We start from the raw sequence: 287,301 nt of genomic DNA, 5'->3' as shown, positions 1-287,301 counted from the left end.
ATTAATCCAATTGTATGAAAGAGTTAAAAAAAACACACACACACATTATTAAAAAGTATTTTAATGAAAGAAACAAACAGGTTGTTTTAATAATTTATTGCTCTCTCAATCCATCAGGAACACCCTCGCTTGGCAAAATAAGAAACACACAATATACGTACCTTCTGATGTCCAATCACGTCCCACGAGGTAATCCATCTGAAGGGGTTAACTAATATTACAGGCAGGAGCTGCGATAAACCAATCGCTGGTGCCTGTAATCCCCGGGTGCTGAAAGGAAAGCAGAGTGATCTGTACTTACATTGAGTCGTGGTGATGCGCCCCTGGTGGATGTTCTCATGAACTGCAGCCTTGGAACTTTTTCCCACGCTCCAGGTCATATGAGGACATCCAGTAGAGGGCGCATCACCGCAAATGAAGGTAACTATAGGTCATTGACCTACATTTCCTTCATTCGCCGGGGAATACAGACACGAGCGCACAGCTGCATTAGCAGGGCGCCTGCCTGTAATATTAGTTAACCCCTTCAGATGGATTACCTCGTGGGATGTGATCGGACATCAGAAGGTATGTATATTGTGTGTTTCTTATTTTGCCAAGCGAGGGTGTTCCTGATGGATTGAGAGAGCAACAAATTATTAAAACAACCTGTTTGTTTCTTTCATTAAAATACTTTTTAATAATGTGTGTGTGTTTTTTAACCCTTTCAGACAATTGGATTAATAATGGATAGGTGTCATAATTGACGCCTCTCCATTATTAACCTGGCTTAATGTCACCTTACAATTGCAAGGTGGCATTAACCCTTCATTACCCCATATCCCACCGCTACACGGGAGTGGGAAGAGAGTGGCCAAGTGCCAGAATAGGCGCATCTTCCAGATGTGCCTTTTCTGGGGTGGCTGGGGGCAGATGTTTTTAGCCACGGGGGGGCCAATAACCATGGACCCTCTCCTGGCTATTAATATCTGCCCTGAGTCACTGGCTTTACCGCTCTGGCGGAGAAAATTGTGCGGGAGCCCACGCCAATTTTTTCCGCGATTTAACCCTTTATTTTAGCAGCTACAGCACTGAAATTTTGCACATACACACTACTAACATTAGTAGTGTGGAATATGCAAAAAAAAAGGGGATATGAGATGGTTTACTGTATGTAAACCATGTTTCATATCCTGTCGGGTTTACGCAGGAGAAATGAAAAGCCGGCAATTGAATTACCGACTTTTCACTAACACTGCTGCGTATTTCTCGCAAGTCACACTGCTGGTCCGTGTGGAATCCGTATTTTTCTCGCCCCCATAGACTTTCATTGGCGATTTTTTTGCGCAATACGCACAAACGCAGCATGCTGTGATTTTCTACGGCCGTAGAAAGCTGTATATTACGGATCCGTAATATACGGCTGATAGGACTAGACCCATTGAGAATAATTGTGCCGTATGTTATGCGAGTTTTACGGACGTAGTTTCTGCGCTCTTACGTCCGTAAAACTCGCATGTGTGACGCCGGCCTTATAGGTACGCCCTTGCCCTTGAGTGCCTTTACATTACAATTAAAAAAAAGAAATAAATGAAGAGAAAAAAAAACAGTGTCCAATAAGTTGATATATGGTAATATTTATTAAACAATGTGCAACAACGTAAGGTAGAGTGGGAAACAAAATACCAAAAGAAGGGACACAGGACCAGGGGACGACACAAATTGCAAAATAATGTGGTAATATATATAAACAAGGGATAGATGACAAGATTAATATAGCCACAACAATCACAAACAGCATGTATGAAAACCACAAATAAGAAGAAAATTATAGTTGACAAATCTGTCCACATAAAGAGGTAAATAAGTAGCAGATATACCTTAGTAAAGTGCGAGGGCAAAAATATAAATAGCCAAAGCAGACTCATAACAGTTAAAAAAGAGCTAGATAAAGTATGTGCTGCTGACTTGAATAAGTCCCAGATCTAGCCAGCTGGTATTTACCTGTTTGCGAATGTAGGAGACGTCTCCTGGATGTGCCCTGCCCCGACGCGCGTTTCGGCGTCTGCCTTCATTACGGGTACTTTGTTTCCCCACTCTACCTCACGTAGTTGAACATTGTTTAATAAATATTACTATATATCAACTTATTGGACACCGTTTCGTTTTTTTTTCTTCGTTTATTACTTTAATCTACGAGTTGTCCATTGCATTGTCCATTTGGTGTAAATATCTCGGTGATGGTAAAAAAAAAAATTCTTTTGATTTTTATGTATACCTTGCCTTGAGGTTTTTGTCTTGGGAAAAAAAAAGAAGTCTCCTGCTCATCTAATTCTGATTCTCCGTCCACCGCAGGCTCAGTGTCCTCCTCGGAGTAGTATAAATAGTGGGTGGTGCATTGCAGTCATGTTGTTGCGCCACTTATGCCGGGACACTGAATCCTTGTAAGCTGCTGACGTACAATAGTCTGCGTCCTGCAAGATGAGGAATGATAGGGAATCAGGCTTGTGGCTCCTCGCTCTACCACGTGATAAAACCACGTCGTTGTCATGTTGACACTAACACAATTCCATGTTGCGCTCGCTGGAGATCCGATGCACCGGTCATGAATTTCAGCACCGGAGCACCAGGTCTTTGACGGTAGCTATGCCTTTGTAGTTGGACCTTACTTATCGTAAAGGGGTTTTGCGATCTTACAAAGTGATGGTATTTTTCTGGGACGCACAATCACTTTATGATCCCACCCACTGTTTGACGATCAGGGGGACACACCAGGTATACTGTCTATTTCCTTACAAACCAAGGGTGACATCGTCTTTTTTCAGATTTAACAGTTTATTAGAAGAATCATAAGACATTTATTATCATTTCCTGATCATATGTTACCTGGACTCTGGTCTCTTATTTCCAATGCATTTGCTCCGTGCTCCATGTTGCCGCACATGATGGCCTTGTCGAGATGGCTTACCCCTGGTCTTTATCAGCAGAGTGACATAGAACAGATGGCGGATAGATCAAATCAGATCTCATGGAAGCGCTTGCAAATGGACTCAAATAGAAAACATAATTGGACTGGATTGTGCACTGTCCCAGAATGTCTGGATGGTTGGAAAAACGGCACGGAATATTCTTTATTTGCCTTCCTTCTTATAGACCATAAATACAAGCATAACGTAAGATTTAGAACAAATCTAATACATTAGTTGCTAAAATAAACTACAGCTATTAAAGGGATTTTTCACTATAAGAAAAGTGTCCCCCAAATATATTAATACTAGGAGACACACCAGGTGCTCACCATCCTTGGGTCCAGCAGTTCGGCGCTGCTCCATCATATACAGGTTTGTTGGAAAAGATTCAATATATCTTGTATTTTATTCATTGAAATCCATGGGGAGTCCAGTGAGCTGTCAATCACTGGTGGGACCGCCATCTCTGCATCCACAATAGATGGAAGACTGTCAATCACGGAATAGGACCGCCCACTGGACTCATATGGAAACAAACACTGGTGATTTCAATAAATAAAATGCAAGTTTTACTGAAACTTTAGAAGCAAAAATGTATATCCGTGTGATCAGCTCCTCCTGCTCTATAACATCCTGCCTGCAGAGCAACAGTATTGGGTCCCTTTAAGAAGACTGAGTACATACACGCTCAGGGCTGGCTCCAGGTCTTGTTTATGTGGGTCCTTGATTGATAATCGGGGTCCCAATCTGTCTCATCTTCTTTCATCCTCCCCATATGCAGTGGGTTCCAGTAGGTATTAATCAGGTTGTTTTTTTGGGTGGGTGTTTCCAATCCAGTCTCATGAGCAAGCTTTTATTTGACCCAGACAACCCCTTTAAAGGGAATCTGTCACCAGGTTTTTGCTCCCCTATCTGAGTGGACCTTGATGTAGATGCAGAGATCCTGATTCCGGTGGTGTCACTTACTAGGCTGCTTGCTGTCATTTTGATAAAATCCTGGTTTATTTGCTGCAGATCTAGCAGTTCTCTGAATGCTGAGCTCTGTATAACCCCGCCCACACTACTGATTGGCAGCTTGCACAGTGTACACAGAAAGCTACCAATCAGTGGAGGGGTGTGGTTGAACTACTTGGCAGCAGGTTTACTAGTCCTCTAGTGATAATCTCCTGCAGATAAAATGAGGATTTTATCAAAACTACGGCAAGCAGCCCAATAAGTGACACATCGCTGGAATCAGGGTCTCTGCCCCTATATTATTATGATCTTTGCCCCTATATTATGATGATCTCAGATTAAAATCTGGCGACAGATTCATTTTAATGCTCAAATATGATTACTTGGATATTTCCTTCCTACTTTTTTGCATGAATTAGGAAGGTGTAATATCTTTAAAAAAATGGGAATTACAGTAATTTCTCAGTGATTAGTGTTTTCTGAGTTCCTTCTTTGCCAACCCCTGTAATTTATATGCAAGAAGAATAAAAACACAGCTGCCGCAGCCATACATGGGATGTAATCTGGGGCTAGACGATGCCTGTACGGTAGATACACGGAATGGCAGAATTTATAGTGTTGTCATATGCGGCCAATTATAATCGCCACTCAGCGCCATTGTCTTATTGGAGCGCCCCCACACCGCCGCAGGGCCGGGGGGTACCCGGAGCCGGGCCTCTGAGTCTCAGTCCTGGGGTTGTCACGGTGGCTAGGCCCGGTCCGTGGCCCTGTCTGTCAGTGGGGGACGTCCGGTGCAAATAAGTGATGTTATAACGGTGGTGTAGCGGTGCAGTTGTGGGGTGCAGGTCGCGGTAAATAACGAGGACACCAGGTTGCAGTCTCTTTACCTCTTTACTGGAGATCTCTCGGTCCTCAGTCCAGAATCCGGTTCACCAGGCTGCGCAAGTCCGGCCGGTCCAATGGCACTTCCAGAGTTCTCCTCACAGGTGGAAATCAGTGCCCTCCTTCTAGCGCTGTGTGTTGTAGTCCTTCCCTGCTGTGCTCACGGAAAGTACCCCACAACGGTTGTGTCTGTTTCTTAAGTTCCCTCACAACTCGATTAAATGATGTTCTTCTCGTATTCCATCCCTCCCTGTTATTCAGGTTGGAACGGCACCCGTTTGTCAGGTAGGCCTGGAGTTCTTCCGGGACCCTAGAGACGCCCCTCTCCCGCAATTGCCCCCCAAGACTTCATAGGTGATATGTGTTAGGCAGCCCGCCTTAAACTGACTGCCCTGCCGCTGTTTGGAGTATGGCTTGAAGCTGTATGCTATTCCACTCCCTCGGCGTTCCGGCCACCGGTAATGCGCCTCAGTAGGATGTTGCTCCGGTCTTACAGCATGACCCCTACTGGTATTCTCCTTTCGCTTGATCTCGTTTCTCACTCAGCACAATCTATCTCGCTTCTAGTCCTTTCTTGGGGCACCGCCGCTATGCTGAGCAGGCACGGTCCCGTTACGTTCTTTCCAATGCCAAGCCTCTGTCAGGATCCCACCCCTGACAGAGACCCTACTGTCTCTTCCTCCACAACACCCTCTGCCACAAGGTGTTGCTTCGTTCAATCCAGTCAGCTTTCTTCTCTAACTTCCTGCCTGACCCCCAGTTTTACCCACTATGGTGGGGAGTGGCCTAATGAATAGCACCCTTAGCTCCCCCCGGAGGCCCAGCTGTGAAACATATTGGTGTCTGTGATACCTGATCAGAGAAACTCCTTCAGTGCCATCGAACGCACCATGGCTCCCCATAGTGGCGGATCCACAGTACTGCAACGACCAGGACTCTGGGGCGCTGCACTCCCCCCTGGTTAAACACAGTACTCCGGGACTGGGAAGAAAACAACAATACAGGTTAGCAAAAAGACATACAATTTTGTTGAGTGCAAAACAATAAGTATACTTGAACAGGCTTCCCTTTATGGGAGGTGAGGACACTTTAACGTTACAAACATAATTAAATATCATAGCAACAGGCTCCAATTAACTCTCATTACCCAACCGGGTATTCTACTGTTCTGTCCTCACTAAATGAGGCAGGCTCATGTAGCTATCCAGTCAGCTAAACCGCTATACCGGGTCCAATAAGGAGACTGTGGTTGAGTCTGTGCTTTATTAAACGTATTGGTATATTGATGCGGTGAAACTGTGAACAATGATATACATGGAATCAGTACATGGTATAGAACGATACATACTACACATGATAAACATTATGCATTACATTTAGAAGGCTATTAACTGAACTAGGAGTGCAACTGGTTAAGCTAGGCTAATATAGAGCAGAAATATCTAGAGAAAAAACATAAAGACATACCGGCAATGCAATCGCAAGGGGAATGAAGTGTAAGCGTCTTCCCTGGAAGGCAAACTAGAGGAAGTGAATGAAAACTGGAGGGAAATGTGGGCTGAGCTACCATAATGCATTGCAAAGGAGGATCAGACATAAAAAATACATAGCAGAAAAATAGAACAGTCAACATATCTCTGACCGCTAGAGGGAGCCAAAGCACTACAGATGAATAAAGGCATGAATATATCAATACTGTATACTGAGAAACTGCGATTATGCAAACAAATAATTGGAGGCAACAAATTAGATGGCGGAGACAGAACACTCCCCGTCTGACATCAACGGATGTCACTACTCCTTTCTTCCGAAGGCAACAATAGGACCAGTTCAGATACCGGTCTGGAAAATGTCTTAGGTTCATTCCCTTTGGTCATCCTTAGTTCAACTTTGCGGACGTTGCCGTCCTTGCTCGGGAATGTTGCGGTAACTAGACCAAGTGGCCACTGGTTCCGGTGAATTTGACAGTCCTTCACAAGAACAAGGTCACCTACGTTCAGATTAGGTTTAGTAGATTGCCACTTCGTACGTGGCTGCAGAGTAGACAAATATTGTTTGCGCCACCTGTCCCAGAAAGTATTTGCAAGACTTTGTACCTGTCTCCATTGGCGCTTGTAGAGGTCCTTAGCGTCGAATCCTCCTGGAGGGGCACTGGACAGTCCCGTTTTCTGGGTAAGTAGAGTAGCTGGAGTCAATAACAAGGGCTCTTCAGGGTCGTTAGGAACTGGAACCAGGGGTCTTGCGTTAATTATAGCTGCAGCTTCTGCCATGAAGGTGATGAGGCTTTCATGGGTGAGCCTCGCTGCCCCTTCTTGAAGAAGAGTGGAGTCAAGAATTCTCCGTACTAGACCAATCATTCGCTCCCAAGATCCTCCCATATGTGAAGAATGAGGTGGGTTGAATGACCATGTGCAACTTTGGTCACTGAGGAACCTCTCAAGAGTCTTATAGTCTAGATTTGAAGGTATTCCCAATTCCTTTGCTGCACCGACGAAGTTGGTACCTCTGTCTGAGCGTATGTGCTTGATAGGACCACGGATGGCAATAAAGCGTCTTAAGGCATTGATGAAGCTTGACGTGTCGAGGGACTCAATGACCTCTATGTGGACGGCTCCGATTGACATGCAAGTGAACATGACTGCCCAACGTTTACTATTGGCTTGGCCGCCTCTAGTACGACGTGTAACAACTGACCAAGGCCCGAACACATCGAGACCAACGCTGGTAAAGGGAGGGTCTGGGCTGAGTCTATCTGCTGGTAGGTCAGCCATCTTTTGAGTTTGAGTCGAACCACGAAGCTTACGGCAGGTAATACATTTGTAGATGACACTACTGATGAGTCTCTTTGCACCAACGATCCACACACCGGCAGACCTGATGGCTCCTTCAGTAAATAGTCTTCCTTGGTGCTTGACCAGATTGTGGTAATGTTGTACGATTAGGTAGGCAACATGACATTTTCCGGGAAGTATAAGAGGGAATTTCTCCACAAACCCCATCTCAGCTTCTTTGAGTCGGCCTCCTACTCTCAGTAGGCCACTGTTGTCGATGAATGGGTCGAGTTTTCTCAATACGCTGCTCACTGGTATTGGAGCTTTGTTGATAAGACATTGGATTTCTGCAAAGTAGGATTCTCTTTGAACAGTGAGGATGATGTGATTTCTAGAGAACTCTAAGTCGGAGGTAACATAGGTATTTTTACAAAGATGCCAACCTTTACATTTTTCTGTGCCACAAGTTCTGGTGGTCTTGAATGAGCGAGCTATATGAGTCAGGCAGGTAATAGCTCGAGTAAGTGACTTCCAACTTGAGAATCTGTCGAACCTGCAAGATCCAAGCTGGATGACAGAGGTCATTGTATGAAGTGTAGACACCTGAGGGCGGATTTCAACATCTGAGTCCTCTCCTACTAGTTCAAAGGTGTCTGGAAAACATTCCTCAATGTGCAATCATTTTGGTCCTGACAGCCACGTTGTGCTTCCTAGTCACCTTGCGTCAACTGCTCTAGTTGCATGATCTGCAGGATTCTGGTCTGTGGGTATGTAATGCCACTGCTTTGGATGAACTGATCTCCTGATTCGTAGCACTCTGTTATTGACATAAACGTAGAATCGCCTGGTTTCGTTGTGGATATATCCCAGGACTACTTTGCTGTCCGAGTAGAACTTGGCCTGTGTCAGGTCGATATCCATTTCGGATGTGATGAACTCTGCTAACTCAATGGCTAGGACTGCGGCACAAAGCTCTAACCTGGGTATAGTGTGCTCTGGTTGTGGTGCGAGTTTGGCCTTTCCCATAATGAAACCAATGTGGCACTGACATTTGGAATCTACAGTTCTCAGGTAGGCAACAGCGGCAATCGCTTTGACAGAAGCATCTGCAAATACGTACAGTCTTTGGCTTTGTATTTCAGTAGATGGCACAGGGGCGTATGGTCTTGGCACATTCAGGTTGGAGAGTGCCGCTAACGAGTTCTTCCACTCTTCCCACTGGATCCTCTTATCAGGTGGCAGAGGTGCATCCCAGTCAGATGTTTCCCTAGTTAAGTCTCTTAGTAGGGCCTTGCCTTGTATAGTAACAGGAGCTGCGAAACCCAAGGGATCGTACAGACTGTTGATGGTAGACAGGACGCCTCTACGTGTGAAAGGCCTTTCTTCCTGGTTGACCTGAAAGGTGAAAGTGTCTGACTGTAGATTCCAGAGAAGCCCAAGGCTGCGTTGCATTGGTGCGGGGTCTGACCCCAGGTCCAGGTCTCTGAGACCATTACATAGGTCCTGAGAAGGGAACGCTTCCATGAGTTCTTGGCTGTTTGAGGCTATTTTATGAAGCCTAAGGTTCGAGCAGGCAAGCATGTCCTGGGCTCTCCTGAGAAGACTGATGGCAGTCTCAATTGAAGGCATTGCTTTGAGACAGTCGTCGACATAAAAGTCCTTTTCTATGAATCTTCTGACATCTTCTCCGTATTCTGCTTCTCCTTCCTGAGCTGACCTTTTGAGTCCGTAAATGGCGACGGCAGGGGAAGGACTATTGCCGAAGATGTGCACTCTCATGCGGTACTCTGTGACTTCTTTAGTAGGATCATTGTCTCTGTACCAGAAGAATCTTAGGAAGTTCCTGTCTCTCTCTCTCACAAGGAAACAATGGAACATTTGCTGGATGTCAGCGATGAAGGCAATGGAATCCTTACGGAAGCGCATAAGTACTCCCAGCAGTTTGTTATTGAGGTCTGGTCCTGTTAGTAGAACGTCATTTAGGGAGACATCATTAAATTTGGCACTGGAATCGAACACGACTCTAATCTGGCCTGGTTTCTTAGGGTGGTATACTCCGAACATGGGTAGGAACCAGCATTCTTCAGAGTCTTTGAGAGTGGGAGCTAGTTCTGCGTGACAGTTTTCAAAAATCTTTGACATGAAGGAGAAAAAGTGATCTTTCATCTCTGGTTTCTTTTGCAGATTACGTTTGAGAGAGGAGAAACGTTGTAATGCCTGATTTTTGTTGTTCGGTAGACGTGGTCTGTGGGTTTTGAAGGGAAGAGGTGCGACCCAGCTGTTGGTCTCATCTTTAACGAGTCCCTTGTCCATTACCTCTAAGAACAACTTGTCCTCTACCGACATTGCCACTTGGTTGTCCTGTTTAGTTCTCTGGAAGACTGTGCACCCTAACTGATCCTCATAGCTTCCCGACACTATACTGCTGTCGTGAGTAAAGTCTATTAAATGATTGGGCAGTTGGATGCTGTGTGGCAGTTCCCTGACATGGAACTCATTGTTACAAGGTTGAAACAGAGATGGTCGTCCTTTCTCCAATGTATTTGTCAGCATGCTTGTCACAGAAGATGGGGCGTGCATGTGTCCCAAGCATACGTTGCCAATTATGACCCATCCTAGGTCTAGCTTTTGGGCATAGGGAGCATTGTGGAGTCCATTGATATGACGTCTCACTTTATGAACCTGCAGGATATCTCTCCCCAACAGCAGAATTATCTGGGCCTGATGGTCGAGTTCTGGTATAAGGTGTGCTATTTGCTTTAAGTGAGCGTGATGGATTGCTACATCTGGCGTAGGGATTTCAGATCTGTTGTCTGGGATCTGGTTACATTCGATGATCGTAGGTAGTGGTAGGCAGAATTGTCCGTCTAATGACTCGATTTGGTAGTCTGTAGCTTTCCTGCCCGCTGTTGTCACAGTACCTGCACATGTCTTTAATGAGTAGGGAGTGCTTGGCCCTTTGATGTTGAATAGGTCAAAGAAAGTTGATCTAGCCAAGGATCGATTACTTTGATCATCCAAGATAGCATACAGTCTTACAGCCTGGTCTCTATGGCCTTTTGGGTATACTCTGACAAGGCATATTTTTGAACAGGACCTACTGTCTATTGTCCCTTTGCAGACCTCGGTACATTGTGAAGTGATCTCTGGCGTAGCTGTATCAGTGTTCCTTTCCTCCCCGCCATGCTCACTGTCAGCTGGCGTGTTTTGTGCACTCCATGGAGCTGGGCCTGGGTGTAGAGCAGTGTTATGGTCTGTGGTGCCACATTCTGTGCATTTTACACTGACCTTGCAGTCCTTGGCGAGATGAGTTGTGGACGAGCAGCACTTGTAGCAGATACCGTTCTCTTTCAGGAAGCTTCTGCGGTCTGGCATAGATTTTCCTCTGAAGGCTCTGCATTTCAGGAGAGGATGAGGCTTCTGATGAAGTGGGCACTGCTTGTCAGGGTCCTGCACCTTTGTCTCTGATTGGGAGCAGCCAGCAGACCTGTAATTAGAACCTGGAGAAGAAACATAAGTCTTGTGTACTGCCACAGATGTTCTGCGTGGATTTGCAGGTGGTGACGGTGTGGCATATGGCATTGCAAAGTCAAAGCTGGGATCGTTTCTAATTCTTGCTTGTTGGTGTATAAAGTCTACAAAAACGGAGAAGGGGGGAAATGGAACACTGTGTTTGTATTTGTACGTGGAACCATGTGTGAGCCACCTCTCCTGTAGATTGTAGGGCAACTTCTGGACTATAGGGTTAACACCTCTGGCTGTGTCGAGAAATGCAAGTCCCTGTAGGTCGTCCTCGTATTTGGCAACTTGGACTTCCTTTAGTAGGTCGCTTAGCTCTCTAAGTTTCTGGAGACCTTTGTTAGAAATTTTAGGAAAGTCATCGATTCTTTTGAACAAGGCTCTTTCTATTACTTCTGCTGAGCCGTAACACTCATCCAGCCTCTTCCAGATCTCTTTGAGGCCGGTCTCAGGGCGGTTTATATTAATGTCTCTGATCCTTACTGCGTGTTTGACTGACTCTCCTCCCAGGTATTTGACTAACAGGTCTATCTCTTCCCTGTGTTGTAGCCCCAAGTCTCTAATGACATTTTGGAAGGAAGCTTTCCAAGCTCTGTAACCTTCAGCTTGGTCAGTGAATTTCATGAGTCCCTTGGCAACCAGTTCACGTCGTGTGAAGAACTTGGCAAATTCTGTTGTGAACCGGTTGTCGGTGGAGTACACTGGTGATGGATCGCCCTGATAGTGATGTGAGGTGCGTTCATACCTGTTAGTGTCCTCAGGGTGGCACCAGCCGGTGTCGTATTGCTTCGGTCTGACGTACGGTGTGTCAGCAGGGTGATCCACGTTGGTTACCTGGTGAGGGGCAAGGTAGTCATTAGCAGAGTCGTTTTGTCTCACGTTTTCGAGTTTGTTTCTGTCCTGGAGCTGAGCCTCGTGGTGACTCTCGCTCACTTCGCTGGAGACGTCGTATTCTCGTTCTGGTGCTGGTTCAGGGTTATAGTTTGGATCAGGAAGTTCATTAACATACTGAGATGTGCGTTGTGGTGTGTCTTGTAGTGGAAACTCCAGACTTGACGTACTGCTTTGGCTATGCAGCTTGGGGCTTTGCGCGGCTTCTAGCGATTCCGCTTCAGCGAGGGCTGCGGCAGCTTCCCTTTTTGCTGCTAGGCTTTCTAAGGCGGCATCCACACGTGCCTTTTCTAACTGCATCCTTCTCTCTTGATCGGCTCTCTCATGATCTATGCGTGCTCTCTCTAAGCGTGACCTTCTCTCTTCATCATCTAGGCGTGCTTTTTCTAATTTAAGTTGCATCTCTTGGTCAGCAAAGCTCGCTCGTATTTTGGCGGCTTCAGCATTTGCGCGGGCAATGGCAACCGCGCTGGTGATGGATGTTGCCTTTGAGGAAACGGAAGTAACAGATCTTGTTCTATGCGATTTGTGAGACATGGTGTCTTGGGAAAGTGCTTGGCTGTGCAGAGATTGTTGTAGCTGTATTTAGTCTCTGAGTAGCCGGTGACTTGAATCCCACTAGTTGGATGGCTGCCGTTTCACTGTTCTGTCCTCACTAAATGAGGCAGGCTCATGTAGCTATCCAGTCAGCTAAACCGCTATACCGGGTCCAATAAGGAGACTGTGGTTGAGTCTGTGCTTTATTAAACGTATTGGTATATTGATGCGGTGAAACTGTGAACAATGATATACATGGAATCAGTACATGGTATAGAACGATACATACTACACATGATAAACATTATGCATTACATTTAGAAGGCTATTAACTGAACTAGGAGTGCAACTGGTTAAGCTAGGCTAATATAGAGCAGAAATATCTAGAGAAAAAAACATAAAGACATACCGGCAATGCAATCGCAAGGGGAATGAAGTGTAAGCGTCTTCCCTGGAAGGCAAACTAGAGGAAGTGAATGAAAACTGGAGGGAAATGTGGGCTGAGCTACCATAATGCATTGCAAAGGAGGATCAGACATAAAAAATACATAGCAGAAAAATAGAACAGTCAACATATCTCTGACCGCTAGAGGGAGCCAAAGCACTACAGATGAATAAAGGCATGAATATATCAATACTGTATACTGAGAAACTGCGATTATGCAAACAAATAATTGGAGGCAACAAATTAGATGGCGGAGACAGAACATCTACTAAGTGCAAATTTTGTGAACAATAATTTAACATTGCCTTTAAGGATTCACACTCTAAATCCACTAAAGACCTTCCTATAATCACATTATAAGGTATTCTAACTTTTCATTCGCCTTCTTTGGAATCTGCAGGACCGCCTGTCCTAACGGCACCAGACCTACTGCCTCTCCTTTCTATTACAGGACCGCCCCGTTCAGCCAGGGCCTACTGCCTTTTCAACTACTATACATAGTATAGAACATAACTGTACTTTCATTTTGAGAACACTGAGCCGACTCTACTTGGCTCCTATAAGGACTCGCTCCCTAACCCCTACGGGTTCACTCTCTGTCCTTAGTAACGAACTAACTTTCTATGGGGACTCAGGGTTTACCTTCTATCCTCACCTTCATTATTACTCCCTTTCTTTCAACTATGCAGGACTCTAATTCTTCCCCTACGGGCTCTCTGCATCTTTCCTTTTAAAGAACATTATCTAGGTTTCACATTTCAAACAGATTAAACACACATAACTTTTCTTTATGCAAAACAGTTACATTTCTTCCAGAGTATCATCATATTACTGTTCTAAAACAGTATCACTTTCAAGTTCAGGTCAAACATCCCCCTTAAGAGGGGATCAAGTCTTTCTGAGGTAGCTCGTCTTCTCAGCCTACCAGTCCATGCTCAGCAAAGGTTCCAGAACGGTATCTTCGCAAAGAGTCTTTAAGTAAAACCAGTAGGAAGCGCCTTTAAGAAGGTGCAACTATTTACAAGAAAGTTTGGATCATGCACTGTTCATGATTTCTCAGTTTGTAAAACTTGTGCAAAAACTGGTAGGAAAAGCAAACAATAGGGATCCCGGGTCAACTAAGGGATCCATAAAGAGTTTTACCCTGGACGGGTTTAGCAGCAAACAGTACACAAACAGTTAACTGGAAAACTATTTACATTTTTGAAGCATTCAATTTCAGAATCCCCCACGAGGCGCCACCTGGCGGGTGAACCCCTGCAATACGGGCAGTTCGGATTCCAGGTTCACTCCCGCGGCCAGGTACACCCCGTGGGTACGGGTCTGTTGCACAACCAGATCGTGTGCGGTGATGAGGGTCTGCGTTCCCACTTCTCTCTGCGCTGGTACATCAGGGACATCGGCCACTCGAAGGGGCACCTCCTTGGCCACTACGGTGGTTGCGGTGGTCGGGCGGCGGATCGCAGGTTCTGTGATCAGACCGGTGGGAGCGACCAGGGCGGTTACAGATCAGTCACACGGTGGCACTTTGGCTACAGGGGCTGGTTTCTCTTTCTTGTAGACGTTCAGAGCGAACCACCCCTTTTCCCCAAAATGCCGGGTGTAAGTAACGCTGTCCCCCGGGTAGAGGTCTCGATCGGGGTGGCCCTCTCTGAGGTGCGACTCGACATCCCGTCGGTTAACAAAGACCTCCGCGTATAGCCCCGGTTCTTTAATAAAGCCCCAGCCTCCTCGGAGTTTAAAGGTGGTGACGATGCCCTGCCTGCGCGGGGCCTGGTGAGTGGTGGGGTCCTTACGGGCCCGGTCCTTGACCGCCAAATCCTTTTGATGGTGGGCCTCCCGCCCAGCCTGATGTATTTTCTCTTCCTCTCGCCACCGTTGTTCTAGCTGGATCCGGTATTCCTCCCAGCTTAGGGCCTGTACCCTCTCCCCCTTCTGGGTCTCCACCCCGGGGAACCCCATAAGATTGGATCCGGGGTTCACCCAGCGGCACACCGTGCGCTCCGCGTGGACCTCACACAGCAAGGGAGTAGGGGTAATTGGGGCTCGCATACGGTGTTCCATGCCCGTGGCTTCCTCCCATGGTAGCAGGCGCTGGAGTTTATGGGTTCCCGGGAGAGGTGGTGCCGCTACGGGACCCACTAACACACCCTCGGCTGGCGGGGCAGGGTCGGCAGACTCACCAACTGGTACGAGCCCACTTTCCGCAACAGGTCCCACTGGTTCTTCCGGTGAGAACTCCGATGTCCGGGAACCCTCTGCCGGCACCACCAGGTGCGGAGCCTGGACTCTCACATTCAATTGGAGGAGCTGGTTATATAAGTCCTCCATCTCGGCTCTCAGGAATCTGGTGTTATCCACGGAGGACGGGCTGCTGGGCTCATCCGGGTAGTCGGGGGAGACTTCCACTTCAACCCCACTGTCGGGTTCGGAGCTGCTGGCCATAGCGTCCTCCACGTGGGTCACTTCCTGGTCTTTTTCCCGCTCTCTCCTTCGTGAGCGGTTTCGTTTTCTCTGCCTCCGCCCCCCATTAAGGATTAGGAGGCGGATCTCTGCTGCTGACGGACACGTCCTCACCGTGCAGAAATATTTAGACTGGGCGGCCATTGCTGTTCGCGCTCTCCAGCTTGCCTACGCCCACTTCACGCCCCTCTTCTCTCCCTGCGCTCTCCTCAGCGCTGCAATGGCGGCGGATTTTGGCTGCAACTGGCGCAGCACAGTCTTTTCAATAAAGTACAGTTCAAGCACAACAAATCACAGTTCCAAGGCACACATGACCTGATTCTTCAGGCTTAAGTAGATCCTGTTCGTGACGCCAAGTTTGGAGAGCCCCCACACCGCCGCAGGGCCGGGGGGTACCCGGAGCCGGGCCTCTGAGTCTCAGTCCTGGGGTTGTCACGGTGGCTAGGCCCGGTCCGTGGCCCTGTCTGTCAGTGGGGGACGTCCGGTGCAAATAAGTGATGTTATAACGGTGGTGTAGCGGTGCAGTTGTGGGGTGCAGGTCGCGGTAAATAACGAGGACACCAGGTTGCAGTCTCTTTACCTCTTTACTGGAGATCTCTCGGTCCTCAGTCCAGAATCCGGTTCACCAGGCTGCGCAAGTCCGGCCGGTCCAATGGCACTTCCAGAGTTCTCCTCACAGGTGGAAATCAGTGCCCTCCTTCTAGCGCTGTGTGTTGTAGTCCTTCCCTGCTGTGCTCACGGAAAGTACCCCACAACGGTTGTGTCTGTTTCTTAAGTTCCCTCACAACTCGATTAAATGATGTTCTTCTCGTATTCCATCCCTCCCTGTTATTCAGGTTGGAACGGCACCCGTTTGTCAGGTAGGCCTGGAGTTCTTCCGGGACCCTAGAGACGCCCCTCTCCCGCAATTGCCCCCCAAGACTTCATAGGTGATATGTGTTAGGCAGCCCGCCTTAAACTGACTGCCCTGCCGCTGTTTGGAGTATGGCTTGAAGCTGTATGCTATTCCACTCCCTCGGCGTTCCGGCCACCGGTAATGCGCCTCAGTAGGATGTTGCTCCGGTCTTACAGCATGACCCCTACTGGTATTCTCCTTTCGCTTGATCTCGTTTCTCACTCAGCACAATCTATCTCGCTTCTAGTCCTTTCTTGGGGCACCGCCGCTATGCTGAGCAGGCACGGTCCCGTTACGTTCTTTCCAATGCCAAGCCTCTGTCAGGATCCCACCCCTGACAGAGACCCTACTGTCTCTTCCTCCACAACACCCTCTGCCACAAGGTGTTGCTTCGTTCAATCCAGTCAGCTTTCTTCTCTAACTTCCTGCCTGACCCCCAGTTTTACCCACTATGGTGGGGAGTGGCCTAATGAATAGCACCCTTAGCTCCCCCCGGAGGCCCAGCTGTGAAACATATTGGTGTCTGTGATACCTGATCAGAGAAACTCCTTCAGTGCCATCGAACGCACCATGGCTCCCCATAGTGGCGGATCCACAGTACTGCAACGACCAGGACTCTGGGGCGCTGCATTATTATAGTGGGTGTCCCTAAAGTAGTTTAATGGACCTGCAGATGAAAATGGCCAAGTACGCTGCTCGATTAATAAATGTCAAAGCTGAGATTCACACGGCTCCGACTCTGCTTCTAAGGAGCTGCAAATTACACAACGTCAGAGCGCGGGACAGCGATGGGATCTGTTTCCACCATCACGGCTTTATGACTTCATCTAATATATTGTTGGACGCCTCAGTAAATGCATGCGAGAGACGGAATGGGGTCTATGGAATAGGCTCAATTCAAATTCAAATTCCAGGAATGATCGACAACCGATGGTCGGGAAAGTGATGGCGAGATGACGCAATGACAGCTCTGACGCTGCTGCACTGCTCAATGATCGGGATCTGTGGAAGCGCATGTAGCGCGAAACAGCTGTCATCCCTGCACACCATGATCTCCCTGTCCGTGTCCATGTCCTAATAAAGACTTTTTATAGCATCGGGAATGGTGAGTGCTGATCACTTTTTTCTCTTGCTTTTATAATATTACCTCTTTTTGATTGAGCACCCCATATGCCCATGCACTGAGTAGGGGGTATAGGAGCTGGTACAGCGTATTGTAGCTGTTGTGAATTTGGATTCTGGGCTCCCCCGGTGGCTACTGGTGGAATTGAACTTGTGACATCATCTTCCCTGTTCACCTGTTCTGATTAGATCTGGGTGTCGCTATATAACCTGGCTTCTCTGTTAGATGCTTGCCGGTCAACAATGTTATCAGAAGCCTCTCTGTGCTTGTTCCTGCTCCCAGACATCTACTAGATAAGTTGGACATTCGTCCATGTTTTGTTTTTGTATTTTGGTTCCAGTTCACAGCTGCAGTTTCGTTACTGTGTCTGGAAAGCTCTTGTTGATCAGGAATTGCCACTCTGGTATTATGAGTTAATGCCAGAGTCCTAAAGTAATTTCTGGATGTGTTTTGTTAGGGTTTTCTACTGACCATGAAAGTATGCTTTCTGTCTTCTGCTATCTAGAAAGCGGACCTCAAATTTGCTAAAACTATTTTCCTGCTGCGTTTGTTATTTCTTCTAAAATCACCGCCAATATATGTGGGGGGCCTCTGTCTCCTTTTTTTGGGCATTTCTCTAGAGGTGAGTCAGGTCTTATATTTCCCTCTGCTAGCATTATTTAGTTCTCCGGCCGGCGCTGGGCATATAGGGATAAAAAGTAGGACATGCTACCTGGCTACTTCTAGATGATGCGGTAGGTTTAGTTCATGGTCAGTATAGTTACATCTTCCAAGAGCTTGTCCCTATAGAGGCTTATGCTAGTTCTCTGGCCATGGAGATCATGACAGTTTGACCGGACACTAAAGGGTTAAAATCCTTGGCTGAGAAAGGAGAGAAATAAGAAGTCTGCTGAGAGTTTTTTTTTTTTTTTTCTCTGTGCTCTTAATTGGATCACTTGCCAGTCTGTCTATGCTGCAGTCTTTCTTTTTTTTCTCTCTCCTTATAATCTTTGAATGGCTTTGTGTTCATCTGTTAATAATGGATCTTCAGAGTGTAACTGCAGGTTTGAATAATCTCACCACGAAAGTACAAAATTTGCAAGATTTTATTATTCATGCTCCGGTATCTGAGCCGAGAATTCCTTTGCCGGAATTCTTCTCAGGGAATAGATCTAGCTTTCAGAATTTTAGAAATAATTGTAAGCTATTTTTGTCCCTGAAATCTCGTTCTGCTGGAGACCCTGCACAGCAGGTTGGGATTGTGATTTCCTTGCTCCGGGGCGACCCTCAAGACTGGGCTTTTGCATTGGCACCAGGGGATCCTGCGTTGCGCAATGTGGATGCGTTTTTTTTGGCCTTGGGCTTGCTGTATGAGGAACCTCATTTGGAACTTCAGGCAGAAAAAACTTTGATGTCCCTATCGCAGGGGCAAGATGAAGCTGAAATTTACTGCCAAAGATTCCGTAAATGGTCTGTGCTTACTCAGTGGAATGAGTGTGCCTTGGCGGCTACTTTCAGAGAGGGTCTCTCTGATGCCATTAAGGATGTTATGGTGGGGTTCCCTGTGCCTGCGGGTCTGAATGAGTCCATGACAATGGCCATTCAGATCGATAGGCGTCTGCGGGAGCGCAAACCAGTGCACCATCTGGCGGTGTCCACTGAGAAGACGCCAGAAAGCATGCAGTGTGATAGAATTCTGTCCAGAAGCGAGCGGCAGAATTTTAGACGGAAAAATGGGTTGTGTTTCTATTGTGGGGATTCTACTCATGTTATATCAGCATGCTCTAAGCGTACTAAAAAGCTTGATAAATCCGTTTCCATTGGCACTTTACAGTCTAAATTTATTTTGTCTGTGACCCTGATTTGCTCTTTGTCATCTATTACTACTGACGCCTATATCGACTCTGGCGCCGCTTTGAGTCTTATGGATTGGTCCTTTGCCAATCGTTGTGGGTATGATTTAGAGCCTTTGGAAACTCTTATTCCTCTGAAGGGGATTGACTCCACCCCATTGGCTAATAATAAACCACAATACTGGACACAAGTGACTATGTGTATTAATCCGGATCACCAGGAGACTATTCGTTTTCTGGTGCTGTATAATCTACATGATGATTTGGTGCTGGGATTGCCATGGCTGCAGTCTCACAACCCAGTCCTTGACTGGAGAGCTATGTCTGTGTTGAGCTGGGGATGTAAGGGGACTCATGGGGACGTACCTTTGGTGTCCATTTCATCATCTATTCCCTCTGAAATCCCTGAGTTCCTGTCTGATTATCGTGACGTCTTTGAAGAACCCAAGCTGGGTTCACTACCTCCGCACCGTGAGTGCGATTGTGCTATAGATTTAATTCCGGGTAGTAAATACCCAAAGGGTCGTTTATTTAATCTGTCTGTGCCTGAACATACTGCTATGCGAGAATATATAAAGGAGTCCTTGGAAAAGGGACATATTCGTCCATCGTCATCTCCCTTAGGAGCCGGTTTTTTCTTTGTGTCAAAAAAAGACGGCTCTTTGAGACCATGTATTGATTATCGGCTTTTGAATAAAATCACGGTTAAATATCAATACCCATTGCCGTTGCTGACTGATTTGTTTGCTCGCATAAAGGGGGCCAAGTGGTTCTCTAAGATTGATCTCCGTGGGGCGTATAATTTGGTGCGGATCAGGCAGGGGGATGAGTGGAAAACCGCATTTAATACGCCCGAGGGCCACTTTGAGTATTTGGTGATGCCTTTCATAGGGCCCATCCTGATCGCCCTGGTGGTTCTGGTGAGGGTTCGGTGCCCCCTCCTTGAGGGGGGGGGTACTGTTGTGAATTTGGATTCTGGGCTCCCCCGGTGGCTACTGGTGGAATTGAACTTGTGACATCATCTTCCCTGTTCACCTGTTCTGATTAGATCTGGGTGTCGCTATATAACCTGGCTTCTCTGTTAGATGCTTGCCGGTCAACAATGTTATCAGAAGCCTCTCTGTGCTTGTTCCTGCTCCCAGACATCTACTAGATAAGTTGGACATTCGTCCATGTTTTGTTTTTGTATTTTGGTTCCAGTTCACAGCTGCAGTTTCGTTACTGTGTCTGGAAAGCTCTTGTTGATCAGGAATTGCCACTCTGGTATTATGAGTTAATGCCAGAGTCCTAAAGTAATTTCTGGATGTGTTTTGTTAGGGTTTTCTACTGACCATGAAAGTATGCTTTCTGTCTTCTGCTATCTAGAAAGCGGACCTCAAATTTGCTAAAACTATTTTCCTGCTGCGTTTGTTATTTCTTCTAAAATCACCGCCAATATATGTGGGGGGCCTCTGTCTCCTTTTTTTGGGCATTTCTCTAGAGGTGAGTCAGGTCTTATATTTCCCTCTGCTAGCATTATTTAGTTCTCCGGCCGGCGCTGGGCATATAGGGATAAAAAGTAGGACATGCTACCTGGCTACTTCTAGATGATGCGGTAGGTTTAGTTCATGGTCAGTATAGTTACATCTTCCAAGAGCTTGTCCCTATAGAGGCTTATGCTAGTTCTCTGGCCATGGAGATCATGACATGTAGCACGCTAATAGGTGATCGCATGGGACAGCAGTGCGAGTATATTACCTTTTGCTTGGACTGCACTGCTCAATGTGTTTGCTCCATCCCATCAAGACACATGAAAAAATAAACTCAAATTGGTGTCCTTATTGCTGAAGCAAACGGACAGTGCGGCTCTGGGATGGATTGAAAAGCTTTAAAGGGGAACTCTACAATCAGGAACTACAATGGCAGTGATCCAAGAGCGCTCAACATAAAACCATCTTTATTTACAAAAACTCACAAAGTATGGTAAACTTTGTCCTCCGGATCATCGAAACCGTCGATATCAAAAGCAGTTGCCATGGGTGACTGCACCGCCGTATCCCTCTTGGGTGCCACAGAAGCTTTGTTCGCCTTGGCTCTGTGTTAACCTCACGCAGTCTTGTTCTACACATAGAGCCTCCTGCTTTGCAGCTTGCAAACAAAACACTGACACACGCGAAGCTCAGCACAAAGTATAAATGTGAATTGTGGACATGGGCTACTCCCAAAGCCTGGAGTGGAGGGAGAGATTCGCCCCACTACCATACCTGCAAATGTCCCCAAAAATAAAAGCCCATGCCAGATTTTCCTAAAATAGTTTGACCAAATCCATTTGCTCTTTCATTCTGCCTTGTAACCACAGTTGTGGCTGTGATTACAATGCATTCCATTGTGTTCAATATACTTCCATGTGCATCCTAGGGGATACATAACGGTCCTCGTATATGACTCCCCTCACTGTGTCACTATATATACACCGGGATATATAGTCACCGGGAATGGTTTTCACTTCACAGTTGTTTAATAAATGGTCCAGGTCAACGCCACACAGAGTTCTAGCAGCAGACACATCTCTACAACAACTGTTAAGAGTAGACTTTGTGCAGCATGCCTTCATGGTAAAATAGCTGCTAGTAAACCACTGCTAAGGACAGCCAACAAGCAGAAGAGACTTGTTTGGGCTAAAGAACACAAGGAATGGACATTAGCCCAGTGGAAATCTGTGCTTTGGTCTGATGAGTCCAAATTTGAGATCTTTGGTTCCAACCATCGTGTCTTTGTGCGACGCACAAAAGGTGAACGGATGGACTCTACATGCCTGGTTCCCACCGTGAAGCATGGAGGAGGTGTGATGGTGTGGGGGTGCTTTGCTGGTGACACTGTTGGGGATTTATTCAAAATTGAAGGCATACTGAACCAGCATGGCCACAACAGCATCTTGCAGCAGCATGCTATTCCATCCGGTTTGCGTTTAGTTGGACCATCATTTATTTTTCAACAGGACAATGACCCCAAACACACCTCCAGGCTGTGTAAGGGCTATTTGACCAAGAAGGAGAGTGATGGGGTGCTACGCCAGATGACCTGTCCTCCACAGTCACCAGATCTGAACCCAATCAAGATGGTTTGGGGTGAGCTGGACCGCAGAGTGAAGGCAAAAGGGCCAAGTTCTAAGCATCTCTGGGAACTCCTTCAAGATTGTTGGAAGACCATTCCCAGCGACTACCTCTTGAAGCTCATCAAGAGAATGCCAAGAGTGTGCAAAGCAGTCATCAAAGCAAAAGGTGGCTACTTTGAAGAACCTAGAATATAAGACATAATTTCAGTTATTTCACACTTTTTTGTTAAGTATATAATTCCACATGTGTTAATTCATAGTTTTGATGCCTCCAGTGTGAATGTACAATTTTCATAGTCATGAAAATACAGAAAAATCTTCAAATGAGAAGGTGTGTCCAAACTTTTGGTCTGTACTGTGTATATATATATATATATATATATATATATATATATATATATATATATATATATATATATATATATATATATACATATAGCACAAGAGAACGGAGTAGAAAAATCCCAAAGATCATGTTCATAAGATAATATAAATTTTATTGTAACCAATACTGACAAGTTATATAACAATACAATCAAGGCACATAGCCCAAATGAAGTGTAGATGAAACTAATGGTAAGCTTAAGGAATGAAAGGGAAAAGAAGCATTACATCCCAGGTTATGACTTATGGTCTATCAACAATGTTGAAGACTTGTAGAAACAACTCCATAATACTATATAACTCCATAACAATATAAGGTGCCACAGTACAAGTAAACATAATCACTAAGTCATCAGGCAGCTTACCCATACGTATGGATGATTCCCCCAATTCCACAAGCGGCCCCCTGACGCACGTTTCGCGGTCAGCTTTCTCAAAAGGGGTTTGTCTGTTGATCGCTCTTCATATGTTTAACCCCTTCATGACCGTGGGATTTTTCGTTTTTCCGTGTTCGTTTTTCACTCCCCTCCTTCCCAGAGCCATAACTTTTTTATTTTTCCGTCAATTTGGCCATGTGAGGGCTTATTTTTTGAGGGACAAGTTGTACTTTTGAAAGACATCATTGGTTTTACCATGTCGTGTACTAGAAAACGGGAAAAAAATTCCAAGTGCGGTGAAATTGCAAAAAAAGTGCAATCCCACACTTGTTTTTTGCTTGGCTTTTTTGCTAGGTTCACTAAATGCTAAAACTGACCTGCTATTATGATTCATTACGAGTTCATAGACACCTAACATGACTAGGTTATTTTTTACCTAAGTGGTGAAAAAAAATTCCAAACTTTGCTAAAAAAAAAAAAAAAGCGCCATTTTCCGATACTCGTAAGCGTCTCCATTTTTCGTGATCTGAGGTCAGGTGAGGGCTTATTTTTTGCGTTCCGAGCTGGCGTTTTTAATGATTCCAATTCGGTGCAGATACGTTCTTTTGATCGCCCGTTATTGCATTTTAATGCAATGTCGCGGCGACCAAAAAAAGTAATTCTGGCGTTTCAATTTTTTTTCTCGTTACGCCGTTTAGCGATCAGGTTAATGCTTTTTTTTTATTGTTAGATCGGGCGATTCTGAACGTGGCGATACCAAATATGTGTAGATTTGATTTTTTTTTATTGACTTATCTTGATTGGGGCGAAAGGGGGGTGATTTAAACTTTCATATTTTTTTTATTTTTTTCACATTTTTTTTAACTTTTTTTTTTTTTACTTTTGTCATGCTTCAAATAGCCTCCATGGGAGGCTAGAAGCAGGCACAGCACAATCGCCTCTGCTACATAGCAGCGATCTGCTGTTCGCTGCTATGTAGCAGAAAATCAGGTGTGCTGTGAGCGCCGACCACAGGGTGGCGCTCACAGCTACCGGCGATCAGTAACCATAGAGGTCTCAAGGACCTCTATGGTTACAATACTGAAGCATCGCCGACCTCCGATCATGTGACGGGGGTCGGCGATGCCGTCATTTCCGGCCGCCCGGCCCGATGCGGTAGTTAAATGCTGCTGTCTGCGTTTGACAGCGGCATTTAACTAGTTAATAGCGGCGGGTGAATCGCGATTTCACCCGCCGCTATTGCGGGCACATGTCAGCTGTTCAAAACAGCTGACATGTCCCAGCTTTGATGCGGGCTCACCGCGGAGCCCTGCATCAAAGCAGGGGAGCTGACATCGGACGTACTATTAGCAAGGGGTTAAATAGGGTACATACCGGAAATAAAAATAGCTACATTGGCGCACGCGTCTCTGGAATCCCGCTCACACCTCCCGGGCAGCCGTCATAGCAGCGCGCGCATAAGGCGGAAATCCGCCGATTGACGTCACATAATATGCGCGCAGCTGTACTTGATAGCCCCACAAGAGAGCAGAGGTAGGGATCCGCGACGTCATCTAAGGTCTTTCAAGCGCTTGAAAGACCTTAGATGACGTTGCGGCTTGTGATTGGCTCACGCGACCAATCACAAGCCGCTACTTCATCTAAGGTCTTTCAAGCGCTCATTCTTAGGAACGGAAGCTGCCGGTTACATCGGTAAGGTCCAGGCTGCGTCGGAAAGGTGAGTATATCAATATTTTTTATTTTTATTCTTTATTTTACACATTAATATCGATCCCGATACTGATTCCCGATATCACAAAAGTATCGGATCTCGGTATCGGAATTCCGATACCGCAAATATCGGCCTATACTCGATACTTGCGGTATCGGAATGCTCAACACTAGTTAGGACACGTGACACAGGAGCCACAGGGAAAACAACCTAATCTCGGGTGGGCCTTAGCCAGAAAAGTACCGTGCTTGGCCACATAATGACTCGCGACCAAGCTATCTCTAAGGTTCCTTCCCCTACGTTGTACCATACATGGAGATGGAGACAAATGTTTCGCCAAGGCACCATCTGTCAGCAAAACCGACCAATGTTTGGTCAAGATGTCACGGATCTGATCCCAGCGGCAGTTGGCGGTGGAAATGAATCTCGTCTCCAGATCTCTTGACGTGCTAATTTTTTTAGATGACAACAATAAGTCCTCTCTACGGGTTTGTTTAGCTCGTTTATACCCACCCCTAATGCACCGATTACTGTACCCCCTGGCCTTAAACCTATTAGAAAGGGTCGTGGATTGCATCTCGAAACAATGACCCCAAACACACCTCCAGGCTGTGTAAGTGCTATTTGACTAAGAAGGAGAGTGATGGGGTGCTATGCCAGATGACCTGGCCTTCACAGTCACCAGACCTGAACCCAATCGAGATGGTTTGGGGTGAGCTGGACCGCAGAGTGAAGGCAAAAGGGCCAACAAGTGCTAAGCATCTCTAGGAACTCCTTCAAGATTGTTGGAAGACCATTCCCAGCGACTACCTCTTGAAGCTCATCAAGAGAATGCCAAGAGTGTGCAAAGCAGTCATCAAAGCAAAAGGTGGCTACTTTGAAGAACCTAGAATATAAGACATAATTTCAGTTATTCCACACTTTTTTGTTAAGTATATAATTCCACATGTGTTAATTCATAGTTTTGATGCCTCCAGTGTGAATGTACAATTTTCATAGTCATGAAAATACAGAATAATCTTCAAATGAGAAGGAAGGTGTGTCCAAACTTTTGGTCTGTACTGTATATATATACACTCACCGGCCACTTTATTAGGTACACCATGCTAGTAACGGGTTGGACCCCTTTTGCCTTCAGAACTGCCTCAATTCTTCGTGGCATAGATTCAACAAGGTGCTGGAAGCATTCCTCAGAGATTTTGGTCCATATTGACATGATGGCATCACACAGTTGCCGCAGATTTGTCGGCTGCACATCCCAAAGATGCTCCATACAAGGCAGGATGGATCCATGCTTTCATGTTGTTTACGCCAAATTCTGACCCTACCATCCGAATGTCGCAGCAGAAATCGAGACTCATCAGACCAAGCAACGTTTTTCCAATCTTCTACTGTCCAATTTCGATGAGCTTGTACAAATTGTAGCCTCAGTTTCCTGTTCTTAGCTGAAAGGAGTGGTACCCGGTGTGGTCTTCTGCTGCTGTAGCCCATCTGCCTCAAAGTTCGACGCACTGTGCGTTCAGAGATGCTCTTAGGCCTACCTTGGTTGTAACGGGTGGCGATTTGAGTCACTGTTGCCTTTCTATCAGCTCGAACCAGTCTGCCCATTCTCCTCTGACCTCTGGCATCAACAAGGCATTTCCGCCCACAGAACTGCCGCTCACTGGATTTTTTTTCTTTTTCGGACCATTCTCTGTAAACCCTAGAGATGGTTGTGCGTGAAAATGGCAGTAGATCAGCAGTTTCTGAAATACTCAGACCAGCCCTTCTGGCACCAACAACTATGCCACGTTCAAAGGCACTCAAATCACCTTTCTTCCCCATACTGATGCTCGGTTTGAACTGCAGGAGATTGTCTTGACCATGTCTACATGCCTAAATGCACTGAGTTGCCGCCATGTGATTGGCTGATTAGAAATTAAGTGTTAACAAGAAGTTGGACAGGTGTACCTAATAAAGTGGCCAGTGAGTGTATATATATATATATATATATATATATATATATATACATATATATATATATATATATAAATATATATATATATATATATATATATATACATACACACACATATATATATACATACACATACACTCATATACACACATATATACACACACACACACAGTGTGGCTGCATAGAAATACATGCACACCCCGGTCCCGAGTGCCGACAGCAGTGCGGGAACTTGATGCGAGAGACTCTTGCAAGTTTCTCACATTGAACTCGCAAGTATGACCCCGGCCTTACACATATAGTTATCCAGCAGATATATAATTGTACAGCCGTACAACATAATATACAATTATATTTTATATACAGTATATATATATATATATATATATATATATAAAATTGTCTAAGGGTCACTTCCGTCTGTCTGTCTGTCTTTCTGTCTGTCTGTCACGGATATTCATTGGTCGCAGCCTCTGTCTGTCATGGAAATCCAAGTCGCTGATTGGTCGCGGCAGAACAGCTACGACCAATCAGCGACGCGCACAGTCCGGAAGAAAATGGCTGCTCCTTCCTCCCTGCAGTCAGTGCCCGGCGCCCGCATACTCCCTTCCAGTCACCGCTCACACAGGGTTAATGCCGGCGGTAACGGACCGCGTTATGCCGTGGGTAACGCACTCCGTTACCTCTGCTATTAACCCTGTGTGTCCCCAACTTTTTACTATTGACGCTGCCTATGCGGCATCAATAGTAAAAAATTTAATGTTAAAAATAGTAAAAAAACAAAAAACCTGCTATACTCACCCTCAGTACTCCGCCGAGCCGCTTGCGCCGGCCACTATCTTCCGTTCCCGGCGATGCATTGCGAAATTACATTGTAATTTCGCAATGCATCCTGGGAACGGAAGATGGCGGCAGCCGCGCGCGCATCGGCACAGCGCCGTTGGATCCCAGGAGGTGAGTATGTAACTATTTTTTATTTTAATTCTTTTTTTAACAGGGATATGGTGCCCACACTGCTAAATACTGCGTGGGCTGCGTTATATACCACGTGGCTGCTGTATACTACGTGGGCAGTACTATATACTACATGGTTGCTATATACTACGTGGGCAGTACTATATACTACATGGCTGCTATATACTACGTGGGCAGTACTATATACTACATGGTTGCTATATACTACGTGGGCAGTACTATATACTACATGGCTGCTATATACTACGTTGCCAATACTATATACTACATGGCTGCTATATACTACGTGGGCAGTACTATATACTACATGGCTGCTATATACTACGTGGGCAGTACTATATACTACATGGCTGCTATATACTACGTGAACAGTACTATATACTACATGGCTGCTATATACTACGTGGACAGTACTATATACTAAGAAAAAAAATAATGAAAACCAGCTCACCTGCTAGGCATGTGTTGTGGGGAAGCCTGGATAACGTGCAGTCAACACGTGGAGCAATAGGGCAAAACAGGAGAAAAATCCAGCTTCCAAAGATAATCAAATTTATTGAAGATAAAATGCAAAGTCCAAAAACATGGTTCACAGGAGAATGTGTAGCAGCAGGCTACGCGTTTCGAACAGTATGTTCTTTTTCAAAGCTATTATATAGTACATGGCTGCTATATACTACGTGGACAGTACTATATACTGCATGGCTGCTATATACTACGTGGGCAGTACAATATACTACATGGCTGCTATATAATACGTGGACAGTGCTATATACATACATATTCTAGAATACCTGATGCGTTAGAATCGGGCCACCATCTAGTATATATATATATATATATTATTTATATATGTACACACACACACATATATACACCAAGTGAGTACAGAAAGTATTCAGACCCCTTTAAATTTTTCACTATTTATTTCATTGCAGCCATTTTCTCATTAATGTACACTCTGCACCCCATCTTGACTGAAAAAAAAACAGAAATGTAGAATTTTTTGCAAACTTAATAAAAAGAGAAAAACTGACATATCACATGGTCATAAGTATTCAGACCCTTTGCTCAGACACTCATATTTAAGTCACATGCTGTCCATTTCCTTGTGATCCTCCTTGAGATAGTTCTACTCCTTCGTTGGAGTCCAGCTGTGTGTAATTAAACTGATAGGACTTGATTTGGAAAGGCACACACCTGTCTATATAAGACCTCACAGCTCACAGTGCATGTCAGACCAAATGAGAATCATGAGGTCAAAGGAACTGGCCAAGGAGCTCAGAGACAGAATTGTGGCAAGGCACAGATCTCGGCAAGGTTACGACAGAATTTCTGCAGTACTCAAGGTTCCTAAGAGCACAGTGACCTCCATAGTCCTTAAATGGAAGAAGTTTGAGACCACCAGAAGTCTTCCCAGACCTGGCCGTCCAGCCAAACTGAGCAATGGTGTGAGAAGAGCCTTGGTGAGAGAGGTAAAGAAGGTGTTTAAGAAGGTTGATGAGGCAGCGGTACCTGCATGCTGGGGCAGGAACTAGAGAGGTTGCATCCACTGTTCCCGGGGATGAGCCTGAGTGGGGCGGACAATCCCCTGCTGACTGGAGGAAGCCTGGGCAAGACGGAGCTTCCTGCAGTCCCAGGAGGGAGGGGAGAGCTAAAGAAGTGCGTGCAGCCAAGGAGTAAGGCTACGTTCACATTTGCATTGTGCGCCGCAGCGTCGGCGACGCAACGCACAACGCAGGAACAACGCATGCACAACGCATGCACAACGCTGCGTTTTGCGACGCATGCGTCCTTTTTTGGCTTGATTTTGGACGCACCAAAAATGCAACTTGCTGCGTCCTCTGCGCCATGACGCGTGCGCCGCAGTGACGCATGCGTCGCAAAACGCAAGTGCAACGCATGTCCATGTGCCCCCATGTTAAATATAGGGGCGCATGACGCATGCGGCGATGCTGCGGCGCCCGACGCTGCGGCGCAGAACGCTAATGTGAACGTTACCTAAGAGAGGAGGAAAGCACGCAAAGCAGAGCAGTCTGGTGCTGGCGGAGAGCAGCGCAGAATGTGAGTGGCGCACTCTGCTTTCCCTACTTTAGAGGACTGAGATGGGCCATACAGAAGGAGCCTCCGTTGCCTGTGGAGAGAGCCGTGCAGAGCAGAGTCGTGTAGAGCAGATTCTTGCAGAGACGTGCCCACAGAGCGGAGCCAAATGGTGCTGCAGCAGCCAAAAGAGAGGAGTGCTCCGTCCAGGGAGCACCAGCGCCACACAGACCAGCGGCCACTGACGCCTGCCGTAGACAGCGAGGACCAAGGACAGAGTGATGGGCAGTGTGTGCCAGTGACCTGTCGCTCCAGGATAGTGAGTACCGCGCGCGTGCTGCTTGACAGAGACCGGAGCATGACTGTCAGCTACCCCGACTGTTCTAGTTAATATCGGCCCAGACACTTGTGATCTAACCTTGCCGAGTATGTTAGTAGAGCCACGCTGGGCTTGTACAGTACTGTGGCCCTCACCGTTAGTTGGCCACTACAGTATATGGACTAGGGGCAGAAGAAGGTACCGGAGACCGACCACTGTCACCGAAAGACGGGGTATTTTTGTGTGCTGAACCCCATTAGTAAGGACACCGTGCCCCCCGTTGCCGGCGCTATTGAGTATGCAGCAGGAGCCGCAGTGGAGTGCCCACCAGGGCTGTGGGGATACTCGGTACCGGGCCCGTTCTTAAAGGAGAAGTGGTCACGGCAGCAGTGACCCGGCCCGGGCCCTGGGAGTCCAATAAAAGAGAGATGATGAAAGGGGGAATAAAGCTTATGGGAAAAGGGGAATTGTTTGTGATGCCACCTGTGGTACTCGGCCAAGGATGGCTGACGCTGCTTAACCCCTTCGTGCCATGCGCCGTACTAGTACGGCGCTGCCGGCACTGCATTAGTGCCAGCAGCAGTACTAGTACGGCGCATCGATCACCGCGGTCTCGCGCTGAGCGCCGCGGTGATCGGGTGCGGGTGTCAGCTGTATATGACAGCTGACACCCCGCAGCAATGCCCACGATCGGCGCTATCGCCGATCGCGGGCATTTAACCCCTCTGATGCCGCTGTCAATAGTGACAGCGGCATAGAGGGGGATCGCGCAGGGACGGGGGATCCCTGCGCTCTCCCACCGGAGCAACGCGATGAGATCGCGCTGCTCCGGTGACCTGGAAGGAGTCCCTGGATCCAAGATGGCCGCGGGACTCCTTCCGGGTCATTTACTGACCTGGCTTGCCGGCACCTGCAAGAGCTGCTGAGAGCAGGAGCCGGCAAGCCTCTGCTCTTGTGTGTGAGATCAGTGATCTGACAGAGTGCTGTGCACACTGTCAGATCACCGATCTGTGATGTCCCCCCCTGGGACAAAGTAAAAAAAAAAAATGTCCACGTGTAAAAAAAAATAAAAAAAAAATTCCTAAATAAAGAAAAAATATATATATATATTCCCATAAATACATTTCTTTATCTAAATAAAAAAAAAATCACACAATAAAAGTACACATATTTAGTATCGCCGCGTCCGTAACGACCCCACCTATAAAAATATATCACTAGTTAACCCCTTCAGTGAACACCGTAAAAAAAAAAAAAAAAAAAACGAGGCAAAAAACGCTTTATTCTCATACTGCCAAACAAAAAGTGGAATAACACGCAATCAAAAAGACGGATATAAATAACCATGGTGCCGCTGAAAACGTCATCTTGTCCTGCAAAAAAAAAGCCGCCATACAGCATCATCAGCAGAAAAATAAAAAAGTTATAGCTCTCAGAATAAAGCGATGCAAAAACAATTATTTTTTTATATAAAATAGTTTTTATTGTGTAAAAGCGCCAAAACATAAAAAAATTACATAAATGAGGTATCGCTGTAATCGTACTGACCTGAAGAATAATACTGCTTTATCAATTTTACCCCACGTGGAATGGTATAAACGCCCCCCTAAAAGAATTTCAGGAATTGCTGGTTTTTGTTCATTCTGCCTCCCAAAAATCGGAATAAAAAGCGATCAAAAAATGTCATGTGCCCGAAAATGGTACCAATAAAAACGTCAACTCGTCCCGCAAAAAACAAGATCTCACATGACTCTGTGGGCCAAAATATGGATAAATTATAGCTCTCAAAATGTGGTGATGCAAAAACTATTTTTTGCAATAAAAAGCGTCTTTTAGTGTGTGATGGCTGCCAACCATAAAAATCTGCCAAAAAAACGCTATAAAAGTAAATCAAACCCCCCTTCATCACCCCCTTAGTTAGGAAAAAATAATAACATTTTAACAAATATATTTATTTCCATTTTCCCGTTAGGCTACTTTCACACTAGAGTCGGTACGTGGCCATCGCATTGCGTCGGCCCGACGTACCGACGCATACTGTGCAAGCGCCGCACAACGGGGGCAGCGGATGCTGTTTTTCCACGCATCCACTGCCCCATTGTGAGGTGCGGGGAGGTGGGGGCAGAGTTCCAGCCGTGCATGCCCGGTCGGAAATGGTGGACCGTCGGCACAAAAAAAGTTACATGTAACGTTTTTTGCTGCCGGCGGTACGCCACAACACGACGCAACCGTCGCACGACAGTTGCGACGTGTGTCAATACGTCGCAATGCGTCGCTAATGTTAGTCTATGGGGAAAAAACGCATCCTGCAGATGACTTTGCAGGATGCGTTTTTTCGCCAAAACGACGCATTGCGACGTATGCAAAAAAATGCTAGTGTGAAAGTAGCGCTAGGGTTAGGACTAGGGTTAGGGCTAGGGTTAGGGTTGGGGTTAGGGTTAGGGCTGGGGTTAGGGTTGGGGTTAGGGTTTCAGTTAGAATTGGGGAGTTTTCACTGTTTAGGCACATCAGGGGCTCTCCAAACGCGACATGGCATCCGATCTCAATTCCAGCCAATTCTGCTTTGAAAAACTAAAACAGTGCTCCTTCCCTTCCGAGTTCTCCTGTGCGCCCAAACAGTGGTTCCCCCCCAACATACGGGGTATCAGCGTTCTCAGGACAAGTTGGACAACAACTTTTGGTGTCCAATTTGTCCTGTTACCCTTGGGAAAATAAAAACGTGGGGGCTAAAATATCAGTTTCATGGAAAAAAAATTTTTTTTTATTTTCACGGCTCTGCGCGATAAACTGTAGTGAAACACTTGTTGGTTCAAAGTTCTCACAACACATCTAGATAAGTTCCCTGGGGGGTCTAGTTTCCAATATGGGGTCACTTGTGGGGGGTTTCTGCTGTTTAGGTACATCAGGGGCTCTGCAAATGCAACATGACACCTGCAGACCAATCCATCTAAGTCTGCAATTCAAATGGCGCTCCTTCCCTTCCGAGCTCTGCCGTGCGCCCAAACAGTGGTTCCCCCCCATATATGGGGTATCAGCGTACTCAGGACAAATTGGACAATAATTTTTGTGGTCCAATTTCTCCTGTTACCCTTGGGAAAATAAAAACGTGGGGGCTAAAATATCATTTTTGTGGAAAAAAATATATTTTTAATTTTTGCGGCTCTGCGTTAAAAACTGTAGTGAAACACTTGTTGGTTCAAAGTTCTCACAACACATCTAGATAAGTTCCGTGGGGGGTCTAGTTTCCAATATGGGGTCACTTGTGGGGGTTTCTACTGTTTAGGTACATCAGGGGCTCTGCAAATGCAACATGACACCTGCAGACCAATCCATCTACGTCTGCATTTCAAACGGCGCTCCTTCCCTTCCGAGCTCTGCCGTGCACCCAAACAGTGGTTCCCCCCAATGTATGGGGTATCAGCGTACTCAGGACAAATTGGACAATAACTTTTGTGGTCCAATTTCTCCTGTTACCCTTGGGAAAAAAAAAATTGCGGGCTAAAACATCATTTTGTGGAAAGAAAAAATGATTGTTTAATTTTCACAGTGCTACATTCTTAACTTTAGTGAAACAATTGGGGGTTAAAAGTGCTCACCACACATCTAGATAAGTTCCTTAGGGGGTCTTCTTTCCAAAATGGTGTCACTTGTGAGGGTTTCCACTGTTTAGGCACGTCAGGGGCTCTCCAAACACGACATGGGTTCCGATCTCAATTCCAGCCAATTTTGCATTGAAAAGTCAAATGGCGCTCCTTCCCTTCCGCGCTCTGCCATGCGCTCAAACAGTGGTTTATCCCCATATATGGAGTATCAGCGTACTCAGGACAAATTGCACAACAACTTTTGGGGTCCAATTTATCCTGTTACCCTTGGGAAAATAAAAAATTTTGGGCAAAAAGATCATTTTTTGTGAAAATTAATATGAATTTTTTTTTACGGCTCTACATTATAAACTTCTGTGAAGCACTTGGAGGTTCAAAGTGCTCATCACACATCTAGATTAGTTCCTTAGAGGGTCTACTTTCCAAAATGGTGTCACTTGTGGGGGTTTCCACTGTTTAGGCACATCGGGCTCTCCATTCGCAACATGGGTTCCGATCTCAATTCCAGCAAATCTTGCATTGAAAAGTCAAATGGTGCTCCTTCCCTTCCGAGCTCTGCCATGTGCCCAATCAATGGTTTACCCCAACATGTGGGGTATCGGCGTACTCAGGACAAATTGTACAACAACTTTTTTGGTCCAATTTCTCCTGTTACCCTTGGTAAAATAAAACAAATTGGATCTGAAGTAAAAATTTTGTGAAAAAAAAGTTAAATGTTCAATTTTTTTTAAACATTCCAAAAATTCCTGTGAAGCACCTGAAGGGTTAATAAACTTTTTGAATGTGGTTTTGAGTACCTTGAGGGGCGCAGTTTTTAGAATGGTGTCACTTTTGGGCATTTTCTGTCATATAGACCCCTCAAAGTCACTTCAAGTGTGAGGTGGTCCGTAAAAAAAATGGTTTTGCAAATTTTGTTGCAAAAATGAGAAATCGCTGGTCAACTTTTAACCCTTATAACTCCCTAACAAAAAAAAATTATGTTTCCAAAATTGTGCTGATGTAAAGCAGACATGTGGAAAATGTTGTTTATTAACTATATTATGAGATGTAACTCTCTAATTTAAGGGCATAAAAACTAAAAGTTTGAAAATTGCTAAATTTTCATAATTTTCGACAAATTTTTGTTTTTTTCACAAATAAATGAAAGTCATATCGAAGAAGTTTTACCACTATCATGAAGTACAATATGTCACGAGAAAACAATGTCAGAATCACCAGGATCCGTTGAAGCGTTTTGGAGTTATGACCTCATAAAGTGACAGTGGTCAGAATTCTAAAAATTGGCCCTGTCACTTAGGTGAAAACAGGCTTCGGGGTGAAGGGGTTAAAGGGATCTGCTGGGGCTGATGGTGATGCAGCTTAGATGGTTTTGCTCCCCACAGGTGGAGCGGAGGCCCCAGGGCTACCAGGACAGTCTCTGAGGGGTTGTGCATGTTGGGGGGGAATAATCGGAAAACTACCAGGTGGATTTGGAGGCCTTCCTTACTGCGCTGTTTTCAAGGTTGCCTGGACCTCCAACACCACCTGCCACCAGTGCCCCGGTATTGAGCTGAAATTTTGAGACATTTTCAAGCTAGTTTCTCCAAGTTCTGCCAAAATGAGTGAAACTGGGGCATGGCATCATCTAATCCATGATGAGCTGTAGAGTTCCTGATGTCAGAAATCTTACTCCAAGTATCAAAAAATAGTAGTAGGGCCGCACCCTAAAGTAACAACGTCTCTATGGACAACAGGGCGCACGTCCACACCAGGGGATCCATCCCAGTATACAAATCCAGATGCAAATAAAGAGAGGGACAGCACCACAGCAAATGTGAAGAAACAGCTTACGTGTTTATTCTGCCTTCTGCAACGTTTCGGTCCGAAGACCTTTATCAAGCATATTGAAAAAACAATCCAACCACCATTATATACCATTAGACCCAACCCACTAATTTACTAGCAACCAATGGGGTAGTTCTATTAAATTAGAAAAAATACATCATAGTACAACATACATGCAGCGCCCCAGAGTCCTGGTCGTTGCAGTACTGTGGCTCCGCCACTATGGGGAGCTATGGTACGTCTGATGGCACTGAAGGAGTTCATCTGACCAGGTATCACAGACACCAATACATTTCACAGCCGGGCCTCCGGGGGGAGCTAAGGGTTCTATTCACTAGGCCACTCCCCACCATAGTGGGTAAACTGGGGGTCAGGCAGGAAGTTAGATTAGAAGCTGACTGGGTTGGAACCAGGCAACACCTTGTGGCAGAGGGTGTTGTGGGGGAAGATACAGTAGGGTCTCTGTCAGGGGTGGGATCCTGACAGAGGCTTGGCAACTTGAACGAACGTAACGGGACCGTGCCTGCTCAGGATAGCGGCGGTGCCCAAGGAGGGACTAGAAGCGAGATAGATTGTGCTGAGTGAGAAACGGGATCACGCAAAGGAGAAATACCAGTAGGAGTCGTGCTGTAAGACCGAAGCAACGTCCTACTGAGGCGCACAACCGGTGGCCGGAACGCCGAGGGAGTAGAATAACATTCAGCTTCAAGCAATACTCCAAACAGCGGCAGGACAGTCAGTCTCAGGCGGGCTGTCTAACTCAAATCACCTATGAAGTCTTGGGGGGCAACTTGTGGAGAGGGGCGTCTCTAGGGTCCCGGAAGAGCTCCGAGCCTACCCGTCAAACGGGTGCCGTTCCTACCCGAACCTCAGGGAGGGACGGAGGATTAGCAGAACATCATCTAATCGAGTTGTGAGGGAACTTAAGAAACAGACACAACAGTTGTGGGGACTTTCCGTAAGCACAGCAGGGAAGGACCACAACACATAGCGCAAGCAGGAAGGCACAGATTTCCACCTGTGAAGAGAACTCTGGAGGTGCCATTGGTCCGGCCGGACTTGCGCAGCCTGGTGAACCGTATTCTGGACTGAGGACCCAGAGATCTTCAGTAAAGAGGTAAAGAGACTGCAACCTGGTGTCCTCGTTATTTATCGCGACCTGCACCCCACAACTGCACCATTAACACCACTTATTGCACCGGACGTCCCCCACTGACAGATAGGGCCACGGACCGGGTCTAGCCACCGTGACAACCCTAGAACTGAACAGAGACTCTCAGAGGCCCGGCTCCGGGTACCCCTCGGCCCTGCGGCGGTGTGGGGGCGCTCCAACTTGGCGTCACGAACAGGATCTACTTAAGCCTGAAGAATCAGGTCATGTGTGCCTTGGAACTGTGATTTATCGTGCTTGGACTGTGCTTTATTACAAGGACTGTGTGTTGCCACTTGCCGCCAGAAGTTCCCGCCAAAACCGCCGCCATTACAGCGCTAAGGAGAGCGCAGGAGAAGAAGAAGGGCGTGGAAGTGGGCGTGAACAAGCTGAAGAGCGCGAAAGACAATGGCCGCCCAGTCTAAATATCTCGGCCCCTTGAGGACGTGTCCGTCAGCAGCCGAGATCCGCCTCCTGATCCTTAATGGTGGGCAGAGACAACGAAAACGAAACCGCCCACGAAGAAGAGAGCAGGAAAAGGACCAGGAAGAAGAAGCGAGCAACATGGAGGACGCCATGGCCAGCCGCCCGGAGCCGGAGCGTGGGGTCGGAGCCGAGGACTCCCCCAGCTACCCGGAGAGGCACCGCAGCCAGACCTCCACAGTTGACGCTGACCTCCTGCAGACCGGAGCGGACGAGCTGATCCACCAACCCCGGCGGATGCAGCTGAGCACTGAGGCCGGGTGGAAGAAGACCATCATCGGGAGCCTCGCCAGACGTCTGTCGGCAGCCTCGTCTGGTTCGGAGCAAGAAAGAAGTTCCAGCGCTCCGAAGCCAGAAAGCAAGGCCCTGCCGGAAAGCGAGGTGCTGCAAGCAGAGATGACAACGTCGCAGCACAGGGCCCTGCAACTAGCGTTCCAGACCCCAGCGCAGACAGAGCAGACCGGCACCGGAGGGACCGCATCTGAAGCAGGTATGAAGGACGACCCTGCCCTGATGACTGACATCACTCCCGCGACTGCTGGTGCCACAGCTGCTGACTCCGTTCCAGTGACTGATCTTGCAGCATCCGCTGCCTCTGCTGCCGCAAATGCCCCTACTCAAGCTGCGCAGACCTCCATCGCTGTGCATGACCTAACCGTACATGAGAGACGGATTAATGGCGTTTGTCCAGCACTGGGTGCAACCCTGGACTTCACCCTTCCCGGGCCAAGAGGGGTTAAGTGCCAGGTGCAGACCCGGAAGCCGTCCAACTAAGCCTCGGAAACCTGAAACTGTAAATAGTTAACTGTTTATTTCCTTGCTATTTTGCTGCTAAAACCCGTCCTGGGTTAACTCTTAAAGGGATCCCTTTGTTTACCCGGGATCCCTATTGCTTTTTATTTTTGCTTTCACTTTCATTTTTGCTTTTTTGTTCCACAATGTTATAAAAACTGCTGAATCATGAACAATGCATGATACAAACTTCTTGTAAATAGTTTGCACCTTCTTAAAGGTGCTATCTACTGGTTCTATATGAAGAAAGGACACTTTGCGAAGATATTGTTTTTTGAAAACATCACTGGAGTCCTTATTGCAAACAGACTTGCAGCTTGAGGAGTGGCTTATTTCGGAGGAGGGACCTTGCGCTGGACGCGACTTCCGGTCCCTCACTCTGAACCCGGACCTGGTTGGGGCTGCCGGTGAGATGGACCCGCTCCAGGAAGCGGTGAGGGAAAAAATCTCCAGGGAGGGTAGCGGTTGGCTAGCGGCCTTACTGGCCGGGAGCGGCTCCCTCCCTGCGGTGGAGCGAGCGGGGACGCCGAGCGGTCGGCGCTCGGGCAGAGCCACCCGACCGCCGGCTCGCCTGAGCCCGCCATTTAATTTGAAAAGGGGTGCGCGCGGTTCTAGGGGGCGTGCTTCTCCTCACGCGGGTGCGAGACGGCGGGAAACTGCACCTATACAGGCTCAGGAAGGGGTAGCAGCGGCGCATAGCAGCGCTTTATACGCAGCTAGCTCGGCACCCGGGGGAAGGAATTTGCAGCCCCAACGCCCAATTACAGGATCAGTGTCCGGACTGATTCCTGCCACAATTATGGGGGGAGTGCAAGGATCATCCTCTTCTTCGTCTCAGGGTGCTGGGGGGACTGAGAATGGGGCAAGAGAGTCGCAGGACATTATCCCACCGACCCCACAGGCTAGGAGGGATATCAGCAATAATGCAGGGGGAGGATGGGATGTATTATTACCATCGCAACAGCAGCAGGTACTTCATCATTACTTGGGGCACAAGCCAGGGCTGAGCAAGCAGGGGTTAGGGGGAAATCTCCTTTCCCCTCTTCTCCTATGATTTTCACAGCACCCCCTTCACAAATTCCTGGGGGACAAATTACTTCTTCGCAAATGTCTTTAGGGGAACATTTGAACGCCCCAGCGGTTCCTCCGCTGGTGGCAACCAGTGTTGGAACTCCTTTACAGGGTGCTGGCACCTCGGCTCTGGTCAGCGGACAGAGTGCGAGTTTCCGTCCCGCGCGCAGCTCCTCCTCTTCGTCCTCATCTGGACGCAGTCGCCGCCGCCGGAAGAGGCACAGGCGACATTACAATAGTAAGGGGCGTTCCCACAGGTCCAGGTCCAGCCGTCGCAGCAGACGGTCTAGGTCATCAAGATGGCATTCTCCATCTACATCGGATAGCTCATCAGGCAGGTCTCATCGGCGTTTGTCATCCCGTCACAGGTCCAGGTCCCGTACGGAAAAACGGAGTGCCGTTAATCATGATACCCAAGAACAGAGCCGTCCGGACCCCAACGTGCTAACCGGTGAGTACCCCTTCACGGGGGCCTGGGGAGGGGACGGGGGTAATAGTGTTAATCTGTCAAACACAGCAATTCCATCTAACATGACCGGCGGCAGGATTTTCGTGAATCCAAGGCTATTGCAACCGGTTATATCATCCAAACCCTCCCCACCTCCCCGCCCAGACATATACAAGGACGGACTTTTTTGCGGTGTCCCTCCTTTAGGGTCACACTTGGACATTAGCGTTAAAGAACAAATTTGGGCGAACGAGTTCATTGACATTTGGTCGCTCGTGTCGACCGAGCAGCACTCGGTCGACAAGGAGAGACGTGTGGGTGAAAAGGTATACGACAGGAAGCCCAAGGTAGCCAAAACTATTAACAATTGGCTTCAGGCTTTCGCTGTGCTTGGTTGCGTCATGGGCGAAAAACACCCGGAGCGATGCTCCGAGCTATTCATTTACTTGGACAGCATATACAGCTCATACAAGGCTCACGGCGGGTCCGCCTGGTGGAAATACAATGAGGATTTCCGCCGCCGGCTAGCCGTCAACCCGCATTTAGGGTGGGGGGTGAAGGCCACTGATTCATGGCTGCGTTTAATGATGGCGCAAAAAACCCTGCAGCCCTTTCCCGGTTCATCCGCCGGCTCGAACACCAGTGCCGGGTCGGCGGTTGTGCGAAGACCGGGCACATGTTGGCTTTTCAATGAGGGCCACTGCAAGTTCTACGGCTTGTGCAAATATAAGCATGAATGCTCGTCTTGCGGCGGCAACCATTCGGCAGCTAAGTGCACCCGGTCCTCCCAAAAATCAAACAACAGCAAGGCCCCCTCAGGGGGTGAGCCACATGACACCGGTGAGCGTAAGAAACATGGAACCGTGGCTGGGCAGGTACCCCAATAAGCATGCTGCAGCACAACTCCGCTTCGGCTTTTCTTTTGGCTTTTTCATTCCGTTCGTTTTTTCGGGCAAACCTCAGTCGGCCCCCAATTTAAAATCTGCTAGGGACTACCCTGATATATTATCTGACAAGTTGAGCAAGGAAATACAGGCAGGACGTTTCCGAGGTCCTTTCGATACCCTCCCCTTCTATAACCTACGCGTTTCCCCGCTGGGCATTGTTCCCAAAAAAGAGATTGGAAAATACCGGCTAATTCACCATTTGTCTTATCCCAAGGGCAGTTCGGTGAATGACGGCATTCCGAGTGACGACACCGCAGTGACATACATTCCCTTTGACAGAGCTATCGAGATGGTAAGAGCAAACGGGCCAGGGGCCCTCATGGCAAAATCGGATATTGAATCCGCTTTTCGCCTCCTTCCTGTGCACCCGGACTGTTACCATTTGTTAGGCGCCATGGTCGAGGACCGATATTACTACGACACATGCCTTCCAATGGGTTGCTCGATTTCCTGCCATTATTTCGAGATGTTCAGCACATTCCTGGAATGGGTTGCCCGAGAGGTCACACGTTTGTCATCAATTACGCACTACCTTGACGATTTCCTGCTAGTGGGCCCAGCTAATTCGGAATCGTGTTCTCAGGCTTTGAATAAATTTATGGAGGTCATGTCCTTCCTTGGTGTTCCCTTGTCACCGGAGAAAACGATCGGCCCGGTTTCGGTTATCACTTTCCTGGGAATCGAAATCGATTCGGTTTCCATGGAATTCAGGTTGCCTCACAATAAGATCGTGAAGCTGTTGGAATTAATTGCAGGCTGCTTAGCGGTGGGTAAGGTCTCCTTAATTCAGATGCAATCCCTCCTCGGCTGTTTGAACTTCGCTTGCAAGATAATGCCGATGGGCAGAATTTTTTCCCGGAGGTTGATTCTTGCCACGAGAGGAGTGAAGCAGCCTCACCACAGAATCAGGATTTCTTCACAGTTACGTAGTGACTTGATGGTATGGCAGCGTTTTCTCCTCTCCTACAATGGAACTACATGTTTTCAGGAAGAGTTCTGCGACAGCGATAGCTTGGACCTTTGGTTTGAGTCGGCGGGTATCGACGGTTTCAGCGTGCGTTTCAGAGACCAAAAATGCGTTTGCACGTGGCCCGAGTCTTGGTGCACCAGGACTTGGGACCGAGATTCAACTTTAACCGAGTTGTTTTCCCTGGCGGTGTCTATGGAGCTCTGGGGTCGATGTCTACTAAACAAGCGCATTCGTTTGCGATTTCACACGGACAGTTCTGCGCATGCGATAAATTACCTTTCATCTTCCTCGCCACCGGTCATAAAGATTATCAGATTCATTGTTTTAAAATGTTTAGAGCTCAATGTTTGGGTTAAAGCGTCAGTTGGATATGGTAATAACGTAGCGGTAACGGATTTTACTAATGTGTCTCCTTTGCAGGATCAATTTGGCCAGCTCCGGAAGGAGCAAACGCAAATCCTGGCATGCCCTCCCTCGGTCTGGGATGTCCTGGAGAACTAATTCCTTTGATACGGTCATCCATTGCTCCTTCTACATGGAGAGCGTACGGTAAGGCGTGGGATGAGTGGTGCATAGTGGCAGAGGATAAACCGGTAGGATCTTCAGATTCCCTGAGAGTTCAGGTCACGTTGGCTTTTTTGGCGCGCTTGCAGACCGCTGGGGTATCTGGCATGGTTGCGCGTAACCGCATTTCGGGTTTAGCATTTCATTTTAAGTTGCGCGGTTGGGCGGAGTCAACTAAACATTTTTTGATCAGCCAAGTTTTAAAAGGCTGGCAACGGACGAGCATACGGAGCGACATTAGGAGACCCATCTCTTTTTCTCTCCTGACTAACTTAATCGGAGCTTCCAGCAGCGTTTGCGATTCTACATACGAGGCCGTTTTGATCTCTGCGGCTTTTGGCCTAGCATTTTTCGGGGCCATGCGAGTTAGCGAGATTCTCCCCTCGTCCCGCCGCAAGTCAGGTGGCTTGCAGCTGGACGACGTAGTGATCTGCGACACTGGTCTAAGGATCAGGGTTCGCAGATCCAAAACCGACCAGGAGGGGAGGGGCACATGGTTCCCTCTTTTTGCCATAAAAGATACGTCCAGTCCTTTGGTTTTAGTCAACAGTTACATGCAAGTCAGGAGCCCTGGTGTCCAATTTTTCGTACACGAGAACGGCTCTCCCTTACTTGCGGACCAGTTTTTATCGATCCTGAGGCTTGCGCTTTCGTTTTTAGGCCTTCCTGCGGCAGAATTCGGCACGCATTCCTTTAGAATCGGCGCGGCTACGGAAGCCTCCAGGGCTGGTTTGTTTGAATCAGATATCCAGAGAGTGGGTAGATGGAAGTCCCGTTGTTTCGCTAGGTATATCAGGCCTGAATTAGTTTTGTAATACGTACCATACGGACGCTCTGTTTTGATGTTACTGTTTTTCCTTCTAACGCTCATATCCCTCTGTTTTTGCTTAATGACTGTTATCTGTTTCAGATGGTGTACATCCCAGCGTATGGCTGCTGGGGCACTCCTACATTTATTGGGCAGCTCGGCGTGCTGAATTGTGCCCTGGAGGGCGATCGCTCGGTTTCTCCGATGTTGATATCATCTGGCGAGGCTCGAGGGGGCTCACCTGGTCTCAAGTCCTTCCGGAAGTTGTGCGGATCGCGAGAGTTGAGTCTTCTCCGACGGTGGTGGTGATCCATGCTGGAGGAAACGATCTGGCCTCTTTTCCCCTCGCTGAATTACTGACTCTTATGAGAGCCGATCTCGATAAATTTCCAGGTTTCTTTACGGACATGCGTCTGGTCTGGTCAGAGCTGATTCCAAGACGGGTCTGGTGGGGTGCCAGGGAGTTGAGTGCCATGGAGAGGTCTAGGCGCACTCTAAACCAGAGAATATCTCGTTTTGTTAGATTTAAGAACGGTGTGGTGGTAAGACACCACCGTTTGGAAGGTGACAATGTGGGTTTTCTCCTTCCAGATGGGGTTCATCTTAACGATGCCGGTTTGGATATATTTTTGGACGGTCTTCGTGAAGGAGTGATTCAGGCTCTCCATTCTGTGGGTGGGTCGTAGCTTGGTTCCCGGGCTACTCCGTGGCGGAATGGGTGGAGTTTATAATAGGTGATGATACCTGCACCGGGTTACCGGAAGGCAGACAATCTCCCTGCACCCTTTTGGTTGGCAAATTGTTGCCTGTGATAAGCTGCGACCATAATTTAAGCCAAAAGAGAAAAGATAAATCTTTGGAATGAGACTATTCTTAAATAAAAGTTATATTTGTTTAAGCATGTGTGGCATCACTTTGTGGGAGAAAGTTTTTCGGGTCCTGGCAGTCTGAGGGACACTGCGGCAATCCCGCTGTCCCCTGACTGCCGGGCCCCCTGCATGGCTAGCCCCGGTCTCCCACGGAGTGACATCTTTTGGGGGCTGGGACCGGCCGCACGAGGTGGGCGTGGCTTATTTCGGAGGAGGGACCTTGCGCTGGACGCGACTTCCGGTCCCTCACTCTGAACCCGGACCTGGTTCCCGCCCTCCCTTCCCTGTTATGGTTTGGTTGTTTTTCAGTTGCAGCTGCGGAATGGGTGGAGTTTATAATAGGTGATGATACCTGCACCGGGTTACCGGAAGGCAGACAATCTCCCTGCACCCTTTTGGTTGGCAAATTGTTGCCTGTGATAAGCTGCGACCATAATTTAAGCCAAAAGAGAAAAGATAAATCTTTGGAATGAGACTATTCTTAAATAAAAGTTATATTTGTTTAAGCATGTGTGGCGTCACTTTGTGGGAGAAAGTTTTTCGGGTCCTGGCAGTCAATAACATTCAGCTTCAAGCAATACTCCAAACAGCGGCAGGACAGTCAGTCTCAGGCGGGCTGTCTAACTCAAATCACCTATGAAGTCTTGGGGGGCAACTTGTGGAGAGGGGCGTCTCTAGGGTCCCGGAAGAGCTCCGAGCCTACCCGTCAAACGGGTGCCGTTCCTACCCGAACCTCAGGGAGGGACGGAGGATTAGCAGAACATCATCTAATCGAGTTGTGAGGGAACTTAAGAAACAGACACAACAGTTGTGGGGACTTTCCGTAAGCACAGCAGGGAAGGACCACAACACATAGCGCAAGCAGGAAGGCACAGATTTCCACCTGTGAAGAGAACTCTGGAGGTGCCATTGGTCTGGCCGGACTTGCGCAGCCTGGTGAACCGTATTCTGGACTGAGGACCCAGAGATCTTCAGTAAAGAGGTAAAGAGACTGCAACCTGGTGTCCTCGTTATTTATCGCGACCTGCACCCCACAACTGCACCATTAACACCACTTATTGCACCGGACGTCCCCCACTGACAGACAGGGCCACAGACCGGGTCTAGCCACCGTGACAACCCCAGAACTGAACAGAGACTCTCAGAGGCCCGGCTCCGGGTACCCCTCGGCCCTGCGGCGGTGTGGGGGCGCTCCATACATATACACAAATAAAAACAATCCCACATAACCAGCCCTCCATATATACTGACCGCTAACATAGTTCAGCTATCTCTGATCGCTCCCCACTACTAAATTATACCCACAAATCCACAGGAAATCCCCGATGTCCACGTTATAAACAACACCGATCGCACCAATCTAAACGAGGCATCAGCAGTTGTGGATTTGTGGGTATAATTTAGTCCCTCTCTTTATTTGCATCTGGATTTGTATACTGGGATGGATCCCCTGGTGAGGACGTGTGCCCTGTTGTCCATAGAGACGTTGTTACTTTAGGGTGCGGCCCTACTACTATTTTTTGATACTTGCATTGTTGGGGTCCTGTTTGGCCTGCATCCTTTTTGTATTTTTAATATGGATACATGTGCTGGTACGAGCAATGGTGAACCAGCGTCTGCCTGTTTTTATTATACCGATGAGGATGCTGCAAGGATCATATCAGACGCTGAAGTTGGTAACTCATATCTGAAACAGCCATCCATTGAAATGCTAAAAACGAGATGGGAGGCAGAAAGGAAAATAATTATTTCATTGGAGTTACATGCTGGAACACTGGTGGAGTACTTTAAGGCCAAGAGAATCCCTAGGGGATTAAGGCCTAATTTAAGACCTACCCTGATGCCAAGCAATGTGCAATTTTGTGCTAAATTTGAAGCAATTGGCAATAAGTACGCTTTTGACATTATGCTATTAAACATAGAGTTCCTGAGGAAGGAGATTGAGACTCTGAAAATTAAACAGGATGAGACGAAAAATGCCATTCTGTCCATCACTTCAGCTGATGACCTTGGTCATATTAATTCTAAGTTGGAAGAAAATCTGTCTAAATTTAAAGCTGGACTGGAGGATACCAAAAGATCTAAATGGTTCAGGGATCTGGACGACTACAGTAATGGCAGAATATATGGTTGGCAATTTAGGAATTCTATGCCAAATAGACTAACATCAGGGCCTGGACGCCCTAGAGGTGCTCCTAAAAGAACAAGGAGACCTCGGAGAGGGACAAATGCGCAAGCGGCTTTTGGCTTTACAGGTGGTGAGTCTGATTCCACAGACGAAGGTGGTGTGATGAATACGACTCGTTTTTTAGCCAAGGAGACGGTGATATCCCAAGGAGACGAAGGTGCCACAGGGGTGGCAGGAAACATAGGAAGAGAGAACCAGGGCTCGGTGACGAGGTCCAAAGGGAAGAAGAAATGAATGAAAGACCCTCTTTGGTGGTAAATATCTCCTCATTAACCCTTTCAGATTTGCAAATCAAGGTGCTCTCCAAAGGGCTTTCCTTTTGCCCTACGAGTAGGGCGAATTGGTTCAGTATTGACAATGATCTGTATTTGTTTTTTAACCTGAACTGGAAAAAAAAGAAAGAATGGACTACAAAGTGGCTCGCACAACCATATATATTATGAAAATACAAAAAATGTTTATTCAAAACACCACAACACAACAAATAAAAACATTAAAAACACAGTATCTAGTATAAATCACCCACATATAATTATATAAATCAAATAGGAAAAAAGACCCCAAATAACTGTATGTATGGGGTGTCTGCTTATCACCCGATTTCTCTGTATCCACATGCCGGACATCTGACTTGGACTCTCATGTAGGACCTCTTGGTTGGTTGAGGTTTGGGTGACGGCTCAGCTCCTTTGCTATTTAGCCATATAGATTGACTATTTGGCATTATGTCACCCTTTAGGTCTGTATAGGTTTATACCTTATTATTGTTCATTTGTTCATCCAGACTCTAATTTAGGGGTGTCTTCTCTATTATGTATGATTACATTTATGGGGGTTCTTTGATTTAGCCGCCATGACATTCTGAGATACTATACCTGGTGTTTAATTGAGTCCGTGACATGATATGATACAGTTATTTGGGGTCTTTTTTCCTATTTGATTTATATAATTATATGTGGGTGATTTATACTAGATACTGTGTTTTTAATGTTTTTATTTGTTGTGTTGTGGTGTTTTGAATAAACATTTTTTGTATTTTCATAATATATATGGTTGTGCGAGCCGCTTTGTAGTCCATTCTTTCTTTTTTTCCAGTTCAGGTTACATATCATTGGACTTGGCTCTGCAAGCCTTAAACTAATTCTCATATACGGCTTGAGTGCACCCTGTTTCTCATAATACTGTATTTGTTTTTTAGGCGGCTAAAATTGGCTGTACTTTTTTCAGATAAAGAGGGCTGTGACCTTGGATCCCCAGACACATCTCTCCCTTGATATGTTTGGTCTCTACAATAAAAGTGATTTTGTGCCTCCGGTTCAGGATCCTGTTGTGGAGACCTTTTGCAAATTGGTAAAGGCTGATGTAGCCAGATTGAAGCATGGGGGGAGGAGATTAAGTCATTCAAATCTAACGCATGCAGAACATAAAGAGATTGGGATTTTGAAAAATAACGAATCCATCACCATCAAGACAGCCGATAAAGGCGGAACCTTGGTGGTGATGGATACTGCCCAGTATATGGGGGAGATAAGGTCACAGCTTTCAGACACAGAGGTCTATGAGAGACTACAGGTGAACCCAACCCAGAGGTTCAAATTAGAACTGGATACAATAATTGAGGAAGCACTGAATAGTGGTCTAATTGATGACAAATTGGCCAAATATCTTAAAGTTGAACATCCAGTGGTCCCCGTCCTGTACACCCTCCCAAAGATTCACAAGGACCTGCAGAGACCCCCTGGCTGCCCGATTGTGTCGGGCAGGGGGTCTCTTTGTAATAAGGTAGCTATTTTTCTAGATCATTTATTGAGGAAATTTGCGGTTGCCGCACCATCCTATGTAAAGGATACGAGTGATTTTATTAGGTCCTTGGAGGGTGTGCAGGTCGAGGAATCCACATGGCTGGTGTCTTTTGATGTTACATCATTGTACACATCCATTGAGCATGTCAGGGGGTTGTCTGCAGTTGGTGTGGCGCTGGCCGGCTCCGACATGGCTCCCGATTGTGCACGGTTCGCCCTGGCGCTGCTGGAGTTCATCCTGGGGAGGAACTTTTTCCTCTTTGGTGATGATTACTTCTTGCAGCGCCGCGGGACAGCCATGGGGTCCAATGTGGCCCCTACGTATGCTAACATCTATATGGCTGTCCTGGAGGGCGAGCACGTGTACAAGTCACAGTTTTGGTGCCATGTTAGGGGCTGGCGGCGCTACATCAATGACATCTTCCTGATTTGGGATGGTGACCACAATGAGCTTGTGCATTTCCATTTGTTTTTGAATAATATCTACCCTGGGTTGGGGTTCACTATGGAGTGCTCTCAGACCAAGATGCAATTTCTGGATACATGTGTCTATAAGAGTGATGGGTTTTTACACACTGATTTCTTTGTCAAGCAGACAGACAGAAATAATATTTTACATTTTTCCAGTGAACATCCACGGAGAATGGTAGAATCCCTTCCATGGAGCCAACTTTTGAGAGTCAGGAGGATTGTCTCTAGTGATTCTCTTATAGATACGAGGCTTAATGAGATGTGTCAAAAGTTTCTTGCGAGAGGATACCCTGAGAGGGATTTGTATAAATTTAAGACAAAAGTATTGACCAAAGGAAGAGACGAGCTCCTGACTCCCAGATTGGCCATGGAATCAAAAAAGAGGGTAGCATTCGTGACAGCATTCAATGGTTTGAGTGGCCAGATTTCAGATATAATTCGGAGACATTGGTCACTGTTGAGTAGGGGACATGTTAATGTGAGCGAGTTCCAATCGCCCCCGTTGTTCTCATATAGGAGGAATAGAAGTTTGAAGGATGAGCTGGTGGTATCTGATGTGGGCAGCTTAAGGAGGGACCTACAAACTACTTTGAGCCGTCCGAGCCTGGGTAATTTCCCCTGTCTCGGATGTGCGTGCTGTAACAACCTAGTCAAAGGGGCGTTGTTCTATCATCCCCATACCGGGAAAGAGTAAACGATACGGAAACGTTATACATGTAAAAGTAGTTTTGTGGTCTACGTCCTTAGCTGCCTCTGTGGGCTCTACTATGTAGGGGAGACCACGATGGAGGTCAAAGCGAGGATCTCGAAGCATAAAAGTACTATCAGAACAAAGCTTATTGATCTTCCAGTACCCAGGCACTTTCATGAGTTAGGACATTCGGTTAATCAACTTAGATATCGTGTCATAGATGATGTACCTATGTTAAGACGGGGTGGTGATCGTGTCTCTCTTCTTAAGAAAAAAAGAGTTAAAATGGATATATGAGCTTGATACCCTTTTTCCAAGGGGTTTAAATATTGATTATCCACAGAGCTGTCTCTTATAGTGTTTTGTAGATCCATTGTAGTCTCTCATCGGTATATTTTTGTTTTTAACCTTGTTATATACTATCTTGAATTGTTATTTCAATAAGGGTGGTAATAATAACAGTCTTCCTAATATGTAATTTGTCTTGTATATACATATTTAAAAATCTTTTGATGTTTTTGATATGGGGCTCTTGTGACTTGATCGTCCTGATTTATTGAAAGTATGGCAGCTAGTATGAACATGCTGTTTGCTTATATCCATCCATTGGTGTTAGGAGGGAGATGTGGTCTTTTTTTGTATTATGAGATATTGTTATGTTTTGTTTGCTTTGATGTGTTTATCCCTCTCTATAGAGATATGCATTTTGCTTATGAATATATAAACTATTATTGCTAAAACAATGATGTGTTTGATATGTATATATCTCTATGGATTGGGTGCATTATATCAGGATGGTTGTTCCCCTTGTATATGTTATTTCTCATTGCAGGTCCATATAGAAAGGCCTAGATATGGCAGGTAAAAAAGTGGCTGTCCAAATCTTACTCCAGTCATTGACAGGAGTCATATTTCTGACGAGGAGCACACAACTCATCAGACGCTCCTGATTCAGGAGAAGGCAATTAATGAATCAAGAACGTCCGACACCATCACTCCTCCTCATCAAAACAAAAATGGAAATTGCCAGTCTTGTTTTGCCTGTATTGTGACTTTAAGGGTAAAAAGTGGTATAAATGAGAAATAAAAAAACAGCAATATATAAAATGATGAATGTTTCCAGATCTGTGCTGTTATGTACTGGATTCATATGTTTCCAACAAAAATAAAGTTATTCTAGACCAAGAATTAAACAGTAGATCTTTAGGGATCCTTAAAGATCTACCTTTTCATTGCCTTTTAGACTCTATTTACACCATTTTTTTGCTAAAGTGAAATGCAATATTTGCAATATAACATGGAGGAATAGAACAGGGAAGAATGGATAAGATATCTTATACAATTTCATTACAGTAATATAATTTTTATACTTATGTGATTAAATAAACCCTTTCCATATGTTTTCTTGGAGTATATGCACATAATTGAGGTGGTTCTCTGCTCAAGACCCTCCAATATAAGCCAGAGAAAGGAGCCAACTAGAAACAATGGTCCTCACTCTCACGAACCCACCCACTGAAATGACCGGCCTCTCTGCATATACAGTATTTAGCATATACACAATACAAATATATTGATGGTTTCGTTCCTGATGTTTTTTTTAAACTCTTTTCTGGAATACTCAGCAGATTAATGGGTTGGCTTCAACTTAGAAAAGGGGGGTCTCTATGAACAAATCATTCATATGTTATAGCATACGAGGAATCAATTTTTCCCAATTTTCTGAGTTTGAAAAACACATTTTTTTCTAGAGTCTAGATGTCTACAAATCATTTATTTCTATGGGGACATAGTGCACACAGTGAAGATCTGTATGCTGGTCCTGGACATTCAGGATGGGGCAGCACCGTAGGAGAGAAGCTAAGAAGACCCGAAACCTGCAAGTGCTCTGATATGCCCCCCCCCAGAGCACTTGCAAAGCTAATTTGCATGTGAATTAACGTCAAATTTCGTTACAACATAGAATTGGAGGGAGATGAAATAGGTATCATTGCAAAGGTTTAACCCTACCCCATCCTGTGCTACCTCTGGTGTCTTAGGTTTCACCCTACCCCATCCTGTGCTACCTCTGGTTTCTTATGTTTTACCCTACTCCATCCTGTGCTACCACTGGTGTCTTAGGTTTCATCCTACCTCATCCTGTGCTACCTCTGGTGTCTTATGTTCCACCCTAGCCATCCTGTGCTACCTCTGGTGTCTTAGGTTTCATCCTACCCCATCCTGTGCTACCTCTGGTGTCCTATGTTCCACCCTACTCCATCCTGTGCTACCACTGGTGTCTTATGTTTAACCCTACCCCATCTTATGATACCTCTGGTATCTTATGTTTTACCCTACCCCATCCTGTGCTACCTCTGGTGTCTTATGTTCCACCATACCCCATCCTGTGCTACCTCTGGTGTCTTAGGTTTCATCCTACCCCATCCTGTGCTACCTCTGGTGTCCTATGTTTCACCCTACCCCATCCTGTGCTACCTCTGGTGTCTTAGGTTTCATCCTACCCCATCCTGTGCTACCTCTGGTGTCTTATGTTCCACCCTAGCCATCCTGTGCTACCTCTGGTGTTTTAGGTTTCATCCTACCCCATCCTGTGCTACCTCTGGTGTCCTATGTTCCACCCTACTCCATCCTGTGCTACCACTGGTGTCTTATGTTTAACCCTACCCCATCTTATGATACCTCTGGTGTCTTATGTTTTACCCTACCCCATCCTGTGCTACCTCTGGTGTCTTATGTTCCACCATACCCCATCCTGTGCTACCTCTGGTGTCTTAGGTTTCATCCTACCCCATCCTGTGCTACCTCTGGTGTCCTATGTTTCACCCTAGCCATCCTGTGCTACCTCTGGTGTCTTAGGTTTCATCCTACTCCATCCTGTGCTACCTCTGGTGTCTTATGTTCCACCCTAGCCATCCTGTGCTACCTCTGGTGTCTTAGGTTTCATCCTACCCCATCCTGTGCTACCTCTGGTGTCCTATGTTTCACCCTACTCCATCCTGTGCTATGTCTGGTGTCGTAGTAAGAGTCATACTGACCAATTCTGTTTTAGCAACCTTCCTATAGGCGGACTCCTCCTTCCTGGAGGATATAAGAATAAGGGACCTTTCACACAATAATGACACAAGTATTCCTTAGAGCAGAAAAAGGAATGACAATGTAATGCACTTTTCTTTTTTTTTATTTTTACAATCATTTCTGCATTTATACAAGTCATTGATTTCTTCATTTTTTATACTATTATGTGTTGTATATTACAGTCTAAATCTTTAATGGAAATAGTTCATCAATATCAGATTGGGAGGGACACCTCCATCTCACCTGATCGTTGCCCGGAGCTGGACCAGCACTGCTCCGCCACATTGTGTAGTGGCCACTGCCGGGTACGGCGGATCATCATCTATTCCTTTCTATAGGAACAGGACTGCAGGTCTCTGCAACGGACACTACACTATAAACTAAGCTGTGCTGTTCCACCCCGGTTACATCCAGGTGGCACCGAAGCTAATCAGGGTGCGGGAGTCCGGACCCCTCAGCAATCAGATATTGATAGCTTATGTATAGGTCATCAACATCATAAGATTGACAGTGGATCCATGTTCCCCGATCCACGGACAGCATGTACCAGACATATGGCTGTCTGATCTCAGCCATATATGTTTGATTCTGAATGATGCAGTGTTTCAGGTTAAAAACATACTTTAAAATCTGACTGGGAATGAGCCATTTGCAAGACTAGTCGTCAGACCAGTCCTGTGTGCCTTCTCCCCGCCCACTGTCAGTGACTGACAGGTCTCTCCCTATACACGCACATAGGGAGAGTCTCGAGGGGAGTGGGCGATGAGAAGCCACCCGTAACCCACTTTTTCGACTAGTCTCCCATTCGTCTCTTTGACTCTTAAAGTATATTTTTCAAACATACGTGGCTGAAATCATAGTGGATCCGGGCAGAATATATCCGTTGTCAAGTGTACTGTAATGCAGAGGTGTCAAACTGCATTCCTCGAGAGCCGCAAACAGGTCATGTTTTCAGGATTTCCTTGTATTGCACAGGTGATAATTTAGTCACCTGCACAGAATGATTCCAGCACCTTGTGGAATGCTAAGGAAATCCTGAAAACATGACCTGTTGGCGGCCCTCGAGGAATGCAGTTTGACACCTCTGCTGTAAAGGGAACCAATCAGCATATTTTTTTTATAGTGTGGCTGTCTAGCTGTGTTTCCGGAAATCAGGTATAGATGCCATATGCAAATCAGGCTGTGAGTGCACTGGGGGCGTGGCCAATATCCCTGGACTGCATCTCCCAGTGCATTGGTATTCCCCCAGTGCACTTCCACTCTGATTTACCTATGGCTTCAATGCTAGATTTCTCATGAGTGCCATGTCGGACCTCTACATTTCTTATTGGGGGGCACACATCTATATAGCCACACCATTACTTCCATATGTAATTGTACTGAACGGTTCCATTTAATATATGCATATATATGGGATGTAGTATAAAATCCATAAAATAAAATCAGTAAAAAAAAAAAAGAAGTAAAGCTGCGCTAGGAACTAGGGAAATTGTAGGCATATTATTTCTTCAGTACATTATACAAAAATACATTCTTCATATTTATTATATATTACTTTACAGCATTTCTTAAAATCAGCTCTCCAAAAATGAGCTTTAATGTCATCGAATCAAGAACAAAAGTAGTTAAAAGACGAGATCTATAAAAGTGCAAAATTATTACGGAACTGCTGACGGATTCGTTGCTTCTGGAGAATTACACCCATACATTTTGATCTTTTACATTTTGATCTTAAACAAAACGGTTCAAAGCTAAATATATATTTAAGGTCAATGTTATAGTAACTTGGTCCTTCAGACTGTACGCTCGGAACAAAAGGATTGTGGAGTTCACACTTTGTGAAAAGGAAGCTTTAAAAAAAAGTGAATTTTTTTTCCTTCTCCTTATTTTTAAAAAAAATAATTTAATAAAAATGAATAAAAGATTGTGCCGTTTACTTCATATACTCCTTCTTTTCTCAGTTCGCAAAGTTTTGTGGAAGTGATCATTCTTTATGGCACAATTTTCGGTACCAGATAACGTCAGGAATCTTATGCAATATTGTCAGTGTGCAGCAAAAATCACATTTTAGATGGTTGTGTCAACGTAGTCCGGCGGCCATATAATGAGATCACCTGAGAACAGACTTAATACACAAAGGACATAAAATAGGAAAAGGAGAAGAAGTGAATGTCCTTATACGCGACCCTGGGGAGTTTGCCCGTTCCAGTAGTTGCCTATCCTCGGCTAAGCATTTTCTTTTTGGTGATTTCGAATGGCAGAGAAATTCTCATATACAAGTTCATTTCCAGTGTGATTCTCATATATGGGTTCATCCCCAGGTTGATCAATAAAGTCCAAAATACATTTGTTGAGGAACACATATTGTGCCTAGAAAGGAAATAAAATAAGATAATGGTTTGGGTTAAAGGGTAATAAAAGGTACATTAAGACGTTCCATGAGCACACAGCGATATAACTGGGGGCTATCAGAATACATGGGAAACCCTTTTTTGCCATAAGACTTGTGCAGGAAAGTTGCAAAAATACACCAAAAATTTGCATATTTTTAGCTTTTTTGTGTCAGTTCAGCCAACTTTTTTTTTTCCAGCATGGAATAGCTTAGGGGAAAAATTGTGACCTTGCTCAGCCGGACAAATGCTTTATAATTAAAGGGGTTATTTTTTACTATTTTATTTGTTTCTCATGGGGCTAAGAACTGACAGTAAGGTAGTTGCCAACTACCTGCCACTTGTCCCTGATCATGGATCTCTCCGGCCGGTAATTCTCCTGCTTCAATTAACCTCATGGCAACAGAGCAGCTCTTCCTCTGCCAGGCTGTTTTGTTGACGATGCATCACTGCAGACTTCACACTGACTGACAGCTGGCTCCCCGTAGGTAGGCAGCGGGGAGCAGGCTGTTAATAAGCATGACATCAGCAGTGACACACCATCAACAGAGCAGCCCAGAAGAAAAGCAGCTGCTCTGTCAACGTCATGTCACTGGAAGATACAGAATCACTGGGAGGAGCAGTCTGTGACCGATCTGAGCCAGCAAAGATCGGCACCAGGCACAACAGGCAGATAATTAGAAACTACCTGCCTGAAAGTTCTTAGACCCATAGTAAAAAAGTAAAATAGCCTTGGATAACCCCTCTTAAAAAGTGGAGTAAATGATAGCAGAAATGCTGTTGCTGCTCATACTAGGCTACCGGGGGGAAGTGGAGCGGGATGGCTTTTCAGCTTCACTGAACATTTTCCAATTGTCCATAGAAGTATATGGAGAAAAGAGGAGTGGAAAACTAGCCCCTATAAATGTCTCCTATAAGTGGAGAAAGGGGCATTTTTGTCTTATAAGATATATTACAAAGCTTGAAAGTTGGTAATAAAACTTGGGTACCCAAAATATTCTTTCCCAGGAAAAAATAGAAATGTTGGATTATTCTCATTTATCAAGGGGCAAGAAGGAAATGAAAACTCAATAATAGTCACTAAAACGGACAACTGGAAACATATTACATAGGTCCTATCACTTTCCATAAATACGTTGTTTATCTATCTGATGTAAATGCTGCAGTTCTCCTGTATCTGACATTGTGTTTCTTTTGACCCTGCACCTCTCCGTTCCTGAGATATGGCCTCATCTACTCTTTATATGAATCTAGTCTTTGCATCAAGTGGGTGTAGTGCTCAACTTTTTTCGGAAAAAGCAAAGCCGGATTCAGGAGAACAGAGGCATTTACAATAAAAAAATGCTAATTAGCGACATGGTCTCAATCAATGCCATCCGAATGCTAAATACCATATCTAATATTGGGTCTATTAACATAGGTGATATTTTATAGGTAGAAACGCACCATCTATAACATAGTGGATTCACTCACCTCTGTCTGAACCATTAAGTTACGATTCTCTCGCATCTTTTCTACAAAACCATAAACTCCTACGCGCTGCTCCTTCTCAATCTGCTGGATTAGGTAATCTATAGCAATAAGAGTTCCAGTTCGACCCACTCCCGCGCTGTAGAAGACATGCAAAAAGGTTCAGACAAAACTGTACGTCATTAGAGAATGCTTACACAAAAAAGAAAACAACGGCAACTCTTTAACCCCTTCAGGACCTTAGAGTATCCATACATCCTGGCTGGAAAGGGGTTCTGACCTAGGAAGTATGGATACATCATGGTGATCCTGCGGGCACAGGAACTGGGCGCGCTCCATCGCTGTTGAGTGTTAAACTGACATGAAAGTGAACATCCGGCTGCTCTCGATCTCTATAGTACCATTTAGAAAGAAGGGAAAGGGCTCCCTCACACCTCCGATGTCATCACGAGGGCCCAATTGTTGCCATCTGGGTCACCAAGTTTCAGAAAGCCTGTTAGACCATGCTCAGAGCATGGTCTAAGATCCTTGAGCCAGTGCGTCACTGAAAAGTATAAAGCATTGCAATACACATGCATTGCAGTGCTTTATTACAGTGATCAAAGCCTTGAAAGTAAAAGTCCCATAGAGAGACGAAGTAAAAAAGTTGAAGAAATAAGTTAAGAAAAATTGTAAAAATATCTACTATATATTTGTCTAAGGGTCACTTCTGTCTGTCCTTCTGTCTGTCTGTCTCGGATATTCATTGGTCGAGGCCTCTGTCTGTCATGGAAATCCAAGTCGCTGATTGGTCTTGGCAAAACGCCCACGACCATTGCCACGAGTCACGACCAATCAGCGACAGCCATAGTCTGGCAGCGAAATCGCCGCTGCTTTACGGCCCTGCAGTCAGTGCAACACAGCATCAATAGTAAAAAGTTGGTCACACAGGGTTAATGCCAGCGTTAACGGACCGCGGTGTAACGCACTCCCTTAACGCAGCTATTAACCCTGTGTGACCAACTTTTTACTATTGATGCTGCGTATGCAGCATCAATAGTAAAATGATCTAATGTTACAAATAATAATAATAAAAAAAATGTTATTCTCACCATCCGACGTTGCGCGCTGTCGTCGGCAGTGCAAGCGGCAGGTTCCGGTGCCAAGGATGCTATGCGAAAAGGACCTGCCATGACGTCACGGTCATGTGACCGCGACATCATCATAGGTCCTGCGCTCATACCAACCCTGGGACCGGAAGCTGCCGCGTGCACCGCACACTGGCGCCAGGACTTCAAGGGGCCTTCGGAAGGTGAGTATATGTTTATTTTTTATTTTAAGTCTTTTTTAACCACGCATATAGTTCCCACATTGCTATATACTACGTGGGCTGTGTTACATACTGCGTGGGCTCTGTTATATACTACATCTCTGTGCTATATACTTTGTAGCTGTGCAATATACTATGTGGCTGTGTCGGTTTTGTTATATACTACGTCGACTGCAATATACTACGTGGCTCTGTTATATACTACGTGGCTGTGCAATATAGTACACAGCTAAGAAATATACTACGTGCCTCTACAATATACTACGTGGCTATGTTATATACTACGTGGCTCTGCTATATACTACGTGGCTGTGTTATATACTACGTGCCTGTGCAATACACTATGTGGCTATGTTATATACTACGTAGCTATGTTATATATTACGTCGGTTGTGTTATATACTACGTCACTGTGCAATATAGTACGTAGCCTGTGCTATATACTACCTACATATTCTAGAATATCCGATACGCTAGAATCAGGCCACCATCTAGTATTGTATATCATCCATAGATACATATTTTTATGTAAAAAAAGCAATAAAAAGATATACATTTGGTATCGCCACGTCCAGAACAACCCGAACTATAAAACTGTCACACTAGTTAGCCCCTTCTATAAACACCGTAAAAAACAAGGCATAAAACTATGCTTTTTAAACATATTGCTGAACAAAAAGTGGAATAAAACGTGATCAAAAAGACAAATGAAAAAAAAATGGTATAGCTGAAAATTTCATCTTGTCCCGCAAAAACAAGCCACCATACAGCTCTATCATCGGAAAAATCAAAAAGTTACAGCTCTCAGAATAAAGCGATTTAAAGGTACCGTAATTATTTTTTCTATATAATAGCTTTTATTGCGTTAAAGTGCCAAAACACACAAAAAACTATATAAATGTGGTATCGCTGTAATCGTACTGACCCAAAGAATAAAGCTGTCTTATCAATTTTACCATATGCAGTTTTTGTTCATTCTGCCTCCCAAACATCGGAATAGAAGGTGATTAAAACACGTCATGTCAAGTGGCCAAAAATGGTGCAAAAAAAAACGTAAACTCGTCCCGCAAAAAACAAGCCCTCACAAGACTCAGTCAGCAGAAATCTGGAAAAGTTAGAGCTCTCAAATAGGGTGATACAAAAACTTTTTTTTTGCAAAACAAAAGCATCTTTTAGTATGTGACAGCAGCCAAACATAAAATTATAAATCTGGTATTGCTGTAATTGCACCGACCCGAAGAATAAAGTCGCCTAATCACTTATACCACACGAGGAATGGCGTAAAAAATAAATAAAACCAGTTCGTCTCCTGCTATTGATTTGTTCACTCTGCCTCCCAAAGATTGCAGTAAGGCTCGGCTCACATTTATCCTGTGGATCTACGCTGAGCGCTTACATCGGGGTTTCCATGTAAATCGTTGAAACACATGATTCGGGTGGAACCCCGGGTGGAAGTTTCCCTATAATGAGAAAGATGGAGGCACTGTGCATGTTGTCTGTTCTCAATAAAAGCTTCAAATCGATCCACAAAAAAAATCAAGTCCATATTCAAGTCCGTCATCTGGTAGTAGAAATATAGGGGGGCTCCTATGTAGCACAAAGGCTCTGGAAAGTAAAATGGCTTCCCCCAAAAAAAAAATTCAGCAAATTCTGTGTTCCCAAATCCAAATGCCCCCCTCACCCCGACGTGCGTTTCATCACCAGCTTCTTCATAACGGCCAAGTTTTTTTTATTGGTCTTGGGCGAGATTTTTTTTATAACCTCCCTTTTTTTCAGACAATGCTTTTTCTATCTCCGTTTTCTTCCCCATAAGTGTGTCTCGACGCAAGGACTCAGTCTAAAAGTTTATTTACACCTGCCAACCATAGCCAGTAAAAGTCATCTATTGGCTACATACAAGCCGACTGGCAGTCATTTAATTTGGGCCAAATGTTTAGGAAATGGGGTGCTCACTACGTTAGTTTGGTGCTAAGGAGAAAAAATAGAACATCAAAAAATAGACTCCAGCACACAATATTAGTGAAGAAAGTTCAGTCATGAATTTATTAGAAATTCCAATAACGTATCAATGACGTTTTCCGTCTATAGACACCGCATACGTAGAAGAAAAAATTACACGGACCACGTGCAGCTGGATTCCCGTCACTGATACATGTACAGGTTTACTTGAAAAAGGCTAATTAGCCGAAACGTTGAAATGATTACCTGTGAAGTGATGATTATTATTGAAAGAATATTGTAATTTTTTCTTCTACGTATGCGGTGTCTATAGACGGAAAACGTCATTGATACGTTATTGGAATTTCTAATAAATTCATGACTGAACTTTCTTCACTAATATTGTGTGCTGGAGTCTATTTTTTTATTTAATTTGGACCGTCCAGAATTTTGGTGCAATGTAAAATCTGGGGTTAATATAAATTTTTGTGTGGTAAAAATATAATTATTTTTTCTTCGCTGCCCAATGGTATAAAATTCTGTAACGCACCCGTGGTGTCATTATGATCACTGCATCCCTAGATGAATTTGTTGAGAGGTGTAGTTTGTTAAATGGGGTCACTTATATGGGTTCTGCTGTTCTGACACCTCAGGAGCTCTCTCAGTGGGTCATGACATCCGAAAACCTTAACAGTAAAGTCTGCACTCTAATATGGTGCTCATCTCCTTCTGAGCTTTCCATTGTGCCTGAAACGTAGTACCCAATTACATATAAGGTAATGGCGCACTTAGCAGAAATTGCACAACAGACTGCGAGATCCATTTTTTCCTATTAGCCCTTATAAAAATTAAAAACTTGGGGCTAAAAAACATTTTAATGGTAGAAATGTAATTATTCTTTCTTCACTGCCCAATGGTATAAAATTATGTAAGGCACATGTGATGCCAACATGCTCATTGCACCCCTAGATGAATTCATTAGGGGGTTTAATTTGTAAAATGAGTTAGGGGGTTTCTGGTATTCTGCCCGGCATGTCAAGTAATAAAAAAAAGAAAAGACACTACATAATAATATAACTTGCAATATACTTTCATCTTACCTGCAATGTACAACTGTTGGCCCAATGCTCCTGTGCTGGTCCGTGTGCTCTCGCACAAGATTACGGAACTGGATGATGGATGTGGTGGACTCTGGCACCCCATGGTCAGGCCATGCCGTAAAATGAAAGTGGCGGACGTGTTTAATGCCCGGCTCTTTTTCCTGCAAAAAAAAAAATAAATATATTAGCACTCATAACATTTTAAATTTAAAGTAAAATAACATTTTGAATAATATACATTTATTTAAAAAATATACTGTATATGGTTTTCCACATTATCTGTTTAAGCTCTTCAGGACCAGACCTATTTTGGCTTTGACCCCTTCACGGCCAGAGGTATCTTTGGTTTTGTATTTTCATTTTTTGCTCCCCTTCTTCCCAGAGCCAGAATTTTTTTATTTTTTGATCAATATGGCCATATGAGGGCTCGTTCTATGTGGGATGAGTTGTACTTTTGAACATCACCATTGATTTTAACATATTGTGTACTGGAAAACAGGAAAAAAATTCCAAGTGCGGTGAAATTGCAAAAAAAGTGCAATCCCAGAGTTTTTTTTTTTTTTACCATGTTCACTAAATGCTAAAAGTGACCTGCCATTATGATTCTCCAGGTCGTTACGAGTTCATAGACATCAAACATGTATTGTTTTTTTTATTTCAGTGGTGACAAAAAATTCCAAGGTTTGTTAAAAAAAATTGCTCCATTTTCCGATACCCGTAGTGTCTCTATTTTTCGTGATCTGAGGTCAGATGAGGGCTGATTTCTGCGTGCCGAGCTGAGGTTTTTAATGATACTATTTTGGTGTATACGATCTTTTGATCGCCAATTGTTGCATTTTAATGCAATGTTGCAGCGACTAAAAGGCGTAATACTGGCATTTTGACTTTTTTCTCATAAGGCTTTTAGCGATCAGATTAATTTTTTTTCTTTTATATTGATAGATCGGGAGATTTTGAGCGATACCAAATATGTGTATGTTTGATTTTTTTTTATTATTGTTCTATTTTGAATGGGGCGAAAGGAGGGTGATTTGAACTTTTATATGGGCTTGCTGGAAGCTCGCCTAAAGATGCCGTTGTCAGAGATTGACAGCGGCATTTAACTAGTTAACAGCAGCGGCTGGATCCCGATTCCACCTGCGGCTGTTAGAGGCACATATCAGCTGTTCAAAACAGCTGACACGTGCCGGAAAAGATGTGGGCTCAGTGCCGCATCAATATATTAAATATATCATGAATATTAATAAACTGGCTGGCTACATAATAAGATAGGAATAGGGTGTGATAGTATAGGTATATACATAAGACTATTTAGTATAGAGTTCAATAGGTACATTGTTTGCTATATAGTCACATATACAGTATCTATCTATTATCTATCTATCTAGTATATATCTATCTATCCGTCCACTATCTATCGATCTATCAAGCTCTCTCTGGTTAGAAATACACACATGGAGAAAATCCAGCGGGATATAGGTACTCATAATTAATTTATCCATAATTAAAAAAAGTTCCATGGATGTACCATAAGGAATATATTGTGATCATCAACACATAGCAGCATATGACACTGCAGCAACTTTAGCCTACGCGTTTTGACAAGATGTCTTATTCATGATTACGGCTGCCGGATATTAGGTTGATAAGACAGATCAATGAGTGTGAAGGTGAACTGCTATATATTTGGGAAATGTAACATATTAACCATTCAACAGCACAAACCCGTCTGATGGAGAAATCTCGTATTGTCCATTCTGACAAAATGGTGTCTGACGTAACGGTGACTGCTATGTCTCCATAAGTGCACGGGGTATAATCCAGCGGCCAGTAGTGATCACATTTTACCTGCAAAAGAAAAAGAAATTAATATGCGTGGCTGGTGAAATATGTAAAAGCAACACAAAATTATAGCCATATAGGGGAGTAAAGTTTTGGAAAATCGACTTCCTACAGTTAGGGTCAACAAAGCCATACATTGTATAGATTTTGCTCAGACATAAAAATTGTGGACAGGGACAAATATTTGACCATGGAAATTAAAAGTTTGCTAAATTAATTGAGGTTGCAAAAAGTATTACTTAAAAGTTTAAAGGTAATCAATCACGAAGTTATCTGAGAGCAGCAAATTTTGGAACAGATACCTTGATTCCAGGGATGTGTCACTTACTTGGCTGCTTGTAGTTTTTATAAAATCCCTGTTTCATCCCTGTAGATCGTATTCTTTAATATTCATGAGCTTTGTATAACCCACAGCCCCCACTACTGATTGGCAGCTTTCTGTGTACACTGTGCATAGGCAGAAAGCTAACAATCAGTGATGTGGGCGTGTTTATACAGAGCTCAGCATTCAGAAGTCTGCAGCAAAACATCAACTTTATCAAAACAGCAGCAAGGAGCCCAGTAAGTGATACATCGCTGGAATCAGGATATCGGCCCCTATATGATGCTGCTCTCAGATCAGGTAGAAAAAACCTGGCTCCCTTTAACCCTATGGAACAAGAAATTCAATAACCTCATTCACTTTACGGTAAGTAATAAGGGGCGTGATACTTTGACTTTCTCTAGTTTCGGGACTTACAACCTACCCGACCATTCTCCATGCAGTTGGTCAGCATTACTATGGTGTTGACTTGATGTTCCCAAACCATCCTCCAGAAATCAGTGGTGGTATTCGGCAGAGGACCTTGGCTGGCTATGAATTCCTTGGTTGAATTATAACCCTGCAGATGAAGACATTTTTTAAAAGAATTTGCGCAATTGATTGCATCATCTTATCACATTCGGAAGTTGGAAGAAAGATGCATTGCGGTAAAATATCCGATAATATCACAGGGAGCGACCGTGCGTAATCCCAAACTGGTACAAATAAGATGTCGACGGCTGATAAATGCAAACAGCAGGACGAATCTACAGCTGGCACTTACCGGCATGTAGTTGGCATTGATGTAGTCAGAAGTGGACGTCCCGTTGACCACGGACAGTTTAACTCTTGAATGGTCGTCTTAAAATAAAAATCAAATGATACAATTAGAAAGTACGATTGTAGTTCACAACTTTTTACTGCATCAACACAGATAGTTCTTGGCCCCTTCTATTCTCTAAACGAGCTCCAACTTTATAAACTTTTGCTTAAAAATTTGTCCTTGGGCCCAAATTTTTAGGACTGCAAGTGAGGTTGTGTGAAGAGGGAGCAAGGTGTTTGCCTATATATCTCGATATTCATAAAACATGAGCAAGGTTACCCTCCACCCCATACCGATACATAAAACCATAATTAATTAACAATATCCTGTGTAGGAAAAGGCACTTCATTCACGATATACTAATAAATATGGGAGGACAAGAAGAGATTTAAAAAATATAAAAGATAAAAATTAATTTTATTCAATTATATTAAAAACATCATATATAAAAAACAAAAGCAGAAATGTCGTTAGGGGATGCCGAGCAGAAGGTGAGGAACAAGGAGGATATCACATAAGGGTTAGAAAGGATAACTGATGGGGATAAATAAAAGTACAGTGACTCCCCTTAAACAGATAACAGACCACAATATATAAGTATATATAAATCCACCACAAAGACCCTCACTGTGTTGGCACTTATACAGGAAAATAAACTAGTAACCAAGCAGGAGCATAATATGGTGTTGGATCCCTCTTAATATCATGAACAAGGGCTGGCTGAGTAAAAAAAAAAATCTATGGTAATAATAGCAACAGTGTGTCCTACTGTAAGCCTGACAATGAAAGTATCAAAGGTGAATACTATGAAAGACTAGATAAAAGAATGTATTACCTGTATGAAGTGAATCGGCCACAGAAAATGTGCTCTAGGCATCCCCTCACCCCGACGCGCGTTTGGCCACCAGCTTCTTCATAATGGCCATGTTTTTTGATAGTTTTTTTTTATAACCTCCCATTTTTTTCAGACAATGCTTTTTATATCTCCGCTTTCCTCCCCATGAGTGTGTCTCGACATAAGGACTCGGTCTAAAAGTTAATTTACACCTGCCAACCACAGCCACTAAAAGTCGTCTATTGGCTACATACAAGCTTATTAGCAGCCATTTATTGGCCTATTTATCTGGACCAAGCAGAATTCTATAGGCATAGGACAATTATTCTGTGCGCAGAGAATATTATCGTTTTCAGGATAATGTGCTGCTGATAATGATGTTTTTAATACCTGAGCGAACTATCCCAGAGGCGGATATATCATTGATGCAACCTGTGGCCCCAATGGTAAGGGGGCCACAGCCATCTCCAAAGCAGGAGGAATTGTGCATTATGATGATGAGCTATTAGATCAAGGCCCATAAACTGCTCTTGCATAGGGGCCCTTTTCTGTCTGTGTCCGAGAGTGAAATATCCAATCATCCAATGCCCGTTTGTTGGGTGATTACCGGCATATTTACACGTGCCAATAATTGCTTGTTCCATATTATTGGACTATTCAAATGGTCTTAAAGAGGTTCTCTACTACCAGGACAACCCCTTTCTAAACAAAGTAGTTTCTCTTCTAAAAGAATTATTAAAAAACCATATTCACATACTGTTACAGTGATGTAGGCGCGGGTTGTCAAGCAAACCCTGAAGACAATCAGCTCCCGCTATTGTGCACTCACTTCCCTGAGAAGAACCTCGGACAAGTGGAAGTGGTGAGAATGTAGGGCCACTATGAAGTTGTAGGGCATGCGTGACATCACATTGCTGGAACTGGAGGTGAGTTAGGTTTTTTTTAAAAATTCTAATTTTACAAGAGAGACTACTTCATTTAAAAAGAGGTTCTCTTGAAAGTAGACAATGATTTTAACACGATGCACAGGCCTTAAGCATTTTGCCATTGCATGGCACTGGAGAGTCAATAAATATATGTATTTTTTATATTTTTGAGTGTTCAGTTATACTTCTATTACTTTTGTACCCCAAGGCAATAAGTTCAAGAATTACTTCTAGACTAATCAGTACTCACTGCTTACCAATCACTGGAATGGCTGCTACTTTACTTACATGGTAGGACATTGGTAAAGCGGTTCTTGACCCTGTTGTCTGGAATCTCCGCTACTTTTCTTGGCTGATCAGTTCCAACAGGGTTAAGTTCCTAGTGGTATAGACATAAAAAGTTATACTACAAAAGTAAGTATAAGGCAAACAGAGATCTCTAACTGGAGCTACAAAGACATTGGAGATAAAGAGGAAGAGGTGAATGCAGGCACTAACGGAATCATAGACTTCTTCTCAAGTCTTCACCATTGCACCATGAGTTCAATACATACAATCTAACAGATAGTAGGACGCGCCGAATCTAACAGATAGTAGGATGCGCCACAATCTCATTTTAATGTAGAATCGCATTGGCTCGTCCCTACTGCATGGAGATACACAGTCATAGCTCTTTCTATGCAAACATTTACAAGCAGGCCAAAAATATAAAAAGTACACCCCAACTAAAGGTGGTCTCCTTAGGGTAAACCTAGATTCAAATGCCCGTGGGGCTGGAATGGGCTGTACAATAGGTTTCCTGTTAGTGTATGTGCACACAACATCTTTTTTAGGTGGAAACCACATGAGAAACCTGTCACAAAATGCTCAAAAGAATGAACATATGTATTTCTATGTAAAAATGACTTGTTGTGCACATGTTCAGTCTTTAAAATTTCTCTTATCCACTTCAGGTTTCTAAAAATGCCAAGCACCTAAAAAAAAAAATAAAAAAAGTGACATGTCCAGTCTTCTGGCGCTCTCCACTTGGAAGACGCTCTATACTTTACAAATCAATGGGAAGGCTGAAAAGATACCTGGATGTCTTTTTGGAGCGTTTTTCCATCATTTTTACTTAAAAGCTGACTAGCAGTTTCTTAATTATTCAATGGAGTGAAAAAAAAAAAAAAAAGACAGTAAAAAAAATAAATGACATCACAAAAACCATTCCCACCAAAAAAAAAAACGTTAGAAGCCAATCCCATTAGAAAAATGCTTAGGAAGCCACAGAAAAAAATTCTACAAAAGATGTTCAAGGAAAAAAAAAAGCATGTCAGATTTTCCTGAAGCGACTTCTACTTGTAAAACTCAACGGGTTTGTTGGAGTTTAAGAAACGTTGTGTGCACATAGCCTGATATTACTTTGTTTTGTAATGAAGGTACCCGTACCATTTCAAGTCAAGCTCATGTGGAAGGAAAGAACAAAAAGGAGTAATTTCTTAAAGCTCGACATACACAATATGTAAATAATAAGTTTGATTTGACAAATAACGCACCATGAAAGTTATCTCAAGATTATTAAGAAAACTTAACATTACACAAGCCTTTAATTGCATCTAAGGTTCAAAATTTCCTTTTTTTGCCATACCACAGTGTTGCGCTGTCTGCGCAAACTTGGCTATATCTTTACGTTCAACGGAGACACCTGATGTATTAAACTTTCCTTGATAAAATATTTGACACTCCATGTCAAATTTCAGATCTAAAAACGGTTTTAATAATTTTTTTTTATTATATTTTTAGAGCTGATCAGACTTCAGGTTTGGAATGCATAGTTCAGCTTTCAATGTAGAAATCTGTCTTTGCTACATTTTCTTCTTCACCAAGGAAGCAGATGTCAGTAAACACTGTATTTTCTGTTTTCCATGTTTGATATTAAGAATACTCTTTGGTCAAATATACTGGTTGGAGTTGTGTCCTCAGCAACTGACACAAGTAAGAGCTGTTTTCTTTCTTATGTTCACTGATACTATGTTTTTTTCGCAGTAGAAATACAAAAGAAACTACCACCTTCCCTCCTGTCTAGATCCTGTTATACAAATTAAAGGGGACATTTAACTGGATTTTTTAATTTTTACTGAGCACCTCCTCCAATTGGTGGTGCTTCACTGATTCTGGAACAGTTTTTCTTTTTCTTCTGTGCCCCTCCATTCCAAAGCTATGCCCCTCTCAAAGAAGCATATTTCCCTTCAACAAACTTGATGTAGGCCACAGAATTGCTCTGTGGGTGTGGCCTGGTTTTGATTGGCTAGCATCAGAGGAGAAATAATTATTATTAAGGGGGGCATAACTTTGGAAGGGAGGGGAATAGAACAAAAAGAAAAACTGTTCTAGAATCAGTGGAGCAGCGACAATTGCAACAGGTACTCTTTAAGTGAAAGAAATAATAAATCTGAATGAACAAAACCTGATATTCCTCAGCAAATCCAAGGTCGCTGTTCGCATGGTTCTTTTCATAATGCTGCTTGAAGTTGTTTTTTGGAACAGTGTGATACCTAGAAAAAAATCCAGAACAAGACGAGAAGTAGGCTTGTCATGTCAGCTGCGTAGTACAAAAACCATACCATAAATATTACATAAAAAGTCATACAACAATCATTGACCTTATTAGATACTAACTTAAAGAGGTTGTCCACTGCTTTAACATTGATGACCTATCCGTAGGATAGGTCACCAATGTCTGATCGGTGGGAGTGCGACACCCAGCACCCCCGATGATCAGCTGGTCTCAGTGTTGGCTGCAACCAGAACTGCTCAGTTTTCAGATCTACTCAGCTCTGTTGACAGAATAGTGGCCGCAGCCGGGTTTTGCTTATCTACCTCCTATTGATTTCAACAGAGGCAGATGTGCAGTTCCTAGCCACGACCACTATAGAGGTGACGGATCTGCGCTGTGCAGCTTCGTAAATGGCCAGTTTTGGCTACCGCCATCACTGGGAACAGCCGATTGGCTGGAGTGCTGGGTGACATTGATGACGCCATCACTGGGAACAGCCAATTGGAGTGCTGGGTGACATTGATGACCTACTCTAAGTATAGGTCATCAGTGTTAAAGAAGTGGACAACCTCTTTAAGGATGTGTTTTCTATTTGGAAAATGTAAGATCTTCCTCCATGCTCCTCAACTACATTATAAGGGCACTTGGAGGTAATTTCGGCAGCTCTAGATTTTATTGGAGAAGATTTGACAAAAGGAACATAAAATGGAAAATGTTATGGAGCGCACTTCATAGATGCAGACCCTATCAGAGAGAGCCCTAGGCCAGGTTGACACCATCCTCCTAAGGTTGACCATTCACTTTCAAAAGGTTCAGGCCTTCAATTATTCTTAATGATCGCCCACACACACGTAGGATTGTTTTGGCCAAGTAGGCTTGTATTTTTAAATAGGGGAGTGGAATACGATGGCGACAAATACTTCTAGCTGCAGCTTCTCTCTCTTGAGAACAAAGCATTGGGTATCTTTAAATTCAACACACCCATTCGTTTTTCCATTACAAATGCAGACGGAACATCCGATACACATTAGGTCGGGCTACCTTAGATTTACCCTCACTGTAGGTAATGACCACATATATAGTACATGTTCTCGGTATTGCAGCATTTCCAAATAAAGCAATATCTTTAAGAAAAGAGTTTTTAAAAAACAAACTATAAAACATTCTATAAAAAACGAGCAGCACCATATATGACCATATAATAAAAAGAGTAAAACTGAGCAACACAAATTGTATGCCTCCACTTACTTTCTGCTTTGAAGACTATAATCTCTCTCTTGACCACCCTTTGACCTAGGAGAAAAATATATAATAATAGTGTGTTAAAATGTAATTTTTAACCCTTCGGGATGCCCCTATTATGGCCCCAAGGACATAGAAATTTTTTTTATTCCTGCATGCCAAGGGATACAGAGGTTTAATTTTTCATTTGAGGTTTATTTTTATTTTGCTGCAAAAGAAATGTTTTTTTGTTTTTTTTTAGGAGGATGTACAAAAAACCCCCAAAAACTCAATTCTGCAATTTTTTTTGTAGTTGTCACCAGCACTATAAGTTATATTTTAACTTTATTTTATGGGTCAGTACAGTTGTGGTGATATAAATGTGTAGTTTTTTATGTTTTGATAATTTTTCACAATAGAAACCCTTTAAAAACAAAATCATTTGTTTTGTGTCGTGATGTTCTGAGAGTCCCAACTTTTACAAATTCTGGCATAATTATTTATGGTGCCAAGTACTGTATATGGGTTAAATATCATGGGTTTTCTATAAGTTGAGCTGCTACAGAGATATCAATTAAGCTTGTTTTTAATTGTTTCACGTCATAAGTAATTGGTAAGAGGAAAAAGCATTTTTTCCAATTCTTTTTCATCATTTTAATATTTCAGTTAGTCTATTTTTTTATTTATCTATTTTTTTAAGTCCCGCTGGGAGACTTGAGCATAGAAGAGCCTGATCACTCATTTAATACAGCGCAATAATATACAGCACAAATGCTGTATTTAGGCTCGGACTGGCCCATAGGGTAACAGGGCAATCCCCCGGAGGGCCCCCAACCCCACTGTATGGGCAGAATTTGGCATAATTCACTTGATTCACTACATGCAGAAAAAAGCAGCATCTCATCACTTATTAACCAAACTACCCAGTTTATTATTATATAGAGCAGTGTTCCTCTTCCCTGCTGAGATCTCACACTGCTCAGTATAAGCTGAAGCTGTCGGTCAGGCTGGATTGGTAGTGATGAAGACACTTTTACTTATGAGCTCTTTCTCTCGGAGGCTAATAAGAGAATTACCGGATATCAGAATTACACAGCCATACTGATCTAAAGTACATTTGTCTCATATGGTCTACAAGAGTTATGTAATAAAATCTATGGATTCAGTTTTCACTGTGGAATTTGATGACAAATCCCCTTTAAGGATTACTCAATAATATACTTTGGATCCAAATCAACAATCAATGAAACAGTATTAGATGTATCTAAAACTTTTATTTTTGGAGTTAGGAAATCAGACAAATTCTGTTCGGTTTTCTTTTTTTGTGAGGGGGGGGATTTTATGTAATACCCCCAGCCTTGAAATCATGGATATATTTCTGAAAAAAAATAGATATAAAACAATATCTCACCTTCTCTTCTTCAGAACAAAGAATGCGATGACTGCGATGAGGAGAAGGAATAATAGGACGCCGAATATTGATCCAACAATGACTCCTGCCGAAAAAGAAAGGTTTGGTCAATGAACCGTCCATGCAACGTTCAGGACAATGGAGTACGAGGCGGCTGGCGACTTACCCGTGTTGTCAGTCGCGCAGTTTATCACTCGTGAAATGGTAGATTTGTTTGTAGCCAGCGTCTCCACACTAATTTTGTAACTGGCTGCAGGTTGAAGGTTGGATACTATGATATCATTCCGGCATTGGGGACTATTAATTCTGCGCTCATTGTTCACCAGCACTTCAAATGCAGAAAAATTCCCAAGAGGACAGTCAAAAATAACCTTTATCTGGTACGCATCCACCTTAGAACACATGAGGTTACCGACAGGGTCAGGCTCTGAAAAAAGGGAATGTTCAATTAGCCAAGCATTGAGATCTCCAGGTTTGTGCTATAGATTCATTTTGGAACTTCTATATTACTCGTATCGTAGAGGAAAACTCTAGATATAAAGAGATTTTCAATCAACGTTCTGTAAAGCGAATGTACAGTGCTTAGCATACATGAGTACAGACCTTTGAAAAATAACATCTTAATCAACTGAACACAAGAACAATTTCCAAAATTTTGACAAGACTGAGTATCATAGACCTTTTTTAACCCATAAAAGTAAGGTTAATAATATAGCTTTCATTACAAAATCTTCAGTTTCACTGAAATTAATTGATGTAAAAATGAATGAACCCCACATCAAAAATTACTACATCAAGTATTTTGTATGACATGATATTTAAGGCCAGCCCCAATTCTTCTAGATATTGCAACATCTATCTTTTCCCATTTTTCAAAACTGACCACTTTTAGAGGCTGGATGCTCAACTTGTGTCTTCAAAATTCCCTATAGGTGTCCGGTTGGGTTCACATCAAGAGACATTGTCCAGTGAATCTTTTTTTCACCCTGGTCTTCATCAGAAATGCAATGGTAGCCTTAAATGTGTGTTTTGGATCATTGTTCTGCTGGAAAAGTGCACATCTACCAAGGTCACGAAGTGATGATATCCACTTCTCTTTCATTATAGAGCAGTAGATCTGTAAGTTCATGATTCCATCAATAAGATATAGCTTCCTGACACCAGCAGCACTCATGCAGAAGGACACTGACACCACCATGCTTCACTGTAGGCACCGTGCATTTTTCTTTTTACTCCTCACCAGTTCCAAAAACATTTATCATGGGTCTCATCACTTCAGAGTGTAGAGTCCCAGTAGTCTTAGTATTTTTTAGCATGGGTCCTGGAAAATTGCAGGTAGGCTTTTTTGTGCTTAGGCCTTTGGAGGGGCAACCTTCGTGGACGACATACATGCATGCCATTCTTCTCTAATATACGCTGTATTGTGTCATGGAAAACACTCACCCCTGTTTGGTTTTCAAGTTTCTACTTCAGCTACACTGCAGTGAACTTGCATGTCAGTTTTCTTCAACCCTTCTCATTAGAAAACACTCCTGTTTAGGTTTAAACTTCTGTGGTTGCCTGGACGTCTACATGAGATGGTTGCAGTTCTATCTTTGTTAAATTTTTTTATCTCTTTCGCTATAGTAGTCTGCCTGATAAGTAAAGCTTTGCTGCTATTATTATAGCCTTCTCCTTTCTTGTGTAAAGAAATTATTTTCTTTTTCAGGCCTTGTGACATTTCTCTTCCATGTGGTGCCATTGCTGACAGCATGAAATGGGCAGTTTTCTTGTAAGGTAACACCCTTTTATAGTAGAAAAAAGATTTTTCAGAGCGGCTTCCTTGCGAAGGCTCTTAGCCCAATGCGAGAGTCTAAGGTTATGTGGCCAAAAACCGTCATCCACATGGAGGATTTTTCTGGGACAGGAAAAGTCACCTTCCATAGTTTTTCAGATGAGCAGCATACTGGCAAAGAGATTACCCTTGTCCACAAATGTAATCTAGAGTTATGTCTATTTGCACAACCCCATCAGGTGAGCAAAATCAATTTTTCTCACATTGGAAACCTGAACCTGAGCAATGATGGCGCATGCGCAGGTGAGACAGGTCACTGAGGAAACCTGTCAATCAATGACTAGAGGCTGGACATGGGTGGCAACGTACAGCACACCGAGACGTGACTTGCCCACTAAGCTGCATTTGAGCATGAACATTCAAAAATTGGCTTCTCAAAAAATGGGTGAACTAAATTCTACTAGCAAGGTGTGAACGTAATAAGCATTAAAGGACCTTTTACGTTCATGCCTTTAGTTAGCAGTCAAATATCCTGTTTACAGGTCCTTGTTAAGGGTCCGATTTAACATTTGCATTTTTTAAGTCCCTTTTATCATTTAGTATTCATTTACATTTTTTAAGCAAAACTTTTCAAAATGGCGCATGTGGTTCATGAATTTTGTGCAATATCAAAAATGCTCCTTAGTTTTGCCCTTCACCTCTTTTGCCCAAAAACTAACGCGTTTTGCTAACATTCTCGCCAAAATAGTCACAATTGATGAATCCACTGAAAACATCTGGAAAATAAAGTCCCCACCCAATGGCGTATACCAATAAAATAAGCTTTAGAAAAGGCACAAATTAAAAGACGAATCGGGAGCAAATGAAAAAAGGGCAAAAAGCACCAAAAACCAAAGAAAAAAAAGGGGGGGGGGGCAAATCTAATAATGAATTGGCAAATATTCTTACGTATGAATTACAGGCTAGTTGAGGTTACTTTGGTACTATTGATCGGCGGCATCTTATTTACCCGTTTCCGCCTTGATGAAGCTTGGGTTGCTGTAGGATGTAATGGTGGTATCCGCTCTGGATGCACGGCTCGTGATTCCGGGTTTGGGAATACGAGAAAAACTTTCGACAGTGATGTCATAAACGTTTCCAGGGTCCAGGTTATCCACAACATATTTTTCTTTACTGGTTTCAGTTTGCATTTTTTTCTCTCCATTTACATAGACAGTGACCCGATATCCTGACACAAGACTATGAGGAGTATTCGGATTCTTCCATGTCAGTGTGACGCTGGTGTTGCTTTCATGACCCACAGCTAAGCCCTCTGTAGGAACTGACTCTGAAAGAAAGAAAAAAAATCATGTAAGGGAATGTATTTTTGTCTGAGTGCTGTGCGTGGAAATATATGACCTCTCAGCATTAGGACCGATGGTCATTGACAGTGCTGATCTGATGACTTTTTTCTTTTTTTGCAAGGACCGAATGTCGGCATGTAAAAATTTCAGGCAACATTCCATCAATGGAGCCAAGCAAGTCAATGGAGCTAAGCAGCAATATCATACACCAAAAATGATTTTTTTTTCAAGTTATTAGTGGTCTCTTTTTTTTTTTTTTATTTCGTAAACTCATGCAACCCCTTTTAATTGAAGACATAATTTACAACTGCTTGTGTATGGACTTAACTTGTTTTTTTTCAGGAAAAAAACAAGTTATCTTATCACCTCGTTAGACCCCCGATATTGAGAGTATTTGAAGTCCCAGTAGTCGGACATCTAGTGATTAATACATCACTTGTGCTATAATCCTTTAATCTGCTGCTCTTTCTGGGGATTTTAGTCCAGTGGGCGGTCCTATCAGTGACTGACAGCCTTCTATATATGAGTGCATACAGTGATAGCTGTCAGTCACTGATAGGACCACCCACTGGACTAAAATCCCCAGAAAGAGCAGAGGTTTTGAATGAGTAAAAAACTGATTATACTGAATCTTTTCTCACAAAACATTATATTAATCTTCTTAGCGCCACCAGGTCTAAAACATGGTGCCTGCAGATTGGACTACATTTTCATTTTTCATTGGTGACAGGTTCCCTTTAAGGGGAACACTTCTTTATAGTTGGTATTAGGAGATCACAGGCACATTTTAGTGTATGTATAATGGACACAATACCCAGACCCCCTACTCAACTAAAGGAAGATTGTCATAATACATCAAACATCTCTTCTCGCTGTTATCTGCTGTCTACCAGCCTGCAACCTTCCCTTTAACCCCTTAGTGACAGAGCCAATTTGGTACTTAATGACCGAGCCAATTTTTACAATTCTGACCACTGTCACTTTATGAGGTTATAACTCTGGAACGCTTTATCGGATCCCGCTGATTCTGAGATTGTTTTTTCGTGACATGTTGTACTTCAAGTTAGTGGTAACATTTCTTCGATATTACTTGCGATTATTTATGAAAAAAATGGAAATATGGCGAAAATTTTTAAAATTTTGCAATTTTCAAAATTTGTATTTTTATGCCCTTAAATCAGAGAGATATGTCACAAAAAATAGTTAATAAATAACATTTCTCACATGTCTACTTTAGATCAGCACAATTTTGGAAACAATTTTTTTTTTTGTTAGGGAGTTATAAGGGTTAAAAGTTGACCAGCAATTTCTCATTTTTACAACACCATGTTTTTTTTAGGGACCACATCACCTTTGAAGTCATTTTGAGGGGTCTATATGATAGAAAATAACCAAGTGTGACACCATTCTAAAAACTGCACCCCTCAAGCTGCTCAAAACCACATTCAAGAAGCTTATTAACCCTTTACGTACTTCACAGGAACTAAAACAATGTGGAAGAAAAAAATGAACATTTTACTTTTTTTTGCAAACATTTTACTTCAGAACCATTTTTTTTAATTTTTACAAGTGTAAAAACAGAAATTTAACCACAAATTTTGTTGTGCAATTTTTCCTGAGTACGCCGATACCCCATATGTGGAGGTAAACCACTGTTTGGGCGCACCGCAGAGCTTGGAAGTGAAGGAGCACCGTTTGACTGTTTCAATGCAGAATTGGCTGGAATTGAGATCGGACGCCATGTCGCGTTTGGAGAGCCCCTAATGTGCCTAAACAGTGGAAACCCCCCACAAGTGACACCATTTTGGAAACTAGACCCCCCAAGGAACTTATCTAGATGTGTGGTGAGCACTTTGAACCCCCAAGTGCTTCACAGAAGTTTATAACGTAGAGCCGTGAAAATAAAAAATCGCATTTGTTTTCACAAAAATGATTTTTTCGCCCACAAATTCTTATTTTCACAAGGGTAACAGGAGAAATTAGACCACAAAAGTTGTTGTGCAATTTCTCCTGAGTACGTCGATACCCCATATGTGGAGGTAAACCACTGTTTGGGCGCACCGCAGAGCTTGGAAGTGAAGGAGCACCGTTTGACTTTTTCAATGCAGAATTGGCTGGAATTGAGATCGGATGCCATGTCGCGTTTGGAGAGTCCCTGATGTGCCTAAACAGTGGAAACCCCCCACAAGTGATACCATTTTGGAAACTAGACCCCTTAAGGAACTTATCTAGATGTGTGGTGAGCACTTTGAACCCCCAAGTGCTTCACAGAAGTTTATAACGTAGAGCCGTGAAAATAAAAAATCTCATTTTTTCTACAAAAATGATCTTTTTGCCCCCAAATTTTTATTTTCACAAGGGTAACAGGAGAAATTAGACCACAAAAGTTGTTGTACAATTTCTCCTGAGTACGTCGATACCCCATATATGGGGGTAAACCACTGTTTGGGCGCACCGCAGAGCTTGGAAGAGAAGGAGTGTCGTTTTACTTTTTCAATGTAGAATTGGCTGGAATTGAGATCGGACGCCATGTCACGTTTGGAGAGCCGCTGATGTGCCTAAACAGTAGAGACCCCCCACATATGACACCATTTTGGAAACTAGACCCCTTAAGGAACTTATCTAGATGTGTGGTGAGCACTTTAAACCCCCAGGTGCTTCACAGAAGTTTATAACGTAGAGCCGTGAAAATAAAAAAATCGCAATTTTTCTACAAAAATGATCTTTTTGCCTCCAAATTTTTATTTTACCAAGGGTAACAGGAGAAAATGGACCCCAGAAGCTGTTGTACAATTTGTCTTGAGTACGCCGACACCCCATATGTGGGGGTAAACCACTGTTTGGGCGCATGGCTGAGCTCGGAAGCAAAGGAGCGCCATTTGACTTTTCAATGCAAAATTGACTGGAATTGAGATCGGACGCCATGTCGCGTTTGGAGAGCCCCTGATGTGCCTAAACAGCAGAAACCCCCCAAAAGTGACCCCATTTTGGAAACTAGACCCCCCATGGAACTTATCTAGATGTGTAGTGAGAACTTTGAATGCCCAAGTGCTTCACAGACGTTTATAATGCAGAGTAGTGAAAATAAAAAATATTTTTTTTCCCACAAAAAAGATTTTTTTAGCCCCCAAATTTTTATTTTCACAAGGGTAACAAGAGAAATTGGACCCCAAAAGTTGTTGTCCAATTTGTCCTGAGTATGCTGGTACCCCATATGTGGGGGTAAACCACTGTTTGGGCGCACGGCAGAGCTCGGAAGGGAAGGAGCGCCATTTTGGAATGCAGACTTTGATAGAATTGTCTGCGGGCGTTATGTTGCGTTTGCAGACCCCTAATGTACCTAAACAGTAGAAACCCCCACAAGTGACCAAATTTTGGAAACTAGACCCCCTAAGGAACTTATCTAGATATGTGGTGAGAACTTTGAAAGCTCAAGTGCTTCACAGAAATTTATAATGCAGAGTAGTGAAAATAAAAAAATATATTTTTTTCCAACAAAAAAGATTTTTAGCCCCCAAGTTTTTATTTTCACAAGGGTAACAGGAGAAATTGGACCCCAAAAGTTGTTGTCCAATTTATCCCGAGTACGCTGATGCCCCATATGTGGGGGTAAACCACTGTTTGGGCGCACGGCAGAGCTCAGAAGGGAGGGAGTACCATTTGACTTTTTTAGCGCAAAATTGGCTGTCGTGTTTGGTGACCCCCTGATGTACCTAAACAGTGGAAAAAAAAACCCAATTCTAACTCCAACCCTAACCCCAACACAGCCCTAACCCTAATCTCAACCCGATCCATAATCCTAATCACAACCCTAACGATAATCACAACCCTAACCCCAAAACAGCCCTAATCTCAACCCTAACCATAACCCTAATCAAAACCCTAAATCCAACACACCCCTAACCCTAATCCCAACCCTAACCCTAATCCCAACCCTAATCCCAAACGTAACACTAATCCCAACCCTAATCTAAACCCTAACCCTAATCCCAACTCTAACCCTAACTTTAGCCCCAACCCTAACTTTAGCCCCAACCCTAACCATAACTTTAGCCCCCGTCGTCACAAAAAAAGTTCAATGTAACCTTTTTTTTGTACGTCGCGTCCGCCATTTCCGCGGATGCGTGGCCGTAACTCTGCCCCCTCCTCCCCAAGACATAGACTGGGCAGCGGATGCGTTGAAAAACTGCATCCGCTGCCCACGTTGTGCACAATTTTCACAACGTGCGTCGGTACATCGGGCCGACGCATTGCGACCGCCCCGTACCGACGCAAGTGTGAAAGAAGCCTAAGGCTACTTTCACACTAGCGTCGTACTCGGCCCATCGCAGTGTGTCGGGCCGACGTACCGAGGCTAGCGTTGTAAGCGCCGCACAACGGGTGCAGCGGATGCTGTTTTTTCAACGCATCCGCTGCCCCATTGTGAGGTGCGGGGAGGCGGGGGCGGAGTTCCGGCCACGCATGCGCGGTCGGAAATGGCGGACACGTCGCACAAAAAAGTTACATGTAGTTTTTTTTTGTGTCGACGGTCCGCCGAAGCACGACGCATCCGTCGCACGATGGATGCGACATGTGGCAATCCGTCGCAATGCGTCGCTAATGCAAGCCAATGGAGAAAAAACGCATCCTGCAAGCACTTTTGCAGGATGCGTTTTTTCTCCAACGACGCATTGCGACGGAAGCCAAAAAACGCTAGTGTGAAAGTAGCCTAACCCTAACCCTAACTCTAACCCTAACCCTAACTCTAACCCTAACTCTAACCCTAACTTTAACCCTAACTCTAACCCTAACTCTAACCCTAACCCTAACCCTAACTCTAACCCTAACCCTAACCCTAACCCTAACCCTAATTTTAGCCCTAACTTGTCTTCTCCTGCCGGCCGGCAGATGGCAGCAGATGGCGGGCGCACTGCGCATGCGCCCGCCATGATGAAAAAGCCGGCTGGCAGGAGAAGACAGAAGAGGACCCAGGGACCCCGGGTGAGTATGATAGGGTCCCCGAATCCCCCTATTTCTCTGTCCTCTGATGTGTGATCACATCAGAGGACAGAGAAATAACTGATCGCTTTTTTTTTTTTTTTTTTTTTGCGGTCGCCGGTAAACTGTTAATTACCGGCGATCGCAAAGCAGGGGTCGGTGCAAACCGACCCCGATCATGTTCTTTGGGGTCTCGGCTACCCCCGGCAGCCGAGACCCCAAAGAACATCCGGGTGCCGGGCGGCGGGCGCACTGCGCGTGCGCCCGCCATTTTTTCCCGGAAAAAAGATGGCGGCGCCCATGGGGAGACACGAGGAGCACCGGGGGGAGGTAGGTAAGTATTGGGGGGCTATTGGGGGCCATCGGGGACCACATTTCTCTGTCCTCCGATGTGCGATCACATCGAAGGACAGAGAAATTAAACGGCAAATCGCGTTTTTTTTTTTTTTGTTGCGACCGCCGGTAAACGGTTAAATTACCGGCGATCGCAACTCGGGGGTCGGTAAAAACCCCCCGAATCATGTTCTCTGGGGTCTCGGCTACCCTCGGCAACCGAGACCCCAGAGAAAATCCGACTCTGGGGGGCGCTATTCACTTTTTCCACAGCGCCGTTAATTAACGGCGCTGTGGATTAAGTACCCTTAGCGGCCGCCGTTAAAAGGCGTATCGGCGGTCGTTAAGGGGTTAATGTACCTGCTGAATGTTTGTTAAATTCATTTGTTGCACTGTATTACTTACTGCTGTACATCCATGCAGGGGTCACAGGAGATATTAGCGTGTTCAAGGTGTTAGAGCATATGGTTGTGGCCAGGCTCAGTGCCTTTGATCATGTGACCTCCCCTGGGGTGTTGGTCAATTGCTAATTTATCCCAAATAAGGACCCACAATCCCTCTCACCTTATCCTTTACTCAGTCCTATAAATTTAGTAGCATCTTAAGGGGTGCACGTGTGTGGGGTCAGGCACGCGCATTTCTGCAGCAAAGCATTGCGCAGCTAAGCATATAGACGCCGCAGTGATTTCAACGGCAGTTAGTCACAGCAGGAGTCAGGATTCCACTCTATGTATCTGTCTCTTTTGGGTATGTCTGCTGAGTAAGCACTTATTATTACTTGGATCTAGCTTTTCTATTAACCCATCTTACTCCTTCACCATGTTTACCTATACCCTTACAGTGTTTGCTCCACTAATTCTCTCTTTCCTTCCCTATCACAAACCCCAGCACTCTCTAACCTAATAATCATCTCCCCTTCCCTCTTACCTCCCCACCTGTCCTCCTTTGCTGACCTGCTCCTCAACCTCAAATCTGTCCTAAGAAAACATAAAACAAGTCGGCCACTCTTTCTCCCACCTGCTCTCCCTTTCTCTGCTTTTCCTCACTGCTGGAGACATATCTACCAACCCGGGACCCCCACAGCTCATACCTCCCACTCCTACCCCCTCCTATCGCTCCCTATCTAATATGAACTACCGCAATCTTTCCAACATAAAACCCGTGCCCCTGATGCCCACCCCCCTGCTCCCTCTCTCTGGAGCACTCTGGAATGCCCGCTCAATCTGCAATAAGCTTCACGTGATTCACAACCTTTTTCTCTCTCGCAATCTTGCCTTCCTTGGCCTCACAGAAACATGGCTAACACCCTCTGACACCGCCTCCCCTGCTGCTCTGTGTTACGGAGGCCTCCACTTTACCCACGCTCCTCGACCCGGCAACAAACATGGTGGAGGAGTGGGTCTTCTCCTTTCTTCTAACTGCACTTTTAACCCAATCCCACCTCTACCCTCCCTTATCCTCCCCTCTTTTGAAGTCCACTCTGTCCGCATCTACTCTCCCTCCAACCTCCAAGTGGCCGTCATATACTGACCTCCAGGCCCAGCCACTGCCTTTATTGACCAATTCTCCACCTGGCTTCTTCACTTTCTCTCTGCTGACATTCCCACCATCATCATGGGTGACTTCAACATCCCCATTGATACTCTTCAGTCAACAGCCTCCAAACGTCTGTCCCTTACCTCATCCTTTGGACTTACTCAGTGGTCCTCCGCAGCCACCCACACAGACGAACATACATTAGACCTGGTATTCACCAGTCTCTGCTCTCTATCTAACTTCAGCACCTCCCCTCTCCCTCTATCCGACTACCACCTGCTCACCTTCTCATCCCTGTCCTCCTCTCCGGTCATCCATGTCCAGCAAAATGCGCACCCCCGCAGAAACCTTGCACACCTAAACGCCCACACTCTCTGACTCTATCCTACTACTGGCATCCATATCCTCACTCCACGACACAGACACTGCCACTGCTTTCTACAATGCCACTCTTGCATCAGCTATTGACATAGTTGCCCCTCTCGTCCATGGCAGAGTGTGACGTATCAATAGACAAACCTGGCACATTAACACCACTAAAAAGCTCCGGCAAGTGTCCAGGTTTGCGGAGCAGCGTTGGAAAAAAAACACACCTGCAAGACGACTTCACTGCATTCAAACAGGCAACACTCACTTTTAAATCTGCTCTCACCTGTGCTAAACAGGCCTACTTCCCAACCCTCGTATCTTCCCTATCCTACAACCCCAAACAGTTATTCAAAACCTTCAACTCCCTCCTCTGCCCCCCACTGCCCCCTCCAACCTCCCTCACCTCTGCTGAGGACTTTGCCACACACTTTAAAAATAAGATCGACCAAACAAGGCAAGTCTTCATTGTTCAACCACCACAACCCCTTTGTATACCAGACCAATACCCAAACCCCATAACCTCCCTATCCAACATCACCGAAGGTGGTCTTAATTGTCTTTCCAAATCGCACCTCACCACCTGTGTGCTCGACCCCATCCCATCCCACCTCCTCACCACACTTATCCCATCCCTAACCCACCTCTTCAACCTATCACTATCTTCTGGCACCTTCCCTTCTGCTTTCAAACATGCCACAATCACACCTATCCTTAAAAAGCCTGCCCTCGATCTAACTGCTATGTCCAGCTATCGCCCAATATCACTGCTCCCATTCGCTTCTAAACTCCTGGAGCAGCACGTCCACTCTAAACTTTCCTCCCACCTCTCATCTAACTTGCTCTCTGACAATCTACAATCTGGTTTCTGCCCCATCACTCAACTGAGACAGCCCTGACCAAAATCACTAACGACCTACTTACCGCCAAAGCTAATGGACAATACTCTGTACTCCTCCTTCTAGACCTGTCCTCTGCTTTCGACACAGTTGACCACTGCCTCCTACTACAGATCCTCCCCTCCTTTGGAATCAAAGACCTCGCCCTATCCTGGATTTCCTCGTACCTTTCCAACCGCACATTCAGCGTCTCCCACTCCCACACTACCTCCTCATCCCATCCTCTCTCTGTTGGAGTCCCCCAAGGCTCTGTTCTAAGACCCCTACTCTTCTCAATCTATACACTTGGCTTGGGACAACTCAAAGTCCCATGGATTCCAGTACTACCTCTATGCTGATGATACTCAGATCTACCTCTCTGGCCCAGACATCACCGCTCTGCTGTCCAGAATCCCAGAGTGCCTATCAGCCATATCCTCCTTCTTCTCCTCTCGCTTCCTCAAACTCAATGTGGACAAATCTGAACTCATCATCTTTCCTCCATCCCATAGATCTTCCTTACCTGACCTATCTATCGCAATCAATGACATCATGCTTTCCCCCGTACCGGAAGTCCACTGCCTTGGAGTAACCTTCGACTCTGCCCTGTCCTTCAAACTACACATCCAAGCTCTTTCCACCTCCTGTCGCCTCCAGCTCAAAAACATCTCCAGAATCCATCCTTTCCTCAACCGTCAATCTACTAAAATGCTTGTGCATGCCCTCATCATCTCCCGCCTTGACTACTGCAACATCCTTTTCTGCGGCCTCCCTGCTAACACCCTTGCACCTCTCCAGTCCATCCATCCTTAACTCTGCTGCCCGACTAATTCATCTCTCTCCTCGCTACTCCTCTGCTTCCCCCCTCTGTAAATCTCTTCAGTGGCTCCCATTCCCTCAGCATATCCAGTTCAAATTACTAATACTGACCTACAAAGCCATCCATAACCTGTCTCCTCCATATATCTCTGAACTAATCTCCCGATATTTCCCTCACGTAATCTCCAGTCATCCCAAGACCTCCTTCTCTCCTCCTCACTTATTCGCTCCTCATCCAATCGCCTCCAAGACTTCTCACGAATATCCCCCATCCTCTGGAATTCTTTGCCCCAACACGTCCGACTATCAACCACATTCGGATCCTTCAGACGGAACCTGAAAACCCATCTCTTCAGGAAAGCCTACAGCCTGCACTGACCCCGCTGCCTCCTCATCACTACTGAAGCTACCGCCTCACCAACGCCGGAGCTGCAGCAACCCTCAACCTATTGTCTCCTTCCCCATAATCCTGTAGAATGTAAGCCCACAAGGGCAGGGTCCTCACCCCCCTGTATTAGTCTGTCATTGTTAGTTTGTTTACTGTAAGTGATATCTGTAATTTGTATGTAACCCCTTCTCATGTACAGCACCATGGAATCAATGGTGCTATATAAATAAATAATAATAATAATAATTTGTGGTATTGAATCAAGGAAGGTATTGAGATCTAAAGAAACTAAAGGCAATGGAGGTTTTTTTTATTAAAAGGGATCTGCTGGCTCTTTTGACATGTCCGGCTTAGCTAACCAGATTTCCTGCATTTTCTGTAAAATAATAAAATTATAATGTTGTAATATCTTTCCTTAGAACTCTGTGTTATACCATTCCCCAATTATTCCTCCTTGCAATGTATGAACAAATTGATAACTGGGCCTTATTTCCTTTGACAAATGTGTCGCCCTACAGTCTGACACTGAGAACCCTGATTGGACATGTCAGATTGTTTAGGGACAGGGTCCATTTACAGGAGGGATAGTAAGACCCAGATTACAATAAATTCATACAACTCCAGGAAGAATAACAGACAAATGATACGATGCAAGAGAAGATTCTCCATCACCGTATTTAGTAGGGAATAAAAGTATTTACCAAATGCCTCTAAAGAAATCTTTGCCATCAAAGAGGTGTCTATAAGTAAAGAAATAGTGCTGCGCCTCGACCATGAGCCGTTTCTGGTACTGCGGCTCAGCTGCATTCATGAGTATGGGGATAAGCAGCAATACCATACAGAGCCTACAGACAAACCTGACACCTGGCCTGGTTTCTTGGAAAAAAAACAAAACATTATTTTTTAAAATACTCTCATATCATTCTCACTGCTTCACTGAGTATTTTATGCGTTTTTTTTTTTTACTATATCTGCCATACAGTTTTATAGATATGGACCTTTTTATTTAGTGCCAGTTTTATGGTCTTTCCCAGGGGGCGTTGCTCACAGGACAGTTATGAAGAGCAGCCTAAAGACACGCCCCCGAGGATCCTGGGAGCTACATCCATAAACATATGCGGTAATTATAAAGGCCTACATATCTGGAACCGTAAGGTGTATTTAAATAAAACGAAAAATTGAGTTCTCAGGGGAACGATAGGAATAAAATAATAACAAAAACTGACAGGTCTTCTTTAAGGAGACAATCATTTACATGTATAGAAGAAATAACCTTACTGGTTGCAGCGAATGTTTGCGCATCAACACTTATAGTATTTTGGATCTCAGATGTGACAATTATATTATAAAGATGTCCCGGGAACAGGTTCTTTATACTGTAATGTGTGTCCTTAGTAGTATCACTAGTTGCTTCCTTCTGTGCTGCTGTTGTATCTTGCCACGTCACATGATAATTATAAAAGTGTGCATTAACATCTCCTGGCGGCGCCCAGGTAATGTATATTTCAGAGATATTAATTGCATTGCCTTGAAGATTGTTTGGAGCATTGGGTCCTGGAAAAAAAAGGACAAAAATAATTTTAGGTCTAAATTATTTTAAATAAATTCTAGATTAATAGTGAGATTATTTTCCCTTTAAGTTGATCATAAGGACTTACTTGTTATGCAACTTATACTGGGATATTTGCTGCTCCTGACGCCATTGCTGGTGACAGTGACAATGGTAAAGCTATAGGTTTGTCCTGCTGACAGGTCCTTCACTTCCAATGAATTGTTGGGTGTCTGTAGTTCGATGCTGTCATTCATTACCACAATGTAGTAATACGAGCCCTTATTAATATCATTGGGGACAGTCCAATTAAAACTTACAGAATCATTTGATTTGTCAATAATCTGAAATGCTGGCACTGTAGATGGCACTAAAAAGAGAAACAATATCATAATGTACCAGATTTAAAAAAAAAAAAAGAAGAGAAACTTGATTTTTAATACCTGATCTGATAATTTCTATTTCTTATCCCTCTCCCATCAGTCAATTTTTGTCTTTGTGCCTTTGTTTTTTTAACTCCCCTTTTTTCAAGAGACATACGGTAGCTGTTTTAATTTGTTTCCTTCAACATAACCATATCAGATATGTTTTTTGTGAGACGAGCTGTTGTTTTGAAAGGCATTGTTCATTATAATGTTTAAAAAAAATATTCAGGTGAAAAACAGCAATTTTGCTATTCTTTATTTGGGTTGTGTTTTTGCAACGTTCTTCATGCAGTAAAAACGAGTTTGTCAACCTGTCCTCAGAGTCAGAATACCATGATACTAAACTTGTAAGGTTGTTTAAAATAATAATAATAATTATATATATATATATATATATATATATATATCAATGATTTTAATTACATTTTTATTTTTCCCCCCTAAACATGTAAAGTGCTACGAAATATCTTGGCGCTATAGAAATAAATGTATTAATTTGTTATTATTTTTCAGGTAATTGAGCTGTGCCTGTACTGTAACTTTCAGTTATCCCATTTTGGGGTACATACAATGTTTTGATTGCTTTTATATATATATATATATATATATATATATATATATATATATATATATATATATATATATATATATATATAAAAAGGTCAGAAAACAAAAAATGGTAATTTCGGCATCTCAATTTGCTTCTATTTTTTTGCTTTACAGCATTTACCAAAATGGGATAAAATATAATTTTATATATTGATAGATGTGGTGAGGAAAAATATTGTGTTTTTTTTACAATCATTTTAGTTCTGACTGGAATGCGTCATTGTTTGTTTTATCCACAGTACCGCAATAAATAGACAAAATAATCTACCATCAAGCCTAGTTGCAGATCACAGGATGGTTTCATGGTAACAGACAGATGGCGGCAATGGGGGCCTTCATTAGCTCTATAGTTGCTATGACAAACCATCACCACCCCACAATCACCTAATAGGGCAGAAAGCAATGGGCACCGAATTCAAGCACCATCGGGATCAAATCACTTAAGTACCACCATCACTGATAGACACAGGCTTTTAGGGGGTTAAATAGCAGTGACTGGAGCTAGGTCCATTTGCTGCTATTAGCAGTAGTTGTTGGCTGCATAACACAGCTGACACCTGCCAGGTATGGAGCGCCATCTACGACGTATGTCGGGAAGGAGATGAAGTTACGTTCCTCTCCTTTACATTTATGAATGTAAATAAATGTCAAATATGGTTCAAGATGAGGAACAATTCTCAAAATAGGTGCAGGTCTCAGAGGTAGATATGGCATTAAAGTCCAAGACAGGAAAATTACTTTATAATGGGTCTCTCACCACAATCAAACATGACCTTCTGGCCTTTTTAAGATCTCTAGGAATGGAAAACAATTTGTTGGCATTCCGTAATGAAGTGTGGTGCTCACAAAGGGAAAGTACAGAAAAGAAGAAGGTCCCAGCACTAACGCCTTTTTAAGATCTCCATCTTGGCTGGTATAAGGCATCCCCATCCTCTTTCAATGAACAAGAACAGAAATCCTCTTTTTAAGACTTGGATCCCATTATGGTACATGTGGCACATTCAGAAATTGCTTTCAAATGAATGTTCGGTGTGAAATTACACATTTCATTTCCAGAGCCAACCTATCTGCTGACACATATGCCATGAGATCTGACGAGGTGTAAGACTGCATAAATACATCTACTCTGCTACGTCATTTCATTATACCCTACTTTATTCTCAAACTCTCCATATCATCTTGCGTACGAACAGTCAGGTAAACGTCGGCACTACATAATGTCAACTTACTTGTTGTAGTACTAACAAGGCTAGACGGTTGGCTAGAAACATGGTTCTTGGTGACTGCAGAGACCGTGAAGTTGTAGTCCACTCCTGGTAATAGGTTTTGGATGACTACAGAATTGCTGCTTATATTTGAAATCTCAGTGAAATTGACGCCTTTAACACCCACAGTGTAAGTATAGTTCCTATTATTGGTGTCCATGGAGAAATTCCACTGAAGGGTGATCGTATTCTCTGATACATCCAATACTTCCACTCCTTGGACTACGCTTGGTTCTGGAAATATAAAATCCAAATTTGTTACAATATATCTATTACATCTTGTTTTTTCTAATTGTCCTACACATGAATATGAGTATCAGCAAGAAGAACAACACTTGGTTCTTCTCATTTAATCTCACCATATTCTTAATGGATCTAATATCTGGTTGTTTCTCAAGCCGTTCTTCACACAATCAGCAGTGATAGAGACTCGGAAGTCTAAAATAGTTATATATAACAAGTCTAAACTCTACAAAAGAAGAAATGCCCTCAAAACTCTGTAATCCCTAAGAGGTAACATTTCTCCTTGTGGAGAGTGACATACCAGTGTAAGGAGACTTATACATTGTGCAATGCATCCCTGGGAAATTAAATATGATAATTGCCCCTCCACTTGGAGAAACGTTACCCCTTAGATCAGACCTGGGCAAGATGCGGCCCGCGCCTGATGATTTTAAGCGGCCCGCCAGCTAGCTGTCACTTCTGACAGCCGCCCACGGCACCGCTCGGCCAGCCGCTTCTGAGCACATGTGAGCACACAGCTCGCGGGTGTGAGGAGGTGGCACACTGACTGACATTGCGCGGCATGCACGGTGCCCACTAGGCTGCAGCGTGTGAGGATGAGTGCGGGGCTGAGCTCAGCTTCCACTTCTGGGGGAGGACACAGCAGCCAGAGCCGTAGTACTCGCAGCAGCAGCGGATCGCATGGGGTGAAGGGAAGGAGCCCGCATCCTGTTTGTGTAGCTCGGGCCGCGCTGCAGCCGCTCCGGTAAGGCTCCTGATCACACGTGGGGCGGGGGTGTACGGGTGCCATCACTGTGTGGTAATAGAGGACTTATGTGCGGGCTCCCCTCCCCCAGGCGCCGATGTCACATGCGGCCAGTCCACATTCCGTGCAGGTCCCGCTGCAGCAGATGTCGGCGCCTGCAATGGTGCAAGCAGGACGTGCAGAGCTCCTTGTATGCCCCCTGCTCCCGCCACACTGCTATCCCATCCTTTGGGGTCCCCTCCTCCGCTGGGGCACGCTTCTCACCCCTCGTAGGCTCATGCCGGGGAGTCCATTCTTTTTGGAATAATAGAATGCAGTGTCCTGTGGTGACAACTACTCCTCTCAGCATGTGTGGGGCGTGCTGGGAGTAGTAGTGCCTTAGACATGATTGAAGACCACTGCAGTGCTGAGTAATGGTTACCCGAGTATTTGGGGGTCAGATGTGATTCATTGCTTTGCAGAAAAAGTACATATTTGGTGCGCAGGTAAATGGCGTGTAGCAGTGTCCTTGTTCCTGCTGACATCTCACGGATATTTATTCTCCGTCGCCCTCTTATGACTGGACGTAAATATGTCCTGATTTATATTCCCTGGATCCAATCTGACCTCGGCCAGTCTCCCACAGTAAGTGACTGTCATTGAGACATTTTCCATTCGTTTCACTCATCCTTCACCTATGGTCATCCCATCAGATCTGGTATCAGAACTCTGCGTCGTGTCAAAGGGCTCTCCTCCACCAATCAGTGCTCCGCTGAGGCTCCGTCACGTATGTTTTCTCATCCAAGAAAATTGGGTCAATTATGCAAATCACAACCTGATCAGAGTGTGATCATAGTGTGCTCCGATTCTCTCAAATGAGAAGATGGAGACAGAAATGTCTCCATCTTCTCCATTGTGTCAGTTCATAGAAATGGGACCACACAGATGTCATGCCTGATGTTTTTCACTGACTCATTGACCTGCATGGCCGAATGTGATCTGAAGATGTGTCCGAACCCAATTTTTTATTTTTTTCCCTGAATCGTCTCTGACCAAGAAAATAATCAGACATATGTACAATAGTATTTGGTAAAAATTAATTATATTAGTCCGGCCCTCTAAAACCATCCCAATTTCTCATGCGGCCCCATGGCAAAATTAATTGCCCACCCCTGCCTTAGATCCCAGTCTTTACCCTTTCACCTGAAAAATCAGATCTCATACTTTGCACTGAGTAGGGGCAATACATCAAGACACCATATTGGCAAATTGTGAATCTGGTTTGGCTATTATCCGAAGTCATGTGGCAAGGCTCGTTAAAGGGTCCATATTGACGTTTAGGATTGCTACTTAGGTGGCACTTGAGTTCAAGTCCATTCCTTACTGAAGAGGCAATTTGGATATTTAATTTCCTAGAGGAGCATTGCATGTCCTGTAAATGTCCTTACACTGACATGTCAGGTATGTCACTCTCCATAAGGAGAAACTTACCCCTTAGACTCCAGTCAGAGGCCTCTCATACAGACAAATCAGATCTCATACTTTGCACTGATGAGAGGCAACACCACGAAACACATGTCTACAAATTGAGATTCTGGTTTGGCTTTTATCCTAAGACATATGGTAAGGCTCAATAAAGGGTCGATACTGACTTTTAGGATCGCTTCTTACAATAGGTGGCACTGAAGTTCAAGTCTTAATCCCCAAGACAAAAAAACTGAATAGGATGAAGAAATATCACCCTTTCTTCCATCAAAATGTGGGAAGACCCATCGGAGCTTTGGTTTCATGCTTGATTGCTATTGATTGGTGGTAGCATGAAGGTGAGAAAATTAGTTGGGTCTGGGTCAGAAATGCTCAACCACATGCAAAAGTGTGGCACGCTGGTGTACAGGCTCAATAGAAAGTCTATGGGTCCATACACCACTGTGCACAAGTTAGAGCAAGGGTCACAAGAGAGTATATTTTTCTCATCTGAGAGAATCAGGTCGATTATGCTAATCACAACCTAATAAAACTCTGATCAGAGTTTGATCAGATTTGATTCTCTTTCTCCTCCTTCGCCATTGCGTCAGTCCGTGGAAATCGGACCGCACTCAGATGTCACCTGATTGCAGTATGATGCTTTCAACATGGACTCATTGACTTGCATGGAAGAGTGCAATCTGAATATTGGATCAAACTTGGCCATGGACCGTCTCGGCTGTGTCAAAACCCACTGTACATCCCCATGCTCAACAATACGAGGGTCTACAATATATATTCAGAAGTACTTTTTATAGCATTTGTCATTTAGCTTATTGTGCTTGAAGAATTTTTCCAGAATATTATCTCTTTGAATAAAAAAATTATGTATTTTATCATAAAACAGAAGATAAGTGTTAATGAATGATGGGTTATGCCAAGTAGGACCCTCCACCCTGTTGCTTCGGATATAAAATGATTCACACTAAAGCGCATCATGTCAAGAGCAGTATTCACTTTTTTATGAACTTACTTGTTGTTGTATAAGTTATTTTAGACGGATCACTAGAAACATTGTTCGGGGTAACTGCAGAGACAGTGAGGCTGTAGTCCACTCCTGGTAATAGGTTTTTTATTACTACAGAATTGGTGCTTATATTTGAAATCTTGGTGAATTGGCCACCTTGAACATCCACAGTGTATGTATAGCTCTTATTATTAGGATCCGTGGAGAAGAGCCACTGGAGAGTCACCGTAGTTTCTGACACAGACGTTACATTCACTCCTTGGACTACGTTTGGTTCTTGAAATAGAAGATACATTTTATTTTTTAAAAATTGATCATGATCCAATACCCAAAACTACTTTTAGCACACAATATCTACATATGGGCTTCTACAAATACAGCCAGAGTAATGGAGGGAACATTCTTCCCAGCACATTAAAGTCTTCTGGGTCTAATGACCAATGTCTCAATCATTATAGTTTTGGAAGGACAACCAGCCATCTGCCTAAACTGCTGGTCAAGCATCATCAACGGTTGTATGGCAGGAGACCACCTTCCTTCAGGCGGCCGATCATATGAAATAAAAGATGGTAGAACAACATTAATGTGCATGGAGATGTTCCTACTTTTGACAGACATGCCTAAAATGTTGATATCACCTGATAATTTTGTTATCAGAGATGTCTTGCAACTTCTCACTTACCTTTTCTCATAAATACATGCTCAATTGGCCGGGCCGTACAGGCATGTGTATAGGGAAATTTGGCAGCTTAGAAGTTTGGCTTTCCACTGTCTAAGGCAAAGTTCACACATCTATACATAACAATATACATATACAAAATTCGGGTCAGTCATATCGGTAAATTGGATGGGTGCTGGAGATGCCTTCACGTAGGGGAAGTCACTGGCTGGCACATTGGGGTCAGTGTACGGTCAGATGTTCTCACACGTAGGACATGGATTTATTATCTGTTCACCAGATTGTGCCCTTAATTATATGGCCTACAATTAGGAACGCTGTTTCGTATACATACTATATTATATAGATGTATTTAAATTAACTTACCTGTTGTCCCTTTAACAACATTAGATTGCTTGCTAGAAATCCCATTGGTGGTGACTGCATAGATGGTGAAGCTGTACTCCGTTCCCGCAGCTAGGCCCATTATCTCTGCAGGGCTAGTCTTTATATTAGTTATATTTATAGACCCATAATTCACGGTATAGTTGTAAGATGGGCCATTTGGGTCACTGGAAGGTGTCCACGTAAGAGTCACAGAACTGCTTGATACAGAAGATACCTTCAAGTCTGTGATTGGAGAAGGTTCTAAGGAGTCAAATTCAAGAACGAAAATTAGTCTTTCGTTTCCTCAGGTCACTAATGTACACCAGTGGCAGATGTAGAAAACTTGAATTTGTGATGCACATTGAAGTTGTATAATTTTTGTCACCATTAACCACAAATGAGCTTTTCTTTTTTAATCAAAAGTGGTGACTCCTCTATCAAAGAGGTTATCCCCAAGTTGGAGCAAATCAATTCACAGGACCCGGCCATTGGTAATCTGTGACAACTGGATAGGAGACCTATAAACCACTGTTTACCTCCTTGCATTTACAACTCTTCTCTTCATTAGCCAGCCTGGTGTGGGGGTCACACTGCAGCGATGACATCAGGTCAGGTGGGCTGACCAGAAGAAGAGCCACATACATCATCAGGAAACAGGTGGTTCTTAGGCCTCCCATCCAGCAACCACAGATTACTGATGTGATCAGAGGACCTGATCCTGTGAACAGATGTGCATCAACTCTGATTGATCGGATTAAGATAACTGAGAAAATGGCTGGAGAGCTGCCAATCCACTTTGTCTCTTGTCTATCTTGTAATCAATGGCAATTTGGCCTTTAAATGAATGCCAAGTAAAACAAGATACAGTCACAACTACTGGTAAGGTGGGCATAGATTCCCATTAAGTCTAGAGTATATGTTTCACTATATTTGATCTATCTAAACTATTAATATGGGCATACAGGTTATAGAATGCTGAAAAAAGTTATCCTTGTATGCCTCATATCAGATGCCTCTTTGTTGATAAATCATCTGCCTGGAAGATAACTCTGCCTCCAGAGCTTTCCAGGCTCTAGGGAGGATGGTGCCTGGAAGATAACTCTGCCTCCAGAGCTTTCCAGGCTCTAGGGAGGATGGTGCCTGGAAGATAACTCTGCCTCCAGAGCTTGTATTAAATACCCTGCACACCGGCCAATCAGCTGTTCACGGTGTCGGTACCCGCCGGCCGGAAATGCTCAATTGCAGGCTACTCCGTCTTCTGGTAGTGGCCACAGCAGGGTACTACACATCTGCCTCCTATTCAAATAATCTTTTACCATTCAGTAATAAGATGGAGGACAATGTGTGCATGTGGTAAACCCAATAAAAGATGTCCAAGAAATCAGGACTTGACATGATCAGATAGTCACAAGAGGAAATACATATACTGAATAGACCAGAACAAAATCCATTATCTATTTATTCACATATCAACTGAAGAATTGAGAGGGTAACTGAGAGGTCGGTATTACAAAGGGGCTTGACTTTTTTTTTTACCAATGAATATATTATATAAGTTAAGACTAGTCAAAGATTTTTCATATTTGAAAGTAGTGGATCTCCCAAAAATTTGTAATCAATATTTACACTGTAGAATATAGTTGACAATAGAGATCAATTCGCAAGTGTCCGATCCATTGGATAGGTCAGTACACCATGACCGCTGGACAGGAGGCCTGTGAAACTCCTCACTTTCCTGCATTCTCGGCCCTTCTTTTAGATTAGTCGGGCTGGAACGACGTTGTGTGTACATCATGCCACAAGGATGACACTGTGCCAGCCTGGCTAATCAAAAGAAGAACCGGGATTGCTCGGATACAAGGAGAATTCAAGGCCTTCTGTGTCCACAGTCACACATTACTGAATTGGATTCGAGTCCTGAGAATCGATTCTCCCATCTCTGGTCAACAACTGTTTAGAGTGGTGGAAATTTTCGCCTTGTGGTATGAATATAGACCTACATTATTCTACTTAATACTGAGGGTAATATCATTATCCTTAAGTAATTTGGCCCTGATTCTTCAAGACTGGTGTAAGGTATACCACAGCTCGATAGATAAAATGGGAGTTCATGTCCCCGTGCCACGTTTTAATAGAGCTGGGCAAAACTGTTGTGAAAGCACCAAAAGCTGCTAAGTTTTTATGCACACTTGAGTTTAGCAAAAATGTTGTGACTTATCAAAGAATTTACGTCAGGTTACTGGCAAAAACACTTTGATGATTTGGGGCCTAAGTCTTTACACAAAATGTATTGTATGTTTTGTTTTGTTTTGTTTTGTTTTTTTTGGGGGGGTTGCCTTGTTTTCAGCCTACACATACTTCTGTATACTTTTCACATTTATGGAAATTTAATTATTTTTTATTTTCCGTTGTGGTGGCGTATGGTGCTGATTTGATAGTTTTCCTCATATTTCATCATACAGTACCTTATGCTTGCAGACACAATTAGATATTCCCTAATGGGACATGCCTACCTATAGGAACAACTAGTACAAAGTAATTATATTAATAGAGTGGATCACATTTCTGCCAAAGCAAAATCTTAAAGGCCATCTTGTGTTTTTACAAAGAAATTCTCTAAGGCTCCCATCTTATTGTTGTCCTGTCTGATACAAAAGCGTCGGCATTTCTCCCATCCACATGAGGATATTGACCCTATGATATCTCCTAGTTTACTTAGAATTGACAAAGACTTGACATTCTAAACAGCTAATAGGAGATTCCCGTTTACATCCATTGATTTGTAGCCCTGTGACTTGGACACACTGATTCCGTGAAATCACTTTCCCCATCAGGACATCATTTCTTCGGTTTCGAAATGTTAATATATTGGCGTCGTGAAATTGTATATTGCATTATGAATATGATTAGGCCTTAGAAATATCTATTTTGGGAAATACTGAGACAATCTTTCTGATAAAACAAGAATATATTATGGAGGACTCTGTTTACAGCTTACAATGCCCTAAGCACGAAGACGAAGTGTGCCAACATTAAAGGCACATTTATTCCCTGTATCATCATGATCCCTTTTTCTTGAGCAATTGTAATAATACACTAGATCTGTTAGCCATAACAATAAAGTATTTCTAAATGTAAAGTTACTTGTAATAGTTTCCAACCACACAGACTGGTCCATTGGTTTCAGTTGTGTGGACTGTGTTTCCCCAAGAAACATACACTCTTTTGGGAAACATAGGGCACAACATGATGACACTAGAATTTCTATATACAGATTAGCCCTTGCATCAAAAATAATACATAGATTAATATTATTACCACCATGACTGAACACCATCATGCTGTTACTAAATAACCCCCATAATGCAATTTGACAATTCCAGCATACAGTATTTGGATAATATCAGCATAAACATGCAATACAAGGATAATACCAGTATAAAGATACAGTACTGGGATAATATCAACACACAGTACTTGGACAATACCAGTATAAAGATACAGTATTGGGATAATACCAGCATACAGTACATGGACAATACCAGCGTAAAGATACAGCACTTAGATAATACCAGTATAAAGATACAGTACTGGGATAATACCAGCATACAGTACTTGAACAACACCAGCATAAAGATACAGCACTTACATAATGCCAATATACAGTAAAGATATAGTACTGGGATAATACTAACACACAGTGCTTGGACTATACCAGCATAAAGAGACAGCATTTAGATAATGCCAGTATAAAGATACAGTACCGGGATAATACCAGCATACTGTACTTGGACAATACCAGTACAAAGATACAGTACCGGAAAAATATCAGCATATAGTAACTGCATATCACCACCTTAATGTGACTAGATAAAATCACCATACTACAAGGAGATAAAACCCCTATTGCTTATTGTTAACGGCAGTCCGGTTTCTGCATATTTGTGCAGTCATTAAAAAATTAACTAAAAACTTAGTTTCGTACAATCAATTGCTGAATGAAAAATGAAGAGATTTTGCAATATACTTCATTACCAGATATGGCAGTCTTTTGTGTGAAATGCCATGCCGTAGTGCAGACTTATTGGCTGGATTTCATCTTAAGAAGCTTCCATTCCTTCTTGCATTTGAACATCCGTACTCTCTATCATTTTAATCAGAGTACGAGGAGGGGCGCAGACAGGCACTGCACGTACCCAAGAATACAGCTAAGTGACCTTCCGTGTACTCAGAAGTTGCTGCTCCTTTCACAAAATGGCCACGTGATGCCGGTTAGGAACACAGGATGAAATTTCAGGAGACCAAGAATATTTATGGGCTCAAAGCATGAGCTGGTTTTCATGTCTTGTGGCTGCGCTGGTCCTTAGTCCTTACCACACAAAATGAAATCTCAATACCTGCTGCCAAAAATCTTGCTGTAGATTTTTTGGAATCACTTGAGGTTTTTTGACCCTCTGCCTCCTCAGGTCCACCCATGCATTGCCAATGTCTACTGGAGGACTCAACAGGATCTGGGGTTTGCTTAATATATATGTTTTTATTTATTGATTTATTTTTACTTTAATAGAACTTGTAGTGGGACTGTGGGAGCACCCTTAAGTGTGGGGACTACTGTGTGCACCATCATACAGTGTGGGAACTACAACAGACACAATAAATGTGTGGGGACTACTGTGTGGGGCCATCATACAGTGTGGAAAGCATTGTACTGGGTATTAGACATGCTTTTATTATGGAGCTGTAGGAACATCTTATGGTATATAGAAAGCTGTGGGGCATATTTCTTATAGCGAGCTGTAGGGTGTCCTATTTATTGGGAGCTGTGGGCTCTTCATACTGTGTACTGGTGAGCTGAGGGCTCATCATACTGTGTACAGAAGAGCTATGGGCCCACCATACTGTGTACAGAAGAGCTATGGGCCCACCATACTGTGTACAGAAGAGCTATGGGCCCATCATACTGTGTACAGAAGAGCTATGGGTCCACCATACTGTGTACAGAAGAGCTATGGGCCCATCATACTATGTACAGAAGAGCTATGGGCTCACCATACTGTGTACAGGCAAGCTGAGGGCCCATCATACTGTGTACAGAAGAGCTATGGGTCCATTATACTGTGTGCAAAAGAACTATGGGTCCACCATAGTGTGTACAGAAGAACTATGGGTCCATCATACTGTGTACAGGCGAGCTGAGGGCTCATCATACTGTGTACAGAAGAGCTATGGGTCCATCATACTGTATGCAGAAGAGCTATGGGTCCATCATACTGTGTGCAAAAGAACTATGGGTCCACCATAGTGTGTACAGAAGAACTATGGGTCCATCATACTGTGTACAGGCGAGCTGAGGGCTCATCATACTGTGTACAGAAGAGCTATGGGTCCATCATACTGTATGCAGAAGAGCTATGGATCCATCATACTGTGTGCAAAAGAACTATGGGTCCATCATAGTGTGTACAGAAGAGCTATGGGCCCATCATACTGTGTACAGAAGAGTTATAGGCCCCTCATACTGTGTACAGGCGAGCTGAGGGCCCATCATACTTTGTACAGAAGAGCTATGGGTCCATCATACTGTCTACAGAGGAGCTATGGGACCATCATACTGTCTACAGAGGAGCTATGGGACCATCATACTGTCTACAGAAGAGCTATGGGCCCATCATACTGTGTACAGAAGAGCTATGGGCCCATCATACTGTGCACAGAAGAGCTATGGGCCCATCATACTGTGTACAGACGAGCTGAGGGCCCATCATACTGTCTACAGAAGAGCTATGGGTCCATCATACTGTCTACAGAAGAGCTATGGGCCCATCATACTATGTACAGAAGAGCTATGGGCTCACCATACTGTGTACAGGCAAGCTGAGGGCCCATCATACTGTGTACAGAAGAGCTATGGGTCCATCATACTGCATGCAGAAGAGCTATGGGTCCATCATACTGTGTGCAAAAGAACTATGGGTCCACCATAGTGTGTACAGAAGAACTATGGGTCCATCATACTGTGTACAGGCGAGCTGAGGGCTCATCATACTGTGTACAGAAGAGCTATGGGTCCATCATACTGTATGCAGAAGAGCTATGGATCCATCATACTGTGTGCAAAAGAACTATGGGTCCATCATAGTGTGTACAGAAGAACTATGGGTCCATCATACTGTGTGCAGGCGAGCTGAGGGCTCATCATACTGTGTACAGAAAAGCTAAGGGCCCATCATACTGTGTACAGAAGAGCTATGGGCCCACCATACTGTGTGCAGAAGAGCTATGGGCCCCTCATACTGTGTACAGAGGGACGATGGGTCCATCATAGTGTGTACAGAAGAGCTATGGGCCCATCATAGTGTGTACAGAAGAACTATGGGTCCATCATACTGTACAGGCGAGCTGAGGGCTCATCATACTGTGTACAGAAAAGCTAAGGGCCCATCATACTGTGTACAGAAGCGCTATGGGCCCACCGTACTGTGTGCAGAAGAGCTATGGGCCCATCCTACTGTGTACAGAAGGACGATGGGTCCATCATAGTGTGTACAGAAGAGCTATGGGCCCATCATATTGTGTGCAGAAGAGCTATGAGCCCATCATACTGTGTACAGAAGAGCTATGGGCCCATCATAGTGTGTACAGAAGAGCTATGGGCCCATCATACTGTGTACAGAAGAGTTATGGGCCCCTCATACTGTGTACAGGCGAGCTGAGGGCCCATCATACTTTGTACAGAAGAGCTATGGGTCCATCATACTGTCTACAGAGGAGCTATGGGACCATCATACTGTCTACAGAGGAGCTATGGGACCATCATACTGTGTACAGAAGAGCTATGGGCCCATCATACTGTGCACAGAAGAGCTATGGGCCCATCATACTGTGTACAGACGAGCTGAGGGCCCATCATACTGTGTACAGAAGAGCTATGGGTCCATCATACTGTGTACAGAAGAGCTATGGGTCCATCATACTGTGTAAAGAAGAGCTATGGGCCCATCATACTGTGTACAGAAGAGCTATGGGCCCATCATACTGTCTACAGAAGAGCTATGGGCCCAACATACTGTGTACAGAAGAGCTATGGGCCCATCATACTGTGTGCAGAAGAGCTATTGGCCCATCATACTGTGTACAGAAGAGCTATGGGCCCATCATACTGTGTGAAGAAGAGCTATGGGCCCATCATACTGTGTACAGAAGAGCTATGGGTCCATCATACTGTGTAAAGAAGAGCTATGGGCCCCTCATACTGTGTGCAGAAGAGCTATGGGCCCATCATACTGTGTACAGAAGAGCTATGGGTCCATCATACTGTGTAAAGAAGAGCTATGGGCCCCTCATACTGTGTGCAGAAGAGCTATGGGCCCATCATACTGTGTGCAGAAGAGCTATGGGCCCATCATACTGTGTACAGAAGAGCTATGGGCCCATCATACTGTGTACAGAAGAGCTATGGGCCCATCATACTATGTGCAGAAGAGCTATGGGCCCATCATACTGTGTGCTGAAGAGCTATGGGCCCATCATACTGTGTATAGGGAGAATTGTACGGTGTATAGGAGAGCTGTTCATTCGAGGACTCAGTGAACATTATTCAATATTAAATCATCATTTAAAAGGCATTATTATTTTAGGGGCACATGAGAATTATTACTTTCTTGGGCAAAAATGTTTTCTAGTGTACTTATACAGGGAAATAATATTTTCTCGTGTAGCAATTTTACCAGTGGTGGACATTATTATATGGGGCACTAAGAGGAGGACTGTTTTTGTGCCGCATAGCATTTCATAGCATATTCATAGGGACAATAAGGCAGCAGAAAACATTATATTGGGGGTGTCAATGGGATGCAGTAGCTTGTGCAGATTGAGAATAGATGTGGACGGTGCTGGAACTGTGAAGTCAAACGTGGCTTTGTTGTAAACTCTGCAGACAAATCGAGGCTGGAAGAAGTGGTCATGGTCATCTGAGTTAGATTGAAAAGACTGGAAAAGTGACAAAACCCATAAAAAAAGAGAATGCAATCTGTGAGTCACTATATACTGGCATCATTATCTACCACTATATGGTCACCATATGTCAGTAATATCAGAGTTAGGCTTTGTATAGAGATTTTCAGCAATAGCATGCACCACCATGGTTGTAAACATGGGTATATGGATAAGGACCTACTCAGATGTTTCAACCCCTTAAGCAGAACACCTAACTACATCTCTGACTCAGGAACACTCTTGGCAACTTTATCTCTATGACCGCTCAATGCCTTTGTATCCTCTATTCTTTTTTTTAATTGTTTGCGCAAGGTAATAATCCTTAATCTCTACAAATGTACACCACAACCCAACCCAAGTCTTCACTAGGACAGAGAGAGTAGAGGATCTGCTACGATTTTACCACAATTGTATATAAAACTGGGCTACAAAAACAGTATTAAACAGCGTAACTCAGATATGAACTTACGTGTTGTTGTATTAGCAGTATTAGATGGATTGCTATAAGTTCCATTAGTGGTGACAGCAAAGACGGTGAAGCTGTAATCTGTTCCTGGGGCTAGGCCTGTTACTACTGTGGTACTCGCATTTATACCAGTCTTATTATTAGACCCATATTTCACAGTATAAGTGTATGAGCTGTTATTAGGGTCAGAGGACGGTGTCCACTTGAGGGTCACAGAAGTGTTTGTTACAGATGCAACCTCCAAGTTCGTGACAGAAGAGGACTCTTAGAAGACAAATACCAAAAAGTTGTCAGAAAGCACAATACTCTATTAAGATAGCCATGTGTCAGGTTATCTGTCAAAATATTGATTGCTATATGTGTACAGGATCGGAACCATTAACAGCGTAGGAATGCATCACCAGAGCCACCAACATTACAGGAATACATCACCAGAACCACCAACCATACAGAAATATAACATTGGTACAGAAATACATAAACATAACCACCAACTGTAATGAAATTAATCACCAAAGCCACCACAAGTACAGAAATACAACACCAGAACCACTGTTAGTACAGGAGTACATCACCAGAACCACCTTGAGTACATAAATACATCACCAGAACCACGATTAGTACAGTAATGCACATCACCAGAAACACGATTAGTACAGTAATACATCATGAGAACAGTACAAAAATACATCACAACTACCAAATGTACAGAAACATAGAAATACCATCAGAATATGAATTCATCACCAGAACTCCGGTGAGCACAGAAATACATCACCAATAGAGTTGCAAAAATTGCATAAAAATGTTGACATACTTAAAAATACACCAGGGGAAGTGGAGCAAAGTTGTGCCAAATACCTATTTTGTGATTTCTGCTATATGCAGCGATGCTGTCGCATCACTGTATATAGCACAAACGATTGGACGATTGCATGTTCAAGTCCCCTAAGGGGGCTAACAATAATAGTAAAAAGTAAAAAAAAAAAATGTTTTAAAGAAATCTGAAAGAAATATAAAAAAAATCACCTTTCCCCCCATTGAAAATAAAGATATAAATCTTTTTTTAAAAAAACAAAACACACATATGCGGTACTTAATTAAAATTAAGATCCACAATTCCACAAAAAAGGCTGTCACAAAGGGTCAAAAAGTCAAATCTATCCTAAAATGGTACAAATAAAAACCTTGCCTCACCCTGCAGAACATATGTCAGAACACATCTCCATTGTCAGAAAACCAAAAATGTTACGAATCTTGGAAAATGGTAACACAACCCAAAACCAATTTTTTGCAAACTTCTGATTTTCTTTCACCACTAAAACAATGAAAAAACTGGAAATGTTGAGTATCACTGTAATCATATTGATGAGGAGATTAATACTGCATGTACATTTTAACTACAAAAATGTACACTGTAAAAACGATTCCCAAAAAAACAATGTCAGAATTGTGTTTTATTTTCACCATTTCACCACACATGGAATTCTTTTCCCGTTTTCCAGTACACTATATGGTAAAATGAATGGTGTCATTCAAAAGTACTAACTCGTCCTGCAACAAGAGAAGCCATTATATGTCAATATGGGCAGAAAAATAAAAGTTATGGCTCTGGGAAGAAGAGGAGGAAAAAACGCAAATGCAAAAATGGAAATTGGCCTCGGAATGAAGGGGTCAAAAGGACTGTCAGCGAAGAATGACTGTTCAAACCAAGTACAGGCGCTCAGTGAAAACATGCTCTACATAAAAATGCAAAGAAAAACACAAAAAAATGCTCAAATAAAAACTTAAATCCTAATTCAATACTTACTGCCTTTGCGCCTCTATTTTTTCCAGCTTTTTGTATTTTGTACCTTTTCTATTTGCTCCTTTATGTGTGCTAACCGTTTGTTTCTTTTTGCTTTGTGCGCGGAGTTTAGCGATTCCAGTTGTCACTGGCTAATTCACCAATTGCAACTTTTTAAAAAGTCTCAAAATATGGCACAACTTCAGTCCAGTCCCCCCTCTCTGGAGAGATTTTTTTTGCACATCATTCAAAAAGTCGCATCCTTTTGCTCAAAAAGTCAACAAAATAGTTAACGAGAAAGAAGCCCATCTTAAAATTGAAGCTAGAAAAACAGTATAACACATAGACATGAACTTACGTGTTGTTGTGTTGGCAGCAGTAGATGGTTTGCTGGTAATTCCATTACTGGTGACGGCATAGACGGTGAAGCTGTAATCTGTTCCCGGGGATAGGCCGGTTATCCCTGTGGAGCTTGTCGTTATACCAGTCTTATTACTGGACCCATATCTCACAGTATAGGTGTATGAGGTCTTATTCGGGTCAGAGGACGGTGTCCACGTGAGGTTCACGGATGTGTCTGATACAGCTGTTATCTGTACGCTTGTGACAGTGGAGGGCACTTGGAAAAATAAATACCAAAAATTGTAAATTACGAGCCCTTATCTATTTGCCAAAAGTTTCCATAAAATAATTGGGTTTTTTTTAGGAAATGTAAAAGCTTGACATTGTGCCCAAAATTAATATCAGCACAATACAAATGACATCTTTTGGGGAAATTAGTAATGATTTACTGTACATATATTATTATTAGACAGCATTTTGTCATTTTTCTAATAAGCAACAAGTGGCACTTTACTTATCTGAGACCACTGGATGGTGTGATTAAATAGAGTATATAGTAGTGCCAATAAAAATTATTATCTGCAGAATACCAGCACAGAATCTCTCAGTAAGTATATTACATGCTGTTCGGATTTGGCATGCCACAGTTCTTAATTTTATAATTAATATTCATAACATAAATATAGATGTAGTAACCCTTAACTTTTGAGATGGCAAAATACTTTATTAAAGTAAGCACGTTTTGCGTTATCTGCCAAGTTATGGATTGCTACATGTGTACAGGATTAGAACCATTAACAGCACAGAAATGCATATCAAGAACCATTATTAGTACATGAATACATCACCAGAACCTCCACCCATATTGAAATAGAACATCAAAATGACCATTAGTACAGAAATGCATCACTAGTACTACCATCAGCATTTTAATATATCACCTGAACCACCATTAGTAGATAAATACATCACCATAAACAGAATAGTACAAAGCACGTTACCAGAACACCATTAGTACATGAATACATCACCACAACCACCAATAGTACAGAAATACAACATAACTAAAGTTTTGCTAAATTTTGACATTTTAAAAAAAGTTGCGACTGATGAATCAGGCGAAAACATCTGGAATTCCTAAATTCCACTCACAAATTGAAAAAACAAGCAAAAGAAAAACTGGCGAGAACATATAAAATAGACAAAGATAGAATAAAATAGGCACAAATACAATTATTAATTGGCTGCTTTTTTCTTTCATTTTGCACCTTTATTTGTTTACCCTCAATTATACTATTTTCCACTTTTTTAAGTATTTTATGTGTGCCCACCCGTTTTTTTATTTTATTTTTTGCTTTTGGGGCAGAATTTAGCGATTCCAGATGTTCTTGGCTGAACAATTGCAACTTTTTTTAAAGAAAGTCTCAAAATTTGGCACAGTTTCACTCCAGTAATTTCCATTTTGTAACGTATATGTAGTTTCCATGTCAAACAAGCATTTCTATGTCTGAATGGTTGGGGGCGTCAGCTATATATCTCTAGGAACATTCAATAGCTCTGTACATTTTATTTTCCTTTTTCTCGTTTGTGCATGGTAATAATCAGTAATCTCTACAAATAGATCTACAGTATTTCTACAGCACAACCCAATCTAAGTTACTTCCGCGAAACAGACAGATGAGGGGATTTGTCGCAGTTTTACCATAATTGCAGTGAAGACCCTAAAAAACAGTGTAGGACATGAACTTACGTGTTGTTGTGCTAACAGCAGTAGATGGTTTGCTAGAGGCTCCATTACTGGTGACTGCATAGACGGTGAAGCTGTAAACTGTTCCCGGGGATAGGCCTGTTATCGCTATGGTGCTTGTCGTTATACCAGTCTTATTATTAGACCCATATTTCACAGTATAGGTGTATGAGCTATTATTAGGGTCAGAGGACGGTGTCCATGTGAGGTTCACGGATGTGTCCGACACAGCTGTTATCTGTACGTTCATGACAATGGAGGGCACTTTGAAAATAAATACCAAAAATTATAAATTGTGACCCCTTTTTATTTGCCGTAAGTTTCAGTAAAAGGATTTTTTTCTCAAAAGGTGTAAATGTAAAAGTTTGGACACAATGACACATTCTATCCAAATTTAAAATGAACATAATATGTACAGTATGGCACCTTTTGGGGGAATTAATGATTTACAAAGATAAAACATTTTGCCATTTTTTCACATTTTTTATAAATATTCACTTGCCAAATGCCAGCCCAGAACTTCTCCATTCTATATACACAGTCATCATAGCCGAAAGTGTTGGCACTCTCTTGAAATTGTTCCAGAAAATGAAGTATTTCTCCCATAAAATTATGGCAATTACACATGCTTTGTTATACACATGTTTATTTCCTTTTTCTCTATTGGAACAATACAAAGAAAACAGGGAAAAAAGGCGAATAGGCTGCACAACATTGTTGGCGCCGTTCCAAAAATTTGGATAAACAACTTTGTTTCAAGCATGTGATGCTCATTCAAACTCACCTGTGGCAAGTAACAGGTGTGGGTAATATGAAAAGCATACCTGAAACCAGATAAAAAGAGAAGTTGACTTAATCTTTGCATTGCGTGTATTTATGTGCCCGCTAACCATGTTGAACAGAAAAAGAAGAGAACTGTCCGAGGACTTGAGAGCCCAAATTCTTGAACAATATAAACGATCTCAAGGTTATAAATCCATCTCCAGAGATCTTGATGTTCCTTTCTCTATGGTGCTCAGCATAATCAAGAGGTTTACAACCCATGGCACTGTAGCTAATCTCCCTGGACGTGAACGGCAGAGAAAAACTGATGAAAGGTTGCAATGTGGGATAGTCCATATGGTGGATAAGCAGCACCAATCAAGTTCCAAAGAAATTCAACCTGTCCTGCAGGCTCAGGGTGCATCAGTGTCAGTGCAAAGTATCCATCAACATTTGAATGACATGAAACACTACGGCAGGAGACCCAGGAGGATCCCACTGCTGACAAAGAGAAAAAGATAGCTTGCAGTTTGCCAAAACGTGTGTGAGTAGGCCAAAATCCTTCTGGGAGGGCATCTTGTGGACAGATGAGACCAAGGGAAATTGCCTCTTCGGAGAAAAAGAGGACTTGAACTCTATAGTGCCACCTGTTGGAAGTAGCGATTCTACAAGTCACAATCAACCCTTTAACAAGTCTTGCAATATGACTTAGGATAAGAACGGTGTTTCTGACTGTTGGCCCTCGTCAGTGCGAAGCATGAGTACTGATTTGGCTAGGTGAGAGGCTCTGGACTGAGGTCTAAGGGGTAAGGTTTCTCCTTCTGGAGAGTGACATACCAGCTCTGGCCTGTCAAGGCAAGGAGGCTTATTCGCCGTGCAATGCTCCTCTCTGAGGAGGCAAAGCTTTCTCAAGGCAGAGCTTTTTGGCAAAGCACATTATTCTACTGTTTACCAAAAATGGAATGTGGTCTACAAAAGGAAAGCCCACGGTACCTACAGTCAAATATGGGGGAAGTTCAAAGTTGTTTTGGGGTTGTTTTGCTCCCTCTGGCACCGAGTGCCTTTACTATGTGCAAAGCACCATGCAATTTTAAGATTACCAAAGAATTTTGGGTGGCAATGTAGTGCCCAGAATCAGAAAGCTGGGTTTGCATTTTAGGTCATGGGTCTTCCAGCAGAACAATGACCCCAAATATACTTCAAGAAGCACCCAGAAATAGATGGACAAAAAGCACTGCAGAGTTCTGAAGTGGCCAGCTAATTGGCCATGAGTCTGGATCTAAATCCCATTGAACACTTGTGGAGAGATCTTAAAATTGCTGTTGGGAGAAGGCGCCTTCACATATGAGAGACCTAGAGCAGTTTGCAAAAGAAGAGTGGTAAAAAAAATTCAGTTGAGAGGTGTAAAAAGCTTGTTGATTGTTATAGGAAGCGATTGATTGCAGTTATTGATTCCAAAGGGTGCACAACCAAATATTAAGTTGAGGGTGTCAACAACTTTCTCAGGCCCATTTGGGGGTTTTGACTAGAGATGAGCGAATATTTCATTGTTTAAATTGAATACGTTCGCCGAATTTGCAATATTCGCCGAATAATTAGTCGAATATTTGTCGAACATAGTAGAATGCCCTTCGCGTCAATGGGAGGCAAAAATAAACGCAGGTACAGCACCTTAGAACGGCCCCAAATGCTGCCAAAACACATAAAATGAGGGACAGACAAGGAAAGTGGCCTCAATTCACCCACAGTACAAATTGCAGCATGGAACTGCAGCAATCAGCCAGGCATGAGGTATCGGCGTCTGGGACAGCATTTAAAGATTTCCAATAAACATCACAGGTCAAGTGGTGGGTGACGGATCAGTGCAGGGCCCCATTGCTGGGAGCCCTGAAACCACATGCAACACCTCTACCTGCATTCATGCTGAACCACACTCAGGTGGCACAAATATCAGCTTTCTAGACTGCCATTGTCAGAAAAATTTAAGGATAGTAACACAGGTAGTTAAGTACAAGGAAGTGGAGGCCTGACTGTCTCGGAGGTCCACTGCTACAGGCAACACGCATGAAGGAGACCCAACCAGGAGTGTTCACATTTCCCAAAATTATTGGCAGACACCACCAAAGTGGCATCAATTTCACCACAGTAGAAATAGTAGAATAGGGATCGGCAGGTCTTCCACTACACCCAATCCAGCAGATGGACACCCTACAAGGAGTGTTCACATTTAAAGAAATGAGGGCCTTACACCACAGAAGTGGCATCAATTTCACCACAGTAGAAATAGTAGAATAGAGACAGACAGGTCTTTCACTACACCCAATACAGCAGATGGACACCCAACCAGGAGTGTTCAAATTTAAAAAAATGAGGGCCTGACACCACCGAAGCGGAATAACTTTCACGAGAATAGAAATAGTATAATTGGGACCAACACATCTTCCACTACAGCTAACACAGCAGATGTAGACCAACCATGACAGTTCATATTTCCAGAAATGTGTGTTAACATCAGCAGCAGCAGCCACAGCAGGCAGAGAAGCCACACTAAAGATATCACAGAGTGCAGTTACGTGACATTAATGCACTAAAAAAATGCAATATCACCTAGTCTGTACAGTCTGCGATTGGGGTGCAAAAGTCCTTGGAGATTCATAACTTGTTCATCTTAATGAAAGTTAGGTGGTCAACACTTTCAGGGGACAGCTCAGCTGTGCTTACCCTTCAGGACACCACCAGCAGCGCTGAAGACACGTTCTGAGAGAGCGCTGGCTGCCGGGCACAATAAAACCTCCAGGGCATGTGGGGCGAGCTCAGGCCACTCATCCATTTTAGAAGACCAAAATGTGAAAGGGTCCAAACCCTCCCTGATGGTATACTCAGAAGTTGCTGCTCCCTTCACAAAGTGACCACATGATGCCGGTTAGGAACACAGGATGAAATTTCAGGAGAGCAAGAATATTTATGGGCTCAAAGGGTGAGGTTGTTTTCATGTCTTGAGGCCACGCTGTTCCATACTGTACACATTGAAATCTTTGTGCCTGCTGCCACCAAATCTTGCTGTAGATTTTTTGCAATCACTTAAGGTTTTTTGACCCTCTGCCTTCTCAGGTCCACCCATGCCTTGCCAACGTCTACTGGAGGACTCAACAGGATCTGGGGTTCATTTAATATATATGTTTTTATTTATGGATTTATTTTTACTTTAATAGAACTTATAGTGGGACTGTGGGAGCATCATAACGTGTGGGTACTACTGTGTGCACCATCATACAGTGGGGGGACTATAATAGACTCATTAAATGTGTGGGGACTAATTTGTGAGCCCATCATACAGTGTGGGAAGCATTACATGGGTATTGGATATCATGCTTTCGTTATGAAGCTTTAGGGACATCGTATGATATATATAGCTAGCTATGGGGCATCATATTGCTTATAGAGAGCTGTGGGGCATCATACTATATATATGGAGCTGATGGCTCATCATAATGTGTACAGAAGAGCTATGGGCCCATCATCCTGTGTACAGAAGAGCTGTGGGCCCATCATCCTCTGTACAGAAGCGTTATGGGCCCATCCTGTGTGCAGAAGAGCTATGGGCCCATCATACTGTGTACAGAAGAGCTATGGGCCCATCCTGTGTGCAGAAGAGCTATGGGCCCATCATACTGTGTACAGAAGAGCTATGGGCCCATCATCCTGTGTACAGAAGCGTTATGGGCCCATCCTGTGTGCAGAAGAGCTATGGGCCCATCATACTGTGTACAGAAGAGCTATGGGCCCATCCTGTGTGCAGAAGAGCTATGGGCCCATCGTACTGTGTACAGAAGAGCTATGGGCCCATCATCCTGTGTACAGAAGCATTATGGGCCCATCCTGTGTGCAGAAGAGCTATGGGCCCATCATACTGTGTACAGAAGAGCTATGGGCCCATCCTGTGTACAGAAGAGCTGTGGGCCCATCATCCTCTGTACAGAAGAGATATGGGCGCCTTATAATTGAAGCTAGAAAACCAGTATAATGCATAGGTATGAACTTACGTGTTGTTGTGTTGGCAGCAGTAGATGGTTTGCTAGAGGCTCCATTACTAGTGACTGCATAGACGGTGAAGCTGTAAACTGTTCCCGGGGATAGGCCTGTTATCCCTATGGTGCTTGCCGTTATACCAGTCTTATTATTAGACCCATATTTCACAGTATAGGTGTATGAGCTATTATTAGGGTCAGAGGTCGGTGTCCATGTGAGGTTCACGGATGTGTCTGATACAGCTGTTATCTGTACATTTGTGACAGTGGAGGGCACTTGGAAGATAAATACCAAAAAATTAAATTTGTGATCCCTTTTGTATTTGCCAAAAGTTTCCATAAAATAATTGCTTTTTTTAGGAAATTGAGTGTAAATATAAAAGCTTGACACAATGACACGTTGTGTCTAAAATTAAAATTAACACAATACAAGTGACACCTTTTGTGGGAATTAATAATGATTTACAGATATTAATATTAGACACCATTTTGTCATTTTTCTAATAAGCAACAAGTGGCACTTCACTTTTCTGACACCACTAGATGGAAGCATAAACTAGACAATAGGTGTGATTAAATATGTAGTAGTGCCAATAAAAATAGTTATCTACAGAATACCAGCACAGAATCTCTCAGTAAGCATATTACACACTGTTAGGATTTGGCATGCCACAGTTCTTAATGTTATAATTAATGTTCATAACATAAATATAGATGTAGTAACCTTTAACTTTTGAGATGGCAAAATACTTTATTAAAATAAACATGTTTTGGGTTATATACCAAGTTGTGGATTGCTACATGTGTACAGGATTAAAACAGCACATTAGAATTAGCACAGAAATTCATAACCAGAACCACCATTAGTACATGAATACATCACCAGAGCCTCCAACCATATTAAAATATAACGTCAAAATGACCATTAGTACAGAAATGCATCACTAGAACTACCATCAGCATTTTAATACATCACCTGAACCACCATTAGTAGATAAATACATCACGATAAACAGAATAGTACGTGAGCACATTACCAGAACACAATTAGTACATGAATACATCACCAGAACCACCAATAGCACAGAAATACAACATCACAACCACCAACAGTACAGAAATATAGAATCACCATCAGTACATGAATTCATCACCAGAACTCCCGTAAATACAGAAATACATAACTAGAATCAGTAACAAAATTGCATAAACATTTTGGCATGCTTAAAAATACACCAGGGGCACTAGAGTAAAGTTTTGCTAAATTTTGACATTTTTTAAAAAGTTGCAACTGATGAATCAGGTGAAAAGATCTGGAATTGCTAAATTCCACTTACAAATTGAAAAAATGAAAAAGAAAAAAAAATTGGTGAGAACATATAAAATAGACAAAGATAGAATAAAATAGGCACAAGTATTATTATTTATTTATATAGCACTATTAATTCCATGGTGATGTACATGAGGAAATACAATTATTAATTGGTTGCTTTTTTGTTTCATTTTGCACCTTTATTTCTTTACACCCAATAATTCTAATTTTCCACTTTTTTTTTAAGTCTATTTTATGTGTGCTCACCTGTTTTTTTTTTACTTTTTGGGCAGAATTTAGTGATTCCAGATGTTCTTGGCCGAACAATTGCAACTTTAAAAAAAAAAAGTCTAAAAAATTTGGCACAATTTAATTCCAGTAATTTTCATTTTGTAATGTATATGTAGTTTCCATGTCAAACAAGCATTTCTATGTCTGAATGGTTGGGGGCGTCAGCTATATCTGTAGGAACATTCAATAGCTCTGTACATTTTATTTTCCTTTCTCTCGTTTGTGCATGGTAATAATCAGTAATCTCTACAAATAGATCTACAGTATTTCTACAGCACAACCCAATCTAAGTTCTTCCATGAAACAGACAGATGAGGGGATTTGCTGCAGTTTTACCATAATTGCAGTGTAGACCCTAAAAACGCAGCTTAGAAACAGTGTAGGACATGAACTTACGTGTTGTTGTGCTAACAGCAGTAGATGGTTTGCTAGAGGCTCCATTACTGGTGACTGCATAGATGGTGAAGCTGTAAACTGTTCCCGGGGATAGGCCTGTTATCCCTATGGTGCTTGTCGTTATACCAGTCTTATTATTAGACCCATATTTCACAGTATAGGTGTATGAGCTATTATTAGGGTCAGAGGACGGTGTCCATGTGAGGTTCACGGATGTGTCCGACACAGCTGTTATCTGTACGTTCGTGACAATGGAGGGCACTTGGAAAACAAATACCAAAATTATAAATTGTGACCCCTTTTTATTTGTCGTAAGTTTCAGTAAAAGGATTTTTTTCTCAAAAGGTGTAAATGGAAAAGTTTAAACACAATGACACATTCTATCCAAAATGAACATAATATGTACAGTATGGCACCTTTTGAGGGAATTAATGATTTACAGAGATAAAACATTTTGCCATTTTTTCAATAGGTAAAAAAATGGGCAGTCACGTGCAAGAAACCAATGGCTGCAAGCACAAGCTAATGACTATACATGTAGCTGTGCCACAATAAATATTCACTTGCCAAATGCCAGCCCAGAACTTCTCCATTCTATATACACAGTCATCATAGCCGAAAGTGTTGGCACTCTTGAAATTGTTACAGAAAATGAAGTATTTCTCCTATAAAATTATGGCAGTTACACATGCTTTGTTATACATATGTTTATTTCCTTTGTCTGTATTGGAACACCACAAAGAAAACAGGGAAAAAAGGCAAATAGGCTGCACAACATTGTTGGCACCTTTCCAAAATTGTGGATAAACAACTTTGTGTAATAATTATAGGGGATAACTCAGGAGACTCTTTGAATGAAACAAGACAACTACAGGACAAAGTTTTAGAAGTGGTAAAGTCTGTATTATTACACGGTGATTCAAACAGGTGCAGAGAGAAACTCAAGTCCACAACACTTGGTGTAAATATTGAACGCAGCTTAGCAGTCTATAGGAAACTTCAGAGGAAAATGCAATCACGCAGAAAGTCTAAGAAGCACAATTATTCTTGAGGATACTTGACACAAATAAGTCCTTGTTTTAGTCCAAACACAGATAGCTATGCTTATAAGGCAGTTCAAATAATATCTTAGCTCAACCAGGGAGACCTTGGTAATAGTCTCAGGTTTTTGCAGAGCAGCAACAGATTACATGTCCAGCAAATGCAGATGGAAGTAAACACGAGCAGCAGATGAAGGAGGATTACTGAAAATTGGTGTATGCAGCAGGAACTCAGAGCAAAGTAGCAGGATCTCAACACAGGTTCACAGGAGCAGGTATATAGCCAGGGAGTCACCAGAGTCAGGAGCTGGATTCAAGGCAGAGTTTTATAGCAGGAAGACACAGTGCACATGAGACCAAAGACACCATCTTGGAAAAGGGCAGTAATGCACAAAAGGTAATAAAAATGTTCAGAGTCCTGACACTTTGTTTCAACGATGTGATGTTCATTCAAACTCACCTGTGGCAAGTAACAGGTGTGGGAAATATGAAAATCATACCTGAAACCAGATAAAAAGGGGGGAAGTTGACTAAATCTTTGTATTGTGTGTCTGTGTGTGCCACACTAAGCACGGAGAACAGAAACAGGAGAAGAGAACTGTCAGAGGACTTGGAAATCAAAATTGTTGAATATCAACAATCTCAATGTTACAAATCCATCTCCAGAGCTCTTGATGTTCCCTTTTCTATGGTGCTCAACATAGTCAAGAGGTTTACAACCCATGCCAGTGTAACTAATCTTCCTGGATGTGAATGAAAGAGTAAAACTAATGAAAGGTTGCAATGTGGGATAGTCCAGTTAGTGGATAAGCAGCACCAATAAAGTTCCCAAGAAATTCAACCTGTCCTGCCGGCTCAGGGTGCATAAGTGTCAGCGCAAAGTATGCGTCAACATTTGAATGACATGAAACACTATGGGAAGAGACCCATGAGGACCCCACTGCTGACACAGAGAAAAAAAAAAGCTAGCTTGCAGTTTGCCAAAATGTGCGTGAGTAAGCCAAAATCCTTCTGGGAAAGCATCTTGTGGACAGAAGAGACCAAGATAGAGCTTTTTGGTAAAGCACATTATTCTACTGTTTACCAAAAATGGACTGAGGCCTACAAAGAAAAGAACACAGTACCTACAGTCAAACATGGGGGAGGTTCAAAGATGTTTTGTGATTATTTTGCTGCCTCTGGCACTGGGCGCCTTTACTATGTGCAAGTTATCATGAAATCTTAAGATTACCAAAGGATTTTGGGTCACAATAAAGTGCCCGGTGTCAGAAAACTGGGTTTGCGTCCTAGGTCATTTGTCTTCCAGCAGAACAATGACCCGAAACATAATTCAAAAAGCACCCAGAAATGGATGGAAAAAAAAAAGCACTGGAGAGTTCTGAAGTGGCCAGCTAAGTGTCCATGAGTCTGGATCTAAATCCCATTGAACACCTGTGGAGATATTTTAAAATTGCTGTTGGGAGAAGGTGAAATATGAGAGACCTGGAGCAGTTTGCAAAAGAAGAGTGCTACAAAATTCCAGCTGAGAGGTGTAAGGCTACGTTCACATTAGCGTTGTGCGACGCAGCGTCGGGCGCCGCTGCGGCGACGCATGCGTCATGCACCCCTATATTTAACATGGGGGCGCATGGACATGCGTTGCACTTGCGTTTTGTGACGCATGCGTCACTGCGGCGCACGCGTCAGGGCGCAGAGGATGCAGCAAGTTGCATTTTTTGTGCGTCCAAAATCAAGCAAAAAAAGGACGCATGCGTCACAAAACAATGCGTTTTGCATGCGTTTTGCATGCGTTGTGCGTTGCGTCACCGATGCGTCGCCGACGCAACACACAACAACGCAAATGTGAACGTAGCCTAAGAAGCTTGTTGATTGTTATAGGAAGAGACTGCAGTTATTTATTCCAAAGGGTGTGCAATCAAATATTAAGTTGAGGGTGCCAACAACTTTCTTAGGCCCATTTTGGGGTTTTGACTCTTATTTTCATTTTTTTTTTATGTTTTCCCAATACACAAACATATGTATAACAAAACGTGTGATTGCAATAGTTTTCTGGGAGAAATCATTTATTTTGTGGAACAATTTGAAGGGTGCCAACATTTTTGTCCATGACTGTGTGTGTATAATATATACAGTATATACATGCACTATGATGCACACTAAACTGAAAGTTTGTGGATCGTTCATAATTTTCCATACATTTTGCCTAAAACTACATTAGATGTTCACTCAAGTCCTAGAAGTAGATAAAGAAAACCAAAATCTAATAAAATAAAAAATATTAGACTTTTTTTTTAAAAATTTTTTAAAAAGGAAAATTATCCAATATCACGTGATTGCGACTGACAAAAGTATGTGAACCCTTGCTCATGTGACATCCTCATTCAGCAATAAATGCATCCAAACATTTTCAGTGATTGTTGATTAGGCCAGGACATCAACTTGGAGGAGTTTTAGCTCACTCCCTCCTACTGAACCACCTCAATTGTTATGTTCGTGGATTTTCTCCCATGAACTACTCGCATCAGGTCCTTGCACAATATTTCTATATGATTTAAGGTCAGAACTTTGATTTCGCCATATCAAAAAATTAGCTTTCTCCTTCTTTAACCTTTTCTTTTGTAGAACATATTGTGTGCTTTGAGTCATTGTCTTGCTGTGTAACCTACTTCTTCTTAAGATTGAGCTCATGAACAAGTATCCTGATATTTTCCTTTACAATTTGCTGGTATAATTCACAATTTATTGTTCCATCAACGAGGGTCCAGATACAGAAAAACAGGACCAAACTATGATACTATCACCCCATGTTTCATAGATGGTATAAGTTTGTAATGCTGTAATACAGCGTTTTTTTCCCAAAACAGTAAATTGGTTTCATCCATCTAAAAAAAACGTTGTTCGAGTAGTCTTCTTTTTGGAGAGCAGTGGCTTTCTCCTTGAAATTCTGCCATGGACACCAATGTTATTTAGTGTCTTCCTGATGGACTCATGAACATTAACACTAGCTAATTTGGGAGAGGCCTTTAGTTGCTTAGAGGTTACCTTGGTTTCCTTACTTTTGCAGTGATCTATGTTGGTAGACTATTCATTTGGTCAGTAAAAATGGTTTTTAATTTCATCCATTTGAACATAATCTGACTATACATTGGTAGAAGCCAAACTATTTAGAGATGATTTTGAAATCTTTTTCCAGTCAACAATTTTTCTGAGTTTGTCAGAAATCTTTTCACTCTCACAAACATGTGTTGTGCAGGTCAATTTTTCATATTTCCCTGTTCTTTAAATAAATCAGGTCACTCACTCATACCTCATTGTCAACCAATTGATTGAAGGTGTGTTTAAAGTCAGGTGTTTTCAAATTATTCACTAGTCCTGAAGGTTCATATACTTATACTAATGACATACATTTGTGAGAAAGTGTTTTCCGCTTCCTGATTTCCTATTCTTTTGCATGTTTGTCACACTCAAGTGTTTCAGATCACTGAACAAATATAAATATTAGACAAAGATAACACAAGTAAACACAAAATGCAGTTTATAAATGAAGGTCTTTATTATTAAGGGAAAAATAAATCCAAACTTACAGGGTCCTGTGTGAAAAAGTGATTAACTCCTAAACCTAATAACTGGTTGGGCCACTCTTAGCAGCAACAACTACAATCAAGCATTTGCGATACCTGGCAATGAGTCTTAGGCCGGTTTCACACGTCAGTGGCTCCGGTACGTGAGGTGACAGTTTCCTCACGTACCGGAGACACTGACACACGTAGACCCATAAAAATCAATGCATCTGTTCAGATGTCATTGATTTTTTGCGGACCGTGTCTCCGTGTGCCAAACACGGAGACATGTCAGTGTTCGTGGGAGCGCACGTATTACACGGACCCAATAGAGTCAATGGGTCCGTGTAAAACACGGACCTCACACGGACATTCTCCGTCTGGGGTCCGTGTGCGTGCAGGAGACAGCGCTACAGTAAGCGCTGTCCCCCCCACATGGTGCTGAAGCCGCGATTCATATGTTCCCTGCAGCAGCGTTTGCTGCAGGGAAAATATGAATAATAGTGTTTAAAAGAAAGATCTATGTGTCTGCCGCCCTCCCACCCCCTGTGCGCCCCCCCCCGCTGGTCAGAAAATACTTTACCCGGGTCCCCCGTCGGCTGTCGCTCCTTCCTGGTCTGGCCGCGGCTTACTGTATGCGGTCACGTGGGGCCGCTCATTTACAATCATGAATAGTCGGCTCCGCCCCTATTGGAGGTGGAGCCACATATTCATGAGTGTAATCGACCGCATACAGTAGAGAAGCCGCGAACAGACCAGGAAGGAGCGATAGCCGACGGGGGACCCAGGTAAGTATTTCCTGACCAGCGGGGGGGCGCACAGGGGGTGGGGGGGCGGCGGACACATAGATCTTTATTTTAAACACTATTATTCATATTTTCTCTGCAGCAAACACTGCTGCAGGGAACATATGAATCGCGGCTTCAGCATGATGCAGAGTGGGTACCACACGCTCCGTGTGGTACCCACTCGCCATACGGGCAGCACACGTGTGCCGCACGTATGGCCTCCGTGAGTTCCCAGGCACACGGACACGGATAACTCCGGTACCGATTAATTCCGGTACCGGAATTATCTGGACGTGTGGGACAGCCCTCAGGCTACTTTCACACTAGCGTCGGGCTCGGCCCGTCGCAGTGCGTCGGGCCGAGGTTACCGACGCTAGCGTTCTCTGCGCCGCACAACGGGGGCAGCGGATGCATTTTTCCAGCGCATCCGCCACCCCATTGTGAGGTGCGGGGAAGTGCAGGGAGGTGGAGGCGGAGTTCCGGCCGCGCATGCGCGGTCAGAAAAAGCGGACCGTCGGTGGCAAAAAACGTTACATGTAGCGTTTTTTTGTGCCGATGGTCTGCCACAACACGGCGCAACGTGTGTCAATCCGTCGCAATACGTCGCTTAATGTTAGTCTATGGGGAAAAAACGCATCCTGCAAGCACTTTTGCAGGATGCGTTTTTTCGGCCAAACGACGCATTGCGACAGATTGCAAAAAACGCTAGTGTGAAAGTAGCCTTATACAACGCTGTAGAGGAATTTTGGCCCGCTCACCTTTGCAGAATTGTTGCAATTCAGCCACATTGAAGGGTTTCCAAGCATGAACAGCCTTTTTAAGGTCCTGCCATAGCATCTCAGTCAGATTAAGATCAGGACTTTGACTACGCCACTTGAAAGTATTAATTTTATTTCTTTAAAGCATTCACAGGTGGACTTGCTGGTGTGTTTTGGATAACTGTCTTCCTGCATAACACAAGTGCCCTTCCATTTGAGACCACGAACAGAAGGCAGGACATTCTACTTTAGGATTTCTTGGTAGACAGCAGAACTCATGCTTCCATTTACCACAGCATTGTCTTCCAGGTCCTGAATCAGCAAAACAGCCCCAGACCATCAAACTATCATCACCATATTTTTCTGTTGGTATGATGTTCCTTTTCTGAAATGCAGTATTACCTCTACGCCAGATGTAATGGGATATACACTCTCCAAAAAGTTTAACTTTTGTATCATTAGTCCACAGAGTATTCTCCCAAAAGTCTTGGGGATCATCAAGATGTTTTCTGACAAAACTGAGATGAGCCTTTATGTTCTTATTACTCAGCAGTGGTTTTCGTCTTGGAACTCTGCCATGCAGGGCATTTTTGTCCAGTCTCGTTTTTATGGTAAATCATGAACCCTGATTAACTGAGGCAAGTGAGACCTGCAGTTCTTTAAATGTTGCTGTGACATCTTTTGTGACCTCTTGGATGAGTCTTCGCTGTGCTCTTGGTGCAATTTTTGAAGGCAGGCCCCTCCTGGGATGGTTCACCACTGTTCCACGCTTTTGCCATTTGTGGATAATGGCTCTCACTCTGATTCGCCGGACTTCCAAAGATTTAGAAATGGCTCTAGAACTTTTTTCAGACTGATGGATCTCAATTACCATATATACTCAAGTATAAGCCAAGATTTTCAGCCCATTTTCATCCCATAGGGGTGGAGCCGCATATTCATTACTGTAATGAGCGGTAACAGTGACCGCTCAGTACAGTTAGAAGCTGCAGCGCCAGGGAAACAGGGACTACGCAGCGCCAGGAGCAGGTGAGTATAATGGGGAGGGGGAGCGCAGCGCTGCACGATATTCACCTGCTCCTCGTTCCGGCGCCGCTCCATCTTCAGCATCTGAAGATGGAGCGGCGCCCGTAACGAGGAGCAGGTGAATACTGCAAGTGCCGGGGACCTGAGCGACGGAGAGGTGAATATGTGATTTTATGTTTTTTTTAATCGCAAACACTTTCACAGAACTGTGTGTGATATTGGACCATTTTCCTAATTTAAACAATGACAGTTTAATATACTGTACATTTTTATTCATTTGTTTGATTTGTACTCTTTTTAAGACTTTTATGAAAACTTTATGCCATTTTAGATCAAAATTAATTAAACAATGTGGAGAATTTGGGAGGGTTAAACTTCAAGTGCCACTGTATATGTATATGTGTATGCATACACATTTGTAAGAGAATCCATCTGAAGCGTATCTTTACATTCATACAAAAAGTTTGATTGAATTGTATTATTGCATTGAATCAGTGAACTACAGTAACTGGTTAGCCAGTTCAAGATGGATCTAGAATGTAATATGAGACAGTGATTGCCGTTTGTGGTAAAAATATATGGATAGTAGTTTAAGAGTTGCTCCACCACTTTTAAATTGGTGAACTATTCTATTCATTGGAATAGGGGGAGCAGATCTGCAGTAACCGGCAGCGGGCATTACACAGTTGACAGAGCTATACTGTTCAGCGCAACAGCTGCTATCATCCCTCTGAGAATGGATGATCAGTGGGGTTGTCAAATGTTGGATCCCGAGTGTTGACCCCACTATTCTGATATTGTTGACCTATCTTTGGGATAAGTCATCAGTTTAAAAGTAGAGGAGCAATCCTTTAAGTAAAGTGTGCTGCAGGGCCCTGATAGGGATAACATTGTAGTGTAGAGAGAAATCTGGAGATTGGCTCTGGACTGCTGTACTGCTAGAACACATTGTGCACAAACTTTTTAAGTCCAAAGACAACATTGTTATATTAAACCACATCCAGGGGTCACAATAAATTTAAAGGGTAATACCTTCTGAGAAATGTATGATATATCAAAGGTATGTGCAAAAATTACAGTACAGGTTCTCCTTCCAGGGCTCCTACACTAGTACAGGTTCTACTTCCAGGACTCCTGCAGTACAGGTTCTACTTCCAGAACTCCTGCAGTACAGGTTCTACTTCCAGGACTCCTGCAGAACAGGTTCTACTTCCAGGACTCCTGCAGTACAGGTTCTACTTCCAGGACTCCTGCAGTACAGGTTCTACTTCCAGGACTCCTACAGTACAGGTTCTACTTCCAGGACTCCTACAGTACAGGTTCTACTTCCAGGACTCCTACAGTACAGGTTCTACTTTCAGGATTCCTACAGTACAGGTTCTACATCCAGGACTCCTACTTTCCCCAATTAGCACTCTATTAATATGTTCACCCGTAGGGTTTTCTTTTAAGAGGTTTTAGAGTATGATCACATAGAGTTTTTTTTATATGGATGCAGCAGATTCTCATTTAAATACACTTCTTATTAATTTAATTCGGGAACATGCCTTTAATTTCCAAGAGGAAACGAGGCAATTCTTGAGGAACTTTTAGGCAGTGTAATTTTCATGTCAAACAAGCACTTCTGTGCCTACATGGTTGGGAGCTTCTAGCTTTGTCTCTAGGAGCATTTAATGCTTTGTATCTTTTATTCTCCTTTTCCTTGTTTGTACCCGGTAACAATGATTAATCTCTACAAATCGATCCATATTTCCAATACAACCCAACCCAAGTCTTCCAAAGAACCAATGGATGAGGGAATTTGATACTGTTTTACCATAATTACAGATTAAACCTTCAAAATTGCAGCTAGAAAAACAAACAATATAGCACATAGACATGAACTTACGTGTTGTTGTGTTGGCAGCAGTAGATGGTTTGCTAATAATTCCATTACTGGTGACGGCATAGACGGTGAAGCTGTAATCTGTTCCCGGGGATAGGCCGGTTATCCCTGTGGAGCTTGTCGTTATACCAGTCTTATTACTAGACCCATATCTCACAGTATAGGTGTATGAGCTATTATTCGGGTCAGAGGACGGTGTCCATGTGAGGTTCACGGATGTGTCCGACACAACTGTTATCTGTACGTTTGTGACAGTGGAGGGCACTTGGAAGATAAATACCAAATTGTAAATTACGAGCCCCCTTTTTTTTCTCTTTGCAGAAAGTTTCAGTAGAAAAATTAATTTATCATAATCTTAGGTGTAAATTTAAAATGTTTGATACAAGGACTCTTGAAAACTTTATGACACTATACATCAAAGTTTTTTCATCAGTTTTTTGGTGTAAAGCAGATATAAAAAAAATGGCACATTTTTTGGAGATTGCAAAAAGAGGTGCAAATTTTGACATTTTCACACCAGTCCTGGTAATATTTTTGGCAAGGCGCACATTTGTAAGATGTGCCCGATTTACTAAGTGGCTAGCGCATACACGCAGTGGCGCTTGAAAGCTTGTAAGCCCTCCAGAATTTTCCATATTTCTACAGGAAAGATATACATCTTCAGACCGTGTTAGCCAGTGGATAGAAAAATATTTAGAATTGAATTTCTACATAAATTTGATGTAATAACTACCGTATTTTTCAGACTAAGACGCACTTTTTCCCCAAATAAATTGTGAGGAAAATGGGGGGTGCGTCTTATAGTTCGAATGCAGGCTTACTGGTTGGTTGCAGCAGTGGTGTGGCGGCGGCAGAGGTGCGGGGATGCTGAGGCGCGGTGATGCTGAGGCGCGGTGAGCAGTATGGCGTGCACCTGATCAGGGTCCTTTCCACAGGTGAGGTGACGCCGCGGCCTGGTTTCCAAGGCGTGCAACAGAGACGGGTTTCTCTGTGCCTGCGAACATCTTCCTGAGGCCGCGCGTGCGCAGATTGAGTTCTCTCCTTCCCGGGGATTCAGGAAAATGGCTGCAGGAGGCCACGCGTGCGCAGATTGAGATCGCGGCGGCCATTTTCCTGAAGCCGAGTTCGCAGATTGAGATCTCGGCTTCAGGAAAACGGCCGCCGCCAAACCACTGCCGCAACCCCCCCAATGGACACCAGGTCGCGGCATCGTACACCTAAGCAGGAAGGGACCCTGTTCAGGTGCACGTCGTACCGCCCACTGCGCCTCAGCATCACCGCACCTCTGCTGCCACCATGCCTCCTGTGACCCTGCTCTGCCACTGCCAGCCCTCAGGTAAGACACCTTAAATTCAATAAGATGGACCCCATCTTCTAAAAACATTTTTTTCTGCAATTTTTACCCCAAATTTGGGGTGCGTCTTATGGTCCAGTGCGTCTTATGGTCCTAAAAATACGGGTACATCAGATTTTCTTACAAGTCCAGACAAAGAGAACCAAACAAAACAAATTTAAAAATATTAGACTGTTATTTTTCAAATGAGGAAAATGATCTAATGCTATATGTCTGAGTGGCAAAATTCTGTGAACCTTTAAGGTTACCTTAAAATTTGAAGGTGGAATTAGAGTCAATAGTGATTGGACAGCTTTTTAAAAAATATTGTTTAAGTAACAGAGTTCTTTCAACTTCTGTGCTGCACAACACTTTTATGGAAGCGTATAATAGAATGAACAAAGATAATTTCAGAAGTTGTCGAAATAAAAACATTGTTTATGCTCATCAAGCTGGAAAAGGTTAGAAAATCATTTGTACACAATGCACAGTGTGATTGTGTATGAATGGATGATATTCAAGACCATTTTTACCCACCTTAAGAGTGGTCAAAATATTAATTCCAAGAACAAGGCTCATAATATTCTGCAAGTCACAAAGGAACCCAAGGTAACCTTTAAGCAACTAAAGGCCTCTCTCTTTGGAGAAAGAAAAAACAATGTATTTCAATATAAAACCTCATGCCATGCATGAAACATGGCGGTGGTGTAATGGTTCCATCTTGTGTTGCTGCATCTGTATCAGAACTGCTTGTCATCATTGATGGAACAATGAATTCAGAATTTTAACAGCAAATTCTAAAAAGGCAAATGATATGACATTTGTTTATGAGAGGAATTTAAAGAGATCATGCGTCTTGCAGCAAAAAAACAACCCAAAGCAAACAAGTAATTCCATAAAAGAATAGTTAAAAAAGTATAAAGTTGAAGGGCATCTCTCAGCAGGTTTTCGCCATTTAATCTGAGAGCAGCATGACATAAGGGCAGAGACACACTGATTCCAGTGATGTTTTACTTGCTCAGCAGCTTGCTGAGATTGCAATACAATCAGTGTTTTACCAGCAGAAGATTATTAATGAAGGACTAGGTGTTGTGTGAGAGAATAGTCAGGCTAATCTGTGCAACCCCATACCCACCACTGATTGACAAAGCACAATATACGCAGGAAGCAGCCAGTCATGGTTGTGGGTAGAGATGAGCGGTGTTCGAGTCGAACTGTTAGCCAATTTCAAATTCGAGCTGTTTTGGGCGGTGTTCGAGTCGTTCGACGAACCCGAACAATTTGCTTAAAATTCGGCTGTTCGAGTTTCTGGTCGATAACTGTTCATTCACCAAAAGCCTAGCTTGATTTGCACATTAAAACTGTTTATCATTGTTAATGGACTGTTTCAGTGTATAGTGGGCGGGGGATAGATCTGTGCTGAAATAACGCCGATCTCCATTTTTTTTTTCTTTCCCGCATTTACAGCAGTGCGCACACACACAGCAATGTGCATGTGATGCAGACAAGCAAGGGCATGTGTCATTGGCTGTGTATGTGGAGCGCCCCCACGCGCGCAGGGCAATGGGGCACTCGGTACCGGGTAGCTCTGTCTCGGTTCTGGGGATGTCACGGTGGCCCGACCCGATCCATGGCCCTGCTGAGGGGCGCCCAATTAAAGGTGATATTAGTTTGTCAAGTGTTCATGACGCCACCTGTGGTATTCGGTCAGGATGACCGACGCTGCTAGGGGTCCGCTGGGGTGATGGAATGGCAGCCAGATGGTATACCTTCCCACAGGTGAAGTATGTCCCCAGGGCTTCCCAAGAGGTGTAGATGGTGATGGTGGATGTAGTAAGGCGCAATGAATAACGAGGACACAAAGGTTGCAGTCTCTTTACCTTTTACTGAAGACTTCAAGGTCCACGGTCCAGAGTACTGTTCACAGGGCTGGCTGAGAGTGGCCGGTCCGAAGGCACATCCAGAGTTCCCTTGACCAGGTGGAAATCAGTAGCCTTCCTACTAGCGCCTGTGTTGTAGTACCTCCCTGCTGAGCACCACGGGATAGTCCTCACAACTTTCGTATCTATTTCTGATGTTCTCTCTCCGTCCCCCAGATGGTATGGATAGGACGCACCCGTATGACGGGGTAGGCCTGGAGTTAATTTATAGGGACCCTAGAGAAGCCCCTCTCCCACAATTGCCTCCGTTGTCTTCATTAGGTGTAAAGGTTGGATAGCCAACTTGGAATTAACTATCCTGCCGTAGTTTGAAGTAATGCGTAGAGCCTATTACTCCCTCGGTGTTCCGGCCACCGGCTACGCGCCTCAGAAGGATGTTGCAACGATCTTAAGGCAGGACTCCTCCTGGTGTTATCTCCTAGTGCTGTGATCTAGTTTCTCACTTCTCCACAATATACTTCGCTTCTTGTCCTTTCTTAGGACGCTGCCGCAATGAAGTGCAGGTGCAGCTCCGTAACGCTCAATCTCGTGCTAGGCCGCTGTCAGGATCCCACTTCTGACAGGTCCTCCTTGGGTCTCCCCAGTCAGCTTTCTGTCTCACTTCCTATCCAACCCCCAGTTTTACCCGAGTGTGAGGAGTGGCCTAATAGATAGGACCTTTTGCTCCCCCTGGTGGCCGGAGTGTGAAGTGTAGTGTGTGACTGTGGTACCTGGTCAGGTGAACTCTTTTAGTACAATCAGACGTACCATCACTCCCCCTGGTGGGAGAGCAACAATACTGCACGACCAGGACTCTGGGGCGCTGCATGTGTCACATGTCACTCCTTGCCCAATGAGAACCAGCCATTTGCCCCGTTGTCACCATTTCCTCACTGCTGCAGCTTAGTGTTAGACGGCACCACTGCTGCTGTGGGCGCTATACAGTCAAAGAGTCTTTTTTTGCCAGCGAATTTTCTGAGAGATAGGTTTAGGGAGTCAGGAGTTGGGACTAGTTGTAATATCAGCCCTTTTCAGGGTAGGTTACAGCAGTTCATAGCACTGTTTGCCAGGCAGATCTGAGCCAGTGCTGTGCAAGTGTTAGTCACAGCATTTGGTGTAATCTAGCTCAGCCAACCCTTTTGGGCTAGTAGCATTGTCTGATAGTCATCTGAGTAGCCCGCCTGTGAAGCTAGCTACACTGCCTGTGTATCTCAATTTTTACTGCACCTAACCCAGTAAATCGTTTTGGGATTTTGGGCTTAGTAGCAGTGTCTGCACGTCAGCAGAGTAGCCTGCCTGTGAAACAAACTATACCGCCTGTGTATCTCTAGTTTCACTGCATCTAATCCAGTTGATAGTTTTGGGCCTGGTAGCATTGTCTGCACGTCAGCAGAGTAGCCCGCCTGTGAAGCTAGCTACACCGCCTGTGTATCTCTATTTTCACTGCATGTAATCCAGTTGATAGTTTTGGGCCTAGTAGCATTGTCTGCACGTCAGCAGAGTAGCCCACCTGTGAAACAAACGATACTGCCTGTGTATCTCTATTTTCACTGCATCTAATCCAGTTGATAGTTTTGGGCCTAGTAGCATTGTCTGCACATCAGTAGAGTAGCCCGCCTGTGAAGCTAGCTAGAACGCCTGTGTCTCTCAATTTTTACTGCATCTAACCCAGTAAATCGTTTTGGGGTTTTGGGCCTAGTAGCATTGTCTGCACGTCAGCAGAGTAGCCCGCCTGTGAACCAAACTATACCGCCTGTGTATCTCTATTTCCCTGCATCTAATCCAGTTGATAGTTTTGGGCTTAGTACCACAGTTTGGCCACTCAGTTCTGCTCGGTTTTCATCCATCGGTTGTTGTGCCAACAACTTCAGACACAGAGTTGCCAATTAAGCACTAAAATGAGTGGCAAAAGGCCTGCTGCTGGTGGAAAGGGGAATAGGCGTGTTGGAAAGGGGAAAAAAAGGTTGTGTCCGTGGGGTAGGTGGTAAAGCAACAGTAACATCTGCAGAAGAAAGACCATTTCCAGCCAAAGTAAGATGTCTACTTCTTTTCGTGGACAATCTGATATGAACCCTTACTTACGACCATTGCTACAAGCATCGCCAAAAATTCCAGATAAGGCACAAAAACAGCAGGTGCTTGAACGGATATCAAGTGCTCGTTCAAGTGGGCTCTCCTCCATGTCAACTTCAACATCACAACTACTCCAGTCCTCAGAGTTGTCACCCCAATCGCACTTGCTTCCTCACAGCTCCCAAGTCTCCAGCTGCCCATCTGAGCATGGGGTAGCACACATGGTTGAGTCTGTAGAGCTGTTTACGCATACTATAGCCTGGGAATCAGAGGTCTGCTCCAGAGCTTCTGTGAATCCAGACGAGGAAATGATCTGCATGATGCCCAGAATCTTTGTGAGTCGGATCCAGGCCCAGATGAAGAAGGTTCTGAGCATAATGTAGACCCTCGTTCCCAAACTGTAACTCCTGTTGGTGGAGACAATGAGGAAGATAATGATGAGACTGAGATACCTGATTGGAACGAAAACTTGACTTTTCGGTCAGGGCAGGAAGAGGTTGGCTCTGAGGACAACGGGTGTGAGAACACACAGGATGATGATGACCAGGTTGTAGACCCCACTTACTGTCAACCTCCAGTCCATCAGTCCATGAGGTCAGCAGAGGAGGTGGAGGAGGATGCTAGTGACGAGTCTGACGACGAAGTAACGGTGCGTCTTCCTGGACAGAGACAGAGTACTGGAAGCACGTCAACAACTGCATCCTCAACCCCAATTGTGCCTCAGACCAGAAGTCGTGGTGGCTCTTCAGGTCGCACGGGCTCTAAGCCTTGCATAGCCTGGGCATTTTTTGACATTGCAAAGGATGACCCAACTCATGTTGTCTGTAAGATTTGTCAACAAAATCTCAGTAGAGGCCAAAAAATCACTAGCTTGAGTACTTCATGCATGAACCATCACATGGATATGAGGCATAATTTGCAGTGGGAAGCTCACTGTGCTACAATGCAGCCTAGTGGGCCGGGTCAACCACTGTCTGCCCCATCAAGTGCATCCGCGTCCTCTTCATCCTCTGTGACTGTGGGGACAGCAGTCGCACATGGTTTTGGAAGCACACCTTCCACCTCTTTACCCGCAACAGCCAGTGTGATTGGCAGGTCGTCAGGACATTTGCAAGTGGAAACACCTGCTGGTGTTGAGCGCTCTCCGACATCGACACCACATTTTGATCAAGGCAACATAACATCTCCGCCTGCACCTTCCTCACAGACCAGCAGTTTGCTGGGGACACCATACTCAACTCCGTCTAAGCACGGCAGCCAGCCCTCAGTCCCTCAGATGTGGACAAGTAAAAGACCATTTCCTCCTAGCCATGACAAAGCTAAGAGGTTGAATTTCTCCATCTGCAAGCTGTTGGCTACAGAAATGCTGCCTTTCCGCCTGGTGGACACAGAGGATTTTCGACACCTTATGTCCGTTGCAGTGCCCCAGTACCAGATGCCCAGTCGCCACTACTTCTCAAAGCTGTACCTGCGCTACACCAGCATGTCGCACACAACCTCATCGCTTCCTTGAGAAACTCTGTGTGTGACAGTGTGCATTTCACCACAGACACTTGGACGAGTAGACATGGACAGGGGCGTTACATGTCGGTGACTTGGCACTGGGTAACTACGGTGACATCAGGAGAAGGGGCTGCTGTCCAAGTCTTGCCATCCCCACGAGTTGCTCATCGATCCTCTGTATCTAGAAGTTCCTCCACTGCTTCTGCCTCCTCAACCTCCTCTCTGTCCTCCACCTGCACCCAAAGACTTTCTGGTAATGCCACCCGTGTTGTAACTGCGCAGAAGGAATCCTGCACACCTCATCACTATGCTGTCACCAGGGCTCAATGGCATCAAGCAGTGTTTACATTGAAATGTTTGGGAAATGTGAGTCACACAGCTGAGGAGTTGTGGTCAGCTCTGGAGACAGAGTTCCATCAATGGTTGTCTCCACTCAACCTGCAGCCAGGGAAGGCCGTGTGCGACAATGCTGCAAACCTGGGTGCGGCCCTTCGCCGGGGCAATGTCACACACGTGCCTTGTATGGCTCACGTTTTGAACCTGGTTGTCCAGCAATTTTTATCCCACTATCCCGGACTAGATGGGCTTCTGCAGAGGGCACGGTCGCAGTGTGCTCACTTCGGCCGTTCGCATCCCGCAGCTTGACGACTTGCATCTCTACAGAAGTCGTTGGCACTGCCAGTTCACCGGCTGAAATGCGATGTGCCCATATGGTGGAATTAAACTCTGCACATGTTGCAGTGACTGTGGCAGCACCGACGAGCCCTGGTGCAATACGTTATGACGTATAGCCTGGGCCAACGAGATCAAGAGGTGGGGCAAATCACGCTGCAGGAGTGGTCTCAGATGAGGGACCTATGCACCCTTCTGCACAGTTTTGAAATAGCAACGAAGATGTTTAGTGCCGACGATGCCATTATCAGCATGACCATTTCAGTGATTTACATGCTGGAGCACACCTTACACAGTGTTCGGAGTCAGGTGGTGGAACAAGAGGAGGAGGAACCGGAGGAGTCGTATGCGGAAGGGATCATGTCTCCAAGGTCAAGAAGGTTGGGAGCACCAAGGCGGCTGGCATTGGAGGCTGGGGGAGAGGGATTACCGAGGGCTCATGGTTAGTGTTGAGCATTCCGATACCGCAAGTATCGGGTATCGGCCGATATTTGCTGTATCGGAATTCCGATACCAAGATCCGATACTTTTGTGGTATCGGGTATCGGTATCGAAACAACATTAATGTGTAAAAGAAAGAATTAAAATAAAAAATATTGCTATACTCACCTCTCCGACGCAGCCTGGACCTCACCGAGGGAACCGGCAGCGTTGTTTGCTTAAAATGCGCGCTTTTCCTTCCTTCCGTGACGTCACGGCTTCTGATTGGTCGCGTCGCCCATGTGACCGCGACGCGACCAATCACAAAGCCGGAACGTAATTTTAAAATACTGAATGCCTAGAAGGACCTGAAAATTACGTCACGGCTTGCTGTGATTGGTCGCGTCGCGGCCACATGGGCGGCACGCGGCCAATCAGAAGCCGTGACGTCACGGAAGGAAGGAAAAGCGCGCATTTTAAGCAAACAATGCTGCCGGTTCCCTCGGTGAGGTGAGTATAGCAATATTTTTTATTTTAATTCTTTATTTTACACATTAATATGGTTCCCAGGGCCTGAAGGAGAGTTTCCTCTCCTTCAGACCCTGGGAACCATCAGGGATACCGTCCGATACTTGAGTCCCATTGACTTGTATTGGTATCGGGTATCGGTATCGGATTAGATCCGATACTTTGCCGGTATCGGCCGATACTTTCCGATACCGATACTTTCAAGTATCGGACGGTAACGCTCAACACTACTCATGGTAGCAGCCAAACTGTTGAGGAAGGTGCAGGAGGCGAGGAAGAAGTGGAGGACGAACTGGCACTGGGCATGGAAGACTCATCAGATGAGGGAGACCTTGATCAAATTTCTGTTGTGCGAGGTTGGGGGGAGAGGGCAGATGATGGAAGCATGATTCTCACCTCGCCACCACCAAGACAACAAGGACTTGGTCCTCCTGGATGCGCAAGACACATGAGTGCCTTCTTGCTGCACTACCTGCAACATAACCCTCGGATTGTCAGAATCCGAAGTAATGCCAACTACTGGGTTGCCACACTCTTAGATCCCCAGTACAAAAGCAAATTTGGCGAAATAATTCCTGCCATAGAAAGGGATTCACGCATGCAGGAGTATCAGCAGAGACTGTTACAGAATCTAACATCTGCTTTTCCACAAAACACCAGTGGTGCACGTAGTCAATCTCTGAGTTCTAACTTGCCAACCGTGGGACTATCAAGTCATCAGTCAAACCGTAACAGTAATATCGTATCTGGTGGTAACAGCAATTTTTTCCAGTCGTTTCAAGATTTTTTTAGACCATCCTTTGCAAGGCCAAAGGAGACAAGAAGTCTGACGCACAGCCAACGCCTAGAGAGATGGTACAAAAATGGCCTGAGCTCGCCACCCACGCCTTGGAGATCTTGTCGTGCCCCGCTGCCAGAATTCTCTCTGAACGTGTGTTCAGCGCTGCTGGTGGTGTGCTGACAGATAAGCGCACGCGGCTGTCCAGTGACAATGTGGACAGACTAACGTTCATCAAGATGAACAAATCCTGGATCCGCAAGGACTTTTCTACCCCTGTGTCATCTTGGGGAGACTAAAAGCTTGATGATTTTTGAAAATCACCTCACCAGCCGTTTTAAAAAACCGAAATTGATGCCACTTAAGTGGTGTCTGTGGCCGAATTTTTGGAAAAAATGGAGACTCTTTGATTTAGTCTCCTTGCTGAGTTTTACATGACGTTGCCATCGTCAATTCCAGGTGGGTGGGGTCGCCTGCAGAGTTGTTTACTCATACTATGGCCTGGGATTCAGAGGTCTGCTCCAAAGCTTCAGTGTCTGCTAGTCAGCAGAGTAGCCCAGCCACCCACCGCCTGTTTACCTAACTACTATTTTGTAACGGCATGTAGCCCAGGAAATCCTTTTGGGCCTAGTAGAATTTAGTGCTACTCAGCAGCGTACCCCACCCATGAAGCAAGCTACATCGCCTGTTGATCTAATTACAAATTTTTAACTGATGTAGCCCAGGAAATCGTTTTGTACCTAATAGCATTTTGTGCTACTCAGCAGAGTACCCCACCTATGAAGCAAGCTACACCGCCTGTTTACCTAACTACTATTTTTTAATGGCATTTGGCCAAGGAAATCCTTTTGGGCCTAGTAGCAATTTCTGCTACTCAGCAGAGTACCCCACCCATGAAGCAAGCTACACCGCCTTCTTTCTTTCTCAATCTAACCCCTCGGCTCTGGGGTGTCCACTCTCCCTCCAGCTCTCTCCTTCTCACAGCTGGACTACCGCGTTTTTTCACACTGTGGCGAATCTTTTGGGGCCAGGCATAAGAAGTCGTCGAGGTAATGGATAATATGTGCCGCCATACAAACGTCCATGACGACACATTCGAGGAAGCAACTGACTCCTCAAATAGTGAGCAGGATATGGAGCACCCCATGGGCAAACAGCGATCTATGTAGTATGCTCCTTCACAGAAGCAGCCCAATGGGAGGACACTATTCGGAGGCACAGGTAGTAACCGGAACGCCCCCTCAATGTCTGTTTTGGCCATTAGGGTGCCCCTTCCCAACTTCTTGACCCACCTGATTGCCTCGTCAAATGAGGTACAGTACATAGTACTGTACTTGGTTCCACGTCGATGTTGTCGTTTACTGACCTTCCCCTTGGATATCACAAATGGTGGATTAGTCTGAATGTATTGGGTTCATTTTTTGGCACAACTCCCATCGGGGTACCACTACGTCTTCTAAGGAAAGTGTTCTGAATGGACCCGCCGCCATTCTACCTAAAGATATTTCTTTTTTTTTTTTTTTTGTCAAGACGTCTGGGTGTTGGTAGAGTGAGTTTAGATTTTTACTCCAGCCTTTCTTAACTTTAGAAGGGCATGACATGCCTATATCTGTGTCTCCTCCTCCTTTTACTCCTCCACCTCTTTTCTTTTCGCATGACTATGTGTAGTTGTGACTTTTCCATGTGTTTGTTGTGCCTTCTGAGCAGTTTGTCAGCTTTTGGACACCTTTTAAGGTGTTTTCCATGTGTTTGCCTGCCATTGGTTTCAATGGGGTTCAACGGTGTTCGTCGAACAGTTCGACAAACAGTTCGGCGAACATCTCCCTGTTCGACGAACCGAACCCAAACACTAGGGAGGTGGCTCATCTCTAGTTGGTTGGATTAGACTCAGCATTCTGGCCAATGCTACATCTACAACAGAGAAAACAGTGATTGTATCAAAACCGCTCCAAACAGAACAGTAAGTGACGATTGCTGGAATGAGGGTCTCTGCTCCTATATCATGCTGCTTTCAGGTTCCATAGCAAAAACCTGCTGACAGATTACCTCTAAAACTATGGAATGGCCAAATCAAAGTCCTGACAATAATACTATAAAAATGTTGTGTAAGGAGTGGACCTGAAGAAATCAGTTCATGGGAGAAAACGCACCAACATTACAGAGTTGAAGCTGTTTTACATGGAAGAATAAGCTAAAATTCCTCCAAGCTGATGTGCAGGACTAATAATCAATTACTGATAATAATAATAAGGTTCACATTTTTTCCACTCACAGTTGTGATATTGGATTTCCTCATTTAATAAAAACTAATATTTTTTATTAATTTGTCTGATTTTATTCTCTTCAACTACTTTTAGGACTTTTGTGAAAATCTAAAAGTAAATTTAGGTAAAATTTGTGCAGAAATGTGGAGAATTCTAAAGGGTTCACAGACTTTTTCAAAGACCACTGTGTGATTATCTATCTATAGATATATAACAAAGGATTTATCCTTGAATTGTGATATTTATTGAACCAGGGAACTACAGTCTCACCTGTTCTAAGATGGTCTGGAGTTCTAAAAGAGGGATGTACTGCTATTTGTGGTCGGAAAATGTGGACAAAATAGTCAAAGAGTTTTAAGTCCTTTTATATTGGCGACATATTCTTTTCATTGGAATAAAGGGAAGATCTGCAGCACCCGGCAGCGGGCACTACACAGTTGACATTGCTAACATTTCATCACAGTCAGCACTGAGAACAGCTAAATGGTGATGGTGCGGAGTGTTGGACATTGAGTGTTGGCCTATCTTTGGGATAGGTCACCAATGTAAAAGTAGAAGACCAACGCTTTAACCCCTTCATGCAATATCATGTACATGTACGTGTCTGCAGTGGTGTACTCAGGAACTGAGATCTCTCCACACATGGCAGACACTGGCTATATTAAATTGCTCTGATCTGTCTCTAGGTTTCATTTAGACTTCAGTGTTTTTGCATACACGTAAATATTGGTCTAAGTTTCATGCGTTTTTGATCAGAGTTTGATCAGTGTCAGTTTTTACTATCAGAGTTTGGTCAGAGTTTTATGAGTTTTTTTCGGATGGAAATAAAAACTGATGGCAGTGCACCAGATCCCATTAGCACCCTATGATGTGATTGCGGGATGCTAATGGATTACCATGACAGCTGGGCTCATGCTGAAGGCACCTGTCACCGCCATCTTGCTCCTCCTTTGAAGCTCAGCAACATGATGAGCTTCAAAGAAAACCTGGATTTTCACTATATACAGCAATACTACGATATTGACGTATATAGTGTAGGCAATCGTACGATTACAGATTTTAATCTTTTGAGAGGACAAAAAAATAAAGATTAAAAAAATAGTCACGAATGATCATGTAATGACCACTGGAACTAGCAAGCAGAACCAAATCCTGACAATAACACAATGTTAGGATTTGTCAGGCTACAGTGTTGACCTTTAGAATCAATGCTCCTAACAAATACAGGTGTAATTATCCTTGTCAAATAACACTCTACCTTATTAATACAGCCATATATAATTTTGACAAGTTATGGATTGTTACATGTGTGCAAGATTAGAACCATTAGCAGTACATGAATATATCACCAGAACCACCATTAGTACAGAAATACATCACCAAACCACCATTAGTACAGAAATACATCACCAAACCACCATCAGTACATGAATGCACTACCAGAACCACCATTAGTACAGCATCAGAAACATCATCAGTACAGTAGTTCAGGACCAAAACCAACATCAGAGCATAAAAACATCACAAGAACCGCCATCAGAAAATCAATACAGCTCCAGAACCAGTATGAGTACAGGAATTAGCACCAAGGTTAGTACAGCGATAAATTGCAATGTCAGGTCAGCTCCATATACAATTGTATCACATAAATCTACAACTCACAGCATGTTCTTAACAATGGTAAGGAAACAGCAGAAGTTGCTGTTTCCAGCCATCATCAGACTGAGGACCATGGAAGAACCACAGTACTGATAAGACCTAGTTATTATCACAAATAAACATTTACACCCAGGTACCTTATAGGTGGTGTTCTTTGATTGGAGTCCGTCTCATTCTTTTCTTCTCCATTTTGTCCAGCTGCCATGATGAGTTTTCACAACCACAGCTTGGTCTTATAATTCACCTACCCGTAGGCCCTGAATAATTGCCTCTCACTGTGCTCCCTACACAGAATATGACCCATACACTATTCATCTTACAAGGATTCCACACTGAACCTCTCCTTTTGAAACTGGGCTCCTTCTTCACCCTCTTCCCTCACACTGTGTTTCCCCTATTCTCCAATCACTATACTGTGCTCTTTCCTCACACTGGCTCCATTCTACCTACTGCCCCCTCCAAACTGTGCCCTCACACTATCCTGATAGCTGTCCCCTCTTGATCCTGCCCCTCATACTACTCAGTCTTTATATTTTACCCACACACACTTTTCTCCTCCCAGTACTATCTCATAGCACATCCTCCTCCACACCCATACTGTCTCATCACAATCTCCAGAGCCCCCTTACTGTCTCCTTACACATTCCCAGCCCCACTTGCCCATACTGTCATCACACATTCTGCCCACCCATTCCACCCAGTCTCCTCACACATTCTTAGCCCCAACTGCGCATACGATCTCTTCATTTTTTCCATCAACCATTTTGCCCATACTGTTTTTTTCCACACATTCCCAATGCCCTTGCTCATACGGTCTCCTCATATATTTTCCTAACCCCTCCTGCCCATACTGTATAATCACTTTCCCATCTTCCCTCCTGATAATACTATCTCCTCACATATTCCCAGTCCCCCTGCCCGTACTGCCTCTTCACGCATTCCTAGCCACCATGACCATACTGTCTCCTCACACATTCCCTGCCATCTGCGCCTAGTTCAAAATCCCTGCCCCTCCCCCGAAATTAACCACTTGTTATACTGAGCTACCTTCTGAGAAATTTATGGAATATTGAAGGTATATTCAACTATTTTCTGATGGATGCAGACTATATTTTCAGGACTCCTACCTGTCTTAAACAGCACTACAGAACTCTATTTGTATATTCACACATGGGCTTTTTCTTACTTTGAGCTTTTAGGATATGTTCACGTGGACCAGTTTTGCTTGGATTCGAACTTCAAAATTTGCACGAAAACTACGGTATATACAGCTCTGGCAAAAATTAAGAGGCCACTGCACAGTTTTGTAAAAATCAGCTTCTCTACATGTCTGACAGCCATTCCATTCCAGTGTCAGCTGAATTCCAACCAGAGGACACCTCATTCTACTTAATGTGCTTGTGATTAGGTGATCACCTGAACCAAATCAAGTCTAGAAAAAGTGTTAAGATATATAGCCATGAACTTACGTGTTGTCGCACTCGCAACGTTAGATGCTGCGCTAGAAACACCATTGGGGGTAACTGCAAAGACTGTGAAGTTGTAGTTTGTTCCTGGGGCCAGGTTCTTTATCTCTGTGGTGTTTGCCTTTATACCTGGCTGACTGGTAGGTCCACCCTCTACAGTATAGGTATAAGTGGTGCTACTGGAGTCAGAGGAGGAATTCCACTTGAGGATCACAGAATTCTCGGATGTAGAAACTACTACCAAGGTTGTGATAGCTGAGGGTTCTTGGAGGAGACACAATAAAATTAAAAATAGTCAGATATTTCATTGCAAATCACAGCTCTTCATTGTATTTCACTATTGAAATCTATGTATATAATCCATATGTAAAGCAGTACAATATTTACACGAGGGTCATTGTAGTTGGATGGACTGTCATAACCACCACAGTTGCAGAAGGTACGAAATGAACACATAATACAGCAGTCTAGGTCATAAGAATTAACAGATAACCTAATAGACCACTATAAAAGGGCAGAGCAGACTAAAGACACACCCCAGAGGATCCTGTGGCCAGGCCTTCTTGTAAAGACCACAAAACTTAGTACTAAATAAAAAGGCCCATGTCTCTTGAACTGTATGGTGGATTTAAAAAGAAAAACAAAAAAAACAATAAAGGCATGGGGAAGAGTAGGAATAAAAAAAGAGCAAATACTGGTCACTTTAGACCTGATGATGAGTCCTATTAAAGTACAAAAAATATATATGTAGGAAAAAAGCAGCAAAGCCACTTGTTTGTGATACATGTGATTTTACACCCATTTAATGTTCCGGCCCCACCAAATCCAGGTTATTGTAGAGACTGCTTTCATTGCCTTTTGTGGTCCATTTTCATTTTCTATTTAGCCCTATCTTGTAGTGTTGATAGTTGTATTGAACTTTTATTACTGCTTCTTTTCTACACATTTTATGCACCTTGGAACTTTCTTTTACATTTATTTACCAAGTATGTTTTTGTGCTAATAAAATTCTTAATTTTAGAATGATTCCCAAATTATATGCATCTGTTTTTTTCTTGGAGAATTATACCTAAATAATTTTTTTTGTGGTAGGAAACAGATGTTTTTTCTCCTATTACTTTTTGTGAAACTCAAAAGCTTGAGGTTGAAAGAACATTTTATGGAAAAAAAAATTAGATTTTGTATTTTTATAGCTCAATGTTATACTAGTTCGTTAAATACCTATAGATTTAAAATACTCATTCAGCCCTTAGATCTTCCAAACATCCTAAAAAATTACATCTAAGACATTGTGCCAATGAAAGGTAGACCTATGGTGAATATTATTTAATAACTAGTATGGTATGACTATCTGATTTAAGGTTATAATAAAAGTTTGAAAATTGCTATTTTTATGCTAATTTGAGATATTTTCATAAATAACCACATAGCCCTGAATTTACCAGCAACATAAAGTACAATGTGTCAAGAAAAAAAAATTACTCAATCCCTGGTTTATGTATTTATGTTAATAGCACACTTGGAGCAGGTTACATTGTTAATTTACCTTTATGGTTATAGATCCTGATACATCAAAGCAATTACGCCAAAACTCTGGAGTAGATCTCTTTGAAAACTCACAAATATTTTTGCGTAAAGAATGTTATGATTTTGGCGTTTTCATGCCGGTTTCGCTAAAAATTGGCAGGATGGGGAGGCGCAACACCACAGCTCATCTAATTCATGACATCTTATTCCAGTCACTGACTGGAGTAGGATTTGTGGGAAGATGCACCTAGGCACATGCCACTCCTCAGACACTGCTGGTTCATGAAGAAGTGAGTGCATCTTAATGAATCAGGGACATTGGACTTCAACCACATTAAGACTGGCGAGAACAACTCCAGTCGTGATAAATCCAGGCAATAAACTGTATGCCGGAAGCTATGGTGGAACTGCACTTATACAGAGAATGTCATGCAGAATTTTACAAATAACTTACTTGTTGTATTTGTCGTCTGCTGAGAATTTTGGCTTTTTACTCCATTTTGAGTCAAAGTGAAGATGGTGAAAGTGTAATTGGTCCCCGGCGAGAGTCCCGTTATCTGAATGACGTTGCCGGTACTGGTAGAATTGATGTTGCCCGGTTGTGTGATTACGGAGTACCGATAGGTGTCTTTATTAATGTCAGTAGGGATGGTCCAGCTGAGATTCATTTGATTCGTTCCTACAGCAGTGACCTGGAAAGCAGAGACACTGGAGGGCACTAAGGGGAACAAAAGGGGACACATCAGGTTATCAGATCATCTATACGCATGAGGACAAGGTTATTATCATCAGTAGAAGTTGTAGCATAGACCCTCTTGGGCAGGGTCCTCTCTCCTCATGTACCAGTCGTGACTTGTATTGATTAACATTATTGTACCTGTTTTTTATTATGTATACCCCTCCTCACATGTAAAGCGCCATGAAGTAAATGGCGTTACAATAATAATAAATAATAATATCAGTGCGATTTGTACAACGCTACTATAATTTGCATCATATGAAGCCACACATGTATGAAAAAGCTGCTGAAAGAGGCTCCTGTCTGTGCACTGAAACATTGGTGACTACACCCAGAGAATAAAAACCCACTTGGGTTCTGTTCATATCGTCATTGCGGACTCTGTTACATATTCTGGAGAAAATGCTGGATAATCATAAAGGATTCTATTTTACTCAATGCGGTCTGCTGGGGGCTGCAGGAGTCCTGCTTTTAAGGGACCACATAGATCAGAGACTTACCTAATCCTAATCTTCTTATAAAGAATCGGTCACTAGGTTTTTACTACTCCATCTGAGAGCAGCATGATGTAGGAGCAGAGGCCCTGATTCCAGCATTATATCACTTACCTGGCGGCTTTTTCATGAAGATCTCTTTATCTGCTGCAGATTTAGCAGTTCTCTGAATGCTGAGCTCCTTATAACCCCGCCCACACCACTGATTGGCCGCTTTCTGCAGTGGTGTGGGTGTGGACAGTGTACTCAGAAAGCAGCCAATCAGTGGTGGGGGTGGGATTATACAGAGCTCATGAATAGAGAGGACTACATGGCAGAAGGTTTACTAGTCCTCTAGTGATAATCTTCTGCTGATAAAACAGTCATTTTATCAAAACTAAAGCATGCAGCCCAGTAACTGTCACATCGCTGGAATCAGGGTCTCCGTCTCTACACTATGCTGCTCTTAGATGACAATAATGTGGTGACAGATTCTCTTGAAGTAACAGGCTGGACTGTAGACTTTTTACCCGCCCTGATGCACAGAGCAGAAAAAAAAGTTGTACACTTATGTCCATGTCTAGAAAATCCTGTGTGACAATTGTAGTAAACGCTCAGCTGTGAGACATCTTAGGGTACCGTCACACCGTGCAATTACGATCGCTACGACGGCACGATCCGTGACGTCGCAGCGTCGTATGACTATCGCTCCAGCGTCGTAGACTGCGGTCACACGTTGCAATCACGGCGCTGGAGCGATGCCGAGGTTCGCTGGTAACCAGGGTAAACATCGGGTAACTAAGCGCAGGGCCGCGCTTAGTAACCCGATGTTTACCGTGGTTACCAGCGTAAAAGTAAAAAAAAACAAACCGTACATACTCACCATCTGATGTCCGTCAGGTCCCTTGCAGTCCGCTTCCTGCTCTGACAGTGCCGGCCGTACACTGAGAGCAGAGCGCAGCGGTGACGCCACTGCTGTGATCTGCTCTCACTTTCCGGCCGGCAGACAGTCAGAGAGGGAAGCAGACGGCGAGGGACCGGACGGACATCAGATGGTGAGTATGTACGGTTTGTTTTTTTTTAACTTTTACGCTGGTAACCACGGTAAACATCGGGTTACTAAGCGCGGCCCTGCGCTTAGTAACCCGATGTTTACCCTGGTTACCAGCGAACTCATCGCTGGATCGCTGTCACACACAACGATCCAGCGATGACAGCGGGAGATCCAGCGACGAAAGAAAGTTTCAAACGATCTGCTACGACGTACGATTCTCAGCAGGGTCCCTGATCGCTGGTGCGTGTCAGACACTGCGATATCGTAACGATATCGCTAGAACGTCACGAATCGTACCGTCGTAGCGTTCAAAATTGCACTGTGTGACGGTACCCTTAGACTTGTGCATCATTCCCAGCCTCTGAATGAAAGCAAGTGGTTATGCTGGTATACACGACACATGTTGATTGGCTGCAGTGGTTTCATTACTGATGCACAACATATGAGAGGTGGGGACCACTGGAGTGGGAGGGGGATTTACAAGTAAGGCCTAGTTCTCAGGTTTTCTTCCATTATGTGCATGTGATCCATTTCTGTTTTTACATGCTTTGCCCAATTGTATCTGCCTCTTTGCACCGTTGGAGAGAGGCGTAGTGTTGCATCTGTGACAAAGCAAAGAATTACTAGAAATACAAGGACAAGAGAGCTGATGACAGGTCTTCTTATGTCCCATTTAAATCATTTTACGTTTTTCTTGTTCTGAAACAGAATTATCCTCCTGTGCATTCCTATTATAAATGGAAGCAGAGGGGTCCTGTGGATTTACATGGGATCTGTCTGGTTTTCATTTGTCGCTTAGTTTTAGAATGAAAAAAAAGAAAAACTCCGACGTGCAAAACCTTTTCTTCTGTCCTAAACATTATTTTTTTATTTGCCATACGGTTCCAGAGATATGGAGCTCTTTGTTTAGTGCTAATTTTAAGGTCTTTAAAAGGGGGTGCAGTTCAGAGTGACTAATCTTGACAGGGTGCACTAAGCACACTGTCAGGATTCCCGCCTACTGCCAGACCCAGCGGGCAGTCATGTGCCACCAACTACTGAAATACTCCACTTACATGTTGTTACAGACTTGGTGCTTCCAGGGCTGCTGGTGCCAGTGTTGTCGATGGCATAGATTGTTATTGTATAGTTGACTCCAGGGAATAAACCAGTTGCAGTATATGGAGACGCTGAAGTCTGATTTATTATGTTTGATGTTCCATTATTGACAATGACTCTGTACTCGGCAATATTCGCACTGGTAGAGTTGGTCCATGAAACCGTGATGGAGTGTTCAGTGACGTTAACTGCATTCACATTCATATCTCCAAGTGGAGCTAAAAGTGAGAAAAGATAAATAATAACATATGAATTACGGTAAATTAACATATAAATATTTTTTTTTATCAATGTGAAATCAGAATTGTTCCCTTTAGAAGCTGGAACAGTCCAATTACCGGCAAAGCCATCTTGTTTAGACATGCTTCCGCAAACTGTGGAATTGTTCTAAGATCACTGCAGCTTGGGTCAGCATGGAGTTAATATAGCTCTGTCTTCCCTCATCTTTCTTCTAGGCTTAAATAGGCACGCCCATCAAAATTATTATCTTCTTTATATATTGACGTCATCTATTATAGATCACTGTGCACTTACAATTGCTCATTTTACATTTCTACCCATATAATTCTTCTCTTTGCTCTGTGTACAAACTGGAAGTCTCTTGTCCTTGCATTTATCATTTGCCTCCTGACCCAGCTGTTTCCTTCTGTCCCCCTGCCAGAGACTTTTGCAGTTAATCATGATTCATGCAGGGAAAATTGACCTCCTGTTTCTACATAGAGCTTAGAAGGATTCAGCTAGTCCGTTATTAATCACGTGATGTCATAGACCTAATTGAAAAGAGAAGAATTAGCTGGGTACAAGGGCAAAATGAACAATTGTAAATACACAGTGCTATATAATATGATGACTGCTATATATTAAGAAGATAAAAATGTTGATGGGAGGGGGGCTTCTCTACTCATGATGATCAGCTTAAAAAATTTAAATTTTTGTGACATTGAGCGGATGTTTTTACTGATATCATTTTGAGGTAGATATGATGTTTTGATCGCCTCTTACTGCTTTTGTTGTTGCGGTGGTTTTCCAATTGGATTAATTTATTGGATATTTTGATAGTACAGACTTTTCTGAACGCAGCGATAATAATAAAAAATACACGAATTTAGTATCATTTCTTACTTTTTACTAGACAAAAAGGGAGGCAATTTGAACTTTTTATTTTTTTTTAATCATTTTTCTTTTAAACTATTCACTGTATTAATTAGTCTTTTTAACGGACTTGTACCTGCGATCGTCTGATCATTTGTACTATACACAGCAAATCCAAATACATGGTCTCCTATGAAAGTCAGGAACGTGTTGGCTTATACCGGAGTACCATCATGATAGACTCTGGGGTCTTTAGCAGACCCCTGGTGGTCATAGCAACACATCGGCATATCGTGATCACGTCATGGTCAAGCGGATGGACATTTAAAATGGTGTGCCCCCCTGCAGCTGGCTGGATTCAGAGCTCCGATCTATCTGCCACTCTTAGGCAGATGATGGCGGATTATAGTGGCCATCATCTGCTGGCAAAGATGTGTTCTCTGCTTGCGTGCCAGCATCAAAGTGAGAGAGTCGGCATATGATATACCCAGTATGTCATGTGTTGGTAAGGGGATAATGAAATTTCGCAGAAATTCATTGGAGGACTGTATAATGTTGAGAACTTTGGGAGAATCTGATTATGCTGCTGCTATCATGCCTTCAATTTAACAGTCCTACAACCCCTGGCAAAAATTATGGAATCACCGGCCTTGGAGGATGTTCATTCAGTTGTTTGTGATCTGCTTTTTTTTCTACAAAATGAAACATGGCAAAAAACTAAAGTAATTTCAGATGGCAACTTTCTGGCTTTAAGAAACACTAAAAGAAATCAAGAACAAAAAATGTGGTAGTCAGTAATGGTTACTTTTTTTAACCAAGCATAGGGGAAAACTTATGGAATCACTCAATTCTAAGGAAAAAATTATGGAATCACCCTGTAAATTTTCATACCCAAAAATAACACCTGCATCAAATTAGATCTGCTCGTTAGTCTGCATCTAAAAAGGAGTGATCACACCTTGGAGAGCTGTTGCACCAAGTGGACTGACATGAATCATGGCTCCAACATGAGAGATGTCAATTGAAACAAAGGAGAGGATTATCAAACTATTAAGAGAGGGTAAATCATCACGCAATGTTGCAAAAGATTTAGGTTGTTCACAGTCAGCTGAGTCTAAAATCTGGACCAAATATAAACAACATGGGAAGGTTGTTAAAGGCAAACATACTGGAAGACCAAGGAAGACATCAAAGCGTCAAGACCAGAAACTTAAAGCAATATGTCTCCAAAACAGGAGATGCACAACAAAACAAATGAGGAACGAATGGGTGGAAACTGGAGTCAACATCTGTGACCGAACTGTAAGAAACCGCCTAAAGGAAATGGGATTTACATACAGAAAAGCTAAACAAAAGCCATCATTAACACCTAAACAGAAAAAAACAAGGTTACAATGGGCTAAGGAAAAGCAATCGTGGACTGTGGATGACCGGATGAAAGTCATATTTAGTGATGAATCGCGAATTGCATTGGGCAAGGTGATGATGCTGGAACTTTTGTTTGGTGCCGTTCCAATGAGATTTATAAAGATGACTGCCTGAAGAGAACATGCAAATTTCTACAGTCATTGATGATATGGGGCTGCATGTCAGGTAAAAACGCTGGGGTGTTGGCTGTCATCACATCTTCAATAAATGCACAAGTTTATGTTGATATTTTGGACACTTTTCTTATCCCATCAATTGAAAAGATGTTTGGGGATGATGAAATAATTTTTCAAGATGATAATGCATCCTGCCATAGAGCAAAAGCTGTGCAAACATTCCTGGAAAAAAGACACATAAGGTCAAGGTCATGGCCTGCAAATAGTCCGGATCTCAATCCAATGGAAAATCTTTGATGAAAGTTGAAGAAAATGCTCCATGACAAGGCTCCAACCTGCAAAGCTGATCTGGCAACAGCAATCAGAGAAAGTTGGAGCCAGATTGATGAAGAGTACTGTTTACACTCATTAAGTCCATACCTCAGAGACTAGTTATGTGTTGGAGTGTTTTTTCAATGGTTGGTTTTCATGATTCCATAATTTTTTCCCTCGGAATTGAGTGATTCCATAGTTTTTCCCTATGATTGCTCTATAACAGTAACCATTACTCACTACCACATTTTTTGTTCTTGATTTCTTTTAGTGTTTCTTAAAGCCAGAAAGTTGTCATTTGAAATGACTTTAGTTTTGTGCCATGTCTGTGATCTGCTTTGTTTCTACAAAATTAAACAACTGAATGAACATCCTCCAAGGCCGGTGATTCTATCATTTTTGCCAGGGGTTGTATAAGTTTCTATCCACTGATTGATGGAGGTCCCACTTGACAAAAAATGATAAGCGACTGGAAAAAAAAAAAAACTTTCTAACTTTTTTAGCAAATTAATGAACAGCATGCGCTATTTTAATGCATTTGGTGACATAAACATAAGCGAACTACAAAAGAGAAAAAAAGAAAAAAGAAAAAATACAAATCAGAACTTTGAGTTCTTTTTAAAAAAATATATTTAGCATAAAAACCTAATATAAATAAAAGGCAATGTTCTGATGACAGATTCCCATTAAGAAACCAAACCTGAGAAATCTGTCTAATTTCAAAAATACAAAAATTCCATGATAAGCGCACAACGCAGACAGTAAAATTATACTCACCACCCTGAGCCACAATTCTGTATGTACCCAGATAAAGGAGAAAGGTCTGTAAGAAAAAAAATAAAATCATATATAAAAAAGCACATTATAAACAGGTTTACATAGTATGTGCCAAAAGAGCAAAAAAACAAAACAAAATACAACAAAAACAAAAAGGAAGGTAAATGCCATCTCCAGCCTTTATGCTCGTCTCAGCACACGTCGTGAGACTAGAAGCCATAACCTTTTCATGGTAGTTGCCATACAGCCTGGAAAAGATATGGGGGCTGGTTATTTAGAACTAGCCCAATACTTGATACATATTAAAAAGTGGTATCATCTTTGTTCATCAGGAGTACACCACTTCCCAGCCTCTTGCTGGGGAAGCGACGCGCTCCTAATTGACACAACCGTGCCACTGTGCCCTCTAAAATACTGCAAGCTGTCGGTGGAGCTCAGGGACCAGATTCAGAGAACTAGCCAACTTTAGAGCAGCGCTCACAAGCTCTATAGTAAAAAGCTTGTAAGCGCTGCACTCCTTACCTAGGAGATCAGCCACTGCTTACAAATTGCAGCAGTGGACAGTAACTTGGGCAACAGAGCAATGTTGTGGTTAGAACTGTTTGTTTAGAACTGGAGTCCTGGGTTCAAATCCCACCGATGACAACATCTGCAAGGAGTTTGTATGTTCTCCCCGTCATTGGGTGGGTTTCCTTCCATATTCAAAAGACATACCGATAGGGAATCTAAATTGTGAGCCCTAATGGGGACAGTGCCGATAAAGACCTGTGGAATTAATGGAGCTATATAAGAGAGTAAAAAAATAAATGAATAAATAAAAAATAAAATTAAAAACCCCTATGTTCTTGACATCAGAATGTATTCCTAATAATAGGTAACTTGCTTGTTTTTCAATTGTATCACTTTAAAAAGATGAGATCACTCACCGCACACAATAACAGTAGTGAAAAAAGTAATTAGATTAAATTAATTTTCTTAGCTCACAATAATCCATGAATTACTTTTACACATGTGTAATATCAAACTGACCAGTAGGAGGCAACATTTCTCTCCCCAAAAAATTGAGAACCAGCCACAGTTTCATTCCCCTAGGATGCAGATTTCTTATATTCAGTTCTATATCAATATTTAGTCATTTCCCAAATTTTACATTGTTCTCAAAAGCAGTGAAACCTCCGATGCCTCATTCCTAAAAGCACATGGAATACAAGTTCCCCAGAGCAGAACGCGTCCCCACTGACCAGCTGTAAACTACTGCAATTTATGGACGGCGATGTCAAGGAGTAATTTGCAGCTGATGTTGTACTTAGCAGAAAATCACATTTCTATCACAGATTACGGTAACTTCTGCTAAAGTCGTTTCCCATTATTGTAAATACTGTGACATAGTTTAGGGCTACATTTCCTTGATTATTTTTTTTATTATTAAAAAACGTGAGTTTTTGGGGGATTTTTTTTTGTAGCAGCTTTGCTCCAAAAGTCTCCTAAAACATTAAGCTTTTTTAGACATTTTTGCAGCAGAAACTGAGCGGAAACTGCAGGTTTTTGAGGTTTTTAGGACAATTTGGAAAGTTTCCAGGCAGTGATTATGTGCACATGATCTTTTTTTTTTTTTTTTAAACTAAGGCCAACCCAAGGTTCTTCAAGATTTAAAAAATTTAAAAAAAAACTCAATTGTTTCCCGTTTCCCGTTTTTCTAAAGGATTTGACTGCAAGCTGTTTTTTTGGAGGGTTTTTTTAAAGTATTTTTTACAGTTTTTTTTTTTTTTTTTTTTAAAGGCGTTTTCTTTTTCACTCAGTTGAATAATGAAGAAACCGCTAGCATTTTTAAAGCAAAAACTATGGTAAAACTGGCCAAAAAAACCACGAGGTCGTCTTCCAATTATCTTTTGAGCTTTTCCATTGACTTGTATTGTAAAGTACAGAAGGTTTTAGAAATCCAAAGTGGTTCATAGATGTTCGAAAGCCTGAACATGAGCACAGCCAGTCGTTTTTACGTAGAAATGCTTAAGTTTGTTCTTTTGAGCATTTTCTGGTTTATACAGATGGTTTCCGTGGAGGAATCCGTCTAAAAAAGACAACATGTGAACATAGACAGTTTCTGCTCCAAAAACCTTCTAAAAAAATCCTCTGCGTGCCCATACCATTTAAAAAAAACTCATGAAAAACACTTGAAAAATTCTTCATTTCCACACCGAATCCACTTTGCTGTTCACATTTTAAAGTTTTTGAGCTTTTTATTTTTTCCTGAAGAGGTTTTGAAAAATGTTTGGTGGGAAAGAGTGCACATCACTTGAGGTGGATCCTCAATGAAACCTCTCAGGGTCGACCTTTTCAGGGTCGATTGCGACTATGTCAGTCTTGATGAGAGTTCTTCCACATTGTGCCGACATTGTTAAAAATTTGCGTAAAAGCTTTGATGAATCTTCTTCTTTGTTTTTGAATGTTTGAAAAAGTTCCACATAAACATGGCCTTACTCAACAGGAACCCAAATTTATTACATTAGCCTATTTCAGAGTATTTTGCTCCGACATTCACACTTTTGGCTGCCGTTACACAAAAATCAACACTTTGCGTCATGTCCTTCATGGAAATAGAAGACTCAAGCCCGGTTATGGTTTTAGATTTTTTTTAAATTTTTGGCAAAAAGGCATGGTACATGTGAATCTGAAACTTAATAGCTCTCATAAAAACAAACCCTGGAGTACTAAAGAAAATAAAAGACAGTGAAAAAGAGGGGATGCAGCTGCAGTATTTCTCCCTCAGAAGGAGAGAGCGAGAACCAGAGGTGTATCTAGCCTTTCCTGCAGCCGGGGCAAAGGATCAGTTTGGCACCCCTCCCCCCAAAAAAAAAACCTCCCCCATTTGAACCTTAACTCTATTGAAACTGTATGACCAAGCCAAGGTACATTCCTGAATCCCCATAATGTTAAAATAGGTACCAATAAAAGTAAAATTAATTGAGACATCAGTAGATTAAGTGTTTTGAATATCCATATTGAATCAGGAGCCCCATATAATCCTGCATAAAGGTTAATAATGGCCCCATAAGATGCTTCATACAGACACTTGCCCCATACAGTGCTGCACAAACGTTATGGCCCCATAAGATGCTCCATACAGACACTTGCCCCATATAGTGTTGCACAAACGTTATGGCCCCATAAGATGCCCCATACAGACTTGCCCCACTTGCTGTTGCTGCGATAAATGAAAAAAAAAAATCACATACTCACCTCTCCGTCGCTCAGGCCCCTGGCACTTTCAATATTCACCTGCTCCTCGTTCCAGCCGCCGCTCCATCTTCAGCACTGACGTTCAGGCAGAGGGCGCGCACTAACTATGTCACCGCGCCCTGTGCCCTCAGCGTCACTGCTGAAGACGGAGTGGCGTCGGAACAGGGAGCAGGTGAATATCGCGCTGCGCTCCCTCCCCTGTTATACTCACCTGCTCCTGGCGCGGTGCAGTCCCTGCTTCCCCGGCACCGGCAGCTTCTTCCTGTACTGAGTGGTCACCATTACCGCTCATTACAGTAATGAATATGCGGCTCCACCCCTATGGGAGGTGGAGCCGCATATTGATTACTGTAATGAGCGGTACCATGTGACCGCTCAGTACAGGATGAGGAGCCTCCTTGGACCGCCGCATCATCAGGCAGCCCGCTGGCGCCCCCCTGTCGGCTGCACCCGGGGCACATGCCTCGGCTGCCCCCCCTGGATACACCACTGGCAAGAACATGGCCAGACAATGGACCTTGTAGGTCTGAAACATGTTGCTTGGGAGCACAGCCGATATTTCTTTTCTGCCTTTTTTAATTTTTGTGCTAAGTTCAACCATTTTTTGTGCCTTTTATACTACTGGATCAATAAAGCTATTATTTTAGGACGATGTGAGTGCTGGCTGTCATGCCGTTCTGTCTGTTTCTGGTTTTCGGCATGACAATGCATATGTTTGCTTTAACCCTTTACTCTTTTCCCCCTAATTTGAGCTTTGATACTGTTGGCTGTTACCTGGAAGGAGCCTTCTCAGTTCCCTGCTCTGCTGCGCAGCCGTACATGGTGGTTAGGTCTTTTCTGCTTAGGACCATCCGCATGTGCGGTCCCTGGTTGCTGCTGTGAAGCTGTCCGCGGGTTGTGAGGTCATTTGCAGTTGGTGCATGACTTTCCACATGGGTCAGTGCATGCAGTCTCAGTCAGGTGCCCTGAGCCTCAGATCCTGCAATGATTGTGCTGTAATGGTTTCTGTTTGTGCTTAGGGAGTGCGCGGCCACACCTCCCCTGCTTTTATCAGGGTTAGTGTGTGTACTTGAAATGCTGTCCCCAGCCAATTGCTGAGGGGCAGCTTCTATATAAAGTTCCCCTGCCCTATGAGTGGGGTCTGAGCTTCTGTCAACGGTCAGCTGCAGCCGCAGATGCGGCCCAGCCCATAGACTCCCCCAAGCCGACCAACCTCAGAAGGCGTGGGGCGCGCGTCCCTCGGGGATGCAATATGGACCCTTTAAACTGCAGAGGGGGTCAGGCCTACCCGAACTAGGGGAGGGCAGAGACCGGGTTTCTGTGGCAGCTGAGCATGTGGAAAAGGAAAGAGACACGTAGGACTTGATTACACTGCACAACTTCAGGTATAGATTAAGTAAAGTTTACTAAAGTAAAGTCACACAGTACATAAACAAAACATGACGATGTCAGGCTCCCGATTTCACACCTCTAGAAGGGTACCACACAGTGGACCCCAAGGCACCAACGGATCACCGAGGCACACATAGGCAGGACATCAGGACCCAGGCAGGACGTCAGGGTACACGAGGACATCAGGGTACAGGCAAGACATCAGGATACAGACAGGATATCAGGACATCAGGACATCTGGACTCAGGAAAGATCTCAGGACATCAGGACACAGGCAGGGCATCAGGACACAGGATAGACATCTGGGACACTGGTGTGGCAGCCCAGGTCATCAGCTGGGACACTGGAGTGACAGCCCAGGTAATCAGTTACATCAGGACATCGGACACAGGAAGGACATCAGGATACAGGCAGGGCATCGGGACATCAGGAATACCGGATAGACATCTGGGACACTGGCGTGGCAGCCCAGGTCCTCGGCTGGGACACTGGCATGGCAGCCCAGGGAATCAGTTTCATCAGGACATAGGACACAGGAAGGACAACAGGACGTCAGGGAACATGAGGTCATCAGGATACAAACAGGACCATCAGGGTACAGACAGGACATCAGCACATCTGGACCCAGGGTCACTGGCAGACATCAGACAGGAGTCGTTCGGTTCCGGACATCCGACACTACCTACAGGCACCACCAGTCATAAGGCTCCAAGCTCCAGGCAGCGGTCATCAGGTTCCAGACTGTGGTCGTCAGGCTCCGGGCATTGGACCTAGGAAGGAACTCAAGCGTGATGGTGCAAGCACCGCCATACTGGACATGAGCCAGACGGCGTTAACACCGCATGGTAGTCAGAGCACAGAGTAGCAGATGCTCAGCAGAAACACCGGTTTCAAGAGATTCAAAGTCACTGGGAGTGAAGCTCCAGATGCAGAGGGATTCCAGGACATAGTTGGAGCGCCCCCACTGTCGCAGGGCCAAGGGGTACCCGGTACCGGGCCTCTCTGTCTCGGTTCTGGGATTGTCACGGTGGCTAGACCCGGTCCGTGACCCTGCTAAGGGGCGTCCAATGACAGGTGTGGATGGTGGTGTGCGGTGCAGGTCGCGATGAATAACGAGGACACAAGGTTGCAGTCTCTTTACCTCTTTACTGAAGGTTTCGAGATACTCAATCCAGAGCACTGTTAACAGGGCTGTCTGAGACCGGCCGGTCCAAAGGCACATCCGGAGTTCCCTTAACAGGTGGGAATCAGTGTATACCTTCTAGCGCCTGTGTGTTGTAGTCCTTCCCTGCTGAGCTCACGGGATAGTCCTCACAACTGTTGTGTCTGACTCTGATGTTCGTTCTCTCCGTCCCCCAGATGATATGGTTAGGACACACCTGTATGACGGGGTAGGCCTGGAGTTCTTCCGGGACCCTAGAGTCGCCCCTCTCCCACAGCTGCCTCCGTTGTCTGCTTAGGTGTTTAAGTGAGATAGCCAACCTATGATTGGCTGTCCTGCCGTGGTTTGAAGTAATGCTTAGAGTCTCTTACTTGCGTTCCGACCACCGACTTTGCGCCTCAGAAGGATGTTGCCTCGGTCTTACAGCACGACTCTTTCTGGTCCTATCACCTCTTTGCTGTTTTCCCGTTTCTCACTCTTCACAATAAACCTTGCTTCTTGTCCTTTCTTAGCAATCTGCCAGGATCCCATCCCTGACAGGTCCTCTCTCTAGCTCTTCCCAGTTACTTCTCACTATCTTCCTGTCCAACCCCCAGTTTTACCAGAGTGTGAGGAGTGGCCTACTAGGTAGAACCACTCCCCCTGGTGGCCGGAGTGTGAAGTGTAGTGTGTGTGATACCTGGTCAGGTGAACTCCTTTAGTGCAATCAGACGTAACATCACTCCCCTTAGTGGTAGAGCGACATTACTGCAACGACCAGGACTCTGGGGCGCTGCATAATCACAGCAGACAAAGTTCAGACAGGTTCAGGTACAGGATCAAGGATTCGGGCCTGGATATACCGCCTCCAGGACAGGCACCAGAACAGGACACAACAGGAATCAAGGCAAGGACTTTGGTACCAAAACATAGACAGGAGAGGTGCAGGAACACAAAACACACATCGCAAAGTTCAGGAGCTTTGTGAGTAGCTCAGGCCCCACCTATAGGGCAGGGGAACTATATATAGGAGCTACCTCTCAGCAATTGGCTGGGGACAGCATTTCCAGTACACACACTAACCCTGATAAAAGCAGGGGAGGTGTGGCCACGCACGCCCTAAGCACAAACAGAAACTATTACAGCACAATCAGTGCAGGATCTGAGGCTCAGGGCACCTAACTGAGACTGCATGCACTGACCCACGTGGAAAGTCATGCACCAGCTGCAAATGACCTCACAACCCACAGACAGCTTTAACAGCAGCAACCAGGGACCACACATGCGTATGGTCCTAAGCAGAAAAAACCTAACCACCATGTACGGCTGCGCAGCAGAGCAGGGAACTGAGAAGGCTCTTTCCAGGTAACAGCCAACAGTATCCCAGCTCAAATTAGGGGGAAAAGAGTAAAGGGTTAAAGCAAACATATGCATTGTCATGCCGAAAACCAGAAACAGACAGAACGGCATGACATTGGCTATCGTTTGGACGGTTACCAAAATAATAGTGTCATCCACGTGAGCCGTTAACAGTGCCTTCAGCAGGATCGGTTTATTCGTGACAGCCAAGTTGACCATTCACAGTAACAGTGCAGCGCCCCAGAGTCCTGGTCGTTGCAGTAACGTCGCTCTGCCGCTAAGGGGAGTGATGTTGCGTCTGATTGCAATAAGGGAGTTCACTTGACCAGGTATCACACACTAGACTTCACACTCCGGCCACCAGGGGGGGTGGTTCTATCTAGTAGGCCACTCTCCACACTCTGGTAAAACTGGGGGTTGGACAACAAGACGGAGAGAAGTAACTGGGGAGAGCTAGAGAGAGGACCTGTCAGGGATGGGATCCTGGCAGACTCCTAGTAGACCCACGCAACAAGTGAGCAACGGGAATACAGCAAAGAGGCAATAGGACCAGAAGGAGTTGTGCTGAAAGATCGAGGCAACATCCTTCTGAGGCGCAAACAGTCGGTGGCCGGAACGCCGAGAAAGTAAGAGACTTTAAGCATTACTTCAAACCACGGCAGGACAGCCAATTATAGGTTGGCTGTCTCATAAAAACACCTAAGCAGACAACGGAGGCAGCTGTGGTAGAGGGGCGACTCTAGAGTCCCGGAAGAACTCCAGGCCTACCCCGTCAAACGGGTGCGTCCTGCCATATCATCTGGGGGACGGAGAGAGAACGAACATCAGAGGCAGACAGAATTAGTTGTGAGGACTATCCCGGGTGCTCAGCAGGGAATGACTACAACACATAGGCGCTAGCAGGTAGACGCTGATTCTCACCTGTCAAAGGAACTCCTAATGTGCCTTTGGACCGGCTGGTCTCAGACAGCCCGGTTAACAGTGCTCTGGATTGGCTAACTCGAAGCCTTCAGTAAATAGGTAAAGAGACTGCAACCTGGTGTTCTCGTTATTTACTGCGACCTGCACCGCACCACTACAACATCATCACCATCCGCACCTTTCATTGGGCGCCCCTCAGCAGGGTCACGGATCGGGTCTAGCCACCGTGACAACCCCAGAGCAGAGACTCAGAGGCCCGGTACCGGGTACCCCTTGGCCCTGCGGCAGTGGGGGCGCTACAACTTGGCGTCACGAACAGGATTTACTTAAGCCTGAAGAATCAGGTCATGTGTGCCTTGGAACTGTGATTTATTGTGCTTGGACTGTGACTTATTGCAAGGACTGTGCATTGTTATTGCGCCAAGAGTTCCCGCCACAATTCGCCATCGCCACGAACGGGGGGGAGGAGCCTTAGCTTCGTGGGCGGAACCGGCCAAAAAGAAGCGCGGAACGAGAAAACGCAGTAAGGTGCCAACCCCGGAAGAGGAACTCCGACCTCCAGCAGGTTAGTGGGAGGAAGGGACAGCCATGTCTGAGTTAGGGGAAGCGGAGGCGGCGGTCGCAGCCGTGAACGCAGAGGCAGCTCCGGTTCCCTTAGCGGACGTAGCCGCGGCCCTAATACCACCACCGGGGGCCGCAGAGCCCGCTGCCCCCATCAACCAGTCGGACACTGCCGCTACCACAAAGGCCATAATGCCCTTCTCTATGCCATACCTGCCCGGAGCGGCCTGGCTCCCGTGATACTCCGGGGAGTCGCACACCTTAACGGATTTTAAAGAGGGAATCTGCAGCCTGCTCGAGTTCTATCCCCTGACGGAGCCACAGAAGGTTCATATGATAATCGGCCAACTTTTCGGGGCGGCTCTGAGGGAAGTGAAGTCCTGGCCTGCCGCGGATAAGGGAACTGCGCAGCAGGTTTTTGCAAAGCTTAAAGCCACCTTTGATACCCGCACTGCTACAGAAATTAAACTGACTTTCTATGGATGCAAACAGAGACCGCAGGATAGCTTACGGGACTATGCCCTTAATCTCCAGGAGGCGCTGCGGGCCATTAAGCAGAGTGACCCCGACAGCATGCAGGATGAGGATAAACTCCTGAAGGAGCGGTTCATTGAGGGGCTCCTGTGCAGTCACCAACGGGGCCAATTGCACTTCTTGGCCATGCAAAATCCAGACTTGACTTTTGCGCAATTCAAGGATAAAGCTATCCAGGCATTGCAGGAGCGACAGCCCAGCCGTGCAGTGCCTCCCAGGCGTCCCGCTCTCACATACCACTAGGAGGTGGCGTCAGATGCCCCAGTCGCCACCGAGGCCGATGCCCAGAGCCTAGAGGACGACTCCCCTGCAGGACTCCGCCTCCAGATGCAGGAACTGACCAAGAGCGTTGCTGCCCTGGCCCGGACGGTGCAGTCCCTACAGGAGGCCCCCAAGGAGAAGATCCAGCTGGCCTCCAGACCAGAGGATGTCTCTTGGATGCGACAGAGGAGGACTCCGCCGAACAGAGGCCGGGACGACGATCGCTTCCATCGGGACAGACGACCCATCTGCCGCCGCTGTCATCAGGTGGGCCACCTTGCAAGGTACTGTCCTTTAAACGAGCAACCCCTGGGGCAAAGGGCCAACCCCCAGGAGTAGGACGATCAGGCCCGCAGCATTGGAGAGCCAAATACATTGGAGGGCGACCAGTTCTTCCTGTATTGGTTGACGGTATCCCCATGAACGCTTTGCTGGACACCGGTTCTCAGGTGACGACTATTCCTTACATGCTTTATAAACGGTATTGGGAGGACACCGATATTACTCGTGGCCCCGATGACGATTTCACCATAATAGCCAGTAATGGTCAGCCATTGCCACAAGTGGGGTATAAAGAGGTCACCATCAAGGTGGGGCGGGTGGAATTGAAAGCCCAAGGGATTGTAATTGTTGATATTGACCGCCGAGAATGTAATCCCATGATGACTATCGGTACTAATGTTATAGAAAATTGTCTTGCAGAAGTTATTGTTTTGTTGCAACAGGTAGCAGAAACCGCTGGCCACAGTGAACAATGCGCAAAAAGAAATCAGAGCTCTGATGCAGAGACAGCAGGTAGAGCTGACTGGTGGTGAGATTGGTCGTGTCACTGTGAGTGATTCAAACCCCATCACGATACCCCCCAGGAGTGAGATGTTAATATGGTGTCGGGCAGCCATAGGCCTCAGGGGTAAGGACTACCAGGCCTTGGTAGAACCCGTATACTCAGACAATAGGCCTACTATCCTGACAGCCCGGGGGGTGGTCGACGTCCGCCAAGGGAGGGTGCCCGTACGTGTCCTCAATTGTGGGGAGGAAGAGGTTCACCTCACCAAGTATGCCACGCTCGCCAAACTGTTCTTTGTCAATAATAGTGTGATACAGACACCTGAACCCTTGGTCCCGTCAAGCGTGGTGGAGGACAACAGTTCTGCAGGGCACTCGAAAGATTGGTGTCGGGAATTGCATGTGGGCACTGACTCCACCCCCGCCCATCAGAAACAGGGGGCCTACAGGGTGGTTCACGAGTACGAGCAAGTATTCAGCAAACACCCCTTAGATTTTGGACAGGTGAAAGGGATCCAACATCACATCCCCACGGGAGATCACCGACCCATAAAAGAGAGATATCGCCCTGTACCCCCAGCTCATTACCAGTGTGCCAAAGACATGTTACGAGAAATGAAGGAGGCTGGGGTGGTGAGAGACAGTTGTAGCCCCTGGGCAGCCCCATTAGTCCTTGTTAAAAAGAAGGATGGTACAATGAGGATGTGTGTTGATTACAGGCAGTTGAATCGCGTTACACATAAGGAAGCATACCCACTGCCCAGGATAGAGGAGTCTCTGGCTGCCTTAAAATCTGCTAACTACTTCTCTACCTTAGATCTCACCAGTGGGTACTGGCAGGTTCCCGTGGTGGAGGCGGACAAAGAGAAGACAGCCTTCACGACACCGATGGGTCTCTGCGAATTTAACTACATGCCCTTCGGATTGTGCAATGCCCTGGGGACGTTTCAGAGGATGATGGAGTGCTGCCTGGGGCACAAGAACTTTGAAACCGTACTGCTGTATTTGGATGATGTCATTGTCTTCTCTAAGACCTACGAAGACCATCTGAAGCACCTGGCTGAGGTGTTTGAAGCCCTGTCCAACTTTGGCTTAAAGGTGAAACCGTCCAAATGTCATCTGCTGAAACCAAAAGTGCAGTACCTGGGCCATGTGGTGAGCGCCGAAGGAGTGGCCCCTGACCCCGACAAGGTCACGGTGATCCAGGACTGGCCAAAGCCCAGCAACCTCCACAAAGTCCGGCAGTTCCTCGGGCTGGTAGGCTATTACCGGAGGTTCATTAAGGACTTCAAGAAGGCCGCGCCCTTGCAAAACCTGTTGGTGGGCCAATCAAAGAAGACCAAGGGGAGGAACACCCCATTTGATTGGAACGAGGGGCTGGAGGGATCCTTCACTTGCTTAAAGTCGGCACTGACGGGAGAAGAGGTACTGGCCTACCCCGAATACGACCAACCGTTTGTGCTGTACACGGATGCCAGCAATGTAGGATTGGGAGCCGTGCTGTCCCAGGTCCAGAAAGGCAAGGAGAGGGTAATCGCTTATGCCAGCAGGAAACTTCGTCCCACAGAAAGGAACCCTGACAACTACAGTTCCTTTAAGTTGGAATTCCTTGCCATCGTCTGGGCAGTGACAGAGAGGTTCAAACACTACATGGCCTCAGCGAAATTCACCGTCTTCACGGATAACAATCCGCTAACGCATCTGGATACCGCCAAACTCGGGGCCTTAGAACAGCGGTGGATGGCCCGGCTGTCCAACTATGACTTCACCATCAAGTACCGGGCAGGACGCAAGAATGCAAATGCCGATGCCTTGTCTCGAATGCCCAATTTGTCAGAAACGGGGGAAGATCCGGAGGCACTTGAAGAGGTGGAGCTGCCTGCATTCCATTGCCCCAAAGCCACTCAGAACTCCCATCATGTGAAGAACAGGCACAAGAACCAACCGGATGCCACGCTGAATCCCCTGCCCCATCACGGATGGGCGGAGACCCAGGATGGTGACCCCGCGGTCCGTCGGGTGAAAGAGCTCTTGACGCAGGCAGGGTTGCATCCCGGCCCAGATGATCTACAGGAGACCCAACAGCTGTGGAAGGGGTGAAGCAAACTGTTTATCCATGATGGCAAGCTGTGCCGGAGAAGCATCGACCCACGTACTCACGAATTGGTATGGCAGATAGTAGTGCCAAGGCAAGATGCGCCCATGGTTCTAGGAGCCTACCGCGATGGAGCCGGACACTTCGGGTGGAAGAAGCTGGAGAGGCTACTCCGAGGGAGGTTCTATTGGATTGGCATGAAGAGAGCCATTGAGAAGTGGTGTCGAGAGTGCGGTCCATGTAGCCTACGCAGGAGGGATCGTGGCAGCCAACGGGCTCCCTTGCAGCCTATCATCACCAGGCGGCCGCTCGAACTGGTCGCGCTGGACCATGTGAAGCTGACACCTAGCCGGTCAGGCTATGTCTACGCTCTTACCATTGTGGATCACTACTCCAGATTTTTGGTGGTTGTGCCTGTCAAGGATCTAACGGCCAGGACGGCCGCCAAGGCTTTCCAGCAGTACTTTTGTAGGCCCCATGGCTACCCGGAGAAGGTACTGACCGATCAGGGACCAGCATTCGAAGCGGAGGTGTTCCAAGAGTTCTGCCAACTGTACGGGTGTAAGAAGATCAGAACCACACCATACCATCCCCAAACCAATGGGATGTGCGAAAAGATGAACCAGGTGGTGATCGACTTACTAAAGACCTTGCCCGTAGAGGAACGGAACCTGTGGCCAACGAAGTTGCCTGACTTGGTGGACATATATAATCACATCCCAGTAAATTCCACCAACTGCACTCCAGCATACCTAATGCGAGGAAGGTCTAGCAAGTTACCCGTTGATCTGGACATGGGGTCCTAACCCCCGAAGACACATCGCCAGATGCCGATTGGGATACCGAGAGGCGGCAAAGGTACCGCAAGGTACAAGAGTGCGTGGAAAGAAGCCGTGCTCAGGCCAGGCAAAAACAGGAATGGGACTACAACCAGCATGCCCCTGCAATTCCTTTGCCACCTGGTGAGCACGTACTCAAACGAAAGAGGAGGCTACACAAACTCGACGACCAATGGGAAGCAGAACCGTATACCGTCCTGCCATCCGATTTTGACAACACAAAGGTTTGCCTCATCAGCAAGGATGGAGGGGAGACCTCGACGGTGGTATCCAGAGACCACCTTAAAGCCTGCCCTGATAAGCTGAGAGCGAGGGAAATGGATCCAGGAACCTCCCCACCTATAGAAAAGGAGAAGATGATCCACACTGTCCTTGGTGACTTTCCCCAGTCCTGGACTCAGATAAATCAGGCCATCGTGGTACCTGTTCTAACGTTCCACCAGCCGAACCCACCAGAAACAATGGTGGTACCAGATCATCCGGCCCCGCAGCCTCAACAAGCCCTACCTGAAGATGCTGTGCCGACCGTTGAACTGGCAAATCCTCCCTCTGCTATCGGCGAGCCTGCCGTACCCACTGTTGCTGGCAGCAGCCCTGAGAGCTCCAGCCTGCCAGTGCTACCCAGACTCACTAGAAGTGTAGCTAGAAGGCAGTGCACTACACCAGCGGTAGCAAGCATATTGGGCCCTGTTAGGCCAGTAGCAACCCCTGCGCTGTGAAGGTCTACGCGCAGCACTCAGAACCAAACTCCCCTCCGCTACAAAACTTGGAGGTATTAATGAGGGCTGCTATTTAGTTGAAAATGTTTGAGTGCATATCTTTTGTTACAGGTTTTAAAATGGACAACAGAGTAATGGACAGTGAATTGCTCTAAAAACTTCTAAAAGGGGACCCCTTTGTTTACCCGGGGTCCCCGCAGTTTCAACCACTGAACTGAGAGTCATAAACTGTGCATGACCTAACTTTCGCAACGTTCAAGAGTCCTCACCTCCCATAGAGGGAAGCACTGTTATGTTTAATTATTTATAATCTTTCAAAATGTTGTGTGTTTTCTGTTAACATGTATTGTTGTTCTTATTTTCCCAGTCCGGGAGTACTGGATTTAACCGGGGGGGATTGCAGCGCCCCAGAGTCCTGGTCGTTGCAATAACGTCGCTCTGCCGCTAAGGGGAGTGATGTTGCATCTGATTGCAATAAAGGAGTTCACTTGACCAGGTATCACACACTAGACTTCACACTCCGGCCACCAGGGGGGGTGGTTCTATCTAGTAGGCCACTCTCCACACTCTGGTAAAACTGGGGGTTGGACAACAAGACGGAGAGAAGTAACTGGGGAGAGCTAGAGAGAGGACCTGTCAGGGATGGGATCCTGGCAGACTCCTAGTAGACCCACGCAACAAGTGAGCAACGGGAATACAGCAAAGAGGCAATAGGACCAGAAGGAGTTGTGCTGAAAGATCGAGGCAACATCCTTCTGAGGCGCAAACAGTCGGTGGCCGGAACGCCGAGAAAGTAAGAGACTTTAAGCATTACTTCAAACCACGGCAGGACAGCCAATTATAGGTTGGCTGTCTCATAAAAACACCTAAGTAGACAACGGAGGCAGCTGTGGGAGAGGGGTGACTCTAGAGTCCCGGAAGAACTCCAGGCCTACCCCGTCAAACAGGTGCGTCCTGCCATATCATCTGGGGGATGGAGAGAGAACGAACATCAGAGGCAGACAGAATTAGTTGTGAGGACTATCCCGCGTGCTCAGCAGGGAATGACTACAACACATAGGCGCTAGCAGGTAGACGCTGATTCTCACCTGTCAAAGGAACTCCTAATGTGCCTTTGGACCAGCCGGTCTCAGACAGCCCGGTTAACAGTGCTCTGGATTGGCTAACTCGAAGCCTTCAGTAAATAGGTAAAGAGACTGCAACCTGGTGTTCTCGTTATTTACTGCGACCTGCACCACACCACTACAACATCATCACCATCCGCACCTTTCATTGGGCGCCCCTCAGCAGGGTCACGGATCGGGTCTAGCCACCGTGACAACCCCAGAGCAGAGACTCAGAGGCCCGGTACCGGGTACCCCTCGGCCCTGCGGCAGTGGGGGCGCTGCAACTGCAGGTGGACCACCAAAAGCAGGGACAGCCAAAAGATGCCCTTAAAACTACAGCCTCCTTCAGACATCCATGAATCACATCAAATCAATCAATCAAATCAGTGATTTTCACGGACAGAACAAGTACCCATTACAGTCAATGGTGGTTGTTACGTATAGTGCTACCCATTCCGGTAGTATGGGCGTTTGTTGTCCAGTTAGAGTAACCAGCTCACCACTGTGGCCAACGGGACAGCACCACAACCAACTTGGTTCTCATTCTGACCTAGCCTTGTTTACCAAATATTTTTCTGATTTTCAATATTTTCCCTTGTCTGTCCTCCTGGTTCGGATCCAGCGAACTGACTATTTTTGCCAGCCTGCTCCACCGGCCAGCTACTACTCCGAGGACTCAACCACAGGCATCTATGAAAGTCCACAAACTTGGACCATTGTAATGCAAAGTGGTTTCATTGTACATGGAGAAATACATGTCAAGAAAGGCATAAAATGAGAATCGCTCAAAAAAAAAACAAAAAAAAAAAAAAACCTTTTCATGGGTTCTGGAGGACCATTTCTAATAAAGTCAATGGTTATCGTGAATGGTAAAAATTTACAAATGTTTCCAATGGTTCACTATTCGTGAAACAAGGTGAGGGCATCACCACAGATGGTCATTTTTGGTAGATATGCAATCATTTAATCTTTTAACCCATCACTAATTCAGAATGTCCTTTTGATTTTTTAAAATTGGGCATACATTGAAAAAGTGGAGAATTATACATTATCCAATGCTTCCTCCCTAAATCTCCAGTTTCTCTTTGATTCCATTTTACAGTTAAAACTGAAAATGACCTACAGAAATCTTCTGTGTCTCAGGAGCTTAGCCATGTCTTCCTCCTCGCTGTCTTGTGTGTGGCTGTGAGATAACTGTCTGCAGCATAAACTTCCCAGCTGTGCACCGTCGGCAGGAGGAGAAGAGGTCTGGAGCAACCTTACCCACTTGGCTTATGAGGTGGCAATTCACTAAACTATTCGCCAAAGATGAACATAATCAGGAAATCAACCCCTTTTGTTTTCCACTCGATTTCTACAAAACTAATTCTTTTAGTTTCATGCAAAAAATTCTGTAGACTGAAAATCGATGAGGACAATTAGAATTCCTGTTTAAAGAAAATCTGTTAACAAGTTTTTGGTAATCTCAGAGCACCATGATGTAGGAGGAGAGAGACTGATTCCAGCGATGTGTCACTTACTGGGTTGTATGTTGTTGTTTCAATAAAATCAGTGTTTTATTAGCAAGAGATTTTCACCAGAGGACTAGGTGTCTCGTGCCTCCTGGTCCAACCACACCTCCACCACTGAAGAGCAGCTTTGGAAGCATTTTGTATATATTGTATATTGACAATCAGCGATGTGGGGGGGTTATACACAGAAAGCTGCCAATCAGCGATGTGGGAGGGGTTATACACAGAAAGCTGCCAATCAGTGATGTGGGAGGGGTTATACACAGAAAGCTGCCAATCAGCGATGTGGGAGGGGTTATACACAGAAAGCTGCCAATCAGCGATGTGGGAGGGGTTATACACAGAAAGCTGCCAATCAGCGATGTGGGAGGGGTTATACACAGAAAGCTGCCAATCAGTGATGTGGGAGGGGTTATACACAGAAAGCTGGCAATCAGCGATGTGGAAGGGGTTATACACAGAAAGCTGCCAATCAGTGATGTGGGAGGGGTTATACACAGAAAGCTGCCAATCAGCGATGTGGAAGGGGTTATACACAGAAAGCTGCCAATCAGCGATGTGGGAGGGGTTATACACAGAAAGCTGCCAATCAGCGATGTGGGAGGGGTTATACACAAAGCTGCCACACAGAAAGCTGCCAATCAGTGATGTGGGAGGGGTTATACACAGAAAGCTGCCAATCAGCGATGTGGGAGGGGTTATACACAGAAAGCTGAGAATCAGTGATGTGGGAGGGGTTATACACAAAGCTGCCAATCAGTGATGTGGGAGGAGTAATACACAAAGCTGCCAATCAGCGATGTGGGAGGGGTTATACACAGAAAGCTGTCAGTGATGTGGGAGGGGTAATACACAAAGCTGCCAATCAGCGATGTGGGAGGGGTTATACACAGAAAGCTGTCAGTGATGTGGGAGGGGTAATACACAAAGCTGCCAATCAGTGATGTGGGAGGGGTTATACACAGAAAGCTGCCAGTGATGTGGGAGGGGTTATGCACAGAAAGCTGCCAATCAGTGATGTGGGAGGGGTTATACAGAGCTCAGCATTCCGAGCTCTGCATCAGAGAAAACAATGATTCTATCAGAACTGTTGCACCCAGTAAACAAAGTGATACATCATTGGAATCAGGGTATCTATCCCTACATCATGCTGCTATCAAATTACGTAGCAAAAACAAGCAAATAGAAACCTTTTAATTCAAATCACAAATTTCTAAGATAAATAAGAAAAAAGGACCTGTTATCACAGAACACAATGCTCTTATATTCACTAGGCTGTGTAGAATATTAAAGATAGATACAACCCATGGAAAAGAGGGATTTAGAAAAATGAAAAGCAGACCCTTCTCAGTGTGGGGTTTTCACTACCATTTTGGCGTTGTGCCACCTGCCATGTGACTACGCAACACTTCTACTTTCTAATATAGAAGGGAATCTCCATTTCCTTATTTTCCATTTTTGCCACACCGGCTTATTGTAAAATATGTCACATTCATATAAAATAAATATTATAAATGATGCAGAGCTGTGATACAGCATTCATCAAAATGAGGTTATACTGTAATTTAGTGATTGTCAGATAAACACTTGTACATCTCCTCCAGAAATGCTCACTAGCTGGTAACATATAGGGATTGTCCTCTAATAATCTCACTTTCTGGGATATGCTTCCAACCATTCTAACTTTCCCCACTATTCTAAAGATTCCTTGCATATAACCAATGTATCTCACTAATGTAAGATCAAAACGATTTGTAATCTGTTAATGAATAGCATGGCCGCGGAACACACATAAATGCTCAGTAATCATTGATCAGCTCATTATTGTTTTTAAAATTAAAAAAAAAAAAAAAAAACCTGCCTCCCAAAATGTTTCGCCATTACTGGCATCTTCAGGGGGTAATGAAGCTGCGATGGACACTGGATGAGACCCTTGATCTTTTAAAGAGTAGGTTGTGTTGTCATTAAAGGTCATCCAAAGGCTTGCTCATACAAAGGACAGACTACATTCTCCCAAAATTTGCTTTGACATCTGCATTTTATATCTGTTTTTTTATTATACCCATTAATATTACTGTATATTTTCTGTAAATGAGCCGTCATCTCAAAACGGAAAGGATGTTTTAAAGCAATTCTTATTAGCCTGAATGGTTAAAAAATGTACACTGGTCAATAATTTTTATTTTTCTTCTTAGATTAAAAAGCAGGTGTCCATGTAGACAAAGATTTAAAAGGATAAAACTTTGGTCTCTTGCAGGCACCACGAAGTGGCACTTCGATGTTTTCAGAAGACTTTGAACTAAATAATAATTTTGTAAACTCTCAGCTCCCCCTAGTGGTGGCCATAATCTTATTTTACTCCATGTTTCTTACTTGACTTCATGTTTACAGAGCTGCTCATACAAAAACAAAATGATGTTCTAGCCCAGGAAAAGGTAAAAAAAAATAAAAATAAAAAAAAATACCATTGTTAAAGGGTGAGAGCTTGATGAGCAGGGGGGTTGGACTGAAATTCCTCCTTTGATGAGAGTTTCAGCAGAGCCAGATGAAGTAAAAAGATAGAATAAAAAATAAACACAGAGAGAGGGCCCTCCCAATGTGATGGAAAGAGGCAAATAGATCCAATGAGTGTAGGCAAATCAAAAATAATAAAAACCTTTTATTTAAAAAAAACACTGTGCGTTTCGGCTGCATTCCTACCTTCCTCAAGTGTATGTTACATCTGAGGAAGCCTGGATGTAGCCGAAACTCATTGTTTTTTTTTATTTTTATTACGTTTGTTTTATCCGCACTCATTGGATCTATATGCCTCTTCCATCACGATGGAATCACACTATATCTGGGTTGTCATCTGGATCTTTAGTAATAGGAAGTTGGTAACGCGGAATAATAAAATAATAAAAAGTGTCAAAGTCTTCAAATGTTATAAATCAAATCAATAATCCAGAAAAAAAAAAAAAAAAAAGATTATTGACATGAACATATGGCATGCTGCTATTTGCGCTGACATTTCCTGGTTGCCAGATAAAGAAAAGTTGCAGCGTTAATAGAAGAAAAGGGTTTAAATAAAGCAACAAGGTGACCTCATCAGATACTGGTAATCCCTGGTAATCCCATATATTATGAAGCTGTTGTGCACTTATGTAGAGCATGTCGGAGTCACAATCTCTAGACTGGTGAGGATCCTAGAACTTATCACTGATACCCTAGGTGATAACTTGATTCACTGGAAATAAAAATTTAATGGGAATCTGTCACCAGGCTTTTGTTGTAGGGGCAGAGACTCGGATTCCAGTGATATGTCACTTAGTTTGCTGGGTGCAGCAGTTATGATAAAATTACTGTTTTCTCTGAAAAAGATCTAGCGGAGCTCAGAATCCTGTGCTCGGTATAACTCCGCCCACACCACTGATTGGAGGCTTTCAGTGTATATTGTATATAGTGACAGAAAGCTGCCAATCAGTGTTGGGGGTGTGCTTGGACTAGAAGACACAAGACACCTAGTCCTGTAAAATGAGAATCTGCTGATAAAATGCTGATGGAATTAAAATAGCAAAACACAGCACAGTAAGTAGAATGTAAAATGGTATATACCTGGGTATATACAGGTACGCGCTGGATAATAGCAAGTAGGAGTGTCCTATACGATTAAATAAACTAAACACCAAGAAGTATAAGATAATGCGGTGTCTGGGTGAAAATCAATTGTCACGAGTACACCCCTGATGAGTGCAAATGACATAAAAAGGAGTTGCTAAAGAATACCTCCAATGGTGAGTCTTTTGAGGATTAGAAAACTGTAGCATTGCTGCCGTTGTTCCAGATGAATCCAAGTGGAGAGGTAAAAAATCCAAACAAGTGGCTGCCCCGGACGGTAGCAGCCACCATAAACTAACCTCCGGGTGGGAGCGGGGATCCTGCAGAGCTGGCGCCGCGTGGGGTATAAGCGGCGAGTCCGGATGGTGCGCAGGACCTTCGTGATGTAATAGATCACGTGACCGCTACCAAAGCCCGAGAGTGAGTACGGAGTGCAGTGAGGATCTAACAACCAACGCATTTCGGAGACGACTGTCTCCTTCCTCAGGGATCAGCACAGTAAGTGACACATCATTGTGCAGCGCCCCAGGGTCCTGGTCGTTGCAGTAATATCATTCTCCTCTAGGGGGGAGTGATGTTACGTTTGGAGGCAAAGAAGGACAACTAAATCCAGGTATCACAAACATGCAACACATTTCATACTCCAGGCCACCAGGGGGAGCTCTGCTCCTATTTATTAGGGCACTCCTCACACTTAGGTAAAACTGGTTGCCTGGGGAGGAAGTTAGTTAGTTGCTGGCTGAGCTTTGCTCAGGAAGTTGGTCCCTGACAGGGGTGGGATCCTGTCAGAGATCGAGACAGAAGGACATGGAGCTGTGCATGCCCTGAGAGCTGTAGCTTCTAGAAAGGGACATTGAAGAGAACTGTATTGTAGAGAGGGTGAAGAAGTCGTAGCAAAGGAGTGGATATCAGAGGAGAACAGTCCTACATAGGCTGCCTCCTTCTGAGGCGCAGGATCCCGGGTAGCCGGAACACCAAGGGAGCAACGATCCTTTATGCCTTGCTCCAGAGACCGGCAGAACAGCTAATTTCGCGTTACCTGTCCGCCCTACACCCAGGAGGCAAGGTGGCACCGCTTAGAGGTTGGGGCATGATAGATTCCCTGTAAGACCTTTCCTTTTTAAACGGACGTCCCAGGGCCACGGACCGGGTCAGCCACCGTGACATCCCCCTGTGAACCGAAGGACCCAGTACCGAGTACCCCACGGCCCCGTGGGGGCGCTCCAATTGGAATCGGGGTCTCTGCTCCTATATCATGCTGCTCTCAGATTACATAGCAAAACTTGCTAACAAATACCTTTCAAAGTTCATGCTTATGCTGACACTTCGTTTTGTTTGCCTTTCTAAATATGATCGAGTGTGTTAGGTTAGTGTGAAACCTCCCAGTATATTTACATTAGATTCATAAAGTTATAGATTTTTTTAATTTATTTTGGACGTTAGCAAACATCACAATGGCATTGCGGACAATGTGCATCATCAAAGGGGTGGAAAACGAATGAAAGACATGTGTGACCACTCCTTAGATGAGTATGTATGCAAACATCCAGGTGTGTCTGCAACAGCATATCAGAAAAACGTCACATTCTTAACCTTTAGGACTGAAAGTGACAGCGGAGAAGAAGAAACTGAATATTGTAGGGTTTTGGCATATATTAGATTAGTAAGATTTTTTTTAACACACGTGTGCTTGGGGTGTCCGATCATATTCATACACCTTCAGAGATGGAGATGTGCAAGAAAAAGGCACCAATCCTCGCCATTTAATCCCCTAGATGCTGCTGTCAATAGTGAGAACAGCATGTAAATAGTCAACAAAGGAAGGGGACTCTTTAATGCCATTGGCACTCCATGATTGTGGAAATGTAGACCCGATAGTTGCCATGGCATGGGGCCGAGGAATCATCTTGGTGTCCAACAGGAATGGTGGCCTGTTACAATGTTTGCAGCATTATAGTGGAGAAAAATTTAATTTTTCATTCCATGCAATCCACTTTGTGTTTATTCACGTTAAAGAGAACCTATGTGTTACACATCTGTCCAGGGTCCGGGCTCTACTCCCTTCACACCGGTCCACTAAACTTTCTTGTGATCCACGTCAGGCTTTGCAAGTAGCCCGGCGTGCTCTAATGTGATCATCTACTTGGGCCTATATAAGGCACACCAAGGCACACACCTGTATCTTGGTGTTAAGACTTTTAGTTTGTCTCTGCTACGTGTCCACCTAGAGCTGCCAGGACATCTCCTATTCACTTGCAATTTCTAGTACCTCTTTTATATGTGTGCGGTCTCCCGAACGTCTCCTGCCTGACTGCGGCTTCCAGTACATCTGCCACCTGTCTGCGTTCTCCTGGACATCTCCAGTCTGCCTGTGGCTTTCGGTGCCTCTGCTACTTGTTTGACATTTCCAGTACCTCTGCAGCCTGTTTACGGTCTCCAGGAAGTCTCCAGTCTTCTGTGGTTTCCAGTGCTTCTAATACCTGTCTGGCATCTCCAGGATGTCTCTACTTTGCCTGCGGCTTCAAGTACCTCTGCCATCTGTCTGCGATCTCCTGGATGTCTTCAGTCTGCCTGTGGCTTGCAGTGTCTACTACCTGTCTGCAGTCTCCAGGACATTTTCTGTGTCTGCAGCTTATTGCACCTCTGCTACCTGTTTCCAGTCTTCCAGGAATGCTGCCACCTGTTTGTGATCTTTCGAATGACTCCTGTCTGCCTGAGGCTTCTAGTGCCTCTGCTACCTGTTTGAGTTCTCCGGTATCTCTACTACCTGCCTGCATTCTCCAGTGCTTCTACTACCTGTGTGTGGTCTTCAGGACATCTCCTGTCTGCTTGCGGCTTTTAGTACCTCTGCTACTTGTTCTCAGTCTGCAGGACCTATGCAAACTGTCTGTGGTCTCTCAAATGTCTCCTGTCTGCTGCTCCTTCTAGTACCTCTGCTACCTGTTTCCTGCATGCTGCACTGACATCTGTGGTCCATGTGCCAACCGGACCCTGGGCTTTGAGGATCTACCTCATCTAGTGAAACTAACACAGTCATCAAGATTTTGCATGTTAAAGTAAAGGCATGGCCATAATGGCGCTGCTATACAAATTCAATAAATACCTTTAGTGAAGCTGAGATATCAATCTTTGCATGTGTCGCCACAGAGACCATTTTACTGAAGACCGTCAGGTGATAAATTTCCACAATCATCACCCACGGCGAGGAAAGCACTGGTGCAAACTTTAAGACAAGAGGAAGATACAGACACCAGAGGCAGGAGGAGGGACCGGGCAGGAGCCAAGACTTCAAATTGCTAATTAATCTGTATAATGCTATCATGGCCATGCCTTCACATTAACATGCAAAATTATAGTAACCGGTTCTGTTTAAGCGCCTTTAGGGTAAACAATTTTTCCAGAGTGAGAGTAGTTTTCAATAATATGAGAGATGCTATTTTTAAAGTTATCACTTTTTCTTTTTTTTGGAGGGGGGGGGGTAGTGTGTAATATATAGACCCCTCAAAGTCACTTCAAAATTGAATGGGACTTGAAAAATAAGTTTTGAAAATTTCATTTTAAAAAAATTGAAAATTGCTGCAGAACTTTAAACTCTTCTAACATGATAATAAAATAAAAGGATGTTTCAAAAAGTTATTGAAAGAGAACAGGACAGGTCGGATATAAAAGATTGGGCTTGGTTACTAGTGGCGATCACACACAATATCCCAAATTCCGAATTTTACAACTAATTGGGCCACTATTCCATGGGGGCGGATGTGCAGTACCTGGCCGTGGCCACTTTTCAGTTGTTGGCGCTGTGCAGAGGATCATGCCTCTGGCGGCACTGGGAACAGCCAATTGGTGAGGGTGCTGGAATCTTTTTACTTAATTTTGTGTGATTCCGGGTGTAAACTTTCCTTGTGATTCTGCGAATCGATCAAAGTTAATAAAAATTATGAATCCCCCCCCGATATATAAATTGTAAAACTAAGATACAGTTTTGATTTAAAAAAAAGGTTAAGAACACTAATCAGTCAATATAGTGGCTGAAAACAAAGGCACGTCACAATTTGCAGATTTATATTTTTTAAATATTTAGAAATCGATGCATCATTTCCTTTATACTTCACAAATTCTTGCTACTTTGTGTTGGTAGATCACTTAAAGTCCCAATAAAATACATTTACATTTGTGGGTGTAATGTGAAAAAAAAATGTGGAAAAGTTCACGGGGTATGAATACTTTTGCAAGGCACTGTACATGATATGCATTCATTTCAGGAAATGAAACCTTATTAACATAACAAAAAAACAAGGAAATGTGATACAGAAAAGCTTCATACGGTCACTGGATCTGATAACATTATGGAGAAGTTAGTGGTTCCTCTAGAAAAATGTGAATTCATTGTGTCATTAATGACAATCCATCTGTAACTATGAAATACTGAGCTGGAATAAACGTTATCAGTCCCGTCAGATATGCAGCAAGTGTTCTCTAGTGTTGAGGAAATGAAAGATTGTAGATGGTCTTTTTGCATGTGGTAAAGATGTCGCTGTAACTCCGGGGTCTGCGTACCTTAGGGGGTCTTAATTTCTCGAATTACTGCACAACACTTGGTTTATTCTTTATTGCGTAAACCCCTTTGCGCAAAGCTATGTCTCTAGGCAAGGGGTGTACACCCTCTCTTGATCAGAGAGCCAAATTATCACAACCTACCACTTCCAAGGGCTGCAATAAAACTTAAAGGAGTATTCCCCAATCTACAGTATACCGTAAGTCAAAAATGTAGATCCCTTGCTCAGCCCTGCAGAGTAGAGGAGATGGGGTGGCCACTTATACATGTTGAATAGATCCCAGATACTTAAAGTGAATCGGTCACCAGGATTTTATGACCCTTTCTGAGAGTAGGATCATATAGAGGGGAGTGACCCTGATTCCAGCTATGTATCACTTAGTGGGTTCCTTGTTGCAGTTTTGATAAAATCCCTGTTTTATCTTTTGAAATCTCTAAATGCTGAGCTCTGTATAACCCCGCCCACATCACTGATTGGTGGCTACATTTGTACAAGCAGAAAGCTTCCAATCAGTGAAGGGGGCGTGCTTGGACTACATGGCAGCAGGTTTACTAGTCACAATCTTCTGCTGATAAAACAGTGATTTTATCAAAACTACAGCAAGCAGCCCAGTAAGTGACATATCACTGGAATCAGGGTGTCTATCCCTACATCATGCTGATCTCAGATTAGGTGACAAAAACCTGTTTATAGATTCCCTTTAATTGGCACTCATGTGTCTAGTCAAGGGAATGTCTTCGGAGTACCGACACTTGCATTGATCATGGTTGGAGCAGAACAGGATATGATCGTACATTACAGATGGTAATCTAATGTCTTATTTCTGTAGGTGGGAACTTGGCTTAAGAAAGTTGAGAAAAGATAAAAAGGTGAGAGTCATCGATGAGATGCAGAGATTCGGGAAATGTTCAAATGTATAGTTTGGTCTATTCGTGGTTAGAATAGGAAAGGAATAAAGGACTAATAATTGTCGGCACCTACCACCAAACATCTATAGGTAATCAAGTGTCCACCAACACTCGATGAGATCTCTGGTCCACGTCTAAACAGGAACCAAAGGACTGGACAGATATCAATGTAACCCGTAAGATCCTTGTTTTCCCCAACAGGGGACATTGGAGGACCATTAGGTAGCCCCGTTGGACAGCAGATTCCGTTGTTGCGATCCACAAAGAAAGCTCCAGTCCATCTCGGTTTCCGTATTTGACTTGTTTTGTTTCTTGTTTAATATTATACAGACAGTTCAATAAAGATTATGCGAGTCTCGCTCTATACGCTGATTTCACGGTCTAGGGTTGAGCTCATTTATACAAACACAGAAACTGTCTACATGTACATAAGTGATCGTGTGCAGCCAAAAACACAGGTGAGCTGGCTCTGTTCACGGCTCACATTTTATTATTGTTACAAGTCATGGCGTCTCGGGTCTAACATCGAAGGGTTTTTAATTTTCTTTATATGAATTTAAACTTCATGTTCGTAAATAAAAAATCCCCAAAGTGTTGAAAATTAAAAATATAAAATTATAAAAGTTTTCAATTCTTTTGCATTCTGTTGGTCTGAATAAGACCCCAAATCGTACCTGGCTGTATTGTAAGATCCTTACTGAACATAGTGCAAACTACCGTCAGATTGAGTTATGTAGAATATTATTTAGATACTTGAATTTTTTTTTACCAAAGTATTGTTTCTAAGAGTTGAAAGGAAATGATGTAACGGATTCGACCTGCCATATGACAATTTCAGGTTCAGTGATGTCACTGGTTACAAATGACATCACTTCCAGTCCCCGTGACTATAGCGTCTGATCTGCTAACAGACTAAACTGTTGTCACAGGAAATTAACCTTAGAGAGAACAAGGCAGTAAAGCCTTGGTAAATTCCCTTTAAAGGGTGGTGTCAACTTGATGGCAGCATGTTCTAGAGCAGGAGGAGCTGAGAAAATGGATATATAGCTTTATATAGTTGTATTTTAATGTATTTAAATTCCTGATCCTTTATGCTAAGGAGTCTAGTGGGTGGTCCGAATTATTGATTGACAGTCTTCTCTCATACCAGAGAAATGTGTCAATAACTGGCAAGACTGTCCACTGGACACACACATTCATATCTACTATATAATTGTCTAAGGGTCACTTCCGTCTTTCTGTCTGTCCTTCTGTCTGTCTGTCTGTCATGGATATTCATTGGTCGCGGCCTCTGTCTGTCATTGAAATCCAAGTCGCTGATTGGTCGCGGCAAAACGGCCACGACCAATCAGCGACAGGCACAGTCTGGCGGCAAAATGGCTGCTCCTTCCTCCCCGCAGTCAGTGCCCGCTCCATAATCCGCTCCAGTCAGCACTCACACAGGGTTAATGGCAGCAATAACAGACCGCGTTATGCCACGGGTAACGCACTCCGTTACCGCTGCTATTAACCCTGTGTGACCAACGTTTACTATTCATGCTGCCTATGCAGCATGAATAGTAAAAAGATCTAATGTTAAAAATAATAACAAAAATAAAAAAGTTACATACTCACCCTCCGTTGGCCCCCGAATCGAAGCTGTTACCGATGCTCCCGGATCGAAGCGGTTACCAACTCTCCTCACGACGCCCCGGTGACCGCTCCATGCATTGCAGTCTCGCGAGACCGCTACGTCATCATCTCGCGAGACCGCAATGCACTCTTCAGACCGGAGCGCGCGAGGAGCATCGGTATCCGCTTCGATCCGGGAGCATCGGTAACCGCTTTGATCTGGGGGCCAACAAAGGGTGAGTATGTAACTATATTTTATTTTAATTATTTTTTTTTTTTAACAGGGATATGGTGCATACTACGTGACTGGCCAATATACTACGTGACTGGGCAATATACTACGTGTCTGTGCTGTATACTACGTGACTGAGCAATATACTACGTGGCTGGGCAATATACTACGTGGCTGGGTAATATACTATGTGGCTGGGCAATATACTACGTGGCTCTGTGCTGTATACTACGTCGCTGTGCAATATACTACGTGGCTCCGTGCTGTATACTACGTCACTGGGCAATATACTACATAACTGGGCAATATGCTACGTGGCTGGGCAATATACTACGTCACTGGGCAATATGCTACGTAACTGGGCAATATACTACGTGGCTTGGTTAATATACTGCGTGGCTCGGCTATATACTACGTGGCTGGGCAATATACTACGTGGCTGGGCAATATACTATGTGGTTGGGCAATATACTACGTGGCTGGGCAATATACTACGTGTGCTGTGCAATATAGTACGTGGGCTGTGCAATATACTACGTGGCTGAGCAATATACTACGTGGGCTGTGCAATATACTACGTGGACATGCATATTCTAGAATACCCGATGCGTTAGAATCGGGCCACCATCTAGTATATTTATATACACATTTGATGGCTGTCAGTCATTTGTCTCGGTCTTCTCTCCCTCGGCTGAACGAGGCTCCTTTGTTCTCCATGAGATACCAATTGGCTTACCTCCGGGAAAACACAGTCATTGGTAGTCCGAAACTGGACATGCCCAATCAACATTTTTCCCTAATGATATATTATGTTGATGGGTGAAACCATATACAATAAAATTTTGGTTGGAGTGGACCCATCAATATCGCCAAGTTCGACCACCAATAGCCTAATGTGTACAGGAGCTTTATTCCCTGAATGAAAAATTTAAATTGATAAATTACATAAAAATATTCCATATAACTAATGTATAGATTAATCTGTTCAGCTTTTCCGATTTTATATAAGCGGCAGGTTCCCTGTAATTCTTTTTTATTCTCATGGTGTAAATTCCTGGTGGAACTGAGCCATGACCAAAGTTAGACATTAAAAAACCCAACATATTCAAGAAGAACTGAGTTGGAAAGTTAATGTAACATAGATGTAAAGCTCAGGTCCTACAGCAGTATGTCCAAATCCAGCCCACAAGGAACTCCAACAGGTCATGTTATAAAGATCTCCCTTACACATTTTACCGGATGCTCTGATAGCTTCACTAAGTATGAGACTGGGAAATGATGAAGACCAGACCTGTTGGGGATCCTTGAGAACAACATTTGAGAAGGTCAGTCCTAGAAAATACATGAAGTCTGCAGACATCAAGGCTTAATGTTATAAATACTCTCTACCAGCTGTTTTTATTTGAAGGTGTATGTTTGCCATGGTTGAAGGAGACACACATTTCTGGGAATTGCACACAAAGGTCTACAAGAACATATAAACACCAGTGTAAGGAGCCAAAGCACAGGTGGCGGCTTACTGGATGCAATCCAAAATAAATAAAAATTGAAGATAGAGCCTGCGTTAGTTTCCATTCTTAACACCGTCTGGATCAGCAAACTTTTTCCAGGTTCACCATTTATCAGCTGGTGGACATTCCCAACAAGGTACCAATGCTACTTGAAAAGGACAACAGGGACAACATGGGTTGACTTTTCACAAAATAGACATGGAAGTAGAGATCATTTTCTGAAAATAGGACTACCCAATGAAATGAGATGGTGTGCAGATCCCTGTTACAAATATCATGTCTACTGATTCCTATAGGAATTTGTGGCGCCCCAGGGTCCTGGTTGTCACAGTAATGTTGCTTTCCTCACGGGGAGAGTGATGTTACGTTTGGAGGCAACGAAGGAGAACTCTGTCAGGTAACAAAATGCATGCAACATGTTCACACTCCAGACCAGAAGGGGGAGCTCTAAACCAATTTAAGGTGAACTCCCCTATAAGAACATCCTGATCTGGAGGGAAAGAGTTCAGTTCCTGTCAGAGACAGAGAGGGAAAGGAAGCAAAGCAGCCGTGTAGCTTGAAGTGCTACAGCTCCTGGAAGGAGACATTTCAGAAAGCAGAATACGTTGCAGGGAGTGTGCAGAAAAGCAAAGCACAGGAGAGGATACCAGAAGGGGACCAGCCCCAAACAGGCTGCCTACTTCTGAGGCACAGAACACCGGTAGCCGGAAGACCGTGGTAGTAAGGACCTCTACGCCTTACTTCAGAGACCGGCAAGACAGCAAATTGCACGTTACCTGTCCGCATCCAAACCCAGTAGACACGGTGGCACCCCTCAGAGGCTGGAGCATGCAAGAGTCCCTATAAACCGCCTCAAGCCACCAGCCATACGGGTTTTGTCCTATCCGACTATGGGGGACAGAGAGAGACACAACACCTGTGAGGACCTTATTTGAAGCTTATGCAGTAAGGGACTACACCACTACAGCACAAGGGAAGGCTATTGACTTCCACCTAGACAAGGGTACTCTGGGCTTGCCTCCAAACCGGCCGGACTCTGCCTGCCCTGTGATCTGTTGCCCTGGACTGTGGCTGCTGAAACCAACAGTAAACAAGTAAACAAGCCCTGGGGATACACTTCACCTGTGGGAAGGTATATATCTAGCTGCCATAACATCACCCCAGCAGACTCCCTTAAAGCAGGGTCAGTCACCCTGACCGAATACCACAGGTGGCATCACAAACATAAACGTTATCCCTTTAAAGACCTTTCCCTTTTATACGGACGTCCCAGGGCCACGGACCGGGTCAGCCACCATGACATCCCACTGTGAACCGCAGGACCCGGTACCGAGTATCCCCTTTGCCCTGACGGGGCGATTCAAATTCTGTAAATCGACAGGTTTCTTAGACTTTCATTCTGATATGAGAATAGCCAATTTATGATTGTACCAAAGTTTGGCTTTCTGATGCTGTGTGGTCAAGAGTAAGACCTCAGATCTGTTGTGTTGCAAATACAGAGAATAATACTCGTATGGCCAAATTTGCCTTTCAAGAATCTAGAAAAATTAGATTGTGGCAGCTGAAAAATATGTAAAATAAAGGGAATATTTCTGAAACCTTACTGTCAAAATTCTTCAGTGATGCGGGTAAGAGTGGGCAAGTCTCGGCCCAATCCCACCCATACTCAGGAGCGCTTGGCTTATCTTGTGTTCCCTATGGGAACTCCTCTGACAGTGGCTTACCAAAAGATTCATTGTTGAAATTCAATAAGCTGTATCCCTTCCTTGTCAGGGAAGAGTCAGCAGGTCCCATTAAACTGTCGGCCAATCCCACCAATGTTGATGGGTTCATCTGACATCAGTCTAATGTGTATTTGGGCCTTTCCTATACATTGTGCTGCAGACCCCCAGCAGTAACACCTTCACATGCAGTACCATGCATTTTGGCTTAAAGGAATTATGGTGTTTTCGTAATATAGGCAGTTCTTCTCCTTACTTCCTATGAAATACGTCTATGGGTTTGCACCGAATTCGAAAAAACAGGTCTACTTTCTTCCATAAACAGAGCCACAACTTCTATATTGCATCTCAGCTAGTTTAAAGTAGAAAGGGCTGAGCCATAATACCACACACAACCCGCAAACACTTGTGGCACCGTGTAAAAAATTCTATACAATGTTATAAAAAAAACTTGTCACATGGAATATGCCATACAGTGCTGTGCAAAACTATATACAGGTGTGGGAAAAAAAAGGTTGAAAAGTAAGAATGCTCAATGCTGAGAAATACCGGTATATACCGTTTTTTTCGGACCATAATACGCACCTAGGTTTTAGAGGAGGAAATTTTGAAAAAAAAAATTGAAGCAAAAAATGTGGTAAATTCTGTGCTTAATATCCCCTATCCTGGTATATATGGTCCCCTCATCCCCATCCTGATACACATGCCCCCCTCATCCCTACCCTTGTATGCATGGCCTTCTCATCCCTAGCCTAGTATGCATGTTCCCCTTATCTGTAGCCTGGTAGGCATGGCCCTCTCATCCCCATCCTGGCAGAAATGATTGCCCTCATCCCTATCCTGGTATGCATGGCCCCCTCATCTCCATCCTGGCAGAAATGATTGCCATCATCCCTATCATGTTATGCAGGGCTCCATCCTTAACCTGGTGTGATTGGCCCCAATCCCAGACCTGGTATGCATGGCCCCATCCTTATCTTGGTATGATTGGCCCCCACCCCTATCCTGGTATGCATGGCCCCATCAGAAAACATAAAAAAATTACACTTACCTTCCTGGCGCTCCCTAACAGCGTCCCCCACCTCACCACCACAGCCAGTACATCCGGACCATAAGACGCACCCCCCATTTTCCTCCACATTTTTGGAGGAAAAAAGTGCATCATATAGTCAGAAAAATACGGTACTTATCCATCATGCAATACCATCAGGGAAGAGTCTGATTGGCTCCAAATTTATTCTTCAGCAGAATAACAACCCCAAACATACAGCCAATGTCATTAAGAATAAGGAGTCCTGGAGGTGACAAAATAGCCCCACAGAGCCCCAGTTTCAATATTATAGAGTCTGCCTGGGATTACATGATTAGAGAACTGGATTTGCTCAGGTGAAATCAACAGAAGATCTGTGGCTAGTCCTCCAAGATGTTTAAAAGAACTTCCCTTCTAAGCCCTTCAAAAACAGTGTGCAAGTAAAAGTACTTAAAAGAGGTGGCGCTCCACACCGAACAATGATAAGATTTAGATTTTTCTTTTGTTCGTTCACTTTACATATCGTTAATTGATAAAAATAAACTATTACCACTTCTATTTTTGAAAGCATTTGTACTTTTTGACAGGTGTAAAAAAATGCTACAAACTATTGCACAGGACTGTATATTTAGGTAGGAGATTAGTTGATGGAGGAGGGACAGGTGAGTATTCTGCATGGTTGATGAAGATCCAAACAAAAAAAAAATCACGAGCCAGATAAGGTGTAGAACTGGTTTTATTTTCAACTAGTTTCCAAGTCATCCAACTACTTCCATCAGCAAAAAGCCAGGACAAATTTTTTTCCCGATGATGAAGTCAGATGGTTTTGAAATGCATCGAAAATAAAACCAGTTCTACACCTTATCTGACTCATGAATTTTTTGTTTGGATCTTCATCAACAGCACAGAATACTCACCTGTCCCTGCTCCATTGACCATTTATCAGTTGTTTCGCCCTATGGGGCTGCAGCAGTTGTTCTACATGGGGCTTATCTGTTGTGTCTCTCACAACTGAACCAGGTGAGCATAACCTTTTTACCAGTGGTTAGCAGATAAAACCCTACTGCACTTTTCGGTTCATTAGTTATTCATCTCGGTAGGGGATGACGCAAATTTTTATATAGATTTGTCAAAAAAGAATCATCATAGCCTTTTTTTATTATTTTAATCCATTCACCAAAAATCCTTCTAGGTTTAGTAGTCCTACAGTGATTGACAGCTGTTCCTATAAGTTCATAAGTAGAGAGATGCATGAATAAGGAAAAAGAAAGTTACTGACTCTCCTAGTAAATAACACTCAGAAGCTTTGTTTCCGCGAAACAGAGAGCGTGAATGAGCCTTACTGTCTCTATCAGTTGGCAGATGAAGTGGAATAACTGGTTCTAACGGACTATGAAGTAGGAGCAGAGAAACTCAGAAGAATATACATTACCATTTCCTTCTCTTGCTCCTTTCTTCTTTAAAGAGAACTCGTTACCAGTGATGAGCGCGGGTGCTCGTTACTCCGGTTTGCCCAGGGTGCTCGGGTATGCGCTGTGTATCGCGGGTGCTCGAGTGACATGTTTAAGTCCCCACGACTGCATGTTACACAGCCACAAATCATGTGGGATTGCCTGTGTATGTCAGACAATCCCCATATGTTTTGTGCCTGTGTAACAGCAGCGAAACATGCGGTGGTGGAAATTCGAACAGGTCAGTCGAGCACCCAGGGCAAACTCGAGGAACGAGCACTCGCACCCATCACTAGTTTTCACCTGTTCTTATGTACTTTGCAGAAATCAGTGTTTTCTCGGAAACGTACCATTGTCATATTAATGAGTACAAAGAATAACTAAAGCAAGCCTTCCAAACATAATCATTGTGTGACAGATTTATTATCATCTCCAAGCCAGGAAACTGTCCCCCAAAAAAGGCAAAATTTGTCATAAGGGTATTGTCAGCAAAATTTTGTGCTGCACTGAATTGTTCATAAAGTAAGCAGTGCTTAGTCACATTTAGGCATGGCCTATCAAAGAGTGTTTACCAGTTTTCTGACATATATTAATTTTGTCAAATTAGTTGAGGGGCCTGGCATAAATTTTCAGTCCAAAAGGAGGACCAAATGTATTGAGAGGTCTATACCTATGAATAAATTTGGCAGCCCAAACTCTAGTCGAGTAGAAGACCACAGCTGGTGTGCAAAGTGTTAGTCTTAAAATAAACTGTACCCAATTTATTTTTTTTTGGTCTGTATTGACTTGCAGATTACTAGAGCAGAAGCTTGTGAATATGCCTTCTTGGAAATTACGCATGTTATGGAAGAAGAATCGGTTTTGGCAGACTCGAATGACCACTAGGTCATTCTTCACTAGAGGGCTTTGGTCAGAGATATCCAAAATTACAGAATGTGCGAACCAGAATGGCTTCTAGTTTCCAATGCAGTCAGAGCTATAGAGGATGATAAAAGGTTTGGCTCCTACAGTTGTGTCTTTTTGTATGCGCATAGTCACAAGGCTGGCAAGTAATGTAAAGGTAAGGTCACAGTTATGGTGCTATGAACACCACGTCAATGACAGTCCAACAGTAATGATGTGGAACGGAGCATTTCAATGTTTTAGCCCGCTTTGCAACTATTTATACAAGTCTTGGAAACCATCTTAAAGGTTTATAGATATTAGGAATTACATATGTAGCAGGTCCATAACTAATTTCAATACTGGAGATAGAACTGACTGCCAGGGCAATATCCATTCTTTAGGAGCCGATATCGGAGTGAGCAGGTTAAATAATAGGGAAGATCTGGGTGAGACAAAGAAGAACTGATAGGGCATAAACAGCAAAATGGAGGTTTCGGAGATGGTAGCCCTCACCTGTAGGGATTGTGTAAGGACACAACACCTGAAGAAGCCTGATTTTCCGCAGATGTGGCTGGAGGAGATAGTTGTGTAGATAGCAGTTTGGCAAAGCTTAGATTATCACAATGTATGGGCTGCTCTCAAGAAAGGGGAGATGGAGAGTATCAGCAAGGTTTCTTATACACACCAACGCGTTTCGGTGCATTTCTCAAGGTGAGAGACCAAATGACTTCTTTTATATTTACTTTGAGAATGGTGCTGGTCAGTTCGTGCGATTATAAAACCTTAGTTATACTCTCCGGATCTCATCTTTCCCGTGAGCGTAGCCCGTACATCGGGATAATATCCACTTTGTCAAACAGGCTAGATAGACATAAATTCTAATAACTCTGAAATATACAAGCGTTGGGTCACAAAAGGTAGGTTCCTGGCTTAACTTTCTGTAAATCATTTTACTACGTAATTAATTATCTTTTCCAACATGAGGAACTAAAATCTACACAATAGTAGAGCAGAACTAAGATGGAACTAAACAAAATTACAAAACGCCTACAAATCTGGGAAGAAATGGTTAACCTCAGCGGGGCAGCTAAATTTTGAATTTTGCCATTTCCTCAAGACAAACTTTTGAGAAGGGATATTAGTACAAATGTATATTATGTAAGGGGTAAATATGGGGCAGGTTTACAAAAAAAAAATCTGAAGGGCTTATTCAGGTAATAGAGCAAACTATAAGATAAAACAAGGGCCCCGATTCATCAAGAGCGGTGATTTTCTCCCTGGACTTGATGAGGGTGCATCCTGGAGTCAGACACTACTGATTAATGAAGTGGTAAACTTCTGAATCTCGACAAATCTTACTGTAGTCCCTCGCTGGAGTATGATTTTTAGCATAAAGAAACACCACAGCTCATCATGAATAGTATGAGCTGTTGTTTCACAACCAAATTAAGGCTCGTGTCACAACCAAATTTTGGCAGGGCTGGGAGAAACTGGCATACAAAATGCCAAAGGTCGCAAAATTTTGCACAACTGAAAATTTTGCCGAAACGTTGTGACTCTTCAAAGCAATTGACAACAGAATTCTTGCGAAATTGCTTTGATGAATCTGGGTCATGGAGTATAGAATTTCAAAAAAACATGTAAAATAAGAGTAAAATATTTTCTGCATATTTTTGAAAGTAGCATATTTTTCACATAAACCTGTTGTATAACCTTTGGGTTGTACAACAGGTAATTTATTGCATTAGAAATATTACATCTGAAGATCGGCATATTCATGGACTATAAATTGAGGGTAGATTGCTGTGTTTGATGGGAAGTTCACAGCAACTTTTGAGAAGTTGCATCAAAAAGATTCCAAGACCAAGAGATAACCGGTAAAGTTTTATTTTTTTATATATGACTCCCCCATTTATATAGGGTATGTTCCCAGCATAAGGCATATGATTAGTAACGCATATGGCCCCCTTCATCACAATCCAAACCTCTGAACAGAAATCCAAACCAGACCCCTAAGTATATACAGACCCCCGGAATAGGTGCCTTAAAAAATATAAACTCCAAGCACAAATACTCACCTCTCATTGTTCCTGCATTTTGCAGGACTCTATACTCCCGATTTCTCCAAAGTCAATGCTTTGGCAGGATAATGTCAGGAGTACTGATAAGTGAACGTGCTCAGATAAGGTGTTACCCAAGCATGCTCAGGTGCTAACAGAGTGTCTTTGGCATGCTCGAAAAATATGTTTGAGTTCCCGCAGATGGAGGTCTCGCTGTTTGACAGCGTAACATATGCAGGGAATTGCCTGTTTGCTGGACCTGTTTGTTAGGCAACCCTTGCATGTGTTGGGGCTGTTGATCAGCCATGACTCTGAGACATGCAGGCGCGGGGACTTGAACATATTATTCAAGCACACAGAAGACACTCCGTTAGCACCCGAGCATGTTCGGAAAACGCCATATCCCAGCACCTTCGCTCATCACTGGTCAGGCGTAAAGAGAACAACAGGAACTAAGAGAATATCTGCAGTCAGGAGCCATGCCGAAAAAGGCCCGGAATGCAGGAGTAGGTGACCACATTGTAACCGACTGGGGGAGTGAGAGAGACCATTAAATAAATGAATAGAATACATTAATTTTGGCACCATTGCCTTTTGACCTTGAATTTTATTAGCAAATTGCATTAATGAGCAACTAATACAGTGTGGTAGTTACTGCTTCATATCCCTCTTAGAAGTCGCAATCTAGATCAGATAACTAGCAGTCACACAGTCCATTTTCTGCTCCTGGAAATTCATGACAACAAGTTAAATGCAAAGTCCAATCTGACCTATTAAAGAAGAAGTCTCAGGCCATGTGCACACATTCAGTATTTTTCTCGTTTTTTTCTCGTTTTTTCGCTATAAAAACGCGAAAAAAACGCGTAAACGCTTACATATGCCTCCTATTATTTACAGTGTATTCCGCATTTCTTGTCCAAATGTTGCATTTTTTTCCGCGAAAAAAATCGCATCGCGGAAAAAAAAGCAACATGTTCATTAAATTTGCGGAATTGCGGGGATTCCGCACACCTAGGAGTGCATTGATCTGCTTACTTCCCGCACGGGGCTATGCCCACCATGCGGGAAGTAAGCAGATTATGTGCGGTTGGTACCCAGGGTGGAGGAGAGGAGACTCTCCTCCACGAACTGGGCACCATATAATTGGTTAAAAAAAAAAAAGAATTAAAATAAAAAAAAGGTCATATACTCACCTTCGATGGCCCCCTCAGTCTTCTCGCCTCAGCGGTGCACGCTGCCGCTTCCGTTCCTATAGATGGTGTGTGTGAAGGACCTGCGATGATGTCGCGGTCTTGTGATTGGTCGCGTGACTGCTCATGTGACCGCTCATGTGACCACGACGTCATGGAAGGTCCTGCACACACCATCTATAGGAATGGACGCCGCTGAGGAGATCAGCTGTCTGCAGAGGGTGAGTATAACCATTTTTTAATTTTTTTTATTAATTTTTAACATGATATCTTTTTACTATTGATGCTGCATAAGCAGCATCTATAGTAAAAAGTTGGTCACACTTGTCAAACAGTATGTTTGACAAGTGTGACCAACCTGTCAGTCAGTTTTCCAAGCGATGCTACAGATCGCTTGGAAAACTAGCATTCTGCAAGCTAATTATGCTTGCAAAATGCTAAAAAAAAGCGAAAAAAACGGGGAAAAAAAAGCAAAAAAAAATGCGGATTTCTTGCAGAAAATTTCCGGTTTTCTTCAGGAAATTTCTGCAAGAAATCCTGACGTGTGCACATACCCTCAGTATTTTTTCCTCTAAACTTGCCTAATTATGTGATATAGTGCAAGTGTAGTACTGAAATTCATGCCGATTGCTCTGTTGCCCAGTTTTCAGGGCTGCTTCAATCCTCTTCTGGCCCACATGACCTGAAAACAGACTAACCGGCTCACGCATGGGTTTATGCTTGGAGTAGAAGTTGCTTTCACACTAAGTCTATGGAGTCTTGTTTTGGTTCTCCTAGACTTTCAATGGAAAAGAAGCAGTGTGAGCAGGCAAAGATGAAGACAGGTCACGTATGCCAGAAGAGGACCAGAGTGATGCTGGAACTGTGCAAGATGGCGATCAGAAAAGTATTTTAATACATTTGCCCTACCTCACATAATTAGGTGAGTTTAGGGAAAACATTACTAAGACTTCTTCTGTCACGTTGTGGCGATCTTCGGTAAGGAAGACTAACTATCCCTGTCTCATGAGTACTCATGAAAATAGAGAGGTGTAAGTCGCCGACCTTCCTGTGCTCCTATTAACCCCGGATCTGTCCCCTCCCTCACCCCATGAGGCATGGTACAGAACTATAGGGTAAAAGAGACACAAAAGCAAAAAAGGGTTAAAGGTAAAGAGGTATATAGGGAAGATTATCAATGTACCAACCAAATGGGAGTATGACAATGAGGAAAGCATACACCCTAAAACAGCACAACAATCTCCAGTAGCAACAATGATCTCCTGTTCAGCACAGTATCTCCAAGGAGTTAGGAAGCAAAGCTTTTACTAGCCAGTTAGGGTATGTGTCCACGTTCAGGTTTGCTTCAGGCTTTGGTCAGGATTTTATGCAAGTAAAATCCTGACCAAAACTGCACCTGAGGTCACTGGCAGGTCACCTGCGGTGTTCCTGCGTGTTTTGCTCATTGTAGCAACATGCTGCGTTTTGAAAAAACGCACCGCATGTGCGTTTTCGCGGCAAAAACGCATGCGTTTAACGCATAGTGGAGTCGGGATTTCATGAAATCCCCTCCACTATGCTGTAACATCTGGACACTGCGTTTTTGACGCTGCGGAAAAACGCAGCGTTTCCTGAACGTGGACACATACCCTAAGAGGTCTGGCCAGGTTTTATATGGAGAGGTAATGACCAGATCAGAAGCAGCTGAAAATGGAGCTGCAAGTTTCTGACCAGCATAGAAAGGGTTGTTAACCTCTTCAGCACCAAAGAAAACTAAATTCATTTTAATATGGGACACAAACACACAGGCTAAATGGAAGATTTGTGATTAACAATACGTAGAGATCTTCTAATCCCAGATCTCCCAGGAGGACGTCACCCATTCGTGACATCTTCGTTAAGAAATAAACAACAAATCTTGCTATATATTTGCCAAAAATCAATTAATGCTGTAATGTACTGGTGGCGCAGCAGAATAGACCATATGCTTTGCCAAGAGGCAATGAATAAGGACTGTATCTGAAATGCGTATGCTTTTTTCTATGGCGGTGGATTTTTTTATACATGAATGTTAATATGTCAAAATAAGTGTTTTAAAGGATCCTTTTGCTGGAATCTCACTTTCTTCTGGATCTTGCAGTACTGCAAGTATTCGAACAATTGGTACAATTAATCTGCAGCTGAGCGCCGCCGCCCTTCCCTTCCGACATACCATGTCAATTCACTTTAAATTAATTTCTGCTGAAAACTAAAACTAGATACAATTGGAATATATTTTCATTAATCTTTGTACTTTGCCTCAAAAAGAATTTTCTCCTGCTATAAAAGATAAAAAAGATGCAATGCTTACAGCACAGCAGCCTGGTTCTGTAGTCTAGACCTCCCTTACAACAGCAATCTGGCTGTGTACTGTGGACCCCACAATAACAGCAGTTTGACTGTATAGTCTGCAAGATAAACCCTAACTGCAGATAGTCTGTGTAATCTTGACATCTATACTAGTAGTCTGGAGCTTCTAGAATAAAATCAGTCCATCTGTGCATTCTTTAGTCCTCCCACGCCCAACATCTCACCCCTCTATAACGGCAGTTTGGTTGTGACGTCTCCATTTACAACAGTCTGGCTATGTAGTATGTATGCTGGAACTCCCCCAACAACAGAAGTCTGGTTATGTAGTCTGGACCTCCCCCAACTACAGCAGTCTGCCTATGTAGTCTGGACCTCCCCCAATAACAGCAGTCTGGCTATGTAGTCTGGACCGTTCCAATAACAGCAGTCTGACCAAGTAGTCTGGACCTCCCCCAACAACAGCAGTCTGCCTATGTAGTCTGGACCTCCCCCAACAACAGCAGTCTGCCTATGTAGTCTGGACCTCCCCCAACAACAGCAGTCTGGCTATGTAGTCTGGACCGTTCCAATAACAGCAGTCTGACCAAGTAGTCTGGACCTCCCCCAACAACAGCAGTCTGCCTATGTAGTCTGGACCTCCCCCAACAACAGCAGTCTGCCTATGTAGTCTGGACCTCCCCCAACAACAGCAGTCTGGCTATGTAGTCTGGAACTCCCCCAACAACAGAAGTCTGGTTATGTAGTCTGGACCTCCCCAACTACAACAGTCTGCCTATGTAGTCTGGACCTTTCCAATAACAGCAGTCTGCCTATGTAGTCTGGACCTCCCTCAATAACAGCAGTCTGGCTATGTAGTCTGAACCTTCCCCCAAAAAAGCAGTATGGCAACGTAGTCTGGTCTGTCACCTATAATAGCAGTATGAAGCTTCCTCTATAACATCAATCTGGATGTGAAGCTTTGACAATCACAAGTAACAGCAATCTTCCTGTGTAGTGTAGAGCACCCCATATAACAGCAGTGTGCATCTTACCCTATAACATCAGCCTGACTGTAGTCTGGACCTCCCAATATCTCTAACCTTCTTTAGAAGAAATAATACAAAATTAGAATAAAATATAGAAATAAGTGTGCTGGTCCTTTCACTCAAAACTGTGGAAAAGCATTGTCTAGTCGTTCTCAATCCGCATAACAAGATATATCTTCTATTGGTTAATATACCAGTGTAATAAGTCTAGGACCTGTCCCTATTTTCATATCCTGTAAAAACCACTAATTTTAACTGGGCCATTTTTCTTTGTCAGCATTCTGCCAGTACTATGAGCGTTAGAGCTTCCCTTCCCAGTATGCATTGCCTCTGCCATTGTCCAAAGGGTTACCAGATCTGGACTGAAATCCAATCTCTGTTATGCCTGACAGACAGGAGAACAAGAGCAGAGAGACAAAAGTCTCGCTCCCACGATCTGTGATCTGTCTCTACTGCTTGAGATGGATTACACTGATAATGGCAGGGCAATGCAAGATGAACAGAATAGGCTACTTTCACACTAGCGTCGTTCACTGCACGTCGCAATGCGTCGCTGTGGATAAAAAACGCATCCTGCAAAGTTGTCTGCAGGATGCGTTTTTTTCTCCATAGACTTTTATTACCGATGCCACACGTCGCAACCGTCGACGTTACATGTAACTTTTTTTGTGCGTCGGGACCGCCATTTTCGACTGCGCATGCGCAGCCGAAACTCCGCCCCCTCCTCCCCGGACCTAACAATGAAGCAGCGGAAGCATCTTAAGACTGCTTCCGATGCCAACGTCGGGCATTTTCTTCACAGTTTGTGTCGGTACGTCAGGCCGACGCAGCGCGACGGCCCCGTACCGACGCTAGTGTGAAAGTAGCCATAGAGACTATTGGCCAGCATTTAGGAGTCATTTATCTTGTGTAAACAAAAAACAAATTACAAAACAATTATTACCGAAAGTGAGTTGCAGATTTTCTGTTTATGGCCATCTATCACTTGAGCTCAAGTTGCCTGAAAGTGCAGTGCCAGTAACCATTTAAATACCATAGAAAATATGCACTTTATGACAAACTCTAGAACTTGAAGCTTTAGTAAAATGATGGTGATGCTGGGGAAGTCACACCTCAATCAGACTAGTCTTCCAACATTCCTGTTACAAAAGCAGCTGCTGAATGTTGAAAGCTGTGAAAAGCTCTTCTTGAATACTCAAGATTATCGTTGCCATCGTCCAACAGTATGGATCATTGTAGACAGAGCATCAATGCCCATCTTTCAGGTTCCAGTAAAGGTCATAGTTAATCTCTTATATAAAAATAGCTGTTAATGCCTAAAACACTGTTTACTAAACAAATACTATCCGGCGGCTAATGGGCCAGACTCTTCCTGTCCCTCAATGGAGAATTGCTGAAATGGAAAGAACAAAACATCACCGAGACAAAACCAAATGAAAAAGGTCTGGTGTTCATAAAGACTGCATCCCGCCAACTCAAAAATCACCAGTAAATAAAAGTCATTGTAATACCTTCTGTATTTTCTTAGATTATTATTATTATTTATTATTATAGCGCTTTACATGTGAGGAGGGATATACATAATAAAAACAAGTACAATAATCTTAAACAATACAAGTCATAACTGGTACAGGAGGAGAGAGGACCCTGCCTGTGAGGGCTCACAATCTACAAGGGATGGGTGAGGAATCAATAGGTGAGGGTAGAGCTGGTCGTGCAGTGGTTTGGTCGATCAGTGGTTACTGCAGGTTGTAGGCTTGTCGGAAGAGGTGGGTCTTCAGGTTCTTTTTGAAGGTTTTGATGGTAGGCGAGAGTCTGATATGTTGTGGTAGAGAGTTCCAGAGTAGGGGTGATGCACGAGCGACATCTTGTATGCGATTGTGGGAAGAGGAGATAAGAGGGGAGTAGAGAAGGAGATCTTGTGAGGATTGGAGGTTGCGTACAGGTAAGTACCGGGAGACGAGGTCACAGATGTATGGAGGAGACAGGTTGTGGATGGCTTTGTATGTCATGGTTAGGGTTTTGTACTGGAGTCTCTGGGTAATGGGGAGCCAGTGAAGGGATTGACAGAGGGGAGAGGCTGGGGAATAGCGGGTGGGGCAGGTGGATTAGTCGGGCAGCAGAGTTTAGAATAGATTGGAGGCGTGCAAGAGTGTTAGAGGGGAGGCCACAGAGCAGGAGGTTACAGTAGTTGAGGCGGGAGATGATGAGGGTATGGACTAGGGTTTTTGCAGACTCTTGGTTTAGGAATGTACGGATCTGTGAAATATTTTTGAGTTGAAGGTAGCAGGAAGTGGAAAGGGCTTGGATATGTGGTTTGAAGGAGAGATCAGTGTCAAGGATTACCCCAAGGCAGCGAGCTTGTGGGACTGGGGAGAGTGGGCAGCCGTTTACTGTAATGGATAGGTTTGTTGAGGGGGTCGCGTGAGATGGGGGAAAGATGATGAATTCTGTTTTGTCCATGTTAAAAGTTTTAGAAATCCAGCAGAGAAGAAGGATGAAATAGGGGACAGACATTGAGGGATTCCGGTTAGTAGGCTGGTGATATCTGGCCCAGAGATGTAGATCTGTGTGTCATCAGCATAGAGATGATACTGAAAACTGTGAGATTCTATGAGCTGTCCCAGGCCAAAGGAGTAAATGGAGAAGAGCAGGGGCCCTAGGACTGAACCTTGCGGGACTCCGACAGATGGGGGCGAGGTGAGGAGGTGGTGTGTGAGTGGGAGACGCTGAAAGTCCGGTCAGTTAGGTATGACGAGATCCAGGATAGGGCCAAGTCTGTGATGCCAAGAGATGAGAGGGTCTGTAATAATAGGGAATGGTCCACTGTGTCAAAGGCAGAGGACAGGTCCAGGAGGAGGAGGACAGAGTAGTGTCGCTTGTTCATGTTGTAAGTTGCCTTCCCCTCTTGTAACCTGCTGTTTCACAACCTTAGGCCCACACCTGTCAGTAACCTGTCACTAAATGAACAATGACTATTTATTTTCTTAGAGAGTGTACCTGAAGAACACTGCTATGCCTAACGATTTTTAAATGGAAATCTGGCCTCCTGATTAGCCACTGAAATACAGTTTTAGCACATACGATTTGGATTAGATAATGTGGCTTCCGGAGACTGCCACACAGTTTTTGCACAACCTATTTTGATGCTGGAAGATTGATCTCACACAGGACAAGTTCATTTTCAGCAGCACCAGCTCTGGCGCAGGAGCAACCTCTCTGCACTGTGAAACTGAGCAAATGGCACCAGCAAAACAAGATGTCCGCTTTTTATATGGCCAAGGACATGTGACTTCGGCAGCCAATCACAGAAGACCTTGTAGAGGGTTTCTGTGCCCTGATTGGTTGCCGAAATCAAAACGCAAAGTTAAGGGAGAAAAAAAAGTGAGCACCGCTCCTGTAAAGCTCCTCTAACCTCTCCACACCTCGTCCCCTCATCAAACATGTTCCCCCATCCTCCCCACTCATCATACAGCACCACTATCCTAGCAATAGTAATAAAAGCATTATTGGAAATGTGATGATTTACCGAACTGTGACCAACTTTTGCCAACTTTGAGTAAAAATGTTCGTGAACACGAATTCGAATGTGCTACGTTCATGCCGAATTTGAGATTGGCGAACAATTTGTGAACACGGTCGCTCAGCTCTACTCATGTGTAGGCAGTAGTTATATCAGAGTATTTCACTCTGCAATTCTGGCATGTTGATGGGGAAATTAAACTATTACGTCCCTAGCTGGAAAATAACACATGTGCTACATGAATACGGTTGCAGTTCTGAGTATTTTTTGCCTGTAGAGATTTCATGCACCTTGTTTGCAATTAAGAAGGGGGGAATGGAGTAATTAAATTAAAACTCAATTAAAAGGGTGGTCCACAGACTGAGTCATAGTAGATATATACGGTGTACAGTCTCAAAAGACTACTGAGAACACATTGGTTATGTTATATAATCATTCCTTTTTTATGGTATTTCTTTTTATAGTCAAAACATAAAAACAGTAAACACAAACAAAAAAGATAATACAATTATCATAGTGTTTCCTATTTTTTCTCCGTTCTAAGTCAACTTAGACCCCGAAGAGGAGAGAGATCGGGAAGAAAACAACTAAAAATCTATCAATTCTTGCACATTTTTCCAAGACTCTTCGCTTATACTTATTAGTATATTGTAAGCTATAACTCAGAAATCAAATACTTCTATAGAGTCACAAAATAAAAAAATAAAAAAAAGGAAAAGGATAAGATAACAATATTCAGCCAGCCAGCAACTAATGAGATAACCTGTTTCCTAAGTTTTCTAATGGACAAGCAATTGTATGTATATCTATATTTTTTTTAGTAAATCCGAATATTATGCAGAAAAGCAGCATCTTCCAATGATTCTATCATGGGCACTCCTCTAGGATATCCAAGATCCTGATTTATCTTGTATGTTTATTATTGTCTTCCATATAAGCGCGGGCAGATTTTTGCTTGTAGTGCTGCCGTATACCATTCTTGTCTGATAAAGGTACTTTTATCCTTCCATCAATTGCTCCACACTTCTCCTTTTAGACCATAAGTTTGGTGTTCTTGTTTGGTTTTCACCATTATCTCGTGCCCCAGTCCTATTATTTATCACTGGAAGCATGTACGATATCTGCGCGTTTTACACAGTACCTGGCGGTGCAGGCACGAAGCATGTGTAATGTGGAAGTGAAAGGTTCTCGATAAATCACATTTTTATAACTAAAATTAAAGAAGTGAAGTATCTGGATGGTAATTATTATCTATGGTACGTTTTAAAATGATGGGACTTCCTGCTTCCATATTGGAGACCTTCCTATAGACTCAGTACTGTAGGGAGCGTTAGCTTCATGGCAGCTGAAATCAATGAGAATCCAATGGCTGAGAAATGCTAGACTTCTGTAGTCTCTGGGTGGTGATGGAGTATGCCTCCTCCCTGCGAGCCCCAGTCTACGGTACATAGTTTTCCTATCCTGCCTTATCTAATAGTGCGGTTAATCACTTGTCCTTTTTTATTTTCCTCATCTTGTGCTTGTTTGTACAAGTGTGCTGCAGAAACAGGAAGAATTGATGGAGTATTCTCATGTCAGATACAAATGTCTGATAGATGCTGAACCCACCTCTTGTACCCGCACCTATATTTGGGTGCCACCAGGAACAGAGAGGTGGATTCTCATGTGAGGCTGTCTCAATGAACTTCTAAAGGAAAGCTTTCAGTTTAGCGCAAGCAAGCAAATGAACATGCTGGGAAGTGCCGAAAGTTCTAGCTCCTATAGTGCTGGAAGAATTTAGATTAAAAAAATGAACAGCTCACTCAAAAGAAAGGATAGCAATTGAGAGTGCATGAGAATGTGATCCGTCACGGTCGTCTGTACCAGCCCTTATCTTGACAAGTCTCTCTCGTTCTGATCTTGTCGCACACTGTAGACCGCCATGCCCTTTGTCCCACATTCATCATAAGACATCTAATGTTTTAAAGATGTTTATGACCCTTTTTGTTACTAACATTTATAAATAATATTTGTACGCGAAAGAAGGGACTTCTTCTTTCTAAGTGGTAACTATCCAATGCTTGTTTGCAAACACGACCGGTCATAGACCTCTTTGTCTGCTCTCCGATGCAGCAGGTTGTTTCCCCTGGTCGTCTGTTCATCATCCCATAACAAGACCTGGTAATCTTGCCAGACACATTGTATTGTACACTTTTCAGTCTGGACTTCTATATTGTCTTTGTTGTCAGGAAAGAGGTTTTGCAGCATTTATAAGATTGTCTCCATTAGGGTTGAGCGACTTTCATTTTTTTAAGATCGAGTAGGGTTTTGGGAAACCCGATTTTGTCCAGAGTCGAGTCGAGTGCAGTCGGCCGATTATCGCTAAAAATCGGGGATCGACCGAAACACGAAACCCAATGCAAGTCAATGGGGAAGCATAGTCGGCAGTGAGTGGAGGCCAGGAAAACACCTACAGTGCCCATTTTAATGCCAAAAACATCCATTCTTGTTTCTGAAGCTTGCCAATCTTAATTAACTGTATAATAATAGTTGGGCATAGGGAATTGGGGGAAAGTTGTGGGGGGAGTAGGGCTGGCTCAAGTTTTTCGTGGGCCCAGGAAATGCGGACTACGTCACGGCGGTGTTGCAGGGAAAGGTAAGTATTTAAAAGTTGCAAGTGCTGTGATCCTGAGCAAGCAGGGGGGGCCCACTCGTTCGCATTGCCACTGGCACAGGGCCCCTCAAAGTACGGCGGTGTGTTTGCATGGCGGGGGCGCCTCCCACCAGCAGCGACACTTTTGCGTACTCTGAGGGGCCCTGTGCCAGTGACGTCGCCAACGAGTATGCCCCCCCACCTGATGAAGGAACCTGCACTTTCATCTGCACCTTCCTCTTTGTCCCTGTGTAAGGTGGTATAACATGCGGGAAGGGGAACCTTACTTTCAGCAGGGACAGATTCTGGCTGTGTAGAGTACAAGGGGAATGTAGTGGTCTAGGTCAATGTACCAGCAGACTCATTTAGCAGTGGCTGGGCAATGGGCAGGATGAGGAGGAAACAGATATAGGGCCAAAGAATAAAGTAGGCTACATGCAGTTCAAAATTGGTAACAGGACTAAACAGGCGGCATTGCTTTGTTCAGTGGAGTAGCAAACCCAAGAGCAGCAGACACTGTTTCAAGGGCCTAACCACACTAGTAGGCCAAATGCAGTTTAATATCTGATAGTATAGGGCGAAAGCCAGAATGTGGAAGCTCAGCTTTGTTCAGTTGAGGACAACACCAGGGAGGGGCAGACACCTTTAGTAGGCCGGAAAAGCCTATTGCATTTTTTAAAATGGTAATTTGGAGCAGAAGGTTGAAGCTCAGCTTTATTTAGTTGAGGGCAACACCAGGGAGGGGCAGAAGCCGTTAGTAGGCCCTAACCACCATTTTTTTTTTAAAACCACTTAATGAGAGCCGGAAGGTTGAAGCTCAGCTTTATTTAGTTGAGGACAACACCAGGGAGGGGCAGAAGCCGTTAGTAGGCCCTAACCACCATTTTTTTTTTAAAACCACTTAATGAGAGCCGGAAGGTTGAAGCTCAGCTTTATTTAGTTGAGGACAACACCAGGGAGGGGCAGAAGCCGTTAGTAGGCCCTAACCACCATTTTTTTTTTTTAAACCACATAATGAGAGCCGGAAGGTTGAAGCTCAGCTTTATTTAGTTGAGGACAACACCAGGGAGGGGCAGAAGCCGTTAGTAGGCCCTAACCACCATTTTTTTTTTAAAACCACTTAATGAGAGCCGGAAGGTTGAAGCTCAGCTTTATTTAGTTGAGGACAACACCAGGGAGGGGCAGAAGCCGTTAGTAGGCCCTAACCACCATTTTTTTTTTTTTTAAAACCACTTAATGAGAGCCGGAAGGTTGAAGCTCAGCTTTATTTAGTTGAGGACAACACCAGGGAGGGGCAGAAGCCGTTAGTAGGCCCTAACCACCATTTTTTTTTAAAAACCACTGAATGAGAGCCGGAAGGTTGAAGCTCAGCTTTATTTAGTTGAGGACAACACCAGGGAGGGGCAGAAGCCGTTAGTAGGCCCTAACCACCATTTTTTTTTTTAAAACCACATAATGAGAGCCGGAAGGTTGAAGCTCAGCTTTATTTAGTTGAGGACAACACCAGGGAGGGGCAGAAGCCGTTAGTAGGCCCTAACCAAAGTTGAAGGCCAAATGCAGTTTAATTTCTGATACTATAGGCCGAAAGCCAGAAGGTGGAAGTTCCGATTTAGACAGTGGAGGACAATTTGAATTAGGGACTGCAGACAGACTTAGTAGGCTGTCCCCTGTGGACCATGCATCCACCACATTAACCCATTGCGCCGTAATGGACACGTAATCTTCCGTGGCCATGCCTACAGGTCCATGCGTCTGTTGTCAGGTGCACCTTTGTACTCACAGATTGCCAGAGTGCATGGACAATGCGGTCTTCTACATGCTGGTGGAGGGTTGGGATGGCTTTTCTCGCAAAAGAAGTGTCGACTGGTTAGCTTGTAGCGTGGTACAGCGTAGTCCATCATGGCCTTATTAATAGTAAATAAAATATATAACTAGGCTCTATGAACTTTTAAATAGGTTCCAGGGGTACACGGGCAGCATTGGTGTGGTCAGTGGAGGAGTATTGCAAGTAGGGGCTGCAGACAGGCTATCAAAGGCCTAAAATAACAAACAGTAGGCAGTCATGGCAGTTTTACATCGGTTACATGGATACACAGGCAGGCACTCCAGGCAGCATTGTGCTCAGTGGAGGAGTATTGCAAGTAGGGGCCGCAGACAGGCTATCAAAGGCCTAAAATAACAAACAGTAGGCAGTCATGGCAGTTTTACATCGGTTACATGGATACACAGGCAGGCACTCCAGGCAGCATTGTGGTCAGTGGAGGAGTATTGCAAGTAGGGGCCGCAGACAGGCTATCAAAGGCCTAAAATAACAAACAGTAGGCAGTCATGGCAGTTTTACATCGGTTACATGGATACACAGGCAGCTAGGTGGTGAGTGGAGGAGTATTTAAAGTAAGGACCGCAGACAGGCTATCAAAGGCCTAACATAACAAACAATAGGCTCATGGCAGTTTTACAGCGGTTACATGGATACACGGGCAGGCAGCTTGGTGGTGGTGAGTGGAGGAGTATTTAAAGTAGGGACCGCAGACAGGCTATCAAAGGCCTAACATAACAAACAATAGGCTCATGGCAGTTTTACAGCGGTTACATGGATACACGGGCAGGCAGCTTGGTGGTGAGTGGAGGAGTATTTAAAGTATGGACCGCAGACAGGCTTCGAAGGCCTAACACAATAAAATGGGCTGGCTGTAGGCACTTTAAAATTGGTTCCAGGGGTACACGGGCAGCAGTGGTCTGGTCAGTGGAGGCCTAGTGGAAGGAGGGACCGCAGACAGGCTTCGAAGGCCTAACACAATAAAATGGGCTGGCTGTAGGCACTTTAAAATTGGTTCCAGGGGTACACGGGCAGCAGTGGTCTGGTCAGTGGAGGCCTAGTGGAAGTATGGACCGCAGACAGGCTTCGAAGGCCTAACACAATAAAATGGGCTGGCTGTAGGCACTTTAAAATTGGTTCCAGGGGTACACGGGCAGCAGTGGTCTGGTCAGTGGAGGCCTAGTGGAAGTATGGACCGCAGACAGGCTTCGAAGGCCTAACACAATAAAATGGGCTGGCTGTAGGCACTTTAAAATTGGTTCCAGGGGTACACGGGCAGCAGTGGTCTGGTCAGTGGAGGACTAGTGGAAGGAGGGAGCGCAGAAAGGCTTCAAAGGCCTAAAATAACAAACAATAGGCTCATGGCAGTTTTACAGCGGTTACATGGATACACGGGCAGGCAGCTTGGTGGTGGTGAGTGGAGGAGTATTTAAAGTAGGGACCGCAGACAGGCTATCAAAGGCCTAACATAAAAAAACAATAGGCTCATGGCAGTTTCACAGCGGTTACATGGATACACGGGCAGGCAGCTTGGTGGTGGTGAGTGGAGGAGTATTTAAAGTAGGGACCGCAGACAGGCTATCAAAGGCCTAACATAACAAACAATAGGCTCATGGCAGTTTTACAGCGGTTACATGGATACACGGGCAGGCAGCTTGGTGGTGAGTGGAGGAGTATTTAAAGTATGGACCGCAGACAGGCTTCGAAGGCCTAACACAATAAAATGGGCTGGCTGTAGGCACTTTAAAATTGGTTCCAGGGGTACACGGGCAGCAGTGGTCTGGTCAGTGGAGGCCTAGTGGAAGTATGGACCGCAGACAGGCTTCGAAGGCCTAACACAATAAAATGGGCTGGCTGTAGGCACTTTAAAATTGGTTCCAGGGGTACACGGGCAGCAGTGGTCTGGTCAGTGGAGGACTAGTGGAAGTATGGACCGCAGACAGGCTTCGAAGGCCTAACACAATAAAATGGGCTGGCTGTAGGCACTTTAAAATTGGTTCCAGGGGTACACGGGCAGCAGTGGTCTGGTCAGTGGAGGACTAGTGGAAGTATGGACCGCAGACAGGCTTCGAAGGCCTAACACAATAAAATGGGCTGGCTGTAGGCACTTTAAAATTGGTTCCAGGGGTACACGGGCAGCAGTGGTCTGGTCAGTGGAGGACTAGTGGAAGGAGGGAGCGCAGAAAGGCTTCAAAGGCCTAAAATAACAAACAATAGGCTCATGGCAGTTTTACAGCGGTTACATGGATACACGGGCAGGCAGCTTGGTGGTCAGTGGAGGAGTAGGGACCGCAGACAGGCTATCAAAGGCCTAAAATAACAAACAATAGGCTCATGGCAGTTTTACAGCGGTTACATGGATACACGGGCAGGCAGCTTGGTGCTGAGTGGAGGAGTAGTGCAAGGAGTGTCTGTCCCAGTACTCCCAAAATATAAATAGATGTTAATGTCTCGCAAAACAACCAAAACAAAAAAAAAGATGGCATACTTAGGTACAGGGGTGGGCTCATCTGCTGTGTTTCTGACATAGTAATTTGGCAGTAACTATTTAATGGTGCCAATATAGGACACAGACACAGACTACTTTAAGTTGCATCATAGATGTCTACAAATTTGTATTGTCAGTGCCAGACATTGAATGATGTCAGCGAATAGACTAAAGATTGGTGGAGCTGTGCGACATAATTTTGCACGTAGTAGAGCCCAGTTTGAGCTGGGGTAGGGGGGAACTCTCTTGAGGCCGGCGGGACCGCCCCAGGGCCACTCATGTTACAACGGTGTGTCTGACGTTGGGTGCGCACCACCACCGCCAGAGACACTACATTGTACTATGAGGGACCCAGTAGCAATGCCGTCAACCAAAAGCGAGCACACCCACCTCTTCAGACAAACAGCAGTCTCACGGGTGCTTGCGCCAAGTCGCGATACCACGGCCCCGTGTGGGGAGTTTGGCCATTTAGGGAGGTGTAAACATGTCGTATGCTGTACAATCTGCAGCAGCAAATTAGACATTAGAAAAGTAATTCACAGGCAAGAGCTTTTCATAGGAAAGCTAGGTGTCGGCCGGGCAAGGTGGGGCAAAAGATTTTGAAATCCAGTTGTGGTTCATTTTAATGAATGTTAGATCGTCAACATTTTGGGTAGCCAGACGAGTCCTTTTTTCGGTTAATATTGACCCTGCAGCACTGAATACTCTTTCTGATAGGACACTTGCTGCCGGGCAAGCAAGCTCCTGCAATGCATATTCTGCCAATTCTGGCCAGGTGTCTAATTTGGAGGCCCAGTAATCAAATGGGAATGACGGTTGAGGGAGAACATCGATAAGGGATGAAAAATAGTTAGTAACCATACTGGACAAATGTTGTCTCCTGTCACTTTCAATTGATGCAGCAGTACCTGTCCTGTCTGCGGTCATAGCAAAATCACTCCACAACCTGGTCAGAAAACCCCTCTGTCCAACGCCACTTCTGATGTGTGCACCCCTAACACTCCTAGTCTGCTGCCCCCTGGAGCTCGTGTGAGAACGATCACGTGCGCTGTGTGCTGGGAATGCCTGAAGCAAACGGTCAACAAGAGTTGATTGTTTGGTTGCTAATATTAGTTCCAAGTTCTCATGTGGCATAATATTTTGCAATTTGCCTTTATAGCGTGGATCAAGGAGGCAGGCCAACCAGTAATCGTCATCGTTCATCATTTTCGTAATGCGTGTGTCCCTTTTTAGGATACGTAAGGCATAATCCGCCATGTGGGCCAAAGTTCCAGTTGTCAAATCTCCGGTTGTGATTGGTTGAGGGGCAGTTGCAGGCAAATCTACGTCACTTGTGTCCCTCAAAAAACCAGAACCCGGCCGTGACACGCAACCAATTTCCTGTGCCCCCGTGAAAGTTTCCGCATTAAAAATATACTCATCCCCATCATCCTCCTCGTCCTCCACCTCCTCTTCGCCCGCTACCTCGTCCTGTACACTGCCCTGACCAGACAATGGCTGACTGTCATCAAGGCTTCCCTCTTCCTCTGGTGCAGACGCCTGCTCCTTTATGTGCGTCAAACTTTGCATCAGCAGACGCATTAGGGGGATGCTCATGCTTATTACGGCGTTGTCTGCACTAACCAGCCGTGTGCATTCCTCAAAACACTGAAGGACTTGACACATGTCTTGTATCTTCGACCACTGCACACCTGACAACTCCATGTCTGCCATCCTACTGCCTGCCCGTGTATCCTCCCACAAATAAATAACAGCACGCCTCTGTTCGCACAGTCTCTGAAGCATGTGCAGTGTTGAGTTCCACCTTGTTGCAACGTCTATGATTAGGCGATGCTGGGGAAGGTTCAAAGACCGCTGATAGGTTTGCATACGGCTGGCGTGTACAGGCGAACGTCGGATATGTGAGCAAAGTGCACGCACTTTGAGGAGCAGGTCGGAGAACCCAGGATAAGTTTTCAATAAGCACTGCACCACCAGGTTTAAGGTGTGAGCCAGGCAAGGAATGTGTTTCAGTTGGGAAAGGGAGATGGCAGCCATGAAATTCCTTCCGTTATCACTCACTACCTTGCCTGCCTCAAGATCTACTGTGCCCAGCCACGACTGCGTTTCTTGTTGCAAGAACTCGGACAGAACTTCCGCGGTGTGTCTGTTGTCGCCCAAACACTTCATAGCCAATACAGCCTGCTGACGCTTGGCAGTAGCTGGCCCATAATGGGACAACTGGTGTGCAACAGTGTCATCTGCCGATGGAGTGGTTGGCCGACTGCGTTCTGTGGAAGAGCTGTAGCTTCTGCAGGAGGACGAGGAGGAGGAGGAGGGGGTGCGAACGCCTACAGCCAACTGTTTCCTAGACCGTGGGCTAGGCACAACTGTCCCTAAATTGATGTCGCCTGTGGACCCTGCATCCACCACATTCACCCAGTGTGCCGTGATGGACACATAACGTCCCTGGCCATGCCTACTGGTCCATGCATCTGTAGTCAGGTGCACCTTTGTACTCACAGATTGCCTGAGTGCATGGACGATGCGCTGTTTAACATGCTGGTGCAGGGCTGGGATGGCTTTTCTGGAAAAAAAGTGTCGACTGGGTAGCTCGTATCGTGGTTCAGCGTACTCCATCAGGGCTTTGAAAGCTTCGCTTTCAACTAACCGGTAGGGCATCATCTCTAACGAGATTAGTCTAGCTATGTGGGCGTTAAAACCCTGTGTACGCGGATGCGAGGATAAGTACTTCCTTTTTCTAACCAGAGTCTCATGTAGGGTGAGCTGGACTGGAGAGCTGTAGATCGTGGAACTTTCGGGTGTGCCGGTGGACATGGCAGACTGAGAGACGGTTGGAGACGGTATTGTTTCCGCCGGTGCCCTACATGCAATATTTCCTCCTACAAAACTGGTGATTCCCTGACCCTGACTGCTTTTGGCTGGCAAAGAAACCTGCACAGATACTGCCGGTGGTGCGGAAAATGGTGGCCTTACAGTGACGGAAGGGATGTTGCGTTGCTGACTAGCTTCATTGGCCGAGGGTGCTACAACCTTGAGGGACGTTTGGTAGTTAGTCCAGGCTTGAGAATGCATGGTGGTTAAGTGTCTATGCATGCAACTAGTATTTAGACTTTTCAGATTCTGACCTCTGCTTAAGCTAGTTGAACATTTTTGACAGATGACTTTGCGCTGATCAGTTGGATGTTGTTTAAAAAAATGCCAGACTGCACTCTTCCTAGACTCTGATCCCTTTTCAGGGATTGCAGACTGAGCTTTAACCGGATGGCAACGCTGTGCTCCAACAGGTTTTGGCTTTGACACGCGTTTTGGTCCAGATACGGGCCCGGCAGATGGAACCTGTTGCGATGTTGATGCCTGCTGCGGCCCCTCCTCCACCTCCGCTTCTGAACTACTGCCGCCTGCACCCTGTTCCCCCAATGGCTGCCAATCGGGGTCAATAACTGGGTCATCTATTACCTCCTCTTCGAGCTCGTGTGCAACTTCGTCTGTGTCACTGTGTCGGTCGGTGGTATAGCGTTCGTGGCGGGGCAACATAGTCTCATCAGGGTCTGATTGTGGATCTGTACCCTGAGAGGGCAATGTGGTGGTCTGAGTCAAAGGAGCAGCATAGTACTCTGGCTGTGGCTGTGCATCAGTGCACTCCATGTCAGAATATACTTGTAATGGGCATGGCCTGTTAAATGTTTCACTTTCTAAGCCAGGGACGGTATGTGTAAAGAGCTCCATGGAGTGACCCGTTGTGTCGCCTGCTGCATCCTTCTCTCTTGTTGTAGTTTTTGCTGAGGAGGACAAGGAAGCGACTTGTCCCTGACCGTGAACATCCACAAGCGACGCGCTGCTTTTACATTTACCAGTTTCGGAAGAGGAGGCAAAAGAGCTAGAGGCTGAGTCTGCAATGTAAGCCAAAACTTGCTGTTGCTGCTCCGCCTTTAAAAGCGGTTTTCCTACTCCCAGAAAAGAGAGCGTTCGAGGCCTTGTGTAGCCTGACGACGAAACTGGCTCCACAGCTCCAGACTTAGGTGGAATATTTTTATCCCCACGACCACCTGATGCTCCACTACCACTACCATCATTACCAGCTGACAATGAACGCCCACGACGACCTCTTGCACCAGACTTCCTCATTGTTTTAAAATCTTAACCAAAGTAACTTTATTTGTTGCTATCAAACAACTTACACGGTGAGCTATAACTTCAGTATGATTTCAATATCCCTTAACAGGTTGGTGAGACCACAAGGAAAATCAGGCACAATGTTACACACTCTGTTTTCTGTGGCACAAAATCACAGAGATGACACACACGCAGGACTGTCACTCAAGCACTAATGTCAATATTAATCTCCCACCTAATTTATTTATTTTTTTTTCTCAGGGAGACTTTAGAAACCAAATAATATTAAAAAAAAAAAAAAAAAAGGCTTTCTATGGCCCACAATTAGAGAGAGAGAGGTGGCACAACCAGGAGTCAAGACTGGCGCACAAGCTGAAAGGGCAATATTACTCTCCCACTGTTTTTTATGTTTTTTTTGTTTTTTTCAGGGAGACTTTAGAAACCAAATAATATTAAAAAAACCAAAAAAAAAAAAGGCTTTCTATGGCCCACTGAATGAGAGGGAGAGAGGTGGCACACCCAGGAGTCAAGACTGGCACACAAGCTGAAAGGGCAATATTACTCTCCCACTGTTTTTTTATGTATTTTTTGTTTTTTCAGGGAGACTTTAGAAACCCAATAATATTTAAAAAAAAAAATAAATAGGCTTTCTATGGCCCACTGAATGAGAGGGAGAGAGGTGACACACCCAGGAGTCAAGACTGGCACACAAGCTGAAAGGGCAATATTACTCTCCCACTGTTTTTTTAGGTTTTTTTTTTTTTTTCAGGGAGACTTTAGAAACCCAATAATATTTAAAAAAAAAAATAAATAGGCTTTCTATGGCCCACTGAATGAAAGGGAGAGAGGTGGCACACCCAGGAGTCAAGACTGGCACACAAGCTGAAAGGGCAATATTACTCTCCCACTGTTTTTTTATGTATTTTTTGTTTTTTTCAGGGAGACTTTAGAAACCCAATAATATTTAAAAAAAAAAATAAATAGGCTTTCTATGGCCCACTGAATGAGAGGGAGAGAGGTGGCACACCCAGGAGTCAAGACTGGCACACAAGCTGAAAGGGCAATATTACTCTCCCACTGTTTTTTTAGGTTTTTTTTTTTTTTTCAGGGAGAATTAGAAACCAAATAATATTAAAAAAAAAAAAAATAGGCTTTCTATGGCCCACTGAATGAAAGGGAGAGAGGTGGCACACCCAGGAGTCAAGACTGGCACACAAGCTGAAAGGGCAATATTACTCTCCCACTGTTTTTTTATGTATTTTTTGTTTTTTCAGGGAGACTTTAGAAACCCAATAATATTTTTAAAAAAAAAAAAGGCTTTCTATGGCCCACAATTAGAGAGAGAGAGGTGGCACAACCAGGAGTCAAGACTGGCGCACAAGCTGAAAGGGCAATATTACTCTCCCACTGTTTTTTATGTTTTTTTTGTTTTTTTCAGGGAGACTTTAGAAACCAAATAATATTAAAAAAACCAAAAAAAAAAAAGGCTTTCTATGGCCCACTGAATGAGAGGGAGAGAGGTGGCACACCCAGGAGTCAAGACTGGCACACAAGCTGAAAGGGCAATATTACTCTCCCACTGTTTTTTTATGTATTTTTTGTTTTTTTCAGGGAGACTTTAGAAACCCAATAATATTTAAAAAAAAAATAAATAGGCTTTCTATGGCCCACTGAATGAGAGGGAGAGAGGTGGCACACCCAGGAGTCAAGACTGGCACACAAGCTGAAAGGGCAATATTACTCTCCCACTGTTTTTTTAGGTTTTTTTTTTTTTTCAGGGAGACTTTTGAAACCAAATAATATTAAAAAAAAAAAAAAAAAAAAAAAAATATAGGCTTGCTATAGCCCACTGAATGAGAGATAGCGCACACACAGCAGTGGCACACAAGCCCTGACTGAGGCCAATATTTTTCTCCCACTGATTGATGTAGTGTTTCTGTGTTGAGGTAGATTTTAGAACACAAATCACGGAAAAAATAAATAGGCTTTCTATGGCCCACTCAGTGAGAGATGGCACACACAGGGATGGCACTGTAGCAGAAATGCCAATCTTAATCTCCCACAAAAAAAAAAAAAAAAAAAAAAAAAAACTGTCCTACAATTACTATCTCCCTGCAGTAATGTAAGCCAGGTATGGCAGGCAGCAATAGGAGTGGACTGATGCACAAATTAAATAAAAAGTGTGGACAAACAAAAAAGATAGCTGTGCAGAAAGGAAGGAACAAGAGGATATGTGCTTTGAAAAAAGCAGTTGGTTTCCACAGTGGCGTACACACAGCAATACAGCTATCACGGAGCCTTCTAGGGCAGCCCAATGAGCTACAGCGCTGAGGGGAAAAAAAAAAAATAGCTTCCACTGTTCCTGCACACCGAAGGTGGTGTTGGACAGTGGAAATCGCTGCAGCACAAGCGGTTTGGTGGTTAGTGGACCCTGCCTAACGCTCTCCCTGCTTCTGACGAAGCGGCAGCAACCTGTCCCTAAGCTCAGATCAGCAGCAGTAAGATGGCGGTCGGCGGGAACGCCCCTTTATAGCCCCTGTGACGCCGCAGACAGCAAGCCAATCACTGCAATGCCCTTCTCTAAGATGGTGGGGACCAGGATCTATGTCATCACGCTGCCCACACTCTGCGTTCACCTTCATTGGCTGAGAAATGGCGCTTTTCGCGTCATTGAAACGCGACTTTGGCGCGAAAGTCGCGTACCGCATGGCCGACAAGCACAGGGGTCGGATCGGGTTTCATGAGACGCCGACTTAGCCAAAAGTCGGCGACTTTTGAAAATGATCGACCCGTTTCGCTCAACCCTAGTCTCCATAACATGTTTTGGTCACTTGCTCCATCTGTGATTAAGACATGTTGTTTCCAAGCAAAGGAACGATGGCAGACATTTCTACTAGGTAACACAATAGTCTTTGATGACTATTTAAAGAAGCTCGCTGTTATTGGCCCTTTCAGGGAACAGTCGACTGTAGGGTGATGTTTAGGATTAATGATGTAAAGAGCAGAAAATGTCTCCCAGTGTCCCTATTTCATCTCATAGACAACTGCTTGAGACATTCATAAGTGTCCTACACCGATCAGGACAAGACTAAGGATGGTGGAGGCCACTGGGCGAAAAGTTTAGTGGCCCTCCCCTCTGGAATAAGGACCCCATCTTACCCCACATTACAGCCAAGTATAGAAGTGGCAATGCATAAGCTCAGCCCAGTCTACAGGAAACCCCAAAATAACCATTACTCATATTTGTCAATGTCCAGGGGGCACATACAAAGACTCCTCAAAGACTTGTTAATTTTCCTAGGAACAACCCAACCCATCTCCTTAAAGAGAAACTCTCGGCTGATTCAGGCTGCCCAAACCTGTACGCTTGTAATTTTCACTCAAAAACTCCAGCAGTTCACAGAAATTATTTTTTATTTATTTATTTATTTATTTTTTAGAACCGGCCATGGACAAGGCTAGTTCGCCACTGCCCCTGGCCATCTTCTTACCATATCGCTCTAGGTGAGTGATGGATCTCTTCCCTGTATACATTTGTGTGCACAAAGAGAGGGACCTGTCAATCACTAGAACAGTGCGTGAGACAGGGAGAAGTTGGACAGGGACAGTGGCGGTCTTGTCTCCTCTCTGCCTCCGGTACCCGCCCGGTTCTTCAAACTATGTTCTCTGTGAACCATTAACACATTTAAAAGAAAAATGTACCTGGCTGCAGCCATGCTTTCAGTCATGCTGCCCGTGGCTTGTACAGCATTAATCCGATCACCAGTTCACTTTAACCCTTAAAGAAAGCAACACTTCAAAAGGGTTTCTTCTTTGAATGGCGTGTAGAAGAGACATGCCCAGAAAAGGGACAGTGGCTCTATGGGAAACTATTCTGCAGCGCACCAGTGGTCTTCCCAAGTTTTGTACTTTGTGTTACACAGTGTACCACCACATAGGACATCTGCTAATATTATTGCATCATATATACATATTACAGATATTCCCCATTTGTGAAGCAAGTGGGGCTTCACAGAGGAGATTGGTGCTGAGTGGTGATGAGCGAACATGCTCAGATAGCATCTTATTCGATCATCCGGTGTTATCCAACTATCTTGGGTGTGCTCGTATATTATGTCTGAGTCCCCGCAGCTGCATGATTTACGGCTGTTAGACAGCCTGAACACATGTGGGAATTCCCAAACAAACAGGCACTCCTCACGTGTTCAGGCTGTCTAACAGCTGTAAATCATGCAGCTGTGGGGACTCGGACATAATATACGAGCACGCCCGAGATACTTGGATAACACCGGAGCATGATCCGATAAGACTCTATCTGAGCATGTGCTGAGTATACAACACCTACGTATGAGTAAGTACCACAGTCATATTTCCAGCATCTTTAGGTAACAGTTGCTTCCCTGGATTTTCTTAATTTCAAGTGACAGTTTAGCTAATTTGATATAAATTGTGACATGTATCACCACAATAATAAATACTGAAAAAGTATGTTCCTACAACATCTTTTTCCCCACAGGGTTTTCTTGAGCCGGACTGCTCTGAAAAAAAAAAAAAAACATCTCAAAAAGAGTTCAGAAATCACTTGAAAGTACCGTCCTAGTTATTTGTATGCTGTACATATATTCAGGCTTTTGAGCATCTTTTAACTGCTTCAGGTTTCCAAAAATGCCGACCATTCTTCAGGCGTTTTCCGCTAAGAAGACACTTACCACTTTACAATAGAAGTCAATGGGAAGGTCAAAAAAATTTTCCAATGTAAAAAAACTAGCATTTTCTTCATTACTTAATGAATGTCAAAAACATCCAAAAAAACAAACCAAAATAAACACTAAAAAAAAATGCTCAAAAAATGTTTACAGAAGCGGTTTCTGTTTGAAAGTTTGTTTTCACCACCTGAAAAAAAAAAAAGTTGTGTGAACATACCCTAAACCTTACAAGTTCAGGGCTACACTGCTAAGATTGGTAGGCTCTGAGGTTATGAGTCATCCCCTTCTGCTGTAGCACTGCATATGCAAGCAAAACTAACACATGGGAAAATGTTGGGTGACTATGGTAGCCATATTTGTTTTTAGTACAATTTCTCAGAAATAGAAAAAGAAAATACAGACTTTCTTGTTCCAGGTGTGAAAATTGTCCAATTCTCCAGTATTGAGATGCACTGTGACTTCCAATCCACACTATCGTCTCTCTTCTACCTTCAAGCTTAGACCAAATATTGAATATTAAGGAGGTTGTCCACTACGTTTTCATTGATGACCAATCCTTAGGATAGGTCGTCAATGTCTCATTGGTCAGGATCCGACACCCGGTACCCCGCCGATCAGATAGGGGTACCGGGTCATCCTAGGGATAGGTCATCAATGGTAAAGTAGTGGACAACCTCTGTAACTGCTATTACCATTGTGATAAAGTAGTGGTAGAAGACATTGCTATACGATCACCTCCCAAGCCGGTTAGAAACGGCCCAATGTGATATCCGCCCTGAATGGGAGTATTTTAACATGTCACTTAGGAGAACAATAAAAAGTATATAGTTTTATAAAAATGCTACCCACCAAGATATTCAGAGGCAGGAAATGGTTTGTGCAGAAAAATCAGATAACTTGCACCGCTTCCATTAATTTCACATTGTTTAAACTCGTATCACATTACCAATAATGAATTATTCTTATGCCAGAACAAACAGCCTCAGTGTTCATTTAGTACAGGATTATTCAAAGAAAGAAGCACAAACCCAGACAAATACTTCCAAAAGTAAAAAGAATATATTGTTTACTGTGTTATTTTGTAGCACTACATCTAAATATGAGTTTTCTAGGAATGTATAAAAGACGCTTAAAGATGAGCTTTCATTGTATTTTTTTTTTTATTATTTTTTAATTTTTTTTCTTTAACCTCAATAGAGTGCCTCCTCGAATTCATGCTCCTCCACTGATTTTGGAACAGTTTTTCTTTTCCTTCTTCCAAAGTTATGCCCCCCTGGAAATAAAGATGTAAATTTTCCGTTCAACCGCCTGGGCGTGTAGCGGTAACTCGTGGGTGTTTACTTTTCTCCTCTAGCACTGTCCAATCAGAACATGGCCCCACCCACAGAGAAGTTCTGGTGTGTCTACCCAGTTGCTTGAAAGGAAAATGTGCACCTTTATTACCAAGGGGCATAACTTTGGAGTTGAGGGGCACAGAAGAAAATAAAAACTGTTCCAGAATCAGAGGAGAAGTGACAATTAGTGATGAGTGAACAAGTAGATGTTACGGTTCTTTCCGGTTCTGGTGGACTTGACCCCGGACGACGAACCAAATTCAAGTTAATGGGAACCCAAACTTCAATGCTACAAAATGGTTGGAGTAAGGGCTGGGGGCTGCAAACGGAAGCTAAATGGGGGTAAGGGCAGGACAATTGCCCTGCAAACAAATGTAGATCGGGAAAGGACTTAAAGGGGTTCTGTCACCTGCAGTCATGGTAAAATAGTAAGTAAGTGAATAGCACAGTACTAGCACCGATATGGGTTGCAGAGTACACAGATTTTTTTTTCTTCCAGCGTGCTCAGTCAGAATCTATCCCTATACAAATAAGAGCACAATGGCGGTGGCACTGGTAATCCTGCCTTTATACAGGCCGGGTCAGATGTTGTGCCGGCCAATCACAGCCATGGCAATATTTGGAATGGCTTTGAAAGCTCCGGACGTGCCCACAGTCTATAAGCATGTTGATTGGCTGCGCTGCGGCCTTTCAGCAAGCTTTATTAGATTGGTGAACCCAAACAGGAAAACTGATTTACTCGTAAAAAGTCTAGTGTCCGGTATGGCCCCCGAAATTTCTGGTTCAGGTTCGCTCATCCCTAGTGACAATTGGAGAAAGTAATCTTTAACCTCACCATCATGTAGGCCATACCTTAAAGAAGAACACCCAAAGTTTCCCTCCTCTTAATATATTGCAGTCATCGTATTACATAGCACTGTGTACTTACAATTGTTTATTTTGCCTTTCTACCTGGGTAATTCTTCTTTTCCATTAGGTCTATGACTTCACATGATTAAAAACAGACTAAACAAATCCTTCTAAGCTCTGTATATAAACAGGAAGTCTCTTTTCCCTGCGTGAGTCATCATTAGAACTACAATCCTACATCACTCCAAAAGTCCCTGAGAGCCCAGCTCCACTTCCTCTTCAACTATTGAACCAGCTGCTGCACTTTTCCCACCTGTCAAGGACTTTGCAGTGAGATAGAATTGTAGTTCTAATGATGACTCATGCAGGAAAAATAAGACTTCCTGTTTCTACATAGAGCTTAGAAGGGTTCAGCTTGTCTGTTTTTAATCACGTGATGTCATAGATCTAGTGGAAAAGGGAAGCATTAACTTGGTAGAAAGCCGGCCAAATGAGTAATTATAAGTACACAATGCTATAGAATATGATGACTGCAATATATTAACATAAAAACTTTGATGGGAGGAGGTTTGCTTCTTTAAATAAGTTGCTTCATCCTGTTTCCCCCAATTCTCAGAATCAGTTGACTTTGCTCGAAACAAAGTGCAACATTTTCCCTGCAAAAAGGTCTCTGTGCTGTCGAAAATAGGGAAACCCCAAGCACAGGAGGCCCGCCATGTCACATCCTTATTCCTTAGTATGAGAAATATTCTTAAAAAGGATCATACATCACATCTAGCATGTTTGTATTCTGCATACAATATCAATTCTAGAGCATCTTTTCCAATAAGTCCGGATTGCATTGTTCTGACAATGTGACACCGGGCAAGGAAATATCCCTCTCTGGTAACACCCAGTTGTAAATTTATTCATAAATTTCTAGGAGAATAATAGGGGAGTGAGAAAAAGCACAGTTTTCTCAGCTGCAGATCTTGCAGAGCTCTGAATGCTGAGCTGCGTATAACCCCGCCCACACCACTGATTGGTGGAGACCTGGTTGGACTAGGAGGCATGAGATACCTAGTCCTGTAGTGAATCTCCTGCTGATAAAACTCTGATTTTAATGACATCTCTGAAAAAAAAAAAAAAATAGCAGCCATACTTTGCAATTCCGTGTCCAGACACAAATGCACAAACAGGGTGTAGGACACGTGAAACATACTAATAAAACAACCTTTACTAACCCACCAAACATCCGTGGGGTGGCTGACTGGTATTCAAAATGCATACAGGCTTTTATGGTGTGACCCCATTCACACCATTACGCGAGATGCACCTCTGTCCGTATAACAGCCTATCCCAATGTCCACTACTAGTACATCGGGTGGGCTGGTTGGTGGGTTAGTAAGTGCCTGGTATATTAGTATTTTGCACCTGTGCTGCCCCCACTGATTTTATTGAAGCAAAAACATGCAGCCCATTAAGTGACATCGCTGGAATCAGTGTCTCTGCCCCTGCCTCATGCTGCTCTCAGGTTACATTGCAAAAACTTCCTTTTAAGACATTTGAAGCTTTCCTTTTATCCTACTCCCATTCCCAAAGTAACTAATTATTGTAAAAAAAATAATTCACATTGGAATATGTTTACTCTTCAGCCTATTTGTATGTAAATGTTGCCTTTGTCTAACCCAAGTGATGCACCTAATGCTCGTTACTCAATCTTTTAGCGTAAACAGACTGCCAAGCAAAATGTTCGATCGTTGGGTGAAATGATGGAGTAAATATCATTATTCTTGACAGCTCGTTGTCATATGTAAACACGACCTGTACTGCCAAGAACAATGGCAGACTTTATCTATTACAGAATGGTCAACATGCAACATTTTCTCCATGTAAATGGATTTTTAGCCTTTCCTCAGTGTTTTATGACTTTATCTCCTCTTTATCTCAATTGCTCTCACTATCCAGATTCATCACAAAATGGCTGCTGTATTCTATGCCTCGGCTTTTGTACAGGTTATGCTCGTCTCTGCTGATTGGCTGTGCTTTATCATGTGCCTGTTGTCATGTGAGACAATCTTCTGCATTATGTAACATGGCAGTGGCTTTTTTGTGAGAATCAAATTGCTGAACTTGGGAAATTCAAACAATCAGCAAATCTGGGATGGAAGGGGGGAGGGGATCTCAAAAAGTTATTGTTTTCACTCAGATCCTTACAATAAGCAATGTTTTCAACAATAGAGGACAACCCCTTTAAAAAGGTAAAGTCAGGCTTGCCCATAGGGATAGAATATGATAATAATCCAGGTCTCCTCCCGCACTTATCAATAAATATAAAGTAAAATAAGTTCAGTAGAACTATGCAATAATCTTTTTTCCACCACATGCTGACTAGAAATATGTACAATTACATGGCAGGATCCAAATATAGACTTTTGCTTACGTAATCGGCAGAAACAGTATTTCAGTTGACAATGAATGCATGGTGCGGGTTGTTAAAAGCTAAGTACACAAAGAGTACACGTGCACCAGTTCTATTTCTGCATACAGAGACGACAGGAGGTTACAGATGTGTTTTTATCACTTCACGTTCATCTTATCTCCCCGTGGTACAGTAAGATTTCTATATTTTAAAGCATCTATAGAAACTTTGATTACAAGAGGTGGTTCAAAACAAACACTGCTGCAGCCTCTGCCCCTACTCTCAAATGAAGCGTCATCAATTACTTCCATTTCGAGGGCATGGGCTAGTCCCTGCTTCACTGAACATGCCTCAGTTGTCACTTCCTACGTCTGCTCAATGGGATCTGGTCACTGTGTAATATGTAATATGCACAGTGACAGTGCGCTCCCTCACCATCTCTAATGAGAAGTGACAAGCCGGCAGGAGAGCCAGTGTAAGCAGAGAACAAGCAAGCGGAGATCAGCCTTGCCCCAACAAGTGATGTGACTTGCAGGTCTCTAGAAGCAAGAAAAACAGCAGCAGCACTCCAAATAATGGTGAAAAAAACAACCTTAGTCCTTTATTGCATAATAAAAATCATGGACAAGGTATTGCGGGTAAACAAGTGCAGATTATGCAGGCAAATGAAACAGGACGACGGCCGTTTTGCGCAATAAGCGCTTCCACCGGTCCAGATACAGAGGATGGTAAGTCAGTTCTTTTAAGCACACACATGTGTTCACATTTGCATACAATTAAAAAACATAGAAATCACATGCGGCGATGTCAGCATAACTTACAACAGCAATGTGCATTTAAAAAAACGTTCCTCAGAACAGCATGATACAGAATGACAAATCATTCCAACATTAAATGCAAATACAAAGCTTGCTTAGAGGTGATAAAACCTGTCAATGACAAGTAATCTGAAAAACAAAAGACAAAAATTTCAAAAAAATTCTACAGAAAACATGAATAAGCCAACCTCTCATTCAGACCCAATGGGCCTTGGGCATTTGCTTTAATAATCCACTTACCTTCACGCCTCAAAAGGATTTTGTTATGATCACCCCCGCTTGGTGGTAATTTAACCACTTCCAAGCCTGCAAAACGCAGGCAGCGGGGATTACTATCATGTTTTTCCTGAATGTGCTTAATGAATCTAGGAGAGCCTTTGCCCGTTGTAACTGAATGAAAATGTTCACGGAATCTAATGAAGACTAGAGTTGAGCAACTTTTACTTTTTTCGGATCGAGTCGGGTTTCGCAAAACCCGACTTTGTCAAAAGTCGGGTCGGGTGAAATCGGCCGATTATTGCGAAAAGTCGGGGGCCGACTGAAACACGAAACCCAATGCAAGTCAATGGGGAATCAAAGTCGGCAGTGAGTGGAGGACAGGAAAACACCTACAGTGCCCATTTTAAATACCAAAAACATCAATTCTTATTACTGAAGCTTGTCAATCTTAATTGAAAACTTGGGGTCATTTGGCTAAAGTTGCGGGGGGGTAGGGCTGGCTCAAGATTTTCGTGGGCCCAGGAAACGCGGAATACGTCACGGCGGTGGAGCAGGGAGAGGTATTTCAACTTTGCAAGTGCTGTGATCCTGAGCAAGCAGGGGGGGGCACTTGTTGGCATTGGCACAGGGCCCCTCATAGTACGGCGGTGTGTTTGACGGCGGGTGGCGCCTCCCACTGGCAGAGACACTTTTGCGTACTATGAGGGGCCCTGTGCCAGTGACGTCGCCAACGAGCATGCCCCCCCACCTGATGAAGGAACCTGCACTTTCATCTGCACCTTCCTCTTTGTCCCCGTGTAAGGTGGTATAGTATGCGGGAAGGGGAACCTGACTTTCAGCAAGGTCAGATTCTGGCTGTGTAGAGTGCAAGGAGAATGTAGTGGTCTGGGTCAATGTACCAGCAGACTCGTGTAGCAGTGGCTGGGCAATGGGCAGGATGAGGAGGAAACACAGATATAGGCCCAAATAATAAAGTAGGCTAAATGCAGTTCAAATGTGGAACAGGACTAACACAGGCGGCACTGCTTTGTTCAGTGGAGGAAAACTGTAATGAGAGGCTGACACAGTTAGTAAGCCCAAATAATAAAGTGGAACAAAAGAGAATGGAGTAAAACAGTCCAATGCAATATAATTTAAAAAAATAAGTACAAAGTTTATTAATCAATAGCAATTACATCACAAACACATATGTATATCTGCTGTATGCAATATATACCAAACAGGAAAATGAAATAGGGAGAACATGACGGTACGTCAGGTGACATGTGGTTTAACAGGAAATCATCCCTAGAAGGTGCACACAGTGTAAAACTATATCAATAGGTCAAGGGAATAGCACACAGCTTAACAAAGCGTCAATGACACAGACTATTCCAAAAATAATGACCATAAAACTCATAGTTGCGCTATCAGTTGTGCACACTTACCCATAAGTCAGAGGGAAACCTGACCACACTGCACCTGATTGCCCCGGACGCACGTTTCGCGGTGACCTTTTTCAACAGGCGGCATTTCTTTGTTCAGTGGAGGACAACTGTAATGAGCGGCAGACACAGTTAGTAGGCCCAAATAATAAAGTGGGCTAAATGTCTGCCAAAAAATTGTTCATAAATAAACAGGTGGCATAGCTAGGTACAGGGGTGGGCTCCTCTGCTGAGTAGCAGACAGTGGTAGTAGGCGCAAAGTATTAACTGGTCTAAATGGAGGCCAGGGCCCCTGGATATTTTAATTATCATTTCAACAAATTTGTATTGGCAGTGCCATTGAAGGATTTAACAGCACAGACTACACAGTGGTGGAGCAGGGAGAGGTAAGTATTGCAAGTGGTAGAGCACTGTTCGAGCTTGGGGGGGGGGGAACACTCTCGTGGGCGGCAGTGCTGGCACAGGGCCCCTCATATTACGATAGTGTGTCTGACGTTGGTTGTGCACCACCACCGTCAGAGACACTTCATTGTACTATGAGGGACCCTTTGCCAGTGCCGTGGCCCAAGAGTGGGCACACCCACCTGTTCAGGCAAACAGCACTCGCACGGGTGCTTGTGCAAGGTGGTGACCACGGCCCTGTGGGGTGAATCAGCCCATTTAGGGAGGTATAAAAATGGCCTATGGTGGACATTCAGCAGCTGCAAATGGAGGAATTGGAGAAGTCAGTAAGAGGAGGCCAAAAGCAAGACATTTTTCAGGCAAGCTACATGTCAGCAGGGGAAGGTGGGGCCAAATAATTTGAAATCCATGATTGGTTCATTTTAATGAAGGTTAGATCATCAACATTTCGGGTAGCCAGACGTGTCCTTTTTTCGGTCAGTATTGAACCAGCAGCACTGAAGACTCTTTCTGATAGCACACTAGCAGCAGGGCAAGTAAGCTCCTGCAATGCATTTTCTGCCAATTCAGGCCAGGTGTCTATTTTAGAAGCCCAAGTAATCAAAGGGGAATGACCTGTGAGGGAGAACATCGATAAGGGAGGAAAAATAGTTCGTAACCATACTGGAGAAATGCTGTCTCCTGTCACTTTGAATCGATGCAGCAGTACCTGTCGTGTCTGCGGTCATTGCGAAATCACTCCACAACCTGGTCATAAAACCCCTCTGTCCAATGCCACTTCGGATTTGTGCACCCCTAACACCTCTGCCATGTTGCCCCCTACGGCTCGTGTGAGAACCATCACCTCCGCTGTGTGCTGGGAATGCCTGAACCAAACGGTCTACAAGAGTTGCTTGTTTGGTAGCCAATATTTGCTCAAGGTTCTCATGTGGCATGATATTTTGTAATTTTCCTTTATATCGTGGATCCAGGAGGCAGGCCAACCAGTAATCGTCATCGGTCATCATTTTCATAATGCGGGGGTCCCTTTTTAGGATATGCAAGGCATACTCAGCCATGTGGGCCAATGTTCCAGGTGTCAATTCACTGCTTATGCTGGGTTGAAGAGCACTTTCTTGCAAATCAACATCACTTGTGTCCCGCAAAAACCCAGTACCTGACCTTGCAACACCACCAGTTTCTATTGCCCCCTGAGAAGCATCCTCCTCCCATAAATATTCATCCCCATCATCCTCCTCCTCCTCTTCGTCCACCACCTCGTCCAGGACAGTTCCCCGAGCAGACAGTGGCTGACTGTCATCAAGGCTTCCCTCCTCCTCGGCTGCAGACGCCTGCTCCTTAATGTGCGTCAATCTTTGCATCAGCAAACACATTAGTGGGATGCTCATGTTATGATGGCGTCGTCTGCACTTACCAGCCGTGTGCATTCCTCAAAACACTGAAGGACTTGACAGAGATCTTGTAGCTTCGACCACTGCACACCAGACAACTCCATGTCTGCCATCCAAGTGCCTGCCCGTGTATGTGTATCCTCCCACAAATAAATTACAGCACGCCTCTGTTCGCACAGCCTCTGAACCATGTGCAGTGTGGAGTTCCACCTTGTTGCAACGTCGATTATTAGGCGGTGCTGGGGAAGATTCAGCGATCACTGATGGTTCAGCATACAGCTGGAGTGTACGGGCGACCGGCGGATGTGCGAGCAAAGTCTTCGCACCTTCAGGAGCAGGGCTGGTAACCCCGGATCATTTTTCAGGAAGCACTGCACCACCAGGTTCAAGGTGTGAGCCAGGCAAGGTATGCGTTTCAGTTCTGAAAGGGCTATGGCAGCCAACTGTTTCCTAGACCGTGGGCTAGGCAGAACTGTCCCACTATGGCTGTCCCCTGTGGACCCTGCATCCACCACATTAACCCAGTGCGCCGTGATGGACACGTAACGTCCCTGGCCATGCCTACTGGTCCATGCATCTGTCGTGAGGTGCACCTTTCCACTGACTGATTGCCTCAGTGCATGGACAATGCAGTCTTTGACATGCTGGTGGAGGGCTGGGATGGCTTTTCTCACAAAGAAGTGCCGACTGGGTAGGTTATAGCGTGGTACTGCATAGGCCATCAGGTCTTTGAAAGCTTCACTTTCAACCAACCGGTAGGGCATCATCTCTAACGAGACGCCCCTTTATAGCCCCTGTGACGCCGCAGAAAGCAAGCCAATCACTGTCATGCCCTTCTCTAAGATGGTGGTGACCGAGACCTATGTCATCACGCTGCCCACACTCTGCATCCTCCTTCATTGGCTGAAAAAATGGCGGTGAAAGCATCATAGGAAACGCGACTTTGGCGCGGAGATCACCGACCACATGGCCGATCCCACACTAGGATCGGGTCGGGTTTCATGAAACCTGACTTTGCCGAAAGTCGGCGATTTTTGAATTTGTCCGATCAGTTTCGCTCAACCCTAATGAAGACAGATCTTATAGTCTTACCTATATAATAGAAGGAACAAGGACAAAAAATTATATACACCACATATTTGGTTTTACATGTGATCAAGTCTCTTACATGATGATATATAGAGCCAATTTGTAACGATTTACCTGTTTGATGATAAGAACAGAAATTGCAATCACCACAGCGAAAATTGCCTTTTGGGGTATTAGTAGACAGCCAGTTAGTATTGCGTTGAGAAATACGATGTTTCACTAACATATCAGTTAGATTAGTCGTCCGTCTATAGGAGAAGCGTGGAGCGATTTCCCCGCATTTGTGCAAGACCCCATCTGAAGCCAAAACGTGCCAATGCTTGTGTATGGACGAATAAATTGCCTGATCAAGGGAGGTCTGTTCAAAGCAAAAGTTAAAAATCTTTTGCGAATTTCCAGAACGCATTGAGGAGTGACCTGATTTCTTCCTCAACAATTCGGATTGCGTTACTTTTTTAACACGTTGTTCAGATGCATTCAGCAAAGTTTTTGGATAACCTCTTGCCTCAAACCGCGTTTTTAAATCGTCCAATTGCTGTTGAAACAAACTTTCATCATTATTTATTTTCCTTAAACGCAACATCTGTCTGCAAGGCAAACTTTTTTTCGTATAATGCGGGTGGGCAGAGTCATAATGTAGCAGCGAGTTGGAAGCTGTAGGTTTTCTATGAACTTTTGTTATGATAGCGCCATCTCTATCTTAATATTTATATCAATGTCAAGAAAACACAAATTGTTACGTCCACAATTAGAGGTAAAGCGCATATTTTCATCATTGGTATTATTTAAATATGCCCCAAATTTTTCGAATTCAGAAATATCCCCATCCCAGATTACAAATATATCGTCCACATAACGTAAATAGTATTTTATATGCTTCAAGAAGTGGACAAATGTGGACGATTCATTCGAATTGTGTAAAATTCTCTCTACCGCTGCTATACCAAGATTGTGCGGGATTCTGGGGTATAGACTCTCTATATCTATAGAGGTTAAAGAAAAATTAGGTTGCCATTCAATTGACTGTAAAATCCTAAGAAAGTCACCAGAATGGCGCACATATTGCACAGTGACAAGATCCTTCTGAGTATATCTCAACAGTAACAACCAATCCATGCTCAGTAAAGCATGGACTAGCCCAGCTCCTGAAACGGAGAGGTTTAATTTCAGGCTCGGGACAGAGGCCTCTGCCCCCGGATAATGATTTTTTTGAGTATCCCAGCATATACTGGGGGTTCTTATATAAAGTGTCATCAAACAGGAAGTAGTAAAAAGAAATAAATAAAATAAAGCAGTTAGATAGTATAGTGATGGAACGATAGGGACTTTTTAATTAAGGAACATTAGAAAAAAGATTAGATTATGGCAGTAAATAGATAAGCATTTAGGATTAAAAGCACATTAGTTTTAGAGCACTGCTTTAAGTGAAAATAAGGTTATCTAATGCCCTTCATGCATGCATATATTAGCCACAGGCTGCTACAATGTGGAAACCATACTGTAACTACCAATAGAAAAATAATAAAAAGGGACAGATTGATCAAAACACTCCAAAGGGAAAATTGTTGATACCTGCTGTTACCCTATATTAAAGAAATAGGGTGTAGGATCCTAGAAGTGAGCTGACATTGGAGGAAAAATAATTCCAAGCCGGTAATGAATCCTGGAAACCCAACGGATCAGCGGTTCTCTGGTGCTACAGAACTGCAACTGTTTATTAAAGCTGCAGTACCCGTCAGCGGCCACTACACAGTAGATGGCGCTGTGCTGTTCAGTTCTGTATCAGGTCCGCTACCGGCACGGAGACCGCTGATCAGTTGGGGCGCCGGGTGTCAGACCCCAACCGATCTGATATTGATGACCTATTGTTAGGATATGGGATTAATAAAAAAAGCAGGTGAGCAACCATTTAACCATTTAAGTATTCTGTATTTTTAATATGCAACATTTTTGTCTTTCTGCTTAGTATGAAAAGATCTTTTTCAGGCACAACCAGGGAGCGCTCTTATATTACAGCAACGTCGACCTGAAAAAAAGTCATTATTCATCGGCTTATCTACAAAGCTGGCAGATTGGTGACTATTATGTACAATTAAGAATGAATAAATCAGGTATTCGTAAATACTTTGTTCTCTCCCTTCCCCTACAAAGGCCGAGCAGGGTGTCATTTATAGATTATAATCCTGAACGAGAACAAGGTGACTTCCTCTTTTTTCAGATACAGATTTAGAAATAGGCACGGCATTGTCATATGCAAAAGAGCAGCTCCGCTAAGGTGCCTGTGCATTGTACGCAATGTAAACTGCAAAAGAGAAAAGTATTTTCCAACAAGAACAAAGAAAATAGTTGTACATATATACATATTATATATATACTAGATGAAGAGCCCGGTGTTGCCTGGGCATAGTAAATATCTGTGGTTAGTTATAGCACCTCACTTCTCTTATTTTCCTATCACTCCTCTCAATTCCCCCCTCACTCCTCTCATTCCCCCCTAACTCTTGATATTTTGAACTCACATCTGTCATTTTCCGATCACTCCACTATTTTCCCTCACTCCTCAAATTTTGCACTCACACCTTTTCATTTTCACCTCACCCCCCTCATTTTCACCTCACACCTCTCATTTTCCCCTCAGTATATACATATTTGTCATCTCCCTTATATATAGTATACACCTGTATGTCATCTCCTGTATATAGTATATACCTGTATGTCATCTCCCCTGTAAATAGTATATACCTGCTGTATGTCATCTCCTCCTGTATATTGTATATACTTAAGTGTCATCTCCTCCTGTATATAGTATATACCTGTATGTCATCTCTTCTGTATATACTATATACCTGTATGTCATCTCCTCCTGTATATAGTATATACCTGTGTGTCATCTCCTTAGTATATAGTATATCTGTGTGTCATCTCCCCTGCATATAGTATGTACCTGTATGTCATCTCCTCCTGTATATAGTATATACCAGTGTGTCATCTCCTCCTGTATATAGTATATACCTGTGTGTCATCTCACCTATATATAGTATATATATGTGTGTCATCTCCTCCTGTATATAGTATATACCTGTGTGTCATCTCACCTATATATAGTATATATCTGTGTGTCATCTCCTCCTGTATATAGTATATACCTGTATGTCATCTCCTCCTATACATAGCATATACCTGTATGTCATCTCCTCATGTATATACTATATACCTGTAGGTAATCTGCTCCTGTATATAGTATATACCTGTGTGTCATCTCCTTCTGTATATAGTATATACCTGTATGTCATCTCCTGCTGTATGTAGTATGTACCTGTATGTCATCTCCTCCTCTATATAGTATATACCTGTATGTCATCTCTTCTGTATATACTATATACCTGTATGTCATCTCCTCCTGTATATAGTATATACCTGTGTGTCATCTCCTCAGTATATAGTATATCTGTGTGTCATCTCCCCTGCATATAGTATGTACCTGTATGTCATCTCTTCTGTATATACTATATACCAGTGTGTCATCTCCTCCTGTATATAGTATATACCTGTGTGTCATCTCCCCTGTATATAGTATATATGTGTGTGTCATCTCCTCCTGTATATAGTATATACCTGTGTGTCATCTCCTCCTGTATATAGTATATACCTGTATGTCATCTCCCCTGTATATAGTATATACCAGTGTGTCATCTCCTCCTGTATATAGTATATACACCTGTGTGTCATCTCCCCTGTATATAGTATATATGTGTGTGTCATCTCCTCCTGTATATATTATATACCTGTGTGTCATCTCCTCCTGTATATAGTATATACCTGTGTCATCTCCTCCTGTATATAGTATATACCTGTGTGTCATCTCCTCCTGTATCTAGTATATACCTGTATGTCATCTCCTCCTGTATATAGTATATACCTGTGTGTCATCTCCTCAGTATATAGTATAACTGTGTGTCATCTCCCCTGCATATAGTATGTACCTGAATGTCATCTCCCCTGTATATAGTATATACCAGTGTGTCATCTCCTCCTGTATATAGTATATACACCTGTGTGTCATCTCCTCCTGTATATAGTATATACCTGTATGTCATCTCCTGTATATAGTATATACCTGTGTGTCATCTCCCCTGTATATAGTATATATTTGTATGTCATCTCCTCCTGTATTAGACCGCGTTCACATGTTATTTGCTCAGTATTTTTACCTCAGTATTTGTAAGCTAAATTGGCAGCCTGATAAATCCCCAGCCAACATGAAGCCCTCCCCCCTGGCAGTATATATTAGCTCACACATACACATAATAGACAGGTCATGTGACTGACAGTTGCCGTATTTCCTATATGGTACAGTTGTTGCTCTTGTAGTTTGTCTGCTTATTAATCAGATTTTTATTTTTGAAGGATAATACCAGACTTGTGTTTGTTTTAGGGCGAGTTTCATGTGTCAAGTTGTGTGTGATGAGTTTTGTGTGGCGACATGCGTGTAGCAACTTTTTGTGTGTCGAGTTGCATGTGACAGGTTAGTGTAGCAAGTTGTGTGCAGCAAGTTTTGCGCATGGCGAGTTTTATGTGTGGTGCGTTTTGAGTATGTGCAAGTTTTGTGTGAGGCAACTTTTGCATGTGTTGCAACTTTTGTGCATGTGGCAATTTTTCCGCGTGTGCAAGTTTTGCGTGTGGCGAGTTTTCCATGAGGTGAGTTTTGCATGTGGCGAGTTTTGCGCGTGGCGAGTTGAGTGGCGACTTTTGTGTTTCGACTTTTATGTGGCGAGGTTGGTGTATGTGCGGTGAAATGTGTGCTGAGGGTTGTATATGTGTTCAAGCACGTGGTAGTGTGTGGCGCATTTTGTGTTTGTGTTCATATCCCCGTGTGTGGTGAGTATCCCATGTCGGGGCCCCACCTTAGCAACTGTACGGTATATACTCTTTGGCGCCATCGCTGTCATTCTTTAAGTCCCCCTTGTTCACATCTGGCAGCTGTCAATTCGCCTCCAACACTTTTCCTTTCACTTTTTCCCCATTATGTAGATAGGGGCAAAATTGATTGGTGAATTGAAACGCGCGGGGTTAAAATTTCGCCTCACAACATAGCCTATGACGCTCTCGGGGTCCAGACGTGTGACTGTGCAAAATTTTGTGGCTGCAGCTGCGACGGTGCAGATGCCAATCCCGGACATACGCACACATTCAGCTTTATATATATATATATATATATATATATATATATATATATATATATATATATATATATATATATATATATATATATATATATATATATATATATATACACAGTCATGGCCAAAAGTATTGACACCCCTGCAATTCTTAATATAATCATATAATTCCGATTATACTCAGTTTCTTCCCGAAAATGATTGCAAACACAAATTCTTTGGTATTATTATCTTCATTTAATTTGTCTTAAATGAAAAAACACAAAAGAGAGTGAAGCAAAAAGCAAAACATTGATCATTTCACACAAAACTCCAAAAATGGGCCAGACAAAAGTATTGGCACCCTCAGCCTAATACTTGGCTGCACAACCTTTAGTCAAAATAACTGCGACCAACCGCTTCCGGTAACCATCAATGAGCTTCTTAAAATGCTCTGCTGGAATTTTAGACCATTCTTCTTTGGCAAACTGCTCCAGGTCCCTGATATTTGAAGGGTGCCTTCTCCAAACTGCCATTTTTAGATCTTTCCACAGGTGTTCTATGGGATTCAGGTCTGGACTCATTGCTGGCCACCTTAGAAGTCTCCAGTGCTTTCTCTCAAACCATTTTCTAGTGCTTTTTGAAGTGTGTTTTGGGTCATTGTCCTGCTGGAAGACCCATGACCTCTGAGGGAGACCCAGCTTTCTCACACTGGGCCCTACATTATGCTGCAAAATTTGTTGGTAGTCTTCAGACTTCATAATGCCATGCACACGGTCAAGCAGTCCAGTGCCAGAGGCAGCAAAGCAACCCCAAAACATCAGGGAACCACCTCCATGTTTGACTGTAGGGACCGTGTTCTTTTCTTTGAAAGCCTCTTTTTTCTCCTGTAAACTCTATATTGATGCCTTTGCCCAAAAATCTCTACTTTTGTCTTATCTGACCAGAGAACATTCTTCAAAAACGTTTTAGGCTTTTTCAGGTAAGTTTTGGCAAACTCCAGCCTGGCTTTTTTATGTCTCGGGGTAAGACGTGGGGTCTTCCTGGGTCTCCTTCCATACAGTCCCTTTTCATTCAGACGCCGACGGATAGTACGGGTTGACACTGTTGTACCCTCGGACTGCAGGGCAGCTTGAACTTGTTTGGATGTTAGTCGAGGTTCTTTATCCAACATCCGCACAATCTTGCGTTGAAATCTCTTGTCAATTTTTCTTTTCCGTCCACATCTAGGGAGGTTAGCCACAGTGCCATGGGCTTTAAACTTCTTGATGACACTGCGCACGGTAGACACAGGAACATTCAGGTCTTTGGACATGGACTTGTAGCCTTGAGATTGTTCATGCTTCCTCACAATTTGGTTTCTCAAGTCCTCAGACAGTTCTTTGGTCTTCTTTCTTTTCTCCATGCTCAATGTGGTACACACAAGGACACAGGACAGAGGTTGAGTCAACTTTAATCCATGTCATCTGGCTGCAAGTGTGATTTAGTTATTGCCAACACCTGTTAGGTGCCACAGGTAAGTTACAGGTGCTGTTAAATACACAAATTAGAGAAGCATCACATGATTTTTCAAAAGGTGCCAATACTTTTGTCCACCCCCTTTTTTTATGTTTGGTGTGGAATTATATCTAATTTGGCTTTAGGACAATTCTTTTTGTGTTTTTTCATTTAAGACAAATTATATGAAGATAATACCAAAGAATTTGTGTTAGATAATACTCAGTTTCTTCCTGAAAATGATTGCAGACAGAATTGTAGGGGTGTCAATACTTTTGGCCATGACTGTAACTGTATCAGGGTTTGTTTTTTGCAAAACGAGTTGTAGTTTTGAATGACCTCATTCATTTTACTATATTTTGTATTGAAAAACAGGAGAAAAATCCAAGTGGAGTGATTAATTGAAAAAACAATAAATCAGAGTTCTAATACGGTTAGATTTTTTTTTTTTTTCTTTTTTTTTTTATGGCATTCATTGGATGGTAGAAATGGCCTACCTGGCTATAAGATTATCCAGGTCAGTTTGATTACACCAATAGTAGCTTAAAATTCACTTGCATTGAGCCATGCAGCGTACATCTAGGCATGTATCCAAATTGCATACTTGAGGTCACTTGCCCGCCAGTACTGGAAATCCTGAGTGTGCACGCTGTGAGCATTCACAAGTCTGCAGGCACATAGAGTGACTGCTGACTTGTAACCTGAGGCCGGACAACCCCCTTTTTAAATGCCATTGGTGTCATGCTGTGATGGTCTTAGGTAGGGGAGAGGGGCCTGAAACTGTCCTTGGAACTGGGACCATAACTATCCCTGTCCCGGGGTACTCTTGATGGTAGAGAGGCCTGAGTCTCTGACCTCACTATGCTCCTGTTAATCCGTGGTCTGCCTCCTCCCCCATCCCATGGAGCCTGGCACAAAAATGTAATGTGAACAAGAAACAACAGACAAAACAGGGACAACAGAAAACCTCTATCATACAAAAGCACTCACCAAAAATAGGGAGGAGGAAAGGGACTGGGAGGCATAAACTAAACAGGAACAGGGACCAGGAGATAAACACAAACGTACCACAGAACACCTCCACAACAACTTATCTCCAAAAAATTAGCTTAAGCACACAGCACAGAAAGACGAATCTCCAAGAGCAACAATTAACTCCTATTCAGAACAACATCTCCAAAGAGTAAGGAAGCAGAGCTTTCACTGTCAAGACAGAGAGGGTCTGGCCAGGGTTTTATAGGAAGAGGTAACAACCTGATCAGAAGCAGATGAAAATGGAGCTGCACGTATCGGCCAAGCACACAAAGGTTCAATAACCTCTTCAGCACCAAAGGAAGCCAAATACCCAAATGGAAGATTCACAATATGAAGAGATCTTCCACCCCCAGATCTCCCAGGTTGACAAGACACACTCGTGACAGTTGCTCCTTATAGGAGGACCAATATGACCAGCATAGAGGTCTTCAGCAGACCCCAAGCAGCCTCATTGGCATCCAATAATTGCGATGTGGGGGGGGGACAATGGGAGCAGGGGCAGGCATGTGCTTGAACACAGCCATACACCGTGTAACAGTCAACATCCACCTGGCACGGAGCGGGCTCAGTTCCTGAGCTAGATACACAAGCACATTGGCTGTGACAAAGTTGTGTCAGGGTGTGGAGAGGAGTTATGCATTTCATTAAATTTGAACAGTTCTGGACAATGGTTCACATTTATCAAAAATGGCATAATTTGCTTCAAAATAAATTTTTTGTGTACTTCAACTCTGCACTCCATAATTATGAAATTCAGCACCTTAATGGTAAAATTGGTGCAAATTACTTCAGCGCACTTTTTAATCAATGTTAGATAAGAGCGTGAGATCATTGCGTTAAATATCGGAAGCCATTGCAACATTTTTACTCAGATAAGGAGACTTTATGCAGGTTAACAATGGGTGCATCATAAATACACTTGTTTCACATCTTTTTTTAATGCAACTATGATCTGTCTAGAATATGCAAATTTTTAGTTTTGTTTTTTACTTAATGCATTCATGAAAATGTCATACATGAAGGTAAAAAGTTTACCATGCCAGTTCTTTTGGCTACCTAAAAATGGTGTAATAGATGAGGTCAAACATTGATAAATTAATCTTTGGAAATTACTACAATGAGATATCGCAAACATTTTTTTTGCAATGATAAATGTACCCCCAAAATATTTGTTAAGACAGTGTGCCCCAGGGAAATAACTAACTATGCATGAATGCAGATAATGAATTATTAATAAGATGAAGAAAGTCAACTCAAAAAAATAAAAATCACATTTACATTATTCTTTTTTCTTTTCAGCACAAAGCGAATAGGCTGCGTTTTTTTTTTTCAGCCAATACAGATAAAAAATGAAAAGCAGGAGAAAAAAGCAGCGTGGTGGATAAAATTTCACAAAATCTGCAGCATAAATTGACCAGTGGGAACATGTCCTTAGTATCTTGAGGACAGATAAGGCTCTGCTGACATCACACTTTGAACTGCCATTCGACAAAAAGCTTCCATAGTCAACCATAGGCTCAGGTCACCTTCTTTTAGCCAGAGCATAGGGCCGCCATTGGCTTCTGCTTTGGATAAATCTTCTACTTGTATTGCAAGGTACGGGCAACAATGGAATACTGTAACGGCTGCAGGGAAAATCCCTGGCAGGCTGCAATTTCCTCGTGGCAGAGTCAGTTGGTTTACGGGAATGTAGGGAGCAGGGTCCAAGTGATCACCATTGAGGCTTTTTAAAAAGGGGGATATCTTGGACTCTGTGAAAAACAAAAAAATGTGCCCAAGCACTAACAGGCAGGTAATTGCTACCTACCTGTCTGTTGTGGACGGCGCTGTTCTTTCCCGACACAGAGCAGTCACATACCGCTCCTGCCGGCAATTCAGCTGCCTTTGCTGACATTCCATTGACATAGCGCATGCTTCTTTTCCGCCCTACTCTGTGGACGGTGCGTGGTTTCTGATGTTATTCTGATTGTCAACCGGCTCCCCTAGTTAAGCAGCAGGAATCGGTCTGTCAATCAGAATGACATCAGAAGCCTCCACTGTATTGAGGTGACATCAGCACAGGGAGCAGAATTCTCGGCAAGAGCGGTCTGTGCGGGGGAAGAATGGTGCTGGACACAACAGGCAGGTAGGTAGGTAGCAATTACCTGCCTGTTAGTGCTTCAGCACATTTTTTGTTTTTCAGTCCCAGATATCCCCTTTAACATTGTCCTTATTCACATATGGAACTTGGCATAAATGGGAGTTCTGTAAATCACCAGAGATTTGGGGCCTTCGGGCTTATCTACTATATAATTGTCTAAGGGTCACTTCCGTCTTTCTGTCTGTCTATCTGTAACGGAAATCCCAAGTCGCTGATTGGTCGCGGCAAAACAGCCACAACCAATCAGTGATGGGTACAGTCCGGCGGCAAAATGGCCGCTCCTTCCTCCCCGCAGTCAGTGGCCACTCCTTAATCCCCTCCAGTCAGCCCTCACACAGGGTTAATGGCAGCGTTAATGGACCGCGCTATGCCGCGGTGTAACGCACTCCGTTAACGCAGCTATTAACCCTGTGTGACCAATTTTTTACTATTGATGCTGCGTATGCAGTGCAGCATCAATAGTAAAAAAATCTAATATTACAAATAATAATAAAAAAAAAAGGTTATTCTCACCTTTCGACGTCGTGTGCTGTCCTTGGCAGTGCAAGCGGCAGGTTCCGGTGCCAAGGATGCTATGCGAGAAGGACCTGCCATGATTTCACGGTCATGTGACCGCAACGTCATCACAGGTCCTGCGCTCATACCAACCCTGAGACCGGAAGCTGCCGTGTGCACTGCACACAGGTGCCAGGACTTCAAGGGGCCTTCGGAAGGTGAGTATTTGTTTATTTTTTATTTTAACTCTTTTTTAACCTCGCATATAGTGCGCACATTGCTATATACTACATGGGCTGTGTTACATACTGTGTGGGCACTGTTATATACTACATCTCTGTGCTATATACTATGTAGCTGGGCAATATACAACGTGACTGTGCAATATACAACGTGACTGTCCAATATACTACGTGGCTGTGCAATATGCTACGTACTCTGTTATATACTACTTAGCGGTACAATGTACTATGTGGCTGTGTCGGTTCTGTTATATACTACGTCGACTGTGCAATATACTACGTGGCTGTGCAATATACACTACGTAGCTATGCAATGTACTATGTGCCTCTACAATATACTACGTGGCTCTGCTATATACTACATCGCTGATCAATATACTACATAGCTGTGCAATACACTAAGTAGCTGTGCAATACACAACGTGACTGTTATATACTACGTGGCTGTGCAATATACTACGTGTCTGTGCAATATACTATGTGCCTGTGCAATATACTATGTAGCTCTACAATATACTACGTGGCTAGGTTATATACTGCGTGGCTCTGCTATATACTACGTGGCAGACCAATATACTACGTGCCTGTGCAATACACTACGTAGCTGTGCAATACACTACATGGCTATGTTATATACTATGTGGCTGTGTTATATACTACGTAGCTCTGCTATATACTACGTACTCTGTGTTACATACTACGTAACTCTGTTATATACTACATAGCTATGTTATATACTACGTCGGTTGTGTTATATACTACGTCACTGTGCAATATAGTACGTAGCCTGTGCTATATACTACCTACATATTCTATAATACCCGATACGTTAGAATTGGGCCACCATCTAGTAGAAATATAAATATGGTAATGAAGACATTCGTAGAGAAACTTCTCAATGCTTGTCAGGTTAGTTTCACACTAGCGTTCGGCAGGGCTGCGGACTGCAGCCTTCTTCCTCCGTTAAGTCCCGCCCACTGCCACGCCTCTTCCTTCAGCTCCGCCTACTTCTGCATGCGTACCCTATCTTCAACATTGGATGCGCAGGCCATGCGGATGTATGTGGATGCCTCCGCATGTGTCGTTTTGACGCTGCGCTGACCTGCATCAAACACAACATGTTGCATTTTGTTGCGGTCAGCGCAGCGTCAATAAGACATATGCGGAGGCATCCGCATACATCCGCATGGCCTGCGTACCCAATGTTAAAGATAAGGTATGCAGGACACATGCAGAATTAGGCGGAGCTGAAGGAAGTGGCGTGGCAGTGGGCGAGGCTTAACAGAGGAAGAAGGCTGCCATCCTCAAGTCTGAAACCAGCCTAAGGCTACTTTCACACTTCCATTGTTTTGTGTCCGTCGTAGTGAAGCAAAATGACGGATGTCATGGAGAGAGAGAGAGATATATTTGCGTCGCCAAAACACGACGGACCCGACGTGCGGCAATCCGTTGTGATCCGTCGCTAATACAAGTATATGGGAAAAGACTGCAAATTTTTTGCATTCTAAATAATCAACGGATTGTGACGGGAGCTGAAAGACGGACGTGTGAAAGTAGCCTAAGACGTGTGAAAGTAACCTAAGGGATAAAACAACCTTAAATAAGAACAACAAGGGGAGGAGGCAACAAAAGAGAAGAGAACTAGCAGAAGGCTTTGTGTGCAGAAGTGGCTTCTACTTAGTTACGTGGTTAGAGAAGTTGAAAATTGAAGAAATTATTTTTATAACTTTTATTAACCCCTTCCTGACATCCGCTGTTCATGTACAGGGCAAATTCGGAGCAGGTGTATGGAGCGGCTCAGATGCTGAGCTTCATTCCCAGGAGATGATGGTTGTGTTTAACAGCCAGAATCTGCCTCTAAGGCTACTTTCACACTAGCGTTGTTTGGCCTCCGTCGCAATGCGTCGTTTTTGAGAAAAAACGCATCCTGCAAAAGTGCTTGCAGGATGCGTTTTTTTCTCCATTGACTTGCATTAGCGACGCATTGCGACGGATTGCCACACGTTGCATCCGTCGTGCGACGGATGCGTTGTGTTTTGGCGGACCGTCGGCACGAAAAAACGCTACATGTAACGTTATTTTGTGCGACGTGTCCGCCATTTCCGACCGCGCATGCGCAGCCGGAACTCCGCCCCCTCCTTCCCGGACCTTACAATGGGGCAGCGGATGCGTTGAAAAACTGCATCCGCTGCCCCCGTTGTGCGGCGCTTTCAACACTAGCGTCGTTGCATCGGCACGTCACATTGCGACGTGCAGTGCACGACGCTAGTGTGAAAGTAGCCTAAGGCTCCATTCATGTGCCTGTATAAAACATGTATGTGAAAAATTGGTACTGGAGTCATCACGGTTTTCCATCCGTATGTATGTTTTTACGATCAGTGTTTTTCCAGTACGGACAGAGAAATAAATTACAAAGTTTCTCCTGTATTTTAAGGATGGACAACACATGGATGCCATCAGTGTGTTTTACGTGTTTGTCACTGACCCAATAGAATTGTATTGGCCCTTTTCATCCATGCTGCCGGAAAAAAAAAATCTCTCCATGTTTTTTGCACGGACCATGTGAAAACATGGACATCTGGGTAGCAGCATGGGTTATACGGGTGGTGTTCGTGAAAAAAGATAGACACACAATGTACAGGAAACACGGACATGGGAGGGAGGCCCAACAGTCACAAGTAGAGTTGAATGAATTTGTTCGGATTTGGTCACCAAATCTGAGTTTGCCAAATGTGTGCCATATTGGTAACCTATTCGTACCGAATGTATGTTGGATGATCGGTTCCGAACATGTTCGGTAATTCCTACTCCCATTGACTAATGACGTTCGGCTGTGTTCGACGAATATTGCTAAAACAATATTCAATGCCGATCGTATTCGAAAACCGAAAAAATTCTGTCAGATGCCGCATGCCAGCAGCGCACCGTTCCACACACACACACACACACACACACACACACACACACCTGTTAACCCTCCCGCAACACGATCGGAGGGCTTCGATGGTTTTTTTTTTTTTTTTTACGAGAAAAAAGTTTTATAGCACCGAAATCACATTGACTTGGAGAATCATGATGCCATGTCATTTTAACTACGCAATGTACACCATAAAAACCAAACCCCCCCAAAAAAAACAAAATGTCAGAGTTGCTTTTTTCTTTTTTTACATTTTCTAGTATGGTATTAGTATGGTAAAATGAATTAAAACTATTTCTGCAAAACCAAAACAAACAAGCCCTCGTAGGTCTATGAAAAAATGAAAAATAAAAAAAAGAAAAGTTATGGCTTTTGGAAGAAGGGGAGGAAAAACGAAAATGCAAAAAGTGAAAATTGGCTAGGGATTAATGTGTATTTGTAGTTCAGCGATGTAGTGCTGGGAGCCGAAGAGGCATCAGTTGCCCCCAGACACCGATGCCATAAGGGGCCCATAAAATGACACCAGCATTATAAATGGCACGTAATAGCTGATTAGAAGCCGAGAGCATCAGGTATAAATCTGGATAACATTGTAAACTCCAGAGCCCGGCATTATCCTCTGCAGACATTGTTCGTGCTCACCCTTTGTTTCACAGTGATACAATGCATTTCATATTGTGACTTCTACACAAACCGCACAGATTAGGACCCAAACAGCAGTTTCCAGTGGAAACTTATCAGAGAGGAAATAGTTGGTGGGCAGAGCGGGCCGAGCGCGGTGGAGTGTGCCTGCACCAAGTTTCATTTTTCTTTGCACTTGAAACTAGAAAATGCAAGGAGGGCACAGGAAAGGGCTTGGTAATTTTGTACTCTTGGTTTCTAATCTTTGTGTAGCAAGAATAAACTCTTCACCTCCCAGTACCCAGAAGCTGTTATTTTAGTAGAAATTCACTATTTTTAGGGCCAGCATTCCCGTTCCTGGATACGTTTGCATTGTTTCCATGTGTTAGATTATTGTGTGCATGATATATTTTATTACAGGGACCAAGCATTATAAAGTGAGGCCAATAATGTAGCGTGCCTGTGCTGTTTGCGAGGACAGCTAGTGACTTACGTTGAGCAAATACGGTATGTGCCAAAATGTGACACTTATACAGGGTTGGTGCACCATCTGTAGAGAGGATGCTTATTACATAATGCTACATTTATCTATTTTACTCTCTTATAGCACTTTACAGACATTATCATCACTGCCCCCATTGGGGCTCACAATCTAGAGTCCCTATCAGTATGTCTGGGAGGAATCCGGAGGAAACCCATAGGAAGAGATACAAACTCCTAACAGATATTGTCCTTGGTGGGATTTGAACCAAGAACATCAGCGCTGAAAAGCAACAATGCTAACCACTGAGCCACCATGCTGCCCATATGTTACACTACAGCTATTTTTGCTGCAGCCAAAAACCTGCTTTCATGGCAGTAAAACAGCTGCATTTTTGCAGCATTTTACAGCTGCTGTTTTTTTGGTGTGCTGAAAGCAAAAAAAAAAAAAAAAAATTCTTACAAAATTTTCAATTTTCTTTTTCACTACTTAAATAAAAAAAACAAACTGTACCTGTACATGTTTGGTATCTGCATACTCACTCATACTATATTGTGAACATTGTAATAAAAAAATAATAATAAAAAAATTGTGAAATTGTCCTTTTTTTGCAATTTCAACACATTTAGAATTTGTTTCCCATTTTACAGTACACTATATGGTAGAGTGAATGGTGTCATTCAAAAGTACAACTCGTCCCACAAAAAACAAGCCTTCATATGGCAGCATAGATAGAAAAAAAATGTATAATGGTCACTTTTGAATGTTGATTGTGCTTTCACACTCGTGGTAGCACGAGACAGACTCTACAACCCACAGAAGTGGCTCAGGTAGTGCAGCTCATCCAGGATGGCACATCAATGCGAGCTGTAGCAAGGTTTGCTGTGTCTGTCAGCTTAGTGTCCAGAGGCTGGAGGCGCTACCAGGAGACAGGCCAGTACACCAGGAGACGTAGAGGGGGCCGTAGGAGGGCAACAACCCAGCAGCAGGACCGCTACCTCAGCCTTTGTGCAAGGAGGAATAGGAGGAGCACTGCCAGAACCCTGCAAAATTACCTCCAGCAGGCCACAAATGTGCATGTGTCTGCACAAACGGTTAGAAACAGACTCGATGTGCATGGTCTGAGCGCCCAACGTCCACAGATGGGAGTTGTGCTAACAGCTCAACACCGTGCAGGAAGCTTGGCATTTGCCACAGAACACCAGGATTGGCAAATTCACCACTGGCGCCCTGTGCTCTTCACAGAGGAAAGCAGGTTCACACTGAGCACATGTGACAGACATGACAGAGTCTGGAGATGCCATGAAGAGCGATCTGCTGCCTACAACATCCTTCAGCATGAATGGTTTGGCAGTGGGTCAGTAATGGTGTGGGGTGGCATTTCTTTTGAGAGCCGCATAACCCTCCATGTGCTCGCCAGAGGTAGCCTGACTGCCATTAGGTATGGAGATGAGATCCTCAGACCCCTTGTGAGACCATATACTGGTGTGGTTGGCCCTGGGTTCCTCCTAATGCAGGACAATGCCAGACCTCATGTGGCTGGAGTGTGTCAGCAGTTTCTGCAAGATGAAGGCAATGAAGCTATGGACTGGCCCGCCCGTTCCCCAGACCTGGATCCGATTGAACACATCTGGGACATCATGTCTTGCACCATCCACCAATGTCACCTTGCACCACAGACTGTCCAGGAGTTGGTGGATGCTTTAGTCCAGGTCTGGGAGGAGATCCCTCAGGAGACCATCTGCCGCCTCATGAGGAGCATTCCCAGGTGTTGTAGGGAGATCATATAGGCACATGGAGGCCACACATACTACTGAGCATCATTTCCTTGTCTTGAGGCATTTCTACTGAAGTTGGATCAGCCTGTAACCTCATTTTCCACTTTGATTTTGAGTATCATTCCAACCCCAGACCTCTGTGGGATATTAGTTGTGATTAACGTTGATCATTTTTAGTTTTTATTGCTCTCAACACATTCCACTATAGGTAATGAATAAAGGTATTCAACCTTTATGTTTTTGAGCAAATATTACACTGGTCAACAGCATTTTTGGTGCCAAAGATATTTAATCGAATTTAGGGTATTTTTGGGGTGCGGATTCTGAATATGTCATCAGTTTTGCCAGATTGGCTCAAGTTTTTGAGATTTTTGGTATCTTATTTATAGCACTTGTTGGTAAATGCGACGCATCATCTCATTAATTTCTTTGGATTAGTACTTGAACTGAGCAGTTCTCAATACAGTTTTGTGTTAATTAGTGTTCTAAAAGTTTGTTCATAGCTTGATTTTTGCACTAACTTTATGTTGTTGTCTGTTTTCCAGTGAAAAGCATGAACTCATCAAGAAGAAGTTGTCTTAACGATCCAGACTCATTCTGTTACATTTGTTGTGAATACACACTGCCAAAACATAGAAGAAACATAACAGACTTCGTAAAAAAAAGTGTATTTTGCCTATTTTGGGGTTATGCTTGGGGACCAAGACAAGTTTTGGGCACCACACATAGTGTGCAAAGCATGTATCAAATTATTACGAAAATGGAGCAAAGGACAAAGAAAAAGCTTCAAATTTGGTGTTCCAATGGTGTGGAGAGAGACAAAAAATCATCATGATGACTGTTATTTATGGTAAACACAGGTACAGGCACATCTTCACAATGAGGGACAGGCCTTCTTGCAGATTCCATGTTACTCCCATTTTCGTTTCTTATGCTTATTGAATCCTTGCACTTGCACTGCACAGAAATAACAGTCATCATGATGATTTTTTGGCTCTCTCCACACCATTGGAACACCAAATTTGAAGCTTTTTCTTTGTCCTTTGCTCCATTTTCGTAATAATTCGATACATGCTTTGCACACTATGTGTGGTGCCCAAAACTTGTCTTGGTCCCCAAGCATAACCCCAAAATAGGCAAAATACACTTTTTTTTACGAAGTCTGTTATGTTTCTTCTATGTTTTGGCAGTGTGTATTCACCACAAATGTAACAGAATGAGTCTGGATCGTTAAGACAACTTCTTCTTGATGAGTTCATGCTTTTCACTGGAAAACAGACAACAACATAAAGTTAGTGCAAAAATCAAGCTATGAACAAACTTTTAGAACACTAATTAACACAAAACTATATTGAGAACTGCTCAGTTCAAGTACTAATCCAAAGAAATTAATGAGATGATGCGTCGCATTTACCAACAAGTGCTATAAATAAGATACCAAAAATGTCAAAAACTTGAGCCAATCTGGCAAAACTGATAGCATATTCAGAATCAGCACCCCAAAAATACCCCAAATTCATTAAAATATTTTGGACACCAGAAAAAAAAATTTTTTTTGTTGACCTGTGTTATATATATATATATATATATATATATATATATATATACATATACATAGTGTGTGTGTGTGTGTGTGTGTGTGTGTGTGTGTGTGTGTGTGTGTGTGTGTGTGTGTGTGTGTGTGTGTGTGTATATACATACATATATATATATATATATATATATATATATATATATATATATATATATATGTATGTATGTATGTATGTATGTATGTATGTATGTATGTATATGTTGCCCATTGGTGGAGGGGCTAATAAAGCTAATTTAAATTTTAAAAAAAATGCAGGAAAAAAATACTGCAAAAGAGTGCAGCAAAACAGGTTTGCTGCATTGTTTGTAGCATTTTTCAGCATTCTAGGGTTGAAAGAATGCTGCAAAAATGCAGAAATAATTGATGTGCTAAAGGTTTGAAAAAACGTTGCCGTTCTCAAATTCGGTAAAAAAAAAAAAAAAATTAAACCTGTGCATGGGATTTCTGAAATCGTATAGCTTTTGCTGGTACTGTAAAACGCAACTTCTTATTAGCATTATGTGTACATAATGTCTTTTAGATGTGTACATAATGTCTTTTAGATGTGTGTGAATCTGGTGAGTTTTTCAGAAAACATCAGCGTTTTTTTGTCTTTTTTGGTGTCTTTTTTGCTGCCTCTACGGTACTTATGTAATTAAATTCTGTGTATTGCAACTTTTCTCATTATATCATATAGCGTATATTATATATACAAAGACAGGTATTCAGTAATAAAGCGAGATTGCTCTTAGTAATTAGCGTACAATTCAGCACGATAAGCCGTTGTGCCTTCTCTTCATTTCCTCTTATTCACTACTGCAGGCCTATGGGTCTAGCTACCAATGTTACTTCTGCATCCATGCCAATAGAAAAGGGCTCATAGCGATGAATAAAATGAACCCACTGTAGGCGACACCTCTACTTTTCACTGCTCTTCATAAATGACCCTACTGTCCTCTACAGACACAGGAAGTGGTAATGATCCAAGACACACTGAAACAAAGAAGCTCCTCAGTGTGCTCCGACAACCACATGTCACAGTAGCAGGATCCCGTCCTTCTGGCTTCTGTCCTTCAATAGATAGGATAAAAGCGCCAGCAAGTATTTGTAAAAAATAAACCTTGGGAAACCCTAATGATGACATGTGGATGTAGTATTTTTGGCTGCAGGTATGCACCGCTGTACAAAAATGAAGAAGAGATAAGGAATGTACAGATACTGTATTTCTTGTTCTGCAAGTAAGGGACTAAAATTAAAATTGCTTGTTTCACTCAAACTATTGTGAAACTCATGTTTTAATTATTAGAGCCACGAGTATTTCTATATTAGGAAATACTTCCGATTTAGTGTCCATAGATGAGATACGAGATGAAGCACAAATTCCCCAAAAATGAAGGGTAAATTCTAATTTGCCTATTCATGTGGATTCGATTCGAACAGAAAATATTCTCCACAAACTTAATGTCCCTTTATTATGGTTTTGGGGGTCTATTCAAACCCCAGAGCATAAATGCAAAACGCAGATAAATGTAAAAAAATCCTTATACTCACCTTACTGCTCACATCTCCAGCCCCTCACCATAAGCCATCCGGTACTCGCCACATCTTTTGATCACCGCCGCTCAGACTGCCCCAGGACTTACCGCTCTAATGAGACCATGAGCAGTGTTTGGGACACTGCGGCTTACACCGCTGTCCCCTGACTGCTGCGCCTTCCCCCTGTATTAAAAGCAGATCTCCCATTTAGTGAGCCCAAATGGGATATGGGGTTAACTCCCCGCAGAGGGGGCGGGGCTTATCCTCTGCTTCTGGCACCCGGAAGTGCCGATAGCACATCCGATCCCTGGACCCGGACCTGTGAGGGCAGCCGGCATCATGGACCCGCTGGGAGAAGCGGTGAGGGACAGGATTAGCAGAGAAGGTAGCGCTTGGTTAGCAGCATTGCTGACCGGGAGCGACTCCTTCCCTGCCATGGCGACGGCGGTGCCGCCGGAGGGCCGGCGCTCTCGCAGAGCCACCCGGCCTCCGGCACGGCTGAGCCCGCCATTACATTCAAAGAAGAGCGCGCGCAATTCGTGTGCGCGCGCTTCTTCTAACTCGGGTGCCAGGCGCATTAGCACGGCGGGAAACAGCGTCGTACATCAGGTGGGGGAGGTGCAGGGATCGGCGCTGCGTGACACGCACATTAGTTCAGCCCCTGCTGCCCCAGTTACAGTAGGAAGGGGTGCAGGCCTGCAAGTGCCAGCGTTATTACCTGGTACTGCAATCTTACTTGGTAACAGCATGGGGGGGGCCCAGGGAACGTCTGCTTCCTCACAGGATGCAGGCTCTGCAGAGAAGGAGACTGAGGCTCCGCAGGGGGGCATCCCACCACTTTCTAGGAACATGGGGGAAGTTATGGCCAATACTGACAGGGGCAGGGATACGGCAGCCCCAGTGCAGCAGAATGTGGGTTCACCTCACATAATATCAGCGCCCGGACAGCATAGCGCATACTCCCAGTCTAGTATAGGGGGAGAGTCACAGTTTCCATCCTACCCACTCATTTTAGTACCCTGTACTCGCAAATACCGGGTGGGCATTTAGCTCCCTCTCAGGCAGCGGTAGCCGAACATCTGAACCCCCTAGCGTCGCTATCGCTGATGGCAACCGGTGTTCGTCCCCCAATTCAGGGGCTGGCACCCTGGCTCTGGATAACAGACAGAGTGCGGGTATCCGCTCCGCGCGCAGATCATCATCGTCATCATCGTCATCCCCCAGAGGGCACCGCAGGAATAGACATAGGAAGCGCGGTCGTTCTAACAGCAAGCGGCGTTCGTATCGATCCAGGTCCAGCCGGCGCAATAGGCATTCTAGAGCGTCGCATTGGCGCTCGCCTTCGTCATCAGGCATTTCTTCAAGCAGGTCGCACAGGCAGGAGTCTTTTCGTCGTAGGTCCATACATTGCATGGAGCGTCAAGGTTCGATGACTCCCGTGGCATGGGACACAAGCCGTTCGGAGGTTGGTGCACCAATTGGTGAGTACCCTTTGTTGGGGCTTGGGGGGGGGAGAGAACCAACACCATCCTTTCAGACACAGTAGCCAATGCGGCCACAGGGTATAGGATTTATGTTAACCCCAAAATACTACAACCTTCAGGATCGTGCAGGCAGCCCCTCCCTCCTCGCCCGGACGTTTATAAGGATGGTCTGTTTTGTGGTGTCCCTCCGTTAGGGGCTCACTAGGACAGCGCCATCAAGGAACAAATCTGGGCCTCCTAGGATGTGTTATGGCGGAAAAGCACCCGGAGAGGTGCTCTGAGCTTTTTATATACTTAGACAGCATCTATAATTCCTACAAGGCCCACGGGGGATCATCATGGTGGAAATATGATGAAGATTTCCGCCGTCGTCTGTCCGTCAATCCCCAATTAGGCTGGGTGTGAAAGCCACGGATTCGTGGCTTCGCCTGATGATGGCCCAAAAAACGACTCAATCCTTTCATGTGCCCGCTGCCGGGTCCAATAGCAACACGGCAGCAGCATCTACTCGTAGGCCAGGTTCGTGCTGGTTATTTAATGAAGGACACTGTAAGTTCTACGGGCTCTGCAAATATAAGCACGAGTGTTCAGCCCCAAAAAGCTAACCCCGGAAAAAACCCCTCTACAGGTGAGGTTACCGACGCCAGCGAGCGTAGAAAGAATGGGGCCGTGGCTGGACAAATACCCCAATAAGTCGGCTGCGGCGCAACTGCGGTTCAGTTTTTCCTATGGTTTTTTTCATCCCGTTTAACTGGTCCCTCGAGTCGCAGTCAGCCCCAAATTTACAATCAGCTAGGGAGTTACCCAACGTGTTAGCAGAGAAATTGGGTAAGGAAATCGGGTTGGGTCGCTTCCGCGGTCCTTTTAAGACACCTCCTTTCCCTAATTTGCGTGTTTCACCCCTAGGTATGGTTCCCAAAAAGGAATCAGGCAAGTACCGGTTGATTCACCACCTGTCCTACGCCAAGGGGATGTCGGTCAACGACGGCATACCCAGTGAGGACTCAGCCATTACTTATTTATCCTTCGATAAAGCGATGGATTTAGTCAGAAATGCTGGTCCGGGGGCCCTTATGGCCAAGTCAGACATAGAATCCGCTTTCCGTCTACTTCCGGTTCACCCGGATTGCTACCAATTACTGGGAGCCAAATTTGAGGATTTTTACTATTACGACACATGTCTTCCCATGGGGTGCTCAATTTCCTGTTTTTATGTTGAATTATTCAGCAAGTTTTTAGAATGGGTTGCCCGCGAGATCACTCGGCTAACCGCCATTACTCATTATCTTGATGATTTTTGATAGTTGGCCCAGCCGACTCAGACGTCTGTTCCACAGCGCTGGCACAATTCAAAGATGCCATGACATATTTTGGGGTACCACTTTTCCCCGAGAAGACGATAGGGCCAGTATCAGTGATCACATTCCTTGGGTTTGAAATCGACACGGTCGCCATGGAATTTAGATTGCCGAAAGACAAAATCAACAAATTGCTGGACCTCATTAATGGATGCCTTTCGGTTGGCAAAGTCACATTGACGCAAATGCAGTCACTTCTTGGCTCACTAAATTTTGCATGCAGGATCATGCCAGCGGGCAGGATATTTTCTCGCAGATTGACGTTTGCCACGAGAGGAGTGAAACAACGTCATCACAGATTCAGGATCACAGCTCAGTTACGTTCTGATTTAAACACATGGAAGATGTTTCTCAGCAATTACAATGGTAGGACTTGCTTTCAGGAGACAGAGTGTTCAAACGTTGATATGGGTTTGTTGTTTGCAGCGTCAGGCCACACGGGTTTCAGTGTTCGTTTCGGCAGCCAAATATGCTCCGCCCAATGGCTTGCTTCCTGGATTGCCAAGGAGTGGAACGGTGACCCGACCTTGATTGACCTTTTCCCGTTGCGGTTGCCATGGAAATATGGGGCCCACTATTGGCCAACATGCGAATCCGCTTACACCCTGAAACCGTTGGCGGGGCGCATGCCATCAGCTATCTAGCATCTCCTTCATTTTGGTTTTGTACCTGATCAGATCCATAGTATTAAAATGTTTAATGTTTTATGTTTGGTTTAAATCTAATACATTACCTGATAACAATGAGACTGTTCCAGAGTTAGTAACTGGGGTTTATTCACAGGACCTACGGGATTTGCTTCTTCAGGAGCGTTTGGAGGAGGTGGATTGCCTACATTCGATCTGGGATGTCCAGGGGACCTGATGCCGCTAATACGCTCATCGGTAGCTCCGTCGACCTGGAGAGCATATGGTAAGGCGTGGGAGGAGTGGTGGCTTTTAGCAGACAGAAAGCCGGTGGGGTCTTCGGATGGTGTTCGGATGCAGGTGACCATGGCATTTCTATCCAAATTGCATGCCAAGGGAGTATCGGGTGCGGTAGTGCACAACCGTGTGTCTGCGTTAGCCTTCCATTTTAAATTGCGAGGATGGTCAGATTCCACAAAACATTTTTTCTTTTTTATTCAGCCAGCTATTGAAAGGTTGGCGCCGAGTGGATAAGCACTGCGACAACAGGCGTCCTATCTCCTTTGATTTGCTAATTAGCTTGGTTAAATCCGCGGTATCAGTTTGCGATTATAACTATGAAGCTGCACTTACAGCAGCGGCTTTCGGACTGGCGTTTTTGGGGCCATGCGGGTCAGTGAGATCTTACCCACGGCCCTAAATAAGGCTACGTTCACATTTGCGGTCAGCGCCGCAGCGTCGGGCGCCGCAGCGGCGCCGCATGCGTCATGCGCCCCTATATTTAACATGGGGGCGCATGGACATGCGTTGTGCTGCGTTTTGCGCCGCATGGCCGCAAGCGTTGGACGCAAGAAACGCTTCAAGTTGCATTTTTTTTGCGTCCAACTTTCGGCCAAAAAGGACGCATGCGGCGCAAAACGCAGCGTTTTAGCGTGCGTTTTGCTGCGTTTTTGTTTGCGTTGTGCGCTGCGGCGCCGACGCTGCGGCGCACAACGCAAATGTGAACGTAGCCTAAACCGGGTGGACTGAGGCGTGATGATGTATTGATTTGTCAAGATCTCAGGATCAGGATATGTAAATCTAAAACTGATCAGGAGGGCTGGGGACGTGGTTCCCGATATTTGCCATCAATAAGGACGTTTGTCCATTAACGTTAATCAAGAACTACATGCAGGTGAGAAAGGATGGTGATCAATTTTTCATGCATGCGAGTGGTTTCCCTCTAGTGTCGGGCCAATTTTTACCATATTGAGACGTGCGTTGTCTTTTTTTGTGAATGCCTGCAGCAGAATTTGGGACTCATTCTTTTCGTATAGGTGCAGCGACTGAAGCTTCCAGGGCGGGTTTATTTGAATCAGAGATTCAAAGGGTGGGCAGATGGAAATCCCGCTGTTTTGCCAGATATATCAAGCCTGACTTAGTGTTATAATAAAAAAAAATTTTATGTTTTGGTTTTGTTTTGTCTAATAATAATATAGAAGCAGCTCCAGATACAAATCGGAGAAGTTATCGTTAGTGTTTTGGTTATTATATGTTGGCTAATTGTATACTTTATTTCCTAGATGGAGTGCGACCCAGTGTCTGGATAGTGGGTCACTCATACATCTATTGGGCAGCTCGTCGTGCTGAATTGTGCCCAGGAGGGCGATCCTTGGGTTTTGATGATGTCGATGTGATATGGCGTGGTATGAGAGGTCTGACGTGGTCCCAAGTGCTGCCGGAGGTCGCTCACATTGCAAGGGTGTCTTCATCTCCCGCCATTGTGGTTATCTATGCCGGAGGAAATGACCTGGCTTCGTTTCCACTTGCCGAGCTGCTTACGCTTATCAGATCTGATATGGACAAATTCCCGAGTTTTTCCCGCTGATGCGACTAGTCTGGTCCGAAGTTATCCCAAAACTGGTGTGGCGGGGTGCCAGGGAATTGGATGCTATGGAGAGATCCAGACGCACTTTGAATCAGAGGATATCGCGCTTCGTGAGATTTAAGAATGGTGTAGTGGTAAGGCACCACCGTCTGGAGGGAGATAATTCCGGTTTTCTTCTTCCAGACGGAGTTCATTTGTACGAGGCGGGTTTGGATATCTTCCTCAATGGGCTTCGTGAAGGTGTGGTACAGGCTATGCATTCGTTGGGGGGGGGTCGCAGCTCTCTGTATTCGCTCCTCCTTGGCGGAAGGGTGGAGTTTTGTTGGTGGTGAAGATACCTTCCCGGGAGTCCGGAAGGCAGTTAATCTCCCTACACCCAAATTTGTTGGCAGATATTGCCTGAGTTTATAAGCTGCGACCAAATATTTTACCCAAAGTTAAAAGATGGAAATTTTATGTCTATATTTCCCAATAAAGTCTTCAATTTTGATAATTTGTTGGTGTCACTTAATGGGAGTAAACGGTTATGGGTCGTAGCAGTCAATCATGATGCTGCAACCTTACACAAATGCACTGAACCCTTCCGGGGACTTAAGAGTACATGGCGTTTATAGAAATCAACACAAATGCAAAAGTCACATATAGATAACAGTCTATTCTTCCTGGCTTGCTAAAAAATAGTCATCTGGTTAATTAAGATAAAATGCTGTGTCTTCATAGATGTGAGGAGGAACAGACAGGTGACGATAAGGAGTAAGACAGGTGATCAGTAAGGGGAGTGAAGATTTTTTTTTTTTTTCACCTTTTAAATGGCCCTTTTCAGTTCAGCAAAATGGTAGCCTCCATTTTACTGAGTCCATGCTAAAGCAAATTGCAAAAAAAAAAAATCTATATTTTGGAGAATTCTGATTTTTTAAATTGCAAGTAGAATTCAATTCCAATTGAATCTATTCCTTAAGCTCTAGTATATTCCCAAATAAGCATCAAAGGGAAAGAGCCATTTCACACCAGGAGATCTGATCTCCCTTCCCCAGGATCTGCACCCTATGGGGAGCAATGCAACACTACACAGCCCATGCAGTATTCCCAATTACATTGTGTAGGGCACATGGGCAGCTAACGTGTAGCCAATCCACGACACACAAATCATGAGTTGCATCTAAAAAGCCATGAGTGCACAACGGCAGAGAGGCTCATTTTTTGGCTATAGTGACCCCTAGTAGAGGGTGAATTTTTTTTTTCTTATAGACAAGATGTAATCCATGCATACACCTTGCAAGAACCCACAATCTACATATTTAGATTAAATGCCAATGAGTTGATTTTGGATTTTTGCTGGGCAATTTATTTAAGAATCCTAGGTGCGGAACACAAAACATACAGATTTAAAAGGGAGAAACACTACCCAGAGTAAGATCAGTAAAACTTCTGCTAATATTTTTTATTTCAGATGTTTTTGCAGATTAGAAGAAAACCAGCAAGACGAAAAATACAAAAAAGGACATATTTCATCAAATCGTCATGAAAACCAAACATAATAAGAAATAAACATAGAGTTTACCCCAAAAGAAGAAGAAGAGTATTGTGGGCATCCTATTGCAACACAAAAAAATTGCAAAGTAATACACTATTATAAATTAAAGATGTTGACCCAGACAAAGAAATAATGATGAAAAAATAAATCTAATTATAGACGCCTCAAATAAACCATTGCTCTTGAAGAGCAAACAGTAAATGTGATGTAAAGAAAATGCCTAGGAAACATTAGGTACAGAGAATACTTCTTCATCCCCAGATGAAGCATTCTTTTGCGAAACGTGTTATTGGAGTTACTGATGCTTTCATTGTTTTTTTTTGCCTTCTCATTACTTATTTGTACTTGATGGGACTCCGATAATGGCTTACTAAAGGCATCTATTGCTATATGTATTATAATATATATATATATATATATATATATATATATATATATATATATATATATATATATATATATATATATATATATACACATATTTCCCCCCCCCCCCAAGATTACGGTCTACATTATGTCTTGTGCATTTGTATTTTAGTAGGTGCTTTGTAAAGCTTCCTACTAGTCCCTAAATCTAGGAGTCTTGTTTGGTGTTCTAGATCTTTTATATGGCCAAACTTACTAAATATATCATATGTATTATACTACAGTGCATCACAGTATACTACTACATATTGTCGTGTATATGTATAGTACAATATTCTGACAGACGGAATCGTATCCTTGTTATTAAATATTATTTATGACCTATCAATTACACTCGTCTAATGCGTTCATACACAAGTGATGTAATCCTTCTCAATTAGAGATCTTGTTTTTCGTACACATTATAAAATATTTCTACCCCAAGGTCCTCTCTGCGAGTTCCCGAGTTATTCAACACTTGACACATAGTAGGGAGCAATCTTCGTTCCATTTCACAATAAATTATTACTTTTTATTTATATTATCATCACAAAGTCATAAAAAGCAATAATTATCATCGACATGAAGTAATGTGTATTTTTTATTTGTGGACTGTATTCATGCTTTGTAATCGCTGGGAGCACTATACTACAAATAAAGACTTGTGCTCTTAAACAAAAATTCCTATAAATTAGTCTGACGCTGCATTTGTTTTATTCAACTCCAAAAATAATCCGTAAAAATATATTTGACCCAACTAACTTCAAAATAATAATAACAAAAAAAAAAAAAATGTGCATATTAACTCTCATTCAATCCTCAACTAATGCACCAGGAATGGTCTAACTGTGTGTTCCGTTTCATCCCAGATATCTTGCGTTTTTACACTTTGGTCCTTTCCTTATGGTGACATGTGAAAGTGGTGCAGTCTGACCACCAATCCAATACTTGTTCTCCTGTGTGGGAGGGAGATCAGTCTCTGACTTCCTATGAGCTAAAAACGACATCAGAATCTGTCAACCAACATCAGTGAGTATTTTAAATCCATTCATCTCCAAAAGGTGGTTGACTATGTCCTCACCAGGTGACTTGAAATGGTTCGTAGATTTGGAATCTGCAAAGTTAAAAAGCCATTTTCTTTCAACTTTGTGGCTAGCCCACCCAGACAGATTGAAAAAATATCAGCAATTCACTTCTTGTTGGTTTGGTGACATTATGAATTAGGATCAAAGTTCTTACCCTCATCATTGTCCCCCAATAAACCTGCTCTCATGCCTATTTTGGATAAGAGCCATTATCTATTATTAACCTTCATTTTTATAGCGCCATTTATTCCATGGCGCTTTACACGTGGAAGGGGCAATTATAGACGAGTACAATAAACATTAGCAAAACAAGGCACACATAGGTAACGAGGGAGAGAGGACCCTGCCCGCAGGGGCTCACAGTCTACAGGGGATGAGTGAGATACACTAGGAGAGGGTAGAGCTAGTAGTGTGGCGGTTCAGAAGACTAAGGATTACAGCATGCTGTAGGCTTGTCGGAAGAGGTAGGTCTTCAGGTTCTTTTTGAAGGTTTCCGTGGTAGGCGAGAGTCTGATGTGTTGGGGTAGAGAGTTCCAGAGTATGGGGGAAGCACGGGAGAAGACTTGTATGTGGTCATGGGAAGAAGAGATAAGAGGGGAGTAGAGAAGATTTTGAGAGGATCAAAGGTTGCGTGTCGGTAAGTACCGGGAGACCATGTATGGAGGAGACAGGTTGTGGATGGCTTTGTATGTCATAGTTAGGGTTTTGAACTGGAGCCTCTGGACAATAGGAAGCCAGTGAAGGGCCTGGCAGAGAGGGGACGCTGGGGAATAACGGGGATTAATTCTGATGGTATCTACGAAGAGCAAACATACCTTACATTCATAGAACTCATGGACCACAAATCTGTTCCGGACCATTAGAAGATCCAGTCTCAGATGCCTTCTTGTCCCCTAAACTTTCTAGAGTCAATCAAATCAGGCAAGCCTATAGATCATACCTTAGATTATATAAAAGTCAGAGCTATTTTGGTTTGGGTAAATGCATGGAGCAAAAAAACGAAAACTAAAACTGAAACTTGAAAAAAAAATCTTAATCACAACTTTGGAAGTCACGACAACACCATCCTACATTTCCTCCTGGGAGGGAGAGCTTTAAGGAAGAAAAGGGTTTCATATTGTCTTCTCCTAATGGGTTCTCAAAATGTATTAAGATTTAAGAAAATCAATATAAGTAACTCACAAGTTGGTTCCAGACATGAGAATTACTCTACCATTGGGGACTATCGAACAACAAATTAATCTGGACATACCAGAATGACATTTGCTTCCTGTCTCATATTTGGTGGCATTGTCCATTATTAAGACATTTGTGGAACTCCATCTAGTTAGCCCTAGACAAGATTTGTCCCTAGAATCTCTTTGTCATTAGTAGTGCTTTGCCATGTGAGACCATCTCAATCTTTCCGACCTTCAAAAAAATTATTTAGCCACATACCTCTTAGCTACTACTAAATGCCATTATATTGGTTACAAACTAAGCCACCAAACAAATTTCAATGGATAGAAAATTATAGTCAAATTTGAAGGTTTGAGAGTTGAGAAACTGGGCAGATGGAATCCATGATAACTTCCTAAAAGTTTGTTCAACCTAGAGACAATTTGGTATTTCTTACCCTCTTATAAATCCTCTGTGTATTTTCACATCACTGGACCCTATAACTATAAGTTCTCATTCATACATTATACTCGCCTAACCATACAGATTTCACTCCCTGCATGAAGGCAAAGATGTCTTCTCTAATCTCCTTTTCGCACCTCACCCTCTCCATTCTCCATCCCCTTCCCCCAGTTCACCACCACCTCTACTTATATTTTCAAAGGTTTTATTATCATGTCAGCACTCACTAATAGATATTATGTTCATTATACATTGGCTGTACTCATCACTACTCTCCCACCTCAGAGGTATAAGGCATTTCTGAACACCTCAGCTAGGTGACTGATGCATACATCTTTATATGCAGTCTGGTCAAATATACAATATATTAATTGTCTGCCTGTAATATTACAATTGTATGTTGCATTGTTTCACTAAAAACAGATTTGATTAAAAGATAAAAAACTATTAACCTCCAGCTTACACTTCCTCTCTTTACTCAGCTACTCTCTACTTGCTCTTCTGTATGTTGCACATGCAGCTGAAGAGATAGTTTCTGCTTTAGATATTTGATTAGTGGTATAGAATAGATATAGTAGGCAAGTTCTTTGTGGACAATGCCTAATGTATTTTATAAGCCGCAGCTCATCTTGTCTTCCTGACATGGAGAAATATATCACAAGCAGGAGGCGGAGGAGACAGGCTAAAATTGCACTGCGTATGATACGGTTATGTAGCACAAGTGCAGATACACATAAGGAGACTTGCTTCCAATCATGCTTATGTGAACGTGACAGCCCCATAGGCATATACAGTATGAGGCTGTTTCATGACATCCAAGGCCTGTCCAAGTACAGACCACAAAACATGGACGTGTGAACCCGACCTTGGTCAGTGGATAGCAGTTCTGTGTCACTGATCGATCGCTGTCTGACCTTTAGATAAGATTACAGCAAGTGTATACACAAGAGTTATCACATTAGGGCTCTTTTCCATTTGCGAGAAACACGTCCGTGTCTCGCATGTGAAAACCAAGCTCTGGCGCCGGTACTCCAGAGCGGAGCGTGCGGCTGCATAGCAACACATGAAGCTGCACACTCCGCTCCAAAGTGCCGGCGCCAGAGCTTGGTTTTCACATGCGAGACACGGACTTGTTTCTCGCAAATGGAAAAGAGCCCTTAGTCTTTAATGCTAAGTGATGAACTACATAGACAAACTAAATTGCTATAGTGCTTTTTTTAAAGTGAACCTATGAACTGAGATTTTTTTTCAGGCTGTGATTGTCACAACACAGCTGTCGGGCACCAGGGACCAGGGGCTCCTTTCCTGTCCTTAACACTAGGGGGCGCCTTAGCTTGCCTGGCTCCCTAGGATACTTCAGATGGCACCCTTGCCTTATTTCCTAAGTTAGCATTCCATCTGTTCTCTTCTCCCACCCAGGGAATAGGGGGTGCTACTGTGCACCGCAGTACACCAACCCGACAAACAAGGCAACACAGACAAGGGATAACTGAAAACTCCAGACATACAAAATGTTCACTCACATATACAGTAAGGCTACGTTCACATTTGCGTTGTGCGCCGCAGCGTCGGCGCCGCAACGCACAACGCAAACAAAAACGCAGCAAAACGCATGCACAACGCTGCGTTTTGCGCCGCATGCGTCCTTTTTTTCATTGATTTTTGACGCAGCAAAAATGCAACTTGCTGCGTCCTCTGTGCCCAGACGCGGGCGCCGCAGTGACGCATGCGGCGCAAAACGCAAGTGCGACGCATGTCCATGCGCCCCCATGTTAAATATAGGGGCGCATGACGCATGCGGCGACGCTGCGGCGCCTGACGCTGCGGTGCACACCGCAAATGTGAACGTAGCCTAACAGAGGAATGCACCGGGGTGTGCAGGAAGGGGAAAAAGCTAAATAGAGAAGGATAAGGAATTACTACGCGTACAAACCAAGCAACAGTCACCGATAACTCGTCCAACTCTACTTCTCATACAAACTCCTCTCCTTCCATTAGTCATGCAACAATAAAGCTAGCTCTGACAAGGATTAGTAACAGAGCCCAGATTATAAAGGGGAAAGGAGTGGCTAACAAAGCACAGCTGAGCACAGGGATTTCCAACATGGCCGATTAACCCCTGTTCTGTCAGAAGGAATAAAAACATTTAATATGACGGAGAAGTGCTTCTTCTCAGCGCTGGAGTAGGAGCAATCAGTCGCTGCTGTCTTTTGCTGTCCACACTGTCAAAGTAACCCTGTGACCGTGATAATCTCCTGCTGATAAAACTCTGATTGTATTGAAGCTACAGTACACTGCCCAATAAGTGAGACATAAATGGAGTCAGGCTCTCTTAGCTATATTATAGAGCTCTCTGATTAAATAGTAAAAACCTACTGACAAATTCCCTTTAAGGTGCCTAGGGTGGAATCATTCAGGGGCGAAGCAAAAAAAAAATAAAGAGTGCATTTTAATTTATTTTTGTAAAAAAATTCTTACATGTAGTAAATGTTTGTGTGTGAGCCTGCAAATTAGCAAAGATGAATATGTGTTTGTGTGTTTATGTACTGACTGTGTATACATGAGCGTGCTTACATACAGTGAGTGTGTGTTTTGCTCGCCTGATGTGTTTTCATATTTTCTTGTAAATGTTAATACCTTATACTTGTATTTTTTTATTACTTTAATAATTAGACAAGATATTGTGATATATTTATATATACTGCGCTTTCTATATCAACAAGAAAGGGAATTCATTAGAAAGGGTTGTACAAAGAAATAAGTTAACCATCGAAAATGCGCATTCCATCTAAGTGCCTAGAGTAGAAAATAGCACTTGCCCAAAAAACACTACCATAAAGTGGCCATAAAATACTGCTTTACTGTGTCTAAATATCACTACAGGTCACTCTTTGACAGGAGTCTTAATTGACCCACTTGGGGGACTCTTGGTGGGGCCAAAGTGTGGCCCTCAATTACAGACCTTGCGATTGGCAAAATATACCAGAGTAATTTGCCCTTCATTGTTCTTTTCAATAACTTTATAAATGTTCTGCATTCTGCACATGAGAGCTAACTTCCTGTTATCAGCAGAAACATCAAAATTGAGGAATAATTTGCTTATGTCTATATACATTTTATGCAACTTTTAAAAAGTTGTCTGATTTGGGAAAAAAAAAAAAAAGAAACAGACATGAATGAACGGAAAATTTAAAAAAAAAAAAAAAAAAAGGACTCATCATCACTTGCCTGCCAGCATTTTTATGGATCCAGGCTGCTCCCGGGGTCTGCACAAGTGATGCCTGCTCTATTCTCTGATTAGATGCAACAGTCAGGTGACTAGAAGAGATCGTCATTGGATGCTTCTCTGATGGCTCGCTCTTCTAGTCACCTGAATGCTGCAGCCAATCACAAGCTTCAGCAGTCTTATGACATGCAAATGTAGCAGGCAAGAATGAGTTTACATGCAATTTACACCGTGAGCAGAGCTATAATCACTCCCAGCAATTTTGAAAAAAAAAATTCAGTCCAAACCTGAAATGCGTAAAAACAATAAAAAACAAAAAAACAAAACAAACCACAACACTGCCTGAACCTCTCCAATAGTGTGGAAGTTCTCTTCTTCTACAGCAGCAGAATCAGTAGTATACGTCTATACCTCCATCATTTATGGTTGTAATCACTCCGCGGCATTTTGATTGACAGCTCATTCTGCACAGATTAGCTACAAAGAAAACTGCCAATCAAAGTGTAGAGGAGCGATTACAACCGACTCTCATAGATTAGCAAGCCATGACTGTATATTATCTTGTGGACGACCTTATGACTGAAAGCAAGCAGTTCCAGGGAGAATATTTTAATTTTCTCCTGGTAGCTGCATTTTCAGAAAGACGGCATTTTAACCCCAATTACCTGCAGATTGAGCCTATATCTGCACATGATCAATGTAGTGAAATTTCTTACCAGAAACATATAAAATTGGTTAGTTCCCCTTTGAAAGGAGCAGTCAGCAGTTTAGTATTGCACTAAGCCCAGGCAGTATGGAATGGCGACAAAGTATTTTACAGTTTCCTCTGTAAACTTAGATTGAGAAACAGTTGAGGGGAGAGGTTTTTTTGGACAGTGTGCCCTTTAGCCTCTCTCCAGCCTGCTCTGCTTGATTGACAGACATATTGAGACGCTCATTATAATATACCACTGCAATAACCATTGGTTTGTTTCCATGTTTCATAAGGCTACAGAATAAACCTGCGCTCCACTGTATCTCCATTCTGCAAATTTCAGGACCATGTAGTCAATGGCCAGAGTGGAGCCCTACTGGAATTAACTGAAAGCAAACCAACAATGAAATATTAACCAGAGGTACTGACCTGTATAATAATGTTTTTTTAGAATTAGAAACAATGGGAAGTACAAGTATTATGTGCAAGACCCTTTATAGAAATAGTGTAAATCCCCCTTAGGTTTCAGTTCCTTATTTAGAAGTTTGAAATATGGGCACCGTGTAAAACCGTCACGTTTAATTTTCTCTTTCAGTTGTGCGGAACTATTACTTAATGCCTCTTGGGCTTATTTACTTTTTTCCATCCACATTGGTAGTTAGTTACCTAGGAACTTTCACTCAGCACTCCACCCTCTACCGAGTCTACATATTTAAACCCTTAATGGTCTTCTGATAAAATAAGAAAAATAAGTTAAAAAGGACTTTTCATCAAATTTTTCATGTTGAACTGGACACACAGTGTAATAGTGGCTGTAGAGCAGAACAAAACACTTGTTTTTTTCTGTTTTATTTTGACTCTCCGTTTCGGATATATTAGCAATCAAAGTATTCGACAGCTAATGAGTAGTGATGGATGCGAGTGCTCGGTACTTGAGTTTGCCAAGGGTGCTCGGGTATTCACGTAGTATCATGGATGCTCGTACGACATGTTCGAGTCCCCGCAGCTGCATGTTTTGTGGCTGTTAGAAAGCCACAGGTATTGCTGACCAATAATAAACATACATCAACACATCAGAATAAAAAAAAAGTCTCCACCATAGCTCAAGTTTCTCAGTGTGTGAGTTGTAAGGATACAGCTTTGATTTCTTGGTCTAACCTACTGTATGATTAGAAATTATTGGGAAATTAGAACAAATATATGTCTCACATTTTTCAGTTAAGGTTGATGTTCGGGAAGGTACAGCACAGCTGAGTTTAGCTATGTTGCATTACAAACTCTTCAATCATAGCACTGTCAGCTCTGTTGTACTGCCCTTTCCCCAACACTGCCTGTTTTTAAAGGAGTCACACATATCTGTTGTGCTAAAGGCAACTTGTAATTGCCCTCCAGTGAGAGCACAGAATGCTACTCCTGTGTGAGATGTAATGAATCTGCTCCCTCCCAATATAGAGGCATTACAAAATTCTGTGTTCACAAGAGATATAATTGTGATTCTTCTCCAGATAGGTGGTTTTGGGGATGAGCAGTACAGCAAAAGCTGGCAGTGTTATGAAAGGAGGTGAGCTGATACAAGGGATGGTAAAGTGACACAGCTAAACTCAGGTGCACTGTCTAATCATGCAGGAGGATACACCATGAGATCAGAGCTGTATCTGGAGCGCCCGACCGTTAAGGGCAATGGGGTACTCGGTACCGGGTCTGTCTCTCAGGTCTGGGGATGTCACGGTGGCCCCACGACCTGGTCCGTGGCCCTTCTGAGGGGTGTCCAATTAAAGGTGAAGTTTGTACGGTGTTCGTGACGCCACCTGTGGTATTCGGTCAGGGTGACCGACGCTGCTAGGGGTCCGCTGGGGTGATGGAATGGCAGCTAGATGGTATACCTTCCCACAGGTGAAGGATGTCCCCAGGGCTTCCCTGATGTGTAGGTAGTGATGGTGGACGTTGTAAGGCGCAATGAATAACGAGGACACAAAGGTTGCAGTCTCTTTACCTTTTACTGAAGACTTCAGCATCCACAGTCCAGAGTACCGTTCACAGGGCAGGCAGAATCTGGCCGGTCCGAAGGCACATCCAGAGTTCCCTTGTCCAGGTGGAAATCAGTAGCCTCCCTACTAGCGCCTGTGTGTTGTAGTACCTCCCTGCTGAGCACCACGGGATAGTCCTCACAACTTTCGTGAATGTTTCTGATGTTCTCTCTCTCTGTCCCCAGATGGTATGGATAGGACAACCCGTATGACGGGGTAGGCCTGGAGCTTATTATAGTGACCCTAGAGACGCCCCTCTCCCACAATTTGCCTCCGTGTCTTCTTAGGTATTTAGTTCGGCAGCTAACTTGGAATCAACTGTCTCTGAAGTAATACGTAGAGTCAATTACTCCCTCGGTGTTCCGGCCACCGGCTACGAGCCTCAGAAGGAGGCTGCCGATCTCGGAGCAGAACTCCTCCCGGTATTATCTCCTTGTGCTGTGACTTTGTTGCTCACTCTCCACAATATACTTCGCTTCGTATCCTTTCTTAGGATGCTGCCGCAATGGAGTGCAGGCGCAGCTCCGTAACGTTCTATCTCGTGCTTGACCTCTGTCTGCAGCTCAGATGTTCCCCCTTCTCCCCCTGTCCGCCTGACAGGTCCTCTCTGGGTCTAACCCAGGTAGCTCCCGACTCGATGTTATCGGGTCGAAGCCCAGTCTGCTTCTCCCTGACTTCCTATCCAACCCACCAGTTTTACCCGTGTGTGAGGAGTGCCCTAATAGATAGAAGCAATGCTCCCCCTGGTGGACTGGAGTGTGAAGTCAAGTGTAGTGTGTGACTGTGATACCTGGCAAGGTGAACTGCTTTAGCACCATCAGACGTAATATCACTCCCCCTGGTGGAAGAGCGACATTACTGCAACGACCAGGACTCTGGGGCGCTGCATATCCTAACACCCCACACATTGCAAACACTAAGCTATTGTGGGGGCATGTTTTTTTTTCCTGTTCTGTTGCTACCTGCGTATGATTGGGCAAGGTCATTCCAGGAGAAGTCCTGTATAAGCTGAGGGGTGACAAGTTATGCAATCAAACATATTTGTGCAATGCGTTTACGATTTGCTGTTGCTCCACTATTTTAGAACCTCATCCAGGGGTCCATGAATCAACTACCTATTAGAGTCTATGTGGCTGTTCACATGTCTGGTTTATTTTTTGCGGATGAAATGGTCTGCAAAAAAGCAGAGACATGTTTGTCTCTGATCCATGTCATGTATCAAAAATAGGGTGTTTGCTTTATTTTAAACAAACATAGATTTTAATCCACAGGGTTTGGTTGGTATTAAGACTGAGCCTTATTTACTTGAATAGAACTGAGCAGGAGTAACATTCTTTGTCTACGAACAGGTGCAGAAGACAGTATTTTCGGTCTGAGTGCGATACGACAAAACATCGGATCTCACCTTGGCCATGGTTATTTTATGGGGCCGTGCACGTGTCCAATTTTTTCCTTGGACTGGAGCGGCCTGAGAAAAAAAAGAAAGAAATCGCAGCATGCGTGAGTTGGATGTAATCAGATTGCACTTGGCCATGCAAGTCAATGACATCTGAGTGCAGTCCGATTTTCACAGACTAACACAATGGAGAAGATGGAAAAACCTTCTTTCCTCTATCTTCTCCTTAGTCAAGAGAATCGGATCACACTGTACTGACACACTGATCAGGTTTGGATCAACATAATCGGCCCAATTCTCTCGGATGAGAGAGGAAAATGGTTGTATGGCTCTAGCCTAAGGACAAGAATCTCACTATGTTTTGGAAAAAGGCAGACCTCTTTTTCAGACCATGGACAACCCCTTCAACGGATAAAATAGGAATGAGAATGTAATTTGAATGCACCTTTACCTCTCCATGATCAAGGAAATGAAGTATAAAGCAGTGATGTACAGCAAGTAGTATTCAGAGTGGCGGTAAACCTACTGTAGGATAGATTATTCTTTCACTATCATTGTTCTTCCTTCCAATTTTACGGTGAGGTTACTCTGAACCGGTGATTCCAGTTTACCATTTCTGTTATCCAGAAGCAGAAAAAGAAACTTCACAAATTCTTAAAAGTTGAGTAATTAATCTCTACGCTGGCAATCAAAGCTGTATGGGAAGTAATTTCATCATAATTGTATTATGCATTCTACAAATATCTTTACACAGCTTTGTTCTTGACTTTTTTGGGGATGATTTGATCCATTTTTGCCCTAGAGGAAAAAGTTTGTGATTTCAAGTGCAAGGCTAATTAATAGAATTGTACAAGTTGTCTACCATTTATAGGATTTAGTAAATGTGATCCCATCTTGGGGCTTTTTTTGACCTCCTAAATGTAGATGAAGTTGACAGATTGGAGCTGTCCTATCCACTGTCGGTATAAATTTACTTTAATAAAGGTTTGTCCACACATTGCATTTTTCAGGCAGATTCCGAAGAGCAAACCACCAGAAAAATGGTAAAATAATGAATTTATGGATTTTTTTTTTTTTTTTTAAATGACTTCTGTGCGCATGTTCAGTCTTTCGAAGTCGCATGAGAAATCGAAAGCCGACAAACGGCTAAGGGCTGTCCCACACGTCCAGATAATTCCGGTACCGGAATAAATCGGTACCGGAGTTATCCGTGTCCGTGTGCCTGGGAACTCACAGAGGCCATACGGGCGGCACACGTGTGCCGCCCGTATGGCGAGTGGGTACCACACGGAGCGTGTGGTACCCACGCTGCATGGTGCTGAAGCTGCTGAAGCTGCGATTCATATCCTCTCTGCAGTAACGTTTGCTGCAGAGAAAATATGAAGAATAGTGTTAAAAATAAAGATTTAGGTGTCCGCCGCCCCCCCACCCCCTGTGCGCCCCCCCGCTGGTCAGAAAATACTTACCCGGGTCCCCCGTCGGCTGTCGCTCCTTCTTGGTCTTGCCGCGGCTTCTCCTGCATGCGGTCACGTGGGCCCGATCATTTACAGTCATGAATATGTGGCTCCACCTCCCATAGGGGCGGAGCCGACTATTCATGATTGTAATTGATCGGGCCCACGTGACCGCATGCAGGAGAAGCCGCGGCAAGACCAAGAAGGAGCGACAGCCGACGGGGGACCCGGATAAGTATTTTCTGACCAGCGGGGGGGCGCACAGGGGGTGGGGGGGCGGCGGACACCTAAATCTTTATTTTTAACACTATTCTTCATATTTTCTCTATAGCAAACGCTGCTACAGGGAAGATATGAATACCGGCTTCAGCACCATGTGGGGGGGACAGCGCTTACTGTAGCGCTGTCTCCGGCACGCCACACGGACCCCAGACGGAGAATGTCCGTGTGAGGTGCGTGTTTTACGCGGACCCATTGACTCTATTGGGTCCGTGTAAAACGTGCGCTCCCACGAACACTGACATGTCTCCGTGTTTGGCACACGGAGACACGGTCCGCACACGGTCCGCAAAAAATCAATGACATCTGAACAGATGCATTGATTTTTATGGGTCTACGTGTGTCAGTGTCTCCGGTACGTGAGGAAACTGTCACCTCACGTACCGGAGCCACTGACGTGTGAAACCGGCCTAAGGGATATCTCCATTCTTCTTCCATTTTCCGCTCGGAAGGTGCTATGATCAAGTCAAGGAGAAAGCTCTAAAGGAACATGGATTTTTTTTCGTTTTGTTTTTTTTAATCATTTTGCCATTGTTTCTGCTTTTGAAAAAAAAAACCACTATCGGCTTCACCATTATTTAAAGGAGTGAAAAAAGATAAAAAAACTAAAGAAAAATAAGACTTGGACAAAAAAAAAAATCTATGGGAAAAACCTTCCAAAAATTGCAAGTGGCAAAACGTACAAAAAAACGCTAAGGAAGTAAAAAAACAAACAATAAAATTCAAATGAAAAAAAAAAAAAAAAGGATTTCGATTGAACACAGCATTTCAATCTACACAGTCTTGGGCCACCATTTGGCCGGGATCGACAGGCAATCATATAAAAATCAAACTAGAATTTTTTTAAGTATATTGCGCTCTAAAAATGATGACAATCGTAATTATTCTAAGACATGCACATACAAGGGACAATTTTATAGGAAGCCAACTATTATTTTATTAGTGCATTTGTGGAGTAAGGGATGAAAAGGGCTACACAAACACGGGGAGAACATACGAACCTACAAGCCCAGGATCTAAGTGTTGCAAGTGCAGAATGCCAATTACTGAGCCATCCTAAGGAGAGAAAATGAGGAGACCTTGTCTGAAGAAAGATGCATCAACTCCATTCTTGACGATTCCCGCCATTATACATTTTATTTTTTGTATACAATTCCATGGTTTTCCCATAATCCAAAAGCTATGATAGGCCAGCAATGGTATTCTTAGGAGGATGGTTTTTGTGTTAGAAATTCTATATTACATAATAATGCTAAACTTTTTTTTGTTTTTCTTATTAAAGTTTAAAAACCAGTCTAAAAAAATGCCACTTGCAGTAGACTACTTTTTTGTTTGTGTTTTCGTTTTTCGCTCCTCTTCTTCCCAGAGCCATAACTTTTTTTGGTCAATATGGCCATGTGAGGGCATGTTTTTTGTGGCACAAGTTGTACTTTTGAATGATACCATTGCTTTTAGCATATTGTGTACTGAAAAATGGGAAAAAAAAATTCCAAGTGCGGTGAAATTGCAAAAAAAAGTGCAATTTCACAGGTTTTTTTGTTTTGTTTTTTTTACCAAGGTTCTTTTTTATTTAAGTGTTAAGTGGAAAAAAATCCAAACTTTGGTATTAAAAAAAAAAATAAAATGGCATTTTCTGAGACCGGTAACGTCTCAATTTTTCGTGATCTTGGGTTGGGTGAGGGCTTATTTTTTGGTGTGCCGAGCTGACGTTTTTATTATACCATTTTGGTGCAGATATGATCTTTTGATCGCCCCTTATTGCTTTTCAGTGCAAGGTAGTGGTGACCAAAAAACACATAATTCTGGCGTTTTTACTTTTTTCCCCGTGTTACACCGTTTAACGATCGGGTTAATTTTTTCTCTATATTGATAGATCGGATGATCTTGAATGCAGTGATACCAAATATGTGTATATTTGATTTTTTTTTATTGTTTTATTTTGAATGGAGCGAAAGAGGGGTGATTTGAACCTTCATTTTTTTTATATTGTTAAAAACTTTTTTTTTTTTTTTTTTTTTACTTTCTGCATGCTTCAATAGCCTCCATGAGAGACTAGAAGCTGCAGTTGTCCGATTGCCTCTGCTACACACAGGCGATGATCAGGTCGCTTGAATGTAGCAGAAATGCTGACTTACTATGGAGACCTCTGATTGTCATGCCAACCCACCGGTGACCCGCAATCATGTGCGATGGGCGGAATTTCCGGCGCGCTTCCCGGAAGCGTGAGTTAAATGCTGCTGTTAGAGATTGACAGCACCATTTAACGAATTAACAGCCACGGGTGGATCGCGATTCCACACGCGGCTGTTAGTGGCACATGTCAGCTGTTCAAAACAGCTCACATGTGCCGGGAAAGATGTGGGCTCAGCACCGGAGCACACATCAAAGGGAGGGAGTCCAACTTGGGCGTATTATTACGCCCAACATCGGAAAGGGGTTAATGGACTAGCCACAGACAAGTAGTGAATCCCAAGAGAGTTACCTCTATGGAATGTCTCCATATACCCTAATGTTCTTTATTAGGGTATATGAAGACCTTACATAGAGTGCGATTAGCCCGATTCTCTCGGATGACAGAAAATACGCAGATGGGACCCCGGCCTTAGAATGGTAGCTTTTCTCCACCTGTTTGCATTCTCATGTCTCCTATACCACTAAGCACGCAGACAGACAGCCATATAATTCATGCGAGGATGGCATCGCACTACACGGACTGACCTGAGCGTGACAGCTGTATAGAAATACATCATGCTGTCATGCTCAGGTCAGGAGGAGAGGTGTTGGGCCAGTCCAAGCACTGTGATGAAAATACGGCCGTCTGTCTGCACCCTAACTTACACATTTCCCAATAACCCGCAGTTGCATACACTGCATAACAGTGTAGTCACAAACCATGGGGCAGTAAATACAGTTCTAACCCGTCCTACTGCCATGTAAAGTGAGCAGTCCTTAAAGAGACGGTACACTCTGCAACCACCGCAAACAGCTTAAGGGCTGTCCCACACGTCCAGATAATTCCGGTACCGGAATAAATCGGTACCGGAGTTATCCGTGTCCGTGTGCCTGGGAACTCACGGAGGCCATACGTGCGGCACACGTGTGCCACCCGTATGGCGAGTGGGTACCACACGGAGCGTGTGGTACCCACTCTGCATGGTGCTGAAGCTGCGATTCATATCTTCCCTGCAGCAACGTTTGCTGTAGAGAAAATATGAAGAATAGTGTTTAAAATAAAGATCCATGTGTCCGCCGCCCCCCCACCCCCTGTGCGCCCCCCCGCTGGTCAGAAAATACTTACCCGCTCCCTCGCTGCTTCCTGGTCTGGCCGCGGCTTCTCCTGCATGCGGTCACGTGGGGCCGATCATTTACAGTCATGAATATGTGGCTCCACCTCCCATAGGGGCGGAGCCGACTATTCATGATTGTAAATGATCGGCCCCACGTGACCGCATACAGTAGGAGGCGCGGCCAGACCAGGAAGGAGCGAGGGAGCGGGTAAGTATTTTCTGACCAGCGGGGGGGCGCACAGGGGGTGGGGGGGCGGCGGACACATAGATCTTTATTTTAAACACTATTCTTCATATTTTCTCTATAGCAAACGCTGCTACAGGGAAGATATGAATACCGGCTTCAGCACCATGTGGGGGGGACAGCGCTTACTGTAGCGCTGTCTCCTGCACGCACACGGACCCCAGACGGAGAATGTCCGTGTGAGGTCTGTGTTTTACGCGGACCCATTGACTCTATTGGGTCCGTGTAAAACGTGCGCTCCCACGAACACTGACATGTCTCCGTGTTTGGCACACGGAGACACGGTCCGCAAAAAATCAATGACATCTGCACAGATGCATTGATTTTTATGGGTCTACGTGTGTCAGTGTCTCCGGTACGTGAGGAAACTGTCACCTCACGTACCGGAATCACTGACATGTGAAACCGGCCTAACAGTGTTAATAGTGACACACCTATCAGGTTACAGCTTGTCCTGCTCTGCACACACTTCTCACTACTCAGTAGGACGAGTCATATTCTTCAATGTCCTCCTATTACCCCATCAGTGCATTTATAGGAGTTGTCCGGTGGGAACAAGCCTGATTGGCGGTCTTCAGTGCAATGGGACATACAATGATCTACAGAAGGGGTAGTTTTTAGCCCTAACGAGGCACTTTTATTCTGTTACAAAATGGTCCTTCAGGTTGGATGCCTGATGGCCACTCCATTTATTCTCTATAGATCTGCCAGAAAAAGTCAAGCGCAGCATTCAGCGGCCCCATAGGGAATTAATGGGACTGCAGTTGAGCATGTACACAAATAATCACTCCACATAATAATGGGGTAAAAATTAACTTTTCAGCTGATCAGTGGGGGTCCCAGAAATTAGACCTCCACTGACTGGTGAAAACAAATAATCGTATTATGATTTTACTTATTAGAATAAAAAAAAAATGGAATAAAACTAATAAAAATGTTCTATATTTGCAGCACAAAAAACTGTACGTTCTAACAGTAATTTTCTATTTATGTCGAAGCAGCACAAAAAAAAAATAATTTCTTCATCGCTAAAAAGGCATTCATCCACTTCAATGACGATTATATTGTTACGACTGCTGAAATGCTGACATTTAAAAAATAAAATAACGAGAATTGGTTTCTTATTGAGGGCCTTTAATGACTGGTAGGAGATCAGACATGGCTGCACTGCACATGGCAAAGACGTATGCAGGACACCTGCGGCTAGCAGCCTACCATGGGCGACTAACATCTGCTGTCAGAATTTATAGACTATGGCAGCCAACATGTCAGCATAGTGAGGCGTGACACATAACAGCAGTGACTGCACAGGAATTCCCTGCAGGGCAGATGCTCCACCTATACCCTGTCACTTCGATCACGGGGTAAACTGGCCAGAAATGTGCTAATCATTAATCAGACGGATCTGATGAGTGACCATATTGCCCAGTTCAGAACTGTTTTGAAACATCTGATCCAAATGCAAACCCATCGATGTCAGCTATATTCACCACGGAAAGCCACAAGCGTCACATTTACTTGATCGGCCTTCGTCTCCTCCCCAGTGAGAATTCTTGTTAAAAAGACTATTCCCTCTTATAGGCTCAGGTTCAAAAGGTTTATTTGGTCATAGACTATGAATATTTGCTAGCACATGCAATCTTCTCTATTTTGATCAATGGTAATGACTCTAATCAGAGTTGGAGTCAAATCTCAGCTTGCTGTAATCAGAGTCTTTCGGCTGATCACAGGTGCGGAGAACTTAATTTCTCCATCTTCTCCATTGTCTGTATCTATATAAATCAGACTGCACTCGGATGACATCTGAGTGCAGTCCGATATTTTATATGCACCAATAGACTTTATGGTGCACGTGACCTGATTTGCGGAGCCACTCGCAGCGTGCTGCAATTTTTATCTCATACGGATTGGCATGAGGAAAAAATACCCAGATCTGTGCTCATAGTATAACATTGGTCCGAGTGCTACCACTCTCACTTGTGTGAGCAAGCCTTAATGGTTAGGATGGGTGCCACCAAATACCGTATCTAACGTCTGAGGATAACTTTACACAATCACCGGCAGGAGTGAACAAAGGAAGAAGAGGGCCAATATATGGGCCCTTTGTGGTCCAAAAGCTCAGATCCCCCTTACCTCTTGGGCCCCTTTGTGGCTAAACAGGTTACACCAACCTATGCATGTCTGCCCGATTTTTACAGAAGTGCTTTATCAATTAGATATCCAAGATAGGGCCATGGTTAGGATTAATGTGGATGAAGCCTTCAACTAGGCATGGCATGAAAGGAACACTCAGGGTTCACTTGTAATTATGTTAGGTGAGCCTTACCGAAAAATCAAATGGCAAATAGCTAGCGGGTTGGTAAGGGATTAAACTAATTTATGAATAAGATGTCCAAAAATAAAATGTCCAAAGATTACCTTCCCCTAAATTTTAAGTTTGATAAGAGCATGAAAAAGAGGAAAGAAACTATCATAATCTAAAGATCTACTCCTCCCGACATAGTCCAATAATAAAACTTAAAATTAATTCATACAAGGTAACAAAGGTAATACTCATTTTAAGTTTTATTATTGGACTATGTCGGGGGGAGTAGATCTTATGTTTTATGAAGCTTACAAAGGGTTAGGCCGGCGTCACACTATCGAGTTTTACGGACGTATGAGAGGTGCAGAAAATACGGATTGCATACGGTACAATGATTCTCTATGGGCCAGCTCCTATCTGCCGTATTTTACTGATCCGTATTATACGGTCTTGTACGGCCATAGAAAATCGCAGCATGCTGCGTTTGTCACCGTATTGCGCAAAAAAATCGTCAATGAAAGTCTATGGGGGCGAGAAAAATCCAGATTACACACGGACCATGGGTGTGACTTGCGAGAAATACGCACCGGTTCTATAGAGAAAAGCCGGCAATTCAGTGCGGTGTACAGTAATATCACACTGACAGAATAGAATAGAATAGGCAGAATAAATGTCTACACATAGAATAGGTATATATATATATATATATATATATATATATATATATATATATATATATATATATATATATATATATATATATATATATATATATATATATATATATATATATATATATATATATATATATACACACACACATTTTTCTTTTTTATATATATACTAGCTGAAGAGCCCGGCGTTGCCTGGGTATAGTAAATATCTGTGGTTAGTTATAGCACCTCACTTCTCTTATTTTCCCATCACGCCTCTCATTTTCTACCTTACACCTCTCAATTTCCCCCAACCTCCTCTCTAGCGTGGGAACTTTTCCCAGGCTAGAGTTCATATAAGGACATCCAGCAGAGGGCGCATCACCGCGACTCAAGGTAACTACAGGTCATTCCCCTGCATTCCATTAATTCCCCGGGGTTTTACAACCATGAGCACAGCTGCTTTAGCAGAGCTCCTGGGTGTAAAATGCTTTAACCCCTTCAGGGCTGTCCCACACGTCCAGATAATTCCGGTACCGGACAAATCGGTACCGGAGTTATCCGTGTCCGTGTGCCTGGGAACTCACGGAGGCCATACCTGCGGCACATGTGTGCCGCCCGTATGGCGAGTGGGTACCACACGGAGCGTGTGGTACCCACTCTGCATGATGCTGAAGCTGCGATTCATATCATCCCTGCAGCAACGTTTGCTGCAGGGAAAATATGAAGAATAGTGTTTAAAATAAAGATCCATGTGTCCGCCGCCCCCCCACCCCCTGTGCGCCCCCCCCGCTGGTCAGAAAATACTCACCCGGATCCCCCGTCGGCAGTCGCTCCTTCCTGGTCTGGCCGCGGCTTACTTGCGGTCACGTGGGGCCGCTCATTTACACTCATGAATAGGCGGCTCCGCCCCTATTGGAGGTGGAGCCACATATTCATGAGTGTAATCGGCCGCATACAGTAGAGAAGCCGCGGCCAGACCAGGAAGGAGCGACTGCCGACGGGGGATCCGGGTGAGTATTTTCTGACCAGCGGGGGGGGCGCACAGGGGGTGGGGGGGCGGCGGACACATGGATCTTTATTTTAAAAACTATTCTTCATATTTTCTCTATAGCAAACGCTGCTACAGGGAACATATGAATGGCGGCTTCAGCACCATGTGGGGGGGACAGCGCTTACTGTAGCGCTGTCTCCGGCACGCCACACGGACCCCAGACGGAGAATGTCCGTGTGAGGTGCGTGTTTTACACGGACCCATTGACTCTATTGGGTCCGTGTAATCCGTGCGCTCCCACGAACACTGACATGTCTCCGTGTTTGGCACACGGAGACACGGTCCGCACACGGTCCGCACAAAATCAATGACATCTGAACAGATGCATTGATTTTTATGGGTCTACGTGTGTCAGTGTCTCCGGTACGGGAGGAAACTGTCACCTCACGTACCGGAGCCACTGACGTGTGAAACCGGCCTCAGATGGATTTACATCGTGGGACGTGACCAGAACGACGGAAGGTATGGGATATTGTTGTTTTTTTATTTTTCCTTTTTTACAGAACGAGGGTCTTCAGGTGAATTAAGAGTCTAATAAAATATTAAAACACCTTGTGTCTTTATTTCATTAAAGTACTTTGTAATAATGTGTGTGTATTTTTTTTTTAACCATTTCGTACTATTGGATTAATAATGGATAGGTGTCATAATTGACGCCTCTCCATTATTAATCTGGCTTAATGTCACCTTACAATAGCAAGGTGACATTAACCCTTCATTACCCCATATCCCACCGCTACACGGGAGTGGGAAGAGAGTGGCCAAGTGCCAGATTAGGCGCATCTTCCAGATGTGCCTTTTCTGGGGTGGCTGGGGGCAGATGTTTTTAGCCAGGGGGGGCCAATAACCATGGACCCTCTCCTGGCTATTAATATCTGCCCTCAGTCACTGGCTTTACCACTCTGGCGGAGAAAATTGCGCGGGAGCCCACGCCAATTTTTTCCGCGATTTAACCCTTTAATTTAATAGCTAGAGGGCCCAAATTTTGCATATACACACTACTAACATTAGTAGTGTGGAATATGCAAAAAAAAAAGGGATATGAGATGGTTTACTGTATGTAAACCATGTCTCATATGTCGGGTTTGGGAAGGAGAGAGCAAAAGCCTGCAATCGAATTACCGGCTTTTATGATATCTAGTGCTGTCTGAAATTTATATATATATATATATATATATATATATATATATATATATATATATATATACACATACATACATACACACACATACTGTATATATGTTTTAACGAACATTTGAGCACATAAATCCATTAGGTGTCGGTTTTGCAAGCCTGCGAGAAAGTTTCGCAGTACGGATGCCATACGGATTACATACGGAGGATGCCATGCGCAAAATACGCTGCCACACCCTGCCTACGGATGACATACGGACCACTATTTTGAGAACATTTCTGCGTATTACGGCCGTAAAAAACGGACCGTATTTTCATACGCTGAGTGTGACGCCGGCCTTAGAAGTTAGAAAAAGTACCAGATTGGCCCAATACAGGACTACTCTGTGGGGCCAAATTTTAAAAGCAAGGCTCATACCAAAAAAAATAAAAATCAGATGAAATCCAAAAGAGGCCAAAAATATCTGAAGCAAACACAAATCCTATACTGGGGTTTTTTTTAATTTATGGAATGGTGCCAGAAATAAAGGGACTTTGTCAGTAGGATCAAGTTTCGTAACTCATCAATATGGGCATGCAGGTCATAGGAAGCTGAATAAAATGATACCTTAATATCTGCGTCACATTCCATTTAAAATAATTTCTGGAGGCAGATTCTCAGGGAGATCTATGTCTGGCCCAGAGATCATAACAGCTCATTTACATATTAGGAAAAATGTATTTTCCCAGGATGTGTTGACCTTACTGACAGATTCCGTTTAAACAGACAAAAACACGCTGTATAAATAAGGAATGTAAAAGAATACAACCGGCTAGAAAAAAAAAAATTATTTCTTACAGATATCATTCGCATTCAGTAGCATAGGTACTGGGGGGGGGGGATGGGCAGAGGGGGCAGTTGCCCTGGGCTCCGTGCTCTGAGGGGGCCCACCAGAGCTACGCTGCTGAAAGCGAATGATATATGCAGCACGCCCATACAATTCAAATCTCCCTGCTCTGCCACCCAGCCGCTATGGGGCCCTTGAGCACGCAGGGGGCCCGGTGCCAGCAGTGGGCCCCCTGCCTGCCCCTCATCGCAGACTGTATCGGCTGGATGCTGATACAGCTGACAACATTGACAGCTGACATCCCTGACGCAGACACTGACAGGCGTCGTGATGACGTCACTACTCGGTGCCCACTGTCCGGAGATGAGGAAGACAGGCAAGTATTGTATTTATTTATTTTTTATGGAGGTGCATTATGCTATAGAGGCCTAAGAGGGTGCATTATATTAGAGTCTGCCTATGGGGGGTGCATTATACTATATAGAGTCTGCCTATGACAGGCTGCATTATACTATATAGAGTCTGCCTATGGAGGGGTGCATTATACTATACAGTCTGCCTATGTGGGGTTGCATTATACCATGCAGAATCTGCCTATGAGGGGCTACATTATACTATATAGAGTCTGCCTAAGGGGGCCTGCATTATACTATATAGAGTCTGTCTATGGGGAGTGCATTATACCATATGGAGGCCTATGGGGAGTGCATTATACTATATGGAGGCCTATGGAAAGTACATTATACTTTATGGAGACCTATGGGAAGTGCATTATACTATATTGAAGACTATCTGGTGAATTATGCTATAAGGAGGCTGTCTAGAGGGCCATCATATAGTTTGGGGGATACCAAGAGGTCAGTATATATACAGTGAGGGGGCATTATACTGTGTATAGGGAGACAGTACTGGGAGGAGACTCGGGACATTATTAAATGTAAAGTGGGCAGGTATCATTATAGGGGAACTCAGGTTACTGTGACTGTCAAAGGGGCACACAGGGCAATATTAATTTCTAGGGGACAAAATGTGGACACTGTTTTCTAGGGCACTTGCACCCAGCATTACTATATTCTAGAGGGGGTGCTTTAGAATTTAGAAGGCACATAGTACCACACAATAGGTGTAGTAATGGGGACACATACGGCAGCAGCGGCTCAGCATTGGGGTGTCAGCAGGATGAGGAGTTTGTGCAGGTTGGGGATATATGGGGACGATGCAGGAAATAGGAGACATGAAATGTGTCTTTGTTGTAATCTCTGCAGCCGAGTCCTGGATGGAGAAGTTGTCATGTCGGTCTGGGCCAGATGGAAAAGATGGGAAAAGTGAACGACTCCATCGGAAAGAACGTCAGCGGTAGGTCACTATCTATAACTGTACTGTAATCTCTTATATGTTCTGCAGCACTGGTATCTACCACTGACCATATAACGGTAATATCAGTGTTGGTCTTTGTATAGAGATCATTTTCAGTAACAGCGCTGTCGTCTGCTGAGGTTCTCCTACATCCACTATTAGGCCGGAGACACACTGCTGCGAGATACGGCCGAGTCTCGCTGGTTAAAAGCAAGCTGTGGCACCTGCACTCCGGAGCGGAGCGTGCAGCTGCATAGCAATACATGGAGCTGCACGCTCCGCTCCGGAGTGCCGGTGCCACAGCTTGCTTTTAACCAGCGAGACTCGGCCGCATCTCGCAGCAGTGTGTCTCCGGCCTTAGGGTGCATACCCCAGTTGTAATCAAGGTTACCTGGTTAGAGGCCCACTCAGTTTCCCCCACTTCATGTGAACCAAAACACTACACCTCTGAGTGAACTTCATTGTGTATAGAAGATAAACATTTCTAACCAACACTGAATTTGTAATGTATAGCAGCTTGCTGTGTACACTGTATTTGGACCGAAAGCTGCTAATTAGTGAAGGGGCAAAGTTGGACTAGGAGACACGAAACCAGGAGCCTTGTAGTGATAATCTCCTGCTGATAAAACACCAATTTTATTGAAACAAGAAAGCATAGTCAAGTAAGTGATACATTGCTGGAATTAGGCTCTCTGCCTCTAAGTCATGTGGCTCTCAGTTTACATAGCAAAAGCCTGATGTTGCATTCCCTTTATTACATGCAGATTTATTGCAGATATATAATGAATTTCAATGTGGACTTTGATCCCAGCTCAAGTCACATTTTTAAAAGTTAAGTGCATGTCTAAAGAAAAGAGGGATGCCTAAGCCAACTGGGCTGGTAGGGGTGCAGTCCCTAATACAACAGGTGACATATGAGACATTCATACAGACATTGCTTAAAATAATGACACAACAGTGTCTCGTAATGGACAAATCTGTCTCAATATGTCCTCGGTAACTCCATTTCCTACCATTGCACCCCTCTGGATGATGTCACTTACTCGTCAGACAATATCATTATGTGAAACTGAAAACTGAATCTACATCCTTCGTCTGTTTTATGCACCTTAACACAACTAGATGTCAACTTATTGCAGTCATACCTCTAAAGAATTACATTGTATATATCACGTATAGTATATACGATTCACATTGGGTCTCATCATAAACTTAAGGATTAGAGAAGAAGGAACTGAAAACAGAAATGAAAGCAGCACGTAGGGCTGTCCGTAAAATTCATAGAAAGATGTAGAAATGTGTACGTGTTTTCTCATTGCCGACCTGAATTTTTCTCTTTTTGGAAAGCTATACTAACTTTAATTAATGATAACGGTGATAAGTCATACTTTGGGCACAGTCAGTCACATAAATCGGAAGAAGATTGGAAAGCAATGAACGGACTGGCTGGAGGCTCTCCCGAGCGTGACAGCTTCATGTATTTCTATGGAGTCGTCACACTCTGGTCGGGAGAGCAGCCAGCCAGTTTGTGCACCGAGTTCCAATTTCCTTCCCATTTATATGACTGTCTGACTGTGCCATTCTATAGCTCAATATACTCATGAACTCATTACAAACATTTAAAGGGAACCTGTCACCTGAATTTGGCGGGACCTTTTTTCAGTCCGATGGGCGGTGTTTTCGGGTGTTTTATTCACCCCTTCCTTTCCTGCTGTCTGCACGTTGGCCGCAATATTGGCTTGAAGTTGATTCGCTGTCCTCCGTAGAACACGCCTGCCCAAGGCAATCTTGCCTTGCGCACGCACAGTATGCTTTGCCCAACTGCGGGCAAAGCCGAAAAGCATTTGTGCGCATGCGCCGGCGCACTATGTCCCGGAAGTATTTTGCTGTGTTCCAGGACATGCGCACTATGTCCCGGAAGTATTTTGCTGTGTTCCAGGACATAGTGCGCCGGTGCATGCACACTAATGCTTTTTGGCTTTGCCCACAGTTGGGCAAAGCATACTGCGCGTGCGCAAGGCAAGATTGCCTTGGGCAGGCGTGTTCTACGGAGGACAGCGAATCAACTTCAAGCCAATATTGCGGCCAGCAGGAAAGGAAGGGGTGAATAAAACATCCGAAAACACCGCCCATCGGACCGAAAAAAGGTCCCGCCAAATTCAGGTGACAGGTTCCCTTTAAGCTAAATTCACACGTGAGAGATTTTTCCCCCTTCACAAAAAACAGGCTGTTTTACGTCAATGTGCTGGATCAGACTTATTGGTTTATTAGGATCAGTGTGTCAGATTGTCTCATATGTAAAAAAACTAAACAAAACTGATGGAGCAATCAGTCAGCACATGATTTCCTCTGTGCGCTGTCCATTTTTTATTTATTTTTTCCTCTAATCCGTTCACTTGAATGGGCGATTCCGATCCTCAAATTGTGCCAGATTTGAAACATACAGACGCACCGTACATAAATGAGAAACTGATGTGTAACCTGTAAATTATGTTCTGCTCTATACCAGCAGCTTCATGGACACTAATCTTACAGAATATTTAGGATTTTACAGAGACTTTCCCCTTCTTCGACCAATTGAAGACAACCTAGCACTATATGCATCCCTCATGCCATCACTATCACCCCTGGGGTCCCGGACCTGTGGGTCATGGTTGTGCCACTGTCAACAGTATTTGTGTCTACAAGGGGCATTATCACTTTATGGCCACATTCACACATTGAGTATTTTATGAGTTTTTTACCTCAGCATTTGTGGGTGGGTGATAAATACACAAATGGTGACATGTTTCTATTATACTTTTCCTCTGATTGTTCCACTCCTATTTTTAGCTTACAAATACTGAGGTAAAATACTGACCAAATGCTGAATGTGTGAACGTGGCTTAAAATTGGCATTAAAGGCATTAAAGGGCCGTTTGAGTGGCATCATTACTTCATAAGCAGCACTCATGCCATTACTACTTTGCTACCAGGCACTCGGGGCATTTTTACTCAATTAGGTTATGTTCACACCAGTGGCGTAACTGGAAAATTATAGTTATGCCCCTGGTTCACATGGTGAGCTTTTGATGTTGCAGATTTTCTGCTCCTATTAGGGCCTGTGCACAAATTGCGGAGCTTTTTTTTCTGCTCACTTTTGTCACAAAACCTGAAGGGTTTCCTGATGCCAGCAAAGTGAATGACAATCCTAAAGTCTCATGCACACATTGCTTTTTTGAGACTTGCAGATATTAATTTGCTGTATGTTAATTCTTTGATGAGACCACGTTCACGCGTTGAGTATTTGGTGACTTTTTTACCTCAGGATTTGTAAGTCACAACCAGGAGAGGAACAATCAGAGGAAAAATATAATAGAAACACGTCGCCACTTTTGAATTTTTTCACCCACTCCTGGCTTTGGCTTACAAATACTGAGGTAAAAAAAATCACCAAATAATCACGTGTGTATGTGGCCTGAGCTTTTTTTGTTGCAGATTTCACTCATACTAATGAATAATGACAATTTTTTCACCAAAAACACATAAAAACGCAGCAAAAGCACATTATATGGTGCATTTTTCTGCCAAGAGATGCAGACATTTCTGCACCAAATAGTCAGTGTGTGCACATACCCTGATATAAATTAGGTTACGTGCATTTTTTAACGATTTTTTTAATATATGCATTTTTATCGCATTTTTAACTCTTGTTGGTCTGTCATCCTTTAACTAAAGCTGATTTGCTTTTCAATACTTCATGGTATTTTTCTTTGCTAAACTTTATGTGTGGATTACGGTACATGCAATTTTTGCTGCGTATTCCATACCTCATTCAAGTCTATGGGGAAAATTTGCAAATAAAAAGCCATATTTACTGAGATATTAACGTGTTGCAGATATCAAAATCGCAGAATCGGGTCATTTTGCGCAGAATTTTTTTTAAAAACCCCACACAGTGGGCAAGAGATTTCTAGAAATCCAGTCTACTTAGCTAGAAATGGAAAGAAAAATAATTTTATATATATATATATATATATATATATATATATATATATTTATTTATATTGCACCAAACACTCATTGTGGGAACTGTAGCCTAACAGGACTTACCTCTCATGGTAAGAAAGAATGGGGACCACGGTCTTGTTCTACTGCATGTAATCACTAAACATGTCATCTTTTCTATATTATGTCTGCTGGACGTCATAGGATTAAAAAAATGCAGATGCTTATATGACAGTATGATTTATACACTTACACAGCGTTTCACCATATGCCGCACAATGGCCGACAATTGACAAGAAGCCTTATCGATAGACCATAAATGTCTCACATTACTTCTACGTATATGGCGGACATACATGCACCATTTTAGAGATATTTCGCGAAGCCGACAGTTTGTATTTATGAGTGTAACACGTTTCCCTTCTCGACAAGTTGCTGTGGGACTAATAATTCCAGCAGAGATGGCAGGTTTTCAAGAATTGGTCGGTACTCACCAGTAGCAGAGATGGCAGGTTGTATCGCCCCGGGATGATGTAGTGAAGCGCCATTGGGGCATTGAGATTCTGCTTAGGACAGAACACCTGAGCGGTCCCCGGAGGACTCGGCTACACCTGCCGTGCTAGGGTCCAGAGGTCACAATCAGCACCCGCTCCTGTCACTTGCTCATTGTCACTCAGAATGAAGTTGGGACTTGTTAGATCTTTGTACTTTTAGAGCAACAGGGAAGTGAGACAGTGAAATCACACATAGCAGCGGCGGCCGCCGTCACACGATTCCCCTCCTCTCTCCAAGGCAGGACTTTAACCTTTTATTCTTCTATTTGAATGGCCACCTCCCTGAGCACAGTAGGAAGTTGCATCCTACACCGAGTTAATAACTGAGTTCACTGAGCAAACACAGCTCTACTACAAATAACACTCGCCCTAATTCCACATACAAGCACAGATAAAATGAGAATTCAAAGTGTGAGTTACATGGAGCACCCCCCCGCTGCAGGTGTCTCATATTCTTCCTGACACACACCAGCCTGCTGAAGGTTTTAATCTCTCTCTTCCCTCTCATATAACAGCTTCCCTTTATCATTAAAGGGATTTCCAGGGTTAGAAAAAACATGACTACATTCTTCCTAAAACAGCGCCACACCTGTTTTCAGGTTGTGTGAGGTATTGCGGCTTTAATAAAGTGCATAGTTGTAATGCCACGCATAACCTATAGGCAAGTGCAGCCTTGTTTCTGGAAGAAAGCAGCCATTTTTTTTTTAGAACTCTTCTTAACTCCTTAGTGACTGAGCCCATTTTGACCTTAATGACCAGGCAAAAAATTTTCAATCTGACCACTGTCCCTTTATGTGGTTATAACTCTGGAATGCATCAACGGATCCCACTGATTCTGAGACTGTTTTTTCGTGACATATTGTACTTCATGAGGACATTTGTTTGATATGACTTTTATTTGCGAAAATATCGAAAATTTGGCGAAAATTTCGCAATTTGGAAACACAATTTTTGAAACATATTTTTTTTTTTGTTAGGAAGTAACTTTGGGGGACCTATATGACAGAAAATATCCAAAAGTGACAGCATTCTAAAAACTGTACCCATAAATTTTGTTGGTACCATTTTGGGGTACATAGTATTTTTTATTGCTTTTTATTCAGATTTTTCCGACACAGAATGAACAAAAACCAGCAATTCAGTTATTGTTTTTATGGGGGGAAGGGGGTTTGCGCTGTTCTCCAAGTGATAAAAGTGATACATTGATTTGTTCATTGGGTCAGTACGATTACAGCGATACCAGATTTATATATTTTTTTTATGATTTGCTCTTTTTACACACTAAAAACAATTTTAGTGATTTGTGTGAACTTTTTTGTGTTTTTTTCGAATTTTTCACAGAGGGTATTTCATTTTTTTACTTAGTCATACTGTGGAACATGTATAATCTTTACTTTGATCTGTGGTCTCACACACTGGAGTACTCGTGTACAGCAGTGCATGAGACGGTCAGTGACTCACTGACACAGCCTGTTAGAGCCAACTTATGGCTGAATCTCACAGGCCACATACCCTGGGGGTCATCACATGACCTCAGGGTACCATGGTAACCATTGGTACCGGCCATAGTAATAAAATTAACAAATTGACCCTTTGACTTAGGCTACTTTCACACTAGCGTTGTTTGCTGTATGTCGGAATGCGCCGTTCTGGAGAAAAAAACGTATCCTGCAAAGTTGTCCACAGGATGCGTTTTTTCTCCATAGGCTTGCATTAGCGACGTGTGACCATACGTCGCATCCGTCGTGCGACGGATGCGTCGTGTTTTCGCGGACCGTCGGCACAAAAAAAGTTACATGTAACTTTTTTGGTGCGTCGTGTCCGCCATTTCCGACCGCGCATGCGCGGCCGGAACTCCACCCCCTCCTCCCCGGACATTACAATGGGGCAGCGGATGCGTTGAAAAACTGCATCCGCGGCCCCGTTGTGCTTAATTAACACACTGTCCGTCGGTACGTCGGGCCGTTGCAACGGCCCGTACCGACGGACTAGTGTGAAAGTAGCCTTACATGGATGTAACTGTTTATCCTCTCCAGGGTCAGGTGCTGAGCCCGTTCCATGCATGTCAAGCGGTGAGTAACCCCTTTCTGACCTCAGACAGGATAGTACGTCCGATGACAGAACCCCCGCTTTGAGGTGGGCTCTGGCGGTGAGCCCACATCAAAGCCGCGACATGTCAGCTGTTTTGTACAGCTGACATGTGCCCGCAATAGCGACGTATGGAATCGCGATTCACCCGCCGCTATTAACTAGTTAACGCTGACAGCTGCATTTAACTAGCGCTTCCAGCCATCTGGCCGCAATGCTTGCATCGCTAACCCCCGTCACATGATCGTGGGTCAGCGACATGACACCCAGAGGTCTCCTTGAGATCTCTATGGTTGTTGATTCCGGATTGCTATGAGCGCCAACCACAGGGTGGCGCTCATAGCAGGTCTGCAATTCTACTATATAGGAGCGATCTGAGCTTTGCTCCTATGCAGCAGAGGCGATCGAGTTGTGCCAGCTTCTCATTCAGATGTTAGTTTTATTGACTTATGAAAAAGATGGACCGAGTTTAATCAGTGATTTTCACCAGAGATTGGTCAGACTTTCAGCATTTTTTTTCACTGATGAGGAAAATAAGTTTCTCCATCTTCTCCTATCAGTGAAAAACAGACAGCAAACGGCCTATGGGGAAAAAAAAACTAACATGTGAATAGCCCCATAGATTGCTATAGGTACACGTACTATCCATTAAAAAAATGGATAGTACTAATAAGGCCGGGGTCACACTTGCGAGAAACTCGCACGAGTCTCTCGCATCAATGCCCGGCATTGCCGCCGGCACTCGGGAATGGAGTGTGCGGCTGCATGTATTTCTATGCAGCTGAACGCTCCGGTCCCGAGAGCCGGGGCGGCAGTGCCAGGTATTGATGCGAGAGTCTTGCATTATTATTATTATTATTATTATTATTATTTATTGTTATAGTGCCATTTATTCCATGGAGCTTTACATGTGAGGAGGGTTATACATAATAAAAACAAGTACAATAGTCTTGAACAATACAAGTCATAACTGGTACAGTAGGAGAGAGGACCCTGCCCGCGAAGGCTCACAATCTACAAGGGATGGGTGAGAAAACAGTAGGTGAGGGTAGAGCTGGTCATGCAGCGGTTTGGTCGATCGGTGGTTACAGCATCATGCTGAACCACGGTGTTTGTCGCGCTGTCATGCACATGACAGCATAACAAACACCTGGTGTTTGGGGGGCTGAACCTAAACAGTAGCAGGGACTTCCTGATGAAGTGTGTGTTTGGTGTCCATTCCCGAACAGTAGGTCATAGGTACGGATGCTAAACATTACTGTTCGGGATCGCCCATCTCTATTTAGAACTCTGAAAGGTAAAGGGCCAAAGCAGGACAGAGTACATGAGACAAAGAGAGTGCCCCAGGCAGGAGTTACAGAGCATAAGGGACAGAGAAGATAAGTAACATGTGTGTTACTGGCAATGCTACATTGATGATTTATTTTTCGTTTGGACAGGGACGCCAGAAGAATGTCAGGAATTTATTGATGGCTTAAACAACAATTCACACAACATAGTCCTGACCTACTCTATGTCTCCATCTTCACTGACTTTCCTGGACCTCAAGGTGACAGTAGGAGATGGGTTGCTTTCTACCAGCCTATATCGCAAGCCTACAGCTACAAACTCTCTCCTAGAATACCGCAGTTTCCATCCAGTGCATACCAGGAGAGGGGTGCCCATTGGACAGTTCCTGAGAACCAGAAGGAACTGCACTGGAGATGATGATTTCCGTCATGAGGCACTTTTGTTGACCAAACGATTCAAAACAAGGAAGTATCCGAAGAAATGCATTTCAGCGGCCTATCAACTGGCGAAGGCTCACATGCAAGTATCTTTGCTATCTACCCACATCAAACCACGTGATTCCAAACCTCGGTTTATTACTAGATTTAACATTCATTGGCCACAGGTAAGGGATATTCTTCAGAGACATTGGGGCATTTTGACCACGGATCTTCAGACCTCCAACATTATCAGTGAACGAGCCTTACTTACGGCCAGAAGAGCTCCCAATCTTAGTGATCTCCTAACCAGAAGTCACTGCACCAGACAAACCAGAAAACTTCATTGTGGCATAGTCTTAAAGGGTTCATTTGCATGTGGAGACTGTAATATTTGTACCCACATGCATTCTAATAGAGACTTCTTTGTTAACCCTAGGGATGGAACAAGACACACTCTGAAAACTTATATCAACTGCGAGACAAATTGTGTTATTTATGCCTTAATTTGTCCCTGCCAACAGGAGTATGTAGGCCAGACGTCCCAAAAGCTACGACGGAGAGTTCAAAAACACTTCTCCATTATCAACTTAGCTTCTTCTGATCCATTGAAGGGCAAGCCCTTAACCTCAGTAGCAGCACACTTCCTTGCCCACCACTCTGGTAATACGACCAACATACGGGTAGTGGGTTTAGAGAAAATATTTCCGTCCAATAGAGGGGGATGTCCCAGGAAACAACTTCTACAATCTGAATCCTGTTGGATTTTTAATCTGGGTTCTATTACTCCCATGGGCCTCTATGAGGAGTTGTTGTTCACAGGTTTCTGGTAACATGCCCTCTCCTCGATTTCATACACCTGTGGGTTACATTCTCTTTCTTTTATTGCTTCATTAGGGGCCTGTTAAGCTACTTTCACACTAGCGTTAACTGCAATCCGTCACAATGCGTCGTTTTGCAGAAAAAACGCATCCTGCAAAAGTGCTTGCAGGATGCGTTTTTTCTCCATTGACTAACATTAGCGACGCATTGCGACGGATTGCCACGACGGTTGCGCCGTGTTGTGGCGGTCCGCCGGGAGCAAAAAACGTTACATGTAACGTTTTTTGCTCCCGACGGTCCGCTTTTTCCGACCGCGCATGCACGGCCGGAACTCCGCCCCCACCTCCCCGCACTTCCCCGCACCTCACAATGGGGCAGCGGATGTGCTGGAAAAAATGCATCCGCTGCCCCCGTTGTGCGGCGGAGACAACGCTAGCGTCGGTGACCTCGGCCCGACGCACTGCGACGGGCCGAGACCGATGCTAGTGTGAAAGTAGCCTTAGAGATCCATATCCTTCTGGTCTTGGGTCATTGCCGACCCCACCCATTTAGAGACATCCTCTGTTGCATGTTCTATAATATTCCTTGTATTATCACTGCGGTAATTTAGTCCAAAAATCGAGTTGGGTCCTCTTAACTATTTTAGGTTACCCATCATTTGGACAAGTGGTATTGAGCCAAAGTTCTGGTATTTTTAGTCTGTGGGATAATAAAATCTTATTTTATCCTCCATACAGATCCCTATGTAGTGTTACTGCAACAAGAACCTTCAGCTTGGACCCCGATCTTCAGGATGTACATGGTCTGCGTCCATTTTTGTGTACTTTGGAGATGTTCTTGTCTGCGCTTCTGAATAATGGATATACTTTAGGACACGACTCTTGCTGCAGTTCTCTCCCCCCCTTTTTTGTTTTGTTTTTCTCCTTTTTTTTCTTTCCTTTCATTCCCCAAGTCCTTAATTGTCATTCATATGTGTTGATCATTTATACAGTTCCACAATAAACTGTGGGTTATTGTTCATTGTTGTATGAAATTTTTATCATGGCCGTATGTGCAACATTGATAAGCATTTGCACTGATGTTGCCCTTAGTGGCTACATCTTTATAGTCCTCCTTTTTATCTTTAGTGCACCGAGCTCAGGTTTTTCAGCCCGGACTGGTATAATCTCCAATGCACCCTGGATGACATTATTTGTAACTTACTTCTGGGCATGAGCCAGGATTTTTTATCCACCATTGCCTTCCATCCTCTCAACAGTTGCTAACTTTCTGCATTTAATCATAGATTGGTTTCTCCATTTTGGACCTCTTGGAGGCCGGCTGGTTTCCACCCTTATTATACCTTTATTGTGTGATCTTTGCGGCCCATGTGTCATTTTTATAGGACCCTAGATCTACCTTCTTAGGGGTGTTATTTGTACTTTTATATTTTCATAATACTTTTCTCAAATTGTTCCCAACTATTTCCAAGTGGTTAATATATATGGCTGTGATGTCAAATCAAAATAAAAGATTTGTTATATATATCTAATATATAAAGCTGAATGTGTGTGTGTATGTATATATGCATGTATGTATGTATGTGTGTATGTCCGGGATTGGCATCTGCACCGTCGCAGCTACAGCCACAAAATTGTGCAGTCACACGTCTGGAGCCCGAGAGCGCCATAGGCTATGTTGTGAGGCGAAATTTTAACCCCGCGCTTTCCAATTCACCAAACAATTTTGCCCCTATCTACATAATGGGGAAATAGTGAAAGGAAAAGTGTTGGAGGCAAATTGACAGCTGCCAGGTGTGAACAAGGGGGACTTAAAGAATGAGAGCGATGGCGCCAAAGAGTATATACCGTACAGTTGCTAAGGTGGGGCCCCGACATGGGATACTCACCACACACGGGGATATGAACACACACACAAAATGCGCCACACACTACCACGTGCTTAAACACATATACCACCCTCAGCACACATTTCACCACACATACACCAACCTTGCCACATAAAAGTCGAAACACAAAAGTCGCCACTCAAAACTCGCCACGTGCAAAATTCGCCACATGCAAAACTCGCCATATGCAAAACTAGGCTCATGGAAAACTCGCCACACGTGCAAAACTCACCTCATGTAAAACTCACCACATGCAAAACTTGCTCATGCGGAAAAATTGCCCCATGCACAAAAGTTGCAACACATGCAAAAGTTGCCTCACACAAAACTTGCACATACTCAAAACGCACCACACATAAAACTCGCCACTCGCAAAACTCGCCATGTGCAAAACTTGCTGCACAAAACTTGCTACACTAACCTGTCACATGCAACTCGACACACAAAAAGTTGCTACACGCATGTCGCCACACAGAACTCATCTCACAAAAGTCGCTACATGCATGTCGCCACACGCAACTCAACACATGCAACTCAAGAGCCAATGAACTTTCTGAGGAGAGGGAAGCGAGGCTTGCAGACATGAAAGCAAGAGCTGCTTCCTCAAGGGCCGATGAGCTTTCTGAGGAGAGGGAAGCGAGGCTTGCAGACATGAAAACAAGAGCTGCTTCCTCAAGAGCCAATGAACTTTCTGAGGAGAGGGAAGCGAGACTTGCAGACATGAAAACAAGAGCTGCTTCCTCAAGAGCCAATGAACTTTCTGAGGAGAGGGAAATGAGGCTTGCAGACATGAAAACAAGAGCTGCTTCCTTAAGGGCCAATGAACTTTCTGAGGAGAAGGAAGCGAGGCTTGCAGACATGAAAACAAGAGCTGCTTCCTCAAGAACCAATGAACTTTCTGAGGAGAGGTAAGTGAGGCTTGTAGACATGAAAACAAGAGCTGCTTCCTCAAGGGCCAATGAACTTTCTGAGGAGAGGTAAGCGAGGCTTGCAGACATGAAAACAACAGCTGCTTCCTCAAGGGCCAATGAACTTTCTGAGGAGAGAAAAGTGAGGCTTGCAGACATGAAAACAAGAGCTGCTTCCTCAAGAGCCAATGAACTTTCTGAGGAGAGGGAAGTGAGGCTTGCAGACATGAAAACAAGAGCTGCTTCCTCAAGGGCCAATGAACTTTCTGAGGAGAGGTAAGCGAGGCTTGCAGACATGAAAACAAGAGCTGCTTCCTCAAGGGCCAATGAACTTTCTGAGGAGAGGGAAGCGAGGTTTGCAGACAAGAGAACAAGAACTGCTTCCTCAAGAGCTAACGAACTTTCAGAGGAGAGGGAAGTGAGGCTTGCAGATAAGAGAAGAAGAGCTGCTTCCTCAAGGGCCAATGAGTCATCTCAGCAGAGAGAAGGCCGACTTGCCACTAAGAGAATTGCTATTTCTTCCACCAGGGCACAGGAAATGGTTGGAGATTTGAAACATGCTGCCTTTTGTTACCAGTCAGACATAAACTATCAGGATAATCCTAAAGTTCAGATAGGAAAAATGGATGTGGTCTGCATGTACTGCAGTGCCCTGAAATGGAAAGATGAACCGCCAGGTTTATGCTGTGCAAATGGAAAGATAAAACTTCCACCTCTCCTGTCACCACCAGATCCCCTAAAGTCTCTGATGACAGGTACCAGTACAATATCAACGCATTTCTTGGACAACATCAGGAAGTACAACTCTTGCTTCCAAATGACATCATTTGGTGCAACAAAAGAAATGTTTACAACAGTATTTATGTCGACATTTAAAGTTCAAGGACAGGTTTACCACTCATTTGGCTCATTGATTCCATTACAAGGAGAAGAACCTCAATTTCTTCAACTCTTCTTCATGAAATGCAGAAGCAGAGGCTCAGCGGAAATGCTCTTTAATTCATAACACTCGCCTTGATATTGTCACTATTTTGCAGCAGTTTCTTCACGCCAACAATCCATATGTTCAACTTTTCAAGACTGCACTTGAATGCATGCCTGTCAGGACTCTGAACAATTTGATTACCTTTTGTGCATTACTGCCCTTTTCCAAGATGGCGTCTTTGGTCTCATGTGCACTGTGTCTTCCTGCTATATAACTCCACCCCAGCCTTTAGTCTGTGCTAGAGTATTCTGCCTTGCATCCAGCTCCTGACGACTCCCTGGCTTTGCACCTGCACCTGCTCCTGTGAACCTGTGTGGAGATCCTGCTACTCAGCTCTGAGTTTCTGCTGCATACATCGGTTTCCAGTAATCCTCCATCTGGCTGCTTGTGTTTGTTTCCATCTGCATTTGCTGGACATGTAAGCTGTTGCTGCTCTGCTTAAACCTGAGACTTTTACCCAGGCTTCCCTGGTTGTGCTAAGATATTATTTGAACTGCCTTATAAGCATATCTATCTGTGTTTGGACTATCAAGGACTTATTCGTGTCAAGTATCCTCAAGAATAATTGTGCTTCATAGACTTTCTGCGTGATTGCATTTTCCTCTGAAGTTTCCTATAGACTGTTAAGCTGCGTTTAATATTTACACCAAGTGTTGTGGACTTGAGTTTCTCTCTGCACCTGTTTGAATCACCGTGTGATAATATAGACTTTACCACTTATAAAACTGTGTCCTGTAGTTGTCTTGTTCCATGCAAAGAGTCTCCTGAGTTAGCTCTTATAATCTTTACAGGATACTCTAGCCTCAAAAGAGGAGACTGCTGGAACAATGACTGCAGAAAGCAGACTAGAGCAGGTGTTCTCCATAATTAGATCACTGCAGAAAGATGTTGAAGGTCTGCAAAAGAAGTTTGGAAGCTTTGAACACAATCAACAAGTGTTTGGACAAACTTTGCAGGACTTAAGCACCCGCATGGCAGCCCAGGAAAACAAACTTGCTGGTATAGAGTCCCAGTATGGACGGGCTTTTCAGAACATAAGCACACAAATAGCTGCACAAGCAACTTTACCATCTGGGCAACCGACACCAGCTAGCCCACCTAAGTTGCCGCCATTCAGATTTAATGGTGATCGCGACAAATTTTGTGGCTTTGTGAATCAATGTATGCTATTTTTTGATGTGCATGCTGACCGTTTTCCTAATGATAGATCCAAAGTATTGTGTGTAATAATTCTGCTGACCGCACGAGCGCTCGCCTGGGCGAATCCGATGATTGAGCCTTGTGACCCGAGGTTAAATAATTTGGACGATTTTTTGGCTGCTATGGCATTAATGTTTGATGACCCTAATCGCCGTGCAACCGCTGAATCTGCTTTATTGTCTTTACGCCAGGCTAAACGTTCTGTTATTGAGTATGCTACTGAATTCAGGAGATTAGCGGTAGATACTAATTGGGACAGTTATGCACAATTACCTATTTTTAAAAGGGGTCTGTCTAGCATTGTAAAGGATGAATTAGCTCGCTCTGAATCACCACTAGAGCTAGAAACATTTATACAGCATTGTGTTTGCATTGACATTCGCCTTACTGAGCGTAGGCAGGAGAAGTTTGCTGCATATAACCGTATTTCTAACTTTTCCCTTCCTTTTAAAGAGCCTGCAGGTAAAACATCTCGAGAGGTAGAGGAGGTGCCCATGCAAATTGATTCTGTTCAGAGGAGCGAGAGTAATGACCGCCGGGAGCATTGCCTTTGAGAAAGTCTATGTTTCTACTGCGGCCAGTCTGACCACTTTCTAATCAACTGTCCCAAGTGTCCCAAGCGGCCTAACAAGGTGCTAGCAGCAGTAGGGAGTATGACAACTATGATGATGAATCTGACATCTCTGAATGTAGCCTGCCTTTAAACGCTGTATTCCATTCACTTTAATGACTTCACCAGCCAAGGAGCTAAATGAAAAGAACTCTCACTGTTCTCTACCAATTAAGATCCTGTGTACAGGACAGTGGATTTCCAGTGCAGCTATGATTGACTCTGGTGCAGGTAGCAATTTTATGGATATCGCATTTGCCAAGGAACATGGTATTGAAATTCAGCAAAGAGCCTCTCCAATTACCATGGAAACAGTGGATGGGTCACCTTTAATCTCCAGGCCTGTGGATCAGGAGACCGCACCCCTTGTTGGAGCCTAAACATCAAGAGCAACTTTCTTTCTTGTTAATTTCTTCTCATTTTCCTGTGATTTTAGGCATCCCTTGGCTGCGTTCTCAAAATCCAACTATCAACTGGGAGACCAAGGAGATTATCTTTCCAACAAGGAGCAACTCAGCGTTAACAGAAGCTGTCCCCGAGTCCACAGCTACGGAACCACCGGTACAGGTATTTACTTTACCTTCAGCATATAAAGAGTTCTCTGACATCTGTGACAAGAAGAATGCACATCAGCTTCCTCCACACAGGCATTAGGACTGTCCCATTGAGTTGCTTCCTGGGGCAGCTATTCCTTTTGGTAACGAATATCCTTTGGGGGCACCTGAGCTTCAAGCCTTAAAGGAGTATATTGATGAAAATCTGGCCAAAGGCTTCATACGTCCTTCTTCTTCACCAGCAGGGGCACCTATATCTTTTGTAAAGAATAAGGATGGGTCCCTGAGACCCCTGTGTAGACTATCGAGAGCTCAATAAGGTAACCGTATGGAATCGTTACCCTTTGCCTCTGATTCCCAAATTACTGGAAAGAGTCCGCCATGCTAAGGTGTTCTCTAAACTGGATCTTTGTGGGGCTTATAATTTGGTGCGTATTCGTCCAGGGGATGAGTGGAAGACAGCATTCCGATGCCGGTATGGACACTCTGAATATCTCGTGATGCCCTTCGGGCTTTGTAATGCCCCTGCAACGTTTCAACACCTTGCTAATGACATTTTCAGAGATTTGTTGGACCAGTTTGTGGTGATCTATTTGGACGATATTCTAATCTTTTCTGACTCTCTACAGGAACATGAAGAACATGTCAAGGCTGTTTTAAGATGATTGAAAGAGAACCACCTGTATATCAAGCCGGAGAAATGCGAGTTCCATCGTTCTGAGATACAGTTCTTAGGTTATATCATCTCTCCCCAGGGGCTGAACATGGAATCTGGTAAGATTCAGGCTATCATTGACTGGCAGGTACCCAAGAACGTTAAGGAGGTGCAGCGTTTTATTGGTTTTGCAAATTTCTACAGACGTTTTATTCAAAATTTTTCTGTTATTGTCCATCCCATTACTTCCTTGACAAAGAAGGAAAAGCCCTTCAAGTGGTCATCACAGGCTCAAGAAGCTTTTGATCGGCTTAAGATCTGTTTCACCTCAGCACCGCTGTTGATACACTCAGATCCAACACTTTCTTTCATTGTGAAGGTGGACGCTTCTGATAATGCTTTGGGGGCTATTCTCTCCCAAAGAACTGGAGAGAAGGGTCTGCTACATCCTTGTGCTTTCTTTTCCCGTAGACTAACCTCAGCAGAGAAGAATTACGATGTGGGAGACAAGGAATTGCTGGCTATTATTGCGGCTTTCAAGGAATGGAGGCATCATCTGCAAGGAGCTGCCCAACAGATCGTAGTGCTTACTGACCATCGCAATTTAGAGTTCCTCAGATCCGCTAGATGTCTTTCTCCTCGTCAGGCTCGTTGGAATTTATTTTTAAATCAATTTAATTTTGTTATCTTGTACCGTCCAGGTTCTCGTAATGGGAAGGCTGATGCGTTATCCGGAATCCATGCTGCGGATTCCGTACCTGGAGGCCCGTCCAAGACCATTCTATCTGATGCCAATTTCATTGGAGTTATCCACGATCAGGACTTGTGGAAGAAGTGCAGGGAGGCTTATGACGGTGATGTATTTCTGGCCAACCCACCTGTTGATATTAATCTTGTCTTTAAGGGTGGCATGTGGTTCAGAGTTCGACGTATCTACGTCCCTGAAGCCGTCCGTCTGCAGATCCTCAAGTTGGTACATGACTCCAAGTTGGCTGGTCACAGGGGGGTACAGAAGACACAAGAGTTCCTAAGCCGATTTTTCTGGTGGCCAACTTGCCTGAAGGATACCAAGGACTATATTCTCTCTTGCGAGGTATGTGCTCATTACAAGACTACTCGTGTGGCACCTACGGGTCTCCTGCAACCGTTACCTGTTCCGTCCCGACCTTGGGGGTCTATATCAATGGACTTTATTGTGGAGCTGCCTACATCGGGGGGCATGAATGCGATCATGGTAGTAGTTGATCGCCTGACTAAAGCCGCTCATTTTGTTCCATGCACCGGCCTCCTCTCAGCTAAAGATACAGTGAACTTGGTTATTCAGAATGTCTTCCGGCTGCATGGTGTCCTGGATGAGATCATCTCTAACCGTGGCGTACAGTTCACTTCAAGATTCGGGAAGGGGTTTTGCTCTGCATTCAATATTAATGTCTGTCTCTCTTCCGCTTACCATCCCCAGACAAATGGTCAGACTGAGCGTACCAACCAGACATTGGAACAATATCTAAGATGCTATGTTAGCCATCTCCAAGATGATTGGTTGAAATTACTGCCGTTAGCTGAATTTTCATACAACAATTCTCAGAGCGCCTCCACTAAGTTCACTCCTTTCTTTGCCAATCTGGGTTATCATCCATGTATCTTACCTAGGTCTCCGATTAATTCTCCGGTTCCGGCAGTGGAGGAAAGGCTGACTGCGATGAGGCAAAATCTGGAGGTTCTGAAGGAATCCCTGACCAAAGCTCAAGAACGTTATAAGAGATCGGCCGATAGATTCCGTAAACCTGCACCCATGTTCAAGGTAGGAGATTCCGTGTGGTTAGCAACTAAGAATCTGAAGTTAAACGTTCCTTCACAAAAACTTGGACAGAAATTCATTGGCCCTTTCAAGATCAACGGTATTGTGAGCTCTGTGGCCTGCCGTCTGAAGCTGCCTAGGACTATGAAGGTACACCCAGTTTTTCATGTATCTTTACTAAAGCCTGTATCTCCTAATACCTTCCAGGGACGTGTTGTGCCACCTCCGCAGCCTGTGGTGATTGATGGGCAAGAACAATTTGTGGTGGAGGAAATTATTGATTCCAGGATTTGCAGGAATCGGCTCCAATATCTGACAAGATGGCAGAGATATCCCCCTGAGGAAGACTCTTGGTAACCTGTGGAAAACATCAATGCCCAACAGAAGATCTCTCGTTTTCAACAAAGATTCCCTGAGAAACCAGGTCCAGGATCGTCCTGAGGCCGCTTCTAAGGAGGGAGTAATGTCAGGACTCTGAACATTTTGATTACCTTTTGTGCATTACTGCCCTTTTCCAAGATGGCGTCTTTGGTCTCATGTGCACTGTGTCTTCCTGCTATATAACTCCACCCCAGCCTTTAGTCTGTGCTAGAGTATTCTGCCTTGCTTCCAGCTCCTGATGACTCCCTGGCTTTGCACCTGCACCTGCTCCTGTGAACCTGTGTGGAGATCCTGCTACTCAGCTCTGAGTTTCTGCTGCATACATCGGTTTCCAGTAATCCTCCATCTGGCTGCTTGTGTTTGTTTCCATCTGCATTTGCTGGACATGTAAGCTGTTGCTGCTCTGCTTAAACCTGAGACTTTTACCCAGGCCTCCCTGGTTGTGCTAAGATATTTTTTGAACTGCCTTATAAGCATATCTATCTGTGTTTGGACTATCAAAGACTTATTCGTGTCAAGTATCCTCAAGAATAATTGTGCTTCATAGACTATCTGCGTGATTGCATTTTCCTGTGAAGTTTCCTATAGACTGTTAAGCTGCGTTTAATATTTACACCAAGTGTTGTGGACTTGAGTTTCTCTCTGCACCTGTTTGAATCACCGTGTGATAATATAGACTTTACCACTTATAAAACTGTGTCCTGTAGTTGTCTTGTTCCATGCAAAGAGTCTCCTGAGTTATCCCTTATAATCTTTACAATGCCAAATTACAATTACAAGGTTGTCATTCGAGCTGACAAAATACCACAAGGTGAACATCAGCGACGTTTCAATGCTCCCACATTTGATGAGGTAACCATCTTGATTGTAGGTAATGATTTTCAAAGCCGTGACATTGTGCTTCACAAAAGTAACAATAGTTTGCAACGAGTAGCAGATACTCACAGGTCCTATGATGGTCTGCAATATCCAATCATCTTTTGGCCGGGACAGGATGGCTATCACTTTGGAATACCTCAGAAAGATCCTACAACAGGCAATCCTTCAGGAAAAAAAGTGTCTGCCATGGACTTCTATGCATATAGGATCATGACAAGATTTGCAGAGGAAAAATCACATCTTGAAATGCAAACACCTCTTCCAACAATTTATTGTTGACATGTATGTAAAGATTGAGAGTGAACGTCTTTTATATATCCGACTAAATCAAAAGAAGATCAGGGCAGAGGAATATATTCACCTTAGTGATGCTGTTGCAAATGATTCTGATCCAAAAGAGTTGGGGAAAATGGTTATTCTTCCATCAACTGGAAGCCCACGACACATGGATGAATACATACAGGATGCAATGACATGTTAGAAAGTATGGCTGTCCAGATCTTTTCATCACCTTTACTCCTGCCTGGGAGGAAATTGGAGGGCACCTGTTGCCGGGCCAGAAAACAGTGAATCGCCTTGACCTTATTGCTCGGGTTTTCAAACAGAAACTTTCAAAAATGACTAATCTCATCACAAAATAACATATTTATGGTGAGATGCAGTGCTGGATGTATTCAGTTGAATGGCAAAAAAGAGGCATTCCTCATGCCCACATCTTGATCTGGCTGAAGCAAAAAATACAGCCTACTGAAATTGACAATATCATCAGTGCCGAATTTCCAGACCTTCAGATTGACCCATTGCTGTTTGACACCATCACAAAAAACATGATCCATGGTCCGTGTGGGAGTCTCAACAAAAATGTTCCCTGTATGATTGATGGCAGGTGTTCAAAGCATTACGCACGATCCCTGGTCCATGAAACCCAAACAGGACAAGATGGATATCCAGTCTACCGAAGAAGAAAGCCAGGGGATGGTGGTTTCACAGCAAAGCTCAAAATGCGTGTTGGATCATCACTCCAAGGTAGAAATTGACAACAGGTGGGTAGTGCCCTACAAACCTTTGCTCTCAAAAATCTTCCAGGCCCACATAAATGTCGAATCTTGCCACTCTGTGAAATCAATCAAGTATATCTGCAAATATGTCCACAAAGGAAGTGATCAACAAGTTTTTGAACTCCAGAAAAATGGACCTATTATTGAAGAAGTGGAGGTATTCCAGATGGGCAGGTACATAAGCAGCAATGAAGCTGTTTGACGAATACTAGGATTCTCCATTCATGAGCGCTACCCACCAGTTGTGCCTCTGAGTGGGCACTTGGAAAATGGACAGAGAATTTACTTTAACCCAGCAAACTTGCAGCAGCAGCTCCTAACACCACCTAAGACCACCCTCTTGGCAAGACCCTTTTGGCAAAAACAATTCTCTACTGTGATTTTCCAAAGTACTACACTTGGAATGCCTCCAGAAAAACACTGGAATGGAGGAAACGGGGGCTTTATATTGAAGGCTATCCAGGGGTGAAAGCAACTGATATTCTTGGTCGCGTCTACACTGTTAATCCGTCAAATGCAGAGTGCTTCTACCTGCGCATGCTACTTCATGTTGTCAAAGGCCCTACATAATTTTCTGTGAAGGAACAGATGATTGGCCTCGGGGAGACCAAAACATCCAACACCGCGGAGACACCATCACGTGTTTCTCAACGCAGTAATCCAGAACACTGCCCCCATCCCTTATGGGAAATATGCAAATGCATGTAGGATAGCTGCGGAGACACCATCACGTGTTTCTCGACGCAAGCAGTGAATAGCCAGACCTTTCCCCGGGAGGGAACAACCACGGGAAGGGCAGCATCCAATAAAGGAAAACATCCAATACAGGAAAACCACCTATGCCAAGCATGGTATCCATCCACAGACAGCTGTTTCGGGGTGTTTGCCCCTCATCAGTGTGGAGTAGGAATCTGGCTATTAGGAGCAGTGCCTAGTAAAAGGCTGTGAAGGAACAGATGATTGGCCTCGGGGAGACCAAAACATCCAACACCGCGGAGACACCATCACGTGTTTCTCAACGCAGTGATCCAGAACTTATGGGAAATATGCAAATGCATGTAGGATAGCTGCGGAGACACCATCACGTGTTTCTCGACACAAGCAGTGAATAGCCAGACCTTTCCCCGGGAGGGAACAACCACGGGAAGGGCAGCATCCAATAAAGGAAAACATCCAATACAGGAAAACCACCTATGCCAAGCATGGTATCCATCCACAGACAGCTGTTTCGGGGTGTTTGCCCCTCATCAGTGTGGAGTAGGAATCTGGCTATTAGGAGCAGTGCCTAGTAAAAGGCTGTGAAGGAACAGATGATTGGCCTCGGGAAGACCAAAACATCCAACACCGCGGATACACCATCACGTGTTTCTCAACGCAGTGATCCAGAACACTGCCCCCATCCCTTATGGGAAATATGCAAATGCATGTAGGATAGCTGCGGAGACACCATCACGTGTCATGGATACCATGCTTGGCATAGGTGGTTTTCCTGTATTGGATGTTTTCCTTTATTGGATGCTGCCCTTCCCGTGGTTGTTCCCTCCCGGGGAAAGGTCTGGCTATTCACTGCTTGCGTCGAGAAACACGTGATGGTGTCTCCGCAGCTATCCTACATGCATTTGCATATTTCCCATAAGGGATGGGGGCAGTGTTCTGGATCACTGCGTTGAGAAACACGTGATGGTGTCTCCGCGGTGTTGGATGTTTTGGTCTCCCTGAGGCCAATCATCTGTTCCTTCACAGCCTTTTACTAGGCACTGCTCCTAATAGCCAGATTCCTACTCCACACTGATGAGGGGCAAACACCCCGAAACAGCTGTCTGTGGATGGATACCATGCTTGGCATAGGTGGTTTTCCTGTATTGGATGTTTTCCTTTATTGGATGCTGCCCTTCCCGTGGTTGTTCCTTCCCGGGGAAAGGTCTGGCTATTCACTGCTTGCGTCGAGAAACACGTGATGGTGTCTCCGCAGCTATCCTATATGCATCTACATAATTTTCTGACCTGATGATCGTCAGAGGCCATGTGTGTGAAACATTCAGGGAAGCTTGCCAAAGAAAAGGACTTCTGGAAAATGATGAACACTGGGACATGAGCCTCAGTGAAGCAGCAGCCACACAAACCCCAAAGTGACTAAGTTACCGGTTGGGTAAGAAAAGTTATTTAAAAGTATTTAACCATGTTTGTAACGTTCAAGTGTCCTCACCTCCCATAAAGGGAAGCCCTGTTCAAATATGCTTATTGTTATTGCACTCACAAAAATTGTATGTCTTTTTGCTGACATGTATTGTTGTTTTCTTCCCAGTCCCGGAGTACTGGATTTAACCGGGGGGGAGTGCAGCGCCCCAGAGTCCTGGTCGTTGCAGTACTGAAGCTCTGCCGCTAAGGGGAGCTATGGTACGTCCGATGGCACTGAAGGAGTTCATCTGACCAGGTATCACATACACCAATACATTTCACAGCCGGGCCTCCAGGGGGAGCTAAGGGTGCTATTTATTAGGCCACTCCTCACCGTGTGGGTAAACTGGGGGTCAGGCAGGAAGTTAGTTCAGAAAGCTGACTGGGTTGGAACCAGGCAACACCTCCTGGCAGAGGGTGTTGTGGGGGAAGATTTGGTAGGGTCCCTGTCAGGTTTGGGACCCTGACAGAGGCCTGGCAACGAGAGAGAACGTCACGGGACCGTGCCTGCTCAGCATAGCGGCGGTGCCCTAAGAGAGGATCAGAAGCGAGATATATTGTGCTGAGTGAGAAACGAGATCAAAGTAAGAAGGAGAATACCAGTAGGAGTCGTGCTGTAAGACCGAGGCAACATCCTACTGAGGCGCACAACCGGCGGCCGGAACGCCGAGGAAGTATTTCTATATATAGCTTCAGGCAATACTTCAAACCAACGGCAGGACAGTCAGTCATAGGCGGGCTGTCTCACCTAAATCACCTAAGAAGACATAGGGGGCAACCTGTGGAGAGGGGCGACTCTAGGGTCCCGGAAGAGCTCCGAGCCTACCTGTCATACGGGTGCGTCCCAACCATAACACCGGGAGGGACGGATTAGCAGAACATCATCTAATCGAGTTGTGAGGGAACACGAGAAACAGACACAACAGTTGTGGGGACTATCCCGTAAGCACAGCAGGGGAGGACCACAACACATAGCGCTAGCAGGAAGGCACAGATTTCCACCTGCAAGGAGAACTCTGGAGGTGCCATTGGACCGGCCAGACTTGCACAGCCTGGTGAACCGTATTCCGGACTGAGGACCCAGAGACCTTCAGTAAAGAGGTAAAAAGACTGCAACCTGGTGTCCTCGTTATTTACTGCACCGCACCACCACCACCATCCACATCTATTACTGTACGCCCCTCAGCAGGGTCACGGACCGGGTCTAGCCACCGTGACAACCCCAGAGCAGAGGCTTAGAGGCCCGGTACCGGGTACCCCTCGGCCCTGCGGCAGTGGGGGCGCTACAGATGCCTATAACTACATTTTAAGTTTCAGTGAAACCAAAAAGGTGGGATTGTCTTCCTTGATGCTCCAGGTGGAACAGGAAAGACATTTGTAATCAACTGGCTCCTGGCAAAATTTCAACAACAAAAAAAGATTGCACTTTCAGAGGCATCTTCTGGAATTGCAGCTACACTTTTAAAAGGTACAAGGACTGCACATTCGACATTCAAACTACCACTTAACCTGTCTCATAGTGACAGCCCCGTGTGTAATATTGCCAAGGGATCAGGACTGTCCAAATTGGTTAAAAAATGCAGTGCCATCATTTAGGATGAATGCACCATGTCACACAAAAGGGCTCTGGAAGCAGTGGACAGACTGCTGCAAGACCTGCGTAGCAACAAATTGTTGTGAATTTATCTTTTTGGCTCCCTCTAGTGGTTACTAGTGATTTGACTCTGGGAATGTCTGCCATCCCTTGTATGCTCACCTGGGTCGTTAGGTCAGGGGTGTTGCTATATAAGCTCCCTGGACCTTCAGTTCAATGCCTGGCAACGTTGTAATCAGAGCTAATCTGTTGTGCTCTAGTCTACTGATCCTGGTTCCTGCTAAATTAAGCTAAGTCTGCTTTCTTGTTTTTTGCTATTTGTTTTTGTTTGCATTTTTGTCCAGCTTGTTCATAATCTGTATCCTAACCTTGCTGGAAGCTCTAGGGAGGCTGGAGTTCTCCCCCCGGGCCGTTAGACGGTTCGGGGGTTCTTGAATCTCCAGTGTGGATTTTTGTTAGGGTTTTCGTTGACCATATAAGTTATCTTACTACATTCTGCTATTAGTAAGTGGGCCTCTCTTTGCTAGACCTAGTTCATCTCTGTGTTTGTCATTTCCTCTTACCTCACCGTTATTATTTGTGGGGGGCTTGTATCCTACTTTTGGGGTCTATTCTCTGGAGGCAAGAGAGGTCTTTGTTTTCCTCTTCTAGGGGTAGTTAGTCCTCCGGCTGGCGCGAGACATCTAGCGACCAACGTAGGCATGTTCCCCGGCTACTTCTAGTGTTGGCGTTAGGAGTAGATATATGGTCAACCCAGTTACCACTGCCCTATGAGCTGGATTTTTGTACTTCGCAGACTTACTTGTTCCTCTGAGACCCTCGCCATTGGGGTCATAACAGTTACTGTTGTGAATTTATCTTTTTGGCTCCCTCTAGTGGTTACTAGTGATTTGACTCTGGGAATGTCTGCCATCCCTTGTATGCTCACCTGGGTCGTTAGGTCAAGGTCCGAGCTATTCATGATTGGACTCAACCCTCGTCAGTTAAGAGTCTCCAGAAGTTCTTGGGTTTTGCTAACTTCTACCGTCGTTTTATCGCAAATTTCTCTAGCGTTGTTAAACCGCTGACGGATATGACCAAGAAAGGCTCTGATGTAGCTAACTGGGCTCCTGCTGCCGTGGAGGCTTTCCAGGAGTTGAAACGCCGGTTTACTTCGGCGCCTGTTTTGTGCCAGCCTGACGTCTCACTTCCCTTTCAGGTTGAGGTGGATGCTTCGGAGATTGGGGCAGGGGCCGTTTTGTCGCAGAGAGGCCCTGGTTGCTCTACTATGAGACCTTGTGCCTTTTTCTCTAGGAAGTTTTCGCCGGCAGAGCGAAATTATGATGTGGGCAATCGGGAGTTGTTGGCCATGAAGTGGGCATTTGAGGAGTGGCGTCATTGGCTCGAGGGTGCTAAGCATCGTGTGGTGGTCTTGACTGATCACAAAAATCTGATGTATCTCGAGTCTGCTAAACGCCTGAATCCTAGACAGGCCCGCTGGTCATTGTTTTTCTCCCGTTTTGACTTTGTGGTCTCGTATTTACCAGGTTCTAAGAATGTGAAGGCCGATGCTCTGTCTAGGAGCTTTGTGCCTGATGCTCCTGGAGTCGCTGAACCTGTGGGTATTCTTAAGGAAGGAGTTATCGTGTCTGCTATTTCTCCAGATCTGCGACGTGTGTTACAGAGATTTCAGGCTGGTAGGCCTGACTCTTGTCCACCTGACAGATTGTTTGTGCCTGCTAGATGGACCAGCAGAGTCATTTCCGAGGTTCATTCCTCGGTGTTGGCAGGGCACCCGGGAATTTTTGGCACCAGAGATCTGGTGGCCAGGTCCTTTTGGTGGCCTTCCTTGTCAAGGGATGTGCGGTCATTTGTGCAGTCCTGTGGTACTTGTGCTCGAGCTAAGCCTTGCTGCTCTCGTGCCAGCGGGTTGCTCTTGCCCTTGCCTGTCCCGAAGAGACCTTGGACACACATCTCTATGGATTTCATTTCTGATCTTCCGGTGTCTCAGGGCATGTCTGTCATCTGGGTGATATGTGATCGTTTCTCCAAGATGGTCCATTTGGTTCCTTTGCCTAAGCTGCCCTCCTCTTCTGATCTGGTTCCTGTGTTCTTCCAGAATGTGGTTCGTTTGCACGGCATTCCTGAGAATATTGTG

At 44.0% G+C, this 287,301-nt stretch overlaps 1 protein-coding gene across 7 annotated transcripts; it reads right to left on the bottom strand.

Annotated features, from left to right (window-relative positions):
* Positions 1-53,768: 53,768 nt before the first annotated feature.
* Positions 53,769-266,082, bottom strand: PTPRH (protein tyrosine phosphatase receptor type H). 7 transcript variants are annotated; one of them, XM_077259547.1, is made up of 28 exons: positions 265,801-266,082; positions 142,153-142,198; positions 138,385-138,645; positions 135,518-135,781; positions 133,540-133,800; positions 118,925-119,185; positions 109,865-110,125; positions 107,881-108,141; positions 103,079-103,339; positions 101,345-101,605; positions 99,204-99,464; positions 90,740-91,000; positions 89,701-89,970; positions 86,201-86,470; positions 84,047-84,307; positions 83,667-83,942; positions 72,758-73,075; positions 70,141-70,401; positions 69,975-70,059; positions 68,591-68,635; positions 67,253-67,340; positions 65,095-65,185; positions 63,007-63,083; positions 62,668-62,802; positions 61,805-61,927; positions 60,080-60,240; positions 55,736-55,871; positions 53,769-54,242 (listed from the first exon to the last, which is right to left on the bottom strand). In XM_077259547.1, exons 1-28 carry the CDS (start codon positions 265,852-265,854, stop codon positions 54,099-54,101), a joined length of 5,454 nt encoding a protein of 1,817 aa, XP_077115662.1. In that variant the 5' UTR covers positions 265,855-266,082; the 3' UTR covers positions 53,769-54,098. The 7 variants fall into 7 exon arrangements, with proteins under 7 accessions (XP_077115662.1, XP_077115663.1, XP_077115664.1 ...); XM_077259548.1 differs by lacking the exon at positions 99,204-99,464; XM_077259549.1 differs by lacking the exon at positions 107,881-108,141.
* Between the last annotated feature and the right edge of the window lie 21,219 nt (positions 266,083-287,301).

The sequence above is a fragment of the Ranitomeya variabilis genome, chromosome 4 (genome assembly GCF_051348905.1).
Source record: "Ranitomeya variabilis isolate aRanVar5 chromosome 4, aRanVar5.hap1, whole genome shotgun sequence".
NCBI lineage: Eukaryota > Metazoa > Chordata > Amphibia > Anura > Dendrobatidae > Ranitomeya > Ranitomeya variabilis.
This window is presented reverse-complemented; position numbering and strand designations above follow the sequence as displayed.

Bases quoted from the DNA above. Each gene is read 5' to 3' on its own strand.
- PTPRH (XM_077259547.1), bottom strand. From the start codon at position 265,854: ATGGCGCTTCACTACATCATCCCGGGGCGATACAACCTGCCATCTCTG. The intron at 86,471-89,700 runs GTAAGTTCATAA...TTATATTTCCAG, and splicing joins AATAACTTATACAACAACAA to AACCAAGCGTAGTCCAAGGA. The intron at 62,803-63,006 runs GTAAGTGCCAGC...CTTCATCTGCAG, and splicing joins TCAATGCCAACTACATGCCG to GGTTATAATTCAACCAAGGA.